We start from the raw sequence: 243,793 nt of genomic DNA, 5'->3' as shown, positions 1-243,793 counted from the left end.
ACTTCTTTAGCTCCCCTGGATAAGTTACACAGCATAAAGTCTGCAATAGTCAAGGCTATCAAAGAATAGTTTGGGTTGAAAGGGACCTTTAAAGGTCGCCTAATGTGACCCCCTCTGCAAAGAGCAGGGACTTCAACTTGATCAGGTTCTTCAGAGCCCTGTTCCACCTGACCTTGAATGTTGCCAGGGATGGAGTATCCACCACCTCATCTGGCAAAAAATATTCCAACATAATGTCAACTGAAAACCTTTGCCCTCAATTCCAGACCTTTTATTAAGGCCTTGTAATCCTTTTCATTGGTAGTGTAAAAAGAATGTAAATTTCTGATGTAAAAAGTACAGCAGAAAAAGAAACAAAACAAAAATTATTTCAGACACACCCCCTCACTTTTCATTAAAGAATGAAAACTATTTATTTTCATTTTCTGGCCACCTTTGTAATGATCAGGCCAGTACAGCCAAGAAACATCTCTTGGCTCATTCAGTTAGCATTATTAGAAAATTTAGCTTACCTTGGTTTTTTTTTACCTAGGGCTAATCTGGATAAAATTTAGGTTAAAACCTGGATGGAGACCAATGGCTTTGTCCCAGTATGTTTTCTGGGTGCAAACAAATTGAATGAATGATTCTATGACTCTCTGAATACATATTTAGTGCCACAGTCAATATTTGTCATACTTAATGATAGTGTTGTGCCTTTACTTAAAGCTGTTCCTTTGAGGTTCCCAAAGCACTTAATATTTGTAATAGTTCTACAGTGTTATTGTTAATCATTACTGTGTTTACAGAAACAAGTTAAGGTAAACAACTGAACTTTTTCAAAGCCATGCCACACAGTTTAAATCTGTAGATTCCCCCTCAAAAATATAAGGTCAGCAGTGACCTTGTTTTCACCTCTTCATGATCTGGACATTTTGGCCTTTCTGTTGTTATGGCCCATATAATTTGTCCATCATTATTAATAGCAGTAGGAATACAAACAAGCTAGGGAGGCTCAAAGGACTTGTTGCCCATGGATAAAAATAGAAAAGGCCACTGGTGCAGCAGAACATCAAAGTCTCAACCACATAATCCTACAGAGCAATTGTAAGTGACATTGGGCTTTAGATGCTGAATAGATAACACAGTACTAAAAAAACCCTATGAGCAGATTATTTTCTTGCCTTATATTTTCTACTATACCCTTCCCCTTCTCTCACTTTTATAGTTTGTCTACCCATGTTCCTTATGTGCTTATGCACAGAGCCTTTCTCAACCCACAAAGAATCTCTTAAGTCTTCTTTGAAGAAGGTAAACACGCATCAGAAAGGATGCTGCCATTATTCTGCACCGTCTCACCCAGCTCTCTGAACACAAGCACAAAACACGAGCAGCAGTGAATGACAGCTAGGGACTGCTTTTCCATATGAGCCAGAGCCCATGTTTACCCCAAAGCACTTGTATCTCCAGCACAGCACAGTTTCTGTGTTATTGCAGGAACTGGCTCATGTATGAAAAGCCTGTTGGGGATACTGGAGATGCAGTGACAGCCAATGCCCCCAGAAGCAGGCAGACAGCACAGTCCTAAAATAAATGACTAATACAAAAACATCTTAGGATATCAAGAGTGAGAATTCCAGACTGCTGATGGTGTGAAGAAGAAGAGAGAGGTGTACAGAAACAGAGAAGAAGAAATCCAAGTGCACTGGCCAACACAGAAATAGCTTACTGGGAAAGAAACTGTCCAGCAAGGTAAATAGAAAACAGGGGATTTCTCCCATCCTAAATACAGCTGTATAGGAGAGAGCTCTGTGCCACACACTTATTTTCACTGGGGATTCACAAAGAGTCACAAACAGGCTGCCCTCTTATATGTGATCTCTAATAATCTCACTCACATAAACATGTGCACTAAAGCAGAGGAATGATTGTAGCTTGTTCCCTGATAAGACATGAAGGTTTAGGGCCCACAGTCTGCAGTCAATTTCCAGACTCTGCAAAGGCAAAGCGAGACCTGAATATTTTTTTCTCATTCCTAAATTATTACTGGCTCAAATGTCCTGAATACAGATTAGAAGAATTACCTGATTGTATTAACCTAGGGAAAGAGTTGAATAAAAAACCATGATCATATTTCAGTAAAATAGTCTCCACTAGAGAGCAAAATCTCTATCTCCCACTCTCTCATGTATTTATATGCAGCATGCAATGCATTTTATAACCCATTTTTGGGGGACTTGAATAAAACAGAATACTGTCTACTCAGTCTGAAAGATGATAAAGCCACCTAGGACTCATCTCCTAGGACAGCAAAAAACCAGCCCTCCTGCCAGACACAGACACATAACATGCCTGCACTTAAATGTTTGCCCTGTTCCGTTTGAAATGTTAATCACCCCTATGTAAATTCTGGCACACTGAAACTCAGTTCATATTAACTTCAGGTTACCTGATTTAGATACGGTAAAGGACGACCATTTATCGGCTGCTTTTTAAAGATCAAAGAAGCCTGTCCCTAAAATATGCCCCATAACATGCAAATGAATCTTAATGTCTCTAATTAGATTATAACTTGAGGGTGCTTTCTGCTGTTGAAATAAAGTGTTACTGTGTCACAGGCTTAATACACTCCAAGGATCTGATCTCCTCAGCAAGTCACAGCCACACTCCTCACCCCGCTCTATGGCGTGCCTCCTCTCACTGGTTTTGTTATAAAAAAAATTCAGATCTGCTTTTCTGACACCTCCTCTTCAGCTCTGACACTGATGGCATTGTGGAAACGCTCGGGGACTCAGGACTCCCCCACGAGGGGTTTCTGTGGCTCCTTTGTGCGCGACGAGGTTTAGAGGCTCTGTGTACCTGCTGATGAGTAAGAAATTAATTCACACTTCAAGTTCACTCTCCACCGCTTTTACAGGCAGATAATTATGTCACAGTGGTTATCTGTCTTAAAAATCCCAGTGGTGGGAAACCCTTACACTTTCTCTGAGAGGTAGCAAAGGGAGGTCAGCACTACATCATCACTCAAAGTGACTCCACCTGCTAAGCTGCACAGGAAAACAAGAATTTGCTGTCTCCACGAAGATTTAAAGTGGGAAAGCAAAAATACAATGTAGTCATTGCATAGGAAAATCAAGTTTGTTTAACTGGGAAAGAAAAGCTTTAGTCACCTGATACAAATATGTGTATTTAAAAATAAAAGCTGTGGTTGGCGACTGGACCAGCACTTCCATTTCCACAGGGAATGCTGCAAACCCAAACAGAACTGCTTGGTAAGCAGGAGGTGAGAACAGCAAACATGAAAAGATGTCTGAATGTTTGTTACAAATGCAGCCCTTCCTCATGCTCGTGAATCATTTCTTAACTGATCCTGATTTCTTTAAGTACACTTGTTGATATGCTACAGGCTATATCAGTGAAGCAGCACTGCCAAGAAGCAAATATCATTATGAGTTATGTGCACAAGAAATGGAAAATCTGACCCATCTCTCTCTCTGCTGTCTTATTTCATCAAAATATTCTACTGTGAGGTTGCTGGGGTTCTTGTCTGTATGTTTCTGTGTTTTTGATGGTGGTTTTATAAATTGTGGTCTCTTAAATTATTCCTCTGTAAGCATTGGAGCTTTTATTTGGGCCTCTTTAAGTTAATATTAAAATCAATATGAATGTTTTTCAGCTCATTTGCGAGAATTAATTTAATCCATTTGGATTCTATGGAAAGACAGAAGTTTATGCATAAGGCAATTTTTAATTTATTTTTTTTTTTAAACAAACACTGGATGGCACAAGAGCAGAGAAAGGTTTTGTGTCTAACAAAGAGAATCACAGAATGGCCTGGGTTGGAAGGGACCTTAAAGATCATCCATTATCCAGACCCAATCCCCTGCAGGGATGGGCAGGCACATCTTCCACTAGACCAGGTTCCTCAGAGTTCCATCCAGCATGATAAGGAATAAGAATTGGGGGGAAAAATTAAGAACCTTAAAATGAGTGAATATTTTAAAGAATATTTGCCCACAGATACTTGGACAACAAATACTGGGGCTGCTCATACAATGAAATAAACTGGGGATGCCTATTTTTAAACATGTTTAAGAATCAGTTGTTCATTATAATAAAATAAGTGGTAATTCCAAGATCAGCTTTTATACTCAAAATGGTTGTTTCACTGTGTATTTTTCTAAACCCATTGCTCAGCAGAGATTTCTAGGAGGCAAAATATGTGCCAAATGGATTTGAAGACTGGCAGCCTGCAAGTTTCACACCCAGAATCTGTGATGTGCAAATGCCAACATTCTTGAGTAATCACCTGAGCATTGCTGAAATACAGACTCGTGGTGGAGAATTTGACCACTGAATTTTGTAATGTTTGAATGAGATGAGAGTGGATAAGAGAGATGAGTTATGGAGTTAATCCAAAGGTGATGGGCCCAGGGCAGGGAGAAAGGTCCTCAGGTGGGGTCAGCTGGACCCACTCAGTCTGTGGAGACAAGGACTGGGGCACTGATGAGCTTAAAAAAATGCTGTTCTGAAGAAGATAATGAAAGGGGATGTCAGCAGAGTCCCTAAACAAAACAAAAATTGCAAGACCAGGAATTAGAGAGAAGCCAAAGGCTGTGGCCGAGGCTCCCTGGAGAAACTCTGAGTTTCCTTCATGAGGAGTTGGCAGAGAATTAGAGAAGCTGAAGTCTTTCAGCAAAGGTGACCTCATATTTGAGCTGGAATGGTCAGGAGGATCTGGCTCATACCACACCTAACAAAGAGGAGCTTCCCAAAAGGGAACTTTTTTCCACATGAGTCATGCTTTTGCGAGAGCTGGGAACCTCACAGCGTCAGAGGTGTGCGAGGAATGGGAAAGCAGATGGATGAGGCTATGCCTGAGCCCTAGATACAGACATGTAAATTTAAAGAGAAACACCCCAAAAAAGTCATAAGCTTATGGTAATAACGACATGGATTTACATGGAAAAATTGTAGGTCGTTCTTCAAGAGCAAATCTCTGACTGAAGGAACCCTGCATTCTCCTCACCCCTGAATTACACTGAAAATACAATTGAGTCATGCCAGATGTAGTCACTATTACAGGATCTACAGGTCTAATCCACTTTCTTGCAACATGAGTGGCACTGCACTCACTCTGTGTACTGTCAGTGAGTGTAGGTGCATTTGAGACCAAGCATTTTAACTTCTGGTCCTCCTAAAATCAGTCACACTCATGTCAAGATGAAAAACTATAGTAGGAGAGGAGAGCTAAGCTTCATATACAACAAAAAATGGGACATAATAAGGGTTTTTCTGGGTTTGTTTTTTGTTTTTTGCTCTTCTACTGAAACAGATCTACTGTGTAATTTTGTTATGGATAACCTTCCATGACTCTGTTTGGAGTCTGTCCTTCTAACACTACATTGAAGCAATATTGGATCAGATGTAGCTGAAACTGGAAGAAGTGGGGTTTTTTTCTGGTATGTCAGAACAAACACAGAACATTGGGGTTTTTATTCTGAGGTTAAATTGATTTTTGGTTCTAGTGGGGTAAATATTACTGAACTTATTTCTATTCTAACAACATTCATAGTCTGATATGATGTAATGATACTGGACACTTGCTGATCCCGTCATGGTTAGAATTTGGGTCCATTTATGGAGCTGGTGATGTGTGATAAAGATGAAACATTTGGAGTTTGTTTTCTAGATGTTCAGTAAGTCATTTCCAACTGCATTTGTTTGAGCTAAACAGAAAAAACTTATTTTTCAACAGGAGTGAATTTATTAACCACATTTTTTTCTCATTTATATCTTGAAACATGAATGTTTGTAGTCCACAGAAGCCTGAGGCTTTACTTGTGAATAAATTATTTGTAATATCCTGATTTATTGTGGTGTTTTGGGGCCATTTCTTTCTGCCTGAGTGGCACCAATTAGGATCAATAGCATCTGCCCAAAGTAGATTTCACTTCTGGTCACTTGGCCCTATAAAATATAACTTGCAGCTCTGGAAATATCAGACAGACAGAACTTTAATTTTAATTCTGAAGACAGACCTTTAATTTTACGCTTGCATCAAGCAGGAAACATTAGCCATAATGCATGAATATCAAAATGCTATGCTTTTTTCTACAGAAAGCTGGTCTAAATCAGTTTAAGGTCTCTTAAACTGTGTTAGTCATCCAGAGACAGTGATTTAAAATTCATTATATTATCCTGGGTTGGAAGATACTTGGACATGTAAGTGATCTGGCATGGCTTTAGAAAACTGACCTAAAATGTCAGGTGAAAAATCCCTGATTTGGTCTTCACTTTGTCAAATTTAGTCACCAACAGGTGATTCTGGAGCTAGCAGCTTTCTCAGTGGATCACAGACTGGAGACCTGGAACTGAAAAGCAAAAAGAAATACAATACCTTCCAACTGGCACTAAAGGCTCAGTTTCCCCTGTAATTTAGGGGACTCTGGTTAGTCTGCTTTAGCTTTGATCTGCTGTGTAATTGTTCTCCATCACACCTGTGCTCCTGGGACCTTCTGGTTCCTGGCAAGCTTGAAAATCAGGCAATTTATTTTGGTAACTAGGTATGGACATAGGAGCCCAGCTTCAGATATCTATTTTCCTTGCTGATAAATCACTGCTGGGCAGCATCCTGCCAGCAGCACAAATGCCATACTGGAAATTAAGAGCTTTTAGCTAAATCAGGGATTCATGAATATCATGTATTGCAATATTGATTTCAGTTTCTTTATGGATGAGATTCTTTCAGCACTATTGCCTGCTTTGTATATTTAGAGAAGGAAATAACTACAACATTTCCATTTCAGAAAAAAATCAGCTTTGTGGCCTGCTCACTGCTGAAATCCATTAAGAGACTCTGCAGGGTGGGAAAAGAGGTGTTTTTCTGCCTTCAACTTGTATTTTATAGCTGTGTGGTAGAGTCTGTCTGTGTGGTCAAGGCCATCCACCTGGCTGCTGCATTTTGTCCTGTTTGTTTATATCTGCATCCCTTGTGGAAATCATACAAGCACTTACTTTCAACAGCACCGAGATGGCAAAAATGTGCTGCTCTTTCAGAAGCACTTTATCAATGAGAGGGAGGTCATTGCCAAGACAGAGCCAGCCTGGCAAAGGCTCATTCCCCCAGCTCCTCCTCTCTGTGAGAGCTTCCAGCCACCTTTTCCAGCCATGCATCCCTAACTGGTTCCAGTCAGCCCACTGGTGCTGGAACCACTCTTGTTGTAAGGTCAGCAAAGGCCTCGGGTTTTGTTTGCTGGGCTTTTTTTTTTTTTTTCGTGATTTAAGCTCTTTCCTGTTGTGTTATTGCGTAACTGGAGCTCTTGACAAAACACGTGTGCCTGCGCTCACTGGGAAGTGCTGGGCTCCAAAAGAAAGCTGCCAAGTTGCAGTAACAGCATTCTGGCGTTAAATTCAAAATTTAATCATTTTGGATTTTGCCGCCCCACTAAATGCATTGAGAGTCCTTTCTTTGTTTCTTACAACAGAAACAAACCACACCAAACACTCAGCGAGCTGCTCAAAAGTTTGTGTCATTAGTAAGAGTTTCATTTCCACTGGGACATAATGCTGGGTTGGGTTTGTTTGTGTGTTTGCAGCGCTTGAAATACGTGACAGGGTTCTGTTTTTCCTCTTCATTTGCTGTTACTTCTTAAACACAGTTGTTAAATGTTACACACCCTTATTTTCTTCAGCTGCTGAGGCACATAGTGCATAGATCTTTTTGGTGAACAAATTATGTGTTACCTTCATTTGAGATTCCCTACAGATTTTGGCACAGAGAGAAGCTATGTTGCAAATAAACAAAAGAATTTTTTTAAATAAAACAATTCTTAGGGTTCTGCTCATAAGTTACACATCTCAAGGACTGACACACTTCTCATCCCCTCCTCAGACTTGCTAGTTTTGCGTTTCCCTCTAAGCAAGGCAAGGTTGTCTTGTTAGACCTACATGTGGTGTACATTTTGTTCAGCTCTTTGTTCCCTGTCAGCTTTACCAGGCAGATATTATGCTGGTAGCCTCAGAAGTCTGATTCTTTCTGAAGAAATGTTTAAGGGCTGTGACTGTAAACACCAGTCAGCACTGATGCTTTTGCAGGAAAGCATTTCCCAGAAGTTTCTTGTGACGCTTTTTTTCTGATAGGGTTCTGGCTTTGGGTAACAAATAACCTGACAAATATATGACAGGCTGAATGAAGCAAGTGTCATTCCAAAAACATACCTGTGTTCTGTGATGTCTATGGAAGGAGCTGGGTTTTTACTTAAGTACTTATCCAATATTTCCTGTCTTGGAAAGACTACAGTGCCTTGATAGTGAAAAGCGATGAAGAACTGTGACACTAAAGGAAGTGGCGAATTATCTCAATCTTATTTTGTGCCTCTTTTCCTAATCCTGGGTATACCTGTGAAATCCATTTACTTATAGATTCCCCTCTATCACCAGCGTAACCAAGCTCTCCTTCTACATCAAACTCTCATTTCTGGCAATCACAGTAAAAGTAGCTGACAATCATATTTTTCTTGGAATGTTTTCTTTCCTTACTCCAGTTTCCCTAGGAACTGGCTGTAACAACTTATATATGCAGTATAGTAATACAGCACATGTCCAAAACTGAATCAAGTCTCTTTCAGGTCTCCCACTGAACAGGCTTGGATTGGGTTTTTTACGTTGGTTTGGGGTTTTTTGTTTCTTTTGAGGGTTGGGAGTTTTTTTCTTTTGTCATTATTGGTTGGTAGGTTGTTGGTTTTTGGTTTGTTTTTTTTTTCCAGTGACAACTGCTCCAAACCCAATTTTATCTTTTTTTCCACTTACATTTTTTCTTCAGTATTGTGGTTTTAGCAGTTCCCTAGGAACTGCCAATCAACATCTAGCACAGCTTTACTGGGTGAACATGGGTTTATATTTACTGGGTGAATACAATCTTTTCAGACAAATTACATTTGCACCCTTTTGTAGCAACTGTCCCTTGCATTCCAGAAACAATTTGAATTTTCAGCCTATTGGGCTTACCTTTACTGCAATATGGTGATGTCTATCCCATTATGTTGTCTCCTGCAGGAATGTGGAAGCATCTCCTGATCTCAGTCCCCTATGGGTGGTTTCTAGGATTTTTAGCTAATTTTTAATCTATTTTTTAGCATGTCTGTCCAGTGTGGTTACACACACAGTTTCCTTCCTTCCTTCCTTCCTTCCTTCCTTCCTTCCTTCCTTCCTTCCTTCCTTCCTTCCTTCCTTCCTTCCTTCCTTCCTTCCTTCCTTCCTTCCTTCCTTCCTTCCTTCCTTCCTTCCTTCCTTCCTTCCTTCCCTCCTTCCTTCCCTCCTTCCCTCCTTCCTTCCCTCCTTCCTTCCCTCCTTCCCTCCTTCCTTCCCTCCTTCCTCCCTCCCTCCCTCCCTCCCTCCCTCCCTCCCTCCCTCCCTCCCTCCCTCCCTCCCTCCCTCCCTCCCCTTTTCCCTCCCCTTTTCCTTCCTTCTCCTTCTTTCCTCATACTGGATACAGCCTATAACCACAGCCTCTTCCACAGTTCATTATTTCTTCTCTTTCATAAAGGTATTCTGCTGTGGGCATTTCTACTGCACTATAATTATTAGTACACTTGAAATCTGACTTTCTCATTTTTTTCACTTTTATTTTTACCTCATAGTGTTACTGGAAATGTTTTATCTTCTGCTGGTTCAGATGATCTTTTCACCAGTGGTCAACAACACAGAAGAACTTTTTCCCTGGGATAGCTGAACTGGTAAAACTTTTCTTCACAACCACATAAACAACACTGAACAACTCTTGCTAAAAAAAAAAAAAATCCTTTCTTCTGCTTGATTTTCTGTTGCAGCAGGCAATCTTTGTAAGTGGTGCTAGACACAAACTCTGCCTATCATCGAGAAGAAATCAAGCACATCCTTTTCCTTGCAAACCTTCTCCTTTCCTCACATTAGCACAGGGACACACAGATGGTAACAATGGCATTGTCCCATCTCCTACCCCACACATTAGGGCATTTATCTGACGAGTCTTGTGGCTCCTTGGCAGGCAGGTTAACACACCCAGGAGTGTTTGCACAACTCCTCTAGCAGGGTGGCCATGTGGCCTCTGCTGCAGCTTGTCGTGAAGCACCAGCAGCCTTTGGGCCTCTGGCGTGCTGCTGCTCACTCCTGCTTTTGATTGAGCAGGGTTGCTTCATTTGTCAGAGCTTTTGCAATCCCCTCTGCAGTTGTCTTTGTTACAGGCTCTGTTTAAAAGCCCTTCCCCCTGCTCTTGCTGAAGAATTCTGTTCTTCTTTTTTTCATTTCCAAAGATTCAGGATTACTTAATTTCTTTCTGTTTCAGAGAGCTCCTGGTTTTCTTTCAAGCTTTTCCCAGCAGCCTGATCTCACAGAGATTTTTCTTACACTCTTCCTAGTATGACATCCTTTCTTTTTTGTTTCAAGATGTTTTAAGAATAATGGCAAAGCTTGGATGTTAACCTCTGCAAGCTGCAAGTCTGACACATGCCTCCTTGACCTCTCAAAAACCTGAAAAATTAAAAGAGTTACATGTTTAATGATGTCAGTAGCTTGGTTGATGAAATTACCATGAGCATACTGAAATGTCATGAAGAAAGCAAAACAAACAGGGCTTATCTGGAGAAATAAAGCAGCTGATCTAGCAGAGCAGCAGAGATTTCAGTCCAGAAAATGAAATCATCAGCTCTGGGAAGCAAAAATGGAACGCCAGGAGCCAGTTGTAACGGAAGGCTGAGTACAAGAGAGAGAAGAATGGTGTCACATGGGCATTAAACATAGAAAATGAGTGGGCAGGGAGGAAAAAAAAGAAGTGATAGTCAGAACAGACTGGAGGGAGGGAAGCCTCGTTATTCACAGCACGAATCTGGGTCCTCTGGGGACCAGCTGGAGGAGCAGAGTTCTGCAGAAATTATCACAAGAGAGGACAGGTGCGCAGCCAGCCTTGGAGAGAAGATGCAGCCTTCGGGGAAAGGCAGGCGCAGGGGACAGGTCACCCTGTCACAGCTTTTACCTGTTTCTGTCCTCTGGAGAAGGAGCAGAAGTGTAAAGGGAGGAAGAGAGTGGCTGAGTTTAAGGGGAATGCCAGGAAATGCAAAGATAACGAGGAGGAAGTAGGGTTCAAGGTGGAATATGGGGAGCGCCATTTCAGAGGAAGATAAAGAAGAAGTTGAGAAAGGAAGGCAAAATGGGAAGGTAAAACCAGTAGAAGCAGCAAACAAGGTAGAAAGGAAATAGAATCAGAAAATCATACAATTGTTTAGATTGGGAAAGACAAGATATTCCTCATATGCAGAAATCTGTATAAAAAAAATGAGATGGAAGTTCATCAGTACAGAAAATATAATTTCAGAAAATTAAAAGCATAAAGATTAAAGGAAACTACTACAAATCAAGCTGGCTTAACCTTTGCTACAAGCTGGGACAAATGGAAGTAGCTGGGGAAAAAAAGAGATGCATTAACAGCAATATTTAACCAGGGAGTTACAGCCTGTGTGTGATGTGTGAACCACAAAGTGTTTAATGAAAGATAACCTTGTTTTCAGCTAATACAACCCTGCCACACAGGGCTCCTACTTCCCCTGGAGAAGAGAAATCCACAAAAATAAAAAAAGAAGATTGGAAACCATTTGAATGACAATAGGATAAGAGAAAATAAAATGTATGACAGAACTATACAAGCATAAAACCAAGCACAGATGAGCAGCTGAGATTATGGCAAGACAAATGACAGTGGGTTTCTGGCTATAACAAAGTGACCCATTGCCTTAGAGGCTGGAACACTCCCCAGTTCAGCAACTGCTGTCAGTGATACTTGGTGACAGAAACTGGCTCAGTGGAACATTTTTAGTTTCTCCTTCACAAGTTCTTTCCTCTCTTGTATGTTTATTACTTATATATATATATATATATATATATGCATGTGCCCCTTTTTATGTATGAGAAATGCCTTTTTTATCACTAATCTGGCATTTTCTTTGATGCAACTTAACATGTGGCAGAGTACAAACAAAAGATGACATGGAGGAAAAAAAAATACCAGAAGGAGTGGTAAGGGGAGAACACTGGAGCAGAAACTAAAAAAATTCAAAGCATATTAAATTCTCCTGAAATGGAGGATATGGTTGAAGCAGGTTCAATAAAATAACACAATTTTTCTTTAAAAAGGAGACAGGGCTGATGAAAAGAAAGATGAATTAAGGTAACTCTGAGTACTGCAGGACCAGAAGCACCAGATTGCTAATGAGAAATCCTGTGCTATAGATTTGAGAAAATATTGTGCTCTTGGAAATACTGAAATATTTGAGACATGGCCACTGTATAACTGAAACCAAGAAGAAATCTTTCCAAATACTTATAATGTTTGAAAGCACTGATGATTGTGTAATTTTCAAAATCAAATCTGAGATCAGAATACTATAGGGACCAAGAGACCCTCAGAAGGTAGTTGCTAGAACTGCACAGCTTTAGTTTGCTAAAGGTTGTCAGAATTGGCTGCAGAACAGAGCTAGATCTGATTACAAGTCTTGAAAATGAAACCAGCTGATGCTACAGAACCTCATCACAAAATGAAGAAGCAGAACAGGTCTGAATAGTCAGAGATGAAGTCTAAAAACTGCACTCAACCAGAGAGAAGTTTCATGAAGCAATGGAAGAAACTGGTTGGAAGAAAATGCACAGTTAAATTAAATAAGAATAAAAACATTTTGTAAAAGCTTTCCAAGAGTGACTACAGTTGTCTTTGAAAGAAATACTCTGTATGGGAGGCTCTTTGTGGGGACTGTCCAAATGGCAGCTGTGTTTCAGGGGGGATTTGTCTCCTCTGACTACAGCAGTTTACAATGAAGGTCTCTCCTCCTGCCTGGGAAGGAATCCCACCACTGTTAACAGAGTCAGTGTAGCCAGAACAGCTCAAGGTGTGATTCAAGTGAGTGGATATAGGTCCCTACATCAGAATAAGAACCGCTCCATAGTCTACATTAACTGCATTGACTATCTTGACCAGACCACTGCTGCTGTAAAAGAAGCCTTGGAAGACACCTTTCTTTTCTCAGGAAAATCCAGCCCCAGTACCTGAAATACAAAGAGTTTGAGCTGGACACAATTTTGCAAGCCAAGCTGTAGAAACATTTTTTTTTCAGTTAAATAACTATTCAGCACGAGTAGGTAAAAGTCATGTCATGCAGTGAACAAAATATTCTTACTGTGAGTAAAATGTAAATCAGATGTAAGGGAAACAAATGTGAAAGAACAAAACTCTGTCTTACCTCCCATTGGGAGAGCTCAAACTATGGAAGAACAGCAGTTCATGAAGATAAAATGAAAGAGATGTGCACAGAAAAGCTGAAGTATACAAAAAATACGACAAAAAAAAGAATAGAACTTCTGGTAAATAGATTAGGCCAGATAGAACCTGCTGAGATGATAAAAGGTGAGTGCTGTTAACAACAAAACAAGCCTTGAAACAGATACCAGCCTATATCTAAATATAGCCAAGGAAATTTTAGATCAACAAGTTAAGATATGGCTTGGATTTGCTTATGTTGCAGGGAAAATTACGGGCTAAAAATAGATTACTTTTCTTGTTCTGCTGTAACACTATTAAAGAACATCACTGGTAATCTTATGTCTAGTCCATAAAGACTGACACACGTATTACACCAACTGTGGTAATTACAGAAAATGGCCCATGATTTGATTAAGATGTTAAATGGCTTGCAAAAATAGTATCACTTAAAGCACTTCATGGCCAAGGTATCCACAACATCATGATTTTATGGAAAATGTCATCCAGATTGCAACAAGGGTGCCTACCAAAATCTCAAGGGTGAAACACAGTATTATTTCACCCTGCTCTGGAAAAAGACTGTCAGCTGCTGAAAGTTTAATGGGAATAGCTTAAAATTCATTATATAGTTGGTATTAAACACAAACATACTGCAAATTCTTACTAGCCCCACTGAAAAAAAAAAAAAAGAGGGAGGGGGAGAATGAATGCATATGAGGAAAGGTATGAAAAAAGACCACATAAAAGACCACATAAATAAAGCCTTTGCAGCCACAGGGCCCTGTATATCTCAAATAATGCAAACCACAGGTGAAGCTCTTCCAGATATTCCACATGAAGTTCATTTTTATTTGTTCAAGCAATTACTGAACAAACAAAGGCAATTCTTCGGGAGAAACTCAGGTCATCTTCTTCTAGAGCAGAGAAAGCTTCTTCATCTCTTACTGTTTGAAACAGAGCAGGTTTTTGTGCAACTGGACAGCAGCAGTGAAAATAACTGTGTGAAGAAAAGCAGATGCTGAAGTCTACCAGATACTGAAGAGATCTGTGAAACAGAGAAGCCAGCTGAGAGACAGGGTATTTATTTGTGTTGCACTGTGTATGATTTCCATCTAGATGATTCAAGTGAGAGGGTTATTTGAGAGATGAAATACCCTGGCTTAAGTCAAATGTAGCTAGCAATGGCCAGTTGGAGGAAAAGTAACATATTGAGATCACTGCGCTTCCCTCACAAATTATTTCCCTCTTAATACTATTTTAAACTAATCCTAGCAATAAACATGATATTAAAATGTCATTTTTAACACAGTGTGAATGTCACAGGCAGCTATTGTTATAGTAGGCTTGAGGGCTTCCTAAGCAAAAAGGCTGTGAAATGGTGTGAAAATAAAAAAGAAGGTTCCAGAAAAGTAGCTGCTCATCTTGAAAAGTAGCATCTTCAATCCTTTTTGAAACACTGAATATCATAGCATCAGTAAAAGAAACCTGAATGTCCCAAAGAGGGCATCCATCATTTCAGGCTGGAAGATTCTCATGTAACCTCACACATGGCATGGACCATACAGTGAATGAGTCTCTGAAAAAAGGCTTGCAACAAAAAAGTGTATAGACTTTTTTCAAAATTACACTGGAGAGGCAAGATGATTCTGGCAAGATGGTGCTGGTTCAGAGAATAATAACCCCTTTTTCTTTTCTGGTGTTGTCTGCCAGGGAAAGGCAAATTTCACACTTTGGCTTTGGAGTTTGTTTTGTATTAGTCTGACTGGATGTTTCAAAGAAAATGGCCTCATATTAGGATTCACTGCCATGAAGGAAACAAAAATTCTACACAGCACGGCTAGACCTGGAAATCATTAGTTGCAGATAAAAAAAAAAATAGTTTTGAAATGAGAACAACTGCTTTTCCTGTCAAGCACAGATTGCAAAACTTATGAAGCTGTGAGATACCACTCTGTTTCTACTGCCTGAGTGTGCACAGGCTTTGGTTGTGTATCTCCCAGTGTGTGAGGATATCTGGTGCTGATGGCAGGCAGGCTAATGACCCAATGCTTGCTCAGTCACATTGCTGCTTTAACCCAGAGGAGGACTCCTGTGCCACTGGTACCAATGACCCCCCAAAAAACTTTCAGCCTCCAGAGCTACCAGACAGGAGCCCTGGACAGTCATCAGGCTCTTTATTTGGAGTAAAAGAGAGGATCCATTCTAACAACAGAGCTGTCTGCAGAGGCTGTGTTCAACAGCTTTTTTCCTCTTTCTTATTTCCTCTGACCTAGGCTAATTGCTTCTTTCATCTGCACAGAGATATCTTGACTCCAGAGAACGTCAATTAGCAGATTTGTTGATTTTTTTCCCCCCTCCTCATCACTGAGGAATGTAGCCTAAAGGAGTGGTTCTTCTCTTCTCACCCCATGTGTTGGATCTAGTTATCAAGTGACCTCAGGATGTGTTAGATCAGCTTATTGATCTGATAGGAAACTAATTATTTGAGAGGATTTGTGATTTATTTTCTAACAGATCAGCAAACTGATGTAATTCACCATGGACTGCAGTATTGCTACAAAGGCAAGAAAAGCTAATGTTTGGGGATGGGGTAAAAGGGAACCCACCCTTCAGAAGTAGAGAAGTGCACATTCCCTCGTGAGAATGTGTAATACAAAACTGCACCTCCAGCAATGCTCTCTTCTCACATTTAAAGGGTTATATTGTATCACTAGTTAAACAACATAAAAAATGTAAAGTCACAGACTCCATGAAATAACCTCATCCAGTTTGATTCACGTTGACAGAACACACAGAATCAATCGTGATGAACACAGTTCTGCAGAGAGGTTTTAGGTGTTTTAGGAGTGTCTGCACTGGGATGGGGCAGCTCTGGCTGTACGGACAGTCTGGGGTCTGGAGTGCTGGAAATGGACCAGCAATGGAAATGTATGGAATGCTGGGGCCTGGAGTACCAGGGAAAGGGACCTGGGAGTGCTGGTCAAGGGCAAGTTGGACATGAGGCAGCAGTGCCCTGGCAGCCAGGAGGGACATCCCTGTCCTGGGGGTATCAGGGACAGCATCTCCAGCTGGGCAAGGGAGGGGATTGTCCTGCTCTGCTTGGGGCTGGGATGGCCTCATCTCGAGTTCTGGGGCCAGTTCTGGGTGCCACAATATAAAAAAGACATGAAGCTGTTAGACAGTGTCCAAAGGAGGCCACAAAGAAGGTGAAGGGCCTTGAGGGGAAGCTGTGTGAGGAGCAGCTGAGGGCACTGGGTCTGCTCAGCCTGGAGGAGACTGAAGGGACACCTCACTGCAGTCAGAGCATCCTCGTGAGGGGAAGAGGAGGGGCAGGCACTGCTCTCTTCACTCTCATGACCAGTGGTAGGACCCAAGGGAATGGCCTGAAGTTGCATCAGAGGAGGCTTAGGTTGGATGTTAGATAAGGTGCTTTCCCCAGAGGGTGGTGGGGCACTGGAACAGGCTCCCCAGGGAAGTGGTCATGGCCCCAAGCCTAACAGAGTTTAAGAAAGGTTTGGAAAACTCCCTCAGGCACATGGTGTGACTGTGCAGGGCCAGGAGTTGGACTTTGATGACCCTTGTGGGTCTCTTCCAGCTCAGGATGTTCTGTGATTCTCTGACTGCCATCCACTCCCTGCTTCAGAGGCTTTGTCAGATGTTATGCTTAGGGTCTAGCCCTCTTTACTCAGCTCATCATGTTTGTTGTCACCTCAGACCTGTTGGGAGAGGTGTGGATGGAATTCTCTGAGTCTTATTCAATGAATGTCCTCTCAACGCTGTTTTTAATTAATCTCATTTAAAGGGATTCATTGTTTTGTGGGCAGGGTTCCTTTGCCCCAGGAATTTTAAGTATTTTGATTATGAATACATTATTGAGACAAAATTATTTTCTTAAAACATCAATAGTCTTACTTCTCCCTTAGTACTCCCTGGCCCTGAGTGATTTGCTAGGAAAGGTTCTGTCGTGTGGAGGTGAAAGAGGAAGGGAAGAAGCCTGGGTCAAGATGGAGAAACACGGGAAAAGTCTCAGTGGAGCTGGGTTTTTGCTTCATCCCATGCTCCCAGGGCTGGGGGTACTGATGGGAGGGCTCTGTCTCACAGATTAACATCCTGCTCCACATCCTCTTCCCGTCGCTGACAGGAGCAGCAGATAAATAAGGCCATACATGCAGAGAGCAGAGAACAGCTGTGCCAATGGTGGTCACCACTCCAACAGTCTGTCTTCAACTCTTCTGGGAAAAAAAAAAACAAACAAAAACAAAACCCCATTGGGCAGATGGGAACATTCTGATGGATTTCTCTGAGCTTTATAAATCATGCTGACCAGTTTCACATTTGGAATCATTAGCTCTTTTTTAAAGTAAAAGGAATGATGTAAAAGGTACGATATGTAGTGTCTTGAATTATGCATGCAGTTTTTATAGTGATATAAACTCCTTTCAAAGACAAGTTTTACTCCCCCTAGAGATAAATCTTTTTTTTTTCCTAAATGTTGTTCTTGAGTCCCTCTTTTAAGAGCATTCATGCACTTATCTGACTGCAGAAAAAATGTATTACTGAACCTTGCAAAAAAACTCCATGTGTGATTTGTTTTGATCAAACTTTTAGACCAACTTTGAAGTCAAAGTTTTAACTGTGGAACCTACAGCAGCCTTCAGAAAGAAAAGCTGCCAGCACCAGCCTGCACAAGTGGTGCAGATGTGCATTCCCCCATACCCTTTGCTCCACAAAATGGCAAAATTTCGGGCTCCCAGAAATCTCTGGGAGTTCAGGGTGCATAGCACCTGGCAGGATGAGCATCTGCAAATATATTTTATTTGATGGCTACTTAACATAAAATACTTGAGTCCCTGAACCAAATGTCCCTGGGTGAAGTGGAACCAGGGTCTTCCATCACTCCCTGTCTGAGCTTCCTACTCATGAAACCAGCAAGTCATGCCACCACCCTATAACCCAATAATTACATTTGCAAAATAATGTGAGGGGGAGGAGGAGCACCTTCAGTATCCTCATAGAATAGTCTCAGCTTCAGAACACCATATAGCTTGGAGCAAAAGCATTTTCCTGGGAATAGAGTGGCATGGTTTTGAATGCCCTTCATCCTTGAGGCTGAATATGCTCCCCGTAGTGCTTGTGGTGATGACTCTGCTGCCAGCCTGTTTGCTGTGAGTTATTCAGAAATGAAACTTGTCTCTCTTAGGTGTGGCCTGAACACGGCCGATTTATCCAGCCTCTGTGGCATCTGGGGCAGCAATGCCTTGCCTGAGAATTTGGGCATATTTTAAGTACCATGATCCTGGTTTTACCAAGATGGCAGCAATTCTAAGCACAAGCAAAGCAGAAAGAGGCTGCAAAGCAAGGGACTGGCAGAACCTGGTGGCCTGAGGAAGCCATGTGGCAAATCACATGCTGAGATTGGGCAGGATTTATGCACCTAAGTTCTACCTAAATACCTAATTTATGGATCTAGGCCAATATAAGTCTAGCTGTGCTGCATGCACTTCTCTGCTTGGGAAAAAAAATTGATTCTGCATACTGGAATGTATCCACTGTTCTGGGGATTAAGAGCACTTGCTCTATGCTTTACTTAGGCTGTGTGGGGAAATATTAGGGCATGAGCACCTCAGAAGCCCCAGATGCACAGGATTCCCACCTTGCTGTTGCCAGGCAGCTTTCCACAGCCCTTCACAGGAAGAGCCATTACTCATTTCACTCATCATCTAAGGGCTCTTTCTCTTAGGAGAGAAGGGAACTGTTTATAGAATAACTTGTGCTTTCCCCAGAGTATTGTTCCTCTGGTAGTCTATAAATCTCAGGTGCTGTCAGTGCTGAGTGGAAATGAAAGGTATTGCTGGACAGGGAGGAATTCTTATCTTGCATCCAGTTACTTAAAGATAACTCCAGATCTTCTCATATGGCTGCTCTTCGTGCCTGGAATATCTTGTGTGGGACAACAGGGATTTAAAGTTTTGACCACATGGCATGATGGGGACCAAACAACAAAACACAGTTTTAGTTTTCCTAAGGTGTTCAGAATGGGAGAGGGGACAAAACTGCCTGTGCAAAATACCGTGAATTACAGATGTGGACATGGGAATGCTGCAAGACTTCCCAGCTTTAGTGCTTATTCAGAAAGTGGTATTGCAAGGCAAGGTTCCCTTAGAAATATCATGGCCACAGCACAGCATTTTATTAATTTATATTTGCCATGTGTAAGTTAAATCAAAGGGATGCATGGCTATAATGCACGTGCAATAGGATAATTTAAGTGCATTAAACTATACACAAGGGCACAGAGAGTCACTTGTGCAGTGGGTTTTACCTGAATTACTGCCACCTCCCTGAAGCACTGAAAACATGTTTTCATGTTTTCATCCATGCCATATCCCAGAGCTCCTTCGCAAGGGGGGCACAAAGCACAGATAGCACGGTTTGCGTGAAGGAAAAATATGCCACTTCTTTATACTTTGAGCCTTTACGTAAGAAATTTCAAAAACGCCTGAAGCGGAGGGTGTGAGGAGAGCGCGTTCACCCGGGGAGGAAACAGGACAAAACTTTCAATTTCCTTTGTCCTTAGGGACCCGATGAGGGGCTGCCAGGGGCGCAGCCACGATTCTGGAGTTGGCAGAGCTGGGGTGCGAACGAGCGGAGCCGGGGCCGAGGCGCCGTGCCCTCCTCTGGCAGCCGCGCTCCGGCCGGCCGGCCGCAGCTCGCTCCCTCCCTCTCTCCCTCCCTCCCTCCGTCCGTCCGTCCGTCCGTCCCTCCTCCCCGGCTGCCGGCAGCACATCGCCTCCCGGCCCCCTGGCACGGCCCCGGCCGCCTCCCGGCGCTCCCTCCATCCCCGCGGCTCCCTCCCCACACGCCGGAACCCGCCCCCGCCGGCCGGGCGCGCCCCCGCGGCCAGCGCGCCCCCGCGGCGGGCGGGGCGGGGCGGGGCGGGGCGGGCGCTGCTCCCGCCCCTCCCCAAGGTGTTGGCGGCGGCGGGGACGCGCTCGCTGCTCGTGCCCGCGCCGCCCCCCCGCCCGCGCTCCCCTCGGCTCTCCCCGGCTGCGGCTGCTCGGCCATGGCGGAGCTGAGCGCGGAGCGGCTGCGGGCGCTGCCCGGCAGCTGGAGTTACGGGATCAGCCAGGGCGGCCGCGTCTTCTTCATCAAGTGAGCGCGGGGCCGGCCAGGAGGGGAGCGGGGCCGGGCCGGGAGGGGCGTGCGGGGAAAGGAAGGGAAGGGGAGGAGGGGGGGGGGGAGCAGGGGGCGGCGGGGCTGCGCCTGCCTGACTCGGTCCGTGTGTCCGTCCCCGCAGCGAGGAGGCGAAGAGCACGACCTGGCTGCACCCGCTCACCGGCGAGGCCGTGATCACCGGGCACCGCCGCAGCGCAGGTAGGACCCTGCCCGGAGCCCTGCCCGGAGCCCTGCCCGGCGCCCCCGGCCCTGCCCCGGCTCGGCCGCCCCCGCCCGCCCCTGGCCCGGGCGGGCTCAGCCCGGGGTCCCCGCGGAGCCGCCGCAGCCCCCCGGGACAAGTCCCGATCCCGCTTTCCCCGCACTTGGCGCAGTTGTTCCCCCGGGGTGGGCAGCGCTGCAGCCGCCTGCGCTCCTGCGTGTCCAGCCCGCTCGCCAGTTTCTTCGAGCGCCTTCTCCCCCTGCCCCCGAGTTGTGCCTGTGTAATGGATCTGTCTCCGCTTTCCCTCCGTTGCCTTGTGTCACCCCTGCGAGGCTGTGTAGTTACCATTAGAGACCGCCTCGTTCCTCCCGTGCTCCTTGCTGGCTGCCCCGGTTATCCACCTGCACAGCATCCTTCCTCACTTCAGCGCGAAACCTCTCGCCGTGTTTCTGTTTCCAGCGGTACCTAGATTTAACCACGATAGGTGCATTAGAAATGTAGAGGCTGAGTTCGCTAGTCACCTAGAAACCCTTTTTCTCCCTGCGCTTCCATCTAGGCTGAGAGTCTGTGTGGTTTCCAAGTGACTGAGAGAGGTGGAATAGGTAGGAGGAAAAGGGACTTGAAACATTAGAAATAACTTGGAGGGAGGAGGGTGGAATCAAGTCTTTGCTTCTGCTGTTTGCTCCACTCTGGAGAAGTAGCAGCAGGAGGTGCTGGAGGAGGAGGATTTACAGCAGACACTCTGGAGACCCGGAGCCAAACTCTTGACTGCTGGAATTGCACACAGGCTGCATATGCCACTGGGAGGTGGTGGAGTGTAGTAATACGTGCAGTTGTTTTTATGTATATAATCACTTGGATAATCACGGGGAAATAATCTGCAAGTGAATTGGTCTGTATCAGATTATCTGCTTTCATGTTTGGTTAATACTTATGCATTAAGGAATCAGAATCAGAAATAGCCTTTTAGAAAACTGTGGACAGCCTTTCTTTTTTTTTTTTTTTTTAGTTTTTGAGTTTAAAATAGTTTAATCGTGAATAGTTTAAAAACCACAGGGTGCTGTCTATTAGAACTCTGCAGTTTGATTTGCAGCAAAGGTTCTGTTGTTTAAAAGAAGTCATTTAATGCTTGGAATTAGAACTACTGATTGCTGTCAGGCTTCTCTTCCTCCTGCTCTCAGTGCTCAGATTGAGAGAGTGGCCTTCAGCTTCAGCAATATGCATGGGGGCAGATGTGTGTGAAGTGCTTTTCTCGTTCAACACCGGCATTAGCTGAGTATTAATTATTTTTTTAAACTATTCCCACTGTCTCTGTTGACTGATGATGATTTCCCGGTAATTTTCCAAGTGTCTCATTTGTTTCTGCTGTTAAGTGCCTTTGAAAGGAAATGCAGTTTGCTTTTGAGTGTCTGGAGTATTGTGTGTAACAGAGCAGAGTTATCATCAGGTAAATTAAACTTATTTTTGGACACAAGACTGAGACATGACCTTGGATATATTGGCCATAATTCATCAATCAGATACCAAAGTGTCTAAAAACCATATCTGTTCCTATAGTTTTCCTCATTCACGAGTATGTAAATGAATCTCTCCACACACAGATATAATCAAACAGAATTATTCTGAGGTTTATCTCTTCTTTTGCTCTGACCATTGTTTTGGAACCTAGTCAAAATATGTTCAAAATGCATCTATCTTCTCTTAAACAATTTTTGAGTGAATGGCACTTCTTTTGCAGATGTATATTATTGCAAAGCTCTCTGTTAAATAATTCTGTGAGGCATGTTCTAGACGGTGAGGAGAGCTTTGTCCTCCATTATGAACTGAAGTGCTTTTTATTCTTGCAGCTATTCAGCACTGGAAGCGTATTTTTTGAAAAGTTCTTATAGCAACCATAAATACTTCTGCTGGAGAGACTTCCTGTTTGCTGTACTTTGCCCCATTATCGAAATACACCTTGATTTTTGTTCTGCAGAAGATGGGAGCGAAAAAAAAAAAAAAACCAGCCAGAGCAAATAAGTAATAAGGAGGATAAAACCCACCACATAACCCAGACTGACTGCTTTCTTTTTCTTTAGGAATGCATGCTTGCTTTTATAATTAAATGAGAGAGCTCCGTGTATCAATCATTATTTTTATTGACAGGGGCAAACTTTTAAGGGTAGTGGTGCATCTAGAGGTGCAATATCTCCAGAGCTTCAATCACACCAGGAAACTGTTAGTTGAGAGATTTTGACCATTAGTGGTATGGGGTTTTTTATATCTGGGCTCCTGACTCCGAAGAGTGGTAAAAGAAAGGAAGAGATATACCCACATCCTCCACTAGATTTACATGGAAAATGATTTTCATGTAAAATGCAATAGAGTTGTAAACACTGCAGGAACACTTGTTAGTCACAACAGTGGTGGAATTATGCTAATACAATGCTAATGCTCTGGTGTAGTTGGTATCATGCCTCTTCAGGAGCTTCTGACTTGCATGGAACTCAGTTAGGTGGATTTTTGTTTAGATCTCTGCCTGCCAGGTAATCTGATGCTGCTGAAGTTCAAGGCAGGGAGATGTAACGATGACCCTGAGTTGCTGGGCAAAGGGACCTTAAACAAGGGCACTCTGAAGCCATCCTTTTTATTATTTGAGAACAAGAAACCCCAATCAGATTTTCAGGCGTGCAGCTTCTCTTGGCTTACAGAATTCACACTTAGGCAGTCTTGTGAGTCAGTTCTGAAATACTTGTTTCTGAGACTAAAGGTTTCGACATGTGGAATCAGACACAGGATTTCAGCTCCCTCAGTGTTAGGGAGTAGACCAGTATGGCTAGCATCATTTCAAAAGGTAATTGTAATGTTTTGCTGCTTGTTTTCCAGACTTACCCACAGGTTGGGAGGAAGCATATACTTTTGAAGGTGCAAGATATTATGTAAAGTAAGTTGAATGTTTGTCACAATACTATAATTTTCAATTAGTTTGTCTAAATGTCACTATAATTTTGAATGCGTTCCCAACTGAACTTGAATGTTGTGCTATCAGTCCAAAAGGTGCATTTAAATTTGTCATAGGGTATGTAACCCTTTTTTTACTGAATTCTGCACAGCTAAAACAAATTCTTGACTTTTTGTGTTTATTAAATCTGTTTGAGGATGCAGATTCAAATGCAGTTTCTGCTAAGAATGTAACCATCTGACAACAAATGTCCTTGCAATCCAAGAATACCTTGAATTTGTCTGTTTGCTTGACATTTGTGTGTGTACCCTCTTGTGCCATAAATGCTTTCACGAAGGCAAGATTTTCTTCATCACTGGGAGAAGAGTTGATTTCAGCCCTGTTGGCTAATTACATTGTTTAAAGCCACACTGAAGGTTTAATTTGGCCATTTTCTTTGCAGACCTCCTGCTTCTGCTTCTAGCATTGATTTCCATTATTTATTTCTTTTTTCTTCTGGTTTCAGTATGTTTTGAGGAGCACATTCACTGTGGTAGCCTTGCTCTGTGTGTTGTCTTCTTGGATGAGAGACATGAAAATCAAGCTCTTGTGTAGATATCCAGGGGGTGTGTTGGTTGGATCTGTACAAACTTCTTACAAGCTTTTCCTCTCCAGATAGTTAGTCCATTATTCCTTATCTGGAAAATTTTTAAGTGGCACCTATGTATATTTGGTTAATATGCCTCTTTTTCTTCTATTTAACAATTCACAGGCTTTTCTCAAAGAGTTTTCTCAGGAGTTTTTGCTCACTGCACTTTGTTTGGTTTGCTGTATTTTAATTAATAATGTTATTAGTGGGATAACTTTTATGAGTGAACTTTACAGATAGAGTTTATAGGCTGCAGGTAGGTTTTTCCTGTGTTGCAGTGTTGAGCACAAGGTTGCTGCTCTGTCTAAGAGGCATTGTAGGCAGCGTGAGGTGGATGTTCCTGTGTGTTTCATGGTTTATTTTATATAAGTGTCTTTGATTTGGTCCTAAACAAAAGTTAAAAGCATGTACTGAAGCATAATGCTCCCAAAAATCTGACCAGAATAGGCACTGTACTGTCTATGAGGGTAGATTATTTGTTAATAAGCAACTTGTTTTTCTGTGCTATTCTGCCTTCTTGCAATTTACATTGCAGGAGTGTTGTGTAGCAGTTGACAAGAAATACACCAGACTGAGGACAGGGATCCATTAAAAATTTCACCTCAGGAGTTCTGTGCAGATTGTTAAATGATGACAAGTGAGAATTAAAAAAAGCTGTGTTTGTGTGTGTGTACAATATGAAAAAAAAATTATGTTCTTCTGGACTTTGAGATGCAACCTTCTCTTGTAGAATAAGCCCATGAACAAAGTGTTGGCCAGCTGTAGTAACTGGAAAATAACAACTTGAGTTTTCCTGGAATAAACAAGTGTGTGAACAGCTGTTGTAGAGTAACTGATGCTCTTCTGGCCAGACTTACTGAGTGCTAAGTTGGTTGTGCACCCTTGTCCTTCCAAGATCTCATGTTCAAGGTGCTGCCATAGCTGTGAGGATGTGCATGGAGCTGATTGTCTCGCTGACAGCCAACAGAAAATAGCTCCGTTTGTGTTTGGAAGTTGTGCTGCCTTTGAAAACATGTTGCACAAACACTTGTGTGTGGTTTGAGAGCTGTAGGAGGATAGCAGGGATGGTGCTGTCAGGCCTGCTGAAAGGTTCACGTGGTCTGACCAGTTTGGCATCCTAAGTTAAATACTGGTTTGTTGTGTAGCGTCTCAGGCTGAATTTGAATTCCTGCCCAGTGATAGCTTCTTTTAAAGCTGTCTCGCATTCCCTCTCTGTGCTGGTGCTAGAGAGGATGTGAGAGCTAACGAAGACAGGGTGACAACGTTATAATCACTGTCTTCTAATCCTAGGCACTGTAACTCCGGGTGATGTGTTGATTATAATAATTCTGGTTGTCTGAATTTCAACTACTGTGGGGCTTCTGCATGAGGGGCAAACAGCACGGGCTGTTGTGACCTTCTGCTATACAAACACCCCCACATGTGGATTTTTAACCATAACTTGCTGATTTGTGTGTACTGATTTGCTGAATGTTATTAATACCCAGTTACGGCGTAATAAAGCTATGTTAAAACTAAAAATATTGAAATCTTGTTTGTGGTTAGTTCTGGAAGAAACAGATCATTTTATGTTCCATATGAGTTACAAAGTTACAATGAAATGAATTTTAATATCATGCTTTTGGTGCTTTAGCCACTGAAACCTGTCTGTTGGATTCCTGCTATGTTTCCAGTCAGAGTTAGACAAGAAGGATAGTCAAGTTTCCTGATCACATAAATAATTTGACCTAAGTTCTGAGGCACAGCTTCAAATATGTGGGTTGAATAGAAATGTTTAACAACCTTCCTTTATGGTAAGATCTTATGCTAGACTGTGTTTGAAAATAAAAACCTTTTGAAAATTATTCCTCTGGTTCTTTAATAATAGGTCTTCAGTGTTCCAAGTGGGTGTGTTGCTGAATCTATTACTGTGCTTTTTTTGGCTTTGATGTAGTAAACACTGTATAATCAAATTGGGATAATGTTGAGGAGATAATCGTCAGCTAAATCTTAGCATTCCTTGGACTGGCATTTCAAACAAATGACTCAGTTTACAGACTGCATTGAAATGTGATTATTTTTAAAGGACACTCTATTTTTCTTGGGATGTGTGCACTTGGTTTCAGAATAAGTAAATACCAAACGGTGACTATTTTACACTTTTTTTTTTCTCTCCCATGGCATTGAATTTGTTCTAGTTTTAAGCTGGAAAGATACACTACAACAGGGAGAGATAAGGGGTTGTTCCTTTGCATACCGTGCTTTTCTTTTGGTGTAGGGTTGTCTTAGTAAGTTGATGCTAGCTAGGACTTTGACCTTTTTTACATGTTATTTTTTGGGTTTTTTTCGAGTATTTGCTAATGACAGAATCATTTCCCCACATCCTCCTCACCTCTGGTAAACCCGAATGACAAAAGGTGTAGTTTGCTATTTGGAGTTAAAAAGAATGTGCAGTGTGGTGATATCTTGTGTATGTTCTCAGGAGAGTGGTTATATTGTTTAGGGGTTTTGTCTCTTTCAGAGTGAGAAGTCTGGGTTTGTTTAATTTACATTAGACCTGTGCACTGACAGCCCTTCACTGGCACTTGGTGGGAACTGCAGCAGTAAACTTTGCTGAAGTAGTGCTTGGTTTGGTATTTATACAACTAAACTTTTACCCAGAATATAGGGCCCTCGACTGTAGAACCAAGACATTCAATTACAACATTTGTTATTTTCAGTTAAGTATTGAATATTCTGTATTACGAAGTAAAACTCGTGGGGCTTGAAAATTGCGATGCAGCAAACTTGGTATTTTCCTTTTGTCCTGCTTTGGTTCTTTCACTGGCCTGGTTATTTGTGCTGAGTGTATCGTGTGCTTGTGAGCTCTGAAAAGTTAAGGGCTTTACTCCCAGAACACATCTAAGCTGGACAGCAGAATGGGGAGCATAAGTTACTTATGTTATTTATTTATAAGTGCCTAAGGAAAAGGACCCCAAGGGACAATCCCATTGTGATTCTTCTCAGTGGAAAAGACAGACCTGGTCACAGGCCTCAGACTCCTCATCTAGTAAGATCATTGAGAATTTCCAGCTTGATCTTTTTAGGATTTTGTGGCGACTTCATAATCTTTAGGCACCAAAACGCTGGGTTTGAGTACTATAAAATTACAGAAATGTGTGTGTGCATTTATGTATTTGCATAAGAAACCCCTGTAGTTGGTTAAAATGACCCAGTGATCTAAACTCAGGCACTTGCTTCCTTTTCTTGCATTTTTGATTCTCATTGCAATAGTTCTGAATACATGTTCAATATTTATGTAATTTTTTGTTTTCCTTTCCAAACAAGGGTTATATTATTTAAATTACTAATTTATCAAATAAGGTTGTTCTAAAAATCAATCCAAATAAAATATTTGTGGAATTTTGCATCAGTCTGCCTAGGTTGGCTTCTACAGAAGTACTATTAGGTAAGCTGTTTGGATGTTAGAATTTGATTTTTCTCAACTTTGCTGTAGGACTGACACTTTTGGGCAGTACAAAAGCTGACTGCTTTTGAGTTCTTAAAAACTCAATTAAGAGGGTTAAAGTTTCATTTTTAGGGTTTGCTCTTGAAGTTTACCTTTTTCTGTATTCATCAGAACAGTTTTTTCCTGTTGCTAGCTGAATCAAGGCATTGGCAAACCCTGGCCACAGCCAAGGTGAGTGCACTGTTGCATCAAACAGAGGTTTTGTGTGCTTTTATAGAGGCTTTTTGTCAGTGCAGGTTTGTTTATTGTAGACATGTAGCTTGAAAATTGGGAAGGCAAGAAAAATTTATTAAGTGATTAAAAGGGATAAGATCTGGTTCAGCTCTGAGTTTCTATTGTTTACTAAAATAAACCTGTGCTCATTGAGAATTCAGCTTTTGTTTGAACCTTTGTCTTTTATGTGCATTCTAAAGACCCTTTCCCATTCAGATGAGACTTTCTCCAGAAAATCAAAGAACAACCAGTAGTTTTTGCAGAAAAGCCCTTTCTTGAAAGGAAATTGTAATTTGAGAAAAATACTAACAGATCAAACAGTTTTTCTCCAGGACTCAAAAATCGCAGTGTTCCTCCTGGAAATTTAGTTCTTTTTACCTCTAACCTTTATTTTACTAAAATGAAGAATAAACTCAATTCTTTTTCTTACACGGTGTGACCTGTAGGTCAAATAATGGTGTGTGGGTGAACTGGAATGTAGCTACAAGCTACCCTGTGCCTTTTGTAGTGAGCAAAGCTGTTCAGATAAGGAGAACTTTTTTGGGAATGCCTGCACATTTATTATCTGTTTTAACATTTGCTTCTTTCTTCCACTGAAATATTTCGAGAACCAAAAATACCGCAAAGCTGAAGCTGGGTGTGGAGGTGGAAGGATTCTAGGCACAGGAAGAGATGGGTGTGGGTCAGAGGAGAGGTGGGACTGCATCCAAAAAGCAGCTTCTTATGGGTTGGATGTGGAAGGACAAGGCTGTAGGTAGTGCTGTACTGCAGGGGAAGGCTGAAAGGCTGGGAGCAGTTGCAGAAAGGGAAAGAGTGGAGAGACAACCAGGCAGGAAGGAGCAGTGGCAAGTCAGGAAAAGGAGTGGGAGCCGATTTCCTAGGAGCAAACTTAATGGGATTTCTCCCAGAGGGAAGGGTGGCAAAAGTTCACCCTGCAAAAACAAGTTGTCTGACTCGTGTGCAGGTCTGGAAGGGCCCATTATCCCTGGCTTAGGAGTCTGTTTCAAAGTTAGTCTGGGAGGTGGAATACCAAATGTGAACGTTAGGAATTGCTGTGCTTCTAAAGGATCTTTTTGCCTATGACGTCTGTGGTTGATATTTTGAGCTGTCTCTTTCCTGCAGTGTGTTTCTAAATTGGGCAATACCTTAAATGCTTCAGTTTCACTGAGAAAGACTTGAAAGCATGAGGGAACTTACTGATTTTTTTTAAATCATTACCAAGTTTTTCAATGCTTGTAAGAATTGACGAGTAATTATTTAAAAATACCTATACATGAGTAGTCACATGAAATACTGAAGTCCATGAGAAAGATATTTAAGACACTCAAACTTTTTTTGATATTTGTTAACAAATTAGTAAATTGGTCTCTAGTTTTAGATCCTTGTTTTTGAAGTGGGAAGATCTTTTCCCTAGCTTTGGTCTTTTTTTGGTCATTAAGTACTACTAGCAGATAAAGTGGATATACTCTACATTTATTACAGTGAAGTGAATTCTTATATGGTCTTTCATGTGTGAAGGATGGCAAAAAGCAGAGGAAATGCTCATCAATCAAAACTTTCATGTAGGTGGTTGCTGCAGTGTTTAATAAATACAGTAGTACATTTCTTTTCCCCAAGCCCTCCCCCCTTTGCAAAAAAAAGATAATTGATGTGCCTTCTTAAGACTGATTTTGGGGCACATACCTGTATTTCATCTTCCTGTTGTGTCTGGGTGCTGCACAGGTTTTTTTTCCTCTTCCCCACCTTGGTACCATATCCTGCAGCACCTGGAGGTGAGGGACACTTCCATAAACCTCACCTGGTGCCTTGTGAACTGCTCGTTGTAGCTCTGTTTGCTAGAGCTTTTACAGGTCCAGATTTTACCTGGTGCCTTTTATGTTCTGCTTTTGCTTTAAAGGAGTTGCACCCACTTTTCTTTTTTAACCCTGTGGTCTGATGGAGTTTTGTTGTGCTGATCAAACCCGGTGTCTGTTGTGGTGTTGCGCCAAGCCTGTTTTTCCTGCACATGTTTATGTTACCCCAGCTCTTATTCTAATGAATTACACTTCATTAAACCTGAGATACACTCGGGCTGGCAGTGCAGAGCACTCCTCACTTCGCTTCTGTGTGCTTGTGAGAGGGGGAGAAGGCTCTTGTGGAGCTTCAGGCAAAGAAATCCTTGCTGGAAGCGAAGCTCCACAGCCCTGACTGCTGGGATTCCTGCCAGCGTGGTGCCTGGATGTGTGTTCTTTTCTGTGTTTCAGTAAGTAAATACCTAAATTTAAACTCTTTTCCCCTTTTCTCTCTCCCTCCTCCCTTGCCTTCTTTCTTTGGAATGTGTGAGATAACCATGCCTTGCAGCTCTCTCCTTGCATTTGCTTGAAGGTGAGGTGTTCTCTGACAGTGATGGTGAGGAGGGAAGAAGCTGCATCAGTGGTGGCCATCAGAAGTAGAAATTTGGGGGTGGGAACTTGACAGCAGAGGCACTCCAGTAAAACTCTGCTTCCCAGAGCTGGGTAGGACAGGGAGGTCTGGTTAAATGCTTGGTTGTGAAGTTTCATCTCTCTGCTCCAGACCTACAAAACTTGAATTGAATACTTATTTGAAATCTATGGGGTGGAGGAAAAAAGAGTTTTTAAGACAGTATTTTGAATTTCTCTGCGGCCTGTGATTGTCTTGAAACTTTATATAAGCAATTAAAAAAAAACTTGCATATTCAGGAGGTTCCACAAACCTAGTTCTTCATGGCTTTCTCCACTGTGATTTAGTAAGAACAATTATTTGTAAGGAAAGGTATATTGCCAAGCAACCTAACCTTTAAAATTGGCTCCCTGTTTTTACTTCTTCCAGAATCTATAAAAAATCATGTTTAATAGAAACAAGTGCTTTAAAAATAAATCTTGTGTTTTATTAACTGGAAATGTTTCAGTGTGTCAGACCAGGCAAGAGAGGTCCTAGTAGGAAAAGGTATTTGGAAGCAAAGTGCCTGGTGAAAGCTCCAATTTTCAAATGCCATCTTTGCCATCTTTCCACTCCAGTATTTCCTGGAAGCTTTTATCATCTACTCCCTGAATAAGTAGGATACCGTAATTGCACAAATCCTGCAAAAATACAGCTTTGGATTTTGTTCTGAGCTGTACTACTAGCAAAATTCTGTCATTTCAGATTTTTTTTATTCCCTATTTTTTTATTTAATCCTGAAGATTATGCAGCTCCTGACCAATGTCTGTAAGGTTTATCATTTTTGAGACTATTTTTGAGATGAGTAAAAACATGTGATGTATAATCTAAAAATTTTTTTCAGTGAACTTGGTTTATAAAAAGGACAGAAATCTCTCTTTTAAATAAAATTTTGTGAGCAACAAGAATAAACACGTGGTGCTTTCAAATGCTTATGGTGAAAAACAAAACCTTTTAATTTTATTTACTTGAGTGCCTGAAAGAGTAACTTGGTTTCCTCTTGGCTAAGACTGTGAGCTGGAGGGTTTTGTTGTGGATTTTAAATTTTGTTCACACCATTTTGTAGGGTTACTTTTGTCTTTTTTGATGTACAAGGAAAATCCTCTAGATGAATATAAAAGTCTTTGGTTGGAATTTTTTGTAAGGTTTGATGCAAGGTTGACAAAGAAAGTTGCAAACAAAAATACATGTTTGAGCAATCAATGTCGTAAGATCAAGTGTTCATTTTAATGATGAATTTTAATCAGAAGAATGATGCAAGCTAAACCTCATTAGATATTCATATCATCTGTTCTGATCTGAAATCTCTCTTGTGGTACAAACTCATCTCTGCTTGATGTGGGGATCTGTTGCTTACATGGTCTGAAACATTGGAATATTTTCAGTTGGTAAAGCACCCAAATGATACTAAAATATTTTTTTTTCAATTAATAGCATTTCAGCTTCTGCTGATTGATCCATCTTCTTTGTTGTATCAGCAGACTTAAAATAATTTGACTTTTGAAACAATAAAATTTTAACTCGTTTAATTGAAACCTAAAAATATCCCTATTACAGTGAATTTTGGAGGAGTATGTCACTAAAGCTGTCCTAACCTCCTCCTCAACCTTGCCTTGAAATGCTGTGAGGATGAGGCTGGAAGGAAGCAGAGTGTGAATTGTGCTAACCCTGCTGCAAAAGGTGTTTTATTTCCTTTGTACTCCTCTTCCTCTTGTATTTCTACATCTGCAACTCCTGTCTGTCTGACAATTCAATAACTAAATGAAAGGGTTTTTTCCTGTAAACTGAATTTAAAAGTTTCCCAGGTTTAGGATTGCCACATTAGTGATTGCCACAAAGAGGAGGGTTAAAGGAAAGGTTTTTGTTCTTTAGAGCAGATAAAGTGACAACAAAACCATTAAATTTGCCTACTTTTCTAGCTGAATATATTGCACAGTGCATAGTACACAGCATAAAAAGTGTCATTTTAGAATTACTTAGATGAGTGATGTCTAGTAGTATGGTAAAGTGACTTCTGTTTAAATGCAAATCTAATGAAAGGGTGTCCTTTTGGACTTCCTGTTACCACTAGTGTTTATATCTTACATCTATATATATATATACACACATATATATACAGAACACATTGTTCTTTATGCATCTTCTACAGACCACCCACTCCCAAGTTTCTTACCTGGAACATTTGCATTTTACTTCACTTCCAAGGTATAATAAAAATCTGAACCTTTTCCTGAAGTGCTCTTTATTCTTGCATTCTAAGCTATGCACTTTGCAGTGTGCTTCAGAACTGAGCTCACTCTGTGGTTTTCATCCAACTTCAGGTGAAAGTGCCAAACCTGTCTAACAAGAAATTCGGGATTTCTGGTGCCTCTGATTGCTCATTTTGTGGTTCAAAACAACAAAAAGTGCTATCAAATTCAGCAATTCAAATACCAGTGTTTTATCCTGTTCATTATAATCTTTTGTTTGGGTGACTGCTGCCTCAAAACATTTTTGAGTTCAGATATGTAAGTTCTTTGAAAATCTTGCTGTTTGGTTGCTGAAAGAGAACTAGAAGTGAGACATAAATAGAAAACAGTCTGTTGATTAAAGTGGTGATGTCCTGTTAGGCTCTAAGTGGGGTTTCACAGCCCTCGATGAGTTCAGCAAAGATTGCATCAGGCTGAGGAGCTGGAATTATCAGCATCCTGGTTTTAAATAAGAGGGGGAGGAAGTCTTTTGCTCAGTAATGGTGTTGTTTTTTCTTTCTGACTTGTAGTGATGCTGTTTTTAAGTCATTAGTGCAGACAGAGACTTCTCAAACTTTTAATGAGGATTGAAGGTACCATCATTTTTGTCAAGTATTGCAATCATTAACTTACACAAGAGCTCTTGCTTTTATTATTTTCCTTGAAAAACTGCATTGTGCAATTTGAAACAGGGTTTTAAAAGGCGTTCTGGTAACTTAAGGCTTTTATTTATTTTTTCAAGGAGCTGAAGAAATGGATCTGGCTCTGGTTCAGAACCTGTGTGTCTCATACACTTTCACCAGGCCTGGTATATAGGAGATTATGTTGCTGGCAGAGTGAATCCATAAAGAACAAACAAAATTTTTCACTTGTTTGAAGATGGGTTAAGCACCTCTAAGAAATACTGGAGTAGAATTTGTGGAAAATTGGCTCCTGTATTCCTGTCTAATTTCTTTGCAGCACTAGGAACCTAAATTGCAATGAATGGAGGTGAGCAGGTTTTGGATTTAGCAGCTGGGTTCACCATGTGTCTCTTTTAGGAGTGGGGAGGGATGGTCAAAAGCAGAGCTTATGGAGGGTTTTATGGTCTGGGTTGTGTTTTTCAGTCCAAATTTGACATAGACATGTCAACCACAACAAAAAATCAAACGCAATGCAGACAAAGCTGCAGTTGGCAGCTGTTAATTTGTTTTGATCAGAGGCAAATATTTCAAGTCTTCTGATCAGTTTATTTTCCTTGAGCTAAAGTAATTTGGTTTTTTAGTAGTCTAAAAGCCTCTCTGCACCATTGGTTTGGAAAAAAAAAAATAGGGATTTATTTATATCAGAAAAACAACTGTCTCCAAGTCTTTGTCTCTTCAGTTCTTCTCCTCTTCTGCTGTTTGACCTTCTCTTTCTCTTCCTTTTTATTTTATTTCTGTGTACATGCCCTTATTGTTCACCCTACTATTTTCACTGTTACTCTGCTTGCTTCTAGCACTGGTAGCTCAAGTAGTGTTAGACATGATCTTCCCCAGTTGGACTGCATGCCAGATTTTCCTAAGGGGAATGTAAATACTGTGAGGTCAGTGCAGTATCAAATGCCTGCAGCCTGAAATGAACCCAGCAAGATTTTCTGCTGTTCAGTCAAAATTAAAGCCTGCTCAGGATACGCTGCTAAATGTTGAAAAGTCAAGACTTTGAATTGTATATTGAGCTTTACAGATTTTTAATTTATTTTTTTTTATTTTAATTAAGCTTACTTTTTTTCCCCTAAAGTAAGTGTGCACTAGGGACTACTCACTAGAATTGTGATAATTAACAGATATGTTTACAAATCTCTCTCTGTAAATTGATGGTTTAGATTACTTGATTTATTTCTAAAAATGAGGAAGAGGTGTATGTGTGTGCATGCTCACCTGCAACATATTTAATACAGTGACACTTAAACACTCAACTAATGTGCTGTTAATAGCAAATAAAATCTTCAACCCATCTATTCCTCTGTTTTTCCCCTCACCACCTTCTCTCTTCCCTTTCTCCCTGAAAAAGGATAGAGAGGGGTAAACTCACATGGCAGAGCAAAACCAAATCATTCTTTATGACTTTCTCCTGTATTTCAAACAACCTGCTGGTCATTCTTTCGAGGGAGAATTGCACCCTGTGATTCCTTCAGATCAGTGATGCTCTTTAATTTGCCATATGATAGTTTGAATTGCTTGCTAGGGGCCAGTACTTCTTGTTTTACAAGGAGTGGAAGTAGAGATTAACAATTGAACTTGAGGGATTTTTGCTTTGTAGGGCTGCTGTCATTAGACTGACATACTTTAGTTCTATTTGTCTTTCAGACTGTTGTCTGTGAAAGACTGGCTGCTATGAGTTTGGGGAAGAATCTGTCTAATTGAAGAAATTAGAAGAAAATAACCTCTGAATGTTAATAGATAAGCCAGGGGTTGAGTTGTGCTTTGGCCATGGCAAGACTGATTCTTTCTCCATTTCTCTCCAGGTCTCTTAGATGTCTTGGTAATGTCACTGTGAATGACAACAGAAAAATAAGATTTGTGGTCAGGGAATTTTTGGGGTTTTTTTTAAAATCAAAGCTGTTTTCTTTTTGGGAGGAGATAAATAGTGTTGTAGTCATTAGATAAGTCCTGCTTCACAATGTTTTTGTTATGTTCCTGGTAAAGTTTCATGGTTTTGTCTTGGAGACTTCATGATACTCAGATGAAGGAATATTTGGTTATTAAATGCTACAGTTTGATTTTTTCAGTGGATTGAAGTGGGTATTGAAAATAACTGTTAGAGGTATTGATGAAAAACTACAGTGCTGAACACAGAATAAAACAGATTTTAAAATGAAAAGCATTAGTAGCTGTCATGTAAGCAAAGTAGTGTTAAGTTCAAATGAATACATTAGGAAATACTCATTCTGAAGCAAAGATGAATGCATTATGGAGTGTAAAACTATCTTTCAAAAATAGCACTAAAATACATTCCTTGAACAGCTTTATTAATACTTAGTTTTGTGCCATTGGACAGCATTTTTTACTAGAAATAATTTACTTGGGAGATCAACGTTTCATACTTTTTCTCTCTAAAAATGCTAAGATAAAATACCTGTGTGCTGGTAGGCCCTTGCTTAAAATATTCAAGTGAAAACTCAGACTGTTAGCTGTGAAGGAGTAGGAACAGGTCATCTATCAGCGAGATAAAAATAAAATGAAAAGCTATTGATGGTACTTAATAGAAGAATATATATGTGGTGTTTTTGTTGTTGTTTATGTAATGATATAATAGGAATTCCCAATGTCCATTTGAAAACGATGGGAATTTCATCAGCAGGATTACAAGAAGTCTGGCATGTGGCTGGCTGGGATTTGTGAGGTTGGTTGGTTTGTTTTTTACAACACTTTGCAGCAATGCTGTTGAATTGGGTGTTGGAAACACCAATAAGTGCCTGAGTTCACCATCTGGATTGGCTGAGGTTTGGGTTCTGGAGCTGCCTGAGTGAGCACCACGATGTCCCTTCAGCTCATCATTGCATCACTGATTTCCCTGGTCTGATTCTGTAACCCCAGCATTTCCTATGGGAAAGATCCAATATTGTCAGCTGAGATGTTTACAAGGGAATGTAGTTTCCAGTGTTTGTTTGGTTTTTTGTTTTGTTTTTTTTCAATCAAGTAGAACGTTGATATTTTTTAGAGGCTTCTTTTGAAGTGTTTAATGATTCCTCCTCATGAGGTGTGATGATTAAACGTAGCATCCCTGTGCATCATTAAAACTTGAAAAAAAAGTGCTGATACTTGTTTTTCATTTCAGTAGGAAAGGGTGGTTGCATCTGCTGTCTTTTGTACAGCTCTGTGCCCTGCAAGACATGGTTTCTTCTCATTGCTGAGTGAAAAATATCTGGTGAAAGGCTCTGAGAACAGCAGGGGTTCCGTCAGTGCATCCACTGAGCGCGCTTTGGGATGACTTTGGAGCGTCACCTCTGTGGTGTTGCCTCTCTGCAAACCACTGGCAGCTCTGAATTCTCTGAAATCTGTATTTAAGTAATTTATCTGCACCACTTTTCTGTAGGTTAAGCTTTTCCTGGTCAGTGAGGATGAATTCTCGGAGTTTTGGGAGGAAGTTCTCATTCTCCAGAAGGTGGCTGCAGCACCTCTACTCCAGGTGCGCTTTCAAGTTGCATCTGTTAGATTTTGTCATCTTAAATAATTGAATCCAAAAGTAGAAGAATTCTTTATCATCCCTAAAATTATCTGGGGCTTACTTGCAAATATTTTCCTCATATACAGTTTTTTAATAACTATAAACCTAGCTTTTTCTTTGGATGGGGAGATTAAACTGAAAGCAGATAATTGTTTCAAATCCCGATCACACCGCAGACAGTAAAATCTTATGTCTGAGCAACTACTAGAATATCATCATGGAAAAATTAAAGTTACAGGAAATTATGTTGCTGTGGAAAAAAATAATTTGCTTTATTCCCACAGGCACTAATTATCAGGGCTCTAAACTGAAATTTGTACTTTTCTGCAAAGGATCATTGTAAGGAAAACATAATCAAGAGCCACTAAAATCTCCGGTCTTGTTTTTAGAGATAAGTTGTGCCATTTCACTGGTTGCTTTCCAAGTTATGTATTGAAATGGTAAAACAAAACAAAAAATTTTTGCTTGACTGAATTCCACATAATGGTACATCCTTAACACCCAGCACTTAAATAAAAGAGGTGGAAATGGAGAAGAATATAATTTCATAATACATTTCCATAATTTAGCAACTTGAGTTTACTATGTTTTTAAATACTTGATTTTTTTTTTTAAATTTGCATACAAAACCACTGCTCGTGTTTGTTCACTTTTCAAAGCATCTCAGCTTTTCCTGCTCTTTAGGCCATGTTTTGTACTGCACAAAATACCATGGAAATGTTAGTTCTAGAGTTCTCTGGTGACACTGCTTTGAGCTATTTTTGATTGCTGTTCTGGTGATTCTTTGGACCACCAAAAATTATGTAAGACCATTGCTAGTTTTATAAGTTATCCTTGGATGTTTAATAAATTTATATATATATATGTATTTATTTACTTGCTCAAGGCATAATAAAGAGTGTATAAATATTGTGTGTGGAATGAATGATCTTTGAAGCTAGGATTTTGTTTTCAGTAATTTGCTATACTCTTTCAGTGCTCCTACTTTGATTCACCTGGTGCTAATGGCCAGGGTAATAATTTGGGGAAAGCTGACTCATGTAAAGCTGAGGAGGTGCAGCTCCCAAAAAAAAGAGAGAATGGTATAGAGTAGGAGCTGATGTGCATCAGTAACTTTAGAGATGTAAATATTTTGTGAGTTACAGCAGTAAACAGGGAGCTCTTGGGGAAGAGGCAGCATCCCTCTGAGTGGACACAGTTCTTCAAAATAAAACTTTTAATGGAGGAGGAAAATATGTACAAGAAAGATTGTTTCTCCAGATGCTCAGGAGTAGGATTGGTGAGCAGTCCTGGCAGCTGAGGAGAGAGTGATGAACACTCTACATGAAATTAGGACAGGAATTTACATACAGGAGCTGTTTCCTTTAAGCTGAGAAGAACAGCAATGTTTTCAAGATATGACCTGTCTTGGCAGTAGATGAACTAAATAGTGTGAATTCATCAAAAGTTTATGTATCTTTGTAACCTGTTTTGAGGCCGCTGAAGTGGTTGATGTTAAATATTTTACATGGCTCAGCTCTCCCTTTTAAAGGATTTTATTTTTATCTAACCAGAATTAACCATCTGCTTGTCAGAGATTGTTTTGCCACAAAAACAGATTAAAGCTTTTCATTGTGGTGCAAGATTAAGAGGTGGAAGAATATGAAGTTAGAGGCCAATTAAAATATTTTCTTGGTTACCCTGTATAGGTAGTCAGCATTAAAAAAAATAGAGATGTGTAATGGCATTCTATAGAGAATTTATTTTGGTAAATGTTTTTTTCCTCTTTATATACTTCTTCATTTTGACTACTTAATTGATTTTTCTTCTATTTTCTTTATTTTTATTTTATTTTCCCATTTTCCTGGGGGGAGGGACTTTTTGAAATTAAAATAGCCAAAAAAAGCACATCTGTGTAGTGTTAATACTGGTTCAAGGTTTTTCTCTTTATAGCTGACACGTAGGGTTCATTCTTTAGGTACTGACTTGAACACTGAAATCCCTTTCTTTGCAGATTTTACCGCTGGTTTCTTTAAAAAATGAATTAAAAAAATATAAGAATCTGTTTCTTATTTAAGATAACTAGGAAGAAAACTGGCCTCTCACTTTAAATGTGTCAAGGTGAATACTGAATTCAGCAGTAACACACAGTACAGAGGAGTATCAGCTCCATATTCTTTCAGACTTTCAAAGATTTTCAAATATATCCCAACTGTTGTCAATTGTAGTACAGATTTTTTGTGAAGCAGGCACTAAAATTAAAATTTAATTTTGAGTTAAACAACAGCTTGTGCTTGTTTTGGGTTTTTTTGATTTTTTTTTTGTTTTTGCCTGATGTGATTTGAACCTCTTCAAAGGCAATCTGCAGATAATAGGTGCTATTTTATCACTTCAGCTTATGGAGCCACCAGGTCCTAAATTTTAGTGATGACTTTCCAAAGGTGGATGAGTTGGATGTTTGGGTTTTTCTTTCCCTCTTTATGTCTCCTTTTGAGCCAGTATCTTAATTGAATCTTTTATTTCTACTTTGCTAAAATTAACTTGGAGCAAATGTTGCTTCTTTAATGGCTGCTTCTGTGGTTTGAGCAAGGAAATTCTGCATGCATTTGAAAAAACTTTACATGCAATTATATCAATTTGTTGCCTTATTGGTATTTCTCGTGCTTAGAGAGTCCTAAGCTGTTCAGGTGAGTGGGGATTTTTAATAATTTCATTTGAAAAGTAAAAAGTGCTTTTTGATTCTTAGGTGTGCTCTTTTTTGTCACAATGCCACTGCTTTTCACTGACCTTTTCGTGCAAGGATTTCTGGCTCTTTTTAACAAGATTTCCTTTTCCTATTTGAAAGGCAGCACTACTTGCTCAAATTCGATTGATATCTTCGTGATGCTAAGCTTATGAATTGACAGAATTGCATGCCCTCAGGATAGGAAAAAATGTAATCTATTGATATTTGGATTATATTTTATCACTTTCATTTAGGAGAAGAAGCAGAAGCTATGGCCTTCATCCACAGTGCAGAGAGAAAACAGGCTTCTTAAAATCAGACTCCAGCTGGAAAAGGCATGTGGCTGTAAAGGCCTGACATCTGAAATAATATTGTTCCAGTTCAGCGAGCTTAGTTTTATGCTAAAGCAGTACTGGTTTAACAGGAAAATGATATAACAGGACTGGAGACACAGAGGAGTTTGACAAGGGTGATCAAAGATGGAAGAGCTTCATTTGAGGAATGCCTGCAATTCCTCACTGAGGGCTGATGTGGAGAGTGCAGGTCTTCAAAGTTAGAAATAGTAAAGTGAAGAACAAGTGAAGAACATGTTTGCTGTGTGTTCCACTAAGAGAGCTACCAGGAGGAATCACAAATCAAGAAGAGCTGGCCCTTGTGGCTGATGTTCCAAAGGTCTGAAAGAAATGCCTGTCATTCAGGAAAGTGGCTGAAAACACCTGGAAGGTGTAGCTTGGCATGGTGTAGGCTGGAAGTCTTCAGTCATGGAATCCTGTGGTCGCTCCTTTCGTTTGGTGTCCCACTTCTGAACATTGGAATTGCCAAAACAAGGCATCCCTGTGCATCCCTCCCATCCTGATGAGCTGTCCCAGGTGTTTGCTGCTGATCACAGCACTGCTGTGTGGCTCTAACCTAGTTCAGCAACTCTGGAGAGCAACGTTAATTACCAGGGTATAAATATTAATTTACTAGGAGTAAATGAGAGGAATGTTGTTTTAATTATGGCGCTGCAGGTACTTAGAAATGGTCTTGCAGAGTATCTCTGGCTGGTATCTTATCACTGAAGCTTTGATGGATGCTGTGTGTGCACAAAGCATGGCTGCATGCTTAATGGTTTGCTTATAGTAATGTTTTGGCTTTAACTTGTTTTGAAAATAAACTGTGTAAACATGAAAATCTTACTGATCTTCCTACTGAAGCTTTACTACACACACAGATTTAATGAGAGAAACATAAAAGTTATGAAATCATTAGATACTGTCTGCTGGCTGAGTATTGATTCAGACTGGTGTAATTGACTTTTTGCACAAAGGGGTTTGGGTGAATGAGTTGGAACCTGGAAAAGAGGTTTTAAAGCTGAATTGTTTTTCAGATTATAAATGGATTTGAAGTATTAAACTTGTACCTGCATTCAGAAATCCTATGAGATCATTTTAGAGATAGTAGGAGATTAATTTAGATGATACAAGCTTGGGGAGGGTAGAGTAAGATGCTTACAACAGTCTAAATGATGAAATATTTACTTACTTGAAAAGAAAATCTTCTTTTTTTTCTCCCTTTCTTCCCAAAAGATCCATTTTATCAAAGCACATGGGCATCTGAAGAATGATTTTTCTTCAACTCTAGATCAGTACTTGGATTATTAGGAAGTAACTATCTTTTCTATATTATTCTCTAAAGAAATAAATTCTTTGGAAAATGTAACAAGTGGGATATAAATGTTGTAGAGGTTTAATCATAATTTAGACAAGATTTTTCTCTAAAGTTTTGGATTTGGATTTTTTTCCTTTTAACTAGTGAAGCTATGAATTTATTTGAGTAATGAATCCAGAAGCTTTTTTTACCTATGGATCTCAGTGTTGGTCAGCTCTGAAAATGAATTTCTGTTTTCCTAAGCAAATATTGTCAGAATACAAAGTCGCACATTCCTAAAATCTGACAGCCAAATACTTACCTTAGTATTGCTAATACTAAGTGTATTTACAGTGTAAATCACTGTGGGTTGTATACACACAACTCCAAAAGGGTTTGGAGGACAAGAACCCTCTGTTAGAAGGTTTTGTGAAAGGTTTGATGTTTTGGGGTCAATATTATCTCATGTTATCAAACAGAACAGAAAACCTGTGGTGTTTTTTTTCCTATTTAGATGTTTGGAAGAGTGGAAATACAGATTACTGGTCTGACACAAATTATGGGTTTTGTTGTTAAACTGCATTTGTGGGGATAGACTTGTAAACTTTCTCAAAGGATGGGAATCAATTCCTAAATTTGCTGGATGTGCCACTGGAATAACTTTAAAATATGAAGGAAGTGCTATAAAGAGAATTTAGCTGGTGAAAGCTGCTTAGTGTACCACCAGCTGGATTCCCACTGCAGGGTTTATGAGCTTTTAATGATTTCTCATTTGGGTTGGGAGGAGAAAGATTAGGAATAAGTATCTAATAGTACTGGAAACCTGGGTTCTCATGTCATCTAGTAAACAAGAGAGAACTGAGTAACAAGAATATTGGAAACGAACACTTTTGAATTCAAGTTTGTTTCTTTAAGTAGTTCATCACCAGAAATTAGGTTGTGAAGCTTCTACCAACACTGCCTGAATTAAATCCTACCTGCCTGAATTAAATCCTACCAGGTATTCAGCAAAGCTTTTAAAGCCATTTGGTGGCTTTTTTTACATGGTTGTCCATTTCTGAAGAGAGAATAATAAAATTACAAAACTGAAGAATAGCCTAGTGAGTTTCCAAATGCTGATAAAGATCTTGCCATGCTTTCCCAATTTTCAGGCTCTTTAATTTGGACTGGTTTGTGACTACTCCTTATCCAAAAAGAAGTCAGTTTAAATCCTGAGAAACAATAGAAGAATTGTTTGGCAGAGAAGCCAGCAGCCAGTATCTTGGCACTACCTTCAGCTTTTTAAGCCAGGTTGCTGACAGCAAAAGCATGAACAGAACTCTGAAAAAAAAGTTAAAGATCTTCAGTCTTCCAGAAGCAAGTCTAAATGGAAAATGGACTCTACTCTAGAGAGACTACAGCTTTCTATGCAGTTACTTTAAAATTCTTCTGCATAAAATAATGACACTTGAAAACTATTTTTATCTAAAAATAGTTTTTGTTTCCTGTGCCAGCTTTTTAGCTCACATAATTACTTGCACCTAATCTAATGTGATGGCCTGTCCGCATCAAAAATTATTGGGGTGCAGCTTTCTGATTTTCATTCTGTACAAAAAACTCTTGGGACCTAACTCTTTCAGAACTCTTTGTAATAGCTGAAGAAATTGGAATACAGGAAACAACACAAGGAATTTGACATAACTTAGAAGTTATGTCAAAGGCTGCATTTGTCAAAGCAGCATTTGCTTTCTGCCACTGTTTGATGTGTAATTTTTGAGCAAGCTTGAAGCAATGGTGAATTGAGGCTGCTTTAATTGCTGACAGTATGAAATGGGTAATCAGAACAGGGGAAAGATGACAATGGATCTTCTTCAGGCTCTGCTGTACAATTATGTATTGTAGAATGGCTTGGGTTGGGAGGGACCTTAAAGACTATCCATGGCAGGGACACCTTCCACTGTCCCAGGTAGCTCAGGACTCCATCCAGCCTGGCTTTGGACACTTCCAGGGATGGGACAACCACAGCTTCTCTGGGAACCCTGTGCCAGGGCCTTACCACCCTCTTAGTACAGAATTTTTTCCTAATATCCAATCTAAACCTACTCTCTGTCAGTCTGAAGCCATTCCCTCTTGTCCTATCCCTCCACGCCCTTATAAATAATCCCCCCATCTTTCCTGTAGACTCCCTTCCCCTACTGGAAGGCCACAATTAGGTCACACCTGAGCCTTCTCTTTTCCAGGCTGAACACTCCAAACTGCAGTCAGAGAACTAAATAGAGTGGATGTGGCTTTGCCAGGCTCAAGGTTAATGGCTCAGTCCAAGGGAAAAGGTGTTCAGGGATTTTTATTTGCTTGTATTTTCACTGTACCTTTGGAGCACTTTGCCAGGATTGGTTCATCTTGGCTGAGATTGGCTTGAAGCTATTAAAGTTATCAGTGCCACAGATTCCTTTTCCTGTGGTCATGAAGTCTTTCCTCACTTGCAATAATTTTTGCAATCATGCAGCCATAGGGCAAGTCTCATCAAAATGAAAATGTGTCATTTGTAGTTTACAGTGAGATATGAGCTGATGTGAACCTGTATCACTTTCCAGAAGAGCTGCTGCAAATACCAGCTCCTCAGACAGTTTCAGCTATTCAGGGAAAAGACTTTTGTGCTGGCATAGGCTCCATCTGCCTTAAGAAGGTTTGTTAATGCTGAAATGTTTCTCACTAAATATCATGCTGCCTGATAATGCTCTATGGGGGGAAAAAAATCTGACATGTAGATTTGCTTATAGTTTTTATACAGTATTTTTATGTGCATTCTTAAGTGATGCCAGCTCAGTATTTCCCTGCAGTTCACTGGTGTTTCTATTTATACTTACAGTTTTCTTTGATTAACTAAAACAGTAAGTAGGTGCTATTTCTAGCATAGAAGGCATATTGAAATAAAGATGTGGAGATGTTCTTTGAAGTCTGCTTTTATGGCTGCCTCCAAAATCAGCAGAAACTTTAGAGCCCAGCAAAATTGCTAATACTGCTTATTGGGCTGAGTGACTTGCCTGTCCACAGAAGTTTGAAAAATAATGTTTTTGGGTACAGCTGAAATGGAAGATGAGTCAAGTTAAAAAGTAACTGTACTGACAGGAATGAATCACAACTGTAGAATTAACTGCTCTGGCTTAGCAGTGTGTGTTGAGATTTTAAATAAGTAGAACTCTCTGAAACGAGTGTAAAACCTGTGGATTACACTTGCCAGGTACAAGTCTAAACTTTTAGGTACTTTCAAAAGTGAACTTTGGGACTGGGGGAAGGCTGATTCCCCTGTGTGTTTTCTCTTGGCTGTCACGTGTGTGCACATGTGTTTGTATGCACATGAAACAAACTTTGGTATTTAGTATAGTTTCCTGCCAGTTTCAATATCAAAAATTCAGGTCCTCTCTTGGACTTACAGATCATATCTAGAGACTAAACTATTGAAGTTAACATAGGAAAATGAGTGCCAAGCTGACTGAGCAGGTAAAGATTTGTTTTTCAATCAAGGAGGAAAGCACCAACTATAAAATAATGGCAAAAGGAATGTTTACCCTGGCTACAAGTTTCTGGGGGAATTTGAATCTTTAAGTTGTCTTTGATTCATTACTATATTTGATTAAAACTAAACAAAACAAAACCCCAAAATAACAAAAGAAGTTGACTTCAGAAGTGATTCAGCAAGTCATTCATCATGTTGATAAAATAAGGAAAAAGACCATTCATTTAGCTGACTTGTTCATAAGCACTGTGTTTTCTCCATGGATTATTTGATGTGTCTGCTGCTTTTAAAGGCAGAAAACATATTCTGCATTTGACCCACCTGTTATCACAGCATAGCAGTAAATATATGGACCTCTATGCCTCGAAATAGAGGAGGTATTTCTGACTGAATACCCAGAATTTTGTCAGTTTTGGCAAGATGACTTCAGGAAATGGTTGTGCTTTGAAAAATACTGTCAGAAACAGTTTTCAGTGCAGAAACTCTCTTATTGGGCATTGACAGCTGCTGCTGCTGTTGCTGCTAACTCTCCCAGTGCTATTTGACATAGTAATATCATTTTGTCAGCAATGGCAGGGGCTTTTGCCAGCTCTTGATGATAAGGAAATGTAATTATCCTTGAGAGGAGCATAATCTGTGACCTGCTTCATCTCAGCTTTTGACCAGAGAGGCCGTGGGGTCTCTGTCTTTGAAGATTGTTGAAACTTGACTGCACAAGGTTCTAATTAACCTGAACGAGGTTTGAGGCTGTTCCTGCTTGGAGCACGGGGTCAGAATAAATGAGCTCCAGAGGTGGCTCCCAGCCTAAATCATTGGGTGATGTTCTGTCAGTGAAGCAGTGGCTCTTCCATAAGATGATAACATTACAGTATTTTTTTTTCCCCATGGACATCAGCTTGTGGCTGAGATATGGAAGCACTAAGAATAAATGTGAGTGCAAACACAGATCTCAGTTCTGAGAAGTAAGTGATAGGAGGGTGAGCAGGGATGGGGATTTTTGATGCTTTTGTGGTTGCCAGTATAGTTGTAGGTTACAGAGAGTTCGAAATGTCTCTGAAATTGCAGTTTGTTCAGTAATGATAAAAACTGAGCACCTTTGTGGATCTCGCTACCAATGAGAGGTGACCTTCAGTTTAGCCCCCTGAACTAAAAAATCAAGACACACCTTAAATGTAGACTTTAAAGGCTTGGCTGTGTGTACCTGGGAGGGAACTGAAGCTCAAACTGAGGCGTTTGACTCTGTTCTGAGCTGCCTGATGTGATGCAGTCTGGGCTGGGATGAATACTGGGAGCAAGCACCATGCCCAGGCTTCTCACAAAAGCTGCAGTTTGACTTTGTTTGCAGTGTTGGGGTTGGCTGTGATGTTAAGAGAAAGCTTAAAGACCCCCTCATATCCCAGTGGATGTGATGAAAGATCAATATTTGAAATACAGAATAAAAGTTAATGGAAGTGGGTTAAGAGGCACCAGCTTGTCCTGAGCATGGTGAACTGTGAAGGAGAAATTTATGGTGCTTTTACTGTGTTTAGTATTTTTAGTGGGTTTTATTATGCTTGTGGATTTTCTTTTTTTTTTTTATTTTTTTTTTGTTAGCAAGGATTATTTCTACTTCATATTAATTTGTATATTTTGTTTGGAAGTGCTAAGTGCTACAGTAATTATTAATGAAAATCTTCTCTATACCACATTGAATTTGGAACATAGCACTTTTCAATTTATAAAAAAACGTTGAAATAAATCTTAGTAATCAAATTACCACTTCTTTCAGGATGCAGATGTGTCTAGGACAAGGCATTTTTCCTGCCTTGTGCTTTAATGACATCTCAGGAATAAATAAAACAGTAGAGGGAGCTTGGTAGTGTCTTTAAATTGTCTAAAAACAGCAGCAGCCAAACAAAACAATCCAACACTTGTGTACCTTCTTGGGAGAGCTTTGTGGTACACAAATAAAAATATGCAGTGAGGTTGCAGAGCAGTGTTCTAAGTTGCTTCATTTCTGGTTTGGTCCAGTAAAATATTATTTCATAAGAGAGAGGAAAATCGCTTTTCAATCCCATGGATGATGATAATGATACAGTGTTTGGTTCATGTTGGTTTTTTTTACTTGTGGGTAGACAGCAAAAGAACTCAAATATTAAAGTTTGTTCTTTTATGCGTTTTTTTTTAAGTTGTAATTTGTTTCTGTGCTTTTATATGGGCTTGTCCTTGAAGAATTTGATGCTAAATCATTTAAAATTAAATTAGAGGATAATTGAGTGTGACAGCATTTCTGGGTGTTATCACACAAAATAAGTTTGATTTGATAAAGCATAAATCAAATAAGTTGTTTGATATTTGTTGGTGTTCTTTTTGTTTGGTTGTTATTTTTAGTTTTGTTTTAAATTCAGTGGCAGTTGAATATTTACTTGTAATTGTTATAGGCACAATGCTTACCTAGATGTTTCTGGTTTGCTATGTGTAAAATAAGTAGCACTGCTAGTAAGAGTAGGGCTCCAAGCTCCAAGCTCAAGTGCAGATGTCAGCTACCATTATACGTTTATTTTTTGAATTGACTCTTGAAAACAAACTGTATGTTATGAAGTCTCAGGAACATGTAGGTTTTTAGGTACTAAACATCTCTCTCCATAACATGATTGTAATATATATATATTTATATATGTTTTTATATATATATATATGTGATACATAGGTGCTTTCATTTTTTTTCTTTTTTTTCTAGACTGAGAAGTCTAGAAACCAGTACAGTCTTATTTTTTGCATTTTGCATGCCTATTTTTGTGTTAGTTTTAATTTATGTAGTGTAACTGTGAATGTTACTTATAAATATGGTAAAAAGAGGCAGAGCTTTCTTAAATTTGGGGAGCCTGTTGTTAGTACTTGCACTATTGAGGGTTTTTTTGGTGGTTTAAGTCTGTTGCAGTGTGTTACAAATAATCCTAGTTTATGCTTCAAATCTAATTTAAAAATTTTACAATTCCCTCTGTTTAGTGGGAATCCAAAATGGGAAGAGAGGAACAGGGACTTTTGTAGAAATTACAGACTCATCTTTATTTTTCTGCTTGTTCTAGAACATCTGTTGTGGAAATTTGATAACAAATGTGCTTATTTGGGGAGTTTTGGGGTTTTTTTTAATTTTTATTGTCTATTTTTACTGCCTTTTCATGCTGGTAGATGAATTTCCTAATCTTATTTCACTGGGACGTGTTTCTTGAAGAAATAATTGCAGGGAGAAGCTTTGGCCTTGTGACTGTGGTCACACACAGGCTTGTAACTCGGTTGAGGTCACTTTTTTTGGATTGACTGGGTTTATGCACTCTCTGGAAGCATCAATTAGTGCAACTTTCCCGTGGCAAATGCAGATCACCTGAGAGAAAAACAGCTTTGCCTCTTTATGTGGGAGAAAAGCACCAAGTAGGGGGTACAGCTACCCTCTGAAACTTTTGTCCTCTCATTGTCTCTGTTTTCCTTGGTGGTCCCTCTTGCCACTGCGTTTCAAACCTCAAAGCTTGTAGCTGTTGTCACCTGGGCAAGGTCATTGTGTCATCTCCAGAGCACTGTGAGGTTCTTACTGGAGAGATGTTGATTTAGGTGGTGTTATCCTCATCCTTGATTTTCAGCCCAGGGGAAGCCAAGCTAACAGGCACAGGGTTCAAATGTGACCATGAAGAGATGAATTTCTACATGTTTATAAAGGCATTTATCTACTGTAAGTAATTTCAAACATGCCTGGTGTGGGTTAGAGCTCAAACATGATTAATCCCTACGAGGTTTTGTGTAAACAGATAGAAGCATTTATTCTGTGTGGAGAAAATATAATGGAGAACTTCAGAAATTAATTTTTGTGTGATACGCTACAGAATCCACTACTTAAATCAAGAAATCTTTCCTGAGTGAATCTTCTGGAGCATAAAAAGATTTTCAGATTGTTTGTTTTTCATCTCTGGCATACTTCTGTGCTAGTTCCAGACCAAAGCAGCATTGCTGCATAGTTCTGTGCTGTGTGCAAGTATTTCCAGTTTGATGGCTGTTAGAGATTTCCACTGTGCTTTCACATCTTTAACGTGTCCTAAATTTCTTGTCATTCCCTGGTAGAGCAGAGAGAAGGCTGCCTAACCAGATGCCTTCCAAAGTGTGGTGTTTTCCAGCCTTCAGAAAATAGAGCAAGCATGAACTTTGGGCACTTCCTTGAGCGAATCTGTGTTGGTGAGATCATCGCTGCAGTTAATTTTAGTTCATGTGTCTGGAAAAAAAAAAGATTTGGAAGCAGGGATGAAGAAGTGGTACAATGAGGAGCAGACTGGAGGAAATTATAACTTTTAGGGTTCGTAGAGTGAAGTTTCATATTTTTTGTGCAGGCAACCCCCAACTTCCTACCCCATCATGGCAGTGTAGGGGGAAATAAGCTGTAAAAGACACTGGGAAGATTCTATTTGACTGCCGTGGTTTCATCTGGACAGGACAAACTATTTGCAAGAGTAACAAGGATTCTGTGAGCAGCTCATTTGTGGAGCAGGATATTGAGAGCTCCCTACCTGTTGAGTCTGCAACTTCTTCACTCGGTCAAACCTGTTTCTTTAAGAAGCAGAATGAATGTGAGTCATGGCTGCAGTTGTGTCACCTCCTATGAGAAGCTTTGATCTTTTATCTAAATCATGCTAATTTCTTTGACAGTGGTTTTTAAAGTAAAATCAGCGTACATTTGTTGTGGGGTTTAGGGATGGGTGTTTCTCGTGGTGGGGTTTTTTTGAGTATTCAAATAGTGCCTTTCTATTAGAAATATTATTTAGGAAGAAAACTGCAGTAGTTACAGCAGAGGGCAAGGAACCACTAATACTGTACTTAAAGGCTGTAAATGATGCAGGGTTATTGAGGCTTAATGGGCTCAGAACCTTTCTTCTAGACACAGAGATTGTAAAATGAGGTTGCAGCCGCCTGTTCCTGGTGTGAGTGATGTCCCTGTACTAAAATAATGATCCAGTTTTGACTGTATTGGTTTGGGTTTGCTTACCTAGAGACTACTCTTAACTTTGCAGCTTGGCTGCTCAGGAGGGCACTAATTGCCAGGATCAGAACTCTGAGCAAGAGTAATTTGGGAATTCAGGACACAGATTGTTTTTTGAATTGCAGAAGCAGAAGAGAAACAGAACTCGAGTTTCTTGTTGAAGTGACCCACATGTTAAACTGTAGCCCTCACCTTTCCTCTCATAGGGCTGACATAGGTTGAAAGGAAGTGGAATAAACACTTGTATTTTAGACTAATAATATGCTTCAAAGCATAAAGCAAGACTTTTCATCTACAGGAGAAGGAGTCCTGTTATTAAGTCTGTTGTGGCAATGTGTGAAAGTGCCTAATTTTTTTGAGCTTCAGAGAGCTATCTTGTAATATTTTCCTCTATTTTTTTATGGCATCTGGATGTTTAATCACTTTTCCAAATTAAGAGAAATTCCCCCAGATACCTTTCTTAGACACCTTTCAAAAATGAGCAATCCTGTGTCCAAAACCTCAGTATCTTTCTCATCTGACATCATGAAATAGCAAGTGCCTGTAAAACTTCTTCCATAGGTGCTTAGCATCCCTTTGGATGAGTATTTGCTCCAACACGAAAACCTCATCTTTGGGTGCAAGAAAAGCAGTCAGTTGCTTCTGTGGGAATCCTTTTGCCAGAACCACGCCAAACAATGGACAACATTCATCAACAAAGTTAATTTATTGCTTTAAGACCCACAATGTTGTAGCTATCAGGAATTACCCAATGCAAGCTGTGGTGAACGTGGGGTTGAGTGAGTTTTGTATGAAGTTTATTAAGTGTATTGCACAACGCTGTCCATGTGATTTTGGCTCTCCTGGGCGGTGGTGCAGGTGATGAACTTAGAGTTTACAACAATTTACAACCAGTTTAGGACCTCGTCTTTCAAGTGTAGTTAAACAGGTAATAGCAATAAAATGCTGGCTTAGGTGTTTGTGTTGCTTTCATTTAAACACAGTGTCTCTTAAGCTTTTCACTGTTTTGTTCCACTTCTAGCTTGAAACACATGAGTAATGCTGGGGTGGAGGAGCTTTGGTAATTAATTATCTTACCTCGATTATAAATGATCAAGGACTAGCACAGAAGGAAAAAAATAAACATCCTTTCTGTGCACCACTGCTTAATTGGAGTGTGTTCTTCCATGCTAAACTATGAACTTTATGGCTGGTGTGGTCAACAAGAAAAACTTGTTTTAGGCCCCAGGGTGAGTAGCTGATGAGTGCTGTGAAGCTCTTGAGGGTTTTCTTTTCTTATTTCTTTATAATTTTTTTTCTCCATTTTCAAATAATTTAGGATTCCACAAACTTTAAGGCTGGTGTTGACTTTTTTGCTTCGTTGAGAAATAGTGTGTTATGCCAGTGTGAAAGAGTAAAAAACTGTAGGACTTCACAAACACAGCTTTGTATAAGTGCGATTTATAATTTTCAGGCCAAAATATTTAAATAAATTTGGCTTAGGGAGATTAAAGTTTAATCTTTTAGGAAGAAGATTCAACACTAAGATATAACAAAAATCCCTCAAGGCAGGAAGTAGTTTCATGAATGTGAGTGTGTGTTGATTTTTAACATGGAAAATGGTGTGTCACATTGGTACCTACCAAAAAAATAAGTTGAATTTACTGCCTGACAACTCATAAATTAAAATAAATGAAAACAGCAACAACAAAACTAAGAAAAGAGCAAGAGCAGAAGGAATGACTCAATACAGCACTAATAAAAGTTGTTCAGCCTTAAGGATTTTTAGATTTTGAGTTTGTTGCCTGGGCAATGGGGCAGAGTCAAGCATCTCCCAAGGCTTTTGGTGGTTAGAATTCACCAGCAGCAGTGATAAAAACATCAGAACTTCTGAACTAAGGAAGTTGAATAGCTGTCACAAGTGTCAGGTACTTCAGGACTATTTTAAGTCATTCTTCTGGGTGAGAAGGTGCTTGAAGTGGCAGATGCGTCCTGAAACGCTCAGTGCAATCTGAATATGGCAGAAAATGGACATAAATAAGTGTAAAGAACCAGTGTAGGGGAATAATGATTGGAAACAAGATGTGGAAGCTGAACTGATCCCTTAATGAGTCTACTTTCATATAGACTTCAGCATTTTACAGTGGTTTAAGAGGTTTCCTTGCTTAGATGTTAAATTTAAGAGGCTGCTTTACTTCTGAACTTTTACCAAAGGTGTTTTTGTGTCATTCTCTTAGGAGAGTCAATGCAGCAAGAGATATTCCTGTTATTTATAGCACATCATAAAGAAAATCTATAGCTTACAGTCCACAAATTAGCACGTATTTTAATGTGTCTTAGTTCTTGAATTGCCAGAGTGCATCCCTGAGCTGTCAGGTTATCAATTTTTAGATATTTTGGGAGGAGGGGATGCACAGAAGTGTATTTGAAAGTCTTCTCATAACCTCAAGTAACCCTATGGAACTAACTGTTCCTTTTTTTTCCAAAAGTAGACAGGCATTAATTGTGTATATAATATATGAGAGGATTTTTCTCATTTGTATTTTATCTTTAGTAGATATCAACTGGCATCTTAATCAATTAGTTACAGATCCTTATCAGCCCTTGATTTGAGTAGCTCTTACATGTGAAAATACTGAAGTGCCTTGCTTTTTCTTCTGAGAAATGTTAGGAACATAATTTTGCTTCTGCAAGAATTTCAAGTGCTAAAAAAATATAAAATCCTGGTAATTTTAAAACTGGTAGCTGCAATATGCATGCATGTTATGGATATGATTAACAGCCACCTTCTTCTTATCTTCCCATCGACTTGAAAGAGAATCTCTTGGAAGTCTTCTGTCTGTCAAAAAGTAATTTATAAATGAAGCCAGGATACTGAAGTCTGCATTTGAATTTTACTGCACCTTGGGGGCAGGAGGAAGAGCCCTTTTAATTTAAATCCACATCAAAGAGTTCTTTCACAAATTGTCCGGAGTCAGGATGGTCACAGCTTGACATTCACACTTGTGACAATGAATAATTCGCTCGTGTGGTTTCATATGGAATTATGGAAAAGGATAAGATTTAGCAGTGCTGTGGATTTTTAGTACCTTTTAAACCCAGAAAAAAAAAATCTTTTTTTCTTTTCTTTTTTCTTTTTTTTTCTAAATTAGTGGAATCACTGTGAGATGATTTTCAGCTTCTCTGCCTGCTGGGCAATAAGGGTGTCCCCTCTGCTGGTCTGTTCATGACCTGTAAGCAGGCAACTAATTGGAACAGATTACAAATTTCTTTTTATTTTTTTTTTAAGTGATGATATTCAACTGAAGTGTCTCAAATAAAACTAAACATCTTGCCACTTGCTTGCCTTAGAATCTTCTGTTTGTTGGGTTTTTTATGAGATAATGTGACATTGCCCCATTTTTATATAGCCTGGCTGCTGGCGTGTTTAAATTCTGCTTCCTACAGAAGTGAGAATAAGTTATTCCGTGTGGTTGGTTTACCTCTGAGTTTTATTTTGAGACCAGCAAGACTACCATGCAAGTTTGGCCAGCTCCCTCTGTTGGAAACTGGGGAGATTTCTGTGCTGAGCATCTCTGTGGGCACCCTTTCTTCCACAGATCATCCCTCCAGGAAAATGTGGGCCTGCAGCTCTACTCTGTCAGCCAAGAGAGGCCATTGAAGCAAAAATAGTAGCTTAAATTTTCCTTTTCCTGTGCTCTGTTTCAAGTGATAACCTATGGGAGTAATTTGTAGCTCCTCAGGAGTGTTTGAAACCAAAACCAAATCTAATATGTAGCGTCCTTGGCACCAAGCGTTTTGCTTTTAAAGTTCTGATCCTGTTTCTTCTACTTGTTTCTGTAGTCAATTACTGTAAAATGTGCTTGTTATGATCTTTTAATTGCTCACTGGGTTTTATTACTTATTTATCAGCAGGAAATGGACAATATTCAAAATAATATAATCAGTTTCTGATGTATATCCCTGCTTGTTTTCCCATCGGTTCAAAAGTTTTTATGGATTGTGACTGCTCAGGATTTTAAACGTTTTGTGATGTGCCTTCTATCAATTAAGGAATCTTTTAATTGACACTTCCTTCCTTTCAGAAAAATCTGATAGTCTTTGGTCTTGGAAGAATGCCTTCCATTATGTAATCCTTTGCTGCTGCTTTCTGCTCAGAAATCTCCCAAGTTTTGAAATGCCAGTTAAGGCAGAAAAGTAAAAATTCTTAGTTTTTAAACGTTTACCTTGCACACCATTAAAAATGGTCATGAAGGCCTATTTTTCTTCCCTTTCCTGTTTTAATGGATCCTAGAAGCCTTTTCAGCAAAGACAGTCACATTAATATAAGAATTGTTACACAATTCTTATATTAAACACTTAATATCTGTAATGTATAAATTTAATGCAACCTCTAGCTGAGCATAGGTGCTTTATTTGTACGTGCTTCATTTGAATATTTCATGTAGAAATGGAAAAATAATTCACTATCTTTTATTTAAGTGCCTAAAGACTGCCAACATTAGTTTTAATTGTAACTTTTACAGCAAAAGTGACTATTGTGGCACAGTCAGCTGTAAAAATACAGAACAAAAATATGAAATACGTCACATTTTTCTCACTTCATTACAAAGCAAATTGCTATGTCCATAGTATAGTCCATAATATCTGTGTTTTCACAAAGCAAACTGACTTTTCTTTAAGGAAGAATTTACTGCAGGCAGAGGAGTTGTATTTAAACAGAGATGCAAACAAACTTTGGCTGCTGGGTTCCTTAAAAGATTGTGATCTGAGCCCCAAGGTAGTGGCAGGAAGGGCTTAGTTGAATTACTGGGTAGGAAAAGGGGTCCCTGCAGGTCTGAAATACAACTTCCAGCTGTCACACAGGCAGGTGTTGGTTTGAATTTGCAGTGTCTGCGTTCTGCTGAAGCAGAATCACTGAACTGAAATGATTTGGACCCTGGACACAAACTCCCAGGCCAGTTAGATATTACTGGGAAACTCGCAGAGGCAAGAGGAATACACAGTTGTGTTTTGCAAGAAGCACATGGAACGTGTTTCACAGTAGAAAATATTTATTTGAACCTTTCAATTTTCTAAATGGGAAAATGGTTCTGGTTTCAACTTCCTCAGTACAGGAACTGGATTGAAATAAATCTAGAAGGGAAGCTTGTACATTATAGCCCAACTAATGCATTTCCACCAAAAAGTTGCTTGTACTTGTGTGCTCAGCAATTACTCTGTGTTTAAGTTTTCCTTGTAAACATTTGGATTCAGTAACTCTTCTGATGGGAGCAGTATTTTGACCTCATCAGAAGTTCAAAATAGCTTAAAAATAACAATACTGTTTAAAAGAAATGTGTTTTGCTAAAGGTATAGTCAAGGTGTGTAATCCTGAGATCAGGAGAACTGATTTAAGCTGCATTATTGTCTGGGGATATTATTCTTTTCTTTTTTTCTGCACAAGAATTAAAATAGGTCTGAAACTGCTTAAATATGAAGAGTTTCTTAAGCAAGGTACTAATGTATTGAGATCTCTTCTTGCCTAAAGCATGCAGAAAGTTGATCGCTATGGATTCCATAACTTGTGGAAATATACAGTTTTACTGAAAAAATGGTTCCCTCTAAAGAAAAATAAGAAGCACCTTAGTTTGTACTTCTGATCTTCATCTTCAGATGTACTGCATGTGCAGATTTTAACATTTTAGACTTGGAAGGTAGTCATAAATGGAAATGTAAAGACATTCTGCAACCACATGTAGAATACTTTGATTTTTTTTATTTTTTTTTTAAAGCTTGAATATTCTTGCCAGGTGTTCATCTCTACTTTATATCCTCAGTTATCCTCCTATGGTTTCCTATTCACATTCTAAGCATTTCTCACATTTCCTTACCTCATGTGAGCACATTCATTTCCCTATGACCCTCCACATCTCCATATGAAAAGACTGGCAAGAATGTTAATAGTTGTTTAAGCAATAAGCAATTTATGAGGGTCACCCCATCCCTCAGTATTTCAGTTTTTATTCTTGCCAGTAAAATGCTTTTTGTTAACTTCTTTTCCTTTTTTTTGTTTGTTGAGAAACAAATGGAGAATCACACATGAAAATGTCATTGTTTGGAGGGTTGGACTGTCAGTGTGTTTGGGTGTTAAACAACTCTGGTTTGTTATAAATGGAAATTCAAAAGAAGTGATAAACTTAAAATGCATAGCAACTCGTAGTTGCCATGGTGCTTCAACTTGAAGTAATTTTCTTCAATATTAAAATGCTTTTGGGGTATCGCTTTTGCTTTTAAGTAGTCACTCTTTAAGAAGGAAATGGCTCTGGGGAGAAGTAACGGGAAATTATTTCAGAATATTTGATGTGACAACCAATGAAGAAGTGTCAAGAAAATTCCTCAGTGTTCTAGAATGTTTGGGACCTGTGTTTTTTTGGCAATGGAGGCTTTTACGACACGACTTCACAAAACTAAAGACATTAGTTTTAGACATTAGGTGGGTTAGCGCATTCTTGCTCCCAGTTAGGGGGGGGTCATGAGTCAATTCTTCACAAAACAAATATGAAGTTGAGTTTGTCAGATTCAGGAACCTCAGTCCCCAGTGTGTCCTGTCCCTTTGTGTCGGTCAGTGGATGAGCACTTGTCCTTCTCCTCCCTTCCATCCGCGATGTTCGCCTGCCTGCAGCTCCTCCTTCTGTGGTAATCAGAAAGATGATTTGTCTGGATGTGCCACTGTGGAAAGACTTTAAACTTCTCCCAGAGCTGTGATGATGTCTCACCTCGGGAATTTTCGGTGCCAGAGCTATTGAAGTGTTAGGCTTGGGTCCCCCATGTGGACCCGAGCTGCACTACGGCTCCAACTGCTGGATTTACTCTTTATTTTTCCTGCCTCTCTTTGTTTCAAATGAGCACCTTCCATATGTTCTTCTTGCACGAGACCTTTGACTTCTTAACAAGATATGAATAATGAAGAATTCTATCAGTTACTAATCATTTTATTGTGTTCTTGCAAACAACAAAGGCTTGCAAAAGCCTCCAAAGTGGTGCATGACTTTGATACATAAATAGTAATAATCCCAAACTGGCAGTGTAGAAACTGGCTGCAAATGAATTTGCATTGAATTTCATTTAAGGAGTTCTAATACTGAGCATTTCTCTCTGACTCTTTAGCTTCGTTGCATGTAAAAATCAGTAAAAGTGTCTCAGGAAATAACTGCAGGAAGTTGTTGGTTTCCATTTTTCTTCCATAAAATACTTTCTATTTTAAAGGCATAACATTTGATTTTTAAAAGATAGAGTTAAAATCTGCTCCTTTGCTGTAGTCACACAAAGACTGCAGCTGGTGGAATCTTCCTGTACAGTGAACAGGCCAATTAATACAAATTGCATAATATAAACTTCAGATTGCAGCACTGGCTTCTTTAGAGAGCTTGCATCATGTTTATTCAAATGATCAATGCTGTGTGAACCAAACATGTCAGTTAACTCAATATGACCATGTTCAGAGTTAATTTGGGCCTCTGTATTTTGACTGCTGCTGTATAGCTTGGAAACTCAAGGTGTCTACAGAAAAAAAAAAACACTGCAGCTTGTAGCTTAAAAGTCTTTAGTTAGGGTTCACTCTGATTCTTAGGGAACCATCAGTAGAGAAGTAAAATAACTTGTTTTTCTAGGAGTAAAAAAAATGTTGCCTTGGGTGTATTTTAGAGTATTTTGGTTTTTGGTTGGGGTTTTTTTGGCTTGTAAACAACAAGCATCTTTCTTTTCTAATTAGTCACTGAAAACATAACAAACTAAATATAAACAGAACAAACTAAATATAGCATGTTTTGAATGCCATTATTTCAGGCTGAGGCATAACAGGGCAATGATTTTCTTAACACTAAAAGATGACCTCTTCAAAAAAAGCAGCATTCTGCAGCTGTTCAAAGCTACCTAATGGGCAAAGCTGAAATTCGGATGCAGCTTTATCCAGGACAGTAGGGCAGGGAGTGGTTATTTACTCTTGCTAGAAAGCTCTGTGCATTCCAGCAAGGTTTTGAACAATTTCCTCTCAAAAACAGGCAATACAATTTTGCATATTTTACATCTCCACAGCTGAGAAATTATTTGGGAAGCAGTCAGAAAAGCAGTAGTGCAAACTGCCTTCTAGAGAATGCCTTTCTGACCCTGTCACATCCCTGCAGCGGCTTGTGATGAGAACCAGAATGTTTACGTTCTGCTTCTCAGCCTAATGCTCCACCAGCTCAGGAGCTCTGTCCTCGTTTCCAGAGTCAGGAATAAATCACATCACTTCAGACAGCAGGTCAGTTTTTGAAATGTGCCTTCAGATTAGTCTTTCTGTCTGTCAGCAGTCAGCACAACTTAAGTTGCTTTTTGCTCAATGAAGGTGACGTAACCCAGCAGCGTGGTGGACGTAGCTGAGCAGTCTGATAAGTTTGAGGTAATTTGCCTTCCAGCAAATCCTGCTGGAACCTCCACATCAACAATACTCGAGTTGTTATTGTAAATGGGATGGTGTTTTGAGTTAGAATTCCTAAGGGATTTAATCTTGTAGCTTCAGGCACCTCTGAAGTTATTTCAAAAGGGTTGCCTGTGTTGGCACTTACACTGTGTCCTAGTGATTTCTGGGCTGACTTTTTTAAAGACTTTCCTTACGCACCAAAAGTGGTTAAACCAGAGAGAAAGATAGAACTTGACATGTTTTTGAAGCTTTCTTCCCAATGCCTCTGCTGTGCTTTCACCTCAAAATTCCCTCTGCAGTTCCTCACTGGTAATTCCTATGCTTTTATAGTTTCAAGTGTGTTACCTCTATTCTGTCAGATTTTAGGAAAGGGAATACAAGGCTCTTCTGTGCTGCTGCTGTTCCAGTGAAGCTCATAGTTATAAGAACATTTAGCAGCTCCTTCATTACCAATCTGAAATTGTGTATTCTGTCCTGTTCAATTCCAAATGCTTCCATAGCTTTTAGCAAGACTGCTTTGTGTTTTGTGGAGTAGAACTGTAAATTAAATAATCTCATTCATGTAGCTTCTTTAGTCGAATACCAGATGCTTCCAAAAGGTGCTGTTACTCAAGGAGCTGCTTCCAATGAGAATTTCTCAATTTATCTCTTGTTCCTTCTTGCCAGCAGGTATCAGTGATGACAAACACAACCTAAAACTGTGAGAGTTGCTACCAGTTGACACCACCTTAAAGCAGTAGATTTTTACCTAAAGAAATGTCAGCTAGGACAGTAAATCCTGAGACTTCACTGTAGCTGCTGTGTGGAACCCGTGGATCTCGTTGTCCTAACAGCTGAGTCTGTAATACCCTCATGATTGGGTGTTCTTTACCAAAACAATCTGCAGTGTTAAGTGCAGCGTGTGGTTGTGTTGCTGCTTTAAAAACATGCAGAATTTAGTTCAGGACATCTTCACATCAGTATCAGAATCACCATCAGTTTCAGACTTCTGTTTTTATCTGCTCTGTGGATCCCTGTGGCACTCTGGTGTAACTTTGTGTAGACAAAAGCCTGTTTCCACATTTCCTGAGTGTGTTCCAGCTGGCTTTTGAAATAAAAATGATGCCTTGAGGAAGCTGCTACCAGTGCCTTTAGGCTGTCACCTTGGATTCGTTCCATATGAAGTCAGACCTTGTATCTTGACTTTGGTTGATTTTTGTTTGGTGTTTGTGTGTTTTTGAGGTTCCCACTGAGAAAAGATGCCAGAGCCTTCTTAAAGTCAGGGAAGGGGTGGGGGATGGTGTTTATGAAAGGAGTTTCATTTCTCAAGTCAGAAGTAATAATGATCTCTTAAGAAGTGTGTGAGGAGTAATAAATCTTAATTTGTGTGAAATGAGAGGCAGTTTTGGATGTACTCCAAGGAAAAATGGTACCTTTAAAATGAAATATTTAGTTTTAATCTTTATTTTCTTTGCAGGGAACCTGTAGAGGTTGTTTGGATTCTTAATTTTTAATATTAGGGTGGTATCAAGAGGACTGAACCTGCTCTAAAAGGGGGTGAAGTGAGAAGAGGCAAGTTAATACAAGTGTTTGTCTGACACAAAAAGGGATGCCCTAACTAGGAGAGTTAAAACAGTTGTAGAGACACGAAATGAAAAGTGAGAATTCAGCATATAAGAAGAGAGAGTGGAGAAATCCAGAAGGGAAATAGGAATACATGTTATTTTGTTAAGGTCACTCTTACAGGATATATGTAACAAGCATTTAATATCTAATGTAGTATTGGTAGGGAAACCCTGGACAAGGAAGTCTCTAAGTCTGGGAAAAGTCTTTGAAGCATGAAATAATTGGGTAGTTTGGCTGGGGGAGCTCCAGAGTGTTTTGACAGCCTAATGCAGTCTGAACTAATTGGTAGTTTATGAGCTTGATCCTTGTTCCATTTGAGAGGAGGGACTGGCATTGAGTGAATTGTCTTTGGTAGTGCTTTGAACTGCCTCTATGACTTGTTGGAGTTCTTCCAAGTTATCTCCAGCTTATTTCTTTATGAATACAGGTAGTTTTGTCATACTTGATGTCCTCCTCTGAGACTATATGCATTCTTCTTATGAGATTTGGTGCCTCAGCTTGGAATTAGTGGCAAGGCCAGGTTTGCCACTGGTGTAGTCTGGCACATAACCCATTCTTCTTTGCATTCATTTTATTCTTCTCTGGATCTCCCTGCCTGGCATGTCAGGCAGGAGAAGGGCAGTAAAGCTTTCAGGTGCAATGGATTGCTTCAACTCCAGTAGGGCCATAATGTTTGGTCTTTTGGAAGACTTTTGAGTCTGTTTCTTTGCTGAAGCTGCTCCTCTGTCATTCTCAGGAGCATCCTGGAAATGGACTTCTCTGGTCAGCCTTGGTTACTGTAGAAACTCATATCCAGTCAGTTGATACTCAAGTCCCATTAAAACCAGTCCTGTCTGAAGTACTTTTGGCAGCAGAGACTCTCTGAGTGCTCCAGGGGTTGGTACTGAAGATTTCCGTGTCTAATTTTTCCCTGTATTCTGGAATTATGAAACACTCACATAAATATGCAAGTATACATAGGTAAGCTGTAAACTATTTCAGTAAAGAGGAAATAACTCCTTATTTAAATTGCAACATTGTCTTATTAATAATTTATTCATTACATGTAAATTGATCCTATATTATTACTCTCTCCATGGACAAACTGTTCTCTTCCTTTTTGTTCCAAAATTTTTTATTTTTTTTTTCAATACTGATGCACTGGTAAAATGGACAAGTTGGATCAGCACCCCTGTTGCTCCTTTCCAAAAATACTATGCCTACAAATTAATATTGGAAAAGGTTTTTTTGTCTAGTGCTCATTACAGTTACTTAGTCTGGGATTGACAGTGGTTATATGGGGGAAATTATTTGGTATTAAAATGTGCAATTCCTGTAAGTTCTTATTAAAAATATACACAAGATGAGTAATGAAATAGATATAATTAGATAGTCAATCCAGTTAATATTTTTGATGCCACAGTTATGAAGCAATACTTCTGTGTAGAAGTTGGAAGCCCATCTGGGTATGGACCATTCCCAGTCCATCACAGTGGCTTGTTTGCAGTTCTCCTACAGTTTCATGGTTTCTTCATTCTCAGAAAACAGCAAGGAAGGAACCTCAAAAAACACTCTTTCTGCCTCATTAATGGAAAAATTTGAGCCGTGACAAAAGTGGTGCAGATGAGGAGGCTGTTTTAGGTGTTCATGCAACGATTGTTGCTTTGGAAGGAAACTCTCAGGCAGATTTTTGGGGCTTGAAGGATAGAGTAAGCATTTCTGTTCAAAAGGGAAGTTTATTCCCAAGTTGGAAGTACTGTAGTGACATGTTTGCTTTGTTTAAAAGAAAGTGTTTTTATTATTCTAAGATCAACATGAGATTTCTCTGTAATACTCTATCCAGTAAGATTTCCTTGTTGCAAGATCACTTTCAAGCCCGTATGTAATTAACTGGTTTACAAAAGCATCTTGATTTCCCTGTCAGCAATGCAGTAGTTTTATTATAAGAACTTGCTAATTATTATGTCCTTGCTGGAGGACAATCTCGTTCTTGTATTCTCTCTCACCAGGGTTTGGTCATCCTGGATAGAACTGGTAACTGAATCTTAGAGGTTGCTCTACAATTGATCTGTTTTATTGTGAGAGTGCTGCAGAGGTGCATCTTCAGCCATAGAGACCAACTAAAAATACCCCTAAATACCTAAATATTGAAGACATGAGGTGTACCTGTTGAGGATGAGCAGTGCTGGTGATTTCATCCATACCAGGAATTTTGGATTGTGAGAGCCAGGTGTCCCCAGTTCCATTTATTAGGCTGGAAACCTGGTTAGGGTGAATGAGACCCCTGTTAAAATCAGTAGTGGATTTCAGAATATGCACATTTCCACTTTCTTCAACAGTCACATCAAATGTACTGCAAAAAATAGAAAAAAGGTTGTAAATCCATGGGTGTACCACATTTAAGCAATAATCTGGTGAAATCACATCCAGCAGGCGCAGACTTTGAGATAACAAAAACCGTGCAAAGCGATCAGAGAGTCAGGGAAACACAACCTGTAAGGAGAGATTATGTAGCCTACAGAAGAGGGGGCTGGAAGGAACTCCAGAAATACACTAATAATAGCTACAGCAAAATGAGAGCAATTGGTTTTCTGTGTCTGGTAGCTGGGACAAGTACTAATGCTCTGAAACTGGAGCTGGGACATAAACAACGTAAAAAGAAGAATATTCCTGATAGTTTCAAAAGCCTTGGTGGGACAGAATACAATTGCAGTCTGTGTTTGTAGTCATGGTGTTAACACACATTCAAATGATTGTTTTGTTTATTAAGCATGTGATCAAAGCATTCAAATATCTAGCTATAGCCTAGATTTATTGGCAAAGACTGTGCTCTGCCATGAGCATTTTTGTTTTTATTCTGAAATTATTATGTCACTAATAAGTTGACATGTGTTAAACTTTCACATTTATTTTTGAATCAGTGTTTGTTCAGTCTTGAGATTTTTTGTTTGCTTCTTTGTGTTTTTGATGCTGCACTCTGCATTCTGAAAGACTTTACAGATGCATATTACTTTTAGGATGGATTTATTAGCTTTCCAGTAGTAATTAATCAGGTACATTCTGTTGCATATTGTCTGCATTTTTGGTCTATTTTTCCCCTCTCTGAATGTAAATCTCATTGAAGTTTCTATGCTTATATGGATGATAAGGTATTAATCCTTGACTAAATTTTCCTTTATCATGTGTAGCGCACAAATCAAAATACCACTTGGTTTCTGGCCTGAGAAAGGGATTTTCTAAGGTAAAACTGAGGCAATTGTATGTGTTTGTAATGGTACCAGATATCAGAGCAGCTGTGTTGTGTGGTAGCTGTGTTCTGTGGTATCTATTTAATAGTTATTAAAGTATTATGTACTATAACCCACTCTCTGTCACCTTTAGGAATCTGCCTTGCTTTGCATGCTAAACCAAGTGCTTTCTTTGGGGAGCCAAATTTTATTTTATTTTCCTTTGTTCATCTAGTTACCAAGATTTTACAAGTAAATGCTCCTGCAGGGAAATTAATTTTGTCTTTTGGGAGTTAATGCTGTGTTTCTTAAAAATATGTGTGTAGCAATGGCTGGATGGACTGCCTGGGAAATGAGTAAAGAGTCTTTTAGTGCTTTAGCACTCAAGAGTTGTTTTCTGTGATTGCTGGCAAAATTCTTGATGGAAGGCGAAGTCACTTCACCTGAGTTATGATGTTAACCTTGCTGTGATGTAATGGTAATGATGAAAGGTTAGGCTTGAAGTTTGGGTTGATGCCTGAAGTGCCATTAGTAATTGAATTTGTGGTGGAGTGTGAAAATATTGTTGTTGGGAATAATAGATTTTTTTTTATTTGTTGATAAACTAGTTAACTGGGAGTGCAGGTTCTATGCTCTGGCATTAATATTGATTAAACATATTATTTTTTAATAAGTGGAGGGGAGAAAAGCCCCACAAGCATCAGTTTGTTCTCATAAAAGATTATATACCTGTTTCAAAACAATTCGAATGCATTCCCTAAGTGCATATTCAGGGTAGGATTTTATTGTAATCTTAAATGTTCTATTTTATTATTACACTGATACCCATGTTCCTATGCAAAAGAGCATTAAGGCTGCCTTTGGGATGTTTTGTTGAAGTGGTTGAATTTTATAGCTCAATTTTAATTGTCTAGGAAATGGGGGGTTGCTTTTGTTTTTGTTTTAATCAATGGTCATCTAGAGTATAACCTCAGAATGGCTGTACTAGGCACACAGACCTAAAAGACCTGTGTGTGATGAATGTTAAGACCTTTAGGAAAAAATATAATAAAAATAGGGTATCTACTGGGTGTGTGGGTGTGTAGCTAAATGCTGCACCAAAGTATGTTGTGGTATTTTAGTGCTCTTAGTCTGCATATGCATATGGGTTTTTTCTGCTCTCTAGGATACTTTATGATGGGAGATAAAGAATATATTCCATTTGTTTCTTTCGATGAGCAAAACTTGCTTTTCAGTGAAGCTGCTCTTCCATCCATCCATCCATCCATCCATCCATCATCCATCCATCATCCATCCATCCATCCATCCATCCATCCATCCATCATCCATCCATCATCCATCCATCATCCATCCATCCTTCATCCATCCATCCATCCTCCATCATCCATCCATCCATCCATCCATCCATCCATCCATCATCCATCCATCATCCATCCATCCATCATCCATCCATCATCCATCCATCCATCATCCATCCATCCATCATCCATCCATCATCCATCCATCCATCCATCCATCATCCATCCATCCATCCATCATCCATCCATCCATCCATCATCCATCCATCCATCATCCATCCATCCATCATCCATCCATCCATCATCCATCCATCCATCCATCCATCATCCATCATCCATCCATCCATCCATCATCCATCCATCCATCCATCCATCCATCATCCACCCATCCACCCATCCACCCATCCATCCATCCATCCATCATCCACCCATCCATCCACCATCCACCCATCCATCCATCCATCCATCATCCACCCATCCATCCATCATCCATCCATCATCCATCCATCCATCCATCCATCCATCCATCCATCCATCATCCATCCATCCATCCATCCATCCATCCATCATCCATCCATCCATCCATCCATCATCCATCCATCCATCCATCCATCCATCATCCATCCATCCATCCATCCATCCTCCATCCATCCTCTATCCATCCATCCATCCAGATGATGAGTGCAGAAGGAATTTTCAGTATCACTTTTCAGTGTGGCTCCCCAGTTTGTCTTTCTGCTTTGTCTGTGCCGTTTCTCCCGTGTGCCTCCTCCCCATTCTCTGCGCTTGAGCGCAGGTGTCCGCGGGCTCTCAGAGACCGTCCGTGTTCATTGCTGTCCCTGGGGCTGGAGTAGGGCACAATGCTGGATCTCTGTGGCCCCTGGAGTTCTGTGGTGACAGGGTTGGCTGCTATTCCATGTTTGCTTTTTGACTGCCTCTGGGCTTTTCTTTTCCAGCCCTTTTCTGAGAGGCAGCACCTAATCCAAGCCTGATGCCTGGCTGCACTTCTGTTCCCTGTAAGAATCCCTTTTCAATTAATGCACCCCTTTCAATTGCTATCTTGTATCTCAGGCACAAGCTATTGTGGGTTTTCTCAGCAGCCCTCTTCAATCAAATTTCCCTGTCCTGAATAATTTTATATCAAGTGCAAGTTATTCCTGTACACTTCACTTGCTTTTTCAGGGAGTTTATGAATATCTTGAGTATAATGGGTCCCGTATTCTGCATATTCCTACCTGTACGTACACGGGGCTCAGGTTTTGTTTCATTACTATGAGACTTCTTTAAGAGATCTGAGTTGAAGGACTTAAAAAAAATAAAAATCACATTTTTACAGATAACCATGTGGCTCTGATTAATATGATTCCATTGCAATAAATGTGAGAGGCTTTCCCCTGCAAAGGTGATACTTTTTTCACAGTATACTCTATACATTGAAATTTCTATTAATTATGTTCTTCTCTGAATGCCTGATAATTATATTCTTCTTAATAACAGATAACCAACCACCCAGTACAGAGGCTGAACTTGGAAAAAAGCAGAGAAGTGAATAAGCAGACAGGATCACCCTTTGGTATCCACATTCTTTGGATAAAACCATCCTCTTACATGTGAAGAGCAGCAATTGTGTCATATTACTAATTCTTCTTATTTCCTTAGAATAATTAATATTGCTTTAAAATAATATTTATTTAAAAAAATACTAATTTAACCAGGTGGTTTTATTGCAGTTCACTTACGAGTTCTCTAAAATAAAACTTCTTAAGTGACATGCTTTGGGAAACTTTACAACTCTCTTGCCTATAAAGAAATGCTTCAGTGCTTCTAAGGGGAACTTGGTTTCTCCAGAGAGAAAAATGTGTTTTACTGTGGTTTTGCCTGTCTTAAATGTTCTTTCTGCATCTTCAGATCAAACCTTTTCTTAAGATTCTAAGAGAATTTTGTCTGTTTGGAGCAAGCCTCTGTTCGATTTTTGTGCCATATGCCAGAGGCAATTTTTCTTGGCCTGCTGAAATGCAGCTTTACATTTTTGCTTTCCATACTTGGACCGGGTTCCACCTTTTGGAGGGTCTTTTTTTTTCTTGTGGATTTTATTTAGTGGCTTTTATGTTTTAAAGATTACGACTGGATAAGAGTTGGCTGCTGTGTTTACCCAGCAGCTCCTCTGCCTTCCCCCCAGCTCCCTGCTTTCTTACTTGCAGCTGAAACAGAAAACTCCTGAGTTTCTGGTAGATGGCAGCATTTACTGCCTGTTCTCCTGCCCATCCCAGTGCTTGCTGGAGGAGCTGGATTCACTTAATATGTGGGCAAACATGTTAAAGCCAAGAGGGAGAAGGGAGGGAGGTTCTTGTCAGCTTTTTCCCAGACTTGGAGCAAGGATGCCGTACCTTTTGGAACGTGGCTTATGCTGAGCAGCTTGGCTCAGGAGTGCTTTTTCTTTTTCAGATCCCGTGTGGAATTTCTCAGGGGAGATTGAGTAGCTCAGCCTCTGAGTAAGAGGTGATGCTTCTCTGTTGCAAAAGTCTGAGTACTGGATGCACAGACTATAAATACAGGGTATATAAATAGCATATGTTAAAGATTACTTTAGGTGAATTTGAACATAAAGACTAGGATTATTCTAGAAAGAAATCTGTCATTAATGTTGCCTGGCTTTAATAGCAGAGATTATTCAGGCTGTTTAAATCAGGTGGTATTTCCAGTCTTTATTTCAAGCTCTCAATATTCTCTTCTCTTTGCAAATTTGCTATGAGAACACACTTGATGTCCAGTTTAACATTTTACTTTGGCATAAATTTAGAAGTGAACTGAGAGGACAAAAAAGCAGTGTTGGAGTAGGATGTGGAATCAAATGCAGTGGGGACACAAATGAGGATGGTGTGGGAAAAGTAGGTATGTCAGGGGTAAATAGAATTGCAATATTTGGTGTTTTCATCCTTCCTGTGGGAAAAAAAAGCATGCTTGGCTTGATTGGGTAACTGTGCTTTCAACCAGTTAGTGTATATATATCTAAAGGGGAGGCAAGTGTCAAAATATTTTTAAATGTTGCTTTTTATGTCCTTGAAATGATTGAATGTAGGGGAGGGAATGGAAATAGTTCATTGCATTATGGAAGTGTTGACTTTTGTGTCCAAACCAATTCAAGGAACATATTGAAAATGCAGTTATAATCTGTTTATCATGTTCCTCCTGTTAACAAAAACATTTGGATATTTTTTGCCAATCATATCAGACACTTTAAAATCATCAGAGTATAGATGGAAATATCTTTTGAAGAATATGTAACTCACAGACTGGTAAAAATATTAGCCTTTATGGAAGAACTTCATAATACCTGTGCTGTGAAGTTAAATAATATAGCACTTTTCTAATGAAATTTCTAACTCACTGCATTTTTGGGCTGTAAATCTGCTGGAGCTGTCTAAATCCTTATGTATCTTGAAGGCACAGGTCACTGGTGGGTTACAGGTATATCAGTGTGACTAAATCAAATCATTGATTCAGAAGAAGAAAGGATGACTTTTGTAATGACACAAGATTTAAAAGGTAGAGTAATTCTATTATTGCTAGGAACAGAAATTTTTGACTGTTTAATCCATTCTGGCTCTCTTTCCTTCTCCCTCCTTTCTGTCCCATCCCTGAGTAGATAGCCCAGAGGAAAGAAGTCTTTTTCTCCAGGAAACCTACTATTTTTATTTTCCACGCTCTGAAGGCAAATTCTGTTCTTTGTATAAAAATTTATGTAAAGGATTTTTGGGGATAAACCACAGCAGTCCTTTCTCAGCATCTTTGAAACTTGAGATGAAATCTAAACCAAACAAACGTGAGACTGTCTGGGGGGTTTGGTTTTGTTTTTTTTTTCTGAAGGAATTTACCTCATGTCTCTTTTACTACTTAAAAGGCTTTTGCTTAGGGTAAGACCCATTCTTGTAGCAACCTTCCTGCTCTTGCTGTTCAAGCCAGGAAGAACATTTGAGGCTCATTTTAATAAATGTAGACTGTCTTATGTTGTGAAATTCATTTTGTTGGGACAAGCTAAATACTTGGATGGGATTTAGTTTTTATTTGGTGGGGTATTGTTATTTTTTTTTTAAGTTGCATTTGTGTATTAGCTTATGCTGCAGATCAGGTTACTTTTTTCACTTGCTTCTGTGAATAAGCTGTGCATGTTCCACATTAAAATATTAATGCAGGATATATTTGACTCCTTGGCACAAGAATAAGATTTTCCAGGTGAAGTGACTTGAGGTTGTAAAAACCATGCCAAGCACTGCAGTGCCAAAAAGCACTAGTTTATATGTAATTATTCTCAGATGTACTTCATACAATTAATAATTATATTGTACTTAGCATCAAATAAAACCTGTTTTTCCAACTGTTTAGGTTATTCATATCTGAATCACTTCAACATGGGTTCTTCTGGGGAAGGAAGTTGGCACTGAGTAGAATTTTTTAATGTTTCCAAGAGTGAAGAGGAATTTGGGAATGATTTTTAGAACGGACCTGTTGCCACACTAACCTGTGTTCATCCACAAACAGGCATGAATGTTCTGTACACAATTCAAAAGCAGAAAGCTGCTGTGAGAGGATACCAGTCAGGTCATCTTCCTAAAGCTGCTTCCAAACTTTAAAACTTGGATGAAGTATTTGAGGATTAATGCTACTTTTGAGTTAATAAAATCAAAAGCTTTGGAGAAAATGCATGTTACAGGCAACCATAAATGCTGACACTTCTTTTGGAGTATCTCTTACCAGGTCTTAAAAGAGCAGAAATGCTTGGTCTGCTCTTTAAAATAAAAATTTAGGGTTTAAAATTCATATCCAGAAGGAGTAAATGTGATAATCATCAAAGGTAACTTCTGTCTTCAGAAAAACTCAAAATGAAATTCAAATGCCTGTAAGTCAACTTGAACTCAAGTCAACTTTCTCAAGTGCATAAAAATCTAAAAGAGTTTGTCTAAAGAGAATAAAAAGGAAAAATGTAGTAGGTCACAATGTAGCTCTAAAGAATCAAAGTACCCCTGTATGAAAGAAAAACAAGTCACTTTGACATTCTCTAATACATTCAGGACATTCTTTATCACATTTGAAATGTGAAGTGGTGATGTAATTTTGATTGATCATACAGTAATGGCACTGAAAATATCTGTATGTGTGCAATTCAGATATTGGTATTTCTAACAAGCTTTTGGTAGCATTTTTTATCTGAATGTGCTCTTTGGATGGTTCCTATTTACGTGGGTTGGCAGTGGAGTACTAGATTATTGCTTGTGGAGATTGATTATTTTTTTTACCTCCTGTTGTAAAAACTAAAGGAAATTATAACTCTAAAATCTGGGAGCAGTAAGTAAAGGATTTCTTTGAATATCAACCTATTACAAGCTAAAAAAAAAAAATAAATAAAAACCCAACCAAACAAAACCAACCCAGAAAACAAAGCAAAACCCCAGCACAAACACACCCTGCAACTCCTATATTTAACAGAATTTAGTAATACAGTGTGTAATGCTTACCTGAACAAAAAGTTACTTTCAGACTATGGTAGTATTTTCCCTTAAAAACATTTAGTAGGAGCACTTGTTTTAAAACTTACAGCAGAATTAACTTTTTTAATACTGCTCATAGATTTTTTTTATGTTTTGGTGCAGTAAGAACACTGTGAGTATCTTATTTAATTTAATCTTAAAAAAATAACACAAGTGTGAACACACCTTGTATCAGAGAGAGAGAGAGAGAGATTAGGGTTTTAGCACATGAATTGAAACTTACTTTTTGGGAAAGCACTTTTTTCTTTGTCTGTCAAACTTCCAGTTCTAAACAGATTACTGAACTTCAGACCCTGGGTTTTCTTGAGCAGGGAGTGTTTGGGTGAGGAGTTTAGAAAAGGGGTTGTGTTTTATTTGTTTGCTTTACACAATTAATGAATTATTCAAAACAAGGGAAAGTTGTCAATGAATCTTCAAGCACTGCTGTGCAATCCTGTGTATCCCAGCACATCCTGATGGGCTGTGGTGTGACTTCCTGGGAGCTGGAAGCTGCAAGTATGTGTCTCAGGAGCTGTCCTGGTGTAGGTAGACAAATAAAAAAATCCTGTCATACTCAATTAATAATCCTCAATTAATAGTTGGGGGTTAGTTGACGCTGCTGTCTCATTAGCCCTTGCAAGTACAAGATTTGGCAGATGTCAACACCTGTAAGGCACCCTTTGCTATGGAAATACAACAGATTCTTGTTTTTCTCTAGTGGAAGGATGTTGCCAACCTATTTCAGCTCTTGGCATCGCTCTGCAGTTGAGAGCACAGTGATTCATTTTGGTAGTACTATAATATCTCAGCATTATAGTCTTAGCAGCTAAGGATTTACCAAAAACCAGTATTAATCCATAATTAATGCTCTTTTATAATTATTCTGCAATACTACATGTTTAGATACAGGGTAAATTAGATTATTATTTTGAAGGTTTTCAAATATAATTTGATATTTGAACTGCAGCATAGATAATGCATTGTAGCTCTATGTAAATTGTTTCAAGGCACCTAACACAATAGATATTTTTTCAGATGAAGGAATTAATGTGATAAAAATGTTAAACTTTTATTAGTCTGGAGATGGTTGCTGAAGAATTTCGTAGCTGACAATAAAGATGGTCCAGGAGGGTTTGCTCTGTGCTTGGTTGAGTTGTGTAGGTCAAACGTGGTGATTTCGGTCTACAGAATCATTGTCTGTCAAATTGCACATTGCAGTTACAGATTTCTTTGGGTACAATCCACTGCACTAGACAGAGCTGCTGTTGGGCAGAGAAACTTGTAGACAAGTTGGAATAAACACATTTACAGGTTTTGTTCATTTATGCTGTTTGCACACTCACAATGCGCCTGAACTCGCACTGTACAAACTTCTCTTTTTCAAACTGGATTGCTGAAAGTAATTCAGTCTTTTTATATAATTTTCTTCCTTTTCAGTTAAGAACAAAATCAGTCTGTCATATTTTCTTATTTTATTTGAATTTATGCAATTGTTTAGGGGTTTTTTTGTGAGTTTCAAGCAGCTTGCTTTGAAATCTTGGGTCACAAATGGCTTAAAAGGTGCAGAATCAGCAGCAATTTCGAAACACAAGCAAATTTTGATTTGTTCTTCTCATCTCTTCAGCAGAGGATTAAAGTAATCATGTTCTCATGTAATAATCAGTGTATAATAAAGCATTTGATCTTTCTTTTATTTTTCTGGTTTTCAAGTAGGATGTCAGAACATTTTTTTTAAATTTTCACTTTCAGTGCTGCTTTATGACTGTTTGTATTTCAGTTTGTGTGGATATTTCTAAGTAATACCTTAGCCTTAAGAAAAGCCCATCAGAGGCTGCTTAAAAGAACAAGTAAAGCTGTGAATGAATTGCCTCTGGCTTTCACTGAAGGCTGTCTTGCTCATTAATTTTTCTCTTTTCATTTGGGGCTAACTGGGTTTTTGTACTTTGTTTTCAGCATGTAATGTACTATACAGTTTACCTCTAAGATTTCCTGTGATTTTTTTTTTTTTTTTTTAATTTTTTTGGATGATAATGAGCCTTTTACTTACAGGAAGCCAAAGCTCCAGTATTTACTATTCTATTCTTAAAGGTATTGTAAATACACATGATGTACATCAGTGTTAGTAATTTTAAAGATGGGTATTCTAAGAAAATAGAGTCACCAAATATTCTTGGTGTATACTACCTTAAAAGAATTTGTACTGGAGGATTCAAAACTGAAGAGACTTTCATTAGTCATGTAAATCCAATTGAATTGTTGATTTTCTTGTGGTTTTGTTTTTAGTTTATTTCCTGTGAATCATGTTTGAATAGTATCCTGAGAATAAATTGTGTACTTTTTGAAGGACATGAAATATTGGAGTGATAATGAAACTTCGTCCCTGGGCTGTTGTCCCGAAAGCAAAAGTCAATTAAAAAAGCATTTTCAAGTGTTGCTCCCTCTAGTTTTTATTGATGTATGTAGGCTTTTTCCTATTGAGGAGAGTATAAAGCTCATTAAATCAGTTAAATCTATTTTAACGAGAGGGGAAGGCAGAATATGATGATTTTCATCTGTGCTGGTTTTATTTGAACTGTCAGTGAGATTAGATTTGCTTTCAGCAGCTTTAGGAGGTTGGTGTCTGACGTGGAGTTCTTGGGGAGGGTAATGCTGAGCTGGTGGCAGCTTGGACAGAAGGAAAGCCTGTGCTATTAGGGGCTAATCCACTCTACTGGATCCTGTGATTCAGCTGACAACAAAATTAAACAGCTACACCCTGGCTGGTGAATTTTGTTGTCTGAGTATAATAAATAGTATCCCTGTTTCAGGCATCTGTCTGTGAAACCCCCCTAACACGGACTCGTATCAAGTATCTGATGGAAATTTATAATTACAGACCTGTGTTGTGTAGGGAAGTTCAACTGCAAATTAGCTGTTGATCGTTCAGAGTTTAATTATCCTGTTCACTGGTTTCATAATCTTTCAGTGGCTGTGGCTTGAGAATTACTCTACTCTCCCTTCCACAATCCATGCTGCATCAATTTCCAGGGAAACAGGGAACAGAGGGTAAAGCTCTGGCCTGCTGGAGGGAGATGTTCTTATTTGGCAGGCTTGTGTAATTTGAAATGAAAGTCAACTCTGTGCCACGAGTGGGTGGATCACGTCCTGCTTTGTTGAAAAGGTGAAGAAGCCAGGGAAATAGAAAAAACTGCTGGAAGTTAGTTTTAAAGTTTGAAAAGACAAAACCCTGGTTTCTAATCCATTGATGCTATATCATTATTCCTACTGGGCTTCATGTAGCTGTGAAAAGCAGCCAAATGTAGGAGAGATTATCTCCAGCAGTTTGACATGTGCTGTGTTCAAGGTTTTTTGAACAGTGTATTTAGTGGTTTTTGCAGCATTTGACAGAAACAGAGATTGCCAGAGGTGAGGATTTGTTTTGGAGGTTTTTTGGAGAACCTGCTCAAGAATTCCTGGCCAGCAGCTGTCTGTGGTTCAGTGACTTCAAGAGTCAGAGCTCATATCTTTGTGTTTAACTGTACCTGATGGGTTTTTGTGTTCACCCCTGACCCCACACCAACTCTCCACAAGTTGTTTTAAAAACTAATTAAAAGCTCTGTGTTGTTTCATATGTGCACACAAAACTTTCAGTGAATTCTCTGAGATGACCAGTCTATGAAACGGTATCTATTACTAAATTATATTACTATTACTGCTAAGGTTTTATTCCATAGTAGAAATGGTCATCTCAGAGCCCTCTGTTGGATTTTTCAGAATCATGGAATGGTTTGGGTTGGAAGGGGATTTAAAGATCATCTAGCCCCCAACCCCCTGCCATGGGCAGGAACACCTTCCACAGGACCAGGTTGTTCAAAGCCCCATCCAACCTGGCCTTGGACACCTCCAGGAAAGGGATGTCCAAAGCTTCTCTTGGCTATCTTGTTCCAGTGTCTCACTACTCTCATAGTAAAGATTTTTTTCCAATATCTAATGTAACTCTACACTCTTTCAGTTGGCAGCCATTCCCTCTTGTCCTGTGTAAAATAGAGAGGGGTTTTTTTCATTAGTACCACTATGAAATATCACTTGCTATTTTACTGCTTGTGTTCCTAATCTTGTGTAAATCTTCTGTGATCCTTCACCTGGGCCCTTCTTGTCATCCTGAATGGCACCCATGGTTCTGGGAATACTGCTAAGGTTTAATTTGTGTATTCACTCCCTCTTTGAAATCAGGGTGAAGAGTTTGTGAGCTCAAGTCCTTGCAAGTTTGTTAATTTGCATCCTTTCACTGTTGTGAACCATTACCATCTCTTCATTTCTTAGTTTCTTTCAGCAGCTTTAACAAGTGACCTTATAGGGTACTTTCAGGAAAACCAGATTCTCTGTGAGCTGAAAGGCCTGTTAGATTTTATTTTATTATTATTATTATTATTTTTTGGTGGGTTTTGTTAATTTTTTCACTTACTTGGTTTATGGGGCTCTTTTTGTTGTTGTTAGCTTGTTTTACCCAATAGTTCTCTGTGCTATGGCATTCATTTTCAAAAGCTGTTGTGAATGTTTTTATTTCTTTTTTAATTCATTGGGGGTTTTTGGTTGAGAAGCTTTCTGAATTTGAAATATGAGCTGTGTTAGGTTTGAGATATGGGCCTGTCTCTCCCCTTTTTACTCTATACATTTGCAAGTGATTCCTCAGAGCCTGCAATGTATTTATATTCAGACTTGTGACTTTTCATTGAATTTTGTATTCCTTTTTCCATTTGATCACTTTGAGAAATTTTCTTTGTTTCAGTACTTCTCTTACTTTGCTATTTAGTGATGCTGATCTCTGTTTTGTTTTAATCAATTTTGAGTTCTAGTCACGTTTCCCTTGCAATATATTAAACTTCCTCTAATGCAGAAGAGTTTTGCTGCCACTGTTTTATCACTGTTATTTCATCAACTTAATTTTTGCATATTGTGAGACTTGAGAGATGAGGCAGAGATCTTGTGCTTGTTCAGATTGGTTCAACCAGTGCTCATGGTTGTAATTCTGCACTGGCTACACAGTCAGCAAGTTGTCAGAATAGCATGTTCTTCTAAGTAGTTAATTTTAAATTCATTAAATTTGTTTTTATAAACTGATAACTCTACAAAAGGGTATTTTTACTACAGTTCCTGCCATTCATAGAAAGAAGCATCTTAATGAGCACATATGTAGCTGCAATTCAGAATGAGTTTAAGAATGCTGCAAAGAGCTTTGGCTGACTGGAAAGTTACTTTGAGAGGAGAACTGAGATATTTTCCAGATGGGATCGCAGCAGTTTTAACTCCGGCTTTATCAGTTAATAAAAGGGATTTGTGCTTTGTGACAGTCATTGAATAAGGATTTGAAAATGTCTATAGGTCTTGCAGCACAAAAGAGCTGCTGAGCTTCAATGTTTCTTACACAGAAACTTGGATTTGATGTGTTTCACTTCTGTGTTGCTTCAAAAACTGAAGAATATTTTCTGCTGCCTTGGTTAACGCTAAAAAGAATAGAAGGATGTGTTCTCAGCTGACCAGGTCAATGGTGATGTTGCCCTAAAACATTTTATTTCACTTGTACAATTCTTGCAGTTGCAGCACTCTGTAGAAAAATTCATTGCATTGGGCATTAAGAAGAACTGTTCAGATTGGATTCCCGAGGTTGTTAGTCTTGCAGCAGAATAAACTTATTCATATATGGAACCATTTACTAAATTTCTTTTAATGGCAGTTCTGAGAATAAACATAAAATAAAAAAGAAGTGTCACAAACAGATTGGGATTTAGACACTGTAACAATTTTACCTTGGCAAGTACAATTCCTTTGTCAGGCACTGTTGTTCTCTTGCCTGTACTGAATGTGTTTCTAAATCTAATGACTATTTTTAAAAGCCAATCAAATGTATTATGAGAAAGGTGCATGAAGGGGAATTGTCTCTACTCTGAGGAGAGGCAGGGGGTTGGCTGTGTTGTCTTTGGGATAGGCACATCTGTAGCTTGTATTTAATGAAAGGTGCTTGGTTCAGACCTGGCCTTAGTTTCAGACACCCTATGATATATATATATATATATATATATATATATATATATATATATTTTAACTTAGGAAACAACACTAACAGTGTGGGCAGCAGTGGCAGTTTTATATGTTCTGGCACATTGTCTGATACAATTTTCCAGTTGAATCATTATGGTCATATATTAAAGACCAACACAGAGCCTGCTTTTATAAGCTGTGAACAGCAGATATAAACCCTATTTTTCCATTTTACTTATTCAAGAGCGCGAGCACAAACTGTTGTGTCGTGAGCACAAACCTATATTTAGAAATAAAATGAAAACAGGAATGGGAATGCTCAGTTGACAATTCAATCTAATTGTGGGTATTTGAAGAGTGAAAGAGCATAAAGAATCAGACTTATCAGGAGATTGCAATAATTCAAGGAATAAAATCCTAGGCAATTAAATGGTAATGTACTAAATATACACGTACTTTGTGGCTCCTTTGGTTCTGTTAGCCCCGTGAGAAAGAGTCAACATCTATTTAATTTCTCTCAGTATTGAAGACATTAGGACATGGGTTAACAGGGAAATATGAGAAAAGAAAGTTAAAGAAGGCAAAAACAACATGGGATGGAAAGAAAAGCCAAAAACCACAACAATATTTTCAAGTGAGGTGCAAAAATAATTAGAAAATAACAAAAAAAAAGACAATATGCGTTACACAGCAGAACCACTGAAAAAATGTAGCACAGTCAAAACTATTGATAGAAACAAAAATATAAATTATACTATAGAAATAAGAAAAAAATTACTCAGCTTTTGAACTTTGCATGTGTTATTTTCCCCTTGTGGTTGTCTAGACACAGATATATCCTTTTTCTTCATTTTATTTGAAAAATGTTCTTTCCACTTGGAAAGGTCAGCTGACAGATAAGATGTAATAACATAATGGCAAACAGATTCCAAATTGCTACACATTTTTGGAGAATGTAGCTTTATACAGAAAGGGAAGAATTCTTACATATCTGTGATGTAGTGTTTGAGAGAGACATCTTGAGGTGTTTTACTCCTGGTAATCAAACTCAGGAAAGCTGCTTGTGTCATCATGCCAAGGTTGAGAAGAGAGCTGAAAGAGCTCAAATGTAAGTGACATCCTTGAGGAATTCTTTTTAGGATGCCAGTTTCTTGTGAAACTCAGCTGTATGTAATTTACTGAAGAATTTAGTATCACATTTAGTTAAATGAAGTTAAGTTAGTGAAGAGTTAATCACGTTTAGTTAAAAACATCAATGATGTAAGTCAAGGCTCTTAATTAAATCCATATAAAGCCTAGTTTAAACCCTAAAAATCAATCATATTTCATTCTGAAAGAGCAATGAGTTTGATACTGAGACTGAAAATTAAGTATACTGCTGAACACCCATCTTACTAAAATGAGCTGCTCTCTGTTTGTGTGTGAGCTGTTGTACAGAATCTGTTGGAAAGAAAGATGTTTAAAGTATTTGCCACCTGATTTCTTGTTAAATATATTAAAAGAAAAAAACAAAAGCACCAGCACCACTTGAGTCATTAGACATTTTCTAACTTAGCTTCTGACTGTAGAGGGTTTACTGAAATTATTTGTATTCCTGCACCACTCTCATTGTCTTTATAACACAGTGGTCTGGCATGATTTTAGTGTTTTGTGAAGCAACAAGACTTTGGTTTAGATATCAGTACAGAACTAGAAAAATGTTTCAGTTTCCAAGGCTGTTTTGATTTTAGTCCCAGCTTTGTCGTGTTCAGAAGAATTGCTTTCTTAAAAGACCTGTGTACAGGCTACATTTCCCTACTTGTGTATTAATTCAATTATTTTTTTCTTTTAAGACATGTTTATTAGATGGCAAATTGGCAAATTTGCGCTCATTTCCTGTAAAACTCCCTTATCAAGATCTTGAAACTCAAATTTATGTCATTGTAAAGGAACCCTCTCAAGGTCAGCAAGAGGCTGCTTTGCAAGTGTTCTGCATTAATTGTGGAATCAAAGTATTTTGGCTTTATATGCTACTCATAACCCCCTTGCATTTCATTATTGTGGCTACAATTTGTAGGTCATTAAAACAATAAAATACAGATTCATCAACAGAAGAAACAAAACTGTCCTAAAATTTCCTTACGCTTCCGTAAAGTTGGGCACTTGCCCAAGAAGTGCAGAGGGGTTGTTTTTTTCCATGAAGATTTGTCTTTTGGGGGAGAATATACACACAGAAATTTAACTTTAGAGCAGACCTTTTGAACTTGTAAACTCTTGTCTAGCTCAAAGAAAATTCTTGTAATTTGTGCTCAGCTTGATGGGATTTTGAGAAACGAAGGGGAATGAACTTGAAACAACAGAATAGTGTTTACTTCAATTTTAATGGGTGTTATTAGCAGCTTCTTTTTCCTCTCCCTCATTTTCTGTATGTAGAAGCTGCAGACTAGTGATTAGGTAGCTTTGGATTTGTACAAGTAATCTTTCTTCACTGCATTTATTTATTAATTTTGTTTTCAGAATGAAGCTAGAGCAAGCCTGCCTGGATGAAAACATTTCTCATTCAGGAGGCAACTCTTTTGTCCACGACACCTTGCACTTTAAAAATACATTTTGATTTACCAGTCTGAATCTACGTGGAAGTTCAGAGTAAGCAAATGATGAGAAGTTAGATGATGAAAGAATAAAAGCTTAGGTAAAAACGTGAAATATGATTTAGTACTTGTTTCACTTGTTTCTTTGCTCACTAGCTGGCAAAAAAACCAGTGAAATTCTTAACAAGATGGCTTTTCATCACCTAATGGTAGACTGCAGAATTCATCTGAATTTTGCAATGTGGACATACACTGTAGTAAGGATTCTTTTTGTATGTTTTGGTGCAAGAAAATTAACTACCAAGGTATTATGTGATTAAAAATCAAGTGAATGCAGTTAGTGTTACATGACTGTAGATAAACTGCTTTGTATGATGTGTCTCTGGAATATGGAATGGGATGTTTCAGTGTGCTTATGAAATCAGGTTCAGCTGTGCCACAGCTCTGATGTGCACCTTGACTTCTGGGTTTATGGCTGGAAGGGATTGCTGAAGTGAAAATACTTCCTCTCAGTTTGTGTGAATTCAAAGGAAAAGAGCAGGGATTAATGTTAAAAAAATGACCTTAGTAAAGAGGATTTTTAAAGCATGAGAGTGCAGAGTGAAGGTCTTAGACGTCAAAACTCTCTGTCTAATGTTGCAGATCCTCGTAATAAATATAAGCATTTTTGAATAGATTGGAAAATCCAATTTTTAAGTTACTTGTAGACATTAGTGAAGCTTAAGAATAATGTCCTGCTTCTCTACCAACCATTGTGTTACCCATTATCTGCAATACTGGAAGTAGAGGATTTGATAGTGGAGTTTACAGATCTTTTTCTTATGCTCAGGTGTTGTACAGACCAGGAGGAAGGCTGTGCTGCTCTTTTATATAGCATCCTTTAAAATACAGCATTTATTAAGTAGCCTGCCTGGCTCTGCTTTCAGCTTGAATGATAAGCAGGAAAGCATTTTAAAAAACCAGAAATGCCTGGGGCGCAGCTTTTTTCTTCTCACAAGAGGAGGAAAACTTTGTGTATTCATTTGAAAAAATGAATATACAATAAATATGGAAAGAAGACTGTGAGATAGAGAAAACCAAAACACGGAAGACTTCTGTACCACTTGGCTGTGGGTGTATTAAAAGATGTTAATCTCCTGGGGGTAAAAGGTTTGAATATCTGGTTCACAGGATTTTTGCATGTGAATAACCTGCCTTTTGATATCCAAATAAATTGTTTCATTAAGAAGCTAAATGGTTTCTTTATGTATAAAGAGACTTTAAGTGGAGGTAAATGCCTCTGGAACATAAATCACTTGCTAGACAGTTCTCAAGCCATCACATGTTTGATAGTTCTCAAGCCTTTCTTCTTGCCTCCCTCACCCAAAAAAAAAAATAATTTAAATTTAAATTAATAAAATAAAAAAAAAAATAAAAAACCCTGCCCAGAAATCAGCAGGTAGGATAATTCTTAAATCAATATGGACACTATTCAGCAGATCTGTTGTCTTTGTCTGATTTATGAATTGTGCTGCTGAGTGTTCAAATCATATCCTATCCTGAAAAGGTTTTCAATCTATTACAGTGGCATCATGTAATTACAGTGAAGCACATGATGATAGTGTTTAAGCCTCAGGATGCCCTTCAGGGAAGTAGTGCAAATAATTATCTGTGCATCAGCCCAGATTTAAAACAAAAAAGAGAGGGAGGGGGAAAAAAAAAAATAAATCAATGCTGCTTGGTGGCTGAGTTTTGCGTATTCCAATTAATGATTTTAGATTTGACTTAAAGTTCTGAAATTGTTTGGAAGTAGGCCATCTCCTGCTGAGATGAAGCATCAGGCCATTTTAAATTAGGCACTGAGCATGCTCTCTCAGGTCCCCACTGTTTGAGATTTTGCAGTGTGTGTCTCGGTTCCCTGTTAGAAGAGCTGTCACTCAAGTGGGGTGGAGGAGAGCACAGCATGCCCTTTTGTCATCCTTCCATCAGCACACATATGATTCCTCTTGGAACTGGCAAGTGGAGATGTGAGACAAGCCTTGCTGTTAGATCGCCAGTGTTTTTGGTGAGTTGATATTCATCTCTTTTTTCCTTTCTGGTGCCTTTAGATAGCTCAGATAAAACTCAGCTTCACACTTGTCTCTCTTCTCTGATAATGGTATCTGTTTGAAATGGCTCTGCCGTCTTTCACTTCAGTGAAATAATTCTGGGAGGCGTGTGTTAATTTCTTTACAGGAGAAGAATTCCTTTTTTTAACAGGAAAGCTGGGCTGGGCATAATAAATGGACATAATTGGCATAATTTTTTTTTTCCTCTGACTTCAAATTATATTTTAAATATAGCGACAGTTCTTCAACCATCACTTCTCAGTGATTTTTCATTATGTTCTTTTAAACCAATCTTGGTTTAAAACCCGGATTATTTCGTGCATCTCATATTTTAGAGGGAGCTTGAGTAGTCTTGCAAAAGAGCATTTTATTTAAGACAATGCTGAAAGATATTTACAGTACTTGGTTTCAAGAACAAATTGCTAAACAGGGTAAGTTAGGTGTGTTAATTTTGCTGCTATGCATGTATTTCCTTCTTTGACCAACTGAGGAATAGAAAAAGGTATCTCCTAGTTCTTTGTTATGACTGAGATTTGGCATCTTGTTAAGATATAGTAGGAATTTCTGAACAAATTTATAGTCTTTGTAGTAGTTAAGGTGAATGCCTGATACGGCTTAGGATTTAATTAACTTCTAATTAACTGTGGGGAAGGTGGGATTTATGATTCAAAGTATTACCAAGGCTTAGTTCTTGCACTTGATTTAAAATCTTGTTTTCCTCCAGGAACATCTGCAAATTATAACTTTTAAATTCATTCATGCAAGGCATTAAATTGTAGCAAAAAAAAAAAAATAAATCAGCTGACAATATAATTTTAAAACATCTAAACTGGGGTTGTAAAAAGCAGGGAGTGAATTGATAAACTGACACCACCCACTTCCATTCCAAAAAAAAAGTTGTTTCCTGATTTCACTTACCTGTGGGTGAATAAAGATGATTCAGTGTCATGACTGAACTTTGGGTGTTTTTTAAGGTTTCAGTGTGCCAGGTTCATCCCTGGATTGAGACTGGATACTTATATTATCCAATCTAAGTATTTATGCTAATGAATTCACAAATATTTTGGGGTTGGGAGGGGAGCTTGTTTTTACAAGTGGGTAGCCTTTATCCTGCTCTGATTGTGGACATAATACTTTAGTCTTTCAGATAAAAGGTTTGAATTACAATGGGAAAAGCTGCTTGTCAGTGAATTTGCTGAGTCTGACAAAGATTCTTGCCAAACACAAGCCCTGTTATGATTCCAGCTGACCTGATTTATAGTGTAGAATCAATAAGCCCTTAAGCTTCACCATCACTGACACTCCTGGCTGGAAGAGGAATGGGACAGAGGATGGTGTGTGTAAATCTTGAGTACTTGAACATGAGTTTGCTTGACCCCCTAACACGGGGTTTCTGGTGAAAATGATCTAAATGGGTGCAGGAGTTAAGATTTTTGTTAAAGCCTGAGGATAATGTATTTAATTGAGGCCTTGTGGTGGCAAAGGGCTGTCATAACCCATCAGAAAAGCTGTGCTTGGGCTGCCAGAGTGGGATTCTAGATTGCTGCTCTGACAAATGATGAAAGAGAGGCAGCCAGGGGTGACTTCAGACCTGTGTTGAGCAGAATAAATCACTGTACTGCCTTGTTACCTTCAAAACATGTTATTTCTAGTACTGAGTTTCCACTCATAACTGGAACATGTTGTTTCACTGTGGTGGTGCCTTCAGGGCCATGAGATGTGTCTCACAGCGATCTGGAGGATAATATGAAGCTGTACAGATTTACCATAGGATGATTTCTGGACAAACAGCAATCCTAGAGAACTTCAAAGCTCTCAGGAAGTTGTATTCCATAGGTTTTGTAAAGGAACAGTGTTTAGTCTAAAAGAAAGCAGAAATTTGCAAGTGTTGAACACCTCAACACCTTGATTTGTGTCTGTTTTACTCTTCAGGATGGTGTTTATTCTTTCCTTTGAAGTGAGTGCTGACTCTGGTTAGTTTTCCAAAAAGCTAAATTCTTACATTATTATTACAAAGGCTAACTGGATGTTGTAGGGAAGATCCTGTCTCTGCAGAGCTTCTCTTGTCCCATTTTATTTAACCCATTTTATTTATATTTTTATATTTTATACCCATTTTATGTAACCTGCAAGTCCACTTCGGGTCATGGGCAGCTTGTGGAAAAAATCTGCTTTGTGTTTATGATCTTAATGGTGATGGTGCATAAAGAGGTTATTTGGAGAACTCACAAAACTTGACAACAATATATTTATTGCCTTTTGTTTTGTTGCAGTTTTACTCTGTGCTAGCTTTATTTATTTCTTTATATTTCTAGATGTGTGCAGAGAGGGAGGTGAATGTGTGTGAGGGCTGAACAAGATTATTCAAAATGCATTTTAATTGCACTGAATTGAGAGCTGAAAGGGAATAAAAAGATGCTTTTCCATGTTAAGGAATGCTGTTATTCTGTCATTTTAGACATGTCAGCCATCATTAGGATTTACTTATATTTTATTGTGGATCAATATGTGGTAACTTGCAACAAAATACCAGAGTGAAAGGTTTAAGTTCCTAGGATTGTGCTATGCAGATATTCTGATTTTTAGAAACTGGAGGTCTATGGAAGAAACTTGAGGAACTCACTCATGTGACTGAAAATGTAAGGCATGTAATTCAACCTGTTGAATTATTTTTTTGAAGAGGATGAAAAAGTTAATTTTGTTTTTCACATGAATAAAAAGTCAATGTCTTGTCTGGCACTTTTTCACCAGGAGAGCAGTGAGAACGTGGTGGTGGCTTTAGTCCTTTTGAGCACCACTGCTGAAGTAATGTTTAAATAAACTTTTTTGCTTGAATTTTCATAAATAAAATTGTTTGTACAGGGGAAAAAAAAAATCAGTTAAAGATGTGGGGTGAAGGGGAATCTTCGTGTATGTATCACTTCAGCTGCCTGCCAACTGTTTTTTGAATTATTAAAATCTTTTGGACAGTGAAGGCTCAGTCTTTTTCCACTCACATTGTGTTCTAATAAGAGATTTTACTACTGCTGACAATTGCACATACTCAGTTGGTGTGCCAGATGGAGTGCCTGTGACAATTTTAGGCTGAAGGTTTTGTCTAAAAACCTTGTCAGCATTCTGCATCAGATCTTGACCTATTTTAGACAGCTTGCTACAATCTGATACTGCCATTTATTAGTTTGTTTTTTTTTTATAAAGAGGAGGAAGGAGTGGAGCTATGTTTCACGAGCATGAGCTAAATTTACTTTTCCAAGTGAAAAAGAAAATGTACACCAGTACTCATTTAAAATAATTGGCTCTAATGTCAGCCATCTCTAATTGAGTCTGAGATTTTATGGAAAAGTAAAGAAGGCATTATTAGTTCTTTCTGTATGTGTCTAGAATAAGTTGAGAAATGGGTTTGTTTAAGTGAAAACCTAAAATATTTGAGATTGTGTTATTTTTGAAAAACTTTGGCTTTTTTCATACCAACAGAGTGGAAATTATGAGTTGGCTAAGTCCTTGCTGAATGAGCTAAAAATTGTCTACTTTTTCAGTATACTGAGGTTTAAAATGGGTATTAAATACAGTCCTGTGAATTTTGGCAGATTTTTGCCATGAATACACTAGATCATTGCAGTTCAACAGTGAATAGGTATTTATTGGGACTATCTGTCAATGAAAATTTAGCAAATTATTTTGTATCAAGGGGTTATTTAGAACTTTACATTTCCTAAAAAATGACCATTAAAAAAAACCAAAAAGAAAAAAAAAATAAATACAGGACTGTTTCTCAAAATTATACATAAGCTTGAATTTTTTTCAATGTGTTTTCAGTACATCACTTTCCATATGTTTATGCACGCTTCCATATTTTAAAATGTTTTGGGATATTCAGTCTTAGGCACATTTCAGTGCAGTGGTGAGGAGACAATGGTTTAGTATTTAAACATGTCAATGGCTACAAGAAAACTGGAATTATTTTGTGCTTTCCTTAAGCTAATCTGAATTTAATAGATGCATGTACCACACAGTGACTTCGTTTTTTCCAAGCTGATCAAAACTTGATGTTCTTTCCAAGAATGACCATTGAGGAAAAAAGAAAGGGAATGTTAATTATTATGTACTTCAGGCTGCTTGAAGGGGCTTGTGTGCAATTCATATCTTGCCCAAAAACCTCAAATATCAAATGTTTTATACTTCCCTGTTTATATGGAAATTATTAATTTAATCAGTATTTCAGTATTTTCAGTCCTTAAAGTTAACTCCCAGACTTTGCTGTCTTCATATTTCAGATAGTGCCTTAGCCTCTTTTGCCATAATATATAAAATAAAGTGTACAGGCATTTTTTTCAGGTAATTATATAGGTATCATAACATAACCATATTGGTAGAAAATCATTCATTTACATGAACATTAGCATATGAGCAACTGAATAAAAAACTTGTAATCAGTGTTGTGTTTGGTGACAACAGAGTAACATCTTTTTGATGGAAGGATCTGCAAAGTTTTCATGGAACAGCATTTGCTGTGGAGTCTTGAGGTCTCTTTAAATGTGATCCATTATTGAAATGAAAACAGAACCAGCCAAATGGCTTTATTGCATTATTTTGAATAGACAGTTCTTTTTGACAAGAAGTGTTCAGCATATGATGGAGGCTTTGGAGGGGAAGAAAATGCACTGAGAAACAAATACAAAAAGGTTTTCAGAGCTGTCATTAAAACACAGGACATCAATACAAGTATTAACTATTTTACTTGGTAGAAATTTGTCTGATATGAGACATTGTATCTTCCCTGAGAAATCTATGTTAGACTTTTTATTTCTTCTTTTTTACTCTCCTGAGAAATAGGATGAATATTTTTTTTTTCCTCCTGGAGAAAATAGCCCAAACCATCAAGGTTGTCATAGCAGAGAACGAAAGGCATGACTTAAACAACGCCAGTTTTGGTAATACCATCTGTTTCAGCCCACTCTGCCCAGTGCATTTGTTCTCTCTATGAGCAAAGACAAGATATCCTTAGTAGCCCTCACACTGAGGCTGTCAAAATAAGTTCTTCAGTGCTGCCTCTGAAAGTGTCTCCAAGTACAGTGTGGTTCTGGCTGTGATGTGCTTCCTGCAGGAGCAGCTGAATTTAATTTCTAGCTGCCTAAACGATCAGAATAGGTTGAGAATGTTCCCCACAACCTTCCATTGCAGCCTTAGTAACTCACAGTTGTATTTAGTTGCTTTAATGACATATTTTATGTCATGACAGTACAAACTGGGAATGGTAACAGAGGTTTACTTAACCAGAATCCTAGAGGAAGCCTGGTGAAGCAGAAAGCGAAGCCAAAGGGCACATCCCTGATGCAATTAGCTTGATGATGACTGTCAGTCAAATACCTCAGGCCCTAAAATGCATGTCAATGCAAAGCTGCACCTGGCCCCATAGGAAGAAAAGCCAAATACCCCCAGAGAAACTCCTTGCTCAGGAAGCTGGATGGGTTTCAATATCTTAGCTACCAGCTTTGCGTTACTCTGTTTAGAAATTCCAGTGGACTCGCAGTGCAGTCTGTTCTGGTATCATACCATGGCACTGCCCTGTAAAAGGGTAAGTTGAAGGTCCTAAATTCATCAGCTCAAGGCCCTGAGCACCAAGATGTTCTTGTCGTGTCCTTGTGATGATTCACATTCACAGCATAGATTCAGATTGATAAATTCATCCATCGGATGCAGTTTTTTATTTCATTACCTTGTCTGTGTTGAAACCAAGTAAGAACAGTTTCAGCTTTGGCAAGACAGGACTATTAAATATATTAATCAGTGTGGGACTTCAAGAGAATTAAATTTATTTGATTATTTTATGTAATAGTGACATGTCTAGTAGAGCAGCAATGTGCCAATTTCTGACAACCGTGTTGAGGTGATGTTGAGAGTTTTTGACTGCATTCCCCTTCTCCATTTTCATGCAAAAAATTACGAAAACTTCTGCTGCACCTATGTAAAGCTGGAACAAAGTCAGAGAACTGATTTGTGGAAAAGTAATAGCACAGCAGTCAAGAGAAGAGAAGCTGAAAAATGTCAGGGTCAGTGCAGTGTGAGTGCATGGGGTGTGTCCATACCTGTATGTGTAAGTTTAGCCACTGCTTTACACTCACCACAACCATGTTGTAGTTTCTCTAACACTTCCAGACTTTCTGATCCAGAAAGCTCTTTAGCTTCCCAGTCTCTTATCTCCATAGTTTTATATAAAAGATAAAATGAAAATGGTACAGCCACTTCCTTGAAAGATATTAGAAGAAAAATACTTTTAATAGTTGTAAAATGTTTCCAGCTGATTCCCTGCAAAGCACTGATATCCATGTGGCATTGAGGGAAAGTTTACAATTTGAGCCCTGAACACTGCACCCTCTTTGAAAAGCATTTCAGTGTCTGCAAACAGCCAACACTTTCTTTACTTTTAACTTGGGGGACCAGTAGCATTCTTACTGATAAAAATGTGAATACACTTCCACTTCTCTGCAGCTTTCTCATATTGAATGAAAATAGAAGAAACTTTTTTTAACTGAAGAATTACAGTAGTAAGGAATAAGAACCAGTAAGACCCTGCTGCTCTTTATCTAGAAAATAAATTAGTTGAAGACAGTAGATTCCTTTTCTGATTGTGTTGACATCAGTCTTGGCTCCAGAGGCAGAAATTATAATTTACATGTTTAAAGTTACTGATAGATAACTTTGTCATGTCATCTATGATAGAAAAAGAGTACCCCCATGTGTAGAATAGAGAAGCTTATAACTTCTAACTAGATGTATCTGCAGTGTGTATCAAGTCCTTTATGACACAGGGGATGGTTACCAGCAATTCTGTTTCTGTCAAAACATTAAATTCATGTTTTCTGACAGGCAGTATCCAATAGATGTGAATCATCAGAATTCATTCTGTAAAGAGCTGAACTGTTTGTAATGTGAATCTTGTTATAATTACTGGGGGAAATGTGTCTTCTCAAGCTCAAGTAGTGAACATTTGATATCTTGATTATTTTTGAGATATCAAAATGACTGACCTAACCTGATTGGAATGTACTTATTGAAACCATGCCAGTGAAGCTAAGCAACTGCTCTGCACTAGTATGAACATTTGCAAAATCATTAGAAGACAGTGGAGAAAAATCCTTAGAAAGCTGAATATCACACTGCCATCTTAATCTTCAGGGAAAGTCTGCAAAGTAAGTTTGAAAGACAAACCTGGAAATGAAATTCAGAAAGCTGTAAGGTCTTAAAACTCATGAGCTCAGTGGTTTTAAACCATGTAATTCTCTTGACCATTTTAGCCAATCCCACTGATTTAGCACCTTCCTTTTTAGGGAGAGAAAAAAAGGGAAGAATAATATAGAATGACCTGAGCAAGGCTTGCTCCCCTCTGTTGGACTCTAAAACTCCTTGTGTTCTCATTGGTGTGATGAACACACCTCATTTCAACTCAGGAAGGTGGGTTTCAGCTTTCCTGACTCAAAGAGCAGTGCTTCCTTTAAGTTTGAGCAACATCTCTTTGCTTGTTACCCATTTCCAGCACTGCCCATGGGTGTAATGAAAGATCCTTGTGTAAACCTTGCCTTGCTGGCTTCAGTGCAGCTTGCAGAAATGCTAATATCAACATTTGACATCATTGCTCCATGTGGGTAGCACTTACTGTCAGGGAGAGCTCATTTAATTCCTCAGGATAAATGAGGGAGGTGAAATCTGGCTGGAACCTCTTTGTGACAGTCCAAGGGCTTTAAATTAATAGCTCTTAAGAAATTTGAAGTATGAAAAATAATGCAAGCTGTTATTTCTCAGTTTTAGAAGTAATTCTTGGAAATAAGAGGAAAAACTCCAGCCTAGAAGTTCTTTAGGTGCAGTTTAAACCATATTAACTGCAATAACATTTGGGGCTTCTCTAACCTGTTAGCTTTGAGTTTTTGTAAATATTGCACATTTAAATATATTTAAAAGCAGCACAGCCTATAGGTGATTTTCAATAGCTATGTTGGAAAGCTTTTGGGCTGCATAAAGCCTTAGGTAAATTTTCAAATTAAGTTTTAGTGTAACTTTATTAAGTTGTATTTGTGTACAATGGGTTCAGTTTGGACTGGTGAGATTCCATAACTTATTTACTTACATAAGATATTTAAAATCTTGTGTTAATGTTTTGGACCTTCAAATGTGGGTTCAGTGTCTCACTTCATTCAGTGCAGGAAATAAAAAAAAAGCCCTGGGGTTCTTTTCTTATCATTCCTTACTGAAGGTAGCTGGTAAGTAATCACTAATATAAGTCACAAAATATTTCAAATAATGTCATTTTGTAGTCAGTCTTTGAATATAGAAGAGTGTTTACTGTATGTAAGAGATATATCCTCAAATTATGCTGTCAGGATTATTTTTTAAACACTCATTTGGTTCATCTTTCAGGAAATAATATTCTTATTGTGCTCACTTTTTAAAAAACTTTTTGAAGCTTAAGAGAAGGAAAACATTAGATGACTGATAAGAGTAGGCAAGTGATGTCTGCAGGGCAGCAGCTTTCTGTGACACTTTTTTAATAGAAGATTGCTACTAGTACTTGCATCAAAAATATTTTTATTCATTAAATAAAAGAAATAATAAATATTAAGTATTTATTAAATAAATAAATATTTAAATTTTCATTTATCATAACCCAAGAAAATTGCTGTCAACTTTAGGATTATAGATTAATTTTTAAAGTTTCCATTATCAACTACTTTATATTTATCAAGTCCAAAAACATTTTTTTTTTTATTTTTTTTTCCACAAATCAAGATAACTGTTGATTTAGACTGTTGTTCATTTTTTGTAGAACAAAAGTCCTTTGCATACTGGAAATTTTGGGTTTGAAGAACCTCCAAGAACACTGCTGTATGAGCATGTGATGATGATTCTGTAGCATCCTTGTGGATTGTATTTGGGATTTTGCCACTGGGGGGAGCAGAAGACTGTCACAGGGGACTGGGAATGGAATAAGGGTCTGCCTTCCATCTCAAGATTCAGGCCTTAATGATGAGCTGTGGGAGACTGTGGGTCCTTCATGTCTGGCAGACACTTGAAAATCTGTTTGACAGTGAATAAAATCTCTAGATAATCAGGTTTTGTGATTGCTCTTTTCTGAAGAGTTGCATTCTGGATTAAACATGAAGTGGAATTTAGAAAAGCAAGAGAAGGAACTAAGGGGGCTTAGGAAAAGGAGGAACTTAGGCAGATAGTGACAGAGCAAGTGCAGTGGTTTTAAATGGAAAAAGGCAGGTTTAGCTGGGTATTAGGAAGGATTTCATTACTGTGAGGGTGCTGAGGCACTGGTACAGGTTGCCCAGAGGAGCTGTGGCTGCCCCATGCCTGGAGGCATCCAAGGCCAGGTTGGACAGGAGTTGGAGCAGCCTGGGATAGTGGAAGGTGTCCCTGCCCATGGCAAGAGGTTGGAATGAGATGATTTTAAGTCCCTTCCAAGCCAAGCCATCCTGTGATTGAGTGGAGAGTAGGTTCTGACTGGTGCTGGCTTAAGCAGTGAACTAAAATTCCCTAAAATGTTCTGTATCAGCTGTTGCCTAATGGCAAATCCTGCTTCAAGAGAGTGCAGTTTGCTTTAATTAAAGATGCTGTAGCTGAGAAATGTATATATGTTTGTAAAATGAATGCATTCTTTTGCCAGACATTTGCTTTAATCCTGGTCTTTCAGCAGTAAATCTAAAAATGCTACTCCCTTCCTCTGAAAGCACTGGGAAGGAGGAAACATTCACTTTGTTTCTTTTCATTTTCAATGCATAGAATCAAAGGCTGTGTATAAACATGTTTTTCTGGAAAGACTACAACTCTAAATGCTGACTGGTTATTCCCAAGCTCATTTAAGGTTCTCTCTCAGTGTCTTTGTGTGTCACTGTCATTGGGAAAAAGTGCCCCATGGGCTGTTGAGCCCTTGCCTTCCCTGCTGAGGGAGCTGGACTGGTAATGTTCATGCTGCATGCAGCTTCCATGATGTGTCTTTAACTTCTTTGATGTTTGGGACAGAACAAGACATTCCAGTTGCAAGCCAAGGTTGGGCTTTCCCTTTGGGAAAACTTGTTCTTGTCTGTACTGTCAACAGCAAGCAGTGAAAATTCCTGCTTTAAAATTCATTATCATTTCTGCTCGTGGTGTATAGAGCTTAAACTAAGCAGAGTAAGCTTAAAGAAATGTTTGGGTAACACTTGAGTGCTCTCAGTCATAGATTTACAGCAGGGTTGTGGATACAGCAGAAATATCAGATGGCAGCTCCCAGTAGGTCCTGGAGCATTCCAGCAACCTGGACCAGTGATGTGTTTCCTATGGGGTCATTTGTTGTTCCACCTCTTCTTTTTTTGTTTTGACAGATCTAAGCTGCCCTAAGGCCCTTACCCCTCCTAGGTTGCTTTTTGGTTTGTTGGTTTGTTGTTGTTTTTTTTTATATCACATTCACTTTAAAATTATTTTTTGACTGATGCTTGAAAGAGCCATGGATCCTTATTCTAGGAACATAAACAGCTGAGGGTGCTGAGTGAGCTGACAGATGTCACCACAAAAGTGATTTTTATCAACATGGACAACCCTGATGACTGGAAAAAGACAAACATTACTGTGTTAAGGAAAAAAAATAAAAAAGGCAAGGAAGAGAATCCAGGTAACTAAATGCTGGTCAGCTTCACCTCTTTCACTGAGAATATTAAAGAGCAAGTTCTCATTTAAACTGTTTCTAGGCATGTGAAAGACTGGAAGGTAATCAGAAAAAGCCAGCAAGGATGTATCCCAAAAAAAAAGGATGTATCACAGTAAAGTCTGAGTCTGAGACACAGAGTGTGGGCCCTTGTTTCTGATATTTAGTTCTAACATCCAGAAAAACACTGAATTTCATGCAATATGAAATTTATGAGCATGTTTTCATGGTGATACATGAAAACAACTGTTAAAGTTAGGTAGAAAAAGCTAAAAGTGTGAGTGGGTAGATAAGAGAGTTTTCTTAAGTCACTGGGTGAAAAAGTTAGAGTTCAGAGTTTAAAACAGTTTAGAAAGCAGAAGACAAGATGGAGAATTTAGAATGCTGTTTCTTTTCCTTCTTTCCTCTTCATGTTCTTCTTCCAGAGGTTTTTGGGTAATAGTGAGTGATTGGATAGAGAATGCTGCAGTGCAGCACACAGGTGATGGGTCATTGGGTCATTAAGAAAAATAATATATGTGTCTAGTTTTAATTGGATAAGAATAAGTATAAAGATAAAAGAACTGCATAGTTCAAGGCCATTTTGTGCCTTCAAAGCCAAAGTGAGCCACAAGTGAGGCCATTTTGTACTATCATTAGAAAATGAGCCAAGTTGCTGTGAATTGAACTTGTGCAGATAGTCTGGAGAGACCTGCCAAGTTTTGTGATAACATCCTAATAAACAGGAGAAACAAGATCCTAACAGGCTGTGGAGTTTGTGTCCTGACCCAGAGGACTGTGATAAGCAGACTCCCCGTGAGAGAACATCCCCAAGGAGCTCAGCTCAGAGGAGACTGAGAAATCCAGGAGTGAAAAGAACTGCGCAAGAAGCACAGCAGCAGAATCAAAAGAGAAAAAAAGAGACAAGTTATTTAAAAAAGCTACAAAATCTTGCCTGACCAACCTGTCTACCTCCTACAGTGACTGCCTCTGAAACTGAGGGGGAAAACAGCGGAAACCACTTACATTCAGTAAGGCTTTTGATGTATCTCCATGTGGTACCTTTGTGGGGTATGAATTGGATGAATGGTGAAGAATTGATTGCAGCATAAGCAATCAATAGTTTCAAGTTCTGAATCAGCTTGCAAGGAGTCTTTCCTGGAGTTGCTGCTGGGGTGGAACTATTTTGGCACTGATCAGCAAGTCATCAGCAAGCAAGTCATCATCAGCAAGTTCCTGGATAACAGCACCCTTGGGAGAAGGGCTCAGAGTGCCAGAGGGCATGGCAGGCACCCACAGGGACCTCAGCAAGCTGGAGCTGGGAGCAGAGTGGATCATGCAAGGGCGAGAGTGCAGGTGGAGCAGCAGCACCCAGAAAATGGCCAGAGGCTCCTGGTGGGAGCTCTAATGGGGATGGAAGTTAAATGTTGAGCTGCCCTGGGGAGAATGGTGATTATTCCCATCAATTTGTTGCCTTGGAATATCTCTTCTGGAGTAATATGTCTGGTTTTCATCACATCAGTATGAGAGAGAGACAAACACAAATGAGTCCAGCACTAACAGGCTACAGGGCCAGGACATGATGTGCTAGAAAAGGATGAAGGAGGTTCATGTGTTTAGCCTGAAGAAATGACAAAAACAGGGACTTTACTGCAGCCTTTCATTAACTACGTGGACTTTATAAATGAGATAGACTCTCCTCAGAACTGTTAAAAGAGCAATGGTGATAAACTGCAGTAAAGCACATTCTAACAGATTAAAATAATAATTGTAAAAAACCCAAGCCTCTGGAGCGGAGGAAGATTCCATGCTTTTCTTGAAAATTTTGGAAACTCAACTGGGCAAGGGCCTTTGCAATCTGATCTGGCACTGGATTTACCTCTGAGCATGAGGTTGAACTTGATGAACATCAAGAGTCTTGTTCATCTGACATTTTTGTATGAGCCTCATTCCCATGTTGCATCTTTTTGACCTAAGGTTTTTGTATATTCTAGCATTTACACTGACTTGGCCATAAGGCAGCCTGTTGAACTAATCAGAGGCATATTCCCTAAATCAGATGTCTAAAGACCTTAATAAAATAACATAGTAAAGATCTTAGTAACTTAGATGTGAACATAAACCCCCAAATTCTGTGGAAAATAAAGGTAAGATTGCCATATGGTTATCTGTACATATATGCCCCAGAGCAATTTTACTTTCCCCTGCTCCTTCAGCTCAGTTGTGTTGTTTTGTCTTTGTATTGGTTTGGCTGAAAAAACTGAAAATTTTCTTCTTGAAAATAGCAAATTATATTCAGTGGAACAGTCCATAACTCTGTAGACCTACAGGGACAATGTGTGTCCTGTTGTCCTACTCTGATTTAGATTGTTAGGATTAGTTTTAGCTGTCTCATGTTTTTAGGAAGTTAAGCTCTTTGTTGAAAATTATGGTGCTTCAGCACTGACTGCAATCTCTGTTTGAAGGCCTTCAGAAAGAACTGTTTATTAAAATTAAATCAAAAACTGGACAAAACCAGGAAGTTGGTGTAATTAAATATTAAGATTTTCTCTTTCAAAATCAGCCCTTACACTCTGGTAAGCTACCATGTCTCAAAACTGCTAGCTCTTTTCTTCCAGCTGCTTTGGTCTTTGTCTTTCAGTGTCATGTGCTAATGCTTCATCAGATCTTAACTCTGATCTCAGGGCTGGAGGCTATTAATGAAATTTAGATTCTTCTGGAAATAGCACAGCTCTTACAGAGAGAGGCTTTAATGCCACAGAACTAACCAGAGATGAATTACTTCTGTAAAACTTAACACATGCTATCAAAAAAAGGAGGAGAAGATTGCTAACTTCATTTCAAGCAGTGGATCAGTATTGTAAATTAAATGTGCCAAGTTAGAAAAAGAGGCACAGTCTCTAATCTGAACCACTTAACACACGACCAATGGCAAAACTCTTACATTTTCCAGCTCATTTCTGCATTGTTAATATTTGGTTCAAGTCTCATATTCCATACTTTTTTTGGAAAACAGCATTTCACAGGTTTTGCACTCCAGATTTTTGCTATTCTAAGTGTGACAGGTGAAATTTTTTCAAAATAGGTCACTTGCCTTCGGGGTTTAGCACTTGTGGATTTTGAAGCCAGCCCTTTTTTGACACAGAAGGGTTGGATGATCTCACCCATTAGCTCTGAACAGGCTTGGGTCCTGGCAGGAGTGTCCTGGCCATGTTTGAGCCCTGGCTTTGCACTTGGCTGCTTCTCTTTAACCATTTCCTTCCTGGCCCCCATGGCAGCTTGTGCCCTGTGTTTATTTGTTGTTCATTCTGTCCCCCAGCTTCTGGTTTTGATGCTGCTCACACTGAAAGTTGAGGAATAACTCAGGTTATTATCCCCATTTTAAGCCTTTTCTATCTGCCTTCCACTTTGAGGGTAATTTCCCAGTCTTTTCCCTTATTCTTTCCTATCAGACGAATGTTTTCTATTGTTTTAATTTGAATTGCCATTTCTTTACTTTGAAGTCCTTTATGTTCCCTCTACTTTGTTACTTTATTCACTCCTTAGAATTTCTTACCTTGCACACGTGGGATCATTTTTTAAAAAGCAGCAATTTATCTTGTGAATTTGCATCGTTCTTCTGCAAGACTTGTCTCTTTATAGCTGACATATTTTCACTAACAAATGTACAAAAATCCAGACCTCCTGTGTGCAGAAAGGCTTGCACTGCCCTCAGTGTAGTTGACTGAAGGCGGTGCTTGCCCACACAGTGCCCCCGTTGATTACTAACCAGCTCTAAATTAGGATGGTGTTGGCTCAGGACTGCTGGAAATCTGTGGGCTGTCATATTTAAAGATGTATGTGACGCTGATTTGAAAAATATTCATGAAGATAATCTTTGATGGTTAGGATTTTAAAATGAAAGATCTCTGCTCTCTAGTTTAAAATTCGGGATTTTGTACAATACCCCAGCCATCCCTTCAGCTGCAACTCTGCTTTTTACTCTTGCAAAAGTGAATTTTATGTACCAAATAATTTATTAATTTGCTTTATATTTTTAAAGTAGGGTATTAGTCCCTGGTTTTTTCTCTCCTGTACAGAAATTTCCTGCAGTGCCTGTTGTGGTGATTTCTTCCCTTTCTGTGGTGTTCTCCACAATGTTTATAGCTTCATATGCTGCATTAGCATCTGTTTCAGTATTAAAAGTTCTGATTTTAGTATACAAGCATTATGGTTTTGCTCATTTATTTTTTTTTTCCTTTTCATAAAAAATAACATTTAAAAAAAAAAAAATGTTTTCCAATGGAATTGGGCAAGTAATTCCTGAGGATTGAGCTTCCATTATGGGGCAAACCTAGGGGCAGAAAGGAGTCAGAAAAGGGAGAAAGGTGAGGGCCAAAAACTTCTCAGCTGAATTAGCTGGAGTTTTGTAGACAGATGCCCAGTGCTGTGGTGCCAGTCTTTGCTCTTCCCCTTCATCTCATGAAGTATTTTCTGACTGTTGCTGCCAGAAAGAAAATCTTTGCAGGTTAGAGATAATTGGAGGAGCATATTTAGATAACATCTGGTGCCTTTTTTGTGTTTTGTTGTTTTGGGTTGGTTTTTTTTTTCACTTTTTTGACTAATAGTTTGTCTAAAACTCAAGATATGCTGTTAAAATCTGTACTGTTATCTCCTGTTGAAACTTAATCCTGCTGTAAACGTTTTGTTTTCCATCATCTGGAGGATGAGATTTATTGGTAGGAGAGAGTCAATAGTTTGGAGCTGCAGTAACATTTCAGGAATAAGTGACATCACTCTGGTATCAGCTTTCTCAGAGTCTAGCAATCCTGACAGCTGAGTTGCTTTTCCTCTGGGTCAGGGCTGTGCAGTCTTCATTGGGAAACAGCTTCCAAGAGAAAAGGGTTGTCCCTCACATCCTTCCATGTGTTTTCTTGTTTGTTTGTCAAGCTTCTGCTAAAGAATTCATGTCTCTGGAGACTGGTGAGTAATTCTTATACATTTTAATGACGGTTTTTCCGAAGACATAAAGCATTTCCTCCCACTTTGGAAAAGAATGCTTCTCTTTAGATTCTTTAATCCACCATTCAATATCTCACAATATATGCAAAGCAGAATACAACTTTTTTAGCATTGAAGATTTTAAGTAGAAACCTTATTGTAGGTAGAAGTTGTGTTTATTACTTACTGTAACTCTGACTTCCAAGATTTTTATTTAGACATGCTTGTTTGCTAAATCATGTCATATATATTGAATGTAGCAGAATTTTGAGGGTTTTTTTTAAATAGCTTGCTGAATGGGAAGTACTTTCCAAATGGAGACTTGTAAGGTACCCGATTTTAACACTGCCCATATGGCAGTTACTGGATTCCAGGTTTCAGATGTAATTTTGGGGGGCTGTAGATGCTTGTGGAGGTCAGAAAACAGAAGACCAGGTACATTTTTAGTCAGTGTATATATCTGTGTGTATCACCTGGGTGTTTATTTCTGCAGGAATGTTGTATATTGAGCTGCAAAATCTGTCAGCATAAGAATTACTTTGGAAAAAACACCCATCAGCCCACAAAAGAGTATCTGGTTATAGCTTAGGATCTAAATAACTGGTAAACACTACAGTTTCTACTTCATGGTGACTGTTTTCTCATCATAGGAGAAATATAAAATACATGTCATCTTTCCTTCTTCCTGGCAGATAAAAGTCTAATTGTAAAAGTGCTGCAATCCTGTGACATTTGGAAATCTCGTCAGATTCCAGTTTTGAAAAGGTTTGGGTGTTTTTTTATAGCTAGAAAATTACAGCACACTTATCTACAGAGAGGTATTTAGCAAGGGAAGCCCAGGCTTTTGCTGTGTCACTTTGGTTTTGGTTTCTTTAGGTGTTCCTTTAAGGATGACAAGTCTTGATGGATGAATACATGCAAAAATGTCTTATTCATCTGTTTGAAGATTCTGGGGAATAGTGCAACTCATCTTGGTAAAAGTTAGGTATTGATTTTCATCAGGAAATAATTCCAGACTGAATTTGGATGGTCTGAATCAGAGCTGTGGGTGGCTACGTGGATGTAATACATCAGCTTCCAGAAACCTGTGCTTAGGGTAATTTCATTAATGCATCAACTGGCAATTCTTGTGGTACAGTAGTGTGGTGATGATATATTGCAGATGCAGAATTGATGTAATATTTATGATTTACGTGGTTTGGAAGATGACTGTTAGCATTGAAGTTCCTTTGTAGCTCTGACTCTTCATGTAGGTGGTTTGGCTCCCAACCCAGAACTCAGAACAATGAGCTCTGGGAAATGTTTTTTAAATTTCTGTTGTCGTGAACAGAACTATTTTCTGTGCCATTATAGTTCCCAAATAAATCCTAACATTGAATTTAGATAAATTTTAATGTTTAGTTTTTGATAGATGTTTATCTTTTTTTTTCCTTGAAATTGGTAAGTTAAATTTTAACATGAGTTTTATCACTGGTTTGTTTTGTTGGGTTTTTTTTTAGTGTAATTTGGGCTTAGCCATAATCGGTTTTTATAGGCAGTTATATCAAACTGTCTTCAAAGATGTTTAAAGTGCGCTGTGCTTTTTGATATATGGAATGTACTATTAGATGGAAATAAATACAGAGGCTATGCACAAAAATGAAGTGATGGTAGCATTTTAGGTTTGGAATTGTATAAATTGAGCAGCACAAATAGCTGCTGTGCTGTTTTGTTGACCGGAATTTAGGATTATGCATAAACTTCTAATTTGCTGCTTTTCTTCAGCAAAAAAAACCCCATGCAGCTATACTTTCAAGTTAATAATTTAAGCACATAATAATGTGCTTAAATTCTTTCCAGAAAAGAAAAGGGAATGGAATGAGGGACCTTTCTTAAGTATAGGTCTAGAAATGCTTACTGCACATGTTAGCTTGATCATGGTTGCTAATATGAAACTTTCTGGCTTTGTTGGTTAACTGAACGGAGCCATAGTTAGTGTAGGGATAGCTGGAATTTTCCAGTTGCTTTTTCCAACCCATAGGAGTCCCATTCTAGCTCATAAGTTTCCCATTTTCTTGCAGGATTAAGGGTATGTTTGTTGTTTTTTTTTAAAGGGGAAAAGGGTACAGTACAAATATGAGCAAATTTTTTTAAACCTTAAAGTATATCTTCCTTTAAATGTGTGGCTACCTAATATAAGCTAGAAGAAGAACATATTGATGTATTTAAAGCTATGTGTCACTGAGCTACATGATTGAAAGAAACTTCTGGCTTTGCTTCTAAACTGAACCAGGTGTATAACTCTGCCTATTTTACTGAAAAGAGGTTACATGCAGTTCTTCTGGTATTGAAACTCCTATTTTATCTCAATAATATGATCCCTGCTGGAACACCAGGTGTGAACATTCAGTGTGATCTGCAGTTTCCATTATCTAGATGTAGGAGCAAATTTTCTGCAGTAAAAAAGAGAAAGCTGTCATGCCGACAAAAATTTCCAAAAGTTTGAAGTGGGGTGTTTATTTTGGGCGGTGGAGAGATGAAGGGAAAAATTTCTCATTTCACCTGAGCAGTGAAGTAGTTTAGAGCCATGATCTCAGAACAAATTCTTCACCTCAAAATACCTTTTGCCTAATGAGGAAAAATATGAACAATATTCATGGCAAGGTGCTATTGCTTGTTCATACTTGCTTTTGGGGAAGCTGATGAATTTATTGCTTGAACTCAACATTTTATTTGCTTCAGACATTGATCTGTTTTCACTTTTAAGCATGTTCTTTTTTGCAAAACGCTGAAAATGCTTATTTTGTGAAGACCACATTTGCTTTTATAACATACATGCTATGAAATAAATTTTTTAGCTTGGCATTAAATTGTTTAAAACTTCAGTTACAAGGCAATGCCAGTCATTTCAGGGTTGGAGCTCTCCAAGCAGAAGTGAAAATAAATTTTATCTGAAATTGTTTGACCAACATGTATTTTGGCTTGCGCATTTTCTGTTCCTTTAAAATGCGTAAAGTAGGCTGAATTGTTTGGTTTGGGTGGTTTTGCCTTAATTATCTCCAGGAAAAGGGCATGAGGAGGGAGGGGAGACCAAGGCAAATGTTTTTTGCTGGCTTGTGGTTGGCAGAGCATCCTCAGAGTCCCTGCCTGAGGCAGGCACGGACGAGGAGCGTGTTGAGTGTTAGCACACCATGCAGTCAGCAGGCATGGGGAAACATCCCAGCCCGAGGCAACAGTGTGGTCAAACTCCTTAAATTCCTACTCCATGGAGGAGTCATTCAAGTGACAGTTTGTTTTCAACATGCAAAACTTAACTTTAGTCTCCATTCTCTATGTGGAATGAGAAATTGCTGGTGAAATTATGTCTTTTTTTTTTTTAATCTATTTTTTTCCCCCATTCCAGCTTTCCGCTGTTAAAATTCATTGCTTTATGAGATCCCAGTGGCATAGGAGGAGAATATTCTCAAAAATACCTTCAAGGGCTCCATCTTCAAGTAACTCTTTTATTGTGATGTCCACCATTAAAGAGTAATGTTGTTGTCTATACAGCTCTAGCCAATAGCCTGTTCCAGAGATTTCATTGCCAGGGTGCACAAAATCAGGCTGATAAGGGGTTAAATACAGTCTGTGATTCCTGTTCCATGAGCTGTGTGGTGCCTGGAGCTTCAGTGGGCACCAGGAATCCAGCTTTAAAGCAAAGAAACAAATAAATACTGGTATTTTCAGCCAGGAATGACCAGGGGTGTTGGGTTTTTATCTCTTTGTGCCAATTCTAAAATATTGTGCTACTCCAAACCTGCTGGTTAAATACATCTCAAAACTTACCACGCTTTGGAGTTAGGAAAGGGAGTACACCCATATGGAGGCTGGATCCCCACAAAGAACACAAGGAGGTTTGGCATGCCAGAAGAAAACCACTCAGAAACAATTCAGTGTCAGAAGGTACATAACAAGTAGAACTGTATTGAGTAGCTGGAGATGTGTAAAAATTCTGCATAGTTACTTTATGGATCTGGAACATCTCTAAAGTTGCTGATTCTGCAAAGAGTCTATATGGTGAGAGATACTGTAAAAACATATTTCTTTACAAATCCCCTTTTTTATAGTCTTGAAATGTAGCCTAAAATCTGCTTTCCTGATACAATGTGTAATCCAGAAAGAAAAAAAAAATGAGGGAAGGAGTTTTCACTTCTGGGTTTCATATGAATATTCCCTGACTTGCAAATCTCTTCCTTATGTTCATGTTTTCTACTGGTAAGAGAAGAGTTGAGTAATACTCCATATGGTAAACAGCAGTTAATTTGACTTCTTTGGGTACAATTTTACTAGTCCTTTAAAAGTGTTTCCAAAGCCAGATTCAACATAAGAAAAACTTAAACAAGTTCCTAAAGAAGTTGATAAAAAATAATGTTACCACCCAATACAGAAGGTGGTTTTCTCTGGGGTTTTCTTTGGCATTTTAAAAATCACATGAAATGACTGACGTTGAGTTTGATGTCTGTCATCCCATTGTTCTTCTGTTCCTGACCCCATGCTCTGACACAAATGGAATTAACTGATTTTCACTTCATGTAAGGAACTGAGTCTTCAGCAGGGTATTTTTCATTACCATATAGTTACACTCTTAGAAGTGACTGGTACAGATGAACTGCTCTCACATTAAAAACATCACTTTTGCCTGCTTGAGGCTGAAGATGTTTTTACACAACAATCAGCTGTTGCTAAAAAAGCCAATTCCATGTCTCTTTACTGTACCCTGGGCTTGAAAAAACCACCTGAGAAAGAAAAACAGCTCCCAGATTCTGATTCTGACTTCAGTTTGAATTTAATGGAAGAAAACACTGGCAAGGTCATTAGAGGCTTCATATCTGTTCAAGAGGTGTTGTCCTGTCGTTTTCTCTGCTGCTGTAGTTTAACCTTGGAAGGACCCACCTGGTTTGCCATTTGCTGAAGGAGCATGTGTTGCTGGGTCAGCAAAAGTCTTTAATAAATATTAATTGTTATTTCCATTGTATTGTGAGGTGAGGATATAGTTGTGAGAGTCGGGATGTAAAACTAGGGGACTACTGAATTATAATGGTTTTTGCTGGGTGTTTTTCCTGCAGATCTGTCAAATGTGCTGACAGTTCACTTTGTAAATAAACTCTAGTTGTTCCTTTGCATTTCTGAAGTAAAAGGATAATGCAGATCAATCTGTGTAGATGTTGAAATCGAAGACATAAAAATACAAGGGGAGGCAGCCAAGAAATACTTTTGTCAAATGGAAATTTCTGAACTTTTAGAGCTAGCGGTTTGATTCTATGAGACAACAGGCATCAAAGTGATTGACAGTCTTCATATAAGCAGTGGGTGGCAGACGTAAACCCTTGATCAGATGGGGTTCTAAAATTTAATCTGGTAAGTTGAATGATGATATATCCTGCTACCTAAATGCTGTTTTTCTTGTGGTACTTATTTTGGCCAAGTCAACTTTTAAAACACCTGACCATATACATGAAGTACATTCTAAAAAGAAAATCTGGTGGGTTTTTTTGTTGTTTTTTTTTTTTAGTGTAGTGTATTAACATTAACACTTCGAATAATTAATTTGTGTTTACCCATTTTACAGATTTTTTTTTTTAAAAAATTCATTTTAAAAGGCCAAATTACTTTAATTAGAGAGAAAGTGTTACTGTTCATCTGCTCTGCTTCCTTACCTGATAGTGAGTATTGGTGTTGCTGCCTCTTCAGCCATCTGTCTAAACTGTGATTTTCATTTATTTTATAAGAAACTTGGCATTGAGATGGGAAGAAGTAAAGCATCACTTATGGAAATAGGATTTAATCTTTCAGTGTATTCAGGTTAACTTGTCTTTCTTACTATTTGTTAGGTAGACTGATTCTAGATATCAATTTTTTCAAAATAACTTTTATTGTGGATATTTTGTATATGAGACTGTGCTTTCAACTGCTTTTCTTTAGTATGTTGTTTATGTTTTTTAACTAAGCTGGCATTTTTGAGATAATTTTGGAGGAAGATATTTGAGTGATGTGAAAGAATTCTGCACAGCTGGGAATCTTAAATATTAGCACCACTTGAGTAACACTATTATAATGTAACTAACTTTTTCCTGTGTGTTCTGAACCAACAGAAAGAGGATCCTGCCCGTTCTGGTAATGCATATAATAACAGATCAAGAGGAAGCAAACTAAAACTGTATTTGAAAGAGGGTTTGTTATTTGGACTTTTTGCATTTGTTGTTATAAATCTGACTGTTGCCTGACCTTGGGCATTTTCCTTAAGACCAGTGCATCTAGATTGTAGAACCATAAAATCACAGAATAGTTGGGGTTGGAAGGTCCTTAAAGATCATCTAATTCCAGGCCCATGCTGTGGGCAGTGACACCTTCCAGTAGACCAGATTGCTCAGAGCTCCATCAAAACTGGCCTTGGACATTTCCAGGGATGGGGCAGCCTCGGCTTCTCTGGGAAACCTGAGAGGCCTCACCAACCTCACAAGGAAGAATTTCTTCCTAATATCCAGTCTAAGCACACTCTCTGTCAGTTTAAGGCCATTCCCCCTTGTCCTGTCGCTCCAGGCCCTTGGGAATAATCTGTCTGCATCTCCCTTGTAGGTTCCCTTCAGGTGCTGCAAGGCCTCGGTTGGGTCACCCAACGCCTTCTCTTTCCCAGGCTGAACATTCCCAATTCTCCCAGCCTTTCCTCGTGGGAGAGGTGCTCCATCCCTCTGACCAGCTTGGTGGCACAGCAGACCAGAGGGGCAGAATCTCCTCCCTCACCCTGCTGGCTGTGCTGCTTTGGATGTAGCACAGGGTACTGTTGGATAAACGCTCCCAAAAAACGTTCCATTTTGGGCCTGGTAACAGAGGGAGGGCAGCCGTCTCCAGTTGCAGGTGTAATTTGCCTTTTTTTCCCTTGTTTCTGTCTCACATTTCTCAGCCCTTCTCTCATTGCATAAAACTGTGGGTTTCCACTGCTCTTTGATCATATGCATCAAAGCGAGGAGTTGATGTTGTAGCTTAATAGCATTAAGCAGCATGGAATTAAGTGCTGCACAGGGCTGGTTTTGCTAATTGCTGACAGGTATTAGCACCAACAATTAGTGCAGACACTCACTTAACTGGCAATCAGAGCTGAACTCACCTCAGCAGCAGTGAGCCATCGCTGTAGATCAGAAGGTGGGTCCATCTGGTCTGATATTCTCTGCCTGATAAGGATGTTGATGTTTTAAAATGAAGTTGTGAGAGGACCACGTCAAAGTACGATACTCCTTGGTATTTTTCTGTGGATAGAGTAAGGATGCTTTTCCTGAAAAGCAGTATTTGCTGAAGCATTGAGGCCTGCCTGCTTTTTATAAATACTTGAACAAGAAGAATAATAGGCAATGATGAATTAAAAATGAAATAAATGTGGCCTCTCTGCAGTTAGATCAATTCTCAGAGTTTTCCCACAAGCCTGATTGGCGTCCACAGCTCTAAATTAAAATACATTATACCTGCTCCAGGATTGTTAGTCTGATTTAGGAGCAAAATAAACATTATGTGTGGATGTTTCAAGAAAACAGTGCAAGATCTATTTTAAAGGATGTGAGAGTTGAGAGAAAATCCTGAGATAATTTCTGATCTACTTGTGATGTCAAACAAATCCCAAACCAGTTTTATTTGTTGCTGATGTTTTAATCTTTTGTAGACTTGTAGAACAACTTGCTGCTATTCTTTTAAGGCAATAATATGATTATTCTTCTGAAATGATCAGCTCCTGAAGCTGCACCCAAATGAGCTCAAAGAAGGGCTCAGCTGCCCCGCTGGACTTTGGAGATGACAAGTGACATGTTCAGTGTTCCACTTCAGTGCCACACTTTGTACCCCATGTGTCTCTGTGCTTGAACTTTACATCACAGACAATGAATATTTTTAATAGAGTTTGTACTCTTTTGTCTGAGATGAATGCAGGCCCACACATGTTGTAAGCTTCAATTAATTATCCTCTGGGGTCTGCTGCACATATTTGCATATGCTCTATCAGTGGACCACCAAGATTATTCAATTAAATCCCTCACAATGGCTTTAAGAAGGCCAGTGATTAAAGCCTTAGTGATGACTGTTCATTTATAAAATAATTATTTTTATAAATTTCAGTCTCAGAGCTTATTTCTTGCAAAATAGGATCTATTGGGAGAGACAGCTTGAAATACAGGATGTGTCTGAATAGGTACCACAGTTACAACTTATAGGCAAGTGGGTGAACCCACATTTCAGCCACTTTCTTCTGCCCCATTGCTAAAAGAAAGATTTCTAATCATTTCCCAGATGACAATTACTTAGCAGAAGTTTGCCAGACTATTTTTCTTTCTCAGCAGACTTAGGAAAGGTCTGGTTATGACCTGTTGTATTCTGATGTAAGTGCTCGATAAGCATGGTTTTCTTTTAAAACCTCTGCTGAGTTACTGATAGAAATGTGCATTTATTTAATAAAAAGGGCTGATTACCACAGGTGTAATTGTGTGGTGACTATACCAATTCCCAGGTATCTGAAGTGATCAAGAAATGGAAGTTGTGTAGCTGTCTGGAGACAGTGTAATGTTGTTACACTTCTGTGTAACCTGGGCTAAAATGATTAAAGGATTGGTGTGATTTACACAATCTTAACACCAAGCACAAAAAAAACTAAGCAGCCTGCCATTCATACATATAAAAACCCAAAAAGCAAACAAACCTGAGTAAGGATAAATACTACCAGATAAGAGAAAGATAAAAATGTCACCAAAGGTAGAAAACTTAAGATAAATAAGGTATTCATCTACTTCTGTTAATGAATATTGGGTTTTTTGATCCAAATGTGCTTAGTGAGGTTTGCAAAGCAACACTGGTTTTACCAAACGTCTGTTGAAATTCTGCTGTTGAATTTGTGGTAGTAATTCATTGAAATTATACATATTTTTCTGGTTTTATGTATCTATTGGATTTGTGACTCAATAAATTCAGGAGCTTTATTTCTTTGCAGTTCTGTAGGAGGAGTTTTTTTAACAAATGCACAATTGTTTCCACATCAATAGGTATTAAACTGCTTAAATTGTCTGCATTCATTTTTCTTCTAAGTATCTTTAGCATTTTTTTTTCAAAATATAGTTATTGATAAACATGTTAAAATTGCTAAGAGGAATTGTTGTTAAAGTTGTTTCCTCTTGTAAATTACCTTTAATTTTGATACAGTAAAATGGAAGCATAAGACAGAACTGCCTTTTGAATTCCTACTTCTATTTCTAACACTTGCTCAAGAACATACCTCACTTAGGCTTCCAATAAATCAGGAAGGCCAAGGCTTGCATAACAGCTTAGTGGTAGATAATTTTCTGTCTAGTGAGCTTTAAAAACAGTAAAAGTTTGTATGTAGCTACCAAAGCATTTGCTGAAGGTTTTCACTGAATTTGATGCTTGTAGTTGTAGAGGGGTTGACTAAGACAACTGAGTTATCTCTAATTTACTTGGTGTGATGAATTTCTTCTGGTAGTGTTGTACAGTTGTGCTCATGCAATCAGTGTTCATTTGTCCCTTGTAAATACAAGTCGGGTTTATTTCTGAGAATTTCTAATATTGTGTGTGTAAGGAAATACCAATGAGTGGTTTCTAATTAATGAAATGCCCCAATTCATTAGTGTAACTCCAGCAGCAAAGAGAGCTTTTTTTTGTTTTGGAACATGTTTTTTGTTGGGTTGTTCGTTTTGTTTTGGTTGGTTGTTTTGGGGTGTTGGTTGCTTGGTTTTTGGTTTTGTTTTGGTTTTTTAATTGAATGTGGCTTTTTGTTGCCGTCTCTGCAAGTTAACTTTTACCACTTCTACCCTCTCTACCTCTTCAGGAGAGGCTGCAGTGTCCCTCCTGCATAAACAAGATTTTGGAAAACATGAGCTGGTCAGACATCTGCTGTCAGTCTTCGCAGAATGCCAGGCTGGGTCAGGTTGGAAGGCACCACAGTGGTCATCTGGTGCCACCTCCCTGCTCAGGCAGGGCCATCCCAGAGCCCATGGCACAGCTTTGTGTCCAGACAGTTCTGGAACCTCTCCAGTGAGGCAGATGAGCTCTCTGGGCAGTCTGTTCAGTGCACAGGGAGGAGATTATTCCTCATGTTCAGTGGAACCTGGGCATCAGTTCCTGCCCGTTCCTCTTGTCCCACCATTTCTGGGCCTCACAGTCCTTGCTCTGAGCCCTCCCTGAAGACAGACAAGGAGGAGGTCCCCTTTCAGCCATCTCTTCTCAGGGCTGAACAACCCCAGCTCCCTCAGCCTTCCCTCCTAAGAGAGATGCTCAGTCCCCTCACCGTCTCTGAAGCTCCAGGATCCGCTCCAGGAGCTCCACGTCTCTTTTGTCCTGAGGAGCCCAGAACAGGACACAGCACTCCAGTATGGCCTCACCAGGGCCGAGTAGAGGAGGGTGACATTTTCTTCCTTCCAGTCCTCAGGCACTTGTCTGTGACCTCTCAGACATGATGATGGGTGGCCTGTCATCAACAGGAGGAGACAGCAGCAGCCAGATTGGGGAATCCATTGGTGCTTCTGCTCCACAAACAACCTGCTGAACCACGCTGCTCCAAATCCTGTTCCTCTTTAGCAAACACATTATGGGGTTTCATGTCAGAATTGTTATGTTGCTCTAGTTCTTGGAATCTCTCCTGGTAGTTAACCACTGAAGGATCCTTGGATTTCAGGTCTGAAGCTTACAGGCAGTTCTGCCTTCTAACACTCACTTCACTATTCTCCTAAACTTACCTCAGATACCAAACAGTGTGTTAGTCATTTTTATTACAGAGTAATAATCACAGAATTTGAAGTTTTCTTCATCCACACTGCTACTATCAAGGTACTGTATTAGACCCTGGGCTTAAAATGTAATGAAATGTCACATAAATTGATGGCACATGGCAGATACATCTCACAAATTACCACAATGGCTGTGTGGCTCTTACTGAGTCTCAGTAGTTTACAAATTGCCAGATATGCTATCTACAGAATAAAAGGCACCTCCCACAAAGTTCTGGGAACCCTGAAAACAGTAACTTTTTCTGACATTGGAGTGTTTGATTAGAAAGAGGAGTCCTTTACTAAAACCTTTGCAATCTGCAATAGATTACATGCTGTTTTAGCAAGTATTTCATCCTAGCATTTTGAAAGAGTTTTTGTTTTTCTAATGTTTGCGTTTGCTTACGTAAACTTCGTTTTACATTGGAAATATGTCATGAGAGCATGTTAATCATATCTGCTCAAGTGAGAAAAGGCTGCTTTCATATTAATATTTCCCCTGGAATATGAATGTGGGTTTAGAATGGTCCCATTGAAAGGAAAGTTTTATCATTTTGGGGCAACAGTGCTTAATCGTTTGGAAAATAAAAATAAATGAAAAGCTGGAGTAGTAGAGTCTGTTTTCTAGAAATGTCCAGATGATTTTCACTACAGCAGCAGCAAAGATACCAAAGCTGCTATAACTGTAACTGAGGAGGACTTAAAAGGAAAGTGTACAGAACTGGCAGGTTGCCTGAGAAAATAAACTCTGAGCAGCCCAGAAAAATGGTGGCAGCAGTAACTCCAGTTTAGGTGTTACATTGTCTGCCAAGAAAATGAGTAGAATTTTGTCTTCACCTTCCCAAGTGTGTGCATACACAAAGGGTGAGAAGCACTTTGTTCTGTGCAGTGTATGGGATGTGGTGCAGGTCTGTCAGCACTTTGGGACTGGCTGTCTCTTTATCCCCCCCTCTTCTGCTGGGAGTCCCTGATGTTAAGTTACCATACTCAGATGTTTCCCTGTGGAGCCACGCAGCCCCGTTTCCAAACTTGTTGTTTAAAAAACTTAATTGAAAAAAGACGGGTAATTCTAGGGTATGATAGCACTGGTGAAAAAGTGCTTGCATTTGCTGTTTGCTGTAAAATGTGGCATTACAGATTTAGCAAAATAGAAGTGTCAGTATAGCCACAGACCACATCCTTGCTTGCAGTTGTGTAGGGACTGCATTTACTTAAATTTTTTCCAAGTTCAGACAACTCTTCGTTATGTAACTGCATTTCCTGCTATTAAAAATGAGAAATTCTTGTGCTGCAAAGCAAGCACACAAGGTAGAAATGGCTGATTTGATTCACCCCCCCACCTCCCCTGCCCAGATGAGGAATTAAGGGCTTCACAGAAGCCAAACAAACTGGCCTAGACTTGTCTTATGGTTGTTTCCAGTTGAACCTTAGCTTTAAATATCAGTGCAAAAATTCAGCATTAATGCATTGAGAATGACTTTATTGCTCTGGTAATCTTGGTCTTCTTACCATATTTGTCATCTTTTAAATTACTTTGTCATGACAAATGCATAAAAACTGCTTCTCATAAGAAATATCACTCAGTATATTTGTGATGTATAGGGATTGTGTGTGTCCATAACAGAGATTAGTTTTCCAGTCTGTTAATCTTAAGACAGAACAAATGTTAGGAAGCAGATATTCGGTGCAGCATTCTTCAGGAACGTGTTCTTCAGTGCTCATTTGTCAAAGGGAACAGTGTTTCTAAATTAAAGATGTGGAGGCCTCTTAAAAGTTGTGTCCTGGTTTGTGATTTTGTTTGTATTCAGCCTTTGCTTTGATGGCCACATTGACAATAAGCAAATGAGAAGGCCTTAGCACTGAGGAACACATAAATAAAGGCTACAAAGAAAGGGCATGAGAGAAGCTTTGAAGTGGCATCTAGTTTTAATTTGAGTGGGAGAAAACCAGATGTGTCTTGGGGAGTTCTAGCCCAGCTTTGTTTTGTTTTTAAGAGGACAGAGAGCTCAACCAAATCATTCAGTGGAGAGACCCCAAACCAACTGTTTCCACCCTGCTACTTTGATCTTTGTTGCCACTTTTGAGTGTACTGCTCTGTTCCAGAGGAAAAATGGTCCAACCCTTCATTTTAACTGTGTGCATCATCCTGTACAACTGGGTAACATATCTCCTTTTTCCATTCCAACTACAGTTATCTGAGTTAATTTCCTATGCAATATACTGACAAAGATAATAGTGAGTTCAAAATAGCAAAACTGATCAGAATTTTGATTTGGCTGACTTTTGTGTGTTAGAACAAAACATTGGTACACAGCATTTTGGGTCAGCAGTCCTGTAAACACAAGATAGAATGAAAACAAAGAAACCTGCTTGTGTAGGACTTCTGTTGGCAAGCTCTGCACCTGGAATGCTGCTTACAAATAGAAGAATAGAAGTGCTGCTTACAAATAGAATAATATCTCTGAATGATATATCTGAGGGCTTTTATTTTTCAGTAGTCCTTGGATCACATTAAACCAACAAAAAGATTGCTGTTGACTGTACATTTAGTGAGTAGATTAAAACTACACAACAAGGTTTTTTTGAACATGTCTAGAAAATAAGTAAAGTAATCCTGCCTTCTAAAGAGATTAAGAGTCTCAAAGGATGGAAAGGAGAAAGAGAGTAGATAAGAAAGCAAATAACATGAGTCAAATTCAAGGTTACTGTCATTTCTAACCTGAACAGGATAAATCTTTTTGCTCTGAGGGCTTGTCCATGTGCCAGAACTAAGCTAACTAATAAATGATGCCAAAGCTTGCAGTTTTCAAAGGAAAGAATTGGAAAGGAGAGGTTGAAAAATTCTGGAAAAAAGGGGTCAAGTTAAGTTGGTGCTGCTAGGTTGGTATCAGTTGTCTTGCACTGAGATATCTAAAAATGGACCTTCCAGCCATGTGAGGCTATTTTTTTTTTTATTTTTTTTCTGTGTGGTTAGGGTTTTGTGTTTTCGTATTTATTGTTGGTTTGATTTAGCTTGCTTTTGATTCTTTTATGGCAGGTATGAAACCACTACCAGAATCAAGCATAGAATATTATCTCGATACATATAAAAATAAAACATGTTTTATTTTACATTGAAATGCTTCTCTCATGTCATCTTAGTGTAGATTTCTGGAGCCCAGCACATTGCAGTGGCAAATATTAATAAGGAATAGTTTGTGCCACATACCAAGTCTGGAGAATATGTTCATAAATAGTGAGGAAATACACAGGGAGTTTTTACTTGTATTTGTCTCTAGTGTTTAGCATGCCATTAATATGGATCCTAAAATAGCAAGGGTCAGTTATGACCTTCATTATAAGTGCAGAAGACTTTGTGTGTGGTTATCCTATGTTCTCAAACCATGGGAAAAGCTGGAAGGAGCAGGAAAAGGCTGTATCTCTGCCTAAGTAACACACTGGCTTCCAGCTGGCTGTGTCCAAGTGAATCACTCTCTTACCAGTATAAAAGTACAGATGCATAGATGTGCAGAGTTGAACTCTGATTTACACATTGAACTTGATATCAAGTTGATTAGAATTCTTAGTAAAAAAAATCATTTTTTTGCTTTATTTCCCTTGAGGTTTACTGATGATGTGTAGATTATTGTAGTTTAATAAACGAAATTCTAAGTGTGTCTGTGTGTACCCAGAAATTTATGAATAACTGAAAAGCTGTATAAATTGGATGTTGAAGATTGTGAATATCAAACTGTAGCTTGGTTTGAGTAAAACTTTCTGTGCTCTGCAAGATGGAGTTTAAAACAAATGCCTTAACCTACTGTTATGTGGGAGGGTTATGACAATAATTATCAAGCTTCGCTACACCTTGCGCAAGTATTTTGAGGAGTCTTGTCAAAATACCAGCTAAATTACTGCCAAAATGCAACAATTACATGAGTAATGAAAAAGTTTCCAAAGGGAAGTATTAAAAATCTATTCATCCAGTTAGACATATTTACTGTCATCACTGCTAGTTGCACAAGCTGAATTTCCAGTGTTCACCCATGAGATTTCACTTGTGTCTGAGCTGAAGGGAAAGAAAAGTCTGTTTTCCCTTTGCCTTGCCCTTTTAGATGGAAGTGACTATACTGGTCCAGAAGGAGAGTACTGTACAATCCAGAGGAGCATGGGTCATGTCTGTGATATGTTTTCTGCCTTTTTTATGTAATCTCAACTACCTCCTATACATCTCAACACCTGTGTGATTAGTAAGGAAAATGGTGTTTTGTGTTTAAGGGTTTTTTGGTGGTTTTGGAATGCTAACTTGATATATGACTCAAACCTGAAGCAAACTGTTCTTGAATATTGCTTCCTCTCTTCTGCTCTCTCACTTTTCCACCCTCTCCCTTTTTTCCCTCCTGGCTTTGTGTGGCTTCCCCACTGCAGTCCTTGAGAGTGGCCTCACACAAAACACAGGATGTGCCTCCTCTTGGGTGGACCTGAGTATTTCTGGCCCCTGAGCAGAAGTCCTGATCCACTTACTTCCATATTTATGGGTGTCAGCTGACAGTCACCTGCCAGCATTTAATGCGAACGGGAAATCAACGTTTTCGCGAATCGCTTTGTCCTGCTCATCTCCATAGTTTGTTTTTGGTTCTTTTTTTCACTTTGGTGTGAGAGTTTCTGAAGTGTCATAGCGGGGAAAAAAAAGATTTTGGAAGGGAAGAAAAAGAGGACTCACAAAAGAAAGAGCACCCAACCAAAGAAACCTGGATGATGCCTCCTCAGGAATGTTTTGAATCTGAATTCTCTTTTATCTGTGTCTCTTTCCTTGAGAAACATTGTATGACCAAGGCATTTAGGACTAGACTGTCCTCAGTGTCTCTTTCCTGTCTCCTCACTGTAATTGATAGATTTCTGCAACAACAGCTTCTTCAGAGGCTAAACTTAGAAATCTGCTGAACTTAGAACAAAGATAAAGTAGTGGCAATTGCTCGCTCATCAATTAAGCTCTGTAACAGTCTCTCCATTTAGGCATTAGGAGGTTTCTAAAATCCCAGTAAAGGAAATGCAGAGAACTGGGGTATCTTTCTAATCTTACATTTAGGTTTATGAAGGTTTATCCATTCATTCACCATGATAGTAGTGTGGATTTTTTATTAGGCCTTTGTTTGAAGTCAACTTTTAATCAATAATGCTCTATAATTGCAAATTGTTATGATCCAAGGAATTTTATAAGTGGAGAATATTAAGATATTGTTAAGTTCAGGTTGTTTTTACGAAGCAGGAAGGGCAGAAAGCGTGACATTCGTGAGATGAGCTGTGCTTCATGGTTTTGAAAGTTCAGATGGTTAAATGAACAAAAAGGCAGTAAAAGAAGCAGGTATTAAGGATGAAGTGCCTCTGGAGATCATCTAGTCCAACCCTACTGCCAAGGCCCCTCTGAATGCAGTTTCTAGGCTCACCTAGAGCAGGTGACACAGGTTGAATTAAGGTTTGGAATCTCTCCAGAGGAGGCTCCACAGCCTCTCTGGGGATGGTGTTCAGTGCTCAGTCACTCTCACTGGGCTTTTTCCTCATGTTCAGGTGGAAGTGGCTGTGTCTCAGTTTGTGCCCCTTATCCTGTCTCTGGGCACCACTGAAGAGAGCCTGGCCCCCTGCTCTTGGCACCCACCTTTCAGAGATCTGGATGCTTTGATAAGATTCCCTCTCAACCATCTTTTCTCCAGGCTAAGCAGGCCCAGCTTCCTCAGCCTTTCCTCATGGGAGAGATGCTCCAGTGCTCTCATCATCTCCATAGCCTTGTGCTGAACCTCCTCCAGAAGTTCCTTGTCTTTCCTGAAGTGAGGAGCCCAGAAGCAGCCCTCCCTTTCCCTTCCCTCCCTTCAGAGGCTGGAGGACTCAGACATTTCTTTCCTGTGTGGCAGCAGCTGATAGTTGTTGAATTTTGGCAATTTCTTCCAAGCTTTGGGAGCCGCTGCCATCTCTCAGGATCTGCAGTTCAGGGGAGTGAGATAATGCAAGGGGAGCATTTTTGTGCTGCTGGGGGTGAAGCTCAGCCTCTCAGCCACTGGAAGGCACTTCTGAGCAGCAGCCTGAATTAAAAAGTCACCTGAAAAAGCAAAATTGTGATTGCAACCCCTCACTCTTATTCCAGTGACTGAGTATTTATCTGTAATATTGGAAATTTTAAGCTGGTTATCTTCATGTCCTGAGGATGAGGACAATTGGTTTTACAGTAGAGTTTTATCCTTACAAAGCAGTTATATGTCTCATGTTCAACTTGTCCCTATCCAGCTGAAATCCTGTTTATGAATACATAAAAGTCACAGCTGAAGTGAATTATCTATGTTCATGTAGAAATTAAAAACACTTTTACTGTTTTTAAAGTTCAGAATGGTTACCAACCCAGTGCCAATGTTATCCATCTCTTCTCAGAGTTCTAATGAAGATTCTTCAATACAAGTTCTCTTTCTTTGTGTGTGTGTGTGTATATATGCATTTGTGAGTTTGTGCACTTATGTTGTTATATGCCATAATTAAATATTCTTAATTGTTTTTACTGGACCCATACATTTGATATACAGGATTTACATAATTGAGCTGGAAAATCAAAACTTATTGCCTAAACTTTTCTTTCTCTCTCTCTTTCACAGTCATAATGAACGAAAAGTAACCTGCAAACATCCAGTGACAGGGCAGCCATCACAGGACAACTGTATTTTTGTTGTGAATGAGCAGTAAGTGCCTTCTGTTTCACTCTATAAAACACAGATTTTAAAGCCCATTAATAATGAAGTAAGATTCAGTGATTACTAGTGGCAATATTTATTTTTTCCAAGTCAGATAAACATGGAGATAGTTCTGCTTGTTTAAATTACTTGAAAGTAATGATAAATATTTTATACTAACTTTTAAGATACCAACCATAGCTCAAGTCAGTTGTATGATAGAAATGCATCACATTTATGTACTGTATGAATTTCCTCTTGTCACTTCAGTTATTCTGTAATTTTAATAAACAACCTAGATATTATATAACAATCAAATAAACTGTCAGAAAGGGATAAATTTTATAACCATTGAGGCACAACCACAAGCTGTTAATCTATAATGTTTTGCCTGATAGTTCCTCCTCAACTGGTTGTTTCCTTGGCCAGCTGGGACACTTTCTGAGTCATAATAACTCGGATTTGCTGTCTTTGCATTGGTTTTGTAGAACACAAAACAGTACAAGAAGGTGTGCATGGAGCTCATACCTGACCTCAAGATTTTATTGGTGTCTGGGTTCTGGTTGTCCTACTCACCACCATTGCTGCAACACGTTACACAGTGGTTTGAGTGAAAACCATCAGAAAATTGGCCAAATTTCACCACTGTGCCTGTTCTCACCCGAGTGGGGCAAAGCCAGATGGGGCCTTTGGAGAGCATTTCTTCCCATTTCCATCTCACACTCATACCTGTCTTTTTCCCTCCCACCAACACCTTGCTCTAATAGAGAAATTCTATTTTTAAGCAACATCTTAAAATTCATCTATAATAGATTGGAGTTTAAAACACAGTGCAGGTAACTCTGCAATGAAGTGTGAATTGCTTTCAAATTGGAAAAGTAGGACACAGGCTGTACAAGGCTACATCTAGGGGTGCTTTTTATTAGCAGTCTGCACACACAGCATGTTCTAGTGCTATTACATATTCTATTTTCAGGACTGCTGCAGCAATGTCATCTGAAGAAAAGAAGGAGCGACCAGTAAGCATGATATGTGAAGCAACTAACTATAATCTGACATCAGATTATGCTGCTCATCCAATGAGCCCTGTGGGCAGAGTAAGTCTTTATGTCCAAATAAATTAGAACTAAAATAATGCAGTTATTCCACAAAGTACCAGGCAGTGCTATGTGTTAGTATTCCACAGAAAAAGAGAAACAAAGCTTATATATTTTTCAGGGCACTCAACTCCTTCCATGTTTAATTTGGAAACTGAAGTGTCTTGAAGAAATTGTCACTGTAGCTGTAATTTTTAACAGGTATCTCAGACCTTATGACTTGCAGGTACTTGAATTGACCTTTCTGATCTGTGTGAACAACAAAACCTTGAGGGACTGATGAGGCAATGGGCCAGCATTGTAACAGGAATTGCTCCATCACAAACCATTTCCTGGATGTCTCCAGGAAAAACGGAGAGAGTTGGAACATGTGCAGGAAGTAGTTGTGAGAGAGGTGGGAGGTGACCCTGTGCTAAATAGCAGATGACATTGGACCAGAAGCAGAAGTCCTGGCTTCCTAGAAAAGTTCCTGGTAAATGTTTAGGAGAATCCTAGGGTCACCTTAATTTATGTTTACTTTTCATTCACCCAGTTTCTCAGGAGGTTAAGGTGAATGCCCAGATGTTCTTACCAATTTCTAGGTTTATTGGATAAAGCTGATGAGCATATTGTTTGCGTTTTTAATTTTTTTTTTTTTACATTTTCAGCTTTCCTGAGAGAAAAGTGCACTTGCTATAGAATTAAGTGCCTTAAGTTTTCTAGTAGACCAAGAAAACAGCTTTGATCAGTGATGACAGACAAAAGCTGTCTTCTACCCAGTAGTTAACAGTTAAACAAGGAGAAAAACCCTATACTTCAGCTAGTCATTGAAAATGTTAACCCTGAGAAGTGCTTTTTCAGCAGATTAATCCAGCCTGCAAGGGAAAAATAAACTTTGGAATGTGTTCCAACTGAACAAATTCCTTAATGTCAGAAACTTGAATTGAAATAATTGACTTACAGTGTGGTGAGAAACATTGCAAGGTTCCTTTAAGTGAGCTTTGGAAATTTTTTGTTGTTTTAAATATCTCATGGGACAGGCAGAATCCTTGACCTATGTTAGAAAACTGTTATTTAATGAGAAAAGTGTCTTAATCTATTAATGTTGCTGGGGGGAAAAATAGAGAGTCACAGATGTATTATGAACAGTAACAAAATCCATCTCAACTTTCATATGATCATGTTTAAGTCCATGCAGGAAAACCAGTTTAAAATACAACAAACTAGAAAACCCCCAAACAACAACAGTAAAAAATAAACTCAAAACCAGCTAAGCCCTAAAACAACCAAGCAAGTGAAAACCCAAGGTAATTTCTTGTTAGGGTCATAGCAGTGATGTGGAATGCAATAATTACATAGTTAGCTCTCTCAAAATTTATTTTCTGGGAAGCAATCTCTGGTTAAATATGCAAAATTAATTACAATTTAGGAGCATGTGTCTTACATTTTTCACACTTCTCTTTCAAAAGAGAAGTTGAAAATGCCCTTTAGCCTAATGTTTGTTTCAGTCTTTGAGAAGGAAATTGAGATTTCTATGGCCCAGTTACTGTGATTTCTTTTACTTTCATTGATTAATGACACTTTAGTTTCCTGTGAAAATAATACTTTGAAAAAAAAAAATACTGTTGTTCTACTTTTCATTCCTCCTGTTCTAGTTATTTAAATGCACTTAAAATATTAATATGATTATTGTGGCTGTATGTGTAATTGCTGTGCATCACTTCTCAGATGTGAATTTGTCTGCATTAGTGCAACACCATTTAAAAAGTGTTGGTTTTGGGGAAGTGAATGCTGCCAAAGTAGAACCACAGCTAATACCAGCCTGCCTTTTCTGGCAGCTATTCAAGGATAATGAGTTGAATCCTTTCTAAAGATGACTGTATAGAAATGACCCATGAGTTGTACCTGGATACAAAACTGATTTTCTTCTGTGCTTTTACTCATGTCTTCAGACAGTAGAGCCTGAAATTCTTAACTTTTTGAATAAAATGTGTAGAGGACTGGTGTATTGTAGCACAATAGAACAGGAATAAAATGTTGGTGAGGGAAGTTAGGGAGAACTAATTACATAGGAGTTAGGGAGAACTAATTACAGTGGTTTCCATTTTTTTAGGTGATTTTTGTTTTCAGAGATAACTCATGACCACACCTGATATTGGAATGTAATGAGGAGTGGAAAAGTTTGGGGTACAACTCAAGTTTCAGGCAGATAAGGGGTTTAGGAGAAAGTTCTTCCTTGCATTGACGTTAGTTGGTCCCAGATAGATGGGGAACTTGGAGAAGTTTCTGTTTTGTGTCAGAAAGACTCTCTGGAGTCTAATGCTGCTGCTGACCAGAGGCTAATATGAGGTGAGGCAAAAATCACTTCCTACCCAGTAAAAGTCTTCATTCTAATCTTCCTTTCCCACTGTATGCATGAGATGGGGCAAATAACACATTACAGCTCTGTTAAGTGCTACTTACTTCCTCTTAGCTTGAAGCATATTTCCAAACATGAAGCCAGTGGCACTGACCCCTGGCTGTGAAAACCCACAGGCTTCAGATTGCTTCAGAAGTATTTCTTTTCATCTCTGTGTAGAATTAAGAAATTGTTTTTTGTAGTTGTCTTTTTTTATCTTATTTTTATTCCTGCTGTTAAAATCACTACCTAGACAAACAGGATTATATGCTATAAATTGCTTTTTAATGTGTAAAGTCAGTCACATTACCAGGCATGGTTCAGATCTGCTGCTCTTCATTGCTGTCCTGATTATCAGCAGAATAAGGAGAACACTTTTCTCACCAAAAATGGGTGTGGAGTGTTAGCCCAGGACAGCTGAGGAGCTCCTGGTGACTCCATTACAGCTGGGATGTTTCCCAGTGCTCATAAACATTAATCAGTTTGTTTATAGGTATTTCAATTCAGCCCAGCTTTAGTTTAGTTTAGTTTAGCCATACAGGTCTGCTCAGGATCCAGGTTTAGCTGGAAATTTTGGATTAATAGTGATGAAGTTCATTAGCAAACAGCACAGTGAACAGGGAGGGTGTGAAGGGTGTTACTGGTGCTCAGAGCTGAACACCAGCTCTGTGTTTTCATGGTTTATATTCAGACCAGTCCAGCAGAGCTCCTTGTGAATCTCACATTTTAGTCCTGCCTAAATGGAATCCAGTTTGCTTTATTATGCAAGCCAAAGCACACAAAGAGAGAATGATTGGGAGATTTCCTTCAAGAGCAGCCTCCTGGTCCAAGCTGAAATGCTGAGGCAGAAACCCACACAGGTCATGGAAAACTGCAGCATTGGAAGGCACCAAAATTGCCCACAAAATCCAGAAATGTTCATCATGAACATCTGAAATCCATCATGTTGTTTTGTGGTTTGAATAATAATGTAAGCTTTGAAGACTGGAAAAATATTTTTAAAGAGAAGTTGAAAGTAACGAAGATACAGATTTGTACTCTCTGAGTTTACATGCAGAAAATTTCCTTATTAGCAAGGTTCTCAACCTATGTTTTTCAAATTTGCATGCAATAAATTTAATGTTAATTAATGGCTTTTATGCTAGTTCTGAAACTGGGAAAGAAGCCTCACATAAATCATGTGTTTTCCTACCAGCTAAGTAGAGAGAAAAGCCACTTGCAGGGTGATGAAATGTGCAGCCCCAGATGCTGACTGGTCTGCTGTCCAGAGTTCAAAACCCTGTTGTCTGTTTTTTCATTTTTGGAAAACAGTGAATTTCGCTGGCTGGACATCCTGGCTTCTTTCTCAGCACATTTGTGCACGGTTCTTCTCACAGGATCTGATTTTGGAGGCATCTAGGTTGCTGGAACTGTGCCTTAGAATGGATCAGATGGTACCAGGTGTGACTCTAAGTTTGCCTGCTCTGTTGCCTTCTGCACCTTCCAGCAAGTGATTAGTAGTTGGATCGTTCATTCACCATCCTCACTTCCTCTTTGCCTTCTCCAGAAGCTGGAGCTGGGCAATATGTCCTGTATTATTTTGTGCTGTGGGGTAAAAAAGTAAAAAAAAAAAAACACAAAACCTTCAGTTCTTATTTCTTTTTTTCCCTGCCATAGTTGGAGATAATGAGTTATGTGTGAGAGACCACAGGGCAGTCAGGGATCCCAGGCAGAACAAGAGGAGGCAGTGATCTGAAGCCTGACAGCTCATAATTAGTTTATGTACACACCTAAAGTATTTCAATATCCCAAAATATTCCTTTTAAGGTTCAGTTTGTTGTGAAGTTACTCTCTTTATGCAGTGTGTGGCAAAATAATTACAAGTTATCTAAAGTGTTCTCTGTGTTAACTAAAATTAGAAAGCACTTGTGATGCTGCATTTAATTGAAGGAAGTTTGTATTCACAGTTGGTAGTATATAAGCCATTAAAACTCTGCTGTTAGCTCAGTGAAATTGGAGTCAATATGGGTTTTTATCAGACCTACCTTAGAGAGAGCTGTCTAAATTATCTGAAATTGTTAGACTTGACATAAGTGGTTGGTTGTCTTCAGAAGCATCCTTAATGCCTTAGCTATTTTTACAAGTATAGGAATTCTGGAGCACTCTTGAGGGGTTTTGAACCTTTAACATCTAATATTAGAGTAGGTGTGAATGTTACAAATGATTTCTGATCAAAGTGTTAGCACAGCTTTTGTGTGATATGCCGATACAGCAGTCATACAGGTTAACAGAGAGAGATGTAGTTCACTTCATAACTGGATTTTTATAGGTTCTTTGTTATATATTCCTTTTTCACAGCTGGATGTCATAATTTTCTTGTCTTCTTACAAATCTTTCTCCATTTTGCACTGATAGAATTTTTCAGAAGAAAATTTGGAAGTTTTTTTACTTTTATTCTTAATTAGGTTTTCAATTGCTTGCTCTGTCTTGCTTTTCAGAACTGAGTCAAATTTTTGTATCTCCAAGGGAAATTAAAAGCACTCTGGTTGTTTTTATATTCCCTCATGATTGTTGAAAAAAAAAAATATAAAATGTATTTTGTGTTGCAGACTCTAGGCAGGCACACATAGTTTTTGTAATGCTATTATTTTTTTTTGCCAAGCAATGTTGTATTCTTCAGTTAATGGCAGCACTGACAAAAGCTGCACATAATTTTCAATAAAGTTCTCAGTTTATGATTTTTAACCTACAGCTGGATTCCCTCTGAAGCATGTCTAAAACCCAACTTTGTTCTGAATTTCCCTAGAGAAACCCCACACCCTCGTTTGCAACAAAACCTGAGTGGTTGTTTAACATTCCTCCTCTGGGAATTTTGCATAACCTGATGCTTAGTCCCTCTAGAAGAGATAGGGAAGCTGAAACACAGGATTATATTGTCTCAATCCAAATGGTGGATTTGAAATAGAGACATGAATGCAGCTTTAAAAATGTGCTTAAACTTTATTTCTTCTGCACAGGAGTGTGCTTTGCTCTATCACATCTCGTGGTGTCTGAGGCACCAATTCTTACAGAATTTAAAACACAAGTAAATGTTCAGCTTATTTAGTTGCAGAACAAACTTTCTAAATGTAGGCTGAGAAGAATGAGCTGTGAATTGGCAAAGCACTGCAGGTCTCTTTGTGCCTTTTCCAATTTCTTTTGGCTATTCAAGTAGAAGGATGAAATCCAAAATGCTTTATTTTTCCTACTTCTCTTAATCATATGTGATCGTTGCAGAATTGTAAAAAGTACAAGCAGCAGCTGATATGAACTCTGAAGTTTCATGGAAAGGTTTCTAAGTAGACTGTGGTGCAAGCATATAAAATAATGAATATTCAAACCCACCAAGAGATCACCCAAGTGATCAGAACAAAGAAAGAATACCAAAAAATTAGTTTATTTTAGGAAATGGGGGAATTATATCTTGTTGGAGTCTTTACAAGTTTTCATGTGTTAGGTCAGTGTTGGGAGCAGGAAAGAGTGGAATTTCTTGCCCAGGTGGTGTAGTTTTTCATAATTAATATTATTTCTGTGAGTTGACTTCTCTTCCTACAGCTCACTAGGCATTTTACCTACCTTAGAAGAAGGTCAGATATGTATTTGGTTGGATTTTTCCTTGTTTTAAAAAACCCCAAAACAACTTCTAGTACATGTCTTGGGATTTATCTTTATATTCTCTGCAGAAGAAAAGAAAGAAATGCTGAAACCAGCAGAACCATCACAATAATTATTTATCTAAAAAAAGAATACAGTTTCTGTTCTGCAGTCCCCCAGAGGAACACATATAAGAAAAAGATTTTAAAGAAAAGAAAAGCGTTTTGATTTTTCTACAATTATTGATGTCATGGTTTCTTTAACGTGTTCAATTCAATTTAGACATCACGATCTTCAAAGAAAGTTCATAATTTTGGAAAGAGATCGAACTCCATAAAGAGAAATCCTAATGCACCAGTTGTCAGACGAGGCTGGCTCTACAAACAGGTACTCAGACCCTTCTTTTTTTCTTTTTCCCTCCAGTGTGTGGTACAAAAGACAACTGCTTCTATGAAATACAATGATAGCAGTAGCAGAATGAAGCTATAAACTGTGGTCTTCAATTAATTAACACCTTACTGAATATCAGTCTGATACAAATAAGGCCATCAGACAAGTAAAGAGCATTGATAAATTAAATAATTGATTTAATTTCAGGTATGTTGAGATAATGGGACAAGGGGGTGTGACCCAGAATATTAGGAGTTTTCAAGTTTCTTTTGTTAGACTATATATTTTTTCTCTTTTTTTCTAAAAGTAATATTTTCAAAAAAATAGTAACTGGAGCCATTTCTTCATGTATTTCACATAGGTGTGTCTATTTCCTTAATTCAAAGCTAATCATCTCAAAACCAGAGATTATTTTACGTTTTCCCATGGAGTTTAAAGTCATCTGAAGTATGTGCTCTTTAGTATTGGGACAGTGTTCTATCCTGCTGTAGATTTGCTATTCTGCAATCCCAGATTACACTTGCACTTTATTGGTTTGCAGGAATTCAGAGTACAATAGCTTGATAAAAAAAAAAGTAGAAAATGAACAACAAAACTCATTAGGCCATATTAAAAATCTGATTTTAATATCCACCAAGAACCCTTAAGAACTCATAATTTAAACTCAGCTGAGACAAATGTGTGTATGTAATTTTGATCTACACTGTCATTTACTGTGCTTAGACTGACTGGAATGACCTGAGTGTATTTCTGGGTGCTGGTGATGAGTCAGTTTTTAAAAACTGCTCAGATAAAAAAGTATGGAAGTGTCTGTTTAGTGAAAGATTTTCCCGGATTTACACAATCCTGTGGCCTCTACTCCAGTTCAATGCTGAGAGTGGAAAATGCTCACAAAGGTGACTTTGATGTTGTTTTCAGGGGCACAGAATCACACAGTTGTCTTGTTGGAAGGGACCTCATGATAATCTAGCACAACCTCCCCTGCTCAAGCAGGCTCAGCTAGAGCAGGGTTATAGAACCCTGGCATATGCTGAGCTGGAAGGGAAGCATCAGGATCATGGAGTCCAACTCCTGGCCCTGCCCAGGACACCCCCAGAATCACACCATGAGTCTTGGACAGGCTTTGAATATCCTCACAGATGAAGGCTGCACCACAACCTCTCTGCTGACAACTTGTGGTAGTAATTTGACCATTCTCACAGTAAAAAAGTGAGAAAAACCTCTGCTCAGGTGGAATTTTGTGTTTCTTTATTTCTGCCCATGGTTTCTTTTCTTGTCCTTGGCAAAAGTTTGGCTCCACATTCTTTACAGTCTTCCATTAGATATTTATACTGATGCCTCCTGAACTGTTCTCTCCCCAGACTGAACAGTCCCAGCTCTCTCACCCTGTTTTCATATGAAAGATGCTCCAGTCCCTCAGTCTGTGGCCCTTTGCTGGGTTCCCTCCAGTATGTTCACATTTCTCCTGTACCAGTGAGCCCAGTTCTGGAGCAGCACTGCAGCCAGCCCTCTGCAGTGCTGAGCAGAGAGGAAGGATGTCCTCCCTCCAGCTGCTGGCAGCACTGCTAACACAGTCTGGGATGCTGCTGCCCTTCTTTGCTACGAGGATGCATTCCTGGCTCATGATGGTGCATGGGGTTTTCCATCTCCAGATGGAGGACTGAGCATTTCCCTCTGTTGAACTTCAAGAGAGCCTTCTCTGCCCAATTTCCCAGCTTGTCAAGTCCCTCTGAATGACAGCACAGCCATCTGGAGTATGAGGCACTCCTCACAACTCTCATTGTGTGCAGACTTGCTGAGGGTGAGCTCTGTGCCTGTGTGCAGCTCATTAATGAAGTTGTTAAATTGTCTTGGCCATGGTATCAACCCCTGGAGGAGACCACGAGGCACTGGCTGCCCACTCCCTGGGCCTGGCACTTCAACCAGGCTTTAATCCACCTCAGTGTTGGGGATGCTTTACCTGGAGAACAATTCAAGTGCTGTGATGTTCGATTGGTGTTCGTAGGAAAAGGCACTGCTGTGTATTTCCATATTGCAGTAGTCATCGAGAGCCAATTCAGTCAAGAGTTTCATCAACAGATACAACCTTCAGAAATGTACAGTGACAGCTTGTGCAGGTTTCTTTCTGATAGTAAAATAACATTTATATAATCACAGAAAGTGGCAATTTTTTGTTTAGTTCAGGGTGTGCTGTCTTAATACATGTAATGATCTTCTGTTATTTTTGTGCTAATTTTTAAATCCAGACCATGCTACTTTTTTGGAGGATGTTTACAGTGAACATTCTTTTTCACAATAGTGTTTCCTAGCTAATACTTGGTTTATCATTTCTTCCTCTTTCAGCTCATTTCCCCCACTCCAAAAAGAGCAGAGCTTGAAATACGAGGCTAAAAATTATCCTGACTTTTCTTGGGCTGGGGAACTAACCTAAAAACAGACCCACCCCACAGTTTCTCATTATAGAATCCCTCTTCTTCATTGCCACAAAACCTATTTACTACAAGAATATTGCTAATTCACACATACTTTTCTTCTTGGAACAGATTAACATATTTATTAAATCTGATTCTATGTGTGCTGCAGTGCTCTGGCTTATTTACACTGCAGTAGTGGTGGCAGTCTTTCATTCTGAGTTGTGTGGTGTAAATTGGTTATAAGCATAAAAGAAAATTAAATTGCTGTGGGAATGAACTTTATTTGGGAAAGAAATTTGCTCTGGATGTATGAGTGGTAGTAGAAGACAAAGTTCAAAAGAATGTTTCTTCAGGAAACAACGGAGGATCTACCTAAAGTGTTATCTTGCTCTTTTAAGAGAAAAAAGCTTTTTTTAATTTTTTTTTTTTTTTTAATGTTTTTAAATTTAATTAGTTAGACTGTAGATTGTAATCTGTAGCACCCCTGGAGAAAAAGAGGCTCAGAGAGAGGGCCTCCTTACTCTCTACAGCTGGCTAAGAGGAGATTGTAGTGAGGTGGGGACTGGTCTCTTCTCCCAGGTGACAAGTGACAGAGCAAAAGGGAATAGCCTCAAGTTTTAGGCTGGATATCGGGAAAAAATTCCTCTCCAGAAGGGTTGTCAAGCATTGGAGCTGGCTGCCCAGGGAAGTGGTTGTGTCAGCAGCCCCCAAGGTGTGTTAATGTGGCACTTGAGGATGTGGTTTAGTGGTGGACTTGGCAGTGCTGGGTTGGACTCAAAACAGCCTTTTCCATCCTAAACAATTCTGGGATTCTCTCTTAGCTTCAGCCTTCCTGGGGCACAGCGACAGCTCAGGATGAGAAGCCAAATCCCTAAAATAGCCAAGAGAAGGAGCTCCCAGCACACACAGCAGAGTTGTGCAGTGCCTGGTTTGTGCTGGGAGCTGCTGCTGTCCCCAGTGTGAGCGCTCTGACCTGCTCCCTGTGCTTCATGCAGGATAGCACTGGGATGAAGCTGTGGAAGAAGCGCTGGTTTGTGCTCTCAGATCTCTGTCTCTTCTATTACAGAGGTAAGTTCAGCTCCTGAGGGCTTTGTTTGCTAATTTTGCTCGGAGCAGATAAATTTTGACACACCACTCACATGTAAGAAATAAGCTGCTGCTCAGCTTCATCCATTAATATATTGTATAGCTGTCAATATCCAGGCCTGCTACTCTTATTTTTCAATTTTTTTCCCCCTTTCTTTCTTAATTAGCAGTTTCACATAACTGCTTCCTGCCTGCCAGGCTGTGCTCAAAGGGCAAACCCATTCACGGCCGCCTCTGTTACTAAATTCTGGGTTGTAGTTTTCTCACAGCTTCTGTGGCTGGAAACTAAGTATGTCAGGTTAAATCTGATTTTTATGTGAATTAAGTAGCTGAAATGGGGATAGGGAAGGGATATATTGCATGGGAGCTGAAACTCTGCCTTTAGAATAATAAAGAGGATATATGTGCCTTTGGGAGCTCTAATCATGAATACTTATAAAATGAAATGGTGTCCAATTCCGTATGAGTAGAAGTCTCTGCTGTATTTGGAACAAAAGAATCTGTTAGTAACCTCATGTAGTTTGATCAGACTTATTTTACATGGAAAAAATTAGCTGCTTCTCATTCTAGTCTGGAGTTACATGGGTTAGTGATCCCCTCACCACTGCAGGTTATGAACTGTAGTGCTCCTGAGGAGAAAAACAAAGGGGACTTGGGCATAGGGAAACACAGACAATCCTGAAATAAAGTGTACAACCATTTTAGTTCTAAAGGAGGCTGAGAGTGGAGAGGATTGGAAAGCATGGCAAAATAAGAGGAATGTTAGCAGGGCCATTAGCAGCCTTAGCTGTGGGTGAAGGGCAATAAAGGGTTTCAGTTTGGGATGAAACTGGAATTGGTAGAACTGCTGGTGATGCTGAAAGCAGAGACTGGTGAATTTGAAATGGTGTTCTCTGAAAGTGCAGCACAGATCCAGTCAAAGATAAATTGGGTCTGAAGCATAAAAGCTCTGTTTGCAACTGGTTTAGTTAACAAATTCTGAATTTTTCAAATAGGATCATTAGGCTTTGTTTCTCTACTCCAGGTGGTACACAGAAGTTGGATAAACACTGCTGAATCAAAATTAGGCTAAAATTCCAGTTGTGGAGGCATCAACTGACTGATAGAGTTACACTGTGGTTACCTAAGTGGTCATTATATAGTCTGTGCTTTTTACAGGTTTATTTTAAAATCTTCAGGCTTCTTCTTCAAAAGGTTTTAAAGAGACTGCTGCCTTAAGAACAGATTAAATTTGATTTAAGCACTGCACAGGAAGTTTGTCAAAATAAAAAAAGCAATAAGCAAAACCAACAACAAATAAAATAAACAGCTCTATAATCTTACTTTTTATTTTCTACATGTTATTCTGCCCAGCAATCGAAAATACAAGCAAAATAATCTGAACTGTTTACATGATAAATGTAGCTTTTAGGTATCACTCACTAGAAAGTAGTTAAATCTGCTAAACTGGAATTAAATGTGTTCAGTGATAGTCCAAAATGTATTAGAAGTGGCTGCTAAAATATAAAAAGATTTTACTCTAAACCCTTTTATGCTGTTAATTCTGTCTCAGATATTGAAAAAATAGGAAAGTCATGCCCTTGCTCCCAGATCAAACCACACAGCCTGTTTGTGGTTGTGCAGTTGTGGTTGTTGGGTTTCTTTAGTTTTGTTAGTAAATCTTAGTAAACTTCCAGAATTTTGTTCCAGTGTTAGCATCTGAAATGCAATTTATAGATGAAAAGAAAAATCGTGTCATAGTATTTTCTCACAGCTTAGAGAATGCTCTTTTTCTGTTCCCCTGAGGCATGAAGGACCATCCACTTTCATATTGGAAGGGTCTTGTTGGCACAAATAAAAGCTCTTAGAACTGGACAGAAGATCTGCTCTTTTTATTGTGTACTGTTCATACACAGCACGCAAGTAAAGATGGGTATGGGGCACAGGGATATGTAGATAAAAGCAGATTTGAAACAGATTTTTAAAATCTGGGACTGGAATGTAGCAGTATGTCTTTAACAGACCAGAGTCCTCCAGACATGCAGCTGTTCAGTGGAACAAAAATGCTGTTCTATGCCACCACTGGGGGGGATTTACTCAGTCATTAGTCAAAATATGATCTAGGCTAAGAGAACTTTTCCCCCAAGCAAAAGTCCAAATAAAGTAACCCAAATATTTGCCACGTGTTTAGGGACAGGACACATTTTTGTGTGTGGCTAGCAAGGAGTTAGTATTTGAAGGGAAGGTGGGATAGTCATATTTAAAGGTACTATTGAGTTCCTGAAAGTAAATCCATTCCATTTCTTTTCTGCTTTCTAATCGAAATAAATTCATGCTCAGCTCTGCAATTAAGCAACTGTTCCAAAAAGCATAATTTTTATATCTAATCTGTCATGTGATACTAAAATGGCTGGGCACAACTTTCCCCCTATAAATAATTTAAATGAAGGTTCTGGCTTTTCAAAATCTAGGGAGGGAATTAATGAGAACATGGAAAAGATTTTTAAGTCCACACATAAGCAATAGTCCTGCTGTGCTGTTCAAGTGTATTTTAATTGTAAATTTTTAATTGTTAATTTTTCATTGAAATTTTGCAATACCTGTTTGCATCTTCATTTCATAGATACAGTTATTTACTGTGGCCACTGTCTTCAAGTAAGAGAAGTGTTATGGGGGACAGTCTCTGACATGCTGATTGTGAATAGAAGTTCTGTACATGAAATACATTAAGGCTAAAAACAATAAGTTGAGGCTGACTTTATGAATTGCATCCAATTATTTCTTTATTAAAGTATAATAGGATTTAAAAGCTGGTTGTGGCTTTCAATTAAAATGTCAATTTTTTATTAAGATCTATTGATGCAAAATTTTATGTAAAACAAGGTTCTGGGAAAAGGGTGTTTGCTTTGTGGGAGAGCTTTTTTTTACAAATGATCTGAAACATATGCATTCTTAATAATGGAATGTAATTGAGTGTAAACTCTTCATGGGAATTATAACTATAATTCATAATGAAATATTATAATGGGGATTATGTAGCATAATATGCCAGAGATCAGAAGAAGAATGTGCACATTTTCTCTAAGACCAACAATTTTAAACAAGTTTTAAATACTTGTGTTGTCATAGGTGTTTTTACTGAGCAGGCAGCAGATATGTGGTGTTCATGTTCTTGGCACTGAATTAGAGGCTTGACTTCCATCTGCTCTTCAGAGTGGGTTTCTGGTTCTTAATGCATTCCCCTCTGAGCTAAACTTCTTGTTAGTGCTCATGTGAGGCTGAAAGAGTTTGGTGAAGTGTCAGAATGCAAGTGTTGTGTGTCCAAAGGTGTTCCTCTAATCCAAGTGTGCATTCCCAGATGAGAAAGAAGAAGGAATACTGGGGAGCATACTTCTGCCTAGTTTTCAGATATCTGTGCTGACTGCTGAGGACCACATTAACCGCAAATATGCCTTTAAGGTGAGGGAATCAGCTTTTCCACTTGCTTTTATATCTGAAAGCACAAGAGCCTGATCACAAAAACTCATTTATACAGAGTTATTTGGTGAAAAAGAATTGACAAACAGCTTCTGAGGCTGATTTTTACATAATAGAGTAGCAAAAGTTTCAAGTACTTAGCCTGATGTAAATATAGACATATTTACTAGAATGGGGAAATGGATGGATATCACTTAGTAAAGTATTTTCTCTTTTAGTTCATGGGTCTTAAATCCTGTGTGCTCAGTCTTAAATTCTTTAGAATTATAAATCAGCATCTGCAGCCAAATTTATCCCACTAATGAAAGTTCATTAGTTATTTAATACAAAGTATCTTTACGCATAAATAAAAATAAGAATTTATTATCACTTAAATCACAATATTACGTAAATCACTCTTAGGAGTGTTTCATGACAATCTTAAATCATGATATAAATTGTTTTACTAAACATTTTGTCCTGACTTTTACTATTGTTGTTTTATGAGCTCCTTTTGGCACCTCGTTTGGTCTCCTAACCAAGACAGCATTTATTTACTATGGTGAGTACAAATGAAAACTTAACTGTATCATTCAGACTGCCAAAATCTATGCTAAAATCTTATTTATAAGAACTATATTAATCTACATTAATGAATGCTCTATAATTTTTAGTAGATTGAATAAATTTAAGAGCTTTTTTTTTTTTAATGTATTAATGAAGAAGCAGCTATGGTTGAAAATTACAGGCAGTATTTTGAAAATACGAGTGCAATGGCCAAAAAACAATGTAGTGTTCCTTTTGGTCTTTTTTTATTCTGATCATATTATTTGCAAAAATCTTATTAGATAAAGCATTAGAGTGAATATGCAGTAACAATATTTACCTCTTTTCTTTTACAGAATCTTACATTTTTATTGCAATGACCATGTCATTTCCAATCAGGCAGCTCATCCAAACATGAGGACCTATTATTTCTGCACAGATACAGGGAAGGAAATGGAGTTGTGGATGAAAGCCATGATAGATGCAGCACTTGTGCAAACAGAGCCTGTGAAAAGGTAATGTGGATTGACAAAACAGTGGAACAGTGGATTGCTTTCTCTTGTTTATTTTGATTTGTTTAATGAAAGGGTAGTCCTTAAAACAGAATGTAAATTGGCTGAAGTGATTTCTCCTTACACTGAAGATCCCTTACTAACTCCACAGTGTTAGATAAAATCTTGAAGTAACCAAAATAATCTGAGTTCTGTTCTGAATGTTGATTGTTAGGGGCTAGAAGGAAAAAAGGAGCTATCCCTTTAGCCAGTGGCATCAGAAGAAGTGCGGTGACAAATAGTATGTGCAGGCATGTTTGACTTCCCTGCCCTCCTGACCAAACAGCAGCAGCAGCTCAACTGGTGGTAGCCTTTGGCTTAAACCTGTCATAATCCTCAAATTCACAGCTGGGGTTTCTGGCTAAATTAACCAGTTGTACCTGTGGGCAACCTGTGGGGAGCCATTCTTGTTCATCATTAAGCTGTCATCAAATTCTGCTTACCTGATCTGGAGCCTTATCTTCCTGTGCCCGTGTGTTGACAATGAAAAGCAAATTATCACTGGAAGCTTTGTGTTCTGAGAGACTGAACAATGTCTGCTGCTGTCTCTCCAGGGAGAGTCGTTTTCTGTCGGAATGTGGTCCCTTGGGTCAGCTCCATGGCATCTATAATGGAAACCTCATCAGCTGAGAGTTTAAAAGCTCCTCATTATTGACAGCAGAGGAGTTATTGCTGATGGCTGCTGTCACTTGATCTATTCTGCACTCTGTTAGTTCCTGCTACCCTGCAGCTAAATAAATGTCAGCAATGCTGAGAAACTCTGGGTTTTAAAAACGTAGTTAAAAAAATCTCATGGACACAGGTACTGCAGAGAAGTTTAGTAGTAATAGACTCTATCTGAAAAATCTGGTTTGTATTGCAGATACAATGGTAATTTACATATGGAGAAATTAATAAACCAACTCAAACCCACTTAACTTCAAACAAAAATCACATATCAATTGTATAAACACTTTGTAAAGGAATAAAACTGAAGGGGTTCATTCTGAATCTTCTTGTGAACCACTGAGATGACCTTCATTTTGTAATACTGTGAATATCTGCCTGGATATCACAGGCAGAACAGGGTTGCCAACAGCCAAACAATTGTCAGAAAAGCAACTTTCACAACAGCATCTTGTTGTTTTAATTCAGGCAAGAAACCTCTGAGGGAAACAGAAGTAGATGTGACCTCTTTGAAAACTTTGTTGGTAGCCTTGAAGTAATTACTTCAGAGAAAATAGATTTTAAGACCAAGTCTCAAAGACTTTCATATCTGTAAGCTATACTAAGGAAGAAAATCCTTCAGACATCTGTTTTCTAAAGAATCCATCTTTTGGCTGTTTCTTAAATTCTTAAAATGAAACATAGCAGGATATGATCTTATGCAGAAGAGAGACTGTTCCTTCCCTGTAAAAATCTGTTAAGTATTAAGTGTTTTATTACCTCATCTCTAAGTAACCTAAAGTTTGGCATGCATGGTGCTCTAAGTATAAATGGTTTTGGTGCAGTCAAATTTGGCAGTGCTTTGTTTCTGAGTTCTGTTTTTTTCTAGAGGTTCTGACATTGTACTAAATACAGTTTTGTAACAGACTAGATACTTGGAATACAATAAATGAGTAATTAAGAACTTGATTCCTTAAATATTCATGTATAAATGGATCTTGGTCCACTCTTAATATAAAATGCCCCATGATAAATCAAGAGGTTTTCTACAGAATAATTCTTTAAACCTAGAAATCAAGGTACTTCACTGCTTATGGCACTCTGAAAATCAAATCCAACAGTCTGTTAAATCAAGTCTTTCATTGAATTTTATCAGTTTTTTTGTGTCTTTATTTTTCTGGAGATGCAAATTACTTGGAGAGGATAAAGGAAAAAAGGAGTTTTAAAGCATTGAGTTGGTGTGAAGGGAGGGGTGTTGCCAAGCTTTTCATAAACTACTCTTCTACTCTTATTTTCCACACATTGCCACATAAACCACAAAGGAGATACTGAAGTGAGAAAATAAAAATGTACCTGTTTCTCCTAGAACTGGTCTCTACTAGCAGCAGAAATGTTCCCTTCTGCTGTTTAGCTGCAGGGAAGGATAAACAGTATTTGGCCCTCTTGACTTAATGGTAATTACTCCTTTCTAAAGAGTTTTGATTTTACCTAGATAGTACATTCAAGTTTAATAATGTACTGAGAGACCTATTAAAATAATTAAACCAAATGCTTTAGTCTGTGAGGAACTACAGAAACTTATGACTCAAAATATGATCCCAAACACCCACTCTGGGTCCTTGCTTTTGTCTGTAGATGGTAGTGTCCACCAACACACTGATTTAGCATTTTACCCTAAATGCTGATTCTCTACTCTCCCAGGTTTGAGTGGCATTTCTCTGTCCTTTCACTGTCAGCTTGTGTGCTGCAGCCTTTGTTTCTTCTCAGTGATGCAGCATGTACTAAGATTGCCTTTTTTCCCTCCTGGTGCAGTTACTTTCCCTGAACAGCATAGGCCAGGCTGCCAAAAAAGCACTTGTTAGCATAGAACCATCCACAGTGGGGGCATACTGACGTCAGTGTGCTTGGAAAAGATGTTTTTTTTCCTTTTCAAATGCCTCTGCCGTGCTTTGTTAAATCACAGTCCTCGTGTCCATCTGATCATTAATCACATGCTCCCTCCCTCTCCAGCCCTTTTAGAATTATTTCTTTATATAAACCAGCATAAAACAGTACTTTTCCTGTACTGAATATTGTACATATGATTCCTTTTTGGTTGCAGAAATCTATAAATTGCATTCAGCATATGCTGAAAGACTCGTGTTCGATGTTCATTCTCTTCCTCTTCTCCTTATCCCGTCCCCAAATAGCCTGCAAACCTCATTGAATATGTCTTTGAGAGCTTGCTATAAATATGGAGCCAAATATACATATGGATTTATGTTTCTTACATTTGTTTCTGATCATTTTTTCCCATATGGATCCTTCACAGTGGAAAGAGATCCTTTGCTCAAGCAGAGTTGGCTGATTTGGTTTCACCAAATTAAGAGAGCCCAGCAGTCTGTTTGAATGTCAGTCCTTCAGCCTCTACACCATCCCAAAGATTGTAAGATGTAAATGTTTGGCTCTGCTGTGTATAACCATAGTAAGGAGTGATACAGCATGAGGCTGCATGGAAAAACAGTTCTGTGGTTTTGGGGCTGGCTGGTTTTTAATTAAAACACAGTGGAAAGTACTCTGAGAGTGTGAATTGAACACACTGCCAAGGCTTGACTTTGCCATATGTGTGATCAATGTCCTAGAGATGCCACTCTCCCTCTCCCTCATGGATTTTCCACCTTTTCCTCTGCTCTAAAACCACCTGGGAAAGATTTATAAAAAGTTTTATACTATATCATGGGGTGGGTGGTGCTATTGAGACACGCTGCTAACATTAATGCCCATGTTCAGGATTATTTGCAAGGTAGTCTTTATATTCATTTGTAAACGCCAGAGTGCAGAATGCAGGCTGAAAACTGAAATTATAACACCCTTTTTTTACTTGATAAGTGTGGGAAATGGAGTTTTCCATTCACATTCCTGTTGGGAAATTCCTTAGATTTCTGGTAGAAGACTGGGTAGTACAGTTTTGAGGTGGGAGTGAGGAGGTGATGCTTTTTTTTTCTTCCATAACCTTGAGAAGGAACCTAGGTACAAATGTCTGGTCTTGGGAGCAATTTAAGGTCTTGGGGGAAAAAATAAATGGCTTTTTTTGCAGAATGGAGTAAGCAATAATGCTGACAGCTGTGTATGTACTCAGTTTTCTTGTGCTTCTGCTAAGTTGTGTGTGATGGGCTTTTGCCTTTTTACAGACACGTGAACTGGACACAGTTATAAAGGTGAATAGTATTTGCCAAAAAAAAAAAAAAAAAAAAGGCAAGCAAAACAGAATGAAAAGTTAATTCAACATCATCTTAAAATAAAGTGTTGTTCTTAGTTTGGTTTTATACAGAGATGTAATCTTAAGGAATTATATCTCTTCCTCTTCTTTCCTCCCATACCAAAAAATGTAGAGCAAAACATTTTAAGATTTTTTTATTTTTTTTTTTTTCTAGTGAACTAAACCCAAAAGTCACTTTTTGAGCTGGAATTGAATTTCAGGTCCTCCCAGTATGGCAAAAGATAAAACCTCTTGACATTTTTTAATTTTAAAAAGAAGATCATAATAGAACTGCACACATTGAGTATTTGTATAAATACTGTAAAGCAGTAGCAATGCAAAAATATCATTATTTTTGTGGTACAGTTCCTTAAGTCAGCCGCTCTTTTCCCCCTTAAAATTAGAAAAGCCACAGTCATTCTCCACCAAATGTATGCCAGCCAAAGTGATAACATACCAGAGAAACCTAATTGATACCAATGACCATGAAAAGTCATTTGCTTTCCTTAAAGGAGCTCATTATATGCTAAATTCAGCAGTATTGTGAATCACAAGCTGGCTTTGAAAATCATCTGAATTTCAGTCTGTTGACATTTGGAAGCTGTAGCTCTTGCAGAGCCACTGAGTATTTTTACCCTTTGAATTTTCAGCCCTCCAGGAGCTGAACATCCACTTTTTTCAGACTTTGGCTTTATTTCCTGTTGCACACATTTTTTTCTAGGGGGTTAATTGACTGTTGAATTTAAAGAAAAATTACATCACATTATAATTGGTTTTAAAACAGCAAATAAAAAGTGTAGAAGAAAACAATACTTGCCAACCAGAAAAACCCCAAATCAACCAACCAAACAACAAACTGATCAAGCACTACCACCAATCCCCAAACAAAATTAAAATCAAAAGCAAAGGAACACCAAAACAATAGCAGCAAAACCCCCCAACCTGTCTTGATTATTGTGAAAATGTTCTGATTTTTTTTCTCTCAAAGTCAAGATACTGTTGCAAAATATATGGACAGGGTTTCACTGAAATAACTTCCACTTTTTTATTACTATTTGTAAGGAATGGGTTTTTTTGGTATTAAAACTTGTCATATGTCCCCTTCCAGAATGGAGAAGTTCACTCTTGAAAATACATCACCCCGAGAGGCAAATAATATTTCAAACCACCGGGTGCTAATTAAGCCAGAGGCACAAAATCACCAGAAAAACAAAGAAGCGAACAAAAACGAGGAGAAGAAAGCTTTGGAAGCCGAAAAATACGGATTCCAGAAAGTCGGGCAAGATAAACCATTAACAAAAATTAACAGCGTCAAGCTAAACCCTTTGGGCTCCGAGTACAGGACTTTGCCCATCAGCACCATTCCAGGGGGACACTTCAGAGCTGTCCATCTGAATGGATCTGAGAACAAATCCCTGGGAGTTGTGCTGGCGGATGCTGGAGATGGGCCCCATCACAACGCGGTGCAGGCGCACATCGAGTCCGAGCGGGTTATGCAGAGAACCAATTCCATGCTGCAGCTGGAGCAGTGGATTAAAATACAGAGGGGGAAAGGGCAGGAAGAGGAAACAAGAGGAGGGTAAGGACTGTTTAATTTTTATTTTGAGGCTTTCTAGTAAATAATACTTGCATTTCTACCCTGGTTAGCTTCTTTAGTTCTTGATCTGTATTACATAATTGAATTTTTCATTGCTCTCTCTCATGGATGACTTCTGAAAACAGATGCATGAAAGTTTCTTTTATTAGCATTTGAATGGTTATTAATAAATTAAAGTATATTAATAATAAATAAAAATTACCATAAACCCTTTATGTGTGTTAGAAATTTCCCTGTCCTGGCAGGAAAATGGTGTCATCAATCATAAAAATTCTTTTTCTTCTTAAAATTTGTTCTTGAAATTGCCTTCTCTTCTGCATTTTTATATTTTGTTAGAAATTCTTTTAAAAATATTCCTGGGAGCTTTTAAACTTTAAACCAGCTTTACATGAATAGAGAGAGGGAAGATTTATCTAAAAGCAAGACACAGAAATCTAACTTGATGCTTAAAACTTTTCAAGAAATTAGCTATCACCCAGTTAAAATATTGAGCTCTAGTGCTTATTCATGAGGCTTTAAAATGATGTGTGAATGATTGACAATATTGAATGTCGTGCCAATAGCAATTTCTCTGTCTGACAGAAGTGTAGGGATGTTCCTTCCAGGCTGCCTTACAGACAAGCAGCTCCAGCAGGAAAATATAAAAGGTTTTTAATATTACATTTGGTAGGAAGTGCAGAGATGCTATCACAGGTGATACTTTGAAGAGCTGGAAATTAAGGATTTTGTGTATAGATGGATGGCAGAGTAGAGCTTAAGATAAACCAAGTTCAAAAAACGTGGTTTCCCCCACAAATTTCAAGATATGTGGTTGGTGGCTTCTTGGTTTTTGCAAAATCTTGGAAAATTTCCATGAACTTGGCTTCCACTTGCCAAGGTTGAATATTTCCTCACTGCTTTTTGCCCTTCATTACATATAATTAGGAATTGTTAATGTATTGTTTCATTAAATGCTCATCATAAGTAGTTTGATCAAGTCTGAACTTGCAGTACAGACAGGAACTTGCACACCCTGACATTTATTTTATTATTCAAACTTGCATGATGAGAACTCAGAAGCCTCTTTCATACAGTTATTTTTTTTAATTGGACTTTAAAACTTGCAACCAAACAGAAGAAATTAGGATAGCTGTGCTATTTTTCAGCTGTGAACAAGTATAAAAACCCTAAAAGTGATTTCATTGTGGGAATCAAATAGAGGAAAGTGCTATTAACAATATGTTACTAATTAACAATATTTTGTTCTTGAGTATAGGGAACACTTGTTTGCCTAGATAAGGGTGGCACTGGTATCATAAATGCTTTCAAATGCAGTTCTACATGAAGGTAGCAAACTGAAGGAGAATTGGCCTGGAGCTATCTTTTTTTGCTTTGCATGGAAACAGCCTTGAATAATGATCCAAATTTCTAATGTATATAGTGATGTCTTTTAAATGGGGTTTCATTTAAATCTAAAATTTTATTTTTGTTCAGGCTGACAGTTTCTGGCTGGAGACAGAAATTTAAGTAGAAGCAAAGTTGGTGAATGAGAGTAGAAAAAAAGCTCTGGTTTGTGTTAAAGCTTAAGGTTGGGGTCAGAGGATCCTAAGGCTGTTTAAGACTTGTAAAACTCATAACTTGAATTTTTGAAAAAAGTAGTCTTTGCTTAATGGGGAAAAGTTTCTGGCTTTCCAGGAAGCTGCTTTCCAGTGCATCTGTGTTATTGTGTCTGTGTTAAAGAAATCATGGAGGACCCAGCTGAATATCTCTGGTGTGTCAGACTGCAAAAGAAAATTAGGACAAATGTTAAAATGTTAACAGAGATGCTCAATTAAATTACTAAATATAAAAGAAAAGAGGAGCTGTCTTCAATATAGAATGAAAAATTTACTAACTAATTACCAACTAGTAATTTTTTTTAGAGGAGCAGGCTGACCCCTCAGTAGTTTGCCCAAAAATGTAATGTGAATGACAGCAATGTAGATTTTAATTATTGAAGGTGTTGTCTGTTTTTCCAATGGATCTAGACATCTAAGCTGGCAAAAGCCACGTGAATAAACTGCTGCCTTAAGGAAGGCAGACTTTTTTTAAACCAAAAATAAATGTGGTTTAAATAAAAAGTAAACACATTCCACCTTGGTATCATTTTATTGACTTTTGCATAAGTCAGTTATGGAAAAAAAAAGGTTTTTCACAAATGTGGTTCACTTGAGTAGTCTTTGTCAAATGTGAAAAAATAGAGAGGGGTTGTTTGCTACAAAGTGATGTTTTTTGTTGTGCTAACCCAGGATTGAGCCTGTCTCTCTGCCTTGCCTATAAAAGATTCATCCAAAATTATAAATGCCTGCAGTAAAAGACCAGGTATCCATCCTCACTCTGCCACCCTTTCTTGACTCTTAGGTGGAATTTCTGTATTTGGGGCCAGCTGGTATTTGTGTTCATTAGGACAAAGGGCAGTTTTGAGGTTACAATCCGAGGATATTCATCATAACATTGCAGAGCTGAGCTCCTAAAGGTTTAGCCACAAAGTTCTTTCCCAAAATGCCCAACTCAGACACCAGAACCATTTGCTACCCAAGAATAGCCCTGGAGACATCCTGTAAAGGTGTCTGTAGACACATGTGGAAGACTCTATCTCATATGGGAGCAATTATAAAGAGCTATTTATGATGACAGCTGCAGAAATATTTTGCAGCCTCAGACCCAGCTGCAGCCATCTCCCCTCGTGTGCAGCTGCAGTTCTGTCTGGACTTTGGGTTTTGGGTTTGACTGGAATGACATTTTTGCAAGTATCAACAGTACATTGGTGAATCTGTTTTGATTTTATCAAATTATGTAAAAAAAAGGCTTAATATTGAGGTGATTGAGCTTTTTACAGTTTTCGTGGTTTACCAGCTGAAGGTGGATTATCTTTCTAAATGCTCTAGAATAAATAATTGCATGCGGATTTTAAACTGATGTCTTTGCACAGTAAGAACTTCAGGCAGCTTTTTTCCAAGTTCAGGATATTTAAAGGTGCCAACAGAATTACGCTGCCCATTTAATTAATGAAATGTGTGAGGAGCTTCAGTGAGTGAGGTGTGTCTTGTTACTATATATATATTCATCAAAATGTCGCCCTACTCTAGCTGTTATGGGGTATAGCTGCAATTCTGTTTTGAAAGTTAGAAGTGGAGCTCAAAAGCATCTTGTTTGATTTTAAATATGGAGATGGACAAAAGCCTTATCATTAATGGTATGTTACTTAAGAAATTTAGAGGTATTTAAGCAGATTTGGCAATAGAGGACTAGGACTTGGAATCCATTTTCCCTTTTTATAATTTTGTTGAAAGAATGGGAAGCTGTCCAATACAGAGTGGAGATAATTCTTCATTAATTCTTGAAAAGCTTCAGAAAATGTAGCAGATTCTGTACATAAAGCTCTTTATAGCAGTTTTCATCTTCAAAATTTTACAGGTGATCATAAATACTCAACTATTTTCAGTGAAAAGTGGGTTTTGCCGTCATGAATTTCCTGGATCTCACATGCATAATGCTGGCTTACCTTGCCATTTGATCTACATAATTACTTTAATATGTTTTTTTTGTGGCACAGAAGTAATTCAAAAGCATCTCCAGGTTCTGGTGCTTCATGGTGCAAGGATTTTAGTTCAGATTAGTGTGGGGCGTAGCTGGAAGCTGCTGCCCTCTCATGGCTAAATCAGGTCCAATTTGAGGCTGGTTTTGTTGTCTATAAGCAAGCATCAATCAAATGCATTCTCTGTACCAAAAGGCTTTGAGAGGTGCTCATTTGCATTTTAGATAAGGGATGAATAAATCAATGTTCATGACCTAGATTTTGTCCTCTGAAAAAAATGAACAAGAAATGCTTTGTCATACTTAGGCATGCTTTAATCCTTGATATAGAAAATTCTGTAGTTCAACTAATGCTGAAAGTTGCCAAATTACTGTAGAACTCCAGAATTTTGACGGTGCAAAAAATTAAAGAAATAAGCCTTTGAATTCATATCTGAGTTGAAAAGCAATAAAATATTATTATCAAACAAAGACATGTATTGCCCTTTGTTTCACTTGAATGGCTGATACAGAATGGCTTGTCCTTGACAACTGCGAAATATAATTTCTTTAGACAATTACTGCAGTTTTCTCATGGACTGCTGTTAAAAGAGTTTTTTTGGTTTTTTATGTCCATAGTAATTGCTCAAGATTTTCTTAGGAAACAGGATATTTTTTTCACTTTTGAAAAAGCAAACATTTCAAATGGAAATATGGTAAGCATATGGAAACAGTGTAGAACTTTAAAGCTTTAAAAACTTTCACCTATCCAGAATATAGGCAAGTTGCAAGATTTGATCAAAACTTGACACTACTAGACTGGCAAGCTGGTAAAAAGATGAAATATGGATTATATCAGCAAGAGCTAATCAGAGAGAAAGGACCCACTTTTGGCTGCTGCAGTGCATTTAGTCAGCATCATTGATTCTTGAACTGTTGCACTGATTTTCTTGGGAGTTTTTTAAATGGCATTTGAAGCATTATAAAAGGTGAGAGCTGGACAAACCCAGCCCATAGCAAACAAAAACCCAGCCCATAGCAAACAACTTTCTATTGCCATGATATTAACGCTAACAAAAGGAAACTTGTGTTCCAGCATCATCTCCTACCAGACGCTACCGAGGAACATGCCGAGCCATCGAGCTCAGGTGCTGCCCCGGTACCCAGAAGGGTACAGGACACTGCCCAGGAACAGCAAGACACGTCCAGAAAGCCTCTGCAGTGTGGCTCCCTCGGCCTACGACCGAGCCATGGGGCCCGTGAGCGCCGAGGACAAGCGGCGCTCGATGCGCGACGACACGATGTGGCAGCTCTACGAGTGGCAGCAGCGCCAGTTCTACAACAAGCAGACCACTCTCACCAGGCACAGCACCCTGAGCAGCCCAAAAACCATGATCAATATCTCTGATCAGACCATGCACTCCATCCCCACGTCCCCCTCGCACGGCTCCATCGCTGGGTTCCAGGGATACTCCCCGCAGCGGACGTACCGATCGGAAGTGTCGTCGCCGGTGCAGAGGGGAGACGTGACCATCGATCGCAGGCACAGGACACATCACACAAAGGTAAAAATGCTTCATTTTATAGCTAAAACTCTCATTTACTCATTTCTCTTTGGAGAGCCTCCTCTTACTGGAAAACTCGTGTTGCACCGTAGTGTATTTTATTATAACGGAGATTGTTACATCACTGGTTTCATGGAGAAAACCATTCTCCATGTGTGATTTTAAAAAGTGCTGAAAAATCTAAGAGTAGTAAAAATGTGTTTTTTTTAAAACACTAGATGATGAAAACATGTCCAAATATTGCTGTCCATGATAATATGTTTCTGTAAAAAATATAAGGAAGAGTCAGTAGGCAAATTATTCAGAATACTTTATGTGTATACAGAAATCTAACTCCTTTCTAGCACCAGTAGGACTCAAAATCCTGGGTTTCTTTACACATTCTGCTTTCTGTTCTTCAGCAACAAGTTTGGCTGCCTTGGGTTCCAGCAGCAAATCAAGTGTATTCTTCCTTTTTGTGCCTTTGAGCTATTAGGGAGATCACTGAAGTTCAGTCTAAATGTACACAACCTTTGTGCTTGACCACTGAGAGGGAGACACGAAGAGCTGTACACTTGGGTGCCATATGTGCCACTCTGCTACACCCAGCATGCTTGTGTTACCATGGGTTTGATGAGATTGGAAATAATCAAATTAAAGTTACTCCTTCAGCTGGATGTAAAATGCTCCTGAGTATTTTTCTAAAAGCTTTATTCTTGGATGTCTTTTTTTTTGATGCAGGGGAAAACAGAATAAATCTATAACTTAATGCAATTTAAACAACTTAGAGTTCATTATCAGCTGTTGGATTTTAAAGTTTTTAGATCACCAAAGGAGTCATTCTGTTTTGACATCCTTTATGTCTCAAGTGCTCTGGAAATTCAGTAATCAGTGCTTCTCACATATCTGAGAAGTTTCACCAGGGTCTGTGCTGCAGAGTGTGTATTATTTGTCCTGTCAGCCATGTTTTGCTTCCTGATGTTTTTGTTCCTTGTTGAACACTTTATGTTAGTCCTTCATTTATAATTTAGTATCTTTCATACAAACCTCGTATTGCCTTTGAGTTTTTCATGCTGTTTATTTTGTATTTAATTAGTTGTATTTAATATATATATATTATATATAATATATATTATATCATCTTTAATAAAATAATATTTAATAAAATATATATATATTTGATTAGTTATACAACCAGCTTTTGCCATTAACTTAAAAAACACCCCTGTCCATAAGAGGTGGGTAATTAGAAGACTGACTATTTGAAATCAGTAGGGTAAATTTAACATCTAAACTCCCATCTACATAGAGATCCGAGGTTTTCCAGTGGGCTTTCAATGGCTGGCTTTCTATTTCTAGGTTCTCAAAATCTTCCTGAAACCCCTCTATGGCAGTGATTTGAAAATGCCACCCTCTGTCTCTCCAGAGCTCAGTCCCATCTATACCCATTAATCACTATTCCAAATTAAGAGGTGGGATGAATTTTCCTCTCCAGGGCTGTGTAGCCTATATTTTATATTATAGCCTACACTTCTTGTTCTACAATTTATCCAATATTCTGTAATTCTTCTATCATGAGAAGTTAAAACAGTGTTCCTTATAATACATCAGTTGTTATATGCTGGAGCTTTTAACCCACAAGAAGATCAATTTTTGTCACCAATATATTCTTCTCCATGTACTACAAGACTGATCTTATCCACCCTGGCTGGACTTCCACATTTGCAGAATTCCCGTTAGCAATTGTTACCTTTTAAGCTATTACCTTTTTTTAAACTTGTTCACAAGTGGTGAGTTAGAAGGAATATCTGGAGAAGGACATGAAACAACTCAAATACTCTTTATTATGTAGAAGACAGAAGGGAGACTAATGCCCACTTAGCTAAAATCAAATGGTTAGAGAGCCAGGCTGAACTTGCAGGAGCTCCATCACATGCTGGAACTGGAAAGATGAACAAGGTCAGCAACTTTGTAGGAAATTGGACACTTACACACTTTGAACAAAAGGCTACTAAAGAAAGTGAAAGCCCCCAGAAATGCTTCTGTGGGTGGTGGTAGAGGTCTCTTCCAGCAGAGAGTCCAGGAGCCCAAGCCATGTGAACATTTATCCGAGCATCCTCCTCAGGCTGTGTGGCCACCAAGCTGTGCTGTGTGCCTAAGTCACCCTGGCAGGCTGAGGGTTCTCGAGCTGAGCTGCTTCCCAAGAGAAGAGGATCCAGAAAGAAGAGCTGGGTTTTGTTGTGGCTTTTAGTTTTGTTCTGCTGATCCCTTCTCACCTCAAAGGATGAGGCAAGGGTGGTGTTGCAAGACTTGGCAAACACAAAACAATTGTGTTCACGTCCACGTGCCCATTTGCATGAATCCCCTTGTATGTGACTATTTCAGTTTAAGAAGTCACTGAAGACATGGTTTGAAAATGCAGGAATGAGCACATCATGGGCAGATACCAAAACTTGATTTTTTACAGCACATGGTTTTGAATTGACTGTTTGTATATGTTTAAATGGCATTGGCAACTCCAAAACAGCCACCCTGCAGCTTAAAAAATTTCTTTCTTATTTCTTTTCATGACAACTAGTTTTCTGTCCTGTGTTGTGTCTTTTCTTACTATCCCAAGACATTCCCTATTATTCTTGAAATAGAAATTACATCTGCAGCCCCAAGAATGCTGCACTACACCAACAGAATTTACTTTATCCGGCAATATGCCCCTAATATTTTGAGAATCCAGCAAAGCAGAGAAAGACTGCCTCCCCAAATTGCTATTGTTCAGTTGTCCTTAAATGAACTGTGTCATAAAAGTTCCCTTTGCAGCACCAGAAAAGGAGGTAAATGCTCAATGTTTTTTCTCACAAATCATTGTAGATATACTTACCTGAGATACCTTGCCGTGGCTGTGGACCTTTTTGTGCTAAAACCGCCTGTTGTTTTCCAGGCTTCCTTTAAATTTGCTACAAAACATTTCATACTTAGGAATATTTAATATTTTTCAAAGTTCTTAGCCAATGTCTACATTTATGAAGTGATAAACATCCACTCTGAGGAATATTATTGATTATATTACTTGCACTTTGGAAATAGAGCTATAGTGGCAGTCTCTGTGTGTATTGTCAGAAATAAATGCGATTTGTGGGCAGACCCTGCTCATGGCTGGGGATGGTGCATCAGCTCTACCACTTCAGAGTGGTTCCCAGACGTGATCTGACTCAGGCCCTGTGCTGAGTCACAAATCCTCCCCTGTCACCCTGAAAATTAAACCTTCTGATTTTGTTTTCGTAGTTGTAACTGTTTACTCAGGAGAGTAACTATAAACATAGACGTTTACACATTCCTTCTAAGAAACGTCTTTTGATGGATGTTTCACACGACCAGTGTGATTGGGAAGGTGGTAACTTAATTATTCAATCCCTGGTTATTGTCTAGAGCCTATAAATACTGGAGTCAGGAAATAAAGTGACAGGTTTTTGTTCTAGCACTGGAAGTAGTAGTGTGAATCATTTCATGTCCTTTAGTGACACTCCCCTGCTTCCTCCTTGCTTGCACAAAGTAGCAGTTTTCTTCTGAACTGCATTAGCAGGAAAAGAATTGCTTTCCACAGCCCTGGCACTGGCTGAAGTACAAAAATACATGTTTTTGTGTGTTTAGGAAGGACTTTTATTCCTGCTCACTTGTAGGAGGTCATTTCTAGGAGACTGATACTCCTGGTTCAGGCAACCCCATGGTGTAGGCAAAATATATCCCTGCAAAACCAATGGAAGAGGTGACTCAGGAAATGCTTTCTCTGGAGATCTGGGCTACTCATGTGAAGGGAACAGGAAATTGCCTTGTCCAGCAAACCAAGTTTGGTCCAAAGTTGAAGACACAGGAAAATGTGAGCTAGAACTGTGCTTGGCAAGGCCTGAATGTTAGTTCTGAGACCAACATCTTTAGAATATTTTAGGCTTTGCCTGTGTCAGGACACCCCACTTCCAAAGCAGGTCACAGGCAGAAATCTGAGCCCAGAAAATGGGTTCAGATGGCTAAAACGGAAAGGTTGAAGAGTTTGGGTTTCCAAACCTGAGAGTGCCTGAGGAGTGTCACCGTGTGATGTAACTTTGAAATGTGAGGTGGAAAAGGGCAGGAAGAAGGAGAGGAAAAAGGGCTTGAAAGGTGAGGGGAAAAGGGAGAGAAGAAAGGGTGGGAAACATGAGGGGGGAAAAGGACAAGAAACTTAAGTGAAAAGATAAACTGTTGTTTATGCAGTCTGTCAGTAGGGCAACAATAAAGATAATTAAATTACTTATGAAATTTGGGGTATTTCTAAAATTTAGAGATAGACTACTTGACTGACCCAGGTAATAGATCAGCAGGGAGCGTGACAGGCACAAATCATAGCAAATTTTCATGAGGGGGAAGTTGGCTTGACTTTTAGCATTTAAAGTTTTTGAGTCTTTAGAAATAACTGTGGATCACACTGTGCTATATTTTTTTTGTGTTTGTACAGCATGTCTATGTGCCTGAGAGAAGGTCGATGCCAGCAGGTCTGAGTTTACAGCCTGTTACTCCTCAGAGCCTCCAAGGCAAAACAGTGAGTTGGATTTTTATTTGGTACATCAGGGTTTTTTTAAGAATAATCCTTTAAATATGCTGAAATTTTATCCTAGTTAAAGCTTGCTTTAAATGTAGCCCTTATTTAAGTTATCAGGGGAAGAAGTACTCTGTGATTCCACAGAATTCTGAAAATATCGTGTAGCTGCTGAGTCAAGGTTTTCTTTGGGAAATAGAGATTTATTATTTTTTAATCATCGTTGATACATTGCTGAAATTCCTGGGAGAGGGTAAACTACATCACGGAACACTTATTTCTCCATTAATTATTTAGAAAATCCTAGAAGTAAAGATTGGTTTTTTTGAAATGTAAAAGGTACTAAAAGAGGGTTTTGTAAAATTATGTCCTTTCTGACACTGTACTGTGGTAGCGCTGAAATTCTCATTAAAGATATTTCATCCAAGTGAAGCTGGTGAATACTGTCCACATTCCTAAATGAAACATGACTCTCAGCCAAAAAATTGCCCTAAATTTATGTCACTTCTTCACCAGTTTTTGTCTCCTTTTTTGCCATGTCTCTGTCCATCAGAAAATACTGATTTGAGAGAGTTAGGAATGAAGAAAACAGATCCTTTTTTTGTTTGTTTCTTTGGGGGTGTTTTGGGGGTTTTTTTGGGTTTTTGTTATACTGTGGGCAGCCAGTCCTTCGATCCCTGTTTCCTGCACTTCCCAGCACAGATTTCTGGCACCTTCAGTGACTTTTGTGGGTTTGCCTTTGGCAGCTGGAGCCTTCCAGACCTTTCTTGGGGTTCGTGGCCCCCTCAGCTCTCCTGGAGCTGAGCTGAGCTCCGGAGGGATGAGAAGGTCCAAGAAACCAACCAGGAATCTGCCCAGAGCAAAGCACTGCAGGGGCCAGAGGAGGGAACCTGTAGGGTAGCTCTAAGGAAATTTTGTGTTATGGTTGTTGCAAGAGTCCCAAGACCTGCATCAGATGCACAGCACTTGCAGCAACATTAAAAATGTCTAGAGAGGAGTAGGAGTTCTGTTCTAAGGGCTCCTCTGTGGGGAAAAAAGTTTGGGTTGGAGTGCCATTAGTTTATTCTTAATGCACTAAAACTAGGCTTATTCAGAATGTACCAAAAGGAGTTTTGGGCTTGAAAAAAAGTGGATCGCTGCTCCTTTTGCTTGGAGGTGCTACTTTTTGTTCTCATATTCCTAAAGATAAGACTTCTTGTGCTTTGAATGGATGCTACTTTCCAGGCTGAAAGCACTGTTGCCTGTTTTTGGAGAGAATTCAGAAATGTCTTGTGTGTCAGTCTAGATTCTTACACTTATCTGAAATTAAGAATTTTAAATCCAGGTATTGAAGGAGCACTGTAAGAAGGAAAACTGCCATTAGACAGTTTGGGTTTGGTGTTGGTTTTCCCTCAAAAGCAAATGGTTTTGCCAGCTGAAGCTGTGTGGAAATCCCTTGCTCCCTCTTGTGGGCTCCTCTGTTCTGAACTCACAAAAGTGCCAGTGCCATGCTGCTTCTCAGGGGTTTTTCCTCTTTATTCTGAGAAATGGGTTTTCACTTTATTTTTAATGTGTGGTTCTCTGGAGCTCTTTTATTTTCTTCTTTGCTTTGGGGAAGTTTGGTGGCTGTGGGGGAGAGCAAGCAGGGCTTTAGGAGGTTTTTGTGTTTGGGCTTTGTTTAGCTCACAGGGCCTGTGAGAAAGTCAAAACGCTGGATGAATACTTTAACCTCTTGTAAGGCTGACTTCTGGAGAAGTGTAAGAAACAGAAGCAAACAGGAATGTAACAAAAATACTTGTGATGTTCAGTGGTTTGTTTTCTTTGAGGTATTACTAATAAGAATGGTTCCCAGGAATGGTTCAGGTAGACTTCCCAAACTGACTTAAGCTGGTGTGTGTGGAATTACCTGACAAATGCCCATTTGAGCTGGACTTTATTTCCATAATACATATAATCTTGGGTCTTAAATGTGATTCTTCATCCCTTTCTAAGGCTATATTGTACAGCTTACTCATAAAAGTAAAGCAGTGAAATAACCAGCAGCCTCAGACCTGTAAAAGGTGGGATGGAAAATTATTTTTATCATGCTTGTGCAGATTTATTTTGTGAGAGGTGATTATTTCTGAGGTAGTTCCGTTAACATGGGTTTGTCATCATTTTTTCATCTCAATTTCAATGCATACATTTGAAGAATTATTCTTAAAACTGCATTTTCTTGAGGGCATGTTTTGACTCTTTCACCAAGTTCAAATGGCCGCCCATGTACAGGTAATGACATCCTGAGGACTGGAATTGTGTCAATATCACAAATTTGATATGCACATCAGGAAAAGGTTGATGACTGCACAGACTTTGTCCTGCAAAATCCTCAATTATTTTTGTCCTTGATACAGAATGTTTGACTTTTGTGGCATTTGCTGGTTTGAGCAGTCAAAATCTAACCCTTCATTTTATATTGGGAAGTGTTCATTTGGGGAAAACGGTGTCTCTCATGTTGTGTCACTGCCAGAGTTTCTGTAAGGTGCTCAGGAGGTGCACCTCACTTTACTTAGCAAATAAACCTTTTATAAGGTGTGCCTTATTTTACTGTAGTGTTGTTTGGAGTACCAATTAACCTTTTCTCTACTCTTTGGCTTCTCACACGGCGCTCCTTCAGCCGGAGGAGCTGACGCTGCTGCTCATAAAGCTGAGACGGCAGCAGGCGGAGCTGAGTAGTATCCGGGAGCACACACTAGCACAGCTCATGCAGCTAAAGCTTGAGGCCAGCAGCCCAAAGGTCAGCTATCCAGCAATGTGTGTCATGCTCCATCCTCACTAACCCCTTAGTCATTCATTAATCAAAGTTTGCTTTGTGCCAAGTTTTCTCACTCCCCGTGCGAGTAGAATAGAGTAACATTAATCCTTTGTGTGTGAGGCGTTCTGCTATCAACCCTTTGAGGCTTTACTTTCTGGAATAAGCCAAAATTGTGGTTTTTTTCAAACAAAATTGAGATTAATCTGTTTTTTATACAGCCTCCTATCAGATACCATCTTATTGGAAATATGTCTGTGAAAAGCAGGACATGTTTAAAACACGGATTTCTCAAAGGGTTCATAGTTGCCTGTGTGGTGGATATTTACATAAGCTTACTGTATTTTATATGTAAACAAAAAAATGAAATGTAGTAGCTCATTGATGGTCTGATTCATAGCAAACTTTCATCATTTCTGTGTCGGGCTCAAAACTTGTTAACAGTTTGCCAGAAAAAGGCATTTAAAAACAGCATTATATTTCTCCATAAAACAGAGCTGTCTATCACTGTCTAGTTTACATCCTTTAAAGCTCTTTTCATGCATTCTGCACCTTCTGTCCTTTTCCTTTTCCCCTCTGACTGCTGCCTGCTAGAATGAGATTCTTTCACATCACCTTCAAAGGAATGCCATATATTTGGATCACCAGGTGGGATTTGCAATTTACTTGTGCATTTATATTTCTTAATGCTTTTTGCCTGCTCCTGTCAAAGCTGGAAATATTTGGGGAGAAGGATTTTCAGTGCTTTTTATGAAGCTGGATGATGCCCACAGCATAAAATATCTTAATTAATCAGAAATTTGAGCTGTTACGGGAAAAAATAAATCCCTCGGTTTAAAATTTGCCAGAAAACAGTAGCCAATCACCAACTCATTTTTCTGTTCTAAATACGTTCCTAATTTCCTTTTCATAATAACACTAACTGTAGCGTTTTACCTTCTGTAACCAGCCCTAATATGTTTCCAAGCTCATATGACACACATGCAATTTATAAAAAATGGGTACTTCCGAGAATTTTGGTTTTTCAAATTAAGAAGAGTTTCTATGAGACATTAAATGAAGAGGAGGTCAAACATGAAGAAATAGTTTAAACAAATGACTCCTTTTCTTATTTTTCTCAGTTCATTCTGAAGGATTTATATAAGATTAAAATTGTAATTCTTTCCAATTTCTGGTATCTTATGGAGTGAGGGTACAGTTCTGTCTTCACTAACAGAATTGCCAAGTGAAGAATTGCAATATCACATACCTACCTCTCTTTATGGCCTTGTTGCATGACCAAATGGGATTTCTGTACAAGTTGTGTTTGAAAAGTTTTGAAGTGGTTTATTTTTTTTTCTTCTCCTAGCAGCTATAAAAGACAGTCATGAGTACTTAGAACTAAAATAACCAACTGGATGACCATTGGTCAAAAATATAAAAAACCACTATTTGTAATAATCTGTCTTTTAATGAAACTTTTGAACCTTTGACTTTAAACTGACTGTTAGAACTTTTGCATTCTACATGTTCCTCTGCTGGGGTTTCAGTGAGTTATGAATAACTCCAGCTGTGCACAGAGACACACAATACACACTCACTTGGGCTTGGTTCACCCAGTGACTTTATTCTCCTGTTACCTCTTGAAAACAGGGTGGGAATTGTGACCAATTCAGTTTGATAGCAGCACATTTCTAAACATCTCTGTACTGTTTTATTTAAGGGGCTGCAGGAGGTCCAAAACAGTAGGGCCATGCTGCTTGCTGAATTAAACCAAAATATTTCATCCAACTCAAATATTTCCAGTCTATAATGTTTTGGAATAAGGGAGTGATTCTGTCTTCAACAGTGTAATTCATTGTCAAGAAAGGATAACTGTCAGTGTGAAGTGTAGAAGTGTTGTTATTGCTTGGTTAGCCAAGCTTATGAGTCTGATGGACAGGATTAAATGGGGGGAATTGTCTGTGTACAAGATGCAAAATAGTAAAAATTATTTTCCTTTCACTTGCACCAGATAAAATTTAGAAATACGATGTGGTAAGCATTAACTTAGGAAAGTGTGTTAGTCTTAGAATTGTGCCATATCTGAGATGCAAGGAATCAGTACAACATAGAAATCAAGTCTAAAATATATTACCATAATCACAAAATCATGGAAGAGCAGGTTGGAATACTCATTTTTCTTGTTTTGTAATAATGTCATCTACCTGTAGGGAATAAATCTCCCTGAGAGTCTTTTTGCTTCAAGTACCACTGCTTCTAGGGGTGGTACCACATTTATAGCTTTTCATTACTTTGCCAAATATCAGTTTCCCTTTTTGGAAAGCATAAAAAACCCAAAACTTCTTTCAGTGTGATTGAGGCCTTTCTTGTTACCAACATCTGTAACCAGTGTGCATAATCACTTACCCTCTGTGGGTTTTAAATGTCCTGTGTACTTAAATTAGGTATTTCCACTTGCATTTAATCTCTGCAAATAGTGTCAAAACCTGCTTTGCTTATAGCACATGGTGGGACTCCAGTCCCTGTATCTTCAATTCTCACCTTGGTCACAAAGGTTCAGTACTGTCAACAATAAATAGTTTGTTCCAAGGTTGCACAGGTGACTTTTCAGGCAGACTAAAATTCCTGTGCAGGGAAAGTAACTTATATTCTGTTGTAGTAAGCTGGCTGCTGATTAGGTGGTTTTCTTGTCAAGAATCAAGAGCATTCAATCTCCCCTTTGAAATCATGCTTTGTTTTTGTGCTGCTGTTTCCTTTGGCGATGCTTAAAAATTCTCATGTTACACTTTCTGATGGTTTCATACTATGCTTTCAGAATTTTTGTTGTTGTTGTTGGAGTTCAGAGAGAGAGGGAGAAAAAAGAATGAAAAGACTTGGCACTCAGAGATACCCAGCCATGTGATTTCTTTGATGTCTTATGGCCAAATAAATGGTTGTCCCTTTTTCTTTTCAAACCACTCTGCTGGGTCAAGAATTGCAGAGTTGGGAGAGAGATTCAGGTGCAATTTGGGAAGCAGTTCTGAACAAAGCTAGCAGCCCTAGGCAATGATGGTTTGTTTGCCAGCATGGGACACTGGGTACACACAGGATCTCAGCCTTCTGCATTATCAGATTTTAAAGAATCACTTATTGTGTGCTGCTAAATGCAAGCCAGCTGTTGCCTTACTTTATTTGTACCCAGTAATTACAAAAAGAGTAACCAAAACATGACGTAAGGTTGGGTTTTTTCCCAAATAAAAGCTAGACATGCTTTTTTCTCCTTTACAAATAAAACCATTGCAGAAGGTCCCACTTGAACCTTTCTGTTATTATCAAGAATTCCAGCACACCAGTCTTCTAGTACACTTCTGAATTTTATATTGATAGTATTGATAGTCACAGTATTTCCTTTGGCTGAAAAACCCTTTACTATTGAGCTTATTTGAATAAAACTCCCTATCCCAGGCCCGTTGGTCACAGTAGAAACTTTACTAAATTTAATTTAATTTATTCTTTTTTCTGTTTCTTTACAGTTTTTTGAAATAGCTATTTATGCAAATAGTTTAGATGTATAGGAGTTAAAATAATTCTGCTGGGACTTTAATTTTTAGTTTCTTTCCACTTTCAAAGTGTGCCTAAAAATAAACAGAACTTGAACAAGAAGTTGTCAAACAAAGAAGTGAAGGTCTCACAGCCAACATACTATCTTGGTGTTTTACTTCTATTTTTTCTTCATCATCTTCCTTTTTCTGAGGTTCTGAAAGTGGCTCTGGGGACAAGTAGTAAATTAAGGAAGGCTGAAATAATACAAGGAGGTTTGGATGGAGTTGACATGGTGTCTTGTGTTTCAGCCTAAAATTTTATGTCCTGTGTTAGCAGCTTATAGGATACTACTTTTATTTGTATTTTTCAGGTTATCTGGAAAAGGTTAAGTGGCTGACCCAGCCCTTCTTTTATTTTTTTCCTCAAAGGAAGAAGGAAGGCTCAAGGACAGGGAGTCTAGGGTGAAAAAAGACTGCAAGGAGGAAGAAGTGCTTCCTCCTTTCCTTCTGGGAGAGAGGATTAAAGAGCAGGGGAAGGTGGGAGAAAAGCTTTGTCAGGTCCTGTTGCTGCTTTTACCCTCGGGGAGCTTGAGAGGGAAAGGATCAAACAGTTAATCTGAGTCTTTTGCCACCCAAAATTTACAGTGTCAACCCAGCAGTGAGGTCACCAGTCCTGGTAGGCAGGCACTGTCCCAGCTGATTGCTGCCACCTCGCTAGAACACACCCAAATGTCAGCAATTTCCTACCAAAAGTGGAATCTAGGAAAAGGCAGGAAGAGAAAAGCTGTTGACAGCCTGGCTTTCCAGTTTAAAACATAAAATACCCACTCAGAAATAAAGTTCATACACTTCACATGTCAAGGAGATAGGGGCTTTATTTGCCTTTTTTTATACTATCTCAGTACAAAAAAGAAGAGGAAAGATGAAACATCACTTTTTCAGATAAAGAGTTATTTACTTGAAGTAGGAAGTGGTAAAGCCAAGACTGCTGGATTTTATTTGGGTTTGTGGCAGTTCACACTTCTGTTTGCTTATGGAGATACTAATTCAAATTTTTGTGACTTTCCTAATTGGAGAGAATCTCTGAGTGTAACACTTCTAATGTTGCATGGAAGGTCTAAAATCTGTCCTTTATTGTAAAAAACTTTTTTTTTTCATTTTTTAACAAGTGAAAACCAAGGCTTGCCTCTTATGAGCAAGACATTATTTTTCCTTGAGCCATTTATGACATGTGAATAGTGTCCAGCTTCAGTTTTATTAATTACTAATAATTATTATTTTATGAAAATGCTTGAAGACCACAAAATAGGTCCTCTTCTAAAGCATGGGACTTGCCACTGTGTCCCAGGTAACTCTTTGTTTATTTATTTGTGCACTAGCTTTAGCTTTTGGAAGGTTTGTGACACACAGCTGCTCCCTCAAGATCCAAACTCCCCAATATTTATATGGCACAATTTTTTTTGGAAACATTGATCCCAAAGGGGAAAAAGCCTTGTTGTATTTGACTGCCCCACAGGCTCTTTGATTGGCATTGCTTTACCAATTGCCTGCTTTTTGATCATTGTTCCATAAGGGCTTAAGGAACTGTGGCTTTCCTGGATATAATTGCAAACAGGGTTTGATAAGCTTGATTAAGCATCAGTAGTAGTAAAAAATATTGGAAGAACTCCTGTAAATCAAAGATGGGGCTTTGAGAAGACAAAACATCACTTCACAATGTCTTTTGAGCAAATGCTCAAAAACATTAGAAATTTTAGATTAACATTGCTTGTTTTCTAATCTGGGTTTAAACAAACTTTGAACAGTTCAACAGAAATTAATTCTGGCATTGTCTGTTATTGGTCAGAAAATAAAAATCAAAAATATTGTAGAAAGTTATTAGCTAGAGTGTATGAAGCAGTTGAAATCCTGATAATAAAAATTCATACAAACCTTTATGTTCCTAATAAAATATTTGAGCCTCAGAGAAATTTTTCATTTATTAATTTATCAGTTGGCTGTAGTTAGATTGCTTGGCTTTGGGCCTTATTGTTGCTCTTCCTATCGAGATCTCTTTTAGTATCACCACTCTGGAAAAAAAATTCAATGTTGAGGGAGAACAACTTCTTGTGTCAGTTCTGGTTTTCTGTTTACCTGTACTGGAGATAATTGAGTAAATGCTAGGGGCTGCTTATTTCAGGGTTTTTCCCTGCCTTGAGCAAACAGAGCTTCTTAAGGTACCTTTTATTGGCTAATTAACTTACCAGCTGATCAGACTTTGCAATGGATAAAAAACAACAACAACAACAAAAAGGTCCTTTATCTACAACAAGGAAAAGAATTGCTTACCATAAGTTGAAAAAAATATTGCTCCAAATGTACAAGTTAGGTTTTTTTCCTAAATAATTTGGGGCAAGAAATACTAGAAGATATCAAAAACTCATTCTGTTGCATTTCCATTTATGAAAGAAAACCGTGCAATGCAAATTATTGGAGAGTGCACGTTTATGTATCTGTGTTTACACATAAATGCAAAGTGAAGGATCATAAATGCTCCTTCATACAGGTTGTGTAACCATACCTGAAGCAGGTATTGCTGAAGTTTCCAACAGATCCTAAAGTTTCCAACAAAAATAGGAGGAGAATTGTGCATTAAGTGACTTCTCAGTTTTCTTTTGGAGAAGAAAACCACCTGTTTTCATCATTTTCCCCTTATTATTAGGGAAGTCTCCTTTTTAAAACCAAAATCTCATAATTTTTTCTGTGTTGCATACTTTTCTGAAACCCTAAATGTATGCAATGCATAATATAATACCTGATTTTGACATCTGCATGCTTAACAATAAATACTGATCATTATAGAAAATGTCTGGTTCCAAAATAGTTTCACTCCTGTGTATGGGGGTGGATAAGTGCAACAGGCAATGATTCAAAGGTCCAAAGGATATAAATCAGTGTAGTATATAAAGGCATTTTGTGATACGTGGAAATAAGTCTATTCACAGGCTGGGAATGCTTATATCTTTTTAATGTACACTGAGTTATTAAATCTATAATTTAAAAGGTTTTCCAATAAAGGTTTGAGTGTTCCTGCTGCAAAATCCAATAATCCTTTTCATTTCAATACCATGCAAAGCCAAACTTATTTTAAGCTTTTTTTTTTTTCTTTTTAAAAAGGGAGAGTGTTGGTGAATAAATATGACATTGGTGTTGAGCATTTATGTTATTTTTGATACATTTGTTTGATACTGTTAAACTTTTTCAGATGTTGATATTACTGAATGATGGAATATATGAAAAGCATGGGTTAAAATGTAATCTACTGCATTATTAGAAAGAATTAAAGTAGAGGCTATATTTTACAGTGTCGTCTTTCAAATCTAGCCATGCTGTAAACTGATGTTTGCTGTATGCTCCTCCTGATTTGAAATAGATGAAAGAGAATGAACCTTTAATCACCATGGTTCACACTATGATTGAGAACTCGGCGCTAAGACCGCAACTGTACCATCAAGTAAGGTCTTGGATAGTGAATGAAATTGCTTTATCATCTGCGAGAATTTTCCTTAGTGACAGTTTTGGTTGTTCCTCAGATTTATTCATGACATCGGTGTTTCTCTTCTTTGCTTTGGAAACCCACAAGTCATCCATGCTTCCTGAGACGCTGCAATATCGTTAGCATGGCTTCCGCTGCGTTTTTGTTGTTTAGTATTCAGTGTACACTTTGGAATAGCTTCTTTCTGTCTAGACAATTTAATTAGTTGGTGCTTTATGCAGGCGTCCAGTAAATTCATGAAACTTCCAATAAGCTTTCAGCATTTGTCTTAGCATGATTCTCTGCAATTAGTGTTCAAAGGTGCTTCTTTCTTTTGACCACTACAAAAGCATGTGAGTGGTGTTTACCTGGTCATTTCTGGCAATTTTGTTTTGTTCTAGGAAGTGGATTTACAAGTTTTTGTTTGCACCTACCAAGCCTTTAGTCACTGAAGAAAGAAAGGATCAAAATTACTTTGATCTGGGGCCTGTAAATCCAAAAGGCAGTGTCTGTTCATAAAGTCACAGCAGACTTTACTGTGCACACTTACAGAGTACCTAGTGCTGGTTGGCAATGGTAAGATGGAAGAAGAATCAGAAATGTGAATGGAAATATTGTCTGTCAGTTGAGACCTGCACTAACTTATGAGCATGGCCAATCCCTCTCGTTGGCACCACGGTGTCCTACGGGTGCTGGGGCTGAACTGAATAGCCCCTGTCGTGCCAGGGGATGTTTAAGAAGTTTCCTGCCCCAGCTACAATGAAGGTGTTGTTCTCACAGGGGAGGATCTGGCCAGTTCCCTTGCATTTACATTTATGCCCCTGTCAGCCAAAATTACGCATAAAGGTTGCATAGTTTGGAGAAAAGGAGATGTTCTGCCATGTAAAACATGTTTATTATTACCATGTTTCTAAAAAATGCTGCAGCCTAATCGCATGTTTCACTTTTTTTTTGAAGTCAGCTCCACATCCTGGGTTTGTTTCCCATCCAGAAATGTTGCCAAAACAAATCTCAGCTTTCCAGAGGAGGTTGGGTTGTGAGCGACTGATTTCATGACCATTCAGTTTGTGCTCCCACATGCAAAACAGGAGCTTTAACATGGAACCTGGAAGGAACTGTGTGGAGGGCAGGGAGAGAAATAAGGTGCCCTCGAGCCCTAAATGAAATTTTGGGGGTTTTTCGTAATTTTTTTAAGAAACCTGACTGTCAGAATTTTTTCAGACCAAGTCAGTTTTATGTGATAGAGTGTGTAGGACAAATCAATTAGGTGTATAATGAGCAGAGGTGTTTTAGATGCATCAGGGGAAACTAGCCCGAGCTTCTTAAATAGACATATTTGAGCTATAGCTGTGCCTGGGCTAATCTGCTGCTGCCTTTGGGAATACCAATAAACTCCCAAGTGCTGCCCTGACAGAGCTCTGCTGTCAGCTGCAGTGTCTGCCTTCACCTTGCAGGCACAGCTGCTGCTTCCTATCTGACACTGAATAAACACCTTTTTGGACATCCTTGTCAGAGAAACAGAGACTCTTAACAGGTTGTGAGGACTGGATAACCTGCTGCCACTAGAGATGTGGTCTCTCCAGGTCAGAGTGTTTGTGGAAGGCTTCTGCAGAAGCTGCAGAAGAGTAACAACGTTTTCTGCTTTCATGGATAAAATTTCCTGTGTGAGATGTTGCATTAACTGACTTAAAGGACAGGCTGAAAATGCACTCAGAATTCCACTGCCTAAATAGTCTTCTAAACTTTTGTAATGCAAAACCAGCCTGTTTAAAATTCTGGCAACTTATTTACAGCCTAAGCAACGTATAATTTTTTTTAATTCAAATAAAATAAATTGGTTTAACAGTCATCTTTCCTGCTGCAGTTTTAAAGACTTGTAAGTAATTAGGAGAAGCCTCTGTGCAAGTGACTGAAACTTCTTTTGTTGTCAGGATGCTAAAATAGTTTGTGATGACTGCAGCCATTCCTGTGGATAAAGAAAAGGATCTTTCTCAGCTTCAGTTTATTCAGTTCAGTTTTATGTCTGAGCTCATTTAGAGTTAAGCAAAGGAAAGCAAGAAAAGTTTGTATTTAATTTGTCTTGCTTCCTTTTTGTAATGATTAATGGCTCTCTAGTAAAACAGCAAAAACATCTACTATTTCAAATGTGTTATTTATAAGGCACTTTGTTTGTGATTTGTTACGTCTTCAGAGTTATTTAAATCACTTGGCTTACATCAGTCTGCTCTGCAGACTGTGCTATAAATTCACCAGTACAAGTCAGGGAAATTATTCCATATGTACAGACAAGGAAAAAGGGATTTTTATGGACTAGACCCATTTTTACCTTGGTTTGGGGTTTTTTGCTTCTTTTTAATACGAGATGAGGAATGTTAATCTTGTTCTCTAGTCTTTTTCTCTAAAGCAAAGTACAGGCTGACTTCAAAAAAGCAAAATTTTCCTCAATTCCTCTTACATGTGTGAGTTCCCTTAAGGAGGAAAAATTAAAATCTGAGTGCAACAAGCTAACATCCAGGTCTTGCCATGGATAACTGTTATTAATACATGAAAAACACAGAAAAATCACCCTTAAGTTTTTTGTTCCTGTAAGGATGGGGAGGTTTTGCTTATGGCTTATTGTTATAGGAGCTGCATACATTTAAACTGCTCTGCACGTTAGATTTTGAGATATTTCAGGTTTTGTTACGAACACAAGGTGATTGTGTCTGAGCTAAAAATCTTGTCTTTTCAATTTGTATTTGAACTGTTTTATGTCACAGAATTCAAAATTAGAAGAGAACCTTGCTTAATGGGGCTAAATGCCCGTTTGCCCTGCTTCCTGATAGCAAAAAGTATTTTAAAAAGCAAGAATTAAACAAAAGAGCCTCTTGGAAGTCTTGATTTTAATCTTGTGCTCAACAACAAAATGTCCTAGATTGTCCTGTGGTCCTGATTTCCTAAGTGCAGTATCCTGCATATCGTGCATTTGGGGTGTGAAACATCCCCCTAGATATTTATTGACTCAAAACAGTTAGAGGAGACTGAAAACAGCTTACAAAGCAATGAAATAATGCTGTCACTTAAATGTTTTTAATATCAGCTTCTTAAATAGCTTCAACCACTTGTGTCTCAGCAAGATCTTAGGGTGTCCAGCCTAGGAGGGGGATCTCTCCCTTTCTGGGAACCATCTGGTACCGGTGTGTGGCAGAGGTGGGCACTGCACAGTTGATGACAGATGATTTCTAACCCAAGGAGGGAAGTTCAGTTGAGGTCGTGTTACTTCTTCACCTGCAGGATTCACGTTTGGCCAAACTCTGCATGTGCAGTTTGCCTTTGAAAAATGGTCATTTCTATTTGTAGGTCTCAGGGTGCTGCTCCCTCGTGACTGGGAGGGTTTAGGTGCCTTTCCCCGTGTTAAAAGAGTGGATTTTGGTGTGTTTAAAGAGGCAAATGGAAAGGGAGGCCAGCAGCAGCTCCTGTCACTGGTTCAGTAGATGGCACTCTTGCTCTGGAGTTGCTGCCCTGGCAAAGGCTTTGTAGGAACGATTTGGCAAGAAAGGCGTTTGTGGGACGTGACACAAAGTACATTTTGATAACTCGGTCATTGGAGCTCTTATAATGCGTTTTCCAGGGTTATGAGGCTGTTAACCTTGCCTGAAATGTGTAATTGCGTTTTGTCTGCTGCAGTTCCTGCTGCCATTCCAGCAGGATGCGATCGCATTCCGCGTTTCTCGCCTTGAGCGCATTTATTGATGTGCTGTGAGAAGCGGAGCTGCTGTTCTGTCAGAGATGGATTAAGTTATTCAGATTATTTTGGGGAGTTCTTGTGCTAAGTCTGTGCAGAATGGTGCAGTGGAGATGTTAAAATGAAGTGGCTCTCCGGCAGAGCCTGTTGTGTGGAACTGGTACTGCTGACCAAAGCAAGAAGATGGTAGCAATTTGAAAAGTGTGATAGGATTTTAATAAGAAGAATTAGCACAGCCAGAGTGTTCTTTGAAAATCTGTTTTCCTTTTCTGAATACTTAAGAGATATTCCTTTCAGGAGGTACAGAGGGGTAGGGATGCTGAATTGGCAAACTGTTTTAAACTTGGCTATAATTGAGGTTGAAATGACAAAAAAATAAATGTCTTTCTTTTTAAAAAAGTATAAAAAAATAATGGCTTGAAAATGCTATATATTTTTCCAGCCAAGCCACATAAAATGCTGAGCAGTGACTTGGAAAGGTGTATTTATCTAATAGGGGATAATCTTCCTTCTGTAAAGTCTTCTTGTTATGAAATATAACTAGGTTTCCTCTGTCAGTTAAAGACATTTGGCCATGTTTATGAGTTTTATTTAAATATTTCCATTCCTCATTTTTCTCTCATTGTGATAAAATCAACAGTAAAACAACACAACTCTACGATAGTGGGAGTTTATATAGATATCTTAATTTATGTGACATTCATGAGGTGCAAAAGTGCTGTGGCTTTTTTCATATTCCAGCATTCATTTCAAAATGTCCATTTCAAACAAAGTTACTGTGTGTTTTTAATACATTATTCATACTTCTGAATTGTCACCAGGTACATTTGCATGAGGTATGTGGACATAATATCGTGAAATGAAACACTTTAGTGTGTTGAAGATTTATTTCATGTTTGGAATGCTTGTCTCATGAACCCTTCCCTAGTTCTTTTATTTATAAGTGTCCCTTACCATGGACTTGTGTTTCAGTAGTTTTTCTTGTACTATTAAGTCACAATAACCTAATTATGACAGACACATGGAAGGAAAGCATCTCTGTTGGGACTCTGTACACACAACATAATTTAATTTTAATTAAATAGAATATTAAGGTTGATAGTGTTACGTCCTTACCTCCTGTATAGGGAGAGTAAGTAGTTACTGCATGTGACAGTTCACTCTAAAATGGGGTGTAAAATATTTTTTCTTGTAAAATATTTTGAATCTTGTTATTTGTCAGTAACAGATTGAAAAAGTTAAGAACTTGATGTGAGGAGTTGCATGAAAGTAGTTTGAGGTACTTTGCATTCTGACTAGCACAAGGAGACAAGTTTACCCAAGTCCAGAGATAAAATAGAAGAGCTTCCATTTGTGGGATTTCTGATAATGCTCTGTTTGGAGGGGAGGAAATCCTATGAAAAAGTAGGAAATGCATTATGAAAAATCCATATGGAAAGTGGTGGCACTTACTGGACGTATCTCTAACAAGTTATTTACATACATGTTGTAAACTTAGGTCATTCTGCTCTGGTTCTGGCTTCACATCAGATCATCCTGCTGATAAAACATCTGACCTCAGTGGGCCTGGAATGGTTAATTCAGAGTAGAGTGAGCCCCCTGTATGTAGAATTCACATAACAAAACTTAGACACAATGATGCATCGTTATTTAGATGTACTCTGGCAATTTCATCCTCCTACATAATCCATGTTTGATTGAGTTGTACATCTTTGAAACTCCAGTTTGCATTAGAAACAGCCTGTTAATTTAATGCAACTCTACTGACAGTCTGCTTGACATTCCATTTATTTACCCTCATTAATGTATATTGGCTAAATATGTATTGTTCAATGTGGCAGGTTTACCTCTCAAGCACAAGCTGATATCTGTGTTAAAACTCTTAAGCTGAACAGTAGTTTTCATTTTAACAGTCCAACTAAGTTGTTTTATGGCAATATTATTCTTCCTTATAGTTAACACAAGAAGAATGTAGGGGTACACTATACAAATATAGAACTGAAGAGCTGGACATTGATGTAAGTCATTTGTATTCCTTCTTCCTTTTAAGTGTTGGTATTTGTCTCTTTATTTTGATAATAATTTTCCTCTTGGCTTTTGGGTTTGAAACCCGCTTCATACAGGTGATTGCCACCAGAAATTGCATCATGATATAGAGGGACATGTCTCTGTAATAAACTTCTAACTTGCAGGAAATATTACATTTTAGGCTGAAATTTTAACTATTTGATACAATCTCCTGAAAAACCATGGGACTGTGAATGTATGAAATTGTCTTTGTAATGCTAAGCAATATGTAAATTAAAATGGAATCTAATCCCTATTATTAAGTTGTAAAGATTTACCTCTAGAATCATAAATTCTATGTGTTGAGCCATGCTGCTTCAAGTTATAATAGCACTTGATTGTTTCTCAGGAGGGTTTCTTAAGTAATTTGAAAATGCAAGACTGATGCATGAATAATTTTAGAATTCTTACTTTAATAACATTTTCTGTAGATTTGTGTAATGATTTGATCAAGTTAGATTTAGATTACTGAAGATGTAAATAACAAAATGCTAATTGTGGTAATTTTCTGTTCTGTACTAGGCTAAGCTTAGCCGTTTATGTGAACAGGATAAAGTTGTGCAAGCACTGGAGGAGAAGCTTCAACAGCTACACAAGGAGAAAGTAGGACAATTGTATTTATTACCTAAAGTGGATGTTATTTTACATGCTTATTATCAGAACATTGATAGCTGAAATAAAACGAAAATCAGCCCAATGATGCAGAACATTAAAAATAATTCTTTTTATTACAATAGTACACGCTTGAGCAAGCTTTGCTATCAGCAAGTCAGGAGATAGAAATGAATGCAGATAACCCAGCAGCCATACAAAATGTAGTGTTACAGAGAGATGACTTGCAGAACGGACTGCTCAGCACTTGTCGGGAAGTATCCCGAGCCACCGCAGTAAGTATCACCTTCTTTCCTGCAAAGCTTAATGAAGTGTGAAATGATGATGTTCATGTTCCTAATTGCATTGGTTTTGCTTAATTTTTTACTGCATCCCAACAAAAACTCCGTTGTCTTTTACTTGCTTGTGTTTTTGTCAAAGGTGGATGGAAAGCGATCTTTTCACTACATCCATCAAGTGGTCTTTTTCTAATTTTTTTTTATTTTTTTTAATTTTATAAATTTTTTAAAATTGTTTTTTTGAATGGGTGCATACTGACCTAATTGGTGTGGTAATTACCATCTTTGAAATACAAGAAATTGATAACAGAAGAAGTAAATAATGCAAATAAACTATTTCAAGTGATGGCAAAGTAGTGTCAAGCACAAACTTTATTTGACTTATTTTAAGCAAAAGCAGCTGCAGGACTGCCACAGTGTCTCTCTAGAAGTGGGACATTACATTTAAAAGATCTTTCAAATTGTGCACTTCCAAAAAGTCTTTAAAACAAAAAAAGGGGATAGGAAGGAAATTGCTGTTTGTTGTCCTTTTCCACTTTGTGATGATTTCTGTGCTGAAATGACAACGAACCGTTTTTGCCTGCTTACAGATATATCCAAAAATGTGTGAAATTTGAGGGGATAGCTGTGGTAAAAACTGATGCCATGTCTGCCCTGAAATCCTGGTTGTAGTCAGAATGTTGGACTGTCTCGTGGAAGGAATTGGTTGGACACAGAAAAGGGAACCAGGGGGGAAGGAAATCCTCAAGACACACTTTCCCTCATTAACTTTTTAATTTATTCTAAATGAGTAAATCGCTTGATGTGGGCGGCAAAAGCGAGAGGGTGGGGCTGACCTCAAAGAAGAATCGTTTTTCTTTTTTCACCTTTTCCTTGTGATGTTTGCAGTTGCACATATGTGAAGCAGTGGTGTGTTGGCAGGCCTGGGGCACTCCCTGGCAGCCTTGCAGGATGAGTTACATTTCCCCTGCATAATGCATTGCCTGTGCACACACATGCTGTGCACTCACACATGTGTGTTCTGGGTGATAAAAGAGACAAATTTGCATCCATTTCTCTGGCTTTTCTGCCTCGCTGGAAAGACAGCTTAAGATCCACAGGCCTGCTGACTATAAAGGCGTTTTCTGAAGAATTTGCCCTTGCCTGTCTTTTTTGTTAGTGAAAAGACAAAATGCTGTTTGTTTGAATTTCATTCAGTATCATTAGTAAATCAAAAGGCTGTTTAAACATTGCATTCTCTAAATTATGTATCTATTTATTTATTGCTTGTATCTGTCTATGTGTTACTTCCTGAAGTTTCATGCTACTGGAAAAAGAAAAAATACTTTCTTCTGGTTTTGTTTTTTTTTTTTTAACTGAATCTGCATCCATAATTCTTTACATTTGTTATATACTTAGGAACTGGAAAGAGCTTGGAGAGAATATGATAAATTGGAGTATGATGTAACTGTAACAAGGAACCATATGCAAGAGCAGCTGGATCGGCTTGGAGAAATTCAGGTGTGGCAAAGATCTTAACATTCAATTCACTTTGTCTTTCTGTGGGTTTTAAAACTATACAAATGAAAAAAAGGGGGACAAATGGTGAACTAACTTAGAAACTTTTCATTTCTTTTTCTGCCTTGTAAGTTCTGAAGAAGTCTTCAGAATTTATTTTTTTTTTACGTTATAATGCTGGTGTTACTTTATCTGGAAGCTTCCTTGTTTCAGTGAGGGGGTTTGAAATGGGGTGGCTTTCTCAGACCTTAATTGCTCTGGCAGTCATATCTTCACACAAATCCTTCCATTTAAGTGAATATTTTGAAGTTAAATCTTTTTATCAAAAGAAGCTATTACAGAAAATGCTGTAGGTGTTGCTTCAGGCCTTACAAAGAAAGGGTTTTGCTGTGTATCGTAGTCCTCACTGTGCAGGACAGGTGAGTGCTGGTGCTGAATTCCTGAGAAGAGCTCTCTGTGACACACACATGGACATGGAGGTGTGCACAGATTTTCTGGGATAGATGGGTGTGGTCTGCACTGCAGGTTCATTGCTCCAGGGGTTGATTTCCTGTGCAGCTATGAGATTACAAGGAAGCCCAAAATCTGGAAAACTTGCATTGATTGGCCCGCAGTGTGCATGCCCATGGATGTAAATAGGTTTGCATGCCAGCACACAGATGGACTGTGCTCATCTCCACCTGCTTTGGGGTGGGAAGTGATGGTTCCTTTTCTATTGGTGTATATGGGTCCTCCTGTGCAAAGTCTGCTTGGATTTTCTTTGGAGACCATAGAAGAAATTCTGTTCTTGCAGTGCAGTTTGAATTGGCAGATTGCTCTCAAATTGACTGAGGCATTATGAAATTAGCCAACCTTACACTTTTTGTTCCAGACAATATTTGAATGTTTTACGGGAAAGAGTCTGTCCTTACTGCATTTTATTTTCCTTCAGTGTGAAAGGATATGCAGTGTAGCCTAAAGAGAGAGAAAGGTTCTCCCTTTTGTATTTTTTCCACTTGCAACATATTCTGATGTGCTGGCCATGTATGCTGTTTATTTGCTGACAGACTGAATCAGCAGGGATACAGCGTGCCCAGATTCAGAAGGAGCTGTGGAGAATTCAGGATGTCATGGAGGGTTTACTTAAACATAAACAGCAAAGAAGCTCTTCTGAGGCAGGTGAGCAATGGTTTTGTCACATAGGAAATGAAATTGGATCATATAAATTTTTAAAGTGTAAGCTCCATTGTTGCTTTTGTATGTTTGAATTAATGGCACAATGACTAAGAAAATAACGAAGAAAATGCTGCTTCAAGTTGATGCTTGGTGTAGTTGATAGCAACAGGTTATTTTAAATATTTTAAATATTTAAGTATTTTAAAAGCTGTTTACTGAAAACCATTTTTATCTTTTTTTTTTTTCCCTACACCTTTCCCCCTCCCCCCAAACAGGCATCATGGTATCAAGGACATTTTCTTCTATTAAATATAAAAATGAGGTATGGTTTTAGCATATTTACTATTTTAGCACTCTGGAAGTTGTAATATGGCTGTGATAAATACAAGCATTATTGTGAATACTTTAAGGCTGTCTGAAGGATATATTCAGTATGTTTCTGTAAAAACACCGCGTTATGAACTAGTTTTAAAGACTGATATCTCCACTAGCAATTCTAACATTCATTTGTACTGTGCCTCTGTATTCTCACTGGTATGTTTCTCTTTTCCATTTCTTACCTTTTCCTCTCCCTAGGCTCTTACCATAGAAATATAAACCCTGATTTATGGATATGTTTTCTACCCATCACACTTTTCATGGGAAGAAATACATTGCTTTCTATGTTTATTCAGATATTGAGCCTGGTTCTCAGATGGCCAGAGCACCCACAAGAAGAGGTGAAACTGTGGGAGCTCCCAAATGTTCAATTCCTCTGAAAATCTGGCTGGAAGTTACAGTTTTAAAGGGACATTGTCATGGTTATCTGAAGTGTATGCAATATACATCTGACTAACAGAACTTTCTAAAAGTCTCATTTATGTAAAACTCTTTCAGAAGATAATGGATCTAATTTTTAAAAGTACAGCTTAGAGAGTTTGTACATGTCCAACAGAAAGTGCAGGTGTTAGAATTATTTATATATATTTTTTTTCGTTAAATTTGACATTTGTCCCTTTAACTGCAAAATCTCTAGCTGCTGTAGCCATGGTAATATATTTTTCTTTTTAAGTTATAAATGACTGTACCAGGTGCGCACGTCTAAATAAGGTGACTATTCTACAATCTTTAGGAAGAGGAAGTAGTCCCACCTCGTCCTCCACTCCCTCGGTCCTATGACTTTACAGAGCATCCTCCCATAATCCCCCCTCTGCCCAGTGATAGCAGCTCCTTGCTCTGTTATAGCAGGGGCCCAGTACATCTGACAGAAGAAAAGAAGATGTACCAAGTTCAAGGATATCAGAGAAATGGATCTTACTGTGTAAGTGGCTTGAACTGCCACGTTGTTCTTGAAGCATCCTCCCTCCTTTGCACAAGTCACCGTTTTTGTTTACTCATCTGGCTACTTTTGTGTTATGGTTTCACTTTATTTAGTTTTGTTTATAGCTGCATCATTTGCTCGTCACATTTTTCCTGTCATATGTTCTGTGCATATGTAAAATGTCTTAAGACTTAAATTTCGTAAGCTTAGATTCTTCCCCTCACTAGTTCTTTAAAAAACTCTGGGCTCAGTTTTTGAAGCTGATACCAATTTGTTTCCAGAAAAAAAACAAAAAAACCCACAACTCTGCCTTTTTATGGTGATTTTTTCCTGTAATTTCTGATTGTCTGCAAATGTTGTTACTCAGATTAACTACCAAAAAATACTTCTGCCATTCCACTTAAACTGTGGAACAAGTGAGAGCAGGGTTATCACAAAACCATGGGTTTGAGTCTTAAGACATAAATACTTGTACCAAAGTGCCTGTTTATTTACCACATCCCTTGATGTTCCTCAGGGTCCTGATTATAGGCTTTATAAGAGCGAGCCCGAGTTAACTACAGTAGCAGAAGTGGATGAGTCAAATGGTGAAGAAAAAACAGAACCAATTTCAGAATCAGAATCTTCTGCTAAAGGTTTGTCCCCAGGCACGGTGTTTACAACCCTTCAGCTTTTTCACAAGGAATGCAGAGCTCAGCTGTGTCAGAGAAGCTGCCTCATGGTTTGTGTCTTTGCAGCATGTCCATTTCTCAGTTTGATGGAACAGCTTCCACAATAAAATAATGATTTAATTACAAGACGAGAGAAATTTCAGTCAATTACACCGCAGAAAAATCAAACATTACACTCACCAACAACCCTGAAATCCTTATTGACACCATGTCTAATCACATCACTCACATTCCCCACACACCATTCCCCTGAACAATTACCTATTTTATGTTCTTGCCCTTGAACAATTACTCAGTTTTTGAATCAAGCTCCCGATGTTATGTCGCTGGAACGTCCAAAAAGGCAGCACCACAGAATTTTCAGGCTCTCATAAGGCAGGGAAACAATGTCTTTTTCTTTTTTTTTAATCTTGTAATTGTTGAATTGCCTTCTGTCCTCTGATATAATAGGAATAATGATCATGACCTTGGAGTGTACAGACAATAAAGGTCTTTGCAATTGCTAAATGCTTTAGATTCTTCTCTTCATCTAGCTCCCATAAAAGCTACTAATTGCTTGGTAGAGTCTTTTACCAGGAAGTGCTTCTCAATTCTGTTTGTTAAAACACACAGAATAGTTTGTTAAAGGTGGCTTCAGGAAAATGCTCAGCTTTAGCACCTCCCAAAAACCATATTAAGAGCTTTGAGAGAAAAAGTACCTAAACTTAGCTATTTTTTTTATCCTAAGGATTGATGTTGCCAGTGCCAGCAGAAATCACTGCCTTCTGTTTTGGTGCTTTCACTAAGCATTTACAGAGCAGGCTGATGCAATGATCACAGAATTTTATCAAGAATTATGATTATACAAAGATATTGTTGTCATCAGAATGCTCACAGAGGTTTTTAAAACTAAGGTTGGCATACAATTTGGATATAAACTGTGTGAATGGCCCTGTGATAAAATTAAGCTTGCACTTAGCACACAGTTTGTCAATTCAGATTCTCTGGGGTGTTTGCTGAGATACAAAGTTGAGGCACATAATTAAATTTCTGCTAACTTGGTGGCAAAAAAAGAACTGTTTATCCTGAGATTTGCTAATCATCAATGACCTAAATTGAAAACCTTGTCTTTTCTTAAAACATGCCTAGGTTTTACTGACCTGTGATGTTTCTGATTATTCACAGTAATTTATGTCAAGAGGTGAAGTAATGATAAAGACAAAGTAAGAAAATCTACACTGACAACATAAAGCAACCCAACACTTTTTAAGCACCCCAGTCTGCTTTCTATCTCAAAGACAGAAATTATTTTACTGTGTCCACTTGTGGGAAGGCAGTCCTCAGTCAGGGAAAGCAACAGTGCAAATTCCTCTAAGATAAATAACATTTAGAGGTGTGCACCAGAACAGCTGCAGTGGTAGCAAGCAATGGGAGGATTGTATATTCCAGAATTCCCTTCAGTCTGTTGTTTATCATTGCTGTGTTTTATCATTTGTGCATATGAATTTTCTAACAGCCATTTCTTTGGTAATAACAGTCCCCATGCAGTAGGAAAATGTAACTATTTCTGATTGTTTCCTACAGTGTGTAAGCCATTACAGCTCTCTGCTGGTACAGGAAACATTTTTGTGCCATTCTGTCTCAAGTTTTTCAGCTGATAAGGAAAGAAACTTAAAGGCAGCTCATCTCTGAGGTTTTTTCTATCTTGCTGTTTTTTAGGTGTCATACTTAAATGATGGTAGTTCCTTATTGAGGGTGGTTTTAAAAATAAATTATTTCAGAGAAAATTGATAAAGGTTTTTCTGGTGGTTGTGCACATGGCTGTACTGAGCACTCCTCATGCCAGCCATTTCCCTCTTTTCAAACACCAGCAGTTAAAGAGAAATACCAGCTATGAGACCAGAGGAATATTTGTGACCTTTGTGGTACATAAGGGTGACATCAAAAAAAAAAATGGAATTCTGCTGTGTTTTATCCTTGTATATGTCTAAAGCAGACCCAAATTGTTGCTTTATAGCAGAATATCCTCAGCTCCTGTTTTCACTCACCAGCTGACCAGGCTCAGGGGTGATTTCATTCACACACAGACATGAGCCTGGGTGTGCACACCCAAATGAGGCCATCCTGCACCTTCAGCATCCTCACCCTTCAACTCTCAGTGCCACTTTCTGAATCTGCCCTTTGAAGAACAATTCCCAGGGCTGACGGTGTGTCTTTTCTAGAAAACAAATCAACATTTTTGGCAGCACTCAGTATGTTGCTTGGCTGTTTTGCAGGCTCACATTTCCCTGTGGGAGTTGTACCACCCAGAACCAAATCCCCAACGCCAGAGTCCTCAACAATAGCATCCTACGTCACTTTGAGGAAGAATAAGAAGATAGATCTAAGAACGGTACTTCAAAAAAAACCTTTGAGCATTGGATGTGTTTATTTTTTAAGTTTGATAGTTACCCCAAAAGTTGAAGTTATTTTCATTTTCTTTACCCAAAAAACAAACTAAAAGCCATAAAAATCACTGTTACAAAAGCATTATATACTGGATTAATGGAGACAGCTATAGGAAGAATGATAAAATTATAAATGCACTGCAAGTTAAACTGCATGGAGACACTGAAACTGGGCAAGAACTAAATGGTAAAGAACTAAGTGATAAATCTGCTCATCTACTGAAGTTCAGGCTTGAGTTGAAAGCACATGAAGCCCCTTTAAAACAATCACAGGCTTTTATTTATTTCAATACTCAAACAATTTGGGAAATAGCTAAAGCAGCCACAGAATAAGGATGTGGTAAGCAGCATGCAGGTAATAGACCTGAAAATTCAGATTAGACAGTTCTGTAGTCTCTGGGTTAAAGACACACATTAGTTCACACAAAGGAGAGGAAAACTTTTGCCATAGTTACAGCACAAATAGAGGAGAAGTTGTGAGAAGACTGGGAGAGGAGAGAGGAGCTCCCAGGATATTGACTGGAGAAAGAATACCACTTTTCATGACTGAAATCAGTTACTATAAATGTACTGAATGCAGCTGATTAGCCTGAAGTCGATTTTTATCTGCTGTAAAAAGTACAAATCTGCCTGAAAACTGGTGAATTTCAAGAAAACAGTAGGTAAATGGGTGTTATTTTGGAAAAAATATAATGCTTACAATTACAGGTTCTTAAGTGGTAATAAATTCACTTTGTTTCAGCCCATACTTGCAGTTAAATGATGCCCAGCTGTAGTTTTTCTTGAAATAAAAAGGCAGAAATTACTATTAGATCAACTGGTATAAATGTCCTGGATCATTACATTTCAATTATGTTTCTGTCTCGGTCAAATATCTTGTGTTTGCCAGTTTTATAATGTCTGGTAAATTGTTTCAGCTTGAGAAGGTGGCTTTGAGTGAGCACCTCCCCATTCTCTTAATGTTTATCGTTGGTGATGGTAATGTTATTGTTCAGAAGAGCCAATTATTCCTTCCTTTTATTTTGAATTTCAGTGTTCATTTATTGATAATTGGATTTTGTACCTTTTTTTCACATACACAGGAGGGCTTTATTTGCCCACTACTTTTCTGCTCTTCAGTAAATCATTAGGTGGTCAGTTCTGGTAAGTTACCAGTCAGAAATCTTAGTTTTTTTTGAAACACATATGTATTTTTTCTTCCATTTAAGGAAAGACCAAGGAGTGCAGTGGAGCAGCTGTGCCTTGCAGAAGGCTCCCGGCCTCGAATGACTGTGGAGGAACAGATGGAAAGAATAAAGAGACACCAACAAGCTTGTCTGAGGGAGAAGAGGAAAGGACTCAATATTATTGGTGTTTCAGACCAGTCTCCTTCCCAGAACTTGTCCTATGTCAGGGATAATCCATTCAAATTGGCACAGGTGGGTCCCACAGTGATCAAAAGCTTTGATGTGTCCAGTTAAAAACCAAAGGAGTTTTATTTGATACTAATTGTAGAGTCACAGACTCTAAAGGGCAACCTCCAAGCTTACACCTAATGGTAGCCACTTCTTTGCCTTCTTGGAAAACACTTCAAATCCACATCCATTTGATCACCCATTCTGTGATGTTTGGTGACAGGGTGGGGTGTTTGATCAAATTTAGCAAACAATGTGAAATTGCAAGGTTTGTGACTGAAAACAAGATCAGGGAGAATCCTGACTCCGTTGATGTTGAAATGAAGTCAGTGCTGATTTTTCTGCTGTGTAATGTATTCAAACATCTGTAACATTTTTAGGTAGGAATGTGTATTTATGATCAGGGCTCCTAAGTGGTGCACTTCTGCTGTGGTGTTTGAGCCCATAAATACATTAAAACAGAACCCACGCTTTTGTTTTTACTCATTCTTAAACTTGTGTATTTGCCTGAAAAGTTTATTCATGGGTAAAGGGTGGGGAGAGAAGAGGAAAATACAACTGCTTGTCATTAACCAGGAAATATTATTCTGAATATAAATCTAAAAAACTCCAAACAAACAATCAAAGCCCAAAACCCCAAAACAAACCCAGATACAGGATAGCAGATATTAAGCAGCCTACTACTTTCTAAATATTTAAAATTAGTTTTGTTTTTTAGTAGCTTCATGGAGTGGTTTTTTGGTTGGATTTTGGTTTCTTTGGGTTTTTAATCTGCTGGAATACTTGTTTTTTGAGACCACACTGTTTACTGACAGTTTTTGGGGTTTTTTATTTGCATTTCTACTGGTATGGAAACGTTTACTTTTTTTTTGTTTTGTAGGCATTTAAACATCTGATTTTCCAAAAGCATATTAAATACATTGCAGTGTCAGGAAATCAGGTATTTCCAGAGATGTTTTAGCTTTGCATTTTGGGTTGGTTTTTTTCCCTTTCTCAGCATGACAAGCTGCTACAGAACTATACAAAAGTTACTTTTTCTTCAAGAGCTCTGCATCCCCAGAATACCCCAAATTCCAGTTCAGCCTTTGCAATAGAGCAACTGCTTTTGGGCTGACATCAGGAATGCTGTATGTCCTACAAACCCTTCTGTGATTCACACTGCCTTTCTCAAGAAGAGCTCATGCAAACAAAACTCTGCAGGTGGTTCCTTCAGTGGTTTTTACAGAGGGGTTTAAGCTTTTCCCCTTCCCTGTGCATCATTCCATACCTCCAGGAGAGGAAGCTGCAGTCCTGTGTGTCACACCTGGGTACCTGCCCAGCCTGGGGGAATGGGCCAGATCTCTGCCAGAACTCAGAGCAGTTCTGTTCCTTGCACCTTGTTCTTCGGTCTTCTCTGTGAAATCAGACCTCTGGGGAAGAGAGGAAATTTATAAAGTCAGGTCTCTGTATTGAATAATTAGCTAACAGTCCATGTTACAAAGTCACTTTTTCTATCACAACTTTAATTCTTCCAGAATGCCATTTGGCTAAAAGCCCCAGGATGAGGTATTATGCTGAGTAATAGCTTTTATTTCTAAAAGCAGTTTTTATGTCTATTGATTTTTAGAAAAATGGTACAGTGGCATTAACTGCTGGAAGTCTTTTTGACTGTGGTTTGGTTATTTAAGAATTGGAGGGGAAAAAGGATTTTATAAATGGCCTGCTGTGTAATTTCGAAGTGATTACCATCATACAAAAGGAAGTTGCTTCACAACTGTTGTTGGGACAAGTGTGTGATAAGGGGTGCATGCTTTAAGAGAGCAAAGACACTGATTTATGAACTGACTTACGTGGAATTTCCTCTTAATAGAGTGCATGTGTTAGATCACAGGAATTCAGCTTCGAGATTTACTGCTTCCATGGCTCCTATTTTTCTCAGCTCCAGTTCTCAGTGAGCCTCCCTTTGGCTCTGCCAATATCTTGTTCACAGTGCACAATCTTAAGTCACCTCTACCATCCTTCCTCAAAATTTTTACATCAGCTTATCCTCTGAGCAGTGGATTTTGGTTTTTTAAAGAAGTAATTAATATCCTCTGCCATTATCAGATACTGTGTTGTCCTCTATTAAATCAATTCACACCATGAGCTTGGAGAATACCCAAGGTAATTGGAGGAAGTGCATGCAGGTGCACTGTGAATTTTGTGCCGAAAGCAGATTTTTATCGATTTTTTTTTTTTTCCTTAAACCAGAAAGGGCTGTTTTATAAAAAGAGCAGCACTTATGAATGCAAGTAAGAATGCTGCTAAGCTGATTTGTGACTGAGCTAAATGTGAATGAAATTTCAGAAGATAAGGGTGACACTGGAGAGGAAGAGGGGGCAGAATGTACAATAATCTTACAGACAAAGAAGTGTTAGACAGGCTGAACTGTTTTGAAAGGTACTAAAATGAGAAAATTCTGAGTCCTTAATGATTTCCATTTTCCTTACTGCAATCTATGTTTAAGTTTTTTTTCAAGTACTTTGTTTTAATCAGTCAGAGGACAGCACAAGGCTCAGAACTGAGCTTGTGATGACTTTAGGAACAATTTGCCCACGTACCAATTTTGTTCCACAGAATCGGAAAAAGGACGATACAGTATTGGGGAACATGAAGGAGCTAGAGAACACCAGTAGAGAAAATAATTTTAAACAAAATAATGGAAGTCCTGGAGAAGAAATAGCACAACTGAAAAATGATGGAGAACAAGAACATAATTCAAGTTTTACTAAAGAGGTACAGAACTGTTCCTTATTAAACTGTCCATCAGCTTGTCTTGCACTAACAAAGTATTTTGAGACACACACACACCAGAGTTTGGGAAAGTGAGCCTGTTCCTTTTGCTTGGAAGATTAAGACTTCTTGTTGGATATACAACATTCCACAGAGAATCACAAAATTTTCTCGGATCTGTCTGTAGCTGAGACATTGAATTTTCTTGTATGTGGTCTTCAAATAAAATTCATTGACATATTCATTGCTTAGGCTACCCCAGTGTAATTTTTGACAGCCATTTAATGTCCCTGAATTTTTGTTTGGTTGGCTGTAGTGCATCAAATAGTTTATAGCAAGCAGAACAAAGCTGACACAACAAATCATGTATGGAAGCAGGCAGTACCTGCACTTTTAGATATTTGTCACTGCTTTGATTTCTGCCTTGAAATAGTTTGAAACAATTGGCTTGGCAGGGAATTACCTTGGTGTTTTAAAGTGCCCATAACACTCAGCAAAACCAGACTGTCTGTGAAGAATGGATTACTGGAGTTGCTTCTACATAATCATACCCTGTTTATAGTTTAATATTTTTTTAAAGTATTGTGTAAAGGTGTTTTTCTTCTTCTGTATTCTCAGTTAATCATCCTTTTGTTTAATCATCCTTTTGTTTTCCAATTTTAAATTTAGTTTTTAAATATATATCTGATGGAGAATGGTATAAAATCAAGTAACTAATTTATATTGTTATCTCTTAGAAACACTTCCTTATTGAGAGACTGTTGCTTTGCTAAATATGCAAATATTTCAAAAGGAAAATTATGCAATACACTCAAATTGTTTATATGTAGTCAGACTTTAAGAGCAGCATTCAGTCTTATCAAAAAAATACTGCAGCATCTGGAATTGTTGTTGGAATTGTGAAGAGAGGGATAGCATGAAAAAACAGGCAGGCTGCAATCCAAGGAGTTCAGATAAGTTCTGGAAGTTATTAAGTCAAACCCTGCCATGGCCTCTGGTATAAGTTTTAGGATAACTCTATTAACCTGCATGGTATTGATAAAAATTTCTTAAGTTATGTAATTCTGAGTTACTAAGTATACATGATGGCAAAATTTGTCTGTTAATAAAACTGTTTCCTGGTACTGTATTTCTTATCTGCCACTTAGTGTGTGTTACAGCTTTTTGTTTCATGATTTCAATTTTTTTATAGCTGTCAAAAACTGATGATCTTTTATCAGATGCACATGTTGTATCTGACTCAAAAGAAGTGAGTAATGAAGAGAAGGCAGAAAAGAAAAATAAATTGGAAGAAACACATGATGGTGATATAAGGTAAAAATCAAACAAGATGTTCAGAGGCTATTTTAAACTTGCATGTTGTATTTATTAGCTGAAAGGACCAAGCAATTGCCATAAATACTGAAAAGATTTATTTATATGGTTTTGAGTGGTTTACATATAGGGAAATCTAGTGAGAGGCTTAACTGCTGCAGGGATTCAGAGCTGAGGAGTTGGTGGGGGAAGCAATGTTTATTTTCAAGTGTTGTCCCAGTTGTAAGCAGAATGCATTCATAATCCTTGTTTTGGCCTCCAAAATGTGTTTAATAATGTCCATGATAATGAGTTCAATAATAAAGTCAAGCTTTGTATCAGTTTATTATGAACACTTCAGCCAACGCTTCCATCTCATGCTCTTTATTGCTGATATTTATCAGCAAACTAAAATCTTACTCTGTATCTCCTGCTTTAATTTTTATCTCATTACTTTGCAACATTGCAGAATTAGAGGGGTATTATATCTTGGGTATTTCTCAAATTCATAACTTCAGTGTGAGTTGCACTGCAGGTCTTGAGGTCATAACTTTGTCACAGGACCCTTCAGCAGTAGGAAACTGCAGGAGTTTACAAAGGAAAGAAATTAAATTTCAGGTGCTTCTTTAAAATTGTAACTACACAAAGTAGAGGGGTTTCAAAATGCCTGCTTAATTTATGCTACCTGGACTTGCAAGTTGCAACTTTCTTCTATTAACAGGAGAAAATTAAATTATAGCTCCTAAACTTAGTGGTTAACACCTGAAATTAAGTTAGAGCCAGTCCTAAATGCTGTGCTTTTTTTAAGCAGCTTGCAGAGTGTGACCACAGTTGCAAACCACAAACCCAAAACCAGCTCAGAAGAAAGTGAAATACTTAGTGTTCAAGAACAAGAAGGGATTGTGTCTTCATTTGAATTAGCAGCACAGTCTTCAAAAGGAAATCAGGCAGCAGCAGGTATGGAAAAAGAGTTTGACTGAAGCACAACTTAGCCAGTACATGTGTAAAACTTTAATTTCATTTTGATTGTGCCTTTTGATGCTCTGAAACCCTTATGAACTGAAAATGCTGAGCTAGTCTACATGTGAAGTGTTCAGTTTTACAGTGTACAGAAAAGTAGTTTCCCAGTGGACAGCTACAGAAATTCCATTTTTCTGAGGTTTTAATATAGCTTTTATAGTCTCTAATTCAGGGATTTAAATAGCTGTTGCCAGAACTTGAGTCATACTGGAGTTTTTGGTTGGAGCAAATCTTTCCTTTTTCACCTCAGTCCTGGATGTGTGTAGACATTTTACCATTACTCCCTGCTCCTGGGTGACCTCAGATATGCCCAAAATTGTGGAATTACTGAGAGTTTCCAATGTTTTAAACTTAGCAAGTAAAAGCACCCCATTTTGGCCGTGTTTTGAGGAGTAAGAAAGATGAAGAAAACAGGAAACACTGCCTGACTGTACAATTACTGGTGGTGGACTATTTTGCAAAAGGAGAAGTGTGGAATAAAGCAAAATTACATTCAAAGAAGGTAAAAAAGAGAGGGGTGAGTAGGGAAAGGAGGAAGGGAGGAGGGAGAATTCAAGACATTAGGATATTTGCTGATGGGAATGGCTAAGTAAACCAAATGGTTCAACTTAGGGATATAAAAGGTGATCTGGATCTTTGTAGTGCAGTCAGCAATCCTTTCTGTGACTTGATAATCAAAACCAGAACTTGTATGTACACTTTGTACTGCTCAGCAGAATGAAAAAGTTTAGTTAATCTGAGCTGGGATATGAAGGTGGGTCTGGGCCTATCCCAACTACTTAAATTTTGCTTTGTTTCCCCTTTCTTTCTAGGAAACATAAAACATCAGCATTCATGTGTTTGCTGTTCTACTAGTTATTTCTGATTAAGGATCAGCTGTGCTCTCCCTTGAAGCTATGTTTTTTGTGCTGATGAGATTTTTTAAGTCTTCACTTGTGTAGCTTTCATTTCTTAATTTGCTATGGCTTGAAATGGTGATTTTTCGAGCTTATCTTTATTATGACCTCTATAACTTGTATTCTTATTTATTTTGCTGTATGACTTGCAGTGAAAAGTTTGCCTTCTTCACCAGAATCGTCCTTGTCACCAGCTCCATCCACACAGACACAGCTCACAGAAGGATCACATTTCATGTGTGTATAGTTACAGAGAAGTACGTTCTTCTTTTTCCCACCTTTCCTGTTCCTAATATTCTTGCAGGTATTTGTATGCTGTTACTTTTGTGAGAAACCTCTGTAGCTGATACTCAGCAAGACAGAGTTTCCTACGGTGCTGAATATAAATTAGCCAGGAAACAAACAAATTCGTGTATCGATTTGCTTGTGAGGAGTTCATTCCCAAGGCAGCTACAAGGAGAAAGGGCTAATTGGTTTATCAGGCATGTTTTCCACAGCTGGCAGGGTAATAGCCCTTGGAATTACACGGGAGGCCTGAGCTGTTACAGAATGGAGTTAAGGCGTGAGCATCGCTGCACAGGTGCAGATGAGTCTTGATGCTTCAGCCATGGCCATGGGCAAAATGGGCAACCAGAGCTCAGACTTGGTGGTGCACAGGAGGGAATGGGCTAATGGCCTGAAGAATATATGGCTTAAAACATAGAAGCAACAATTTAAAAACGATTTTTTTATTTATTTCTATAGACAGCTGCTATATTCCTCTATATTTATTTCTCTACACAGCTGCCCTTTCCTGACAGAGTGGGTGACTGCTCCCAGGAATCAAGTTAGGAAGCATGAGTTAGACTGGATTTACATGTTCCTACCTGTGCTGTTACCCACTTAATGAATGGCAATGGAAATACAAAGTGTGTGTTTGTTTAGGCAAGTGTTTAACAAAATTAGTAGGATAACAGTGTGAATGCTTCAGCACTTTACCAGCATTTAAATCAATCCACAATTCTTTGCTGTCAGGAAGTTGTCTGTTTAAATAAGCTTTCTGCTGAAAGAATAAGTTTTGTTTCAATGGCAATATTAAATGCCATAGCTGATGTAAAATACGAAAGCTTTAAAATCAATAACAATTTAAAATTGAGACATTTTCATTCATTTAGCATGAGGAGATCTGAAAATGCATTTTTTAAAATTTACTGTCCCAGTCTCAATTGCCAAGGTTTAATTTCAGCAAAATTAGACTTACTAGTCATCACAGAGCCCTTTCTAATATTAACTAAGGGCAAGAAACTATTTATACTCCTTAAAAAAAGAAAAAATAAAAAGGAAAATTATTTAAGTATTTTCTCCTTTTGAGAAAGTGGAAAATGCCACCTTCACATTCAGTCCTGACACTGCTCCTGCCTTCCTGATGGGTCTGGTGTGCCATGATTAGATTTAGCTTGAATTTTTGTACTTTTATTCAAAATGTTTATTACAGAACTATTTAAAAAAATGAGTGGGACTTTCCTTCTGGAAATACTGATTTGCTCTTCAGGTCCACTCTATAAATACACACACATTTATGGTGCATCTCCTTTTGAAATAGGACAAACATTCCCTCATCAGCTGGGTTTTGGGTCAGTAATGAAAGTGAAACTGCACTGCTGGATTCTGTCTGTAGGCACCTGTCAGGAACAGGGGAGCAACCAGAAATCTATCACCAGTTGCATTAAGCTGCTTTCAGCTCAGATCAGCAAATTCGTTTTCTTCAGGGTTTATGCTAAATAACATAGAAATGAATAGGAAAAGCCTTGGCTCCCCCTTGGTGAGGTGTATCCCCACAGCCAGTTCTGCAGGTGAAGCATTTCTGTGTTCAGGACAATTCTACCCTCCAAAGCCTCTAAAGAAGCTTTAATTGCTTATGACAGAATGGTCCATCTGGAATGGCACTTGTCAATCTGATTCTCTGCTTGCACATGCCTCATGTGCTGGGGGAAGGATTCCAGAACTTCAAACACATTTGTTGTGGCTGTTCAGTGTTTGGATTGAGTTGGGGAAAGCTCTTAACTATGTGCATATACATTCCACATTGCTGCATTTGATGCCTCTGTTGGTTGTTTCCTTGGAGTTCCAAAACAAATTTGTGCCATGAGCTGGGCTTAGCATACAAAGGAGATGGATGGAGCACGGTGCTTGCCTGCAGTATTTACTGCCCTTTACCTTCTGGGGCTGTGGTTCCAATATTCCAGTGCTTTGCTGAGAGATTCTGGCACTTCTTTTAACATACAGGAGTTCATCATCCCTCATTTTCAAAAAGTCTCATGTGGCAAAGGGAAATTCCAAACTGTAGGATCAGCCCTGGTCACATGCAGCCAAATTTTTCAGGCAGCATCTGGAAAATGCATAGTAGATTTCAGGGAATGAAGAGGTAATACCTATATTTGGCTTTTACAGTCAATTAGAAAAATGATACTCTTGGCACAATGCCAGGGGAATTTGACATAGGAAATTGGTGTCACAGGATATTGTAGGACTAAGGAGAAACCCCTTTACACAAGGCTCCTTTCTTGTCACAGCCCTTACCTTGCAGAGACAAATCTCTGTGTGTACACTAACTAGATTTTAAACATTGCATTTGCACTGAGTTATGGGGGGGGATAATGAAATTTTATACAGCACCTGGATTCCAAGCTCAGGAACATTTTTACTGATGAACTGTTAAAAGCTAGTTATAGAAGTCCTTGCAGCAATTACCAAAATACAGCAAGCTCTGGGTGGAGCACTTGAACTACTCTGCCAGTCCAGTGTAGCAACTCAGTAACTCTGCATCCCTCTTCAAAATGTGCCTGGCATTTCTAAGACTAGTTAGGATCTTTGCTGTTATTACTGGTTTTAGGTGAAGAGCATTTGGAGGTGACCACGTGTAACAAGATAAAACCCTCAAAGTAAACAGGTTTTCATTCAAAGTGGTGTAAATTTGAAAAAAAGAAATCTTGGTTTTGCTTCTGTCTGTCAAAATATCTTGACAGCAGTATTGTTCATCAGGAAAACAGATTTCTAAGATATTTTATTATGTTCTACACCTACATTGCTAGGATGAGGTCAGGAATTCTTTGCTGTACTTAATCCCCTGAGTTCTTTAGACAATATTCTGTTGCTAAAATAGAGTAACTTAATCTGTGTCTGTCTTTCAGCACCAACGGCTTCTGTTGAAACAATTCATGCCTGAGATGTATGGACCTGACCTATGAAAATATGAGAAGATATTGTACAGTATATTTTAAATCTATGAAATTCATAGTTCTGATGCTTTTGGCCACAGAGCATCGTTTTATCACTTCCTGGAAAATGTTTATTCCAAGAGAGCTTTAAATGGCCCACATGTACACTCAACAACCTTCAGATTGTTCTCCTGATACCAGCTTGCTGCTACGATTTCTGTGCACATAAAACAAAGGCTCTTTTTTAATGTGCACCCTACAGTCAGAACTTTATTTGCTGTTCTTCAGAATTTAATGCTCTTTTAATGATGGATCATATAAGTTTACTTTTTTTTGCTTCTTTTAGATGCATAACTCGGTTAATTTTACATATCACCACTAAACCTTGTTTTACACTTTTTAAACATTACAATTTATTGTTTTAACAATTTATTTGTAAAATTTTTATATATATATATACATATAGATATATTTAAAATGTGCCATTTTTATTATTGCTTAGTAAAAGATGTCCTGTTTCTGCTGTAATGATTTCTTGGTCAGGTTGCAATGTCAGCAGTTACTGCCACACTTCTGTCAACATAGACATTAATGTTAGTGGTTACTTTTTCTTGACTAAAATGGAGTGTAGGTATTTTGAGGTACTGGGCTTTTCCTTCATGGGGTTAGGGTGTGTACAGCAATAAGCAGGTTTTCAATCCAGTACTTAGTTTGTGTACAAATGTAATTATGTTCATTGTGTATATATTATACAATGAGCACATACGATGTAAGTATAAGAAGCCACTTATTATTGTTCAAATACGAATGTTCATATCCCATTTCTTTTATATCATATTAAATAAATGTTGATGTTCTTAAGGACTTGTATGGTTAGTATTTCTTCCAGCAAACAGATGTCACACTGTGTTCCACCTTTTGATGTGGGGAGTGCAATTCCTGTCCCATTGGCAACATCACCTGTCAACCAGAGTAGCAGTGACAGACTCTTAAGAGATCCCAGTCTTCCTCTTCGGGAAAGAATTAAGGCTGCAACACAGAACAAAACAGACTGCCTGAGACTGAGATGCAAGAAATACAGGTTCAGCTCCTGGCTCTCCCAGAATTGTGTTGTGATACTGGAATAATCACTTAGTCATTCTGCGCCTCCGTTCCCTGCCTGTTTACACGGGAGGTAATAGCCTGTCTTAGTGGGGTGTGGTGAGCAGTAATCCAATATTTGCAAACGCTGATTGCCAGGTTCAGTGGGGTTAAGGAGAGAAGTGTGATGATTCCTGGAGGCTTTGGCATCTGCACAGAAACTGAAAGAAAACCTGAAATGATCTGTCAAGTGTTGTCACACTACAGATGTTACCAGCTTCGCTGTTCCATCTCACACAGCTGCCTGAATTTGCCTGAGACAAAAGAGGTTTAGAAAATAATTAAGAGAAACAAAAATATTTTGGGGAAAGCTTTTGAATCTAGAATGTAAAGCTAAGGAATCTTTTGCAGGTTCAGGCAACTGCTGTGTGCTTCAGTGCATGTGTGTGCCATAAGTGGTAAGGCAAGTTAGGCAGGAAGGCATCTGCCAGCTCCTGTTGTGCTTTTTTTACCTTACAAATCATATCCTGATCAAGTTAATATTGCTGTTCTAGAAACTATGTAATTCATGGTGCTCTTCCATAGAGAAGTGCCTGATACTGTCACACGGTTTGAAATTACTTTACCATTGCCCCTCTCCCCAAGTAGAAGTTTGTGTTTGTCAGATTCTTTTGGCACCCCCAGCTCTGCCACCAGTTCCTCCTGGTGCTCTTTGCCACAAAGATACAGAGTATCCTGTCTGACTACCTGTTCTCACTTTTTCTCTGAAAAGTAAAAAAACAGGGATCAGAATTCAGCAGCAGAGCCTGGAGGGGTCACAGTGAAAGACGTGGCTGAAGAAGAGATGAATGATGATGCAGGCAGACAGCATGGAGCTGAAAAGTTATCACATTGCCCTCTATTTTTGGAACAGCAGCCCCAAATTAGTGCATCCTTCCATCCAAAAGAGCAAAGAGGAATGTGATTTTATTGCTCAACCAACCAAAGTTTAAGTTTAGTGGCATCACTGGAACACCTGAGGCAAAGCAAATAGGACACACCCTGTTCTCTCCCTAACCCTTCTAGAGAGAGCTCTTTGCTGACAAGTTTTGCAATCTCTTTCTGCCCTTGCTGCAGAGAAAAGAATTGCAACCAATAAGGGAAAGAATGACTAAGTGATTTTTGGACATTTATAGATGTTGTCTATGTCTAAAGCAGTTGTTGGTTTGGAATATCTGCAAGGAAAGGCAGTTTATAATGGAGCTGGGCAAGTGGGGGAGAATGAGCAAGTTTTGCTGATAGAACTGTTGGCAAAGACAGCAAAGGTGAATGATGCAGGAATGTAATAATGATCATAGACTATAATTTCACTTCCTGTGGGCACTTGCTGCAAAGACTTGGAGTTTCATTGGGTGCTCTATTTTTCTGTCTTACGGGAAAAAATAATAAATGTATGGCTTTGTGTTATCACAGAGCATCTACTCTCTTACCTCATCAGAATAACTCATCCCAGTGATCGTACTCCTGAGATATAGAAATATCAGAATACTGATATGGTCAGCCTTCAAACATCTATTTTAAGTTTGTATCTAGGATATTTTTATATTTCTGACTGATTGCTTTATTGGCTATTGCACTGACACTTGTATATATGGAACGTGCTTTTTTTTCAAAAGCAAGGGTCCTTAGGAATAATGCAACACATTCTCTACAGATGTTCATGCTTTTCAGAACCAATTACATCTATTTTTGTCTTTTGTTCACCATTTGCATTGTTCCAAGGCTACTAGAGAATGTGATTCTTTTAAATCCCTTAATAAAGTGACATTACTCAAAAAGTTATAGTTGGTGTCTTGGCAGTTTTTGTATGTTGTGGGCTGGCTCAAAGGGAGAGACCTCACCAGGCAGCTGCAACCCAAAGCTTGTTTATGTTATCACTGAGGTGGAAAAAGTAATCTTCAGTTAACATTTCCTCAGAAATATGCATCATAAAATGACTCCAATGAGGTTCTGTTTTCAGGAAATCAAAAAAAAAAAAAAAATTTCACATTTCAGTCTAAATCACTTTAATTGGACAGTCTGTGACAGAACTCTTATCCACCCTATTGGATCCACAAGATGTACCAGGAGTGCATACATGAAAAACATTAATGAATTACACTGTCAGTAATAGATTTATTAAATTCTCTAGGACTTAGACTAGTGGCTTAAGTTGTACCCAGGGTGAGCTAAGCAGCAGAATAGAAGACTTTTAATCAGTGGGGCAGTTGGATAAGTCTTACCTCCAGCTTTTCATTGTATTTTAAAGATGAGATGGAGGGGTTTTATTTTCCCTGTTCTAATAACCATAAGTAGTACTCACTCAGATTTCAGAAGTGGCTCATCACGTCTTTTCTACACAATACTATTTTGTCCCTGTGATCCTGGATTGTGCTATAATTATTTTCTGAAGTTATTCTAGGGTAGTTTAATTTTATTTCAGTTGGAATCCTAAGTTAAAATGTTATTTACTGTCCTTTAGAAAGTTGACATTTAAACGGCCGATAAACAAATTGCCTGTACCTGGCATTAATAATATATCTGAAACAACTTAATCTAACTTCTTTAAGGATGCACATGGAGATAAGAAAGCAACATCTGGCCTTCATTTCCTCTAAAGAACGTTATATATTCTTGCTGGTATATCCTAGGAGCTGTCTGGCTTGTCCATATGGGAACACCGAAGAAGCTGCTACAAAAATAAAATTGAATATGCTGGTGGCTGCAAACAAATGCCTGACCCAAAATGACGGCTAAAAGCAGCTGCTTTCTGAACTTGACACGGACAACTTGTTACCCAGCTGTTCCAGATGTGTCAGCATTCAAATGTTACTTGTGGAATGAAGATTCTGGTTGGGTTTTTGTTTTGTTGTTGTGTTTCTTCTTTCTGTGGTATGCCAAGGAAAATGTTTGTAAGGTCTGTCTAAATATTCTCTGGCTGCTGTGGTGAAACTGCAAGCAGATGTTAATTGCAGCTCTGGGTATGTGACATCAGCAGAGAGGTTGTTAATTGCCTCATGTGGCAGCCTGGCTAGGGATGTGTTTAAAAACACTTATTTAGGCTGGATTGGGTTCTGTTTGGGATAAAAGTAAAACTATAAGCAAACGGTGCTGTTTTCAGTGGGCTGCTGTAGAAGTATATCTGGACAAAACCAGATGTGGGATCATTAACTTCTTTATTACTGAAACCAAAAGGAAAATAAGGAATTAATTTTTTATTTTTGTCAAATTCTATCCAGATCCCTGCTCTATGAAACGGGAATACTTCAAAGTATTTCAGACTAAAAATGGAAACGCCCTCTTGCTCTTTTGAAGGTTAAATGAGTACTGTTCAAAAAAAAAAAAAAAAAAAGAAATGCAGACTCTGCATGTTTAACTTTATATGTAGAGCAAGGAAGATTTACTTACAGCCTCGAGGTTTGGTCAGTGAAAACTTTCAGGAAAATACCTCATCCTCATCGGTTGTTGTCTGTGTCACAGTGAAGTGACTGGTGCTGTACTGGACTCTGCATCTTTAAATCCATTACAGCCCAATGTGTAAAATCTGTGTTCCTTATGTAGAGAAAAACGGCCTTATCCATCCCCCAGCTGTCTGTCCCTACATGAGCAGCTGAATCCAGGCAGTTTCTTGCTTGGAGTGGCAAAAATCTGCAGGTGCCTTTCATCCTGAACGATTGAGTCAAAGCATATCATGAGAGACACACAACATTTCCAAATAACTTGCATGTCAATCTCCTTTATTTTCAGCAATGGATTCTGTTTAGGGGGGGAAAAAAAAATCTATGTAATAGTCACCTTACTAGAAATAAAATAATTAGTAAGTACAAACAAGTACATAGGAATTTATTTGAGAAAATTGTCGTTAATTGACAGTAATTTCAAAGCAATTATGGGGGAAAAAAGACTGCAGAATTCAGCAACTCAACTCATAAATCACCTCTTTACAATATGAATTTCTGGTGAGTCTTGACACTGATTACACATGTAGTTGAGTGCTTCATACTGTGCAACTTTCTTGGAAAATTCCCAAGTCAGCAAGAACATGGAGACTGCTTCAGATGTTTTAGCTTTAAAGAGGAAGGATTTTTTATTTTTCTTGTATGCTCATTGTCTTGGTTTGAGAAGACAGGTGTTTGTTAAGGAAGGCAGGAGCCTCTCTTGAAATGGGAAATGTAAACTCCCTCTTTCTAAATTACTACAATTTTGAAATTAAGGGGCTCTTAGGCAGAGATACGGGATTAGGAATAACTGTTCTTTAACAGTATGTATAAATAAAAAAACCCTAGAATTTAATAGGAAAATTAAAATAAAATGCAGCAGCACAAACCTACTGACAGAGTCAGAATACAACCTGACACCCTGTCAGTCAGGGTGTTGATTGCAGTCCTCCTGGAGTGACAGATGTGGTTCTGTTGAAGCAGTGATCCTGTAGCAGGGTGTAGTTCTCTGAAGGTCCAGTGGTGTAGATGGGTCCTGTCTTCCTCTGGGAATCCAGTGGGAAAGGTGGCTGTGCTGTTCCAAAACTCAGATTATATCCAGGTAGAAATGTTTGGCTTCTCCCCCTGGGTGCAGCATCTCCCAATGGATGATGGAATTTTATCAGTCCTGCAGTGAGACTCAATGGCCCATTAACAGAAGATATCCCCCTGGAGGGAGGATGGGTCAGGGAAGAGATAAAGAACACTGCCCCAAGCTGGTTTTAACAGCTGGTAATAGAATACATCCTTTTGGTTACATCTTGCACTGCAACCTAAGACACTAAACAAAGACACCAGTCTAGGAAACAGCTGTTAATGGTGGTTGGTTTTATTCCTTTTATACACTGAAATGGTCGTATCTAGACAGAGGCGGGGAAAAAAGACAGCTGAACTTTCTGAGGAGCGTTTCCTGATGCTATTTTGTGCTTGGGTTTTGGCTACCTGGAGGATGTCTCAGAGAATTTGCACATGCAAGAGCTGGTACTGCAAGGAAGCCAGCTTGTAGGAGCCGGGTCTAGCTGAAGGTGTCATTTTGTGAGCAAGGAAATTGCCTGGAAACCAAAATCACCTTTGAATAACATTCCTGGCTTTTTTCTTAGCTTGTGTTAACAGACCCATAATATTCTGTAACTACTGCCTCTAGTATATTGTGTCTACAAATAATAAATATTTTTAATAAAGACAAAGTGCCTGGATAATGCGTGAAATCCTGACCACTATTTACAAGGTAGCAAGTACAAATTAACCAACCAGCCTCAGCCATTTAGGTTGCCTTAGTAAAGAGGAATTGGTTAATACTCATGGACTACAACACTGGGAAAAACCACACTTGCTTATGTAAACTGATTGGGGGGATAACTAGTCTGACCTCACAGCTTTTTATTTTAAAACTTCTATTTCATGACCTTAAAACTATTCCATTCTGTGTGATCAGCTAAATATAACCTAGCTAAGCTCCACTTCATTTCCATCATCCAGATTTTAGGACGAGGGAGAACAGAGGTCATGACATTTTGATCATTTTTGCCTCATTAAAATCTCTTGGACCCCAAGGAGCACAGCTGGGCCATGTTTGTAAAAGGTGGGAGTCTAAAGCCTTGCTTTGAGCCATGCCTGTTTCACACAAGTGCTCCACACGGATTTCCATCCATCCTCCCCTGGCTGGCTGTTTTCAGGCTGCAGCACTGCAGTTATTTCATCTGTGAACACAATCCCTAACTTTTACAACACTTTCAGGCAGTTAATCATAGGCGGTATGTGAAGTCTAAGATCTCTACAGCTGATGGTTCCAAACTGTTAAGAGGATGACAGGATACGGGAGTGAATCCTAGTTAAAGCTTTAGCACTGCAGACTCTCCGGGCAATTCCCAAACCCTTGGGTGCTGTAACTGCATCTTTGAACGCAGCAAACCGGGTTTCTGCTCACTTGAACGCATGTCCTCCTCCAACAAGTGCTGGAGGAGCTGTAGATTTGAAGGATGGATTCGTGTTTTGGAAAACACGCTGGACTGGTGTTTTGGGAAGCGCTGCTGGCCATCGGTATCCCTGCAAGAGGAGGCTTTCCCTCCCCCAGCCCCGCAGCCCTCCCTTTCTGCCGCAGCTGGCACGGGCTCGCTGCCTTGGGCTGGAATAACACTGCTATTACCTGGTGGCCTTGATGCAGGAGCAGCCAAGTTTCCTTCCAGTGCCTGCCCTGGACAGACAAGTTGTGTTAGGAAGGGAAGCAGGAGATGAAGGGCACGGATGTCCAAGTTCAAGTGCTTACCCAGAAGGAGCCGGGGAGAACAAAGTTAGCCCGGCTGCAGCTGCTGCTGCTGCATTCCCACTGCAGCTTCCCTCCTTTTCCCTCTCTGCCCGGCCCTTTGTCCTCACGGCGTGGTTGCCATTGTATGGGAGTTTTAAGGGATGAAAGCGAGCGATCGCTGATGGGTGACATGATAGTGCTTTAAATGGGAATGCAGATTGCTCCCAATACCACGCGATGGAGCAACGCGGACAAAGCAAGTGGCGGCGGCACAATAGGCTTAGGATGATGGCCATGGCCAGAAGTGACTGACAAAAGGAACAAATACCAAGATGAGTTTAAAAAAAAAAAAATAAAAAAATGTCCAGGACTGTCAAAGACCCCGTGGTCTGAGAAGCTCTGTAGCCGTGCAAGCTGTCCAGATGTGGCGGGCTGCAGCTGACCTGTCATCTCAGTAATATTTTGTATCCCTTTCTCTTCCTTCTGGGAATCTGGGTGCTGAGCACGCGCAGGAAATCGGGGATTACAAACTTGTCTGAACTTTTCACTGCCAGACATTAACATGCGGATGCAGCAGCCTGTATGTAAATGATGTTATCTGAGCTGTTTTATGCATGTGTTTCCAGGATAAGAAAGGAGATTATTTCATTGTGTGAACTAATTACCTGTGAAGAAAAAATTTAGAGCCTTTTTAATGTTAATGCCAGGCTGTATTTTTATTAACCTTCCTTACTCAATGATGCAGTGTTGTGTGTTTATTGTGTATTTTCAAATGTTAAGGACTTGATCCTTTAACCTAAATGAAAGAAGTTCTTGATAGGACTTTGCATAAACAGGTTTCTTTGCAAGGTCGCAGCCACATCTCGGAGCCTTCCTTTGCCCATAAAATGGGGTTGCTTCACCAAATGGAAAGACAAAGTGACTTTTAAGTATCGTGATATTGCTGCTTAATGCTGCACAGCAACAATTTAAAGATAAAAAGGGGACAATCATATTTCACTGGAACTGCGAGACAAATTACTGCAAAACAGAGAAAATGTGTTCTTGGCCTAACCTGCAGTTGCACATAACCAGGGCAACAGAATTTGTGTTGATGCAGCAGATCTGAGCCCAGATGGGAACAGCCCTTTTGGTTTCAGGTGGACAGATTGCATGATTTAAAGTTAAACACGCTCACACTGCGAACATCATGATACAGGAGAGAATTTGTGTGAAAATCTGATTTCTTGTGGTTCCTACATCTCAGATGAAATTCTGCATGTTGCATATTAATAGTATAATTAGATAAGGGAGGAGGGGAGTAACTTGAAAATGCTTTGTGTTTCAATATTTATATGGCTTTTAAACCAGCATTTTTTTTTTATTTATTTTGTGATACTTTGTTAAGCATGATATAAACTGCATTGTTGAGGTTTTGCTGTAGAACATAAGCTGGTGAGAATATGCTGCATGTAACGAAAAGGAATATGCATGCAATATGCCAAAAGGAGTTACCATAGTGCAGTGCAGGTGATGGACTGAGATCACTTACTGCAATATAAGAAAGTCCCAAAATCTGATTGTATTAATATGCAAAAGACCTCCAAAATATGTACTGTGATAAAAAATCTGAAATATGAGTGGCACACGGACATTGGTCCAGCACTTAATTTATCTTTTATTGAGGATGGTGAGGAGAATGTTTGGGGTCTTTTTTCTGTGAAGTCCCATTTTAATTTGGCTGCTTTGCTTCCTCTCTACATGAAACTTGGGCTTGAGAAACTGGGATGTGAACGTGTCTGAGGCACTTTTGTGTAAGATCAGGTCCTCAAGATAGCAGGGAGAACAGAAACCAGGGCCTGAAGTGGTGCCAAAGGATTTTCCTTGGAAGAAACAAGGCAGAAGTAGGTCATCGCTCTCTACAGAGCTGATACCTTAATGCTTTCGGTGCCTGAATTGCACTTCTATAATACATCCCTCTTTGTTGTACCTCTTATGCACTAGCACAACCTCAATCAAATAGCTTCCTCAATTAAGAAACCCCAGTTTTATGTGAAGACACGTAATCATGGACTATAAGATTCACCACATTTTAAATCAGCTATTTTCCCCCTTGCTCTAAAAAGTTTTCTGTATTTTCCAGGCTTTAAATAGCCAAATCCACTTTTCACCACGATAAAACAAACGCTTAGCATTGCCAAACCCAGACAGAAATTCAACTGCAAAGATGATGGTTCTGATAAATTATCCAGTGAAATGCAATATAAAGCCAAACTGCTGCTGACACTATGCCTCTATAGCAACAGCTTGCCAAGAACATATAGTGCCCCTTTTCCTACTATAACTTCAGTATTATATGAGGTTGTTTTGGGGCACTGATCTGCCTAGCAAAACTACTGGATAGTATTTGTTTCTTGAATGCAGTCTGCATGTGTCACTAGGCAAAAGTCATCAAGTACATAATGTTCACCTTGACTGAAAAAATAAACCAGTTTTAAAAGACTGACTAGACTCAAAAGCATTGTGTCATTAAAAGTCAGGCCCATCCCTGTTGAGAACACTCCATGTGTGGGTTTAACAGCAGCTTTCGCTGGAAGGCTTCAAAGACAATTACACCTCAGAGCAGTCCTGGGAAAGAGACTCTCAAGCACATCCTAACCATGCATAAATTTCTGTGTAACAACATGCTAAAATGCTTTGCTCACCCCTATGCAGTCAGCTGCTTGGAGAATCTGGGAGCAACTGTGCTGGGAATAGAATTCAGGGGAGGGGAATGGCTGCTTTGTCTATTACAGGACATGCAGTGCATCCATAGGGCACATCACTGGGGCACTGAGATAATTTAGGACCTGCATATCCCAATTCTGCCATGTATTCCAGGCTTCCTGAGAGAGTGGACCTCTGAACTATTGACATTCTGACTGATGGAGGGTGAAATTCTGAATACAGTGCAACTTAGACTCTCCTGTGCAGTAGGGGCCAAGTCCACATCTCCTAGCAGCCATCAATAATATCAGGGTATCAGGATTTGCTGTGAGTTCCTCAAAACTCCTTAGTTCCCCAGCTTTCAGGCTGACTTTGATAGTCTGGCCCCACTGAGGTCAATTTTGCAATCAATACCAGAGACGCCAAAGTTTCAGACAAAGCCTGTAAAATCCCTCTGAGATCACATATCTCTGACCATTTAGTTTGCAATAAAGGTGGCTGTTGCAAGATTGGGTGTAAAGCACTCAATCTCAGTTTTCACTCCATCAGTGATAACCAGTGGGGGCATAACATAAGTTTCCAAATGTTCTCATTTCCCACTGCCTCAAATAAACAGCACCAGAACTCGATCAATATGTGCACAGCCAAAAATACCTTACTTTCTCTTTCCTTGTCTAAATTATGAGGATCTGACCTATGCAGCAAACATTTTCAGTCATTTCTGTAAAATGAGACTTCACTGGGATTGGAACAGTCTCATAGTTCTCCCAAAACTGGTGCTTGTGGTGATTACAGTGAGCACAAACAGCAGGCTGCCTAACTCGGTGTGAAAGACAATGCTTTGACTTGAGCTGGAGTGGCCAGAGCTGACCAGGTAACATTCCACCCTTGTCAAGGGTATGACCCCAAGGAGCAGATCCTGCTACAGAAATCCTCAGCTTCTTGCCCCAGAGCTGCCAGGAACCCCAGAGCATACAGACACGCTGGTCCCTCACACTGAGGATGTAGGAGTGGCAGTCATTACATCGATGGAACTGGACTGCAGAATGTGCTGGTATTTGATTAGGGTTTTTACAGGCCACTGCTGCCTTCAGCATGGCATTTTAGTGGCAAAAGGGTGTGCAAGAAGGCTGGGTGCTGCCCTTGTTAAACCAGAGAGAGAAACAGAAAGTGTGGGGACTATTGGAAGGGAAGCAGGGGGGCAGGAGAGATCCATTTTTGCCAGATTGTAACTATCTTCCAGCTTCAGAGGCTGGGAGTGTGGAAGTTTGCAGAGTAAAACCACGGAGGTTTGACAAGCAGGCATTCCCCTGGCTCTGTTGTCAGCATGCAGACAGGCAGCACAGTTCCTTTGGCACAGAACTGCAGCAGTGAGCTGATGAAGATCTTTTCAGTCCCTGGGCTTCCCAGTGCTGTCATGACAACAGCTACTTTCTCGGTCCTGCTGAAACCCCTTTTCACATTCAGTGAATGCCACGCACAGAAAAGTAGGTTGTTCTCATCAGTCTCCCTCTCTCAGATTTGATTGATTGAGAATAGGGAGGGGTGCTGTACTTCTACAAGCTTGGCTTATTTTCCATGAACATGATGGATCCTTCATCTTACAGGAAAGGTTTGAGGAGTTATGAATAGCAAACGGTGTTTTAATAGCTCAGCAGACAAATACACTATCTGTAATAAACATTTGTCATTAGTGGCAAACAACAATGAAGTCATTTGAAGTACAAAACCTGCTGCTTTTGTAATTGTTAAATTAGTTTTGATTAATTGGAGTATGACTTCTCTGTTCAGTGAATGCCCTAATAATGGCAATTCATGTCTTTAGATACAATTCTGAACTTTTCTGAAATTCCTGTGTTTGCTTGTGCCCAAGCCTACCAAATAATAAATTCTTATTTAAGTAAACTAATTCTGTAGCTCTCTAGCTTGATAAACTTCCCATGACCTGAATTTTTCTTATAACATTAGCAGAGAAGTGGGGAGAGATGAATTCTCCATCTGTTAAGGTTTTGGGAAATCAGGCCTTTGACACCTTCTCCAAGACAGCATGTTGCCCAAAGCTGGCTAGAGGGTGAGATAAATGCCTCTTTTAAGGATAACCTCTCTCCCTTAAGTCTCTAGCCTGCCAAAATCTGGCAATCATGGAAAACACATAATCCCACTTGCTTGTCATTTCTAATCTCATGGGGTGTAGCAGGACCCTAAATTTGTCATCTGTGCTGTTGTGGGAATTCTGAATGGAACCATCAGTCTTTCTGGCTGCATCCAAACCTTCCTGCAGGGACTCAGGGCTTGGTCCCAGACACACAGCTCAACTCAGCTGTTGTGGCTCCCAACCAGGACCACCTTCTCATCTTTATAAAGCAAGGCAGGAGTGGTGTCAATCTGATTTTCAACCCCACATCAGGCTGGGGCAAAGCCAGGGTATATGGTGATATTTGGGAACCCTGAAAAATATTTACTGGCTTTGCAGATTTCACAAAGCTTGTGTCTTTGTGTAACATGGGAATAATATCTCAGTTTTACAGAATCACAGAAAAGTTAAGGTTAGGAAGCACCTCAGGAGATCATAGAATCCAAGCCCCCTGCTCCAAGCAGCAACAGCTGGAACAGGCTGCTCAGGACCATGTCCAGATGTGCTTTGAATAACGTCACAAACAGTGATGCCACAACCTCTCTGGGCAATCTTTTCCACTGCTTGAAAGCAAAAAAAAGTTTCTTCTTATGTTTAAATAGGATTAATTTTCTGCATCTCAGTTTGTGACCATTGACTCTTGCCCTTACCAGATACCACTAAGTCTGGCTCCATTTTCTTTACTTCCCCTTCTCAAATATTTATACCTTGATAAGATTCCCCTGAGCCTTCACTTTTTGGGGCTGAACAGTCCCAGCTCTCTCAGCCTCTCCTCATCTGACATGCTCCACTCCCTTAATTATCTTCAGGGCCCCTTGCCGGGCCCACCACGGCATGTTCTGGGAAGCTGAGAACTTTGTTTGGAAGGACATGTGTTCCTTGATCTTGGAAGGATAGGAGATTTGTTCAAGAAAAGAGAAAACAAAAAAAAGCACACAAACTTTATAACTAGATTTCTGCAAGAGGATTTTTGTTTAAATTTTATGAAACATTAATTTAAAGAAATCTAAAACCATTCCATGAAAAAACCATATTCTATTTACCACCACAAATTGAAGAAGGGGACTTACCACAAGCTGAAGAAGGGGAGTTTTAAAGTAATCCTAGAACACAGAAAAGCTGTTGTAAACTTGTACTCCTTCCAAGCTGTGATTTGTATTTAATTAGCATTCAATTAATTATGTGTTTCTGTTTGGTTGTAATGGTTACACACCGGTTTTGCAACATGCAAGATCTTGATTACTTTTATGGCTGTTAAAAATAATTTCCATGCCTGCAAAAAAAGCCTCTGCTCCTGACTTCACATCTATATTTTTAGGGAAAAAATGGGATTTAGTGCCTAGTGTGCTTGTGCAAAATTGCCCCTCAGTTGGGATGACCTCCCCTGGTTTTACTGTGGGGTTCTGCAGCAAGTGACCTGCAGAAAATAAATGCACATACTGATGACAGCCCTCTACATGTGCTCAGGCACACACCTTCATTTAAAGCTGGAATCCAGCTCTGTTTTGCATAAGAATGTTGAGAAAACCAATTCCCCAAATTAACAATATGTAAAGACTCTATAATCTGGAAGCAAATATTTTAATTATCTCTGGCTAAAATGAATCTAAATTACAGCATTTAAGGATGTTGATTCTTCCAAGACTGAAGAATTTTGGCTGCCTTTACTGAAAAAGAGCAAACTGTGCCAAAAAGAAAATGTACACAAGGAGATATAGGACACTTTGGGAGGAAAAGAGAGTATTTCTGATAATTTATGTAGGTTTTTTTAGTCATAAATAAAAATATTGACAATACTGATGACAGAGAAAAGATGTTCTATTTGCTTGTGCAGTCCCACATATATTACTGTTTTACCTGCTCATATTGCATCAGTTATGTAAATCTTCTGATGTGGCATTTGAAAAACTTTCCCAACAGTTTCAAAGAAAAGCACAAGGCATTTTTAGAATACACTTATGCAAGTCCCTGGAAGTCACAAAAACTGAGAGATACGGGATGACAGGATTAATATTCAGTGATACCAGTGCAAATGTACTGCAAGTAGCTTTTGTTTCTGAAGGAAATTCCGAGTTCATTCTCAGTGTCTATAATAACTAATAATAGGATATCACAGCTGAATAGTACTTGCTTGAAATTCTGTGCTTATATTTCACATTTTGCAGCAACCTGTAGAGCACTTCAATGAACAACAATCAATATTACAAGGCCTCCTAATGCCTTGAAGTCACAGCTTATCTTTCATTTACAAGAAATTTTCAGGCTTTATTATTTTGCATTTCCTGTTTTCCTTCAATATAATTTGACAATAAATCGAGCATCAATTAGTGTGCATTTTAGAGGTTTCATCTATTTGTAAGGTATCTGATTCCTATCAATTACATCAGAATATCTATGGATCAAGGCCTTCCTGTCACTGTTCGTGTTCATAGATGGCTTAAAGCACAGATGCCCTCAACTCCACTGAGCTGGCAAAAATGCAAATGGAATGAATGTTAGGATGTGCTTTTGGATATGTTCCAGAATGACAGAATGGGGGTTTTCCATTCCTGAAGTAACCCCCGGTCCTTTGTGTCACTTAGCAAATTTTTAACTTTTTTTGTTCCTCTCTTCCCCATCCCCAGAGTGTTATATTTGACTGAGTTGTCTGGAGATCTCTGAAGCTTCATGACCTAACAGGAACAGAATGCCTTTTTTTTTTCCTCCTAGTTACCACTAAAAGCAGTTCCCTGGTCTAGACCATGGCAGGAATTTCAGGGACAGCTGTGCTGGCACCAGAGAAGAGGCAGCAGATCAGCGTGACACAAAGCAGGGGCAGGGCAGAGGGGGAAGAAGGTCCCTAGCAGTATCAAGATTTCATTTTGCTGCAAAGTGTTTTTCAAAGCCAGTTACAATCCCAGACAGGGCTCAACACTCCATCCAGGGGAGAGAAGAGGGACCTTTTCCCAACATGTATTCCCTGCAGCTTTCTTCTGGTTGGGCAACCTAAGCATGACTTGGTGTTTCTTACAGTCACGGTTTCTAAGCAGACAGTACATACAAAGATTAAAGGCACCTTTAAAAAGAGAAGAGGATGGAAACTGAGTTTAAAGGGAGAATTAACTGGGTGCTGCAGGAGAGGGTGGGGTGAGAATTGCATCATGAGGCAATTTCAGCCCAGTTTGAAGGGAAGGGTGAGAACCCAGCGCCGGGTGCTCACCTGAAGCAATGAGAGATGGCAGCCTTTTCCTCCAGACCTTGAATTTGGATAGGGAAGGGTGGGGCAGAAAGAAGGGAAGGGTGCAGTTTCCAGAGGCTGCTGAGTAGGCAGAATACTGAGCAAGGTGAGTCATGAGGTGCAGGCAGCAGGAATTTCCTGCACTGCTTAAGACATGCATGGGGAGGCAGGGGTTGGAGAAGGGAGCTCAGGGATCAAATGCTTGGCTTTACTGAATCTCTCCTGATATCCTAGCAAGTGTAAGACTGGATGTTACCTTTCCTGTACTTCAGGCCTATTTAATTTTTCTTCTCTCTTTATAGGCCTTTCTTGCTGTTTTGAAGGGTTTTGCTTATATACTGTATATCATAGTACTATAATGCTGATCAAAGTTAAGGAGGAAACCTCAAGAAACCTGCCTTACACATATCTTCTGGTGATCTCACCTAAGTGTCCTTCAAGAAAACCCCATAAAACAGCAAAATTGCTGTGAATCAAGAAAAGAAGAAACTACTTCTTTGGAGTGTGCTTGTCTCTGACCCTGCTGTCAGTGTGAATGCCCTGCACCCTGGTGTTCCTGAGGTAAGAGAATAAAAATCTTCATTCCTTCTCCCTGCTCTGCTGTGTCTACAAGCTGTTTGTTCTTGAACTAATGGTCCTGCTTGGAATCTTCACCTGTGGACAGGCTTTTCCTGGTTTATCTACTGGCTTTTTAAAATTTATATTTATTATTTTGTACTTTGTTGATTCCTCAACACAAACGTCCGAGCTTTAAAGCATCGTGGTAAGGTGATCATACCAAGCTAGACTGAGCATAATAGAAACCCTTGGTGTGAATGACACAGCAACATCCACCTGCAAAGCCCAAGTGAATGATGTGTTTTTTCTCCAAAAGATTTCCTAACAGGAAACTCTTTTTTCCTGACTCCTCCTTTGAGCTTTAATCACAGCATTCAAATGTAAATGATGTAGATGCTTTTGCAAGTTGTAGAATCACCTGTTCTCCGACAGATCTCTTTCAAGAGGTTTGAAAAAGTCAAAAAAACCTTGGAAGAGAAGAAAATCTAGCTTCAGTAAGCTGTGTGGGTTTGTACAGAGAAAGCTCAGTGAGCAATAATCATTGCTGCTTGCACTTGATTAGAACTTTATTACAGCACTCAAGGGCCGAGCCTGGACGCAGAATTTTATGCGTTTGAAAACCTGAGAGCAGGACACCAAGAGATGATCACAGAGTTTTTCTTTGATGACTGCCTGCTGCAGTAGTGATCCCCTTGGTACGGAGCACTTGCTTAAATGCCAAGTGATTTCCATTAGGCAATAGAAACGTCCTGAGGCTTCCTTCCCTGACACTCTTTGAATACACAAATTACCTAATGAGCTGGCGTCTCTACCGCCCTACTTATCTCCCTGCTCGCTTTCAGCACCAAACACAAGGGGCTTTTTCGTGAACACACCACGAGAAACCCAGAGAGACCTGGGGGAAAAAAAAAAAAAGACATTGATTGCCTTGAGCACACAGGGGAGCCGATCAGGACAATTTACGTTAGGGTTCATAGAGTTCTTTGTGATAACTTTCCTCCCCTTTATCTCATATTCACAGTTTTTGAAAGGTGTCTTTCACCGAAGTCCTTCGTATATTTTTGTTTTCTCATGACTCAATTCTCATGAGATTCTGTCCCTTGTTACAGCACAGAACTGCAGAAGGGCATCAGTGGGTACTAGAGACATAGGAATTATTTCAGCTACTGCCGTTTCTGGACTGAATCAAAGGGTGGCTTGTTTTTGAAACGTCACGCTTAGTGTTTGATTAGACCCGTGACTGCAACACCCACCAGGGAGCCCCACGCCTTCCTCTGCGGAGAGCAAAGCACAGCACACACTGTCAGCAGGAGGAAAGGAAGAAACAGGGTATAGAAACAGTTTGGTGACTGTTTTGGTGGTTAGGAGACCTGCAATACACATCTTGCACAGATGAGAAACAGCATTGCAGCTGTTCTTGTCCTTTTTTTCCCCCCTCTGGATTTTTTTTAAAGCATTCTTAGCATTTCCACTTTCTAGCTGAGGCTTCTAGAAATCTGAGGAACTATCATCACCTTTTCACTGTTGTTGGTTTCCAAAATTTGCTTATGCTCCTCTGCAGGCTAAATATGTTACTGGTTTGTTTTCAAAGATTAACCCAATGTTGAGTCCCCAACCCCCCGTTGCTGTTTCAGTGCTGTGGCTCTCTGTTTTGATGCTGCCACACCACAGCTTGTTCTCGTTGCTGCTCCCAGCTACATCGGGTGATGGGCTGGGAGCCATCTCCAGCTATGCAAATGCAGTTTTTTGGAGCACCTTCTCCAGATTTCAATCCTACGCAGTTAACTCCTCCTGGAATCCAGGATCTCTGTGGACGTGCCAGATATGCCTGCTGTAACTTGAGTTGGTGATGTTCTTCCTCATGTGCAGGAGGCACAATGCTTTTCTGGAATGAGTTGTGGTTCTGTGTTTTGCAGTTTGTTTTTAAGTTTGTTTTTAAACTTAAGTATCGCAGCTTCATGATTTTTGTTTTAAATGTGGCAAGCTCTGTAAGCATTGGCTAAAGACTGACAGATGTAAGAATTAAAATTCACATGGAATAGCATTTTATTACCTTTATTTACCTTTGATTGAATAACTTTCAATTACCCTTCTCATTTCTCCAATAATTTGTCAAACTACCTGATTTTATCTGTGTTCAGATTCTACCTTTCTGTTCTACTCCAAATCCCCATTCTGTGCACTTTATAGCAAACTTTATCCCCTTTCACATGATCATTAAACGACCTTAACTTTCAAACTGTCTTCTGAAGGCTTCTATACGATTGACAGTCATCCTTGTTGGGATTTCACCTTTCCCCTTTTATACACCCAGAGGTTTAGACTGGGTATTAGGAAGAAATATGAGGGTGGGGAGGCCCTGGCACAGAGAAGCTGTGGCTGCCCCATCCCTGGAAGTGTCCAAGGCCAGGCTGGACAGGTTCAGAAGAACCTGCTCTGGTGGAAGCTGTCCCTGCCCAGGGCAGGGGTTTGGAATGAGGATCTTTTAGGTTCCTGCCCATCCAAGCCACTCCGTGGTTCTGTCATATTTCACAATCCCCTTTGGTCACACAGCTTTCCCCGGGAGCCAGGAAGCCTCTTCCCTGCCAATGGAGCTTTAAGGCCAGTTCTGGTTTATTCTCTCACCTCGCTTCACAGCGCGGCCGCTTTTTGCACTCCTTTTTGTCAGCGGCGCCGCAGCCCTTTCCCTGTCTCCTTTCTGCCTCGGCCGAGCCGTGCTGAGGCACTCCTGCCCGGGTGGTTCCACGGCGGGAGCCGCGCCCTGCAGCCCTTCCCGAGGAGCGCCGCTTCCCCCTTCCCGCTCGCTCCGCTTTCCCACCTCGATGTCGTGAGGGGACCCGCTGCCACCGGGGCTCTCCCGGCCCCGCCCGAGCCACCCTGCTCCCGGCAGCGCCGGCCGGCAATGGGAACGTCCATGCCCCGCTGTAGGACACCGGTGCCGCCGGGATTTGTCCTGGAGCGAGGCGGGGAACCGGGAGCGCTTCGTTCCCGGCTCCCGGCGCGTCCCGCGGCACTCCCCGCTATCCGTGGAGCCGGGGGCGGGGATCCCCGGGGGATTCAAGGCGAGATCTTGGAGAATTCCAGCCGGGATCCCCGGGGGATTCAAGGTGGGATCCCCAGCAGACTCAAGCCGGGATCCCGTCGCTGGCCCGCCACCGCCCCTTCGCGCCGGGGGCGGTGGCCGCCGCCGCTCCGCCCTCCCCGCCTAGTTTGTCCCCGGGCGCGCTCCGTAGCGCGTGCGGCGGCGGCGGCACGAGCCGGGCCCCGCCCCGCCGGTGCGGGTGCGCGAGGAGGGCGAAGGAAGAAGGGGGGGCGGCGGGAGCGCGCACCGGCCGCACGGGCCGCGCGCGCACGCCCCCGCCGTGCGCACGCCCGCGGCCGGCCCCGCGCGCGCGGCAGCGACTCGCAGGCGCCATGGCGGCCGCTCGCTGCAGCGACATGGCGGAGCCCCAGCGGCGCCTTCCCGGGCAGGCGGCGCCCGCCGAGGAGGAGGAGGAGGCGGAGGTGGCGGCGGCGGAGGTGGCGGCCGCCGGTGGGGCTGGATCCTCCTCGTCGTCGTCGTCGCCGCCGCCGCCGCCTTCGTCCTCGGCCGCGGCGGAGCCGGAGCCGCTGCTGCTGCTGAACGGCGAGGCGGAGAGCATGTCGGAGCCGAGCCCGGAGAGCGCCAGCCAGGCCGGGGACGGGGAGGACGAGGACGAGGAGGAGGAAGAGGAGGAGGAGGAGGAGGGCGGCGAGGAGGAGGAGAGCAGCCTGGTGGGCAGCAGCAGCAGCAGCACGAGCAGCGGCTGCTGCAGCGACGAGACCCGCTCGCCGAGCCCCGGCGGCGGCAGCGAGGCCGACGCCAAGGAGGAGCCCAAGGGCCCCCGGGGCAGCCAGGAGGACGGGCCGGGCCGCGGCGGCGGCGGGGGCGGCAGCAGCTCCAGCAGCGTGTCCAGCGGCGGCGACGAGGGATACGGCACCGGCCCCGGCACGGGCGGCGGCAGCAGCTGCGGCAGCGCCACGTCGGGGGGCCGGCGGGGCAGCCTGGAGATGTCCTCGGACGGGGAGCCCCTCAGCCGCATGGACTCGGAGGACAGGTCAGTGTCCGGCGCCCTTTCCCGGGCAGAGCGGCGCGTCCCCGCCTCGGCAGCCCCCGCTCCCCGGGCGCCGCCCCGGTGTCACGGCAGCCACAGGTTTCTCCGGCCAACTTGTGCCGGGCCCCCGCCCCTGCTCCTCGGGCCCCCCGGCTGCCCGGCCCTGGCTGGGGAGGAGGGGGCGCTCCCCGGCCATCGCCGAGCCGTGAGAGCCCCGAGCGGCCCCGCCGGGCGCTGCCTCCTCCTCCGGGGCCTCTTTCCTCGGAAGCTGCGGATTTTTCTCAGGTGGTGCTTTCGGGGTTCTTCAGGGCTGTGTCTTGCGCCAAGGCGCAGCGGGGTGTACTGAAGCTTCGGGACGGGAAATGCATCTCTGGATGCGATTTTACCTGCGCCCGCAACAGGGTCTCTGCTCTAGAGGGAGAAAACCGAGTGAAAACCTCTTAAAACATCAAGGGGAAAATAATCGAGTTGACTGAAATAAAAAGGAGACCAGCCTTTCGTGCATTACGTGTGCACAAGTAAGTCATGCACAGTATGAAAGGAGGCTCAGTATTTGGAGGCTCAGAGTCATCTTTGAATGAGTTCTGTAATCGTGAATTACAGAATCTGTGAGGATGAGTTATCGAGCTTTTGTGTATTAACGCTACACATTTCGTTTTCCCAAGACTGTAGCTCTAGTCTGTTGAAGAAGCACAAGCAAATTCTCACACATGGTTGAATTCTACCATTCAGGTCTGTTTCAGCCTACTAAGTCAAGCATTTCAAAGAACATGGCTCATGTTGTAGCTCTCTTGGATGTTGTATGCAACAGTTTACTTGAAAAACTAAAAATAAGATGAAAAAGGGATGTAAAAACAGTGTGAAAGTGCTGTGTGTCCCTTACTAATTAATCCTTTTAAATAGTTTAAGAAACTTGTGCAGTTTTTCTATACGTTTAGCAGAAAAAGTGTCGGACTTCTCTGCTAGAGTTACAGTTAAGTAACAAGTAGAATTTTATTTGTATTTTATTAAGATAATTTCACTGTTAAGTATGAGAATTATGTGGTTTGGTCCAGAAATGTACTGTGAATATATGGTAGATCAAAATCTTTGTAGCTATACAAATACCCATATTTCAGAATGAAAATGGGGTGTGACTAGACCTAACCTCGAAGATTAAAACCAGCCCAGCAACCCCCTCGTGAGTCAGTTCCCAAAACCATGTAATTGGCCTAAAAGTCTTAAGAAGACAGAAAAAAAATTCGGATCTTTAGTTTCCATCAGACTTTTGAGACTCATGGAAGTCGCATTTTCTTTTTTCTAAACTTAAGCAAGTGGAAAGGGGGTGTGGATGTTTGGGTTTGTTTGTAGGTTTTGTTTGTTTTTTGTCTTTTTCATAAGTTGAGATTTTATGTGAAATCGAGTACGTATGGGAGTAGACTTCTGGAAAAACACCAGGTACATAAAGGAGCTTTAAGATAACAGTTTCTTGTTTTTCATAGAAAGGAAGTATAAACCTAATCCTGATTTTATCCCAGTGCATGTCTGGGTTGAGGAAATAACAGAAATAACTTTCAGGGGTTTTCTGGAAGTAGCGTCATTATGACTTGCTCTGTGCACTCCAGAGCTGGTTGCTACTTTCTTTCTCTGTCATTGTTCTTGTGTTCCTCTTGCTTTACGTGGTTAAATCCGCGTGTGTGGGTTCTTGCTCCTTCTCTCTACCACCAGTATGGGCTCTCTTGCAGGAGTGGGACTCTGTGTTTAGTGATTTAAATAAGGACCGTGCCTTGTTTTTAATCCTTGCAAAGTTTTGTCTTGATCTGCCAGGATGAAAGAAAACTTGGGGTGTTGAGAGTGCATTTTGTGCTCTAATTCCAGGGCCTGCTTGTTGAGTTGGTGGGAAAAGAGCAATGCTACCAAGAGCGCCATTTGTTATTCCTGGCATTGGAAAATTTCGTTTGGTGTGCGCTCTTTGCTGCAGTGTGTTAGAACGCTTTATTATTTTTGTCACATGTAGTCCAGCAAGTTGCTTGCTTGACATTGTGATCCAGATGATTGCTGCTTCTTGGAAGGCAGCCACAACAGAATCCTGTGCATTTCAGATGATCACACAGACAAGCAGAGTGTTGTGAGTGCGTAAACTGGAAATTGGAATAGTGAAATACCAAGGAAGAGCTGGAAACAGCTTAGACTTAAGGGTGGAGGTACAGGTATATAATAATATATTGAAATCCTGAAAGAATTAATCATTCATTGATTTGGTCACCTCTGAATTAAAATGTGAGTTCTGTGACTATTAGAGAATGATATTTTATCTATTAAGTGTTGTTTTATATGGGATAGTTTGTTGTACACCATGACCTTTGCTAACTCCTTGTGTCTCCAAAGTGCTGAGGAACTTGGTATCTGACTCCTCACTGTGTTGTAAAGTAAGGTTCCCTGGGGAGGGAATAGAGAGAAAAGGGAAGAGATGGAACTAACAGGCTTGACTTTACAGACCCTGGGTCTAGCTAGAGGAAACTGGTAGGAGAATGTACTTGGTAAAGACTCTCCTGCTGTCAGCAGGTTTGGTAGCATTCAGATCATGCCCCTGGGCTTGGGATTTTTTTCCTTGTTTCCTCTTTAGAAAATTTGAATGAATAAAGGGGTGTGGTAAGAGGGCCTGAATTCCATGAGTGATCAAATTCCCATTTCCTTGTGCATGTTCTTTATCATTCTCCACATTGTGTTATCTCTGATTTTTCCTTCAGTGATACCAAATACAAATGAAGCAGATGAAGAGGAAAATCTTGCATGTGGTCAGAATAGAGCTACTGTTCAGCAACTTCTGTTTTTAACATTTTGTTGTATTTTGAGAGTACCTGCTGACAGAAAAAATAATTTGTAGGAAATTTGTCAGTATTTATAATAACAGGAAAAACAAATATAGAGGTGACTATCAATGCCCTGAAATTTAGGGGGAATTTTAACCTTCCATTTCCATGCACACAGATAGACTTTGTACTTTGTTACAACATGCTTATCTTCCATCCCAAAAAAACCCAGAAAGGAAAAAGCAAACCCCAGACTGATACCTGGGATAAATAACCAAGGTGGCATTTTCAGCTCAGCAGGGGAGTCCAGTGCAGTTAACTCTAGCACTGACAGGTATATCATTGATCCATTTTTTCCCTGGAAATTGTGCTGAGTTCCCAGTGCTGTGCAGGAGTTTGTGTGTGACTTTGTGAGCAAGCTCAGATCAGCTGGCTGAGTTATAATAGTCTGCATTCAAGCCTAGTGATCCTCTGGATTTACAGTTGGAACAAAGACTATTATCAGCACGTGAATGCTGCTCATTTTCCTGTGCTTTCCCTAACTCGAGACCTGTGCTGGAAGGATGGATGTGCTCCTTCAGAGTCCTCTGGAGCTGCTAGTCTTGCTGCAGTGCTGAGAAACATTTGACAAGACTTGAAGAAAAAATAATGATCCAGTTAGCTATAAACACTGGACCTAAGCAAATGCATGGATTTGGGTGTAAACCAGCTGAGCTGAATGTAGTGGAGATGCATCTGCAGCTCTCTGGCGTTGTTACTGCTGAATTATGATATTTTCTTACAAACACTTAGTTTACTGAAATAATTTAAATATTGTTTACTGGAACACTTATTATGGAAATACATTTAAAGCTGAAATAGTTTCATCATTGGATTTTGTTTGATTTAGAAGGCAGTGGTAGGTCTTGCAGTTTTAAGAAGTTGTTGAGCAGAAATTCGAGTAGTAAATCTGTATGAAGAACTGTTTTGTTCACCCTTGTGAATATGTGTTGTGTCTTTGTTCTGTCACCTAGATGTTACCCCTGGTTTACTGTTCTTATATTATTTTTACCCCTCTTAGCTGTTTATCCTTTGCTCCTTCCTCCTCCTTACTGGGCAAGGAGCATGGAAAAGATGCATTTAAGCTGCAGGATCAGCTGTTCTGCTGAGTGATCTGTGAGTGCTGATTGATGTGCTGGTAGGCCAAGGGTAACAGGTTGTCTTTGGACCTGTGTAGCAATCTTTCCCTTAGGCACAGCACTAAATAATGTCCACCTTACAGACAAATTTCATGGAACTTGTAAGAACTTGTAAGGCTTTATTTTCCCTTTTTTTTTTTTTTTTTTCAGTAGTAAACTTCTTTGTGCTTCAAATTGTGAATTTTTTTTCCTTTTACTGAGTGAAATGACAGTGTGGAACTAATGGTTTGAAAGATAAGAGGTTTAGACATGAAAATTCCAGGCTCTAGTCTGAGTTTTTTTGAATCTTATGTAAAATGAAGGCCTTGTCAACCTTTAAGATGTATGCTGATTTAAAAATATTAGTTTTAATTATAGTCTTTATTTTGTCTATCTTTTAAAATCTTAAAAGTGAAGAAGTTTCAAGGCTGTCTTGGCAGTGGCACGTAAGTTGTATGAGTGACATCTATGAAAGCAGAACAGTAAATCTGAAATGTAATCCGGAGGACATGTGGTACTAGTAGGTGTGTTTCATGGATCCATGTGACCAGATTAAAAAGTGCTTCAGGCCTCTCTTCACTGCACAGTCTCACTTGTTCCTATGCAGGAAGTGAAGAATCATTCATTAGCACTTATGGCGAGGTGGTTAAGTCATTAATTTTTTTTTTGTGAGTGTGTGTAATATTGCCATGTCACAGTGAGCTATACAGAAGTTTACCCGAGTTTCAGAAATTCTGCTGAAAATCGTATTTGCAGTATTTCTAACTGCATTTATTGTTGCTGTAGTTATTTGCTTTCAAATTGCAAAATAAACCCCTTGTTTCTGTAATGGTTATGTTCAGGCCTTTCTGGCACGGGAGAAAATAGCTTTTGATGGGAAGACAAAACAGCCCAGATATTTTGTATGGTGAGTATCTTTATTACTAAAGCTGTTGGTTGGTATAATTGAGTGGTTAACATGAGGTCTTTTTGTGAACTAGATGAAAGAGCTTGGTATAATGAGCTGTTATAGTTATTGTAGTAAGATGTAAATATACTTCATAGAATTTGAGAAAAACATTTTCCTATTCAGTGTAAGACAGAAATAGTTTTGCTTTTATGTAGGATTTGAACATCCACACCAGTCTGTGTGCATTTTGTGTATGTTTGTGACATCATTAAGTCTGGTAACTTCTAGATGCAAGGTTTAATAGGTGGGTTTTTTCAGGGAATTTCCTAGGCAGTAATGGAAAAAACTGTCTTGGTTTTTCCCTTTTTCCACCCCCCCCCCCCCCTTTTTTTTTTTTTCTTTCTCCTTTCTCTGTTTCACTTTCCAGTGAAGTTAAACAGGGTGTTACATGCAGCCTGAGCAGCAGTTTGGCAGAGATTTGACATCACATTTCTGGAGCTGGTCACAGATAAAACCCAGCTCTCTTGGATGATGCAGTGGAAATGTTCTACCATACCACTCTTGCTCAGATCTTTCACAGCTTTCTAGTACCTTTCATATATTTAGGTATTTTTTCAAAACCCCTGCCCAGCTGGAGAAGAACAGAGTGGGAATGAGCAGTGTGGAGAGCTGGTGTGGAAGTCAGCAGTGTGGAAATGCACCTAGAACCCATTGCCTTGGGGTGATTGTAGAGCAGTCTGGGAAAGTGGTGCACGGCATAGAAGGGAGATGAAAAGCAGATGGAGCTTTCGAGACAGGAATAGAGGTTTCTGGCACAGGGATGATGTGAGATACACACAGAAAACTTCTGGGATGATAGGGAATGAGATATGTCTAATAGCCTGAGGGGGAAAAAAGAGAACCCAAAGAAAGTGAGAAATTGGTCTCTGCTGTAAAGTAGCCAAGTAGTTGCAGGCAGTCCTTGAAACAAGTGGGAATGTCATCTCCAGTTAAGTTGTGCAGGGGAACAGAAGAGAGTAAGGAACTTCTTTGTGTGAACAGTGAGTTTTATCCACTCTCCCCGTTGCTGTTAAAAAAATAAGATGGCATGACTTGCAAAAGTACAAAGTTGTAATTTTGTAAGATTCACTGAGGTAGAGAGATCTTTGGTTATCTATCCATGTAACTGATTCTTTTTTATAACGTAATATGCTTTCTGTCCAGGGTCATTCATTTAAATATGAGCGCGTTCAAAAATAATTGTTTTAGAAAATGAAATATAAATATTCCATGTTGTGATTGTTGTTTATCATTGGTTTTGTGATATGCAAAGATAGTGATTGCACTTGTGGTTTTGCATCTTTCAAGACCAACAAAGAACTGGGGAAAAATTTTGAAGCCTTTTGAGATGCTGTAGTATTTTTTTTCCCCCTTAACAAAGGTAAAATGCAAGGCAAGAAAGACCTGGGATTTCTTTTCCCATATCTAATTTTCTTCTCCATACTAGAATTTACATTCTTAAATAAATTTCGCTGAACTTCTGTTGCTAATGTCTAATGGATACTTTTTTTTTTGATAGAGGTTACTTAAGGTGTATGCCGAGATATTCGATAGAGAAGAGCAAAAGATTTTTTTTATGATTTTGGAAGTCCTGTTGTCATCCTGCACCACAGAGGAGTGCTGTAATTCAAACAGCTTGTGTAATATCAGAGGGAGAAAACTGCATCTTGGTGGTTTGAGTTGAGACTTGTGGAAAACTTACTGTTGGCTCATACAGTGGCATTATAATTTATTAAATATGCCTAAATAAGAACCTAGCATAAAGAATTTCCACTTACTATTGTCATTCCATGTAGCCTTTTGTATAAATTACTAGCTCCCCTGTAAAATTGCAGTAAAGTCCTTATTTTAATCATTTTAGTTTATTGTGCTGTAGTAATGACTTAGATTCCAAATGAAAAAAAACCAAAACAAACCTTTAAAGTGCAAAGAAAATATTTTTGATCTATGCAAACAGAAATGTAAATATTTCTTTTTGTTTTGAAATAATACTCCTTTTGGCATGTCTTTAAGTAGACTTCCTTAGGCTGACTTGAATGCTAAGTTGTAGCTTAGACAATCGGTACAAGTAGAAGTTAATTCAGTGTCCCGCAGAACAGGAGTCAAACCTTAATTTATGACCTTTTTATGATTAATTATGCCAGGTAGTGGAGTTGTACTTTGTTGGTTTCTTTGCTTTTGATGCCTGGTTAATACTTGAAAGGAGCAAGTATTCACTGAGGTAGAAATAAGCAAGACTGCTACTTTATACAATGCTATCCTAACTGTATATTATTTTCTGTATTAAGTTGAATTTAACATGATGATAACTGAAACTGGAAGGATTTTTTAGATCTACTCTGTGAGTTTGCATCTTTCTTTGGTTGTTTTATATTCCACTTGTTTGGTGTTCTGGGCTGAGGGGAGGTATCCTGAGGTCGGGAGAATGGGAGGGTAATACCTACAGCAGATGAAATTTCCTTGACACCACGCCTGAAGGCTGTTATCTTCTAGTGCTGATGAGATAACTTCATAGTGATTATGGTTCTCAAAGTGGGAAGCACTGTTAAAAAAATAAATTAGTTTTGGTGGTTCTTTAGTGAGTGTTTTTCTTCTCTGCTTCTCCTAAGCTGTGCTAGTAAACACACTCCTTTATCAGTAACGACTGAAAATTGTGAACCACTTGTTGCTGTTCTCTAACTTTTCAGGGAGATTATTAAGTTGAAGATAACATGGTTCCCAGAAATGAAAGGCAGTTTTATTTGTATCTGTAAGGCAGAATCGAGTACAGTTTCTTGATTTGTGTAATCCTTTTGCAGATTGTCATATTTGTGCTGTCATATCACAAGGTACATATGTTTAACCTGCTCTATTTTTGCACCGTTCCTCAGATATTTTGGCATTCCAAGCTTCCTCATTGTGTTTCCAGTTGCTCTGTATGCTACAAATCCTGTGATGACCTGGGTTTGTGTTATGCAAGTATTATGAGCCCAAATATTATAGGGGCTAACAATCTAAATAATCAAATTTAAGTGATCCAAGAGAGTGGAAACAGCTCTGGAGGTGGTGAATCATAACACACTTTCTCAGTCTTGTTTTGTTTCCTGTGCATGTTTGTTATTTTAAGTTCCTTCGATTTCTCCATCTCAAAGATCTTCCCTATCTTCCCTGGTTTTATATTATCTGGCTGAAGTGTTTGCAGTGTTGTTCCATTTTCTAGGTGTTTATACCTTACCTCGATGCAGCTTTACTCTAAAATAAGCTGCTGCTTCAAAAGGAATTTAAAAACAAGTTTTTAATATTACCACTTGCCATGCCATATAAAATTCTCTCCCTTGACTGTTTTATTTTCCGCTGTGTTGTTTGCTTAGTAGTCATAAAACTATACATACATTTAATAAAGAATTTTGCAGTCTTATTTTTAAGATTGATTTATGAGCACGTTTTGAGTCTGATCATTTTGAGAAGTTTTTGTTAGAGTAACGTACTCAGTGTGAAGCATGGATTTGATAAGAAAAATGCTTATGTGATTCAGAAGCACAAGTGTTTCCAAGTGAGTGGGTGCTTTCTTCAGTCATGCAGTCCTGGAAATGGTGGTCTTTTTTTTCTTTATGTTGTCTTAATGTTGCTTTTGCTTATTTTTGCCTGCCCTGCTTTGCCTCGCTGGCCTCTGAAGAGCTGTGGGGTCACTTGTTTTGTCTGTGTGCCAGGGGATATTTGTGGATGTAACGTACCAGAGCAGTCGTGAACAGAAGCTGCTGCCTTCCAACACCAAAAGTGGTGGACTCTCACTTCATGTAGTCCTGGCTTATTTTTCTGATCCAGGTATTCTGTTTTCTTGCTGCTGTGTGAGTAATCTTTCTCTTTGGCAGCCATTTAGTGTTCTGCATTCTCTCTTTGCTCTTTTTTTTCATGGTGGTTTATCCATGTACAGTATTTTTTTTCTTACTGGTGGTAGGTTTTCCTGAACTCGGAAAATGATCATTATCAGTCATGACATTATTTTGGATACTTGCTATTTAAAGGTTTAAAATTAAATTGTTTTCTCTGCAAAATCAGCCAAAAACCCCCCTTAGATATGCAGATGTAATAACTTAGCTGAAGTTGCTTTCTGTCTCCTTTGAAGATTGTCTCTGGGCTGGTTGCAGGTTTGATGAAAAGAAACTATAAGAGCTCTAAAGCATAATGGTGTTTTCATGCCACAGTCAAACTTCATCCATTAAAGAAAGGCAGACTGTTTTGCTTGTGAAACATAAATGTTTGATTTAGGGAATTAAATTGATAAATTACTGAAATTTAGTAGAAGTTTATCTGTTACCAATCTAGATGCATCATAAAATACCAAATTTACCAAAGATGGGTGAGGAACAAAAAAAATCAGGCAAATCTCAAACTTTTCTGCTCTGTTGCTGGCTCATGGTGATTGTTCATGTTTTGTGAGCTCTGTTTTTCTTAGGACCTGTTTTAATCTTACTTTTAAATTGGCGAGATGATTTGGAGAACATAAAGCAGAATGATGAACTGCAATCTCCTTGGCCAACTGTGTATAGTTGTCTTGAGCCCAGCATTTTATTGTGTACTGATGCCCCCCTGCAGATGTTCTGATAGTGACTGGAGAAAGATGTTGGCATTAAAGTTTGCTTAATACTCATTGAATGTCAGCAAAAATTAAATCTTAGTACAAAAACATAGGAATTTATTTTTCCTCTGCTTTTATTTAGGAGCCAGTGGAATTTCTCTTACTAATCTGTTTTAACTGTAGGTCTTCTGTTTGGAATTGATGGAGATATTTTGAAATAGGACAGGTGGAAGATCCTTCTCTCTATGATGGGAGCTGTGGATTAATAATTTGATCATTTTGAAGTTTTGTGAGGATTTATCTTCACTCAATCTTTGATTGCATTAGGAAGTAGAGAGCGCAGATTGCTTTTAATTTGGTTATGTTGAAAAGCTGTTGTTTTTGTGGAACTTGTCCATTGGCCAGAGCTGTACCCCACAATTTTCCTCCTCTTATCATGGAAAGTAATAGGAGTAGTGGGGACAATAGTGAAGTTTTTTGTTTCCTCTGTCGAATTTTCTTAGTGAAATGAAAATAATGAGGTGCTGGGGGATGACACTAAGCATGTCATTATTATTTTCTTTCAGTGTTTCTATTTTGACTTGGTGTTTGTAATTGAATGATTGCAGTGGGTGCTGTTTGTTTTCTTTTGGGATTAGTACCTCATTGTGGCTTAATCTTCCAGGTGGTAAAAGCTTTTCTGTTGATTTCTAGGTTTTAACCCTTGAAGTTGATGTGAGATATTACTGACTCACTCACAGTGTTCCCATTATTCTGGGGTTGTTTTATCTGACTGTATCAGTTCAGTTTTCTTTCTTAAGCTTCCCTCGTGGATTAGAACAATGTAGCTGCAGCTGTAGGGGAAAATGACAGAGTATTTCACTGACTAGTAAAAGAGAAAGAAATTAGCAGGATATTTATTTTTGTTCGGTTTGTTTGTTTGTTTTTTAATCCTTAACCTGTTTATTTACTTCCAGTAAGGTTTGTAGCATTTGGTTTCGGAGGCAATCTGCTGATTTGATGGTTTATGGCTGGATTATCAGTGTGTATTTGAGAAGAAACTCAAAGCTTGGAGCAGTGTAGTGTGCAGCTTGATGGCTGCTCGGTAGCGTTGGTTTCAGCGACCCTGCAGTGCGTGCTCGCTGAAATCGCTGTTCATTTTTAATTTGATGCTAAGATGATGTTTTTTCCATATAGGATCTGTCAGGATCATTTGGTGTCAGCTGAATTCAGCTGGGTCCTTTGGTTACCGCACGGAGCATGTCGGTGGAGGTGCTGTGAGGAGCTCCTGTTGATCGGGCTCAAGGGCTGCTTGTTGACCCTCCAGGGCACGGTGTAAGGCCCATCTGTTAGGGCTGCATTTTGCCGGAGGGAAGGTTACTTCAGTTAAGGTCTACAGGGAGTATGTTTAGCAGACATTAAAAGTATAATAGCAAATTGATTGGGCTTTTGTGCATGTGTTCAGTGCCTGGCTCTGCTCTCCCTTCAAGTGGATGGTTGCTAATGGGACTTGGTGGAAACTAAAATTGAAATTATTTTGCTTTTCTTTCAGTTTTTTTGGTGATCTTTTTTCTTGACTCTTACTCTCTGTTGTTCTGAAAGATTAACAAAATCAGGAAAAGAATAAATTTTGGGCATTTCATTCATTAAATTGAATAGAAGATATTACTGGCAGTAGTGAGGAAAACAATCTCCTTGGAGAGCCAAGTGTGTGTCAGCAGTGATGTGCAGTATACCATTTTATTTAATGCATTAAATCATAGTCTCATTATAGTTTCGTTCACATTTAAATGTACACAAAAGTTAGGGCCCAGGTGTATAGTACGTAGTTTAAAATTTGTGCATTTTAAATTTGGAATAATTTAGATTTCGTTTTTTCCCTATAGAAAATATCCATATTTACGGAACTTCAACAGTGGCTTAATTTTGCTCAGATCCTTAAAGGAGCAGAATAATACAGAATTTAAAGTGCTTGAAAAATGCTTTTTGTTTTCTATGAAGTGAAAATGACTGGCAGCTTCTTACAAGGTTTTATTATTTTTTGCTTCAGGATTGTTTTTAGAGTTTGAACTAAATTAACAAGCTAGATGCATTTGATTATGCAAGCACTAACCTTTTAACATGAAAGTGCTGCTAAAAATACCTTAATGTTCTTGATAATGAAGATTGTGTTATTTCTAGCCACAGGTAAAATAAGTACAGGTAAAAATAAGACCTGAAAAAAATGCCTTTGAGGTAATGATTCTTCTATTTAAGCTTGCACGGTTTTGCTTAATGAGCACATTTTAAATGTCAGTATTGTGTCAAAGCTGTTGATCTCTTGGTAGAGGGAAAATTTGTAGGAGGAGAGAAAAATTTCTGACCCCTCTGAGAAGAGTCTGTGTTTTCAGTCCTACCTTGCTGCATTTGGCAGACACTGCCAGTGTTTGCAGACTTGGTGAAATGATGTGTGGGTTTAGTAAGGCATTTCAGAAAGGCATTCTGTTCTTGCCTCTAGACCTGTGATTTTTATGTCAAGTTGATTCAGGTGCTTGATTAGATTGAAAATAGGGACAACAACCTTGAAGATCATGTTGTGCTTGCTGTAACAGTTCTAAATTTTAGTAATTAGTCAGTCTTTTGAATGGTGCTTCTTAAAAACTGCCATTGTGTATGCAGGCTCTCTCCAGCAGTGACTGTTTTTGATGCTCTATTGTTTGGGATGACCCCTGTGCTGAACTCTCTGAAACTCAAATGTCTAATGTTCTTCATCAGGCCATGGTCTATAGATCCATTACAATGGAGCTGGAGCCTGCCTACAGCTTGGGAGCAAACCCAGACCTGTCTGTCACTGGCAAGAGGGGAATGCCACAAGCGCTTCAGTTCTGCTTGTGTCATTCTGCTTTGATTGTGGCAGGCAGGCTTTAAACAGATCTCCTGCCTGCGAGAAAGGGACTTAGCAAAAGGCAGAAAAACTTGCTTTAACTTAGCTAGCTAAAAATCTGTTTCGGTGTCTCTGTTCTATTACCAGGATGTCTGTGTTTTGCTTACTTTGTTTTCCTCTCTTATGGACATAATTATTTTCCTACTTGAAGGTTTTATGGATTTGGGGTGAGAAAGCAGACAGATGTAATTTCCGTCACTACCTTCCCTTTGTTAAGGAACCTTTCCTTCTGTCAGATCATCCCAAGCAGACAGAAAATCATATTGGATTGAAAAGCCCCATTCATAGAGTGAAGAGAAACACACTTTTTCTGTAGTCAAGCCCATCTTGGGCTGAGTGTTTGTGCACATGTTATTTGCTTGTGCGTCCTGTCCTCACACCCTTTCTGAAATTCTGAGAAATAAAAAAGTGGGTGAATTGGCAGCTCTAACAGCCAGTGTTGCAGTTAAGTCTTCACAGACTTAGTAGCAGCCACAACTCTGACTGTAAAACTTATCTTTCTGCTTCATCTCAAAATGGGCAGGTCAAGAGACCGCCCAAGTCAGTGTCTTTGATGTTACATACACTGCAGAGTATTCTCTGAAAAGCTTCCTGATATTTCCTCAGTGTATGAAGGACAAGAAAAAACTCCACACACTCGAGCTGTACTGGAAACTGGTCTTTCACAGATTCTCTTTTCAGCCTTTACTTCTTTAGTGAGGGACTTGCTAAGTGAGACAGAGACTAATTCTAGATTTCTTAGTACTGGGAGGCACCTGATCACCTGAAATACGTTGGTTCTGGAGGCACAGAAGAGGAAACAAAATATGTATGTTGCATTTTTATTTACTAGATTGTTACTAGAGAAGGAATGTGCCAGGGCAGTGAGTTTTTTGCCTTAGAGTCTACCAAGAATCTATCAAGGAAGTCCATCCAAACCTAGTGATCTCTGGTTGTGTAACTCCTGGTCATTTTGTTTTATAGACAATTGAGTTATTTCTCTAGTTGGTTCTGTTACAGCAATATTTGTCTGTGCTCTTTAATGTCGTACTCAGAGTTCTACAAACTAGAAGGAAGGAGGGCATTTTGTCTTAATTATTGAGCTGTTACTGCTCAACTGCATTTGAGCTATGTTTTTTCCCATTTTTAGACAGGATTTTGAGTAGCTTATAGACTCATAGTCCAGTATGTCCAAGTCCAAGTAGCACTTCATTCTCCATTTCCAAATTCCATATGCTACTGCTTGGTTTAAGTGCTATGGGCAGTCTTTTTTTATTCCAGTTCCTCTGATACAAAATTTTGATACCGTGTTAATCTGTTAGCCCTTAGCAAACACTTAGGCTATTAAACCTGAACCCAGCAAACATTTAAATAATAGTAGCTAAATTAGCTTGTTACTGGTTTCTTATGTCATTAATAACCCTACTTGTCACGATAGCTTTTGCTGGGATCAGTTGACTTTCACATATTTTTCTCCAGAGGAAGGTAGGGTAGCTTATAAAAAACCCACGAAGTCTAGTCTAAGCATTTGCATTCCTTAGGCTGTAAAATTAGAGACCTGGGATTTTGTGTGAAGCTATATTGCACTGCTCTGGCAATGTGAACTAAACTGTCATGCTTTGGTTTGATGATTTTATAGGTTTTTTTTATCTCTTCTTAGAGGAATTATGCAGATTTCATGCCTGTGGAACAGAGAAGCCACACACACACACACCTCTGTGTGAGGGTGCACTTCTCTCCTGCCCCATAATGCTTTCACAGAGCTTGTTCAGGGTTACGTTTTCTCACTGCTTTCCCACTTAGGACCAGACTGTAAAGCCAGGGGGCTGCGTTGAATGCCCCTCACACTCTGTCCTGTGTCACCAGCACCACACATCCTCTCAGTCAGAAGTCTGCTTGTACTGTTTGTGTATGAGAATGGATCTAGTGCTGTGTGTGTAGAAACTTGTACTGACTGCAAATAGCTTTGAACTCCTCCTTGAAAGTATTTGGGAAGCAGTTTCCTTTAGTCCTTTTCAGCTGTGGGAAAGGCAGGGTTATTTATTGAGCTGAGCTGGTGTGAGGCAGCTGTTGCACGAGTGTTCTGTGTGCAGTGCTTTGCCACCCTTGGCTAAGCAGCTTCCTGTCAGGACCACTGATCCGTGTAACAGCACTGTCTGTGGCAGAAGTGGTTGGGCTTTGTGCCATTCTGTGTGTCCAAACCTACTTCCAAGTGTGATTTTGAGAAAGCTGTATTTGGGTAACTTAAACTGAGGGGGAGGTGGGGTGGTGGTGCAATTAACTGTAGTTAAATATTCAATTTTTCTATCATCATGGGTGAATTTTGCTTTCACAATGGAGTTTTACAGACTTTATTTTTGGCGATAATTTTTGGTGTAGGCATCAGTTCAGAAAGGAGATGTCAGTCCCATAATTGCATCTATTGTGAGCCTGGCACAGTGGAAAAAATAGGATTACTTGCAACAGATAATAAACAACTTTTGCAGATAAAGCTTCTGACAATTTCCTACTGGAATCCTAAAATGCTGTTACAGTGTGTGTAGTTAGTGGCTGTTAATGCTGTTGGGGCTGGGAGCTTCAGCTCAGGGCCAGTGGAATATTTTTTGACTTGCTAGTGACAGATTGAGAGGTTGTATGTCATAAAAGGAGTCAAGATTATTGGGGAGGGACCATGGAAAGCTCTGTGTATTCAGGGTGTAGAAAAGGGAAGGAAATAAAAATAATGGATACATGGAAATCTGCTGTGTAGCAGCAAATAGCCTGTATGACTTCCATGGATAGGAACTATGCCTTCTGAATTGTTAGACCTTGTTTGAAATGGGGAGGGGGGTGGGAGAAAGGCATGTGGTGTTTATGTAGCATTTAGGAACTATGTATTTGGTATACCTTCATTAATGCAAAAAGGTGTGGAAAAGGTATCTGAAACTTTCTTATTAACTTGGAAGACAAAGGCCTAAAAAGACTTGGTGAGTTTTAATCACAGATGGAGGCAAATGAGTTGGAAGATGATTTTTAAGGGTTCTGTAGTTGGGATATGTTATATTGGTGGTATCTCTTGAGATAAGAGTTTGTTCATGAAACCAAATTACTCAGGGTAGTTAAAACTAAAGCTTATAACTGGGAGCATTGCTAAAGGGAATCTGTTATTTAGACTAAGGCAAGTCACTTTTTATTAATAAATACAGTGGAATCTATGTGGTGGATGAGAATGGGAAATCTAAACAAAGCAAATATCTGATTATTTCAAAACCTATCACAAAAAAACCTGCTACCACAGTAATGATTCAAAAAGATACAGATAATGTGAGAAATCACTAGTAGAGATTCTCAGAGCAGAAGAGCAAACGTGCTAATGGTGTCCTCAGATTTTGACTAATGTTGTTCGTTCTTTCATTCATCTCGGTGTGTTATAATAGAACAATACTGGGCATGTAAACAGTGATGGTAAAAATAAGGATAATAATAACAACAGCACCTGTACCTTAAAAGCAGAATGGTTTAACATATCCCAATTATACACATACTGGAGAGGACCTGTTGGAGGCTCTCCAAGGTGTTTAGGGTGCTGAAGCAAATCCAGTTTGGAGAGGCTGAGTGTGTGTGTGTTCCTTCTGTTCTGGGAGGAGGAGGGCAGGGTTTTTCTGTGTTTAGTGATCTAATAGGGAGGTTTAACAATGGAGGAGGCAGAGAGTCATCTCAACTCTGCAGCTGCCAAGGATGAGAGAGGAGACAGAAGTTGCAGCACTGGAAATTCTGATGAGATGTTGGGAAACTTCCCCCCCTCCCCCACAACAAGATTAGTCAGCCATTGAGAAAATTGTTCAGAAAGGTAGGAGAAATCCCAGCCTTTGAACGCACCCATTAACAACTCCACTGGACAAGACCACAGGCAGTCTGATCTCATTTCTCTTGGAGAAAATTTGACCACCTGGTCTTTGAGGTTCTGTCAAAGATGAGCTGTTCTGTAATGCTGTGGCTTTGTGGAAGAAAAATCTTAAAGGCCCTCATGGCAACTGAGCAGGTTAACAAGATAAAAGAGGTATATAAGTAGCTATTTAATAAGGAAGAACATCCATCTCCATACTTTATGCTCTTTCTATATATAAGCAAACTCTTTGCAAGTTTTTTTCTGATCCATTTGATGCTTGTTTCTGTATTTGTATGTAAGCCAAGGTACAGAACAGAAAGGCTGATGAAGGTGACCCCTGCTGGCCACAGATTTCCTCTTCTGATTCTGGCTTCTCTGGAAACATTGCAAAACCAGAACAAACAGCATTAGTTTTAGACCAAGACATTGTGCTGGGGCTATGTTGGGAGCACCTTAAACCCTATGTAGTAGAACTGAAGTGCTGTGTTATTTTTAATGTTCTAGTGTTGGCAGGGGATACTGGGCTCAATATACTGAGGATTTTCCATTGCTCCCTTTTGTTCCCAGTGCCCAGAAGTTGTTACACTGTTGGGTAATAGTACCTGTTTCCTAACTCTACATTTATTAATAATGTGATTAACCACAATAATGAAATTTGTGCAAGGTTTTCTTTTTAACCTGTCTAAATATACCTGAAAGAAAAGAGCTACAGTTTTGATTTGCTCTGTTAACATGCAACGAATACAAACTTTGATTTAGTTTTGGGTTTGTTTTTTGTCTTGCAGCATAAGCAGCACTATCATGGATGTAGACAGCACAATTTCCAGTGGGCGTTCCACGCCAGTCATGATGAATGGACAGGGAGTTCCTGCCTCCTCTGCCAAAAGCATTGCCTATAACTGTTGTTGGGATCACTGCCACGCCTGCTTCAGCTCCAGCCCGGATTTGGCGGATCACATTCGCTCCATACACGTGGATGGTCAGCGAGGAGGGGTTGGTGTTACTTTTGGGTTTTCCTTCTTTCTTATTTTCTAGTATTTTGCTCTTGAATGACAGTAGCAAATTTTCTGTTGCAAAATTCCAGTTTTGTAACTAGTGGCAGCAATAATAACTGACTTGAAGAATGTAGTCTGTTTTTTCAATAAATTATTTGAGATACCAGGGTTTTGATAGTGTGTTGACTTCTCAACATTCTGAAGCTGCTGGTGTGTCTTTTAAGTGCTTACACTTGGAATTAATTTTCTTAAAACCCTTGGTGTACGTGTTCCTGCATGTGAACTCAGGTGAAGTCACATCTTAATTACTGTTACCAAAGGAGTCTCACTACAGGTAAAATCTATCCAGAATGTGTAATAGGGAAGATGTAAGACCTGACTCAAGAGTACAGAGTCTTAACAAAACAGCTCTGTGTGTAATACTGATGGCAAGTTTACCTTCTATATAATTGCATCTAATTTTTTTTTTAAATTAAGTTGAATATATAAGCATGTAAATTCCAGTCTAATCCCTGGTCAAATGATAATTGGTCTCAATTTTAATGTTTAAAAACATCTTCTAGTGGAGTAATTTCAACTTTGTACTTAACTACCTCCCATCTTCAAGCTCCCAAATTACCTCTGATGCCTGGAATATATCATGTAAACTACCTTTACATCCAGCACAAGCAATCTGCCTGGTTTAGGCACTGTGTGTTACAGCTTTTCAATTTCTGGGAGATATAATACCAGTTTTTGAAGTGGAATAGTTGTTATCTTTTGACTTTTCATCCTGTCGTTTCTTCAGAAGGAAAATGTTAAGCTATTGCACTTCTATCTTCAGTGAATAAGAAACTAAAAATGCTAATTTGCATTACTTTAAATAATTTATTATGTAAATGTATCACTGAGACAGCTGTGACTCTGGCTGTATTTAGCTAATATTTTTTGGCATGATTGAACTTTTCAGCTTTATATTTGATGGCTTTTTTCAGTCCAGTATCTAAGCAGAATCATCCATTTAGTGTAGTGGCTTTTTAACCACCGATGAGATGATTTTTGAGTTCTGTCCACAGGTGTATAAAAGTGTTACATGAAACCATGAAATTAATAAGGTGTGTTTGGATCTTTGTTACCCCATCCATGACTCCTTTATGTTTCTTAAAAAGGGGCTGGAAATTTTTGCAGATTTTGGTTTGGGTGGGGTTTTTTTTCTGTATTTTATTTCTTGTCACATTTCATGTGACATGATTTGTGGATATTTTTATTTAGAAGATGTTGGACTGTATTTATGTATTTGAAAGAGGAGGTTGTAACTATTGCATTCAGTTTTGAATCCCCCTACTGGAGTTCCTTTTTTGCGGAGTTTCCCGGGTGGTGCTGTGGAAGGGGGATGTATCCTGGTGGGTTTGTTTCAGGGATTTGTCTGCCACCTGCCGGTGAGGTGTTCAAGTGTGATGGAAATTGTGATGTGCTTCTGATGGGATTTCGGGTCTTACTTAACTGCAGCGGCTCTAACTTTTAAGAAAAGTGGGGGTTAAGTTGTTGCTTGTTGAGAATGGAAAGGAATAGGATAAACATCTTTGCATGGTAAAAATGTATTTTTTCCAGCTAATACCAAGGTCATGGCTGCAGTCCAAACCAGATACATCCATGAAGAGCATGGGAAACTTTTTGACAAAACAGTTGTGCTTACGAAAGATGTTATTTCAGAAATATTTTTGGTTCAGCTTTTTGACAGGGATTCCCAAGAAGCCTTGTCTAGACTTCTGGCATGCAGTTGCAAACCCAAGTCCTTGTATTTCCCCCATCTGTAACTTGACAGTAACACACCTCTGCCAGCGCCCTGCAGTTGCTGATGGAAATACCAGCACACTTATGGAGCTGGTGCAGAGCCAGAAATCTCAGAAATTCCAATTCTGTGGCTTTGAGGGGATCTCAAAACTGAGGAGTGCCAGACCCCAAAGGTTTAGGGGCTTGGGCCTTGTGTCAGTAGGTCTGAATCAGTCACACAGACACTGAGGGGTTTCCAGCTTTGTCTGGGTAAAGCTGGGTAATGTATCTATTATACAGCAAGAACGTAGAACTCCCGTGGCTGCTTTTTCATTTTGAAAATCAAATCTTTTGAAGATTGAGGGGTTTTATTCTCCAAAAGAGAACAAGAAACTGAAATCCAATTAGTTTCCTGCATTTCTGAAAACCTATGTTATGAACAGTGCTGTTCCTGGGAACTTTCTTTTACTGCAACAAATTAGGGCTTTACCTCCCTTCACCCACAGACCTGTTGAGGAAATTCTAATGAAAGGCAAGTTCATTGAGCTTTTTTATTCCCTCAGTTACAGATAAACACAATGAGAGGAGAGAGAAAAGCAGCATGAGTAAGTTCTGCTCTCCTTAATGCACTATTGTGCATGTGATTGTTCTGTACACTGGAATCACAAAACACCCATAGATTTTGAATCCTATGAGAAATGGTAGCTTCCTTCATCAGGAATTGAATATAAGGCCCTAACTAGAGGTATCTGCTATTCCAGAATACAAAACTCTGGTATATAAACTGCACTTCAGTTAAGAGTTTTTACTTTTTCATGCTCAAAGAATAAAATTAATTGCTTATGAGAGTAAATTACTTCAGAACTACTACCCAGAAAATGCAAATTTTTCATTTAAAAATGTTCTGCCTCCATATCTGGTGGATACAGATACTGAGTGCAAACACAAATACAGCAGATCCTGTTGCTCTTGATTGTGTTTATCTGCAGGAGCATCTGTCTGTTGGTATTTTCTTCCAGTGACCTGTTTTTATTGAATACTTGGGGTTGTAATTACTTTTTCCTTGGTGAGATATGAGATGTGTGTTTCAAAATAAATGGTTATTGTTCAGAATTCTTTGAAGTGTTGTGAAATGTAGAAACAGCCTTGTTTGCTAATGTGATTTTTTTTATTTGTTATCTCTGACTTGTGTAAACTTACCATATTTTTACTCTATTAGGTGTTTGTTTGCTTGTGGAAAGGTTGCAAAGTATATAATACACCTTCAACAAGTCAAAGTTGGTTGCAGAGGCATATGCTGACACACAGTGGGGACAAACCTTTCAAGGTAAGGCTCATTGTAGCATACATGATCTCTTATTATTAGAGAAATTCTCTTTATTTTTACTAATATGTCAATTGAAAAATACCATCACTGGAGGATTTCTTAAAAAGTGAGCTGAGCCTTCTTCTTTGCAGTAATAGTGCCCAAAGGTCCTGTTCTTTTACAAAAGCAGGTGAAGAAACTGTTATTGCTTCTTTATCCCTGTTTCTTTTAATCTACAAATGGCAGGGAGTGTAAAACTAAATAGTGCTGAACTTCAGGGGGTTTGTGCATTTTGCAGTTGAGCTGCTTGCACTGTAACTGTGAGATATTTTCTCTCATACTTTACACTTCCACATTGAGTTTTGGATCATGGCTGATGGTGCTCATTCTGTGCTTGAGTAGGAGCTGCTTTTGTTAAATTCACCAGAAGCACTGGCAGTGACTGTTAGTGGTTCACTTCTCTGAAAAGAATAAGGAAGTCAGGAATGCAGGGCCATTGAGCTGGCTGTATTTCCTGCACAGTATTTTCTAACTTTCTCTTTCTTTCTCCCCTTAATCTGTACCTGCAATTCTAGGTATAGTAGTGTTTATCATTCCCATATCCACCAATCCGTTATTAATGAGTTGCTTCATCCTCTTATGGATACAGTTGGGGCAGTTCATAGCTGTCAGTCCTGGATCACTTGATGGTAAGTCCCACCCACACTACTTCAGACTGAAGTTCTTCCATGTAGGATATGAAAATGAAACAGGATTTGGGTTTTTTTTTTTTTGAGTTTAGGTAGCATTATATGCTTCCTTCTTCCCTACCCCCAACCCCACCAAGTTTTAGTCCCTGTCTTCCATCTCTTCTCTTTCTCCTCAGGTAATATTTTCCACTTTCTAAAAATTTTATTTTAAGCCAGCTTTATTACTAAAAATACTTCTCTGTTACAGGGGTGTCTTTCCGTAGTTATGTTTTCTATATAGGTTTTAATAATAGTTACAGCAGAAAACAAAACTAAATTAAACTCAAAACCAAAAGAGTAAAAATAGTGCATTGCATGTGAAAAAGATTGTTTTTAATAAACAGATTTTTTTCCATACTGAACTGTGCAGTTTAGACTGAAAATTTCTGACTCAGAAAGTAACCACAGAAAAATGAGTTTGAAGGTTATCATAACCTGGGTTTGGAGGAATGAGTTTAGCATGCTCTTGGAAGGATAGTGTAAGGATTGTAGATCCCTACAAGTTTGCAGATATGATTGTTCCAGGAACTGATAGCATCTTAAATCCTAATCTCTGATTATTATTAATAATAATAGTAGTAGTAGTAACAGAGAAAGCAACCACCAGTTACCAGAGGAAACTTTTACCTTAGGTTTTCTCTATTTTGGAATTAAATATTTTGTCTACCTCAAAGTATAATGACAAGTTTTGTTCTTGGATGAAAGTCTTTTAATAGCCTAATCTGTGTTCTTATTCAGTCTAGGTCAAAGAAACTCAATTTTAGAGACAGAGGGTTGAAGAGGTGGGCATAGCTCAGAAACACCAGTAGAACTTTTGAGTCTGTCAGGCTTACCTATCAAAGGCAGTTTAAATTGCTATCCTATTTTTTTTGGCTAGGCTGGTTACAGCTAGAGCCCTAAAATTGTCAACAGTTGTTTCTGATAATAATCATCTTGTGTTCAATATCTGTTGTTTCACCAGCTGATTTTCTGTACTTTCTGGTCCTGCTGAGGGAGAGAACAAAACATTCAAGGGTTGCAGTAGTTAATCATCCTGGCTCAATGTGTGTCACTGCATTTTTTCGTACTGCTGTCTTGAGTCCCTCTGTTTGTTTTTTATCCCTGTATTTCTCAATCTGTTCCTGGGAGCTTTGAATGGAGGATAATTGTGGTCTGAGTAGAATTTTGTAACATCTTTTGTTCCCCTGTCATTTATGCTGAAATAGGCTTCAGGGCTCACATGAGCTAGCTAAGTATGTGAGCGTCTGTGATGGCAATCCATTATTTAACTGGCTCCTTTCCTTCACTTGCTGCTTCTTTTTTTTTTCTGCTAACTTTAGAAATCTGCTCTGAGTCAAAAAACACTTGAAGTGTTGGATATTAGTCTTGACCAGTCCAAGAACAACCTTTTATTAATTGTTTTGTGGCAGTCAGTCAGAAGTAGAGCCAGTGTGTCCATTTTATGCTTTTAGCTTCTCTTATAAATCTTAATTGCTCACCTTTCAGGGAAAGCCAGATTTTTTGAAGTCAGAATTGGTTTAAAGACCTGTTCTTGATAATTGCTGCAGACAAAATATCTCCCAAAACCTAAATTTCAAATAAAACTTTAGTTGCCACATGAAATTATACTCGAATCCTAACACAAAAGGAAACAATCTGTCATTTTAGAAAACTTGCAGAAAGTAGTCATTCAGTCATTTTTGGCTAAAAAATAATGTTGGGATTTTTGAGGAAAGCTGTAAGAAGCAGTAATGGAAATAGTACAGCTTTATGCTGTTGTCTGAAGAACTGCTTTGTTTTAAAGAAAAACAAAGAATCTTAGCTAGGAAACTGACAACTAATAGCATGGAAATCTTACTTTTATAAAGGTAAAAAGAACACTACAATCATACAGTGACCAGAAGAGAGTAATAAGTATATCACAGATTCATATATTCCTGTATTTCTAGTGAAAAGAAGAGAAAAACTTATTTTCTTAAATTGAAAAGCACTGGGGACTGTCTCAAACAGAATTCTCTTTTGCATTGAATGATATATCCCTGCCCAGTTCTCCTTTTGCTTGCAAATGGACTCATTTTATGTAGTTGCACATTTTGGGTTTAATTATCTCTTTTTGTGATACACATGGAGTTGTCCTTTGACTAAAAGCTCCATTCAGCTCTAAATGAACTGTTCTGCTCTCCTATTGAAAGGTCTTTGTGGGTTTAACCTGCTCTTTCCATTCATTCTATCAACCATGTGACTGTGCAGTTCATTTGTCACAGAAATGAACCCACTTTTAAATTGCAAAAGCAAAATGGTTCATGTTTTCATAAGTTTATCCTATTTTTTCCTGGTTGTGTGGCTTAGTGTGTACCTCTCATCATGAACATTGCAGTACCTGTGTCACAGAAAAGGTGAATTTCCTTATGGAGACCTATTTTTGAGACAGTTGTTATTCTAGCTCCTTTTTTGTGTGGGGCAGTATCTTGGTAGTGTACATCCAGCTCCTCTCTGAGCAATTTCCTTTACAGTCTGATTTTAGCCAGTCCTTTTCATATTTTTTTTGGTCATTGTAGACATTCATTGAATATAGGTATTTCCTCCAAAGACATTTAGTATGTTCATCTTTGTGTGTGATTTTACAGAGAGAGTTGAGAGAGAAAACTCTCAACATTATTCTTTATTAGTTCTCCTATTGCACAATTTTGCAGCTTCTTAGAAACCAGTAGAATATTGTGGAGTATTGTCAGCATGCAGGGCTGGTCCTGTTTGAGGGTTCAGCAACTTGGCTTTCAGACCTTATAAACAGGACATAGAGGAATAATCTGCTGAGTTAGAAAACATCCTGCTTTCAACAAACTGTCCTTGGCAAGTTGAAAATAAGAGAATGAAGATACTCCGTGTTTCTTGTCCTCAACTTGGCTGTTACTTGCTAAGTATTGGAATAGTTAAAGGAGTTGTGACAACCTGTTTTCCAGCACAGTTTCTGGTGTGCAGGGGCAAAAATAAATTAATCAAGTATTACTTGGCATTGGTAGTTACTTGTAGACACACCAAATGAGCTCTTAGATGTTGAGCACAATGAAAGGACAAATGGTAGATGAGCACGAAATAGTGGGAGATTTTATGCAAAATAATTGCATAAAATAATAAATAAAAAGAATAAAAAATAAAATAATAGTTGCATTTAGCATAAGGATTGGGGCTGATGATCTTGAAGGTCTCTTTCAACTGAAATGTTTCTATAAGGGTGCATGTGGGAATGCTAGCAGCTGCTTTCACCCATGGATTCCAGTGGATATGCTCTTCATGTTCCAGAGCAGTCATGCAAGGTTTGCTCCTGTGGGGTAAATGTTTTTAGTGGTAATGAATGGTAGTGCACAGGTTCATTGCAGGCTTCTCCTTAAAATGGGGAAGAAAGTAGCATTAAAAATGAAGTTTGGTGCTTCCTGTAACTTCCAGAATTCATGGAGGGGTGACTGCATTTGATACAACTCTCACTAGAGTAATGCTTGGTAAAATGTAGAAAACACAGTCCAGCAGCTTCAGTCTTCATTGGGAATTCATGTCTGTTACTCTCTTGGCAGAATATTTTCTATCCATTAGAGCACTTAAGATGTAAAATGTAAAGGTGCTCTGCCCAAACACACAGATGTTGAGACAATAAGATAGTTTATCCAGATATCAAAACTATTACTGTTAGATTTACTAGAAGAAACTAAATGTTGAATAACCCAAATAGCAGATTTTTTTTTTTTTTAATTTAGAACAAAAACCTGCATGGCTAGATACTTTTATATCCTGTTTGTTAGTCACTGGTCATTACTGCCCATTAATAATGGTGGGTATGGGTACACTGGAGAAATTAAACTTCTTACATGTTTACTTACTTTCTCTTGAAGTAACATATCCACCAATCCGGACCCAGTCTGTTGTATTTCAAATTCAATGCAAAATATTGAGATTTAGGTTTTGGGGGTAAAAATGAAAAGATTGGTTTAAAGTTGTGCATAATAGTTGAGTTTGACTTATTAGAAGCCCTCTAGAGCTATATAATTATCTGGTGGGAAGCTGATTTGGTGTGACTTACCGTCCAGAGATCCTGAAGTGACAGCCTGAACTGCTCCTTTATCTTTGGAGAGAAGAGACTTTACCCATTAGTAACGGATTGCTGGATATATTATTTTAGAGAAAAAAAAGAACAAACAGGTAAGATTTTTTCATTCTCCTCTTCTACTATTTCCTGTCTACTACAAAGGCATTCTCTGTCATCTTTGATCTGTCAGCTGTTGATTATTTGAAGATGTGATCAGGTAGTCTTAAAGTACACAAAATCTAAATGTAATAATTTCTGTAGATAATTTGTACTGTGGCTGTAGATTATAAATAAGCTTTCTGGAAAAAGACAATTTCTTGTTGCAGATATTGAGGATCTAAGGATGTTGGTTTGGGGGTTTTGAAAGTAAAATTTGGGTAGTGCAAGAAAAGTTAGCAGTAGCTTCTGTAGATAACTGATACAGAATATTTCTAATTGTTTGCTCTGTACGTGACAAGAAAAAAGTTTTGACATCGTGAATCAACCTGCAGTTTGTCATAAAATGTTTCCTGAAAAGAATAATGCATCTGAAAAGAAATGAAGTTACGGTTTGAAAAGTTTTAGAAAAGTGGCTGACACATAGATTGTGCTTTTTTCACAGAGGAAAAAAAATACTGTACTTTGATACTATATTTAATTTGGAATATGGTAATGCATGCATTGTACAAAGGCTTCAGGTTGTTTTTGACCTCTAGAAAGCATTGGTAAAACTAAAATTTTCTCAGTGTGACTGAATTTCAGGACATGGGCTTTTTGGAGCTGGTTTTTTTTCCTGACAGTGTCTGTATGATGAGAAAGGGGTGGAATCTGAATTCAGGAGCACATTAGTGAAAGTTAATCCTGAATTTAGATTTGGTGGTTTAGTTTAATGAAGCTGCTTGTATGGACAAGACTATTTCAAGGATAAAAAAAAGGAGAGCAAAATATGTTTAAAATAACACACACATGCATTGTGCACATATCTGTTGATTGTGAGTTAAATCATCTTACATAAAAATAAGCATTTTGAGTTCAAGATCAGGCTGGTAGGGCTTAGCAACATAATTTAGTAGATGCTGGCCTTACCCACAGCAGGGGGCTTGGAACTGAATGACTTTTAAAGCACCCTTCCAACCCAAACCATCCTCTGATTCTGTAAGTGTAAATTTTAATGTTCAGTATGAATTTAAAGTAAGGAAAACTGTGTTGGAGTTGCTGCAGTGTAAATGAGATCAGCATCCAGAGTGTGTTTGAATTCACAGGTGTGCTGGGATTTCTTCCATTGTAAGTCACTACAGTCTGAGTAGACAATATTGCTGTTTGTTTGAACATGGGAAATCTTAGGGCAAGTTAAAAATAAGGTAAAAATAAGGTAAAAAATAAGGTAAAAAAAAGAGGCAATTTTGGTAGAGATCTTCACAGTTCTTAAGATGCTTTTTAGTGCAGGAGGCAGAGGGGAACAAATAGAGTGTAAAGGTTCTTCAAGCTTTTTGTCAGGGAATTTAATGTTTGAGTTAGTTCAGTACTTAGAGAACTTTCTCTAACTCCCTCTAAGAATTCTTCCCTTTCAAAAAACACAACAAGCACAGACAAAAAAAAATTGGAAAAATGCTTTGATTTTTTTGCCTTTTACTGCCTTGAAATCTGTGTACATATTTTTAATCCTGCAGCAAGTATCAAGCTATTGGGGACAGCACAGTTTTTTCTCTTTGTGGACTGTATTTTACTACTGATCATGGAAAAGCATTTGCTGAGTCTGAGACAGAAATAGACTTTGCAGTTCTGTAACCACTGTTAAAAAACAACACAGTTGGGCTTTAGGGGCAAGAAGTGGGACAGATGGAGTTCTAAAGCTATTTTCTTGTTTTCCAATCAAATTCCCAGGCATGGGGCAGGTTACTGTAAGCTTGGAAATTCATCCTTAGCCTTCAAAATGTCATAGTAGCACTATGGCCATAGTTGCAGCAGCATTCCTTATTCTCAATCTCCTGTTGGAGCTGCCTCATTTGTTTGCTGTGAAGGGAAGTGTTAGGAAAAGAGGCAGGTGAAAGGGCTGAGAAACAGGGGAAGGAAAGGAAGAGCCAAGCAGATGTGGAAGGAGGAGAACTTTCCAATGGTTTAGGCTGGTGATAGGATTTTTGCTGCTGGCTGATCCACTCATTTGTCCTACTGCTATTGTCTAGATCCAAAGAAAAATCAATCATATGGATACACAGCTAATTGCAGCCAGTGATAAAATGCATAATCTAAAATCACTTTTCTATTACCCATGTAAGCTCAGAGCACAATAGGAAAGGGTTGTGCTTCCCTCTCCAATGGTATCATTTAAATACTTATTTTGCAAATGAAATAATTGTAAATATGAACCAGATACTTATAAAAATAACAACAATTGTAGCCACTACAAGCTTAGTTGCTGCTGTCATTCAGTTTGTGTGTTTCTGCTTTGTTGGATTTCTGTTGAGTGAGGACATTTCCTTTAAATGAGAGAATTACCTTAAATGCTCCTGAAGTGACAGCAGCATCCCAAACTGAATGTATAAATAATTGTTACTACTACTTTACTGAAGTTATAGACAGAGCTGTAAGGCAGCTGTCACTGACTTTTTATAGTGTTTACAAAGAGCATTAAGCTGTTTGAATTTAATGTGTGTGAGCATGTCTTTGTTACTTCAGCTTTGTCACAAAAAAGGAGGATGTTAGAGAGTGTTACTGTTACCAAACACAGAGCATTGGAGAGGTGTTGAGAAACAGTAACAGTGCAGTACTTTGAAAGGCAAGGGAATGTTGGTCCATGAAGAGGGAAGTTCTTCAGAAGCCTGTTTTCTGTGGAAAATTTAATTTGCCAGTGCATTGAGATTAATTTTATGCTATGCAAAATAAAATATAGTATGGCATAAAAAAATGTAATATCATGACATAATTATTGAGAGTTAAAAACTTCAAACAAATGTGTTACAGAATTTCTTTTTGTTTTTCTTTTTAAGAATTGCATGGTCATTAAGAATTTGGTTTTGCTTTAGTGTGTTGGAAGCTGAGGCAGAAAAGTCAAGGTCTCTGAAGCTGCTGTGCCACACAGCCACTGATGCAGTTGCTCTGTTTTTTCTCACTAGTGTGTAGTTGGTGGGTGCAATGCCAGCTTTGCATCTCAGGGAGGACTTGCCCGTCATGTGCCCACACACTTCAGCCAGCAGAACTCTTCAAAAGTTGCCAGCCAGCCAAAGGCCAAAGAGGAATCTCCATCTAAAGCTGGAATGAATAAAAGAAGAAAATTGAAGAATAAGAGACGACGATCACTACGTAAGTGTTTCAGAGAAGTAGAAGTTCTTGAAAGGTTTGTCTTAGAGTGGAAGTTCCTCCTCACTCTGGTGGTTTGTCTGCATATTTGAGTCTGGTAGGGCTGGCATTCCTTCTGATGGGAAGAAAAGAACTCCAGATTCTGTTTATGTTCTTTTTCAGGGTAAATCTCTGTGTGTCAAGGAAAAAAGATGGGTTTCCTGTGAGCAACAATTGGAGTTGCCGACTAAAAGAAGCTTTTTATTTTAGAGTTGCTTTTTGTTTACTGACTGTATTACTGTTTGAAAGTGTTTTGTTTACTGCTGATGAGATCTGAAGTTCAGACAGAGATTGCAGATTCATATAAATTAGAGATAAATGCATGTTATATAAGCTCTTTTTTGAGCACAACATTTCATTATGTTAATGACAGTTTTATGAGCATAACCAAGATCTAATTTTGGGCAGAATTGACTTGCTATGTTTTTTTAATCTGTCGCCACATAGTTGATGTTCATTAATTTTATATGAACCAATGTGCTGAGAGGTGTTTTGTCATTTAAAATGAGAACTATTTCCTCTAGCAAGAAATAATCACTTTACCCAGTACCTCTTCTAGTCCATTTGGATGTGGTAGTTTGATTCCCAAGTTGTCCTAGCATTAAACTAATGAAACATCAGATTTCTATAGAAATTCTAATCTACAGGAATAGTTAGGAAAGATTAGGCAATTTTTAAAATATTTCACTTTGGCTTATAATTGCTTTGGATGCAACTCTCCAATATGATCATTTGATAATATTGAAATGTTACTCTGACACCTGCATTTTAGAGGAGACATGAAAAAAATATAAACCTATATACATATATATAAAAACCTATATAAAAAACCTATTTACATTTTTTTTCTGCTGGTATGTCAACAGTTGAAATAAAAATAACATGAATTTTTACCCGTGTTGCAAAATTCATCTTACAGTATTGGAAAGTAGCTCAAGATATCTTTTTTTTATGAAGCACTTGACATTTAAAATCTTGTACTATTCGGTTTTATTTCTCCAAAACTCCTCTGTAGCAGAACATGTAACTGTATCCATCTTTCTGTGAAGAAATACACTTCTCAGTTACTCAAATGGTACTGCAACAGTGGATTCAGGTACTAGTGGTTGGAGGTGATTACTCTTTATCACAGGATTGTGATTTATTCTTAATACCTCACCTGTGTTTTAAGGAACTTTATGGACATTTATGAAGCAGTGGTCATGTTCCTGCCTTGCATGCAGACAAGTGTGTCCTGGGAAGTTACATTTCCTCTGGAATTCTGAAAAGGTTCCTGAGCCTCTGGGTATGCCTGGGTATTTTTAAAACACACATGAACAAATTACGTTGTAAAACGTGTCTTAAAAGTTAAGATTTCTAATTTTAATTAGATTTCCTCTAATTTTAATTCAGCATTTTAAGAAATTAGAGAACTGTTTCAGTCCTTTTCAGTATTTGATTTTCAAAGAGCTTTCCCTTTCTATCTGGAAATCTGTGTAAATGAGAACTTTGCAGTATCTTTTTACATCATAAATGTAATGAGAGAGACATCTTGATATAATTGCAGATTCCTAAAGGATCATTGTGATTTGTTGACTGTGTTACTCAAAATATAAATGTCTAAGACTGGTCACTTCAAAATTTTCATTTTCAGAGGTTCCCGAAAGTTGCATGCTAGCTTGCTTCTCCATATTGATTTTGTTAGGTGGCTGATTTAATGGATCTTAATTAATATGCACCCTCACTATATGCAGAAGTTGTTTTTCAGGTTGGCATTGTATTAGTAATTGATAAACATCATCTTATATTATTTAACTTACAAATTAGAAATCACAGCTTCATAATTAAAATTTCAAGTCATCTACTAAGGTGCTGTAGTTGTAGTAAGAATTTACTTCAGAATTTATGAATGAATTTTAGGCAAAAAAATGTAAATAATAAATATTGTGGGAATGTTAAAGACCAGACTAGTATTTGAATGGTCTGCTGTCTTGATCAAGTGCTGCACAGGAAGAAAAGTGACAGCTGCTTGAGCAATTTCTTATCTTCTTGCCTCTTGAGACAAATGCAATGCTGGCTGTAGACTTTTGCCTTAAGGCAGAAATCATCTCTTACTGAATTGGGAACTGACTACTGTAATGTATTTCTCCAGAGGGTATGTGACCCAGAAATGTATCCAAAGTTGATGGCATTTTCTGAAAATGCTAAGTATTGGCAGCTTTCCTTTCCAACTTTGTGTGGATTATTGTTGGTGAGGTGAACGTGACAAAGGGCTGATACAGTTTTGCTTGTCTTTCTGTTTCTTAGCTTAATGAATTTAACTAAAGTTTGTATGGTTTGTTTTTGAATGGGGGAAGGCAAAACCCCTATCTAAGAAGCCAAAATAACACAATTAACATCATTAAGTGTTTTCAGTCTAGAGTATATAAAGCTAAGAACCTGGATATATAATTCGGTATTTTTAAGTGCCCAGAAGGAGAGGTGTTTAACACATGTACCAGGTTCTCTGCAAGTAGGGTTGCAAGGACTTAATGACATGGATATAAAGCAAAATGCCATTTGGTAGCAGACAATCTGTTTAAATCACTTGCAGATAATAATTTGACAAAAGATAGCAGTTTTTCAGCACAAAACAATTTGTCTCTGGAAAAAAATACTGTCAGATCGTTCTTTCTACCTTATGGTTTTATTAGACCCTCCTTTTTTAATGGTGTAAATGCATTACTAAATATTTATTGACAATTAATGGCCAATATATGCTGTTACTGAAGCACCCTCATGTGTAAATTCTAAATAGTTTAAGTACAGCAAATTTATACATTTGCTTCCTCTGTTTTATACCTGAAGGTGACGCCCTTCTGTGAATGTATAATGACAAAGGAGATTTCACTGTGGGTATATGTGATGAGAATACAATCTTCTAACTTAGACTATAAGGAGAATTTTTGCTGTTACTTAATTAGTTTTTAACATCTTGCCATTTTAAACTGTTTTACTTTTCTTTTGTCCTGTCTGTGAACAAGGCATGTTCTTCCAGGTTTGAAAATCAGCCTTTTATCATAACAGCTTGTTTTACAGGCATCACCCTTTTAGCTGGTTACATTCATGGTGCTATACAGATCTTATTTGTCTTAAAAATTTTGATGTAGAATAATTCAGGATTAGAGTCTGGGCTTGTTTTCTCTTCTGGATGGCCTTTTACATGTTCCCTCATTCATACAGAGTGGCATTTAGAACCAAATATATTGAAAGTGTGTACCTCTAAAATAGGTCACAGTATTGCTGTTCTGAAGCTACCTTGAAAACCGTATCGTCACTTGCTTTTTCATTGCAAATATGACACTCTAGTTATTAACTAGCATGATAATTGAGTGCACAGGAGGAATGTAAGAGATAAGGAAGTTCATGAACACTGTTCATGAAATTTACAGTAAGACTGTTACTTAGGTAGGGCTTGGATTTTTCTTTGCTGGGTTACTGATGTGATGATGTAATATATTTGACTTAAGGAATTGATGTGTACTTGAAACTTGTATTATTAAGCAGGAAGGAAGATACTTAAAGCCATTTCCTCAAAATCATTTTGAGGGTAAAGATGCATAGAAAATACAACATCAACACTTAAGAATAAATTAATTTCTACACTTTTGAAAAATAGTACCCTTTCTTCTCAGTCTGCTGAATGTTTTTCACTGTAAATCCTGGAGAAATTTGCTGCATGAAACTGAAAACAAAAATTTGGGTTTGTGGGTTTTTTTTTTTTTCCCCTTCTTTCCACCCTCCCTCCTTTCCTCCCTCATATTTATTTATCAAATATTTATATGCTTGCATCACTGACCACCTGCAGCACGAGCTGTGGTCCTGCATTGCCACTTAGAGCGAGAAAACATTGCAGTGAGATGATTGCCTAATTGGCAGTGTCCAACTGAGATGGAGCAGGGACAGAACAGAGTGTACAGATGAATGCTTACCAACAATCAGCCCCAGGAGTGCAGCAAATGCGAGCTCCAAGTGGAATTTGTAGTTCACTTTGAAATAATGGATGCAGAAGCTGTTTTAAATGAAGGCAGCAGAAGTTTGAATCGCTGTTTGTGCAGATTTCAGGGTAATACATAGTTGATAATGTAATACTAGTTCCTATTCTTACTTTTAATTTCAGTGTGTTATTTAATAAATTGCTACTTTCAAGCAAGGCTTAAAAATGTGAATATTTTCATTCAGACTTCTTTGCTAATGTATTAGAGTTTTATATGGTATATTTTAAAACTTTATTGTGAAATATTTCTAATACCATGCAAATATGTTCTTAATAGCAATTACTTTTTAGTTTAAGTACTTTTAGTGTAGAATTGATTTATTTTACACTCTAAATGAAAAATTCAACAATCTTCCTATGGTTCAAGAAACATTTAACTGTAAAAATCCTTTTCTAAAAGAAAGAGGTCTTTATAATGCCTGCTGGTTTTATACTGGTTGTAAAATCTCAGATGGGTGTTAGTTGTGCTTTCCTCATTATAAATTGAACAGTAATATGTGATGCCTGCAGTTGGTGCTTCTTGGGCAGAAAATCTTTAGTAATAATCCAAGAACACTGAATAACAACTTGTACATAGAGAGAAATGTGTAGTACTGTGGAGTTTTTCACCTGAATATTCAGCATTATTGAAACTGAAATGGGTGGATGTGGTTACATTTTTGAAAATAGCTGTTTCATCCACAGGGAGTGTGTTTTGACCAAACTTGAACTCTGCTTCTCGAGGAATAATTTCTCCCTCTCAGTGAAATTAATGTTTGCAGCTCTCTGACAAGGTAGTGCTAGTGACATAATGAGAAATGATTTACTAATGACACTTCAGACCTATTTACGTGTTCGAATGCTTTCAACGTGCTGAACACTAAGGATCTCTTTTCCTGTTTTCCAGCAAGACCTCATGACTTTTTTGATGCACAAACACTGGATGCTATAAGACATCGAGCCATCTGCTTTAATCTCTCAGCACATATAGAAAGTTTAGGAAAAGGCCACAGTGTTGTATTTCATAGTACTGTAAGTATATCTATGATGCATTCTGTTTGTTCTCTTTGTGTCTGAAAAATCTAATCTTTCAGAAAGATTTCTGGTTTCCTCTTACTGCTGTAGACATTTAATCAGAAATAAGTAATAATGGCTCCTTTATATTGTTGAGTTGTCCACTGCTATTAGTAAATGAACTTTTAAGAAGTATTGGTGGTAGTTGTTCTAGCTCACAGATTGAATGGATTGCAGCATTTCCTGTCTGATCCAGTTGGGGAATATGTAACAACAACTTTGTGTTGCAGAGGAAAATTGGTTCTATCTTCTAAATAAGAACACAGTTCAGATTGCATTTCCATGGTCATGAAGTGACAGTGCTAATTTATCACAAATATTCTTGGTGTATAATTGAGTATGTAAAGATGCTGGTCTGAAATATGTGTTTATTCCCCTTTTTTTCTTCAGTTTAAAAGATATAATTCTGAATAAATTTATTCCTTTCATTTCCCCATTTTTTTTAAATAAACGTACCACCAAAATATTGGTGAATTGCTGGAAGGAGGCAAGAACCAAGTGGGGAAACTTGTGTTTGGATAGAAAAGGCATCAGTATTAATTTAGAAGAGTTCAGAGCAGGGATAAAGTACTGAATTGGGGTAGAAGGATAGAGGAAGTTAAAAAAGTTGAATAACCTCAGGTTTTCTTAGGCATATTGGGAGAAGAGGGCATGTAAAAGGTGGAGACTTGGCTGAAGAAAAGATGTAAGAGATGACACAAAATGAGGAGGGATGTCTCTGAATTGATAGAATAGTCCAAATGAGGACTGCTGGCTAACATGTTTTCAGCTACATCTTAATCTTACTAAGGGATTCGAGCTCTTGAACTATCAGTTCTTTCCATAAATAAAAGGTGATTTTGTATGCATGAAGCTTATTTCACCTTGTCTTGCAAGACTGATGATTGTTCTAAATACCTGTGGCCTGTATTGGAAATCTTTTCCAAAATATTTCTGCTGAACTTTATGTACATTGTGCACCAGCTGCAAGTGGAGATTGCAATGGTTTAGCTGTAACTGTATTTAAATCTCATTCTGGTTTCCCTGGCCAATGTAGATTTTACAATGCTGTGAGAAGAGCAGATTTTCTTCCAATTCACAGATTCCTTTAATCTGAAAGGTTATCTAGGTAGTCTACTCAGTTATGGAAGAACAGCTCTAGCTATTGGAATAATTCATAAGGAAGTGGAATTAGAGGAATCTGCTCTAAAACTGCTCACATTAACTTGAAGGAAGTGGTGAAAATCCTTTTAGCTCATCCGTGCATGTATGACTCGAGATGGTAGGAGGTTGATTAGATCTGAAATTGCTTAGACCTCAGTTGTGGGAGAGGTTGTACCAGTGGGAGAACTGCTCTAGGATTCCAGCCCCATGCTGTGCTTGGCTGCTGTATTTGGGTGTGCTGGATATCAGCTTTGGTGATGAGACTCACCCTAAAATCAGCTTTAAAAAGGAAAGGTAGGCCAGGAGCTGTTTTGTGGACGTGCACCATTTCACTGAGCTAACAATACCTCAGATGCAAACACTCATTTTGCATCACTTAAAAGCACTAGGACATGGGATTTGAATGGTGACTGGCTAAATGGCATAATAAGTCTGTGTGGTCCACCTTCAGATGAAGAAAAAAATGTGTAATTATCAGAGACATTAATTTGAAAGGTGGAAAACAGGAAGATGAAGTTGTCTGAAAAGAGACATAAATGATGTGGCTTTATTGTTTTACGCAGCACAAGAGTGTGAGCACAGTGCAATATAGTTCAGGGCAGATATTCTAATATAAAAAATTTCTAAGCAGTCACTGTAGTGTCTTTCATGTTCTCTGTAAAGGCACATGCTTTCATTTATATATACTTTTTTAAACACAACCTTTTCTTTGTAGATATGGAAATATTTAGAATGCAGTTATTAATAAAACCTTTTTGAAAGTATGTTTGCCATCCAGAATACACCTTTGACTTGATTATGATTTTTTTTCTGCTGGCTTTTTTTTGAGTCAAATTCTTTGTATCTTAATTCTTTGAATTGTTAGATGGAAAAAGCCAAGCATGTCTAGTTAAACTAAGGAAATGTAACTTAGAAGTTGCCCTGTCATGCCACCTCCAAGATTTGAAGTGGCTTGAATTAATTCTGTAAAAGATTTGAACGCTAAACTGTTCTCTGGTCCAGCTTTTCAGGTGTTTCAGTTCAGTGGCCACATGTATTTTAAGTAGTTACATTGTTTCAGTATATTGAAACCTTGTAAGACAGTAAATGAATACAGTGAGATGCATACCAATTTACAGTGTGAAATTGTTTTCTTTTTCCAGAAGAGGTCAGCAAAACTCCATGTCTGATTTGAGACAACTTTGATGCACATTTCCTTTGAAATTCCATTTTGTTTCTGGGACAGTGCAGGATATGTAGAGAGTATAGTAAGAATATTTCCAAATAAAGCTGTATTAAGTCTACATCTTCTGGCTGAATTGTGGTTTCGCTTAAAAACTTAAATGGACTTAAGTTCTTTGCAAAACAAGTTTAAGTCTTCAGAGCATATTTATTGCAGGCACACAACTTGCAAGGGGTATAACAGTTTGCTTTCTGTGAATGTCTAGTAGGACATGAGGAACAACAACTTCTGAGTAAAAAAATCTGTCATTTTGGTTTTAAGTATGATTTTGTAATTATTATAGGTAATAGCTAAAAGAAAAGAAGATTCTGGCAAAATAAAACTCTTGCTTCATTGGACACCAGAGGACATGTGAGTATATTGATATGATTGATATATTGATTGAATGAGGACATGTGAGGTAGTGATATGTTTTCAATGGGGGAGGATTTACAGTGGGATCAATGAATTGTTACTAAATTATTTTGTGCCTTTGAATATTTGAGTTAAAGTTTATATTTTAAAAATGCTTTGGGCTCTAATACCAGTTCAGTTAAATTTGCATCTGTATTTTTAATGCATTTTGTCACAAGTTTCAATTCATCATGAGAGACAACAGCTAAAATATTCTTATAAAATAGGCAGTTTTTTGATTCCTTTTAGGACAGGTGGTAATACTATATCTAACAGCATTCTGAAATTATTATTTTTAAAATGTTACTGATGAAGACGGTTAATTTTATTTTGAGCTAAGCATTAAGAAGTATGCAACACTGGGAAGATGAAAAATAGAGTAATATTTTTGTAATACAGAGCCAAATGAGTTTTTTGCTCATGCAGATGAATTCAGTATTAGAATCTCTGCAGTGGAGAAGACAGGTTGTTCAGTAATGTCAAGGCATTCCCTGTCGAGATGAAAAACGAGGCATAGGACCACCTTGCTTTGAGATGATTTATTGCTCTCAGATAAGATGTCAGTCTGAAGGGGTGAGATTTAGAGAGGAGCAACAAGTCAGCCATAGCTCAAGGTAGTCACGGGTTTCTTCATCACACAGCAATACAGAACATTTTGGTCCAATAAACAGTTAACATAAAACTTGTTTTTATTTAATAACCTATCACCTTTGCTTAATTTTGCTGCACTGTGTCTGTTGCTTAATCAATAAGCTGACAGGTCATGTACTCATACACACACCTCTGTTACAGCTTCTAAATCCCTAACCTGCTCTATAAATCACATTATTACAGCTCAGACCTCCAACTATTTTACTTAATATAATTTCTTACTTACTCAAAACATATTCTTACTTACCACTATAGGGACATAAATTTATAATTTTTTACCTGATGTTTCTGTACCTTTATCATTACATTAACCCAAGCTCTTTCCAAGGCTGCAGATTGAACCCTTCAGCATCTGTAGAATTTTCCATTTTTCCATTTCTCACAATTCCCAATGGACTTTAGTTTTGGTTGGTCAGATCAGAGGAGTAATGTGTTTTATATTGCTGTTTGTTGCATCTTGGTTGGGTTAGATAGTGTGTATTTCAGGCACTGAATGATGTAGTTTTGAATTACTGAGTATTCAGTTCATCTTGATGATTCCATGAGAGCAGAGGAGATGCCAAGGTGTCCTGGCACACGCCATCAGTCTGTTTTACACTGTCAGGGTACTCACGCTTCAGGAAGTGAAATGCACTCATGGTGATTCCTTTCCACTCCACTGAGCTGTTCATCAGCCTTCCCCATGGAGCTGGCAGTAATGATTTAGCTTCTACAGAATCCTCTTGAGAAACTGTAAAAGTTCTTCAGGATATCCATATGTTTAGGGTTTTGGTCATGAAAAATAGATACAAGTCTTTAAGTTGTTTCCTCTACAAGAGGAAAATAACTTGTAGTGGGCTGGGAGGATGGGGGGTATTTTGTTGGTTTTAGTTTTTGTTAAGAGCAGGAATTTTTGGTGTCAGTAAATCAGATTACTAAGTTGTCTTTCTGTATATTTCAAATCTCTGTATGTGGAAAGTTTTCTTTTTTGCTGTTTGTATCTTGAGCATACAGTTGATACTGGAAATGTCTTCCCAATGTTGGTTGTCCAAAAAGTGATTTTTGGCTTTATTTAAAAAACTTCCCTGTTGCTTTTCCACCTTTCATGATTCATGAGACTTAGTGAATAAATGGATTGCCTGCTGGGTCGTTCTCCCTCCCCCTCTGCCCTATTGTTTTTTCTTTTTTTTTCTTCTTCATCTGAAAGGATTAATTGGAGAAACTCCTTTTCCTGCTGGGTTAGAGGTTCTGGGTTTCATTTCATATTTTGAATAGTTTACCCGAAAAATTGAATTTGAGTTGCAGCTAACTTTCACACCAAGTGAAATCTGCAAAATACAGATTTGGTGAAATAATTTGCAAAAGTCTGTGAAATTTGGCTTTTCAGAGAAGGAGCCATCACATTTAGTTTTAAGTGTTGGGCTTCTGAATTTGAAACCCGTTTTAAAGACTTAGGCTCCTTAATTACAAACTCCTCCTCCAACCTGAAGTTAATCTTTGGCTTCTGGGACACATAAAAAAAATTTAAAACCCCACCAAAACCCCAAAGAATAGGATAATCAAACAATTACCTTCAGCAAAGTTGAAGTATTTTGTCTTTGAAGCTTTTTGAGCTTGGAGGAAGCAAATTAATGTAAAAAATCTCGGTGCCTGCAGTATATTCTCTCCTTTAATTGAACAGAATCAAAGAATTTCTACCTAGTAAAAGAAATGATTTTCAAAGGTCTGGTTGTTTTTTCACATTAAAGTTTTACAGTGGAGAATGCAGTGCCGTTATCATTGTACACTTGGAATATGTTTCTGGAATAATCTAAATTCTGTTCAGTGTCTTCTTTTCAAACTGAGAACCTGAAAAACTTCAAAGTAAAATGTGTAAAGATTGGCTGCCTTTCCTCACTTTGGTGAAGATGCTTTTTCAACCAGGGAAATGTGAAAATTGCTTCATATGTACTAGTTTACTACATAATTTTATGGTAAGAAAAATAGTTGATCTTTTTTGAATATTTTTATTTTATTTATTTATTCATAGTCTGCCTGATGTGTGGGTAAATGAAAGTGAGCGACATCAGTTAAAAACTAAAGTAGTTCACTTATCAAAACTACCAAAAGATACTGCCTTGCTTCTGGACCCAAACATTTACAGGTAACATCTTAACTTTGAAACTTTCTTTACTTGAATGTTATCTTAAGCCTCACTTAACTTTTTGACGTTGGAAAATCAGGATTGCTAATGTATTATACACCAGATCAAGGAGCCTTGGTACTGTAAACGTCCAGGAGTTAAGTTCTGAGGTCTTAAGTTATTTCAGAATTACTTCTTGAACTAAACTCTAGTGACTGAGAAACGGGGAATGTGTGTATTTACCAAGTGTATTTTACTTTTTTGTGCTTGGTGTACAGAAATTCTAGTAAAGGAAGTACATACAGTGGAATCCTGAAAGATCACTTCTGTTAAGATCACATACTGGTTTGTATACCAATTTTTTTAAAGTCCAAATTTATCTTTCCATATTATATTCAGCTGTAATACATGCAGTATTACCTTGAAACTTGTACTTGTATTCAAGTACTGTTACTTTTTTATTACAAGATTCTTTATAGGGGGACAAAAGGGAACAATCCATGTTACTTGTCTTTAAGCTACTTTCACATTTCTGTTTTTAGGCCCCTCAGATTGGCTTCTAATCCATCTGGTTTCTAATAATTTCCTGATTCTCCCCCCACCCCCTCTTTATTACTGCTCTCCCATGATTGTCAGTACCCACAGTTCTGTGTGTACAGTTTTTAAAGGTAATCTGAAATGCTTCATTCATTCTGAAATTTTGAGCATCCATAGAAACATTTATGTGATTATATTAAAAATCCATGAAAATGGGTTGTGGAAAGAAAGTTTATCATAACAGAAGTTCAGTGTTCCGATGTTTCTTCCTTAACATCTGGTGACCAAGAGTCTCAAGTAGTAAATAAAACACTAATCTGAGGCCTTTCAATGCAATAAGCCTTTCAGTTCACCTTTAATATTCAGTGTATTTCACTAATCAAATTAATGAAAACTTGCTTTACAATATGAAAACTGATCCTACTGTATTTGCTATCTTTGTAAATGTGTTTTAAATACTTGCCTTAGTCTATGAATCATTGCTTTAAATGGTAAAATCATAAAAATGTTATGGCAAGATTGGATTGTGTGTTTTAAAACTGCTTAACACAGTGACTTTTATAATCTAATTGAGGTGTTAATAATTTTATATTGATTACATTTACTGAGCTTGACAGATTAGTTTGCTTTGAAAAGAAAAAAGTAACCTTTTAAAATAAAAATTTAATGAGTTCTGGCTTAAGTCCTTGGAGAAAAATTAGCAAATCTTTCTATCTCTCACAAATAAAATTAAGGTCCCTGCTTGTAATGCTGTATTCTATTTTTAGCAGTATGGATCAGTCTGTGATTGAAATGAGCTTTTGGGACCAGCTGAGGGAACTTAATGATAGAAATTTAAAAACCAAAACTTTGCAAGAGGAAAAGGTAGTTAAAGAAATTCAGTGGCAGCTATTAATTTCATGCTAAAATGTCATGCTTTAATAGAAAGTTTGAAATAATTATCTGAAATGTACACTTTCATGAGATCATCTGAAATAGCTCTTGGTTTTAATAAAATGAAAGTTGATTTTGTATAGTCATGACTTCATAATGCATTCAGCTGACTGATACATACATCACCAGGTCTTAATGTAAAGCTGTACCATCTTCTTTTACAGAACAATGCCCCAGAAGAGATTGAAGAGGTAAAAACCAAGCAAGTGGGGACACCTGCAGTCTTAGTCACTGACAATGGATTTAGAAATAAAGTTGCACATTAGTCAAATCCCATCTTTTTTTTTTTTTTTTCTTTTTTTTCTGTTTGTTTTTTTTTGTTTGTTTTTGTTAGAGAAATATTTATGCTTAGTGTAAACATTCTGTGAATGAAGTTGATGCTTCCGTGGAATATATTAATATATTACTGTATATCCACATTTTCATGGAATGGTACAGTGGGAGACTGAGCAAACACTCTTCTGGCAACTTAGTGGAACAACTAAAAGGCTTTGCATGCTTGCTTCTTTAAGCTGCTTTTTTCTTTAGTGAATACAGTAGTCTATATTTGATGGAAAGAAAAAGTAACCATCACCATTTCCTCTCGATTCCCAGGAGAACTGTTAACAAGCTATTGGGCTTCCTGTCAATGTTAACTAAATCTAACACATGCCAGACAATAGAACAGCTACCAAGGGATGATCCTGTTGCCCTTTGAGTATGGTGGATAGTAATCATTCGTCATTTGTAATCTTGTGTCCTTTTGCAGATCCCTAAAATATGTTGGATTATGATGTTGAAACAAATGTTGATGGAATGCTTGTCTTTTCCAGTCAACTCTGAGTACATATAGTACAGTTGCAAGATGTTCAGAGTGTTGCAGTCTGTCTGACCCCTTTGCAGGAGTAGTGTAGTGTGTTAATCAGATCTGCTTTGATGTGATCCGTATCAATGGACGGGTTTGGAAAACCTCTTTGTAAGCAGTCAGTGTTACTGGTGATTTATTTTGCTTTTTTGACCCTCTAGGATCCCCATTCACTTGTAAAGTATACTTTATTTGGCCTAATGTTTTCTAGATGTAAAGAAAATGGTATTTTTTAAGAAAAAAAAAATTAATCTAGAAATTCAATCCTTTATGCACCAAAGTTGGCTTTGAAAAGGAAAGTAAAATCATTTTCTTGCTTAATAAGCAAGGAGCCGTGGATTTTTTTTAACTGACAAATAGAGATGCGTCTAACCTGTTAGTCTTTGTATGGAGACAAAAATGTTGCATATAGATAATAGGACATTGCTTGTAAATATTTCAGCAGATTTGTAATATATTTTTATATTATGAAATGTACTGTAGATGTTTTTCTAGAGGCATGAAAGTTAAAATGTATATATTACGGTAGAAATAATATTGAAGGATATTGTAATTCACTAGTGCTGCCAGAAGAATTGTTTTAAAAAAGCACCTTCCTTAACAGTAAAAAAAAAACCTTCTTTTACATACCTAAGGGACTATATACTACTGTTAGTATCTGTTGTAAGAACAAAAATGCATTGAACATCCTTCCCAGAAATCTTAGAGGGATGAATAGTACCCATAATTAATTCATGGCACTGCTTTCTAATAGCGAACACAGAATTAGTTTTTTCCTTACTGTCGGAAGGAACTAATATGTAAAATTTGTATGGATATATGCAGTCAAACTGCAGAGTTAGTCCTCCTTGTTGGGGAGGAATTTACTACAGTGAAACTAATAACCAGCAGTTTTTACACTAAATTTTTATTAAATAGATTAAGACTTAAAGTAACCCTTTGGTTGCAGAAGTGAGCATATCCTAATGTAATACAAATGCATTCTGCATTGGTACTGACATGAGTCTTGCTTAGCTCCAGTGGGTTAAAAATGTTACTTATATACACAAAAAAGTAATCTTATCAACGATATGAAGTGCAGATTAAAAGCACCACTAATATAAGATGTTCTGGAATGGTTGTTTAATAAGGGTATTATTCATAAAATCTGTAGTGACGTGACTTTATTTTTGGAAAAAATGCAGTGTTTTGGGTTTTTTTTATTTTTTATTTTTTTTTGCTTGAGCACTTCACCTACTGCTTTTTCTGTACCTATAAAGTAATCCGTAATCCTTGTTTCTTTTTGTTTTTTAATTTGTTATAAAATTGCCAAATAGAAGTGTTTCAGATATAGTTTGTATTTGTATTTTTTTAATTTTATTGCTTCATGAATTTCTTGTAAGTCATTTATAATTGACAGATGATTGTAGACCTTGCCTGAGTATTTTTTCTAATAAAACAAAGCAAACAAACCTCACAAGCTTCAGAATTTTAAGATTTCAATGGAGATTTCAAAAACAAGCATAAAAAAACCACTGTTTCCTCTGTAAGTTGTAACACACACCATTACAGAAGGGGGAATTCATGGAGTCAAGTAATGTGGTGGTCATGTAAAATGTGACTTTTCTTGGGTTTGAGAAAATTATTATCTAGTGTTCTCATGGCAGAGTTTCTGCTTTGGAAGGAAAACTCAGTTTAAATAACAAACATGTGTGAAGAAATGGTTTTATTGGAGTTAATTAAACTTTCCAGTCAAAAGGTAAGTGGACATTTGGCTGGTTTTTACCTTGTAGTTACCGAAGTGAATTGCTAAATTCTGTTATGTTTGAACTGTGCTTGAAAGTTGTTTGCATTCTGCAAATTTTGGAATTACTTGGTGGTGTTTTCTTTGAAATGGCAGTCCTGTTCTCTAAAGCTCTGCTGTAGTTTTTGTGTGTGCCCCTGGGTAGGTTTCACCTTCATCGGAATACCAGGTACGTGGAACTGCCACAGTGTGCTGGGGGGCACTGATCACTTTGTTCTGAAAATAATCTTATTCTTACTCTAGAGAAGCATTTCTGAAATAATTGGCCTCTCCCCTTTTAAGTAATTCCATGTGCTTTGTTTTGGGATGTAACATTTAAAGGTTTGTCCCTGTCTTTCTCAACAACATTTTTTTTTTCATGTTAGGTTTTCCAGCCATCTACAGATTGCATTCCCTCCCAGCTTGAGTGTTTATTTCCTTTGTAGAGAAATGTCAGCTCCTTGAAAGTCACACTTTCCAGGAGTCGCAGTGCACACAAATATCTGTGTTCAAAATCCCATTCTTTTGGAATGTGTTGGCTTGAATTGTACAGTTTTCTAAAATGGAATAACAGGATTTTGGAGTGAGGATTTGTGTTCTGGGCTCAAAGACCAGCTCTGCCTGTTGCTTAAGTGGATGGAAATTCTTGTATGGGAAAACCTGCTGGCATTTGGCCATAGCACATAGCTGATTGTTTGATAATAGATCTTACTGTGTTTGCTAAATTACCTTAAGAATCTGTTTATTAAAGACAGAGCAAGAACAAATTGGTATAGTATATTTTCTCAAATTACTGTTGGTCTTTCAGATTTTGGCCAAAATGTGCGATAGGTTGCACTGTATTTTCCCTCTATGGTCCATGAAGTAATTATATCAGCCATTTCAAATTGAATTGCACATTAATTATGGTCTAGCTGCAGTCGGAACAAACAGGTGAATTGTGTTCAAACATGCATTGTTTTTAATAATCAGAATTCAGGTGGTTGGTTTCTGTTCCCTTCAGCTTTTCACTCCTGTGTATGAATTAATTAGTGCAGAAGCCTGGTCTTGTGCAATACTTCAGTCAGAAATTCAGGACTTATTCTCACTTAATGCTTTCTTGCCTTGATATTTTAAATTTGTGAGTGAACCTTTCATAATTATTCCTCTTGTCCTATTAATGTATGACAAGTAGAGAAGAAAAAAATTGTGTAGTAGGAAAGTTGGCTTTTAAAAAAAGCAGCTGAATCTATGGCAGCTATTGGTGTTTATTTGTTCCAAGCAAAGAATATTCTGGTAAACTTTGTTGAATCAACTTTTATTAAAAACTCTGTATTATGTTTTGGTGAAGGGGGAGATAAGCACCACCTGCATTAATGTTGTGAGCAACACAAAAACTTGTTTTGCAACCTCAGAGTAGTTCAATTTGTAATTTCTGAAATTACTTAAAAATAGATACCAGTTCTGATATATAGCATCTTATATATGTATGTAAGTAATATATACATATATGCTGTCTTATAGCATCTTTTGGGGGATGATAGCAGAATTGGGAGTTACCTGTTGTTATTCACAAGGCTTCAGTGCTGAGCTGTCCTCATGGAACTGGTGCAGTGACCCAGCCCAGGAGTTGATGTTATCTTGGGTTCAGAAGGGAAGAAGGAGATATGCTGCTTGTGAGTTTGGTGGCTGTTGGAAGGTTGAGGGTTCATAATACTGTGCTGGGCTCTAGGCTGGCAGGAACTGTGATTTAGAGGTCTAGGGCTCATTTCCCCTTCTCTCCCACATACACTCATGCACTTATCTCTTACCTAGAGAAGAGTTAAAATCAGGACATGGCTGATGTTGCAATGTAGCTTTACAGTGGAGTGAGGCAATGTAGTTCTTAAAAGAGAATAAAATTGTGTTGATTACATACAAAAAGTGGGCTGTTGGTTGTCAGCCAGTTGTGGATGAATTCAAGTCCTGCAGTTGTTTGTGAAGATTAATGTGCTGTGATTGATGCTACATTATTTGTTTTTCCTAATTCTAAAACTGGCCCTTTGAACTTTTGTAAATCCTCCTTGGTAGTAAAGCAACAAATACTAAGTAATATGATAAATCTGTTTATTTCTTCTCAAATGAGAGATAATTGCTGATAACATCCCCTTGGTTTGGCTTGTGTACAGGAGATTTGAGTCCTGTCTGTTGGATGCTGTTCAAAAGAATTGTCAGCTTTTAATATCCTTTCGTCTTGGTGCTTTGCCTGTGTTTGTAGCCTCAGTGGAGGATGAGAGATCCCCACACAGATTTACTGTGAAGAGCTGCCTATGATTTGAGGCAGTCAGTAGCCCTTCTCAGTCAAGGACTACTGACTGTCTCAAAGGGTGGGACTTGGAGAAAAAGATAAACTTGGAGACCTTGTGAAGTGATAAAAGAATATCCCTTTGGTCAGCTGGGTCAGCTGCCCTGGTTCTGCCATGGGCACCCCCAGCCCACTCCCTGGCAGGGCAGCATGAGAAGCTGACAGGCCCTTGACTGAGTATAAGCTCTGCTCAGCAAAAAGTAAAAGATCAGTGTGATACCAGCACATTTGTCATGCTAAATCCAAAACAGCACTGTACCAGCTACTAGGAAGAAAATGAACACCATCCCAGCTGAAACTAGGACATAGTGCTGGAAATGGAATGCCCCATCCAGCCTCTGAGATCTCCTTTTTCTCTGTATCAT

General features: G+C 38.7%; 3 protein-coding genes and 1 long non-coding RNA gene across 14 annotated transcripts; 2 read left to right on the top strand and 2 right to left on the bottom strand.

Moving 5' to 3' along the window:
* Positions 1 to 14,092: 14,092 nt before the first annotated feature.
* LOC147653814 (uncharacterized) lies at positions 14,093 to 21,438 on the bottom strand. Its single transcript, XR_015285808.1, has 2 exons — positions 20,985 to 21,438; positions 14,093 to 17,496 (listed from the first exon to the last, which is right to left on the bottom strand). It is a non-coding gene; the product is annotated as an uncharacterized LOC147653814 (long non-coding RNA).
* On the top strand, positions 20,194 to 181,028 carry PLEKHA5 (pleckstrin homology domain containing A5). Of its 10 annotated transcripts, XM_086885501.1 has the most exons (30): positions 20,194 to 20,416; positions 20,562 to 20,638; positions 23,505 to 23,562; positions 113,355 to 113,438; positions 114,406 to 114,526; positions 120,798 to 120,902; positions 124,315 to 124,387; positions 127,743 to 127,843; positions 128,786 to 128,901; positions 133,929 to 134,399; positions 139,048 to 139,516; positions 143,979 to 144,062; positions 146,695 to 146,814; positions 147,424 to 147,477; positions 153,745 to 153,825; positions 159,526 to 159,588; positions 160,160 to 160,240; positions 160,375 to 160,524; positions 161,926 to 162,027; positions 163,071 to 163,182; positions 163,455 to 163,501; positions 164,291 to 164,479; positions 164,997 to 165,114; positions 167,406 to 167,521; positions 168,785 to 168,994; positions 171,566 to 171,724; positions 172,914 to 173,035; positions 173,826 to 173,971; positions 175,083 to 175,187; positions 178,101 to 181,028. In XM_086885501.1, exons 1-29 carry the CDS (start codon positions 20,328 to 20,330, stop codon positions 175,175 to 175,177), a joined length of 3,813 nt encoding a protein of 1,270 aa, XP_086741627.1. In that variant the 5' UTR covers positions 20,194 to 20,327; the 3' UTR covers positions 175,178 to 175,187; positions 178,101 to 181,028. The 10 variants fall into 10 exon arrangements, with proteins under 10 accessions (XP_086741627.1, XP_086741628.1, XP_086741630.1 ...); XM_086885502.1 differs by lacking the exon at positions 153,745 to 153,825; XM_086885504.1 differs by lacking the exon at positions 164,291 to 164,479.
* Positions 181,029 to 187,084: 6,056 nt separating this feature from the next.
* Positions 187,085 to 197,457, bottom strand: LOC147653813 (uncharacterized). The gene is made up of 5 exons (XM_086886297.1): positions 197,371 to 197,457; positions 196,667 to 197,246; positions 194,833 to 194,936; positions 190,974 to 191,150; positions 187,085 to 189,803 (listed from the first exon to the last, which is right to left on the bottom strand). Exons 1-3 carry the CDS (start codon positions 197,455 to 197,457, stop codon positions 194,833 to 194,835), a joined length of 771 nt encoding a protein of 256 aa, XP_086742423.1. The 3' UTR covers positions 187,085 to 189,803; positions 190,974 to 191,150.
* AEBP2 (AE binding protein 2) lies at positions 197,439 to 240,794 on the top strand. 2 transcript variants are annotated; one of them, XM_086885499.1, is made up of 9 exons: positions 197,439 to 198,117; positions 215,084 to 215,291; positions 218,265 to 218,372; positions 226,229 to 226,415; positions 231,353 to 231,477; positions 234,168 to 234,235; positions 236,937 to 237,050; positions 237,308 to 237,374; positions 238,664 to 240,794. In XM_086885499.1, exons 1-8 carry the CDS (start codon positions 197,456 to 197,458, stop codon positions 237,360 to 237,362), a joined length of 1,527 nt encoding a protein of 508 aa, XP_086741625.1. In that variant the 5' UTR covers positions 197,439 to 197,455; the 3' UTR covers positions 237,363 to 237,374; positions 238,664 to 240,794. The 2 variants fall into 2 exon arrangements, with proteins under 2 accessions (XP_086741625.1, XP_086741626.1); XM_086885500.1 differs by lacking the exon at positions 237,308 to 237,374 and having other exon boundaries at positions 197,440 to 198,117.
* The last annotated feature ends 2,999 nt before the right edge of the window (positions 240,795 to 243,793 follow it).

This window comes from Cyanistes caeruleus, chromosome 4, assembly GCF_971803275.1.
Source record: "Cyanistes caeruleus chromosome 4, bCyaCae1.hap1.1, whole genome shotgun sequence".
NCBI classification, from domain to species: Eukaryota; Metazoa; Chordata; class Aves; order Passeriformes; family Paridae; genus Cyanistes; species Cyanistes caeruleus.
This window is presented reverse-complemented; position numbering and strand designations above follow the sequence as displayed.

Coding starts and splice junctions, on each gene's coding strand:
- LOC147653813 (XM_086886297.1), bottom strand. CDS start 197,457: ATGGCGCCTGCGAGTCGCTGCCGCGCGCGCGGGGCCGGCCGCGGGCGT. Junction 197,247..197,370: donor GCGCGCGGCCCGTGCGGCCG/GTGCGCGCTCCC, acceptor GGGACAAACTAG/GCGGGGAGGGCGGAGCGGCG. Junction 194,937..196,666: donor CGGCCGCGCTGTGAAGCGAG/GTGAGAGAATAA, acceptor TTTTTCCCCCAG/GTCTCTCTGGGTTTCTCGTG.
- PLEKHA5 (XM_086885501.1), top strand. CDS start 20,328: ATGGCGGAGCTGAGCGCGGAGCGGCTGCGGGCGCTGCCCGGCAGCTGG. Junction 160,525..161,925: donor AAGTATCCCGAGCCACCGCA/GTAAGTATCACC, acceptor TTATATACTTAG/GAACTGGAAAGAGCTTGGAG. Junction 173,036..173,825: donor ACACATGATGGTGATATAAG/GTAAAAATCAAA, acceptor TTTTTTAAGCAG/CTTGCAGAGTGTGACCACAG.
- AEBP2 (XM_086885499.1), top strand. CDS start 197,456: ATGGCGGCCGCTCGCTGCAGCGACATGGCGGAGCCCCAGCGGCGCCTT. Junction 198,118..215,083: donor CGCATGGACTCGGAGGACAG/GTCAGTGTCCGG, acceptor TTTGTCTTGCAG/CATAAGCAGCACTATCATGG. Junction 226,416..231,352: donor TAAGAGACGACGATCACTAC/GTAAGTGTTTCA, acceptor CCTGTTTTCCAG/CAAGACCTCATGACTTTTTT.